We start from the raw sequence: 285,130 nt of genomic DNA on the forward strand, positions 1-285,130 counted from the left end.
ATCAGTCCCTAGCTAGATACGTTATAAACACTGGGGAAGGGGCTGTATCTCTTATTTGTTCTGTGGGCATGTAAAACCCAGGAGAGGTATTAACGCAAGCGTGCATTAGTGCTTGGTGTTGGGAGAGTTGAGGCAGGATGCGAGGCATATGGTATTGTCTGTGTCCATGATCTTCCTTATCATAGCCAGTCTCAGCAGAGACCTCAAGGGACTCAGATCTGGATTCTGAGCCTAACTTCTAGTCAGTAAAAATGCTTCCCATCAGGTAAATAGTCAAATGCTGATGCCATGTTGTGGTTGCTTTGCTGAGTGATAGCAGAATCAGCCATAGCCCTGTTTACCAGTTTTAATTTTTACCTATCTTCCTAGCAGCAGAGAGTGAATGCTGTCTAAGGTGACTTATGTGTAATATCCCAAGAAAAGCATGCGACACATGAATGACTCAGGCCTTATGATGTGAGGAAAAATCCAGGCCATCCATATTTAATGGCTGTTCATTACAAATGTCACAGTGTTGGTACCTAAGACCTCCTGAAGCAGAGGTCCATGACAAGTTTGCAAGTATGATAGATGGGCAGTTCTTGGCAGGAATTGATTTTCCTAGAGTTGACTAAGAAGCACAATATGAAGTTAAAGATACAGGAAAGTTTTCTGTCGGGTCATTTTTATCCTTATTAGTAGCTCTAAAAAACTCAACAATCTTGCACAGAAAAAATAAACAGAGATAGTGTTACATATTAATCACAGGTATTTACAGGGAGCTAAGGCCATCTACATGCTGATCACATCGGCAGTTGCCATCACATTATCATTGGAAACATCAGGATTATTATTACTTTATTTAATTATGTTATTATTGCAACCAAGAAGTGAAATCTAAGTGCTTCATTGGTCAAACAGAGGAAATTGTTTTTACAAAAAGATCAAATGCACTTTTATCTTTGGAGAATGTTGGTGATTTTGTTTTAAAAAAGGGGGGGGGAACTCAACCAGAATCTGTTAGGTTGAAATGTAATAATCAATTAATGTCCAAGCAGCATTTTGAAGACATAAAGCACATCCCCAGCCCTGTACTGTAGCATCTGTTCTGAAAGTGGTTGGCAAGAGAGATACATCTGTATACATACTACACATATATGTAGGACAGTTAGAGCACCACCCCCTGGCACATTAGAACATGTAGCATTATCTATAAGTTAGTAGGTTCAATCAAGTTGCTGTTGTGTACTGCAAATGTTTCCCAGCATGCAGCTTCTAACAGCCCCAAGGACTTTTGGTCATCTGTGTAGGAGATGCAGCCAGGGCACTGCCTCCATCCCGGTTTTTGTACAAGCAGGAGGCCTTTTCTGATGCAGCAGTAAATGTCACTCTTGAATGCATTCCCCACATGCTGCAATTAGTTATTTAGTCTCTGTTGTCCTGTTTAGAGAACCTCTGCTCAGCTGCTACAACTCCTTTCTCCCCTCAGAGAAAAACAGCCAAAACTTGGCCCTGATCCTGCATATTTTTTTACCCAAGTCTCACCTCCCAACTCTAGATGGAAGGCCTGATTCTGCTCACCATTACACTAGTGTAAATCTGGGGTAATGCTACTGAAATCCACAGAATTACAACAGCAGAAAACTGATGGAAACAAGAGCAAAATGATCCTGGAATCCGCAGAAGTTTTAGCAAAGGAAGAAAGAAAGAAAAAGAAACTAAGAAATGGAGCTTCCCTTTGAAGCAGTTGCGTAAAAGTCACAGAAAATTCTTGAGAGAGAGAGAAAGAGAGAGACAGTCATAATGAACAAAGAGAGATCTTCAACTGACTTACTATAATACTCCCTACACAAAATATCACCCATACACTTCAGGATAGTTCTTTGCCTTGAATCTGTATAGCTTACTACAAGATTAAAGAAAAACAGTATATTCTTCATACTTCCAGTGCACGTATTGGGTAATCATACTAAGATATCAATCACAACTTTTCTTCATAGGCACAAAGTGCCACAATGACATTAAAATATTCATACTCTTTAACCAGTGGATTCTCCTGTCTTTGAACTCTTGACTTCTTTCAGTGAGTCGGCCCCTTTTTTTAATTGATACATAAACAGCAAGTGAAATGGAAATGTAGCATAAGCTACAACATGAATCGTGGAGAGAAAGCCAAACATATGTAAACAAGGAAGAATGAGAGTCACACAATACATGAAAAGATGACCTTGGTAGCAACATGGCAGATCATTCTCTCCGAAACATGGAAGATTTGGGGGATACTTGTCGAAGAATTTTTGCTGCTACAAAGGATTGACGGTTGAAGGACAGTCCTGCTGAGTTAATAAAGCACATCATCACTGGAAGATCTAAGCTAGATTTCAGTGAGCTAATCAAATCTTCATGGATCCCCAGCAGCAGTAACCATCTGCAAGGACTGAATATTATATATACCGAATTTCCTAATGGTAGATCATCCGTAACCAGGTCATTTGGATGAGGCCACATTATTACATGGATAGTTGAACTGTGTGGGGCAAACAAAACTGGCCTGAGCTGGCCTAAAATGACTCAGATACAGTCCATGAACACATCCTTAAAGATAGATGAAGCAGTCCTGAGGCTCCCAGCCAGATTTGCTTCCCAGGCACGCCTGGTTTCACAGTGTGGAAGGAAAAGTCCCTCTATGGGATTTCAAGACAGTCTTCAGAATGCAGCCAAGCAATCTGCTCCTCCTCTCCCACATACATCATTTCCACCTAGTGGTGCTGAAGTTCTAGCTGGCTCCTACCTCTCTGGAATATGTCACTCTTCGGGGAATAGCCGAGCAGTTCTCAATCACCTCCACTCCTGTGGCAGAAGCAGCTGGATAGAGGGACTGTTGGGTTTTATTAGTGACTGTGTTTGGGGTATCTGCAGGTGAGGGGCAGGCAGGGTGAGTTGGATGTGTATGGACAGTGAGAGAGACAGAGTCTGGATGACTGCTACAGGAGTGTAGGAAAGGGAACTATAATGTTCATCTATTAAAATAAGCATTGAAAGAAGATCTGAACAGGAGGTCCAGTTCTGAATGTCTCTTTATAATTAAGTGAATAAATCAGAAATGACCCACATAGTTGTCCAAAACTTTACATAAACCAGAAATCAAGCTTTTACTAATTATTTTTTCAAGGCCTGTATACTTCCTGGGTTTGGATGGAAATGGAAGTATCGTGCGAGAGATTATCCTTGCAGTACTCCTGGACCAGCCCAAAACAGAGATTACTCCAAGTGCCTTGAAGTTTGCATAAGTGCTGAAAAAGCATCTGAACTTCTGATGTCTTTTCTGAACTAAACTGCAGAACTATCAGGGAATTTGCTCCTGGGCACTTCAGCATTATCAAGATTCCTGCACTCACTCTAATACACCTGACAATGCCAGGAGTACAATCTAGCATTCACTATTGCAAAGTGTAGCTATTACCTTGAAGCCTACACTGTAGGATGTGACAGATTTGTTTATCTGGCCAACTCTGTTAGTCTTTCATTGTTTTTGTTCTGTTATTGATTTTCTGAATGTCATGTATTATTTTTGACATTTCCTATCCAAAATGAACTAAACACCTGTTTTATTATAGATCATATATTTTACTCAAGTATCATAATAACCCAGAAGAACTGAAAATACCTTTGTCATCAGCGTCTATCTTTTCCCCCCATGCATAGCATTCCAAAATCAAAGTCAGACCACATCAACATCTGCATTGCTCTTCCCTAAATGCATCCAAGTGTTCATTAAAGTATAATAAACTGCGTATTTCAAACAATTAGCATGCCAAGAAAAAAAAGCCAGGAAATTGATGCGAAAACTGAGACAGCATGAGCCACAAGAGACACTGGGCCAGACTGTGATCCCGTTACTTTAATGTAAAACTTTTGATTTACCTTGGTGAAAGTGAGGTCAAGTGTGTTCAAGGTCCAAAGATGACAAACACTAAACCCTCTCCTCCCAGAAGTCTCATTGGTTAGATTTATCATTAATCCCTCTTATCTGAATTAGCAGATGGGACTCTGAGAACATGACCATAAGCAGCAGAGTGGTTGACGTTAACCACCTTAGATATTTTTGGCATTCCATATATAGCATATGAAGGGCACTGGTCCAGATCAATGAACCACAAAGGTAAAATCCAGCCTCTGTTGAAGTCAGAGGGGAGATTGTGGTGCATCATGGGAGATGAAGTCCAGATAAGGAGCACAACCCATAGGAGAGTATGAGAGCATGAACCACCCAAACTTCAGTTCCTATGAGGCACCGCTGTACGTTAAGCAAATGCAGTTTAATGTCACACTGACTCAAAATGAGAAATAGCATGGCTGTTCAACAAACTAAAAATGTTTTATTTATGGTCAAACTGACCACGCCCCCCAAAAAAAATTGTTTTGATTTTCCTGACAGAAAAAAATAAATAAATAATAAAAAACACCTTTCCACAAAATCAAAATTTTCTGCAGTGACATTTTGATTAAATTATGCTTCCATCAAAAACCCATTTTGATGGAAAATTCCCAATCAGCTCTAGCACATGAAATTTAAAATCAGTGGGACATAAGTCAGTATGTGCTTCATTGGGGCCTTAATAACTATGGTCTTATAAGATGTACAGGAAGTTAATTTGAAGCTGTATTAATGTTAGGTGAGGTAATGAGCTCTTAAAAATGTATAGGAATGATATTCGTCCATAGCAGGTGCAACCTATGAATGTTTTAAAGTCTTATCCCAAGTGAGACAATTTGCAAATGTAGATCTCAATCCTGCAGTGATGCACCCAAATAAATGTACTCACCTGAGCAGTTCTATTGAAGCCAATGGAACTACTCATCTTTGTCAAGTTATTCACACACATAACTATTCACAGAATCAGGCTCTTTAGGACAAATTCATTTCTCAAGTACATAGTTCTCAATCCAAAATAACTAGCGACTTCAGTGGAGTTGCTTCATATTGATCCCAGTGTAACTGAGACCAGATTTTAGCCCTTATCAGAGAAGAAACAGTGGAAGGCACAGGGTCCAAAATGTTCCCCTCACTGCTTGTCTATCACGCCAAATGAAGTCAAGAAGTGGTATACTCAAATGGTCAAAGTTAGAATTTGGCTGCACAGAGAAATGAGGAGGAAAAAAATCTGGATTCGGTAGCTCTCTGTACTATATCCTGATTATGAGGAAGGCTACATATTAAAGGTTTCCAAAGCATGGTTAACACTAGTAACACCGACACAACAGGAAACCGTCAATCAAGAGTCAAACTGCTATTCACTGAGTTTATCCAAGTGTAAAAATCGTATCACCAGCAGATATTACACCTAACTCCAGGGAATATAATGTAACACCTAGTTTTTAGGAATCTCATAAATCTTTGAAGCTTCTGCTGACCACGGCTGTAATGATGATGAAATATCATTCCTCCTTTGTTCTGTTACATCCCCAAGCACCACAAGAAGAAAAAAAGAAAGGAAGTCTGCATATTATGCACTCTCCAAAAAAAGCTGTCCCAAAAGGAAATATCCCCTGCCTGAGCCCATCAGAGATCTTTAAGGTCCTTTGTCATATCTGACCCCAGTGTTTTAGAATGTAATCAATCAGGATGTGGCAGATCCTCAGCCTAGCTCTAATGATTATTATGGCCAATGAGCTAAGATGATTTACACTAGCTGATTATATTACCCAGTGTCCTAAGGAAAAGAGCATTATGTGTTCCTCCACAAAAATGAAGTGAATGAAGTATTATTTTTTAAAAAAAAAAAGGGAGAGAAATTCAGTTGACACCATTTAATGCCATCAAAGGATTTCCATGGCATGCTCTCTTTCAGACAGGGTACCACAATGCATTTTCAAAAAATAAAAACAGAAAGCCTTTCCTGAATCAAACAAGGATTTAGCTTCCAGCCAACATCTGTCTGTCAGCATCACTGCATCAAACCTGAGTCACAAAACTACTTTTTGGTTACAGAAAAAAATATATTTCATTTTACCTTGGTGTTGGCCTCCTGCTTCTGTGTCCAGGTGAGGAGAAGGAGAAGAGGATAAAAGCTCCTGATAAGTGTCTTCCGAACTGATTAAACCACCAGCCTCCAGCCACCTTCCATCTGGCAATAAGACAGCAGTTCTGGGCTGCCAAACTGGAGACAGAAGAAAGGGAGGATTTTAAATTTTCAAAAGTTGTCGCCTGATTTTTCAAAAGTGGCATCTAATTTGGGTGCCCAAATACTTCCTCTCTCCTCCTTTAATAGTATTAGGCACTTGGGCCCGTGTATATTTGCACAGCTGACCTTGGCACACAAACCCAGATGCACAAGTGAATGTCAGGGTTGTACATGGGCCTATTCTTGGGTACATAGGAAATCTCCTCTTGCTTGTGTATATTAGAGGGTTTGCTTATGTAATTCATGCATGTGGCCTTTTGAAAAGAGGGCCTTGCTGTTCACCCTATCTTGTCCTGCCCCTTTGCATTTGCTGGGCCATATTGCCGGCATTTGCGACAAAGTTATAGATGAACTTATTTAGTTTAAAAAAAAATTTACTCTCTAAAAGCAGACGCTAGCGGCACTTGATACTGGCTCCCACCACATCATAAGGATATACCCTTTTGTAATCCTGACCAATGGCACATGATTGGGAGCAGGATAAAAAGATCAATCCCTTTTTAGAACTTTTGTGCAGCACAGGGCTTGTCTACTCTGGCCTGCTAAATTGGCACCGCTGTGATCGATGCAGTGGCGTCGATTCATCGGGCCTGGTGAAGACATAATAAGTCAATGACAGAGTACTCTCATGTCAACTTCAGTGCTCCACCACCCTAAGAGGTGGAAGCTAAGTCAGCAGAAGAGAATCTCCCCCCAATATAGCGCGGTGTAGACACTGCATTAGGTCAATGTAAGCTACATCGCTCGGGGGGCTCATTTTTTCATACCCGTGAGCAATGTAACTTACGTTGACATAAGCAGCAGTGTAGACAAGGCCACACCTTTGTTATGTGGCATCGGAAGAAACATGACTGGCTCAAGTGCAGCCATCTGAATCCATGAGTCTGGAAAGGAACCTGGCAGAAGATCAATGGAGGTGGTTGCAGTACTTCTAAACTGTTCTGGAAGCAAGTGAATGGGAAATCTGAAGCCTTGTCTACACTAACGCTGTAAGTCGATCTAAGTTACACTAGTAACTTAAATCGACATAACTTACATCAACATAAAGCGGTGTCTACACTGTGCTACGTCGAGGGGAGAGCGCTCTCCCATTGACTTGGCACATCTTCACCAGACCTGCTAAACCAATGCCGCTGCCGCAATGTCAGCGGCGCCAACTTAGATACGTAGCAAAGACCTGCCCTGATAGAGTGAAATCATCTGCACTGCTGTATCTTGCAGGCCCAGAAGCAACAATACAGTCTACAGTGTGTATGTGCAAAGGAATGCCATCAAATGTTGCAATATTTATGGAAACATTGCTAGAATTTTATTCTCCTCCATTATCCCACTACACAAGAAATTCACCCAAGCGCACATGGAGCTGCAACACTGCAAAACCAACTTTAATTTTGAACATGTTGCTTACAAGTAAGATTTTCAAAAACACTTAAGTGAGTCTCATAGACTTTCAATGGAAATTGTGCTCTTAAATCACCTAAGCTCTTTTGAAATCCCACCCCGTACTCCCTAAACCACCCAGACGCTTTGGAAAAAACCAGCATAAGTAGACAGGGATTTGCGTCGACTTCTGCACTGGGTGATTTTTCTCATCCCTGCTTCATTTTTTCTATGTAATTTTATCCATTTCACCTTCAAAGTATGCTGCTAACCAGTCATGCCACTTTACTCTGTAATTTTTAATATACATGCTCTCCTCTGTGCCATTAAAATCATCATTTTCCAGTACCTCACCCCCACGTAGTCATGTGAAAACACCACAGATGTTGAAAACACAGCACACAACAGCTTGATTCTGGTCTCACATCAGATTTACTTTAGTGAAGTGTTACTCCAAATTCACACTGAGGAAAGAGAGCAAAATGAGGCCTGTTACGTTAGGCTTCTCGCTGAATTAGTCATCCTAACACAAGAAATGTTTTAAACTATTAAATCCCCTGACAAATTAAAAACAACTCATTGTAACACATTCAAGTTGAAAAGACATCAAGTGTTGATGGAAAGCTTCTTATCCTTAACAACAAAGGCTTCCATTCCAGTACGACACCCTTCCTTGAGTGCTGAAATAGGATTAGACTAGTAAAGAGCCTGAGCAGTAAAAGACTGTCTTCCTTTTTAAATATTAAATATGATAGCAATTGAAATTAAGCACTGTTCTCTTGGAAGGTTTGACTCTTTATGGCAGACTATAAGCAATGTCCCTGACCTTCTGCCATTGCAGAAGTTTGCCTCAGAATTAAGATGTTGCTGCAAAATTCACTAGGTTGTATTTTAAAGGTCAGCTCCTCAGCTGGCGTAAATCAGCAAGGCCCTATTGACTTCAATGGTGCACAGTTGGCCCTATCAGTTCTTCTTGCCCTTCAGTTGCTTGCTTGTGTGTATAAAAGGAATGCAGATACGGAACCAGAACCAGATCCCCAGCTGGTGCAGATCAGCTTCACTTCACTGATGTAATCTCCTGATCTGTTGACATTAGTGGCAAGACTCACATTGATTTTTATGCAGCAGTTTCGGGCTCACTACATACTAAGATCCCTCCCTTCCCCTGTGCAAGAATTCTGTTAACACCTGTGCATTCTGAGAGATATTTTGTTTACAACAATACAGTGTTAGTTTGTACTGTACTTCCTCCACCAGGCAATCACACAAGGGGAGGGGATATTCCTCAATATTCCATTGTCTCAATAAAAGCTCTCACAGCATCTCTTGAATTTCTGGGCAGTCAACCATTTAGGAGCTGCAGGGCAGCATCTATCTGCATGCACACCCCATCCCCTCCATGGATTGCAACCTGAAATGCCCCCTCAATATTATTGGTGAGAAGAAATCAGGACTGGAACATGCAAGTTGAGCTCTTTTGTTTTCTTTTACAGAGCTAAAGGCAGCTGGAATTTGGTGAATTCAAGGTGGTGGGATCAGCAGTGGCTAGAGGATTACATAATTCTTGCTACAGAATCTAACCATAAAGATACGAGAAGGCTAGGGCCCTTGTATAAGATTTTCAGAACACACCAGTGATGTTGTGCACCCAACAAGTCAGAGGGGAGCTGATTTGCAGATGGTGGGTGGTCTCAGCACAGTCTGAAAATCAAGCCACTCTAAGGTATCAAGTTGAGCACACCAAAATTAAGGCACCTAAAATCACTAGTCACTTGAAAATGTTGGCACTAGACTATTAAGAAATACAGAAGTTACAGTAAAAGTGGGGAAACTTATCTTGGTACTGTTTGATCTTCAGATTAAAAGGCAAGAGCACAACAGCATTTTCTTATTCATCTTTTTAACAAAATTTTAAAAATAGGCCACAGCTAGGCATCAAGCAGCAATAAATTCTCGTTAGTCGGCCATGCTAGATTCTGTGCCTCAAAACAGTCTATTTTACTTCTATCCTCACCTCACCCACCAAAAGCCAATATGATTAATTGGAAAGTCATGGCACATTCAAAGGAACAAACATATGAACCCTGCGTCCCTGCATTTGGTATCATTATACTGCACGGTAATTGCTGGGTCTGATTTACATCTATCTATGTGTACCTAGCAGCATGGGAACTAAACCAAATGCTGCTTGCACTAATTTAGGTACAGAAAGTGTTTTTTTCCTCACTTCTTCATTTTCTCCTCTTTTTTGACATAATACTGCAAACTAATAGTCACTGCACTCCTATTTGAATTGATTTACACATAAAACCAAAATGATAGGAATCATTTAAGTAAACCTGGAATGGGTAAAAAGAAAAGCCATCTGTTATCACAATTTTTACAGAAAAACTCTAGTAAATATACATAGTGGTCTCTATTAAAAAGTCAGCGTTTGCCAACTGTTAGTGCACAGCAGTCCTGGAGATAACACAGTTGTTCCACTATAATTAGAGTTGGAAATAACGGCTGTATCTTGGTCTTCCATGTGCTGTAATGGTCAGTGAAGGACAACTTCTGGGATGGGCACTGTACTAGTGCACTCACTGATGATGTAAGATAAACAAAAATATTCTGTAATATCATCTTTATGAAGATACCAAACCCTTTCAACAGTGCTGTATCTTTCATTCCAAGAAAAAATACATTCACTGCTTCAGTTGAGCAATTCTTCACTGTAATTGGCAGGTGAAGGCTCTAATGGCCATAAATCAAAGAGGATTTTCATATATATTTTTGGAGTGAACTATAGTGTCTAGGGTTGTCAATTAAGCATGTTTCATATGCATAAAAAGTCCCATATTGAATCACAGAATAGGTACAGCTCAGACAGGATCAGGGCAAGTCCCGCTGTGCCAATAATGCCTGGTTATGTTCCTAAACCCTAATTTAGAGGAATCATTTAAGGATAGCAGGGTATTTACTTCTTCATCACCTCCCCACTCAGATATGCAGCAATGTTCCCTATTAGCACCAGGAGTTTTTGTAACCTGGGCAACTGTCCATGTGGAAATGAATTAAAACCATCAGCTCATTGCTGAAAGACCAACGCACAGGCATCAGAGGTCACAATATCCAGTCATTAGTGACCTGGACTGGCTTTGAACCAATAATCTAGATACAAAATATTCTACACCCATTACCAATTCCAGTGCCATCCTGTTCCACTAGGTGAAACTGTTACCAAGGGTGACAAGCTGTTTTCTACCTGCCGTCTAAATGATAGACCCATTAAAGAAAAGATCGAAAAAAAGATTGGTCAGATTACTGAATCCATCTCTTTGCCATACATAGTCCCCATATATTGGGCATGTTTGAAACATTCCCTCATCATTAAGATATCTATTTCACTTGGTTTCCTAATGGCTAATGTCCACAGGACACAACTACGTAACTCCTTACGGACCTAATAATCAACGTACACTGGCATAGCAGGAGACCGACATCTTCTGGAATCGAGTTGTTCCATATGACCATCCCCACTACCACTGCCATGCCTCTTAACAAATTATCCATTTTCCCCCACTTCCTTGACCTCACCCAGGTGATCTCCATGCCAACATGCTTCCATGGATACTTATTTGGATGGGTGAGTGAACGTCAATCAAAGTTTAGCAAGGCTAGTAAGAGAGGAGAGCAATCAACAGAACATGTGGGGAGAAAGCTCCGCAAAGGGAATCTCAAAGAAGTACTCTCCTTTATCCACCTCCCATAGAATTCTTCATGGGAAGGGGCAATTGAGCCCATTTGCTGGCTTATTTTGGCTGTGGTTCCATTTTCCAACTTATTCAAATGGCACCTTGGTATAAATGTCTAATAATATCTTCCCTGCAACACATGTATTCTTAGTAAGGTCTGAGGCATCTCATTTAATCTGAGCCAGTGCAATCTAATACCTCTCTCAAGGAAGTGGGTTGTTTGGGTTGGGTTTGGGTTTTTTATAATTGTGATTAGAGCTATGGGCTTTTTTCCCTCAACCTTCCCAGTTATTTAAAGTTATGCATGGGGAATGAGGGAGGAGGTGCAGGGGAAGGTATATGACAACATTAAGCATTAAAGAAAAGCAGCCAATACATTTTTCCCATTTGATCTGCAGGGCTGTTATTGCTACAAATGCTTTCATAAAGCTCTGAAAGAGACCAGCGGTACCATCTTGTACAGCAATACGATCTGTGCTAAAATGACTCATCTATGCTATATAGGAGGGTGAAGTACTGTATATAAAAGAGCAAATTGGAGTTTACTGAAGGGATTGACATTAAAGCCCCAATATAGCAAAGCATTTAAGCACTTGTTTGAGTGCTTTGTTGAATAGGGATGGACTACTGAATCAGGGCTCAAAATACCAGTAAGCTTTTTGGCACATCATACAGCTGGGTCTTTTCCCCATTCTAGTAAATTCAGTTCTTCATTAGAATGTAGATAAATGTAATTAGAGATGATACAAAATGTTATCTGTTTAAATCCCTTAGGCACAGCCTCACCTATTTGCTCTATCTTGCTGTTTCTTGCATGGGAAATAATGTTCCTCTTAAAGAACACATGAGGAAGAGTGGTCCAGTGGTTAAAGCACTACCCTCTAGGACTTGGGAGCCCCGGGGTCAACTTCTTGTGTGGCCTAAGGCAAGTCATTCATCTTCTGTGTGCCCCAATTCCCCATCTATAAAATGGGGATCACAGCACTGTCCTACCTCACAAAGGTGATGTGAGGATAAATACATTAAAGATTGTGGTAATGAGGGCCACATAGGTACTATAGACAGAAAAATGCCCCTGAGCTAGGCCATAATCAGGCCAGGATGAGCAGGGCAGCTGCTCAGGGTCCAAAGCTGCGGGGGGGGGGCAGAAAAATGACAAAAAACCACAAGGGGGCACAAATATGCTTGCTTTCCCCAGGTGCTAAAATGCCTAATTACAGCTCTTCCCTTGTCTGACTGCAGTGAAACAGTTAACATCCTGCCAAAATTACACTAAGATCTGGCAAAAAAAAAATAAATCCTTTGTTACTGAGCACTTACATATGGAACTTGCTAGCAAAGGTTTCACAGCGATATCCCAGGCTCTGCAGATCGATGGGAATGCACTGTAAACCAAAGGAAATGCCACCTGAATAGCAGGGAGGCAATGTTGGTCGAAGCTAGCCGTGCTTTGAAATCTGAATGGCTGGTTGCACACAGTCAAATGCAGTATTCAACCTTATCGAGTAAGAGCCTGTACATTTGTCAAGAGCTCATACAGCGAGTGGACATAAGATGTAAAAGCAGCTGCTTCACTGTTAAATTATATGGTGCCCCCAAGGTCTCTATTCTTGTCACATGGTGACTCACAAAGAGTTTTAGTTTTAAGCTCCAAAACTGCCTGCTTGATCCTGCAAAACATGACGATTACTCTGTCCCCAAGACAGCACATGCTTAACTTTAAGCACAGGAATAATCCCCAGGTATAAAGCACCAAGCAGGATCAAGCCATGCTGTAGCAAGAACATGGAAATCCAAGTGTATTTATTAACGGGGTAATTCAACAGTGGGTGTTACGAAATCCCTTACTGAGTTATCAGGAAAGGTTCCCCAGCTGCAGAGCTGGCCTGTACCTTAAAAAGCAGAGACTTTAACATTCTTACCTGAGACAACATTTTTTTCCAATGCTTTTTCTCTGGGAGCAGGAGATGCCATAGTGTTTGTTGATACCTCCTGGACTTCATTTTAGGACATGTGAAGGGGTGTGTTGTAAGAGCTTCTTTTTATATATTTACAGAGCACCACCTGGTGGTAGGAATGCACTATTTCCAGGGAAGAGTAGAGAATTGCTAAATATTGGTTGGATGGTTTTAATTCTGGTTTCTCAGTGGTGGCAGAGGAAGTATGTGGAGCAATATATCTTTGGTGTCAGCTGGGAGCCTTTGGCATCAAAACTGCTATATACAATATATAGCAGGTGTCATAAACAGATAGTTAAGTGTTAATGTCTCTTTTACCTGTAAAGGGTTAACAAGCTCAGTGAACCTGGCTGACACCTGACCAAAGAACCAATCGGGAGACAAGATACTTTCAAATCTGGGTGGAGGGAAGTCTTTGCTTTGGGCTGATTTCTTTGTTCTCTGTCTCTCTGGGGTCTGAGAGGGACCAAACATGTATACAGGCTCTCCAATCTTTCTGAAAAAGTCTCTTCTATTCAATACTGTAAGTACTAGATAGCAGGCGGATTAGGCATTTGTTTGTTTTCTTTACTGCAAATGTGTATTTTGCTGGAAGGATTTTAACTCTGTTTGCTGTAACTTGTATACTTAGGCTGGGAGGGGGAGTCCTTCTGGTCTAGGTGAAGCTGAAAGACCCTGTAACATATTTCATCTTGATTTTACAGAGATAATTTTTACTTTTTTCTTTCTTTAATTAAAAACTTTTCTTTTAAGAACCTGACTGATTTTTTTTTATTCTTGTGAGAGACCCCAGGGGACGGGGTCTAGACTCACCAGGGATTGGTGGGGGGAAAGGAGAGAAAGGGAAGGGAAAAGTTAATTTCTCTCTGTGTTAGGATCACTGTCTCTCTCTCAGGGAGAACCTGAGAGGGGGAGAGAAGGGCGGGGGAAGGTGAATTTCCTCTCTGTTTTAAGATTCAAGGAATTTGAATCATAGTGATCTCCCAGCGTAACCCAGGGAGGGGAAAATCTGGGAGGAAGAAAGGAGGAGAGAATGGTTTATTTCCCTTTGTTTTAAGACCCAGGGGATTTAGGTCTTGGGTTCCCTAGGGAAGGTTTTGGGGGACAGGGAGTGTACCCAAACACTATATTTTGGGTTGGTGGCAGTGTGATAAGATCTAAGCTAGGAATTAAGCTTAGAAGGAAACAGGCAGGTCCCCACTTTCTGGACGCTAAAGTTCAAAGTGGGAAACAGACCCTGACATGGTGGCAGAGGTGGGATTCAGGATCCAAAAGCCAGTGAGTTTAAAAGCAAAAGACAGTAGGATTTTTTTCTCTTTCTCCTTTCAAACTGCTTGAATGCATCTGAAGAAGATTGGAGGTTTTAAAAAGCAAAGCTTGTGAGCAGGCTAGAGGAGATTGTTTTTAAAAGCAAAAGTCTGCAAGTTTTTTTTTCTCTCTCTCCCTTCTGAGTGCTCTGAAGGCAGAGGCGTTAGGTTTAATGAGAGACTTTGTTAAACAAAAGCAGGCTTAAGCTGTGAGCCAGCGAACACCAGCAAAAGACATTTGCAAATGAATGGGGTTTTTTTTCCTAACTCTCTGGGCATAGACAGAAGTCTGTGTTGCCAAGCAACCCTAAGAAAGCAGCAGAGCAGCAGCATTTTAGGCAGTAAGCAGCAGAGGGCGCAGTCAGTACAAGAAAGCAGGAGCAATGAGTTCCAAGGAACGGACCAGACTGGATGCAGAGAAACAAATCAAAGAAGCAGACCACAAGCGAGACATGGAGAGGAAGCAAAAAAGATAGAACTGAGAGAAAAAGAGATGGAGCTGAGAGAAAAAAAGAGAAAAACAGGCTGACCACCGGAGAGCGTTAGAACTCCAGAGGGAGGCCCACTCGCAGACCCTGGAATTAGAACAGGCTAAGCAGAAGGACACAGCCAACCCTAACAACCCTTCTCCAGTTACTGTTCCCCATACCAGGAAATTTCCCACCTACAAGGCAGATGATGACACTGAGGCCTTCTTAGAAAATTTTGAAAGGACCTGCCATGGGAACAACATCTCTGAAGACCAGTACATGATAGAGCTGAGGCCACAGCTCAGTGGACTCCTAGCAGAGGTGGTGGCTGAAATGCCTCAGGAACCCATGAACGATTATAAACTTTTTCAAACCAAGGCCAGAATCAGAATGGGGCTAACCCCTGAGCATGCCGTCGGTGGTTCAGAGCCCTAAGGTGGAAACCAGATGCGTCATTCACCCGACACGCCTACCACATTGGAAAGAATTATGATGCCTGGATATCAGGAGCCAATGTTAAATCTCTGGACAAGATGCACCTCCTAATACAATTAGGAAATAGAAAGGTGCATCCTAGATGGGAAGCCCAAAACTGTAACCGAGGCGGGGGAAATTGGAGCCAGATGGGTGGGAGTGGCAGAAAAGAAAAAAGCTACTGTCAAGGGGCACACCGACAATAAACCCTATACCCGAGGGCAACGCAGGACCCCACCTACAACCTAAGGAAAGCCCCAGACTCCCTATTCTCCCACCTCACCAGTCTCCAGTAACCCACCTTGGCCCAGTGACCAGCCAGTTGGGCGATGCTTTAAATGTAATGAACTGGGACATATAAAGGTCAACTGCCCCAAGAACCCCAACCAAGTGCGGTTCATTACACCACCATCACACCAAAGATCCCCAGGCCAAGATGCCTCTCAAATACCCTCGGAGCGAAGGGAAACTTTGAGAGTGGGCGGAAAGAAGGTTATCGCGTGGAGAGACACAGGGGCACAAGTGTCAGCTATCCACCAACCCTTAGTGGGCCCCAAATTCATCAACCCAAAGGTCCAAGTAACAATTTACCCCTTCATGTCAAAAGCTGTAGACTTGCCTACAGCTGAACTGCCTGTCCAGTACAAAGGCTGGTCAGGAATGTGGACTTGTGCAGTCTATGACAATTATCCCATCCCCATGCTACTGGGGGAAACTGAGGCACAGAAAGACGGTGACTTGCCTAAGGTCAGACAGACTCAAACTGAGGTCTCCTATAGCCCATTCCAGTGTCTTAACACATGACCAGCCTTTCCCCTTGGCCTCATCAGGCTTAGCTGATGCAGGGTACTCAACACCTGAACTTGCATGCGCTAAAAGCAAATATAATCCCTGCTGGACTGGGCAAGTTGTAGATCAAAAAATATTTTGAGACTTTCCTGGCACAAGATCAGGGTATGGTATATTTTGGTGGATAAAATAGGTGATGTTTGCATCTCTGGGTCTGTCAAAGCAGTGGAGATCAAATCAATTTGGTGATATACACGCATTTCCTGAAGTTTAGCCCCCCCCACACACACACAGTCATAAGATCTCTTTGTTATTAAGTTTATGGCTCTGCTGCTGGGAAGAAGGAAAGAAGTTCTGTCTAATAAGGGGATAGTCTCCTAGCTTTTTGATCATAGTCCAAACTGAGGGCATGATTCTGATCTCAGGCTGTTTTTACATAGTTGGAACTCAATTGTTCCCAATTAAGTTACTCTTGACTTTCAGTGGTATAGCTCAGAGGAGACTCCATCCTAGGAATTCCAAATGTCTTTTGGGTTATCCACTTCCAATAGATCACACTTGGAACTCAAATGTTCAGAAAGAATTGTAATTTCAATATTGCAGCAAAGTGTCTCTCAAACTAACCAGATTTACTATTCCATTATAAGGCCACATGCAGAGAAATTATGTAACTATACATCCCTTAGCCAGAAAGCTGACAATGTAGTTTATTCATTTCAGTTGCAAAAATCATAAATATAGCAGGAAGGTGAAACAGAGGTTACAGTTTTACTACTTATAATTTTGCTCCTCTCTTCAGATCAGATGGTGAAGCTGAAAGAATTAAAGCCCATCAGACCTGGTATTCAGTGTGTGTGTGTGTTTTCAAAATGTTCAAGAAAGAGAATATCCAGTACACTGAAAAGTCAAATATTTCAAGGAAAAGTATTGTAGGGTAGCATTATTTAATAAATATTTTATTAATAAGAGGAGGTTACTTACCTGTAATTGAAGGTTCTTTGAGATGTGTGGTCCCTATCTGTATTTCACACATGGCAGTAAGGTGGAACTGAAGAGGTGTTGTCTCACACTACCTATTATAATCTAGGCTGGAAGCCCGAGGGGACACACTATGACTGTGAGAGTCAACGCACATGCGCACCCCACATAGGGACCATCACTTGAAGAAGAAACAGTAGTTCTACCAACAACAAAAAATAACACTGTTCCAGATCACCTTTCATTCAGAGATCACAAAGTGCTTTACAATTATTAAGTAAGGCTCACAACCACTGATTGAAGCAGATCTGCTGCATATATTAGGTACAGATCAACAGCCTAACCCAGGGGTAGGCAACCTATGGCACGCATGCTGAAGGCGGCACACAAGCTGATTTTCAATGGCACTCACACTGCCCGGGTTCTGGCCACCAGTCCGGGGGGGCTCTGCTTTTTAATTTAATTTCAAATTAAGCTTCTTAAACATTTTAAAGATCTTATTTACTTTACATACAATAGTTTAATTATATATTATAGACTTATAGAAAGAGACCTTCTAAAAATGTTAAAATGTATTACTGGCACACGAAACCTTACATTAGAGTGAATAAATGAAGACTCGGCACACCACGTCAGAAAGGTTGTCAGCCCCTGGGCCCTAACCAGTGATGAGCTGCCAAAATAATAACAACCGGTTCCCTCCTCCTCACCCCATGAGGGGGTCATGCCCCCCCACCCTCCCTGCCCCATCCAATCCCCCACATTCCTCGACAATCCCCCCCCAGGACCCGTGCCCCATCCACCCACCTTCCCTGTCCTCTGCCACCCCATCCAACCCCTCCTCTCATTTCTGATGCCCCCCCCAGGACCCTTGCCCCATCCAACCATCCCTTCTCTCTGTCCCTGACTGCCCCTGGAATCCCTAACCCTGACTGTCCCCCACTGCCCCATCCAACCCCTGCTCCTTCCTGACTGCCCCCCCGGGACCCTTGCCCCCATTCAATCCCCCTGTTCCCTGCCCTCTGGTGGCCTCGACACTAATCCACCCCCCTAACTCCCCTGCCCTCTATCCCTCCCTCCCTGCTCCCTGCCCCCTTACCGTGCTGCCTGGAGGTAGGGGCCGGGCTGGGGCCACAGGCCGGAGCCTCTCAGCCAGAGGGGCTGCGGGGAGAGAAATGGACTAGCTCCCTTTTTTGCTTCTAGGTAATGCATACAGATGGCCAAATAGGAAAACTCAACTGTTTTGTGGTTTGTGTTTAACTTCAGTGATTAATTAATATTCTAACCACCCTCTTCCCATGATACCGATAATCATTGTCTGATAGAGTTAGGCAAGTGGTAAGCTGAGACTTCTGCTTTTAATGCTAAACTCTGTTTTGCTACTTCATCCTCCCGCCCAACCCCCCCAACCCCCATTAGCCTGTTCTATCCAACTGGGGTGTCTTGCCTGACACCAAATCTACTGCTGAGGAGATGGCTCCAAAACGGTAAGATCTCTTGGGGCAGGGACTGTCTGCTGTGTAACTTGTCTGCGCAATGCCTTGCACAGTGAGGCTGTGATACTTGCCAGAGGTTCCTTGGCACGAATGATAATTAAAAATACCTAGCTCTTCTCTAGTGCTTTTCACCAGTATATCTCAAAGGACTTTACAAGAACTATCCCCACCGTACAGATGGCTGAAACGGTGGCAATGTGAATATTTACTGCATGTGCTAATCATTTCTCTCTTTCTCATTACATGTCTTTTTTGCTTTTCTTGGGTTCTATTTCTCGTGAAGAAGAATGGGTCTGTGGTTAAGGCACTGGACAGGGACTGAGGAGACCTCAGATATTTAATTCCTGGCCTTGCCATGGACTTTCTGTGGGATTTTGGATAAGTCACCAATCTCTCAGTGCCTCAGTTCTCCCTCTCTAAAATGGAGACAGTAATTCTCTCTCTCATACATTTTGCCTCTTACCTATTTAAGATTTTAAGCTCTTCAGATGAGGGTCTCTCTCTTTCTCTCTTACTATGTGTTTGTACAGCATCTGGCAAAATGGAGCTCTAATGGTGGCTGAACCTCCAAGCATCTTATAATGCAAATACTACTGGATAACGGAAGTCTGTTAAAGAATTAACACAATTGTTTCTTTCAATTCAGGTATTAAGAGCTCACGGTAATCAACCCTGAAACCTCTCAGAAATTCTCCAGCCAATCCAGTGAAGACAAGACTTGACATTCCTGATATATATAAGTGAAGAAATGAAAAACTCACACCCCTTCTTAACCCATCATAAAGAACTAAAAAAAGACAGCCCAAAATTTTTTGTTATGCTTCTTTGCAGATCACCTTTAAATCTGCATTCTAGCTCTGTTTTACAGTTAATGGAGACTTTAAAGTATTTATGATGAAGGGCATAGTATAAAAACATTCAATCTCTATTTTTTTGTACTGGCTCGTAATACGAGAGCAAGAGTTCATGCAATGAAATGAATAGCATGTGAGTGTCAAATTAAAGGAGCTACTTCACACAGCACATATTCGGCTTTTGGAAATCACTATCGCAGGATGTCTAAATGTCAAATATCCTTGGAATTTAGCATGAACCATAATAAAATTGCACAAGCGTGGACATGCCTTCAATACCATTGTATTTGTGAGCTATTTTTCTGCCTGTGAAAATGTGGGTATATGACACACTCCAGGGTTGTGAGGCACCTGGCTACAACCTGCCCTTATTGTGCCAGCTGCAGATCAGCTCCCTGAAGCCACCAGCTGCATAAGCACTGCCTTACAGACCCCTACAGATGTTGCTCTCTCTGTACAGGTAACAACAGGCACACACCAACCCCCAAGTTGTCCGAGCATCCCTCCTGGAGTACCCACCCCCTGTTCCACTGAACACTCAGAGTCACTACTCCCAAAGGAGTAATAGACACCCACTGACAAGATTCAACTCAGGGTCATCGCTCCACTCAAACCATGGCACTTAGGTATATTTATAGTGAAAAACAAGAATATGTTTATTATGAAAGAAGAGAGAATCAAATGATAGAATATTACACCTAAAACAAAATCATAACACTTTCTAGAGCCTTAATTCGCAAGACATTTTTTGTCTCCTACAGAATAACTTACCCCAACTCCTTTTCCCAGCAAGATTGGCTGAGATCCCCCTTCACAAGATCAAGCCCACTGACAGCTTCTCCTCACAGACTGAAGGATGCCGGAGCATCTCTCTGCACCCCAAATATACCAGAACAGACCTTTGTTGTTCACCTAAATATAGAGTTGTCCCCCTCCTGTTTACCTCTTCTTGTTAATTTCCTTCTGATATCTCCTTAAGTTCTTCACTAGCATTTGACTCAGTATGTTATAATACTCTTCTGTCCCAAGAGACACAATGCAAAATGATCTACCCAGGAGATAACTGTCCCCTACCTCCTGTCTGGAGAAGTTTGTTTCAGGACTCATTGCCTTTATGTAAAAGACCTAGAGAACCTAATTTTCAGCATTTATCCATAACTCCTCACACATTTTCCATACACTTATCTTGCAATGATTCTGACCACCAGTGTGACACAGGCTTCATTAGACATGTTACATGACCTCTTTTGGAACCCAGGGGATTCCTGTATCCTTATGTACCCCTATGTCCTCTGCCAGCTGGCATCAAGAGGTCCTTGGGTCAAAGGGAAACTCCTACCATAAGTTTCAGTGACCATCAGTCTATAAACAGGAAGAAAGTTACTTGAATTTGAAGTGAAATAATTTTCACCTGTGTGCAATTTCCCAGCTGATCATTTCCAAGATGCAAAATTGGACTTTTTTGGCATCATTCCCGAGTGTTAGTCTTTAAATCATAATTACACTAAGTTTTATAGACAATATTATTGCTACTCTATACAGCATAGCTGTATATCACTAGGTAATGGGCAACAGATGTGCTTTCATATCTGGACTAAATGATCCTTTTTTTTTAATCTTTAAGCTTAATATACTTCACAAAGACAAACGTGACCCACAAATACTGGATATGACACATCAAGTATGTTCCCTGTAACTTTCACAAGAAAGTATATATTTTCATTTCATGGGAATAATTTGCAGTAAGTCTGTTGCAGCTACACAACCTTAAACTGGGATCTTATCAGATCCCATTAGATAAAGAAGGTCAGGCTTTGTAAGTAATGGAGGGTATGTCTATGCTGCAATTTTACAGCCCTCCAACTGAGCCTTGCAATCCCGAGTCAGCTGACAGGGGCAAGCTGCAGGTGTTTAATTGCAGTGTAGACGTTCCTGAACATGCACCCACTAAAGTAAATGGCAAAGCTCCTATCAACTTAAGAGATACTGAATTGGAATCTTAATGAAAACCGCGGTGCTGCAGGACTGATGGGGTGATTTTATCGGTAACACTTTTGCCACTGAGCTAGTACAAAACCTGATGCTTCCCACAGGGTGGCTGAAGGCATCATCTTCTCGAAGTTGTATGAGATGTAAAAGTGAGATCCTACCTAGTTCATTTTCCACTGTACCTTTGATTCTACATGGTATTCTTCACTTCCTGTCCTAAACAGTTGTCAAAAGTCACTCTGTAGTATTAAAGAGTTGCCATGTTTCATTATAGAGGTTGCTGCACCATAGGGAAAGTGGAGTGAAGCATGGAAACCACTCTGGAATCTAGCTAGATGATGAATGCTAATAAATGAATCATCATTATCATTGCACAAAGTTCCTCAACTACTCTTCTCCCCAGGGGTCTGGCTGCAGATAACAGGCTAAGATATTGCTCCTCTAAAGTACCACCTTAAATAGTAATGTACTTTTTGTGGTAGTTGACATTTGTAATTCAACATGACAACAAGACTCACATGGGTAAACATACAAGGAACCAAGGGCAGGGACTGGGGAAAATAATCCTAACATTTGTCCTGTGACCCATATCTAATAGGAACTAATAAAATAAGAAGCACTTGATCAGATGAAAAATGTAATTTCAATCAATAGTTGCATAAAGAATCATGCTCTGGTTGCACTATGAATAAAAGATGGTGGGTGTGACGGGTTGGACCCCCACTTCTGGGATGCCACTTGATGTTATGGGATCCCGCTCAGTCCTCCAACCCTGCCAGCCTGGGTTTCCCTTGCACTGGGCTGCTATGCCAGGCTCTCAAGCCCCTTTCCATCACACACCCAGGCAAGATCACACCCAGACACAGACAGTGGTCAGATCTGTGTGAGAGGATTCACCCAGCACTCGCATGCACACACACCCCCGTGGAGAGGTAAACCCTGGATAATATTGTCTTGTGCTGTATAGAAAGATCTGCACAGTGCAAGTTTGTAAAAATTTACCCTCTCCCTCAGTGTGGAGAGAGATATATACAACTTGCTGTCTCTTCCCCCATTAGATATTGCACAAACTGGGATTAATAATAAACAAAAACAAGTCTATTATCTATAAAAAGCAGATTTTAAGTGATTATAAGGGACAGCAAACAGAACAAGGCAGATCACTAAGCAAATAAAACAAAACATGCATATAAGCTTAAGATCTTAAAGAGACTTGTTTCAAGAAATAATTCCTCACCCTAAATGTTTTTTTAGGCAAGTTACCGAGTTTCTGTAGCTTAGAGTTCCAAGTATTTCTCGTTACAGACTAGACTCCTGTCTCAGTCTGGATTCAGCCCTTGCCTTTCCCACAGCTCAGTTTCTTTGTCTCTTCAGATACTTTCAGCAGTCTTTCTTCTTGGGCAGGAAAGCAATGAAGAAGAGTCCTGTTTGCCTTACTCCTCAGCCTTAAATAAGATTTACATAAGGCAGGAACCTTTGTTTCCCAGTCTTGACCACCCTCTTCTTTTAGTGGAAAATTACTAGAAGTCCAAGATAGTGTTTAGCATCAGGTGACAGAACCACCTGACCTAGTAGTGTCACAACTAGGTCCCAGGATGCCTCTCAGGAAGGAGAGAGATTATCATCTTTAAAGTCTTATTGTTTCTTCCCAATGGCCCACCAAAGCTGATGGTCTGTTGGGCGTCTCCCAAATACATACCCAGTTGTAATTGTTACATAGTCAATATTCCTAACTTTAGATACAGAAATGGTACATGCATACTGTCTGTTACAGCTATCCCCCTATTCCATTTTGTTTCTTACAGCTGTCCCCATACTCCATTTTGTTTTTGTTCTCCTCCTGTGGCCGCCCTTCCCTGGCTGTTAAGTTGTTTACCAGGGCCACTGCCCTTCTCAAAGGGAGGGCCCCTTAAGTTGTTTAACAAGAGCCATTGCCCTTCTCAAAGTGATGGCCACTTGTGCTGCGTGCTAAATGGGACCACTGCCCTGTTCAAAGGGTTAGTCCTGTTATCACCTCGTTGAGCCTGGGCTCGGTGTAAGCAGACAATGTCCAGAGCTGCAAGACCTATTGTGTTTTTAAGATTCTGGGCATGAGTCATAGGCCTCATGTGCTTTTGAGTCACCTATTGCACAGGACTCTGCACAGACATGTTTCTGTGCTTAACCTGCAGTTTTTCCCTGTGCCTCCTCCCCTGTGACAGAGGGAGCCTATCAGGATTACTGGCGGGAAACTGCCTGAGTTTGCCTTTAAAAACAGACATTTTTGAAACAAACATCAGAAAGGTTCCTGCATTGCTGCCTGGTCTGATCAGCCAAGGGTTTTGGGGGGTCCTCTCTGCTCTCATTTTATTTTTGAGCGTACCCCTGGTTTTTTTAAAAACCCCCCCACGAAGAATGAATTGCTACCTGAGAGATCTCTTGATTATTGAGACTGTACCGAGCTCTCCTTGCTTCTCCTGATGTTGCTGCTGCTTCTGCCTTTGCTGCTGCCTTGGGGACTGGTAAGAATCCCTCTGTGAAACTTTCCCTACTTTTATTTTATTATTTTAGCTGCTGGTTCTGTTTCCCCAGCACACAGACTCAAGCTAAACCTTGGTCTGTGTCTTAAAACCTCTCTTAAACTCCGCAGCGCTTTGCTGCTAAAAATAAGTTTGTGCCGCTGCTAAGCTCTGCTGCTGTGGGCTTTGCCTCGGGGCTCCCTGCTTTCAGCTGTATCCCTTGGCTTCCGCCACCATCCCTTGGCTTCCTTGGGGGTGCCTTGGGAGCTGTATCCTGGGCACATACCACTCTGCCCTCTGTGACTTCCCCATAGCATAAGGTGCACCATAGGTTTTGTTTTTTAAGTTAAATAAGTCATAGTTTGTTAAGATTGTAGAGCTTGTAAGTTCATCTGCCTTGTTATAGTTTACTGTTTTGTTGCTCCGTATAGTTGCTTGTTATAGTTTTGCTTAGAATTGTGATATTTGTTGTTTTGCCTAGTCGTTGGTTAAGATAAATAAGGTTTTTGCTGCTTAAAGTCGTCTTCCCGCTGTCCCGATCTCTCCCTGAACTTTCCCGTGTCTGTTTTTCCCCTGCGCCAATCTCCCCCTCTGTGTGCTTCTCCGTGTCTCCCTCTTATAACCCTTTGCTGCTTTTCCCCCACATCTGCACTCTCTCCGAACTTCCCCACTCCTTGCTGCTTCCCCCCCTTCTGCATCACCCTCCGAACTTCCCAAACCCCTTGCTGCTCCCCCCCCCGTGTCTGCATCACCCTCTGAACTTCCCAAACCCCTTGCTGCTTTTTTTTCCCTTTGTTTTTGGTGTCCGCTTGTTGCTTAAACCTCTCTCTAGCCCTTCTTTACACTTCTCCACTGCCCCTCCCCTACCGAAGATCACCATCACGCTGCTCCATTGTCCTTACCCTGCAGGGCTTCAGAGTCTCTCGCTGCTTCCAGCCGCACTCTCCTCTCATCAGTTGCCACTAATCATTCACTCCCCTCCCCCCTCCTGTTCCTTGACCCAGCCTTTAGGTACACTCTTGCAGACTATCTGCTATCCTAGCCTCACAAATTAAGTCATTACTTTTCTTTTATACCGTTACATTGCATAATTTCACTTATCACCCATATTGTATTATTGCACTGTGATTCACATTTTACTTGTAATTATAACACCCCATTGGTTGCTTCCACTTTTCTGATATACTTTGTATTTGCATTGATACCATTGTGTTACATTGTGTATAAGGCCACTAACCACTTAATACATTCTATCTAAGGTTGTTGACCATTTTATATAGAAGCTACCATTCTATTTTGCATTTTTTTTATACATTTATTGACTGTACTGTATCCCATTGTGCTGAACCCCACTTACTGTACCCCACTGTTAGAACTCCCTACACTGTTCATTCCCCCCATCATTGTCTATTGTAAACACCCTATACACCCCATCCCATCGTATTTCATTGTTAAATTCCCACCACTTCCTTTTTCCTTTAATAAAGAAATTAACTGGCACCCCACCTGTGTGGTAATTGCTCCCCAAGATCCCATGTACCTGCAGGCAGGGACACATACAAATTGAATAAATCAGAACCTTTCCAGTGATACCTTACAAGACCCATCTTGCATAAAACGTATCTTAGTTAGGCCATATTCATATCATAACCATATTTCTATGAAGTATATGGGGTGTAACATCACAGTGGGGTGGGGTGCTTCAAACCAACAGAATGTGTTCCACTTCCAATAATTCTGCACTCTGCAGTATGGCTGCTACCCATCTCTTCCACCTGTTTGCAGCTAACTATGGAAGCAATGTCACTGGGGACAAGACCCAGCAACAATGCGTACTCTGGTCAGAACACGTCATGAATTCTCATGGCCACCACACAGACTTTGAGTTTAGGAAGAAAAACTTAATCACCTTGATGTAACAGAATTTCGTTCAGAAAGGTCAACATTTAATTACAACACTTTTTGCTTTCACTTTGTGTCATTTTACATCCTTTGCATCATTTGCGTTATTAACATGCATTTACAGATCATGAAGATTACATAACTGTCAATATTCAAAGCGGACACACAGCAAACTTTAGAAAGGTGAAATCAACACATATTGAATTGGATTTGCATTCAATGCACAGCTAGAAAGAGGGGCAAATTCTGAAACAGAAACTGTTCCTATTTACCCAGCCTAATTGCTTCAAGGTTCCCTGCAAGCAGATTCAGTGAGACACTGGTTTCACTCCACTAAGTTGTCAGGCTCCCCTCTCACAACTAGACAAGCTCTGTGACAGTAGACAAATAAAACGGACAGGAGAAGACATTCTTAAAGGTCAACACTTTCAGAATACTTGAACAAGTACTCTACCTTTCATAGAAAATAAACTAGAGTTCTGAAACATAATCTATGTTTCTCTGAATAACTATGAATGTATTGGTACAAATTTATGGTTCACAAGACCAATTATTTTAGTAAACATCTGAGAGGGTTGAAACTTTATCATCAAAAGTCATTTGACTTCGAAAGCTTTGCAGAAAAAAGTCATTAAAATTTTTCCAATTTTCCAATGAAATACAATCAACAAGTGTCCAATAAAAATGTTTGGGGTTCTTTAAACCAAGATATTTATCATAAATTAATATTATCACTGAACTTTGTGGGAAGATGTCAAAACGCCTTTGAAACTAAGTGCTACGGTAATACAATCTACAGCAATACTGGTGTGCTGACTTTAGCACAGGGGGAAATTGCTACTTGGCCTGTTGTCATTTAGTCAGAATTCAGAAGTGCATTTTAGAGTCAGGGTATGTTTACACAGCAAAAGCTGTGCACGAGGTAGCCTACCTGAGCTAGCTTGAATTCAGCCTGCATGGGTAACACCACCAGTGATGATGGAGCAGCACGTTTCATCACAGGCTAAACAGCCAAGTATTTACCTGAGGTCTGTGCTGAGTTTTTACTATTTGCACTGAAGGTCATGCGACACTGTCTTCACTGCAGTAGTGTAGTTGAGGGAAAACTTTGGTTTACCCACTTCTCAGTTGGGAAACATGGAGTTTGGTTTAGTGTAGATATATCCTTAGAAGGAAGGACAGAATGAGTGAGATCTGTTTGGCTCTCTACTGGAGCCACTCAGGAAAAAAATAAAACCAAGTTTGAAAATCCACATATCCCACTAAATCATAAATTCTGATCCAAAGCCCACTGAACTCAGCAGGATTCTTTCCATTGACTTCCTTAGTCTGTTGTGGTTTTTAAGGTTTGAAGTGCATAAGAGCTACCCTGTTCTTGTTTGCTGATTCGCTCAGCAGGGAGATGATTTATTTATTCTCTCAAAAAACCTTTTTCGGTTGTTTAATACAAGCAATTTATCATCTTATTGGGCAATCCACCGTAGGCAACAACACAAGAGGGAAACAGTGCCTGTATTTGCTCTTGAGACTACTAATTCTGGTGCAGAGGAAGGCAAGCAGTGAGGGAAGGATGTCATGAGGCTATGAAGTTGCAAGGGAGGTCACACTGAAGAGAAGGCTGTGTAGGGGGAAAAAGTGAGAAACCTAAGTGAAGGAGATATGAGATAAGACCAGAGAGAGAGAGACAGGGAAAGAGGGAGTAGATAGGGCTCACGCAAGTAAATATATTTAAGAGGCTGCATTAAAATGTTTCATGAAAAGTAAAGAGCTTGACAGAGGACTCTGACGGAAACATAGGGACCAGGGTATTCTAGTCATAATATTTGTGCTGGGGTGGTTATTCATTTTTAACAGCCAGTGATTCCCCAGCTGGTTGGTTCTGGCCACAAGAGTGTCACAAAGCTACCTTAATGGGAGCCAGTGATCTAGCCCAATGTACGCTACTAAATTTTTATAGTATAATTATGAACTCCTTTCATGTGTGATTTGGATTTTTCAGTGAATTAAACCATGGATATTCCTAGTGGAATATCTAATTTAATGGATTACATGTCTTTATACTGAAAGACTCGAGAATAGCAGATTCTCTACACTGGTAAAGACAAAACTCTGAGGACAAGAATGCTCATAATAGCATTGGGATGGGGGGAGCCTATACAGGAGAGATAGGCTCCACCTAAACCAAAGTGGAACCAGACTGCTGGCACTAAACATTAAAAAGGTTGTGGAGCAGTTTTTAAACTAGGAGATGGGGGAAAGTCAATTGCTGCAGAGGAGCCCATGGATCGGAGAAAGACTTCTCTTAGAGGAGATTCTATTGACAGAAATTCTCTAGGTTATAGTCAGGAGCAGAGGATGGAAGAGGATAATGTAAGGGCCAGATCAGATGAGAAACATTCATATAAAAAGGAATCTGACACATCAGAAAAGGGAGACAAATAAACAGGGACAAGTTTTTAAAGTGCTTGTACACAAATGCTTGAAGTCTAAATAATAAGATGGGTGAACTAGAGTGCCTTGTGATAAAGGAGGATATTGATATAATAGGCATCACAGAAACCTGATGGACTGAGGACAATCAATGGGACACAATCATTCCAGGGTACAAAATATATCGGAAGGACAGAACAGGTCATGCAGGGGGGAGTGGCACTATATGTGAAAGAAAATGTAGAATCAAATGAAGTAAAAATCTTAAGTGAATCCCATGTTCCATAGACTCTCTATGGATAGTACTTTCATGCTCTAATAAGAATATAACATTAGGGATCTATTATCGACCACCTGACCAGGACAGTGATAGTGATGATGAAATGCTAAGGGAAATTACAGAGGCTATCAAAATTAAGAACTCAATAATAGTGGGGGATTTCAATTATCCCCATATTGACTGGGAACATGTCACCTCAGGTCGAAATGCAGAGACAAAATTTCTCGATACTTTAAATGACTGCTTCATGGAGCAGCTGATATGGGAACCCACAACGCAACTCTAGATTTAGTCCTGAGTGGAGCGCAGGAGCTGGTCCAAGAGGTAATAATAACAGGACCACTTGGAAATAGTGACCATAATATAATAACATTTAACATCCCTGTGGTGGGAAGAACATCTCAACAGCCCAACACTGTGGCATTTAATTTCAAAAAGAGGAACTATGCAAAAATGAGGGGGTTAGTTAAACAGAAATTAAAAGGTACAGTGAGTAAAGTGAAATTCCTGCAAGCTGCATGGGCACTTTTTACAGACACTATAATAGAGGCCCAACTTAAATGTATACCCCAAATTAAGAAACACAGGAAAAGAACTAAAAAAGAGCCACCATGGCTTAACAACCATGTAAAAGAAGCAGTGAATGACAAAAAGACTTCCTTTAAAAAGTAGAAGTCAAATCCTAGCAAGGTAAATAGAAAGGAGCATTAACACTGCTGTGACAAAGTTCTTCCTCTGCCTTGGTGGGTCCTGCACTTATTGGCGGATTTGCTCACCTCAGTGATCTTCCCCTCTGGTGGAACCCACAGTCTGGGTCAACTCCTCCTGTGTCTGATCAGGAGCTGGGAGGTTTGGGGGGAACCCGGGCCCGCCCTCTACTCCGGGTTCCAGCCCAGGGCCCTGTGGATTGCAGCCATCTATAGTGCCTCCTGTAACAGCTGCATGACAGCTTCAATTCCCTGGGCTACTTGCCCATGGTCTCCTCCAAACACCTTCTTTATCCTCACCACAGGACCTTCCTCCTGGTGTCTGATAATGCTTGTAGTCCTCAGTCCTCCAGCAGCAAACCCTCTCACTCTCAGCTCCTTGTGCCTCTTGCTCCCAGCTCCTCACATGCGCACTTCACTGACTAACTGGAAGGCTTTTAACTAGTTCCAGCCAGCCCTTGATTGGCTTCAGGCATCCCAATCAATGTAGCTATCTCCATTGCCTTCTAGAAAGCTCTTAATTGGCCCCAGGTGTCTTGATTAACTTGGAGCAACTGCCATTTGGTTACCATGGTACCAGGGATTTGTTTAGCGTGGGGCTAACATACCTGTTTCTCAGTACTTTACTGTAACCATCTGGCCTTTCCCCATCACACTGCCAAATAAAGTGTAAAAATGTAATACGAAAAGCCAAAGAGGAGTTTGAAGAACGGCTAGCCAAAAACTCAAAAACAAAATGTTTAAGTACATCAGAAGCAGGAAGCCTGCTAAACAACCAGCGGGGCCCCTCAATGATATAGATAGAAAAGGAGGGCTTTAAGACAACAAAGTCATTGCAGAGAAACTAAACAAATTCTTTGCTTCAGTCTTCACGGCTGAGGATGTTAGGGAGATTCCCAAACCCGAGCTGGTTTTTGTAGGTGACAAATCTGAGGAACTGTCACAGATTGAAGTGTCACTAAATGAGGTTTTGGAATTAATTGATAAGCTTAACATTAACAAGTCACCAGGACCAGATGGCATTCATCCAAGAGTTCTGAAAGAACTCAAATGTGAAATTGCGGAACTATTAACTAGGGTTTGTAACCTATCCTTTAAATCGGTTTCTGTACCAGCAACTGGAAGATAGCTAATGTAACTCCAATATTTAAAAAGGGCTCTAGAGGTGGGCCCGGCAATTACAAACTGGTAAGTCTAACATCGGTACTGGGCAAATTAGGCGAAACAATAGTAAAGAATAAAATTTTTAGGCACACAGAGGAACATAAATTGATGGGCAAAAGTCAACATGATTTCTCTAAAGGGATATTGTGTCTTACTAATTTATTAGAGTTCTTTGAAGGGGTCAACAAACATGTGGACAAGGGGGATCCAGTGGACATAGTGTACTTAGATTTCCAGAAAGCCTTTGACAAGGTCCCTCACAAAAGGCTCTTACGTAAATTAAGCTGTCATAGGATAAAAGGGAAGGTCTTTTCATGGATTGAGAACTGGTTAAAAGACAGGGAACAAAGGGTAGGAATTAATAGTAAATTCTCAGAATGGAGAGGGGTAACTAGTGGTGTTCCCCAATGGTCAGTCATAGGACCAATCCTATTCAACTTGTTCATAAATGATAAAAAGTGAGGTGGCAAAGTTTGCAGATGATACTAAACTGCTTAAGATATTTAAGACCAAAGCAGACTGTGAATAACTTAAAAAAGATCTCACAAAACTAAGTGATTGAACAACAAAATGGCAAATGAAATATAATGTGGACAAATGTAAAGTAATACACATTGGAAAAAATAACCCCAACTATACATACAATATGATGGGGGCTAATTTAGCTACAATAAATCAGGAAAAAGATCCTGGAGTCATTGTGGATAGTTCTCTGAAGATGTCCACGCAGTGTGCAGAGGCAGTCAAAAAAGCACACAGGATGTTAGGAATCATTAAAAAGGGGATAGAGAATAAGACAGAGAATATATTATTGCCCTTATATAAATCGATGGTACGCCCATATCTTGAATACTGCGTACAGATGCAGTCACCTCATCTCAAAAAAGATATACTGGCACTAGAAAAGGTTCGGAAAAGGGCATCTAAAATTATTACGGGTTTAGAAAGGGTCCCATATGAGGAGAGATTAAAGAGGCTAGGACTTTTCAGCTTGGAAAAGAAGAGACTAAGGGGGGATATGATAGAGGTATATAAAATTATGAGTAATGTGGAGAAAGCAGATAAGGAAAAGTTATTTACTTATTCCTATACTACAAGAACTAGGGGTCACCAAACGAAATTAATAGGCAGCAGGTTTAAAACAAATAAAAGGAAGTTGTTCTTCATGCAGCACACAGCCAACTTGCGGAACTCATTGCCTGAGAAGGTTGTGAAGGCTAGGACTATAGCAGCGTTTAAAAGAGAACTGGATAAATTAATGGAGGTTAAGTCCATTAATGGCTGTTAGCAAGGATGGGTAAGGAATGGTGTCCCTAGCCTCTGTTTGTCATAGGGTGGAGATGGATGGCAGGAGAGAGATCACTTGATCATTACCTGTTATATTCACTTCCTCTGGGGCACCTGGCATTGGCCACTGTTGGTAGACAGCATACTGGACTAGATGGAACTTTGGCCTGATCTGGTATGGCCGTTCTTATGTTCTTAGTAAACTTATTTGAGCATGCAAGTTACATTTGAGGGCTGTTCTGTAAGAAGTGCAGACAACTTATACATTTCAGAAGGGGTTGCTTGTTGTTTCTCCAGAAAGCACATCAGAGCCCCACTCCTGCGTGGCAGACATTATTAATGTGGGAGTCTGGGACTGGACTTGTGGGTTTGCTCAGGTCATTCCTGAAGTTTAAATGACAAAAGAGAAAATGGACATTCAGATCCATTTTTCATAACAGTGTTGCCATAAGAGCTGAAGTCTATTCTCATGCAGAGCAGCCCACATTTTAAGCCTAAGGAATTTATGGCCCAGTCAGAAGAGAGTAAAGTGTTTCCTTGCATTTGTTCTGTGCATTTTACATTTGTGCCTCTGAACTTGGCTACATCTTCCCAGAGAAATACATGGTATTTGTTCCTCACGCTATTGCCCTTCAGGATCCCTCCTGGTGGTTTCGAATTACACTAGTAAATATGTTCCTGTGAGTCTCTGCATCCCCTTCCTAATTAAAACATCTTGCAGCCTTATCAAAGCTGAGACATTAGCATTCCGGACCAGCTAGCTCTGATTTCTAACAATTCCCTGCATATCCAGGAAATAAAAGTCTAAAAAGTCAGAGAGAGAGACAGGTTGTCTCTCTTAAGGCCCCAAATTAAATCTGTTTGAGCAAGTCTCCTCTAAGCCTCTCCTATCCTTGTTGGCCATCACACTATTTTTACAAAGCTGCCGCTGCACACAAGACTTTTGACTTCAGGGAGAAAGTGATCCAGATGAAAGAATTACTTACGCCACTTCTACCAACCTAGTGAATCATTCATGATCCTCACCTGAATCAGAGCCAGCTGTATCTGTCATGTCTTGGATATAAGCCATGTGCTCTATAACATTTACCAATGATCATTCAAAATCTTCTGTTAACACCCCTGAAAATGTATACCATGTGTACTGAGAAATAGAGGAGGAGAAAATAGAATTTATTGTTTCTAGTTAAAGACTGTCTAACTCAAGTGCCATTGTTTTAAATAAAAGCCATTTAACCTTTCTTAGGAGCACAGAGTGGCTTTGTTTGCTAAGTATCAACGTCATATCCTAATTATGAGACACTAGTTTCATTCTGGTTCCTATTGCTAGCTTATTTCAGATTCTTGGTGCAGTTAACAGGCACTAATGCTGAACAAGGGAAAGTGTAATCATGCTTTTGATGTCACACCAGAAATGTTCTGTTTTTTTGTTGCATCAGATCATATTTTGTGTATTTCTTTACTAGAAACAGCATTGTACATCTATATTATCATAGTTTACAGATTACATTGTATAGTTTATTGACACTGCCTATCTATAACATGTATTGGGTTGATTTTTATGCCCAAACTTATCATAAGTAGAATCTTTCTCCTCTAGTACCCCAGCTTTCATTGGAACTGTGTGTAGAAAGGTGCTACTCAATGTCAGTGTATAAGAATTGGGCTCTCAGTCAAGTTATTTAAATCCTACAATGAGTTTATCTTGCAATAGGCTCAGCATAACAGGAGGAAAAAATGCCAGTGGACTGTTTAGGTACAAGCAATTACTAATAACAAAAGGTCTGATCCAAAGTTCACTGAAGTGCTCTCATTACACCTTATAAGTGATAGAGCTAAATACAGGAGTAATGGGTGGCAGTCTATGATTTGTATCATATTAGATATCTAATACTCCCATCTGGCCTTAAAATCCACGAATCCCTAAATTCCACAAAGCTCAAAGCTAATGCAGTAAACACCAGGCCAGTGTAAAAGCCAATTTCTAGCCAGTAACAGAGAATTATCCATTACATTTTGTAGAAAGAACAGGAGTACTTATGGGACTTTAGAGACTTGCGAATACAGACTAACACGGCTGCTACTCCGAAACCTACATTTTGTAGCTCACTCCTATCTTAATGTTTACTTGGCACATCCCTACGATCTAGCCAAAGGGATTTTGGATATGTTTTTTAATTCCTCTGTAATATTTTTTCTACTGACTAGGGCGATACAAACCCCTGCTGAATCATTTCTGGCACAATCAATACCATTGCCTCTTGCCAGGCATATTTATAAGTGTGCTGACTCAGCATATTTGAATAGTTATTCACTTATTCCCTTTGCTGGCTAAGTGTATAAACTGTTAAAATGCTCCAGTAGTCATTCTTTACCGAGCTTGCCATCTTCATGCCTTTCACATCATACTGCAAACTGTAGTGTGTAAGGAACATCTCAGTGTCAAGTGGTAGGAAAGCACCCGTACAAGTTAAGTAGTGGGGATTGGTCCTGCTTTGAGCAGGGGGTTGGCTAGATGACCTCCTGAGGTCCCTTCCAACCCTAATACTCTCTGATTCTATGTTCTGCGTAAACTGCTCTGAATTATAAGAGGGAAAAGAAATGAGACAAGCAAGGGCTGGTATAGCTAGATGCAGTCTATGACAGCAAAATGAGTTCTGCCTCCATAGCTGTCCCACCTTACATTAGTTAAGCCAACAGAAGCACTCTTCTGTTCATATATTTCGTCCACACCAGAGGTTTTGTAGGCATAGCTATATCAGTTGGGGGTGGGGGAGCAATTTTTTCACTCTCCTAGCCAACATGGCGATGCCAGAAAAACGCTGTAGCTTCGACCATACCCCAGCAGTGTTAGGGATACCAAGGAGGGTGGCATAAAAGGCATTCGTTTTCAGCCATCTACAAGACCCTGTTAAGAACTAATTGAATGAAACTCCATGTGTTAGTTCACCCTGAAATTGCATTCCTCATTTCCTCAGTTAAGTGAGAGCTATTAAAAACAGCATTCCAGCTCAGAGAAGTCCACCACAAGTTGTGATGAACAATTTAGTTTTTTACTACATTTGTTTTGCTTTCTCCTGGCCATTCTCCTGTCTCCACCTGGAATGGAGGATTTAGGATTTTTGTTTCGTTTCGTGTGTTGTATCTTATTCTTTACACAGGACGCTTCTGTTAATGTTAGGGCTGTTGATTATTGCAATAGAATACCAATTGAAATTTATAAATTTTTTGGATATTTTTCTACATTTCCAAATACCATATATACTCATTCATTAGCCCATTCATTTAAAAGCCAATCCCCCAAGATGGTTAGGTAAAAATAGCAAAAACTGTATGACCCTTTCATAAGCCAAGTATATATTTCAGGGGTCGGCAAACTTTGGTTCCTGGCTCGTTAGGGTAAGCCGCTGGCAGGCCTGGACATTTTGTTTACCTGGGAAATTCACAAGCACGGAATCCCTCAGCTCCCAGTGTCTGCAGTTTGCCGTTCCGAATGGCGAACCCCAGCCACAAGTTGCTGAGGGGCTCCAGGTAAACAAAACGACAATGTACTAGATATTAAATTCAATGATTCCATAGAGTTTAAAATAATCAGATTTTGTTGTAGACCAGTTTATAAGCCAACCCCCACTCTTTGATGCATCACTTTTTTACCAAAAATATTCGGCTTATGAACGAGTATATAAGGTATTTTGATTTCAGTTACAACACAGAATACAAAGTGTACGGCACTCACTTTATATTATTATTTTATTACAAATACATATACATTAACTAATACATTATTCCAGAGGTGGCCAACCTGAGCCTGAGAAGGAGCCAGAATTTACCAGTGTACATTGCCAAGGAGCCACAGTAATACGCCAGCAGCTCCCAAACAGCTCCCCCCCACTCCCAGTGCCTCCTGTCCACCAGCCGCCCACCGATAAGCACCTCCCCATCTCTCCCAGTCAGTTGTTTTTGTGGCATGCAGGAGGCTCTGGGTCAGGGGGAGGAGCGAGGGCACGGCAGGCTCAGGGGAGGGGGTGGGAATGGGTGGAGTGTGGGCAGGGCCTGTGGCAGAGCCAGGGGTTGAGCAGTGAGCACCCCCCAGCACATTGGAAAGTTGGCACCTGTAGCTCCAGACCCAGAGTCAATGCCTATGCAAGCAGCCACAGGTGGCCACCCCTGCATTACACTATCTGGCACAGGACCATTAAATCAGCCATGGATCAAATGAGCTGGGAAATCCCAGCCATACCATCCACACTGACCACAGAAAGGCTGATGTTGGAGTCAATATTGTGACTTTGTACCCCTGAGATCCCTCTCTACATGGCGTTGATCTTCCTGTGGCTGGATGAGGCAGCTTCAGGACAGCGATGCATGAGCAGAGCAGGGCAAAGCTGCCTTAAAGCAGAGCAGAACATGTCCCTCTGTGTCTTGTGTTACAATAAAATGCTCTTCGTGTCCTTCACATCCTTTGCTTACTCTTCACTTGCTACATTCAGTTATTTCACCCAACGCCACAGTGATACGCACAATTGAGGGGTCACAAGTGATGCTTTAAGTGTGTTAGGTGGCCTTAACTTACATTATTCAAACTAATTGGTTCACTCTAAGTTGAGTTTCTAGAAACTTGCTGATTTCTGGGAAGGACCTTTCTGCATTCCTTGCCTTAAACTTACCTCTTATCTCATTTTTGTTTGCTGTTGATTTCTGGGAAGGATTGTTCTGTGTAAGACACTTCCAGTCAGACTTAATCTCATACCTGATCTGATTTCTTTGCAGTTGCATTGTAAAGGTGGGCAGCATCGATCAGCATTTAGGGCACAGGACTGGGAGTCAGGAGTTTTATTGTCAGCTATGACATAAACTTAAACTTTGGGCAAGTCACTTCACCTCTCTATGCCTCGGTGAAATTGGGATAATGGAATTGACCCACATTTATAAAGCACTTTGGCATCTCTACATGAAAATGACCATTTAAAAAACACATTTTATTTCAAATGCCAGTTAAGTGGCAGCAATGTACTTATGCAATACCCTGCAATTAAAACCCAGGCAATGAACAGTATTGGAAATCTTACACTCATGGTTCTTCCCAATGACAAATAAATGGATATTTCTGCACTATACATCAAAAGCACAACTGTCCCTCTAGTGTTCCCCACAGCATGAGATGAACACCACTAACGGACTTCTGCACCAATTCAGCAATTCACTTAGCATTTAGCACTCGGGGCCTTTGTAAACCTGGGTCTGGGAGACCTGGGCTTGTGGAGCTGGTGTTTCCAAGCCTGTGTGTGGATGTCCACGCTATATTGTAAACCTGGATCTACAACTGCTGAATTCAGGTCTCAGAGGATATGTCTACACTGCACTGTGAGACCACTGTTAGTGGAACTTGAGTGAGCAGACCCAGGGTTTGCTAACCTAGGGCTTGAGTGTCTACACTCATTGGTACCCTAGGTTAGGAATTGTTGAACCCTGGGTCCCAGCCTGGGGCTCCAATGTCTCAACTGCATTAAGCACCAAGACTCCCTAGCACCCCAGACATGTGGCTGCTCTTGCCCTTTGTTCATGGTGCAGTGTGGAAAAATCTGCCTGTCCACCAATCTTGACTGTCCAGAAGGAAAAGAAAGTTGGCCTGTGGGATTCTTTTGGTAGACTCCCAGAGCATGGGTCCAGTGGAGTTGTGGCTACACTGCAAAGCAGTAGGGCCTGAACCCTGGGTCCTGGCTTGACTCAAGTTCAGATCCTCCACCCTTGTGGGGTCCTGGGACTTTGGGTTGAGCCCTGGATTAGCATGATTTGTGTGCAGACAGAATGGGGGCGGGATAGGCTTCAGCCTGAGTTTGAACCCTGGGCTTACACTGCAGTGTAGACATACCCACAGCTGTGCTAACATTCCATACTGCACTGCACAGACCTTCTGACTCGGTCTGCGGCTTGACCTGCGATCACACTGCAAAACTAATAGGGCTTGGCCCAGATGCTCAGTGGGACTTTGGCTCTGACCCATCCCCCTTGCAGGATTCCAGGGCCCAGGTCCTGAGTGCTCGCTGACCCAATTCAGACTCATTTGTCTCTGGATGGAAGTGGGGCTTGGGCTCAACCCTGAGTCAGAGCCTGGGTTCGGTGTGCTTTGTACATATGCTGCAGCATAACAGCTGTGCTCCCCTGTGCATCAGGCAGCCCAGAGATCCTGCTGAAGAGTGCACCTCCACCTTGCTTCTAACCCAGATCTATGCCCATAAGGCACAACTGAGCCCTCGGGTTTTAATATTAATGAGGGATTATCCTTTCAAGATCCATTTTAAAAATCCAGGGCTGATAGAAGGGTTTGGTGCAAAGAGGGTTAGCCAGGCTTTTTGTTCGTGAACTTTCATCTTGTCAAGCTAATGAGATTACAGCGAGCGATGGCTCAAAATGAAATAAAGCACAAAGTTAAAGCCATCAAAGACAGTTGCTTTGCTGTCAGACTATTCATTTTCTGCCATAATATTCTTAAAGCTGATTCTCAAAAGTCCATTTCTGTCAGATGCAGTCATAAACGAGAGTCTGGCAGCAGCAACACTGTCCTCTCCTGTTTATAGTCTGAGAAGTGGCAAGGAACGGCAGCCTCAGACTCTGACAGTGCCAGCTAACAGCATAGCTTGGTGGATGTTTATACGGCCATGGAAGCAATTACATTTTAAATGGGTTAATGTTACATTGATAGAGAGCACTCCTGCCCAAGTCTTAGTTCTTTTCACCCAGTAAAAAAAAAAATAATCTGAATAGAGAGACAAAATCATTGTGCGCTTGCTACATGCGGCCACGGGAATGTACCGAAGCAGCAGGCTCGAAGTAAATGCATTAAATTTGGTAAGTTCACTTTGTCAGGGAAAGAATAAACATATCAAATTACAGGGTAGGCATAATGTAGTTTTCCATTAGTGGCATAAACCATCCTCATGCATCAGTAAGGGCTAAATCCCAATCAAGTCCATGAGAATTTCGCTATTGATGTCAGTAAGAGCGGACTTTAGAACTATATATATATACATACACACACACACACATATATATATATGCTATTTAGCACGACTTCATTAGCCATTATATATCATATACAGTTCTTACCGTACCCAACAGGAGATTAATTGGTGAAGTGACAGGTATCATAGGAAACACTCAGATGACCTGGGTAAGGTTTGTACATGGCTACATTATCTGAGCACCTCACAGTCTTTAACATATTTATACTCAACACCCCTGTGAGGTAAGGAAGTGCGATTATTCCCATTTTAGAGATAGGGCACTGAGATGTTAAGAGACTGCCCATGCTCACGCAGGAAGTCTATGGTATAGCAGGGAAGCGAACCTAGGTCTCTCAAGTCCCAAATTAGACCCCTAACCATGGAACCATCCTTTCTCTCAATTAAACAGCCACTTCCATTCAGTGGTCCTGATTCTGATCTCACACTGACGTAATGCCAGTGACTTCAACAGCATTATTCCTGCTTTACATCATTGTAACTGAGATCAGAATAAGGTCCTGTAATTTAGACATAACCACCACTGGAAGGCAGCCCAGATGTCATAAAAATCAATGTACTTTCTTGAAGCAAAATGTAGCTGAAGAGTCTAAGATTAGTCTATGTAAAAATATGGAAAGACCTGTATACCAAAGGGAAGATCCTCAGCTCATGTAACTTATCATACCTTCAGTGACTTCAGCGTGGCTAAGCACCTCAGATGTCAGAGGACAGTGGAATACAATATACAGTAATTCTATGGAGAAAGTACAATACAGATGCCTCGCAAAAATTCAGCTCCTCCACTTGCTTGGAGTAAATTCTTTCTTTGTGAGTCAGTTAATAGCTTTCTCCCTGTTCAAACCTATTACCATTCTGGTAAAGGCAAGAGTAGATTTTTGTGCCTGGACTGGTTAATTTTCATGATTATTTTGCAAGCCATCTGGTTTTATCTCTGAGGTATCTGTGCATTCATTGTACCGCAGTGAGGCCAGCAATGAATGAACGCACAAAGTTACAAGATTCTAGCTCAAAGGGAGCACAGAAATTGTGTCAGCGAGTCAGTCACCTGTAAGAAGCTTCTGGTTATGTGAGATGATAGCAATAAAAAATAAAAATAAAAAAAAGAGAGAGAAGATCTTTAAAAAAAAGTGCTGCTTTGTTCCTGAAATGGGAAATAGGCAAAGGATAACCACTAAAGTATTCACTTTGGATGTGTGTGTGTCCAACACACACACACACACTATGTTAAACCCCATCTCCCAAAAATAAATCCAAATCGAAAGCATAAAGCCAATTCCTGCAACTCTAGGGATTTTTGACATCGCTTGTCATGTCCAGCACGTAATGAAATCAGTGCTATAATACAATACCCATAAAGTCCTTTCAAATGCTGTACATCAGGAGGGGTTCTGGTTTCCAAACAACTTTTGCATTTGGTTCATGAAATGGTTGGGTTAGAAATACATTTAGAGCTAATAGACAGGCCTTTGCCACTAATGAATTTTGTTAGCAGACAGATTTTAATAGGGCCAGAAAGGAAAATAAAGTTTGCTAATATCATCCATCCTACATGATATTCACTGCCGGGAGGAGGAAACTAGCACAAAAATGACAAAAACCTACTCATTTCATTACACACATTTTATATTTTCACTTTTCATCTCACTCTCAGAAGTACATGAATTTTATGCACAGAGAGATCAGATTAGAACAGCCAAACCATTTTTACAGCACCCGTAAAATAACTTTGCCATGGCCCCAGAAGGAATGCAGAATGTCTGATGGATCCTTTAAATTTTTTAAAGAACATTTTAAAATGGTTCCTTGTTCTAAAAATGGAACTGAAATATTCCCTCCATTTAAAGATACCCTCGCCATATTCTCCAGGACATTTGGGTTCTTGTTGCCATATTATGAATTTGGACTATTACACAGATGAAGTCAGCTGTGAAACTTGCAAATGAATTCTGAACAGCCGTTGTGAGGTGCTGAGTACCTCTGGGAGAGTGCTGAAGTTCTACAATCCAGCTGAGTCAGTGGGAATTCAGATCCTTACAGGATTTAGGTCTAGATGAGTGTTCCTTAGAGATTCAGAAGGCTCTTCTCTGCCCACATGGTCCTGACCACCACCATCACTGACACCTGAATGTGGGGATTTTAGTTTGGGTCATTCTTGAGATATGAGTCAGCTATAGAGCTAGACTCTAAACATCCTGAACATTTGGATCTGTGGCCTTGGTTCAGGCCCAAGAAGTAAAACCATAAATCTCTTCAGTTATAAAAATAATTCTCTGCTAGACACAGCCAGGTTTCAGCATGAGAGGTGCTGCACACCACAGTGACAATGCTGTTGTGCTGAGTTTTGGGGGTTTTTTTTTTGCCAATTAGCTGGCTTCTAAAGATAATAAAGTTATCTTCGGTAAACTAAAAAGCTCTATGGCTGCTAAGCAAGGCCACAATGTGGCATGCAACAGTCACCAACTGTTCCTTGGCCAATCAATGAACAGTATGAGGCTCCATGCCAATACTGCTCAGTTCCTGCAGCCTGGCTTCTGGGAGTTTCACTCACCAGACTCCCAGCACATAAACACTCTGCCTGCAGACTCACACAGATTGTCAACGCAGCTAATTGCCAGGAGGAGCGGCAGCTTTATTAAGAGAGCAGGTCTCACAATAAAATCCTCACAGCCGTTAGCATGAGTCACAAAAACCCTGTGTGGAATCAAAAGCTAGAGATGAACCGTGAACTGTGCTCAAACTACTAGCAGTTGTCAGTCTGTCTCCACATGGGGAAAAAATCTGCTAAGTACCAAAATAATCAACTTTTTCCCTCCCAGTGCAGTGCAAAGAGCAGAAATCAAAGCAGCCTTCTTTGTAAAACAAAATAAAGACATTCTTTGAAATCTCAACTATTCCAGGTTTCTCTATTATGGCCAGCTGCATTCAAACTCTAATTCAGGAAAGAGAACGACCATCTAGTTACTGAAAACTGTGCTAACAATGACAAATGACATCATTTACACCTCTCTCTCTACATTACACAACTCCTAAATACAAAGTGAATTCTTCTTCCTCTCCCACTGAGGTAACTCCATTGACTTCAGTGAAGCTATTCCCCACCACACCACACCACAATCGTTATTCTCTCTTAGACTTGCTGTCATAAACAGATGGTTAAGGGTTAATGCCTCTTTTACCTGTAAAGGGTTAAGAAGTTCACCTAGCCTAGCTGACACCTGACCAGAGGAACCATTGGGGGAACAAGATGTTTCAAAAGGAAGGAAGTAAGTTTTTCCTTTGTTTAGAGTCTCAGTTTCAGCTGGAGTGAAAAAGATCAAGGAACCAGCCTCTTATCAGAGTAGTAAGTTTTAGAAAGGGATAAATAGGTTTATGTTTATTTTCTTTGTAACTTGTCTTGGTACCATTAAGGGAATTATCAAGTTTGGATATTCTTGTGTGTATTAAGCTTTTTGCCCAGGGGAACATCCTCTGTGTTTTAAATCTGTTGTCTGTGAGAGTAGCTGGAATGCTAATCTCTCCCAGAGAGTTTTCTTTTACCTTTCTTTTCTTTAATTAAAAGCCTTCTTTTTAAATACCTGATTGATTTTTTCCTTGTTTTTAGATCTAAGGGAGTTGGATCTGGATCCACCAGGAGTTGGTGGGAGAAAGGAGGGGGGATGGTTAATTTCTCCTTGTTTTAAGATCCAAGGGGCTTGGATCTGTGTTCACCAGGAAATCGGTGAAGTCTCTCAAGGCTACCCAGGGAAGAAAAGTAGTGCTTGGGGTCGGGGGGGGGGGTGGCAGCGATACCAGATCTAAGCTGGTAATTAAGCTTAGAAGTGTCCATGCAGGTCCCCACATCTGTACCCTAAAGTTCAGAGTGGGGAAGGAACCTTGACACTTGCAAATCTGTATTTCTAAAAGCTGACTTACCCAAGATGTGCTGTGAACTATGAAGTTTAATTTGTTATTTACTGGATTCTCAAACATAGAGTTCAATACCAGATCAACAGGCCTGATTCTCAACCGCTCTGCACGTTGTGTAGTTATTTACAGCCATGCAAAGTGGGTATAGAATGCTACAATGTCAGAATGGCAGTGTTTAATTATCCAATTGTTTCTAGAACTATCCCTTAGGCCCATTCAACCGAAGCACAACAATTCACCACCCAAGGTTCTTCTAAGCTCCTGTCTGATACAGACTTGCCACATTTTATTGTGGATCTCATTATGATCAGATGAATTGATCACAGGACTGGAAGTTGGTGGTTGCCTAGGGACTGATCACCACTTGACTACATTCAACATGGGCAAAGAGGACAGTACAATTAGTAATATATCTCTCTGGAGATGAATCAGAGACACTGTTTTCTGTAGGTCTATAGAACTCCTGCCTCTTTGGCAGATGTGTCTGTCTCTGTAGTTCATCTCCTGTTCTGTAAAACTGAAATAATATCATCCCCTCACCTCACAGGAGTGTTGTGAAGATAAATTAATTAATGTATATGAAGCATTCAGATACTACAGCGATGAGCACCACAGTAAAGCCCAGGAGGAAATTAATAATTCCATCTTCAGAGCAAGGTTTGAATACTGTGCAGTAAATAAGACATGGAGGCCACACATTGAAAAGTGAGAAAAAAGCAAAGGATTGAATACAGGATCATTAATTGAGCACCATCCATTTCATGCACTGAATGAGGCAGGGGTCCTGTGGAAAAAAATATTATGGGCTCACATAATTATAGACGGTATCATAACGGATATGGACAAGGGAGACAAATTAAAGTTACCTTGATTCTGATATTTCCTAACTATTGAGTGCTTGACTTTGCAACCTCAATAACGTTTTAAAGTTGCCTTTGTGTGTTTTATATATTATACATAAATACGCAGGGAAGCGATTTTGAGCAAGGTAGTATGTCAATAACAGTATTGGTATGTTTCAGTATTCAGGCTGGCCACCCTTCCTGCAGCTCCCATTGCCCTGGAGCAGCAAACTGTGGCCAGTGGGAGCCGCGATCAGCCGAACCTGCGGACGTGGTAGGTAAACAAACCGGCCCGGCCTGCCAGGGCCTTTCCTTGAACAAGCAGCGGCCCAAGTTTGAGAACCACTGTTCTAGGGAATCAACTTTTTAAAAATCAGCTGGCCCAGTTAACTTACATCCAAATTAAAAGAGCAGCCCAGGGAGATATCTGCCCTGCCCCACCCCCAGGTGCTACCATATTAATTTGAATAAATCTCGGCATATGGGGGGGCGGGGAACTCCAGAAGAGTACTAATGTGCTGAAACTCAAAAAAGGGCAAGTGGGATGACCTGACAACCACAGGCCAATTAACCTGATAGCAGCTGCAAGCGAAATAATGGAAAAACTGCTGATGGAATAAATGGCATTCAGGTGATAAAGAACTGAACTTTTGGAATGTGATTAATGCCAGGCAACTTGGCTATATGGAAAATAAGCCTTGTCAAAACAAACCTCATCTCATTCTTTGATGAGATTATACGTGTGATTGATAAAGGTAACTGTAGAAAGAATAGACTTTTATAAAACATTGATTTAATGCTGCTTGACATTCGTATTGAAAATTAGCATTGTACAATATCAATAAAGCCCATGGTAAATGGATGAAGAACTAGCAAACTGATAGGTCTCAAAAAGTAGTCGTCAATGGGGAATCATCATGGAATGGTGGGGCTCATGGTGGGACTCTGCAGGGATCAGTACTAGGCCTTACGCTTTCAACATAGTCTTCAATGAGCCAGCAGTAAATATAAAATCAGTGCTGAAAAAAATTGCGCCTGGCACAAAGATTGGCAGGGTGGTGTGACAAAGTTCCTCCTCTACCTTGGTGGGTCCTGCGCTTATTGGCAGATTTGCTCACCTCAGTGATCTTCCCCACAGTCTGGGTCAACTCCTCCTGTGTCTGATCAGGAGTTGGGAGGTTTGGGGGGAACCCAGGCCCACCCTCTACTCTGGGTTCCAGCCCAGGGCCCTGTGGATTGCAGCCATCTATAGTGCCTCCTGTACCAGCTGCATGACAGCTACAACTCCCTGGGCTACTTCCCCAAGGCCTCCTCCAAACACCTTCTTTATCTTCACCACAGGACCTTCCTCCTGGTGTCTGATAATGCTTGTAGTCCTCAGTCCTCCAGCAGCACAGCCTCTCAGTCTCAGCTCTTGTGCCTCCTGCTCCCAGCTCCTCACATGCACTTCCTCTCCTCTAGCTCCTCCCTCCCTGACTGGAGTGAGCTCCTTTTTAAACCCAGGTGCCCTGATTAGCCTGCCTTGATTCCCTGCAGGTGTTCTAATCAGCCTGTCTGCCTTAATTGGTTCTAGCAAGTTCTTGATTACTCTAGTGCAGCCCCAGCTCTGGTCACTCAGGGAATAGAAAACTCCTCACCCAGTGACCAGTATATTTGCCCTCTACCAGACTCCTGTACCCCACTGGTTTGGGTCTGTCACAGTGGTAAATAACAATGAGGACAGGGGGTCATGCAGAGCCATCTGGCCCCCTTGAGAAGTTGGGCCATTCAAACAAAACACATTTTAATACAGCCAAGTGCAAAGCTATACATCTAAGCTGGTGCAAGGAATGCAGGTCACCCGTACAGATGGAGAGACTGTATCCTGGGAAGCAGTGACTCTGAAAGGAACAAGCAACTCAACTTGAGCTCCCACTGTGAAGCTGTGGTGAAAAGGGCTCATGCCATGCTTGGATATATAAACAGGGGAGTAGTGAGTAAGGAGGAGATTTTACCCCAGTATCCAGCACTGGTGAGACCTATACTGGCATACCACATCTAGTTTGGCAAATTTACTCCAGAACATTTTTGGGAATACATTTCTTTATCATACTGCTGGATTTAGAGCCACCTTTTCCCTCCCCTTCCACTTTTGCTGGTTCTGTACAATCAACACACCTAACCGTCCACCAATTTTCTGACTAATCAGAAGTTCTCAATTTAGCTCAACCTCATTCAAGGGCTCGATGTGCATTCTCAGATTACATTTCAACTTGGTCCAGGAAGGGTCCCTCTGGATTAGGTCCAGAGAGCTGCTGGAACAAGCAACAATGTACAAGGAGATGTAGTAGTGTTGGGGGATAGCTGAATGGCAGGAAAAGTTAAATATTTAGGTTGGGTTTTATAAAAAGGAGTCCAAGGGTTGAGTGTCCAATTCCCACTGAGATTTGGTGGGAACTGGCACCTAACTCGTAAATACCGCTATACCGCAGCCAGGGAGGCGATTTCCAGCTCATGTAGACATACCCTTGCTAGCTTTAATCTATCTAGGTGGGTAAAAATAGGTATGAGGCTGCACTGGCACGGGCTTTAGCATGGGATGCACAAGCAAGTACATGCCCATGGGGGAGAAATGGGGTCCGGCAGGCTTATGCAGCCCAAGCTGAAGCCTGCATCACTGTATCCTAAGTGCTATTTTTAACAAGCTCGCTAGAGGACAGCTGATGTAGGGACATCTGCCCAAGCTGCAAATCACACTCCAGCTGCAGTGCCGACATTCCCTTGTGGCTCCTTTGAAAACCTCAGCCTTAATCAAGATTGTATATTTGCTCATTCTGAAGGAATCTTGACATAACAGATTCATTTCCTTTAAGCAATAAATGCTGCAGATACTGTATACTTATGGTCATCATCTAGAATACTGGAAAATATGCTACATCATGCACATACTGGTACTTGGCTAGTTATAGTACACAGCTGCAAAATGAGTTCATGGTAGGGTATATTCACTTTAATGACACAGTATAATCCATATTCTCCTTCAAAATCCCTAATGAAGGGCACAGAATCTACCTTTGCCATCTCCTGTTGGAACTATTTATGCTTTAAAATTCCTGTCTGAAATAAAAGGTACGTATGTTAGATTGGATTCTCTACTGGTATAACTCTGACAACTTCCATGGAATTACAGTAGTAAGGAATTAGTGATTCCCCCCCATATTCAAAATGTACTGAAACTCACCCTCAAATACCAGAGTAGATTACTTAACATACCTGAATATTGCATGCCTAATATGCATTATTAAGGCTATTTGGCTCACTGAGTCACTTGCAAAATCTTTTCTTTTAAAACATGCTGTTATGACTTTCCAGGTAAGCAGTTATTCTATGCATAAAAGCAACATCTGAAAATGTTTGTTGTCTCAAATCGTCTCTCTCCTAATTAATAAATAATTAGTAGAAACTGGCACATCAGCAGAAGACAGTTTGATAGAGCTGGTTAAAAATAAAACCAGTAAAATTTATGTGGGATTCTTAAGAAAATGTTGACATTCCATCAAAACATTTTGATTGTTCAAAAACATTAATTGGCTTCAAAGATAGTCAAAAACTTCTAACTATATTCAATGATTTTTCTCCCTGAAAATTTCCTTGGTTGATAGAGGGAGGGAGATTTAGTTTAAGATCAAGTTTGACAAAAAAAATTCATTGAAAACTTGAAATTATCAAAATTTCAACCAGCTCTGCATTTAGGCAGATGTACGGGCAGTTAGGCTGCCAGTGTGAGCCCAGAGGCTCAACAGGTATTTATGCACCTGGATGCCTCAATGCTTTTGAGAATCTGAGCCTGTGGGACTAAAGAAGCATGTAGCAGTCACAAATCTATCAGGAGCACTGGAATGGAGGGCGAGGGGCAAGGGGCCAGGAGAGGAGTGAGTGGTGGTGGAGTCTTGGAGGAAAGCAGCAGTGTTAGGCCAGAGCCTTAGGGGGTGGCCCAAGGGGGAGCATGGCAGTTTGGGCACCTGTGACCCACACACACACACACACTTTTAGGGTGCTTCCACCACTCCTGGAATCAATCCAGCCATTTTGTTGATAAACCATTTTAAAAATGACTCCCACTTTCCCATAGGTGGCACATCTCTTTCACAGTGGTCAGACCTAGGTATGAGATAGCTCCTTACTAATTGTGACCTCCTCAATGGCCTTCTGCTCCCTGCCCAGGAAGAAAGCACAAGAAAATCCTAATGGTGCTGCAATTTACCACCACTGCTGCACCACAGTGTTAATAGAAGCACAGCACTGCATTCATGAGAGAGAATTTCATCTCCTTCATCCAGAAAGTAAAACATAGCCAAGACAAGACCTTCATCTTGAAGGGATCATGTATATTCTCATTCCTTCTAGTACCTTTGCCATACATTGAGAGAACTGAAGAAAAACAGATGGAAGGGAATCTTAAAACCTGTGATATCTATCAAACACACATGCTCCTGGAATGTGACTGCCAGGCCTACGGAGGAAGCTAAATGTGACACCTGCAATATCACCTCCTCTCCCAGGACAGGAGCCCTTTATGTCCCATCCCTTTTGTCGAGAAAAATTAAGACTGTCAAACGTATCTATAAAGGATCTTGCTCATCTCATGTGATAAGGTTCAAATGCTTTCCCTTGATTCGTTCTCCCTCTCCTTCTGTTTATTTCCCACCCACTCCACATTAGGCTTTCACCAAAGAGAGTTACTTAGCTCTTCTTTTGTATCAATAGGTTCCTGTTCAGCTTGTTCCTTGAAGACACTGCTCAAGTTACTGTCAATTGTTCAGTTGGCTCCTGGTTTCCCTCCTTCTTCGACAGCTAGGGTTTCTTGCCCTCTCACTCATGAATGGTTATTCCTTCTGTAGTCCCATGAAACACTGCTTATATCTTCCCTCTTCCTGCCTACTGCTCAGCTAGCCAATCATCAGCATAGGAAGCAGGAGTTCTCAGTTATCTGCTGCTCTGTAGTGTCCCAGGTGCTTTTCAAACATATCATTGCTGAAATAGACTTTTTTTTTTATAGACTTCAAAAGTTAACCCGCACTTCCATCCTCCTGTCACGCATCCAACATCTTGCTTTGAGAATCACAGCACGCATTTGATGATCCATGGAACACATTGCGTTGCATAACTTACTTGGCATACACCCCTGATTTTTCCCAAGCATGGTTTCTGGGTCCAAGGTGAAAAACTGGTCTAAAGCACTGCAGTAATTACTAAATTAATGACTCTATGGAATGTCTCCATGCGCTGCTAATCCCCCTATGACATTCTAGACTGCTACACCAAGTGATAAACGCACAGTGTGAGTGGTAGCTAGGAGGATTTCAGAGTAGATATTTGTCTCCCAAGCAGGCTTTAGAAATGTAAACGTATGTAGGAAGAACAGTGCTTCAAGCTTGTTCCTCATAAAACAACTTTTAATTAAAAAAAAAATACCGCCACAGGCAGCTCTTAAACAGACAAGAAATGCATTCTGTTATTCTGTGCAGAAAGGCACTATACACTGCACTTAATTTAATTAGGCAGAGAAAAAAGACCTGATTTGGTCCTAGGGGCTTTAACAACGTCCTTTTAAACAGAGGACACTGCGTTTATATCAAACCATTTTAATATGAGACAATGCATATCTACCCAGTAATTTTAAAGTATTACTTGCTATTATTAAATCGTACCTCATTTTAACTCCCTCCTAAGAGGGACACTTCTTATTTTACAGAGAAAAATCTCTGTGTAAAATCTTATTCCCACCAAATTGTAATTTACTGATTTTGAAAGTAAAGAATTTAGAGCAAGACACTTTTAGGAAAAAAACCCAAAAACAACAACAACAAACATTCCCTCCCCAAAAAACAAACTATCCACCAATGAGCCTTGAAACTTGTATCACAGTGGATAATACATTTGCTTTCATTTTCACTTTTTGGAGAAAAAAAATCATGACTTTTTTTAAATTTTAAAAGACATACCAGAATTCAGGAGAGGTGTATGTCTCATGGCCATTGCTTGTTTTTGCAGGGCCTGCTCTTGTAAACACATTAATAATTGTCCCCACAGGCGTAGTTAGGACCACATGTTGAAGTCAGAGAGACTATTTACAGTCTTGATCCAAAGACCAGCTAAATAAATGGAAAGAATTCCATTACCTTCAATGGATCAGGTCCATAGGGATACAGTGTACCTCTGCAATTGACCCTGAGTAAAGTGCAGTGCATAACTTTACCATCCAAGGAGGCCAAAAATGCAATGTGACTTGGTCAAGTTTTCTCCCTTCTTCGACAGAAGGAGTAAGTTCTACTTAGGTATTGATAGGGCCTTGACCACAGTAGTGTCTGAACACCTTAGAAACATTAATGTTTTGGCAACAGTTCAAGTGATAGCTGAGGTCAGATCCTTTTTGGGATCAGGGCCTCAAATATCAGTAAGTTCCCAATCTTAGATGCCACCCTATAACTATTTGAAAATATTGACTTTCTATGGGACTTCCTTTCACAGTTTCATTAGAGGACTAAAATAATTAGTGGACAGTGGCTTTAAGATAATCTTCCTCATTCTTTACATTGAAAGTCATGAGAATTCAAACTCATTTGAAGAGAGACCACCTCTTACAAGCGACCACTTCTGTTAACTTCATGAGTGGCCGCCCTTGGCAGGATTCACTGTATTTTCATTCACCTTTTTGCTGTTGAGCAATACCACAAAACCTCAGCCACTTTAGAATATTTGGTATTAGCAGTGTAGGGCCCTATGGAGTCAATGCTAACAAGAGCATGTACAGAATCAAAACATTAACACGGAATCCTGCGCTCCCCAGCACTAGGATCGCAGTGGCAGGTGGGAAAACAGGGCGGGTTGCATGGCTAAGCTAAAAGCAGCCACACTTGAGAGTCAAGCTGCTCCGTATTGGGAGCTTCCTGATCCGTTGTGCCATATACAGCGGGGGGCAGGGGGGGAAAGGGGTAGGAGGAGGAGAGAGGTTTGATGTTGGGATGTCCCCTTCCCCTAGTCTCTGCTGAGATGGGGTCAGGGAACAGAATGGCACCTGTCTGTGCACCTGCTTCTGGCTCAGGAATGGTTGCTGCTGGCTGCTGTCTCAACAAGTGTTCAGGCTGGTGAGTGCTCTGCTTAAAGAGACAGCATGCCAATACACACACTCGTTTCTGTGGACTTCTTGTGTAACGGTTCAGCAATATCAGTTTGGTCATATTACTGGGTTCTACTTTAAAAAGGTGATTAAAATGTGTTACTTTTACTGTACACTGTATATCTACAGGATGTTTGGTTTAAATTGTAGAGTTTTTTGTAAAATCAGTTTTTCCCCATTGCAATCCAATTCTGAACATTTTTATGCATTTATAGGGAAGCTTCTTAATTGTTGCCAATGTATAAAACAATGTTGATTTACAAAAAAACATGGAGACTGAATTAAATTTGTTTAAAGGAAAAAAATCAAAATCAGAAAATAAATTTAAAAATCCACAATAATAAAACTGATTCCACAGGGCCCTAGTATTTGGTTTCTTAGAAATCTGTTGGGGAAGAAAGGGAGAAAACATGGACAAGGAACTCGTTACATTCCCACTTTTACCACCTTTATCCACCCTTTCCACATAGGACCTTGCTAACTTCTTCACAGGGAATATGGACAAGATCCAAAAGGACCTAACACAGGATTTTTGCATAAACAGCACAAACTGAGAAGCAGTAAAATAACATGGGATTCCAAGTGAGTTTGTAAGAGATAAGAGTCCACAATACACCAGTGGCTCATTTTGGCATTCCCATTGATATATCTGTTCCAGAAGAGCATATCAAGTTCTTATCATCCACAGTCCAATGGATCAGTAAGAAGAGTCAGTTCAAATGGCAAAGAACTTGATCAAAAAGGTCCTGAATTCACTGGCAAATTTGGATGTCCACTGCATATCAAAGAGTGCAGCAGCTCTATTCTAAATGGACACACCAGAAATGCTCAACTCCTAAATGGGTAAGAGGCCTATGGGACTTATGTTCACCTTTCAAAAAGAAAAATATCCTTCCAGTGCACAAACTCCTCTCCCTCAGAGACATGTAAAGCCAGCCACTCTCACCACTATCCATATTAAAGAAAATGGCAACTGCAATCTGCTCCATTTTGCAATAATACAAGTTAAATGCAATACGTAGGTATGTTCTCTCTCCATGGGGAAGCAATTTCTGACAGTAGCAGACCTTTTAATCCCTCAGACAAAGGCCTAATGAGTCCAGTGGCTGGAAACTGAAGCCATACAAATTCAGACTAAAAATAAGATACATGTTTTTATCAGTGAAGGTAGCTAATCATTGCAGCGATTTAGCTAGGGATGCAGTGGATTCTCTACCACTTCAAGTCTTTAGCTCAAGATTGGATGTCTTCTTTAAAGATATGCTCATAACAGAAGTTAGGAGCTTGATGAAGGAATTACTGAGTGAAGTTCTTTGTCCTGCATTATATAGGATGGCAGTATAGATTATTATAATGGTCCCTTCCGGCTTTAACTCTACTGAAGCTATGGAAATTGATCCATGGCCCTATGCATCCCTCTGTTCACACCCTACACAATACTGCAGAGATATTTGTTCAAAATATGCCTTCTGAGGTACCATTTAAAAACTAACACTGCACGGGTCAATAATATCTCTGCAAAATGTATGTGGCAATGCTGGATATAGAATTATGGATACTCGCTTTTATTATGCTTTAAAATTTTTAACTAAAAGATATTTAAGCCAGGCCTGTTGGACATAGCTGATAAACAGGTTTTCTCCAGACAAGGGAAAGTGACCAACACCTCAAACCAGCTATGGCCAAATTCAATGGGCTATTCATTTGCATAGAAGGTTGCGGGAAGAGAACATTTACATTGTAAAACTGAAGCAAGAAGCATCACATTGGAGCACACCAGGCAACACCTTAATCAGGATAGAGTCGGCCCACTGGAGGAGACAGGAGACTGAACCTCAGGGGATCAATTTGACTTTGGAAACAAAGACAGGCTTTGAGATATAAGGACACACAGAAAGACTTTAAATTATCATGCACCTGAGGAGACAAGGAAAACCAGAGTTTTGGACTCTGTGGAGAGCCCAGAAAGGAAGATTGGTGAGGAAAGTACCTTGAACAAAGACTGTAGCTTGTGAAGCTAAGTCTAAGCTATAAGAAAGTATATTTTACTTGTATATTTAATAACCATTTATCTTTATTCCTTCTACTTGGCATCACATGACCTATGTCCCTTTATTAATAAACATTTTATTTTTATTATAAACCAGCATAGTGCTGTGTTTGAATGGAAGTGTGTATATGCTCCAGTTAAGCTCATAAACTGTAATTTACTTACTCTTTAAAAGAGCAACAAACTTAATAACTTCTGCAAATGTACAGTGATAGGGGCTGTGAAATGCAGAGACACATCTCTGAGGAGCTCAGGGGCTGGTGTTCATCGGTTGTTGCCTGCTAGGCAAGGTTAAGACTGGTAGAGTCTCAAGTTTACTGGTGAAGAAGACAGACTGGTGTGGCAAGGATCTGAAACAGACTAATTTTCAGCAAAGATCACTCTTGCTGAGGCACAGGTAACCCTCAGCTCTGGCTATTCCCTGCAGCGCGTTACAGTATCAGAGCTGGACAAAGCATAGGTGCCTGATTATAGACTATGCGTCTAAAGAAGCAGTGATGTAATTAAAGAATAATGGCTGGTTTAAAATACTACTTCACAATTTACAGCAGGTTATAACAGACTATAAGAGAGGGTACTCTAGCAAATTAGATGCTTTCAGGCACTATGCAAGAACAACAAGTAGGGCAGGGACTAGGAGGAACTGAAGACTAAAGATGTGTGTTGTAACTATACATATTCTTCATGTCTTTAAAAAAAGTGTGTTAAAAAGATTCAGTTAGAGTAGTGCCTCAGATTTATGAGCGCTAGAGTTACGAACCAACTGGCCAACCATACACCTCATTTGGAACTGGAAGTATGCAATCAGGCAGCAGCAGAAACAAACAAGCAAATACAGTACAGTACTCTGTGAAATGTAAGCTACTAACAAATAAAGGGACAGTTTAAAAAAAAATGTGACAAGGTAAGGAAATTGTTTCTCTGCTTGTTTCGTTTAAATTAAGACTGTTAAAAGCAGCATTTTTCTTCTGCGTAGTAAAGTTTCAAAGTTGTATTACGTCAATGTTCAGTTGTAAACTTTGGAAAGAATGATCATATGAACAGCCTCCATTCCCGAGGTGCTCATAACTGAGGTTCTACTGTACGATGAGGGCAGCTAAAGTGGATACTTCTCTGGCAGATCCTACAGTACAAAGAAAGTCACTGAACTTGGTTTGCAGATTAAAGAGACATGAGCTATTAAGAAGACAAGCTTAAAACAAACTCATCCCTAAATCTAGTAGCCTAGAGACTGCTTAAGTTAAAAGTCTGAGAAAGAAAACTGATCCATTTAATGAATGATGAACTTAAATCGTTAACACCAATTTTACAATACACTTGAGACATGGATTTATGTCTTAGAAAATTAGAGAAAGTAGATGTAACAACAGGATGGACAATAGTTATGGATACGTTTGCTTCTGGAATACTGCTCCAACCCATTGGGTCTAGTTCTCTCTCAGCTGTGCAAGTCCAGAGAAACACTATTAAACTCCAGCCTACCAACGCTGTTTGGGCTGGTGGTATTTTCCCCAACCTTCCAGCTTGAGTTTTAGGTTCACTTGTACATTTCATTTCAATCCTCACTAGCCTGACTTCACTGACTCGGGAAGTGGAAGTTATGTGACCATTTGCCACTGGGCCAAATGCAGCAGGTCTGTTATGGGGTCCTGCCCCAGAGTGAGCCCCATGTGTACAGAAGCAACTCACAGACCAGCACCCCTTGTGACTGAGCATGGGGGTTGCTGGGTCTTCCCTTGGTCCTCTCCATCTGGGTCTGCCATGGCCTTGAGCTAGCTCACTGAAAAGTTCAGTGCACTTCCAGGGAACTGAAAGTCCAAAATCAGGGCCTCTTTAGAAAGTAATCCCAAATTAACATAAAGAAAAGATCTTTCGCCCTCCTGGGCTCAACTCACAGCTCTTCTCACTCTTATTAGCATGCTGACTCCATGGGCTTTGCCTCACTAGGAGTCCAGCCACAATGGTCTTGCACCTCCTGGGCTTCTCTTCCATTCCCAGTTCCATGTGTGGAACACTGGCCCCAAGACGGGCCTCCCTGGAGTCTCTCCCATTGTCCCAAGAGTTTACCACAGGAGTTAGTGCCACTCCTGCAGCTCAGCTGTATAGTCACAACTCAGCCTGATTGTGGTCTTCCACAGCCAGCTCCCAACTGCTTGGCTCCCACTCTTTTTAAAACCTAGAACCTGCATTGGTGTGGCAGGGCGGGGTGATTAAACAGGGTGGGCCAAACCCAGGCCTCTTGACCCTGTTTTAGGGGGCTGGCCTGCCTTGTTCTGCATTGGTGTTGAAAACAAATCCAAATTCTGGCAAACACCCCAGTAGGAAAGGACTTTCTAGAGAAAGCAATGTTTCTATTACTTTTGGAACATGAACGTTGCCCTAGAAGTCCCCTGAAAGAGTCAGTGAATTCTGGTAGGGATGGCGGACTAAGAGTTTGAGAACTTCATGGCTGAACACGTGAGCCAGTCCTGGAAATCTGGAGCCTTGGGGGCCCAGTGAAGAGCTATTAGTATGACCCATCTCCTTCCTGTGGCTTTCTATTTTGCCTTTTTAAGAGCAGGAAACTCAATTATCTCCTCAATGTAGGGAAAGCATTGAGAGGGGGAAGGCCTGCAGACACAGAGATGTCAGGCAGAATGGTGGGCGAACAAGCCAAGGAGCCAGGAGATGAGAGGGAAATAGCCATTGTTAACAGATTTGTGTGATACAGGAAGATTCATGCAGTTTCTTGGCAACCAGTAAGCACTGTGGCCACTTGCCACATAATCACCATACTTCCATCACATAATTATGCACCAGGTCCTGATTACAATGAGTCCTTCCCCCTTCAGGGGTCAAGGATACTGGATTCTTTGTGAATTACCTACTTGTGCCATGGTAGCTGCAATATGTACCATCATACAAGCTAAAACCACAGTCTGACTTCCAGAAGCTGTCAGTTAAAATGCTAGCAGTGCCTTCTCTAGCGCCCTAATGGATTTCTAAATGATGTCTTATCACTGAGCTCCTGCTTTTCCTTGCCCCTTGAGGCTATTCCTCATCGCACATCCTCGTTTATTAGTAGAGTGATCATCATCTGTTTCAATATTGTCTGTGACAACCATTGAGCCCCCTACTCCTCCCACTTTCTGCCCACATCTGATTTAAAAGTAGATACTAAACCTAAGGGATCATTTCCCTTGCATGGCTTTGATCCAGCTTACATCTCCCACTGACGAGCATTACCTGACATCAGACTTCTGCAATGTCTTGGAAAGAGATAATATTAGATGTTATCGAGGATCTCTGCTGAGCCCCTTTGGTTGATACACCACCCATAAACCTGTCACTGCTTCCCAGTGCAACTTATCATTCCTGCTTCGTTCACTCATTTCCTGCATTGCTTTTTAAGGCTCTCACGCTGTTTATGTCATTCATCCATTTTAGTTAATTTCATCTCACTATGAAAAGTGAGTAGTGGAGAGTTTTCCTGTGGTTTATACCCCCTGTTTGTTTTGGGGGGGGGCATTTGGAGGTGGGGCGTAAAATAGAACACAACTTTGTTCAGTCCATCTCCTTCCCTCCATCCCCAGCACACAAGCTTTCCTTTGTCAGATTTGTTGGTCTGTGACTGACAAGCAATTACAATAAGTAATTTCATTTCAGTGGAAGATAATAAAACGTGATACCATAACTACCCACAGAGCTTCAAAAGTATTTATGTTCACTCTAATAACCTGGTGTGATGCTGTTAATCTTGACAAAGACTGCCTAGCAGGTGCCGGGAGCTGAATCTTCATAGTCTTTCACTGTTTGCTGATCCTTCCACAGGGAAAGTGCCAAGCTGTTAAAATGCAATGGCCCTGCTCTGTTTTTTTTTAATTACATTTAGTTTATCCGAGGAACTATCAGATTCATAACCAATACTACAACCTCCAAAAGAGAGGCAGGCCTGGAGCATTTCAACATTTGCAGTATAGGGCAGAGGGAGCTGTTTTCCACCAAGAGAAAGAGAGAGAAGATGTTAAAAAGGAATGCAGAATGGAAGAAGAACACTTGTTTTTTTCAAAAGCATCGAGTCCTTATTAATACTTCTTCCTGACCCCCTAGCCTCTTAGTACAGGTTGACTTTGTTTTCAGATGCTCTTCATGGAGGCAAGGTGCCAAATTCTCTGCTGGGGTAATGGGGCAGATCTTCCCTGAAGTCACTGGACTTCCTACCAACTTACTCCAACAGCAAATTGGCCAGCCATCTAGACAAACTGGTCTGTGCTTGATAATCACCCAAACAAGCGCTCCTGAGCTCTCCTGCCAGCAAGCTGTACTACCATTCACCACTGTGCACAGGGAATTCCACAGAACCTTCCCCCTTTCTCAAGTAAAGCAAAGAGATATAAGCCAATAGAGTGAGTTTGTATTTCCCACGGCCTCCATCCATTGCCTTTCCATTGACTAGAGGCCTTATTGCATTAGATACCACTAGTCAGAGAATCAGAAAGATCTCAAAAGGTGGACACATAGAAGGAGTGGCTGTTTTTTCTTCTTCCTGCTGTGCTAGGAGTTTGTTAGGAACAGTGCTTAATTTGTAACGAAAGAGGTGCTGGGGCTCAAGGAATTTTTTTTACATTCATAACAACAGGCAGCAACCCTAAAGGCGCCAGCACTGAGTCCTGGCAAGCCCCGGTACAAACTGCGCACTGGTTAGAGAATCATGAACATAATCCTTAGAGACCAAGAGACTTAACGAATCCCAAATTAAGGGTCTTTAGATGTTCTGCATACCAGCATGACTCTAGCCACATTAAAGAATAACCTTTTACATAGCAGAGCCTGCTCTGATGCTTTACTGACAGAAATGGCCACGTATATCAAGACTTGGATTATTTACCATTCACAAAAATATTTCAGTCCATTTGTTCTCCTATGGGCAGAGAACAAGCGAGCCTTGTGTAGGTGGGTGTGTGTAAGGAGGAGGAATGTGCATGGAGTCTCGCCCTTTCCTCTGACAGGTGCTGCCTTCCAGAGAGCACAGGGACGGCTTCCCCTGGATGCCACTGGGATGCATATATTGCTGCAAAGTGGGTGAAGAGCCACAGAGCAGAGACTAGATGCCACAGACTCCACCATCCCTATGGGTGAGTGCAGCCTATGCACTTCTCTGCTGGGGAGTTTGCAGAGATGGGAGATAATGCCATCGTGAGGCACAATCCCTCTACAAATCCCCACTGGGGTGGTGCACTTTTCTCCATGCTGAGCGCAGGATGCACATGACTAGTATTATCTAGCCCTCAGTCAGGGGAGGAAGAAAATCACTTCCATCCCTACACTCAGAGGTATCAATATTGGAGAAGTGCATGAGGAGAAAACAAAAAGGGAATTAGGCTTTAAACTGACACATCGGGCATCAGCCATGCTGGCATATAACCTATCTGTTCCAATATCTCAATGACCTCCCACAGTGGCAATTCCCAAGTTCTTAATCTAAGAGAGGGGAGTTGCATCAGGGGTGAATTTGGCTCTGAATGTACATGTTTTGATGGATAGGACAATTGTACCATCACCTGGTGGTATGTCTAAGACATGTGGCGAATGACCATATCATCTCCAGCTCCTGAGCTGATGCAGTCACGTCGCCTTGCAGTTAAGACCTGCATCCTTAGCCTGCCACCAGCAGAACGAGGGACAAGACTAAACTTTAAAAACCTCAGGACAGATGCTTGCAGTGGGGAATGGTATGCAGGCTAGTATGAAATTCTGGATAGCAAATCCACAGCTTTGTCCCTTAATCTACCTAAGCCCAAATATTGGACATACTGGGGAAATAGCGCAAGGAGCCCGATGTTCTGTGTGACAAGGTTCCATTACATCAATAATGTTTCTGGCAATTGTACTTCACACAGCATTTCTTTTCCCAAAAACATACAGAAACAAAGGCAAGATAACAGAGGTTTCTTTTGGAGTGATGAGTTGGTACTAAACTGGGGGATGTTTCTTCTAGCGAGGGACCACTGAAACAGCTGCACCAATTTAGGATATGTATTCTCAGATGGTGTGATCACATTGGTCGTTTGACTCACATTAGGCCTGTATGCTAAGCAAAAGCCTTTCCAAAGGATTTCCTGGAGCATCAGCACATACCTGATTAAAATTGGCCTAGATTTTGCTTGACATCCCACTGAGCTAGTCAAATCAGCAATCATTGCTCTACACCAGAGGTCCTCAAAGCTTGGGGCACGCCCACCGCCTGAGGATGCGTGGAGGACCATCCAGTGGGCACGGCAGGGCCCAGGGCAGTCTGCACAGAAGCGAGGAAGGAGCACAACCCAGCCCCTCCCTACCTCCCCCACTCTGCTCCAGTCCAGCCCCATTGTCACCTGCTGGCCGCAGCTCTGTCCCCAGTGTGGGGCCGAGGCTGGAGTCAAGGCCAAGAGTGGAGCTGCACCTGGCCCCGGCCCAGCTTCCGGCCCTCACCGCAACCCCACTGTGGCTCCACATCCACCCCCACTCCCGCCTCAGACCCACCCTCAGCTGTGGCCTCAGCCTCCTTGCCCCTGTCCACATCCCCACCCCCCGCCAGTCGCAGCCCTGCTCCTGGCCCCAGCTCTAGGGGGCGTGGGGAGGGTGCAGATAGGAGTAAGGGGGGTATGACCCTTAAAAGTTTGGGGATCACTGCTCTACACATATTACTGGGTACCAGTAAACAGTTTATCCAAATTCACAAAGTAAATTGGAATAATGCAGAGATCAGACCTCTCTGTGGTAAACATCGGAACATTTGGCATCTTAATCACAAAGGAGGCATAGAAATATTTTGAGGGAGAAGGCAACATACTATTATATAATATGACACTCCAACTTCCAGAGATGCCAGATAGCAGGTAATCTAGTTTCCTACCAGCAGACGGAGACAGAAATAAAAGCCAGGCTGTCACCTCTCTATAAAGGGAGCTGTCCATGGTTATCACACCAGTGCTTTCCCATCTCTGACAAAGAGAGAGCCTCTTCCCTGGCTGGAATAGGATTTTAGTTGTTTTTTCCTTAACAGAGTCTCATTCAAACCCCTTTGAATTCCAGGGACACTCAGTACTATGGCTTACGTGCTCCCCCACACGGGAGCATTCCCCTCTAGGCCACTCTGTGGGGACCGATCCACCCTTCTCATCAGCTCCAATCACCTTAAACAGGCAGAGATTATCCTCACAGCCAGTGGCATTGGTTTCCCAGTCCCTTGCCTTGTCTAGGCTGGCAGTCACCTGGGACTACTGAGACCACAATCACACCAGTTTCTACTGTTACCTTCCCCCTTCCCTCTCCCCCATTTGCCTTTTTATTCACCAGCTGTCTATTGTCTAGTCTGGTTCAGAGACTGTCTTTGCAATATTTGTTTGTACAGCACCAAGCACAATAAGGCCCTTCTCCCTTTTTGGAGGGATAACAGCAGAGGCAAGGGGGGTGGGGAGAAAATGTTTTCAGCTGGGATTGGAGCAGAGATGCAGAGACAAAGGACGACTGTTCCATACGGAAGGAGCGACACAGGGGAAGACTCTTACATTAAACAATAGCCAGGTGGAGATTTTCATTCCAAGGCTCCTCCTCACAGCCAGAGCGAAGACATCACTGTGCAGAAGATAGGAGGGATCATGGCCAGGGGATCCCACTGGACCCAGGGATGAGAGAGGGGACACATTGCTCTGGCCATAGCCATCTTTTTACAATGCTGATGGGTTTTTTGCGTGTTCAATTGCTCCTTTAATGTATCTGATGGAAAGTATGCGCGTCTGTTCAGGGGCTGATGGTTCTGATGCTTTGGTTGTTTTATTTTTCACAAGCAAGTTATAATACTAGGTTAATATTGCAGATAAATACCAGATGTGGTATTTTTTCCCTCCATAAAATCTACTTTAATCTTCTAAAATACAGGATTTGTGGGGGAAAGGAGGAGGGGGGGGAATTTCACACGCCCGGTAAAACAAGAAGGTCTAGGAAAAGGGGAAATGGGCAGGCAAGGGAAGGGTGGTCTTATTAAAACAAAATCAGTTGAGAGGCCTGAGTTTGCAAAGGAAATTTGAATCCTATAACTCACCTCAGGTGCTTTTTAACAGCTTTTGCAATTGCTTCCATGATTTGGGACCTTTGTTGTACGCTTGGCTTTAGCAACAGCAAGCCAGACTCTCTGCTGGAGTAACTTGGTGTAACCCTACTGAATTTCAATGGAAACAAGCCAGTTAACAACAGCAGAGAATATGGCCTTAAATATTGACAATTTTGCTCTTTTTTTCCAAAGAGCAGCTTTATTATTTCCACCTTGATCCAGTAAGTTATTTAATTTGAAACAGTTACAAACAATTTCCCCCACGCACTAGCTCCCCATAGTATATGATTCTCGGCATTAACACCACAGGGCAATACCAAATTGCATTTTGTCGAGAACAAAAATATAGCCATTTCACCACAGACGCTGATGTAATTTATAGTCCAGCAGAGTGCTCAGCCTGTGTCCATCTGAAGCGGGGCTGTGGTAGGCGGTAGTGCAAAGGGCCTCCTGGAGGATATTTCTGGAAAATACCTGCCATTTGTGCAATTTAGGTCCATTCTGAAAGCCAAAAAGTTGGCTTTTCAGAAGCATTTTGACCAGCCCCAGCGATATATTGTCTCTGCTGGGATTTGTATTATTATTTGTATTACGGCAGCATCTAGGAGCTACAGTCATGGACCAGGGCCCCATTGTGCCAGGCACTGAGCAAACACAGAACAAAGAGACAGTCCCTGCCCCAGAAAGCTCACTGTTTAAGCATAAGGCAAGAGACAACAGGTGGACACAGACAGACTGATGGAGGAGTAATAGGAAACAATGTTGATTTAGCATTCCCATAGAAGGGTGAGCGCCACCAGAAGAAAGAAATTACCCCAGCATTCCCTTAAATAGCGGAGTTCCAGGTGGGGGCTAATATTGGGCACATCATACTTTACTCATGGGATGAAGCGAGAACTCCATTGCTGCTACAATCTACATGCAGCACCAGCTCTTTGTGCCTATCCATGCCATGTTCCAGAAGTAGAGTGTAAATAGAGCCAGGCTTCTCTTATGGTAATACATACTCACAGCAGAGCCCTACAGAACCCGGAGCTGGTCCTGGCTGAATCCTTCAGTTCCTCTGTCTAGATCTTATAGTGCCTAAATCTGAGAGGGCTGAGCAATTCCTCTTTTTCACAGACATACAGACACACCGGCCTTGTCTATGCTGGTGGCGGTGCGTGGGGTATGTATAGCTACACACTGCAGTGAAAGGTGGGCTGTGTCCAACACTGTAGCTACACATGGCAGTGAAAGGCTCTGGTAGCTCCCTCTGGTGGGGAAAGGCTCCAGTAGCATGGAGGCCGCAGGACACTATGCTGGTAAAAATAGTGGTGTAGACATGGCAGTCACTGCTCTGGTGTGTAGAGAGCCATGTAGGGAACATACCCTTAGCAATGCTGTGTTGTCTACACTGGTATATGTACCCGTGTATGTACTCTACATGCTGCCACAGGAGAGTGTACATTGTAGACGTATCCAAAGAGAACTCAGTAGCCAAAACACTGTGCTAGTTATACAAATGGCAATATTTGCACCCCTATATTTTTCAGGGTGTCCTATAGTAGGGGAGGAGGATACTTGAGGCTCTCCAGATCAAGGCCTTGTGTATGTTTACTCATGTGAGCAAACAGTGCTCAGTGCAAGTTCACAAGTTTTATCTAAGAGACAGGAAAAGAGGTGATCTAGCTGAAAAACAGTAAAAATTCAGCAGTTGGTTTTTGGTTTTTTTTAACTTTTGTTAGGTTTTTTTTTAAACAAAAATTGACATTTAAACATTTTAATGACATTTAAAAAAAATTGACCAGCTTTAGAACTGGTCAAACTAGTCTGAAAAGTTTTGTAGAATTTTTTCAGAGGGGTGGGAGGTGAGGGGGGTTAATGTAGAAATTTGAATTTTTGATGAAAATTTTCATCAGAAATTAAAATGGTTTAGGCCAGGTCTAAGGGGAAACCCCTGTGTAAATATCTGAAGGAAAGCTCCAGCAGCTGTTTTCATCCTGCCGAAGATAATGCTAGTAAGTTTACTAGACAGGTAGGCATAGTGATGCCACAAATTCTATCTTAGGTACCTAAATAGACCCCGCTACCATAGCATCTGAGCACCTCAATTATCAGTACATTTATCTTTACCACATCTTGCTGAGGTAAGGAAGTGCTATTTATCACCATTTTACAGAGGGAAACTGAGGCAGAGAGAGACTAAGTGACTGGCACAAGGTCAAGAGTAAGTCTGTGGCCAAATAGGGACTTGCACTCAGCTCCCACATGTCCTAAGTTAATGCCCTAACCACTAGGCCAACCCAGTCATCCTGTGGTTTTTGTGACATGTGGTATCTAAGCTTCAAAATGTAAGGCTTAAGTTCATGAATCCCTCCTTCCCTTCCTATTTTTCAACAAACTATAGAGCTGGTTGACATTAGGATAAGAAAAGGGAACATATTTTGAAAATATTTATCCACTTTTCCCTCTAATTTTTGAGTAGCTCCAAATAGTGATTGGCGAAAGAGCAGAGACAGAGTTCCAATATTGCTTGGAAAGCTGAAAATACAATACTGACCTATAACTCTAAAGATATTGCCTCTTTTCCTAAGGATCATATGTAGATTGCAGGATGATAATGGAAAATCTCAAATCATCGGAGGCCAGTACCTGTTATATGTTATTGGGAATCAGGAAAGGAAGTAATCCTGGGCTTTAACCTCTCTCCTGTGAAAAGCCTGGTGCTGTAAGAATATGCCAAATGCAGGAGAAACAACCCCAAGTCTGGGTTCAGAAAGATGGTCCAGGTAAACAGGAGACAAAAGAGCTTCTTGCATAAAATGAAAAGGTCAAGAGTCTAAAGATGTGATCTCTATGGGGAAATAGAGCCAAGGAAATGGTTAGCTATTTAAATAGCTGATTAAACAAAATATAATTAGGGATAACTTGGCCTGTTTCCCAGAGTTTATAACCCTGCACAAGGGAGCTCTTCCAGGGGCAATATAGCCAGAAGTGTGCTGTATTTAAGTGAGGCCATTTAAATGGCTAACCTTTTTCTGTCTTGCTTCTGCTTGTTCTGGCAGCATCATCGCCTTATGCAGCTAACCTTTTCATATTGCAGCCTGACTGCCTGCGTACATTTTATAGGGGGTTTTGTAGTTTTTTAGTCAGAACAGGAATCACAGGAGTGACTTCAGCCAAGTCAGAAAATGAAGACTGGCACTGCTATCTACAGAACAATGAATTTGCTGGGAAATCCAAGAGATTAGCCAGGCAATAAAGAGCTCTGGAATTTTATTCTGATGGTGATTTTGCACAGATCTAATCACTCTATTGGTTACCACTCAGCTGTCATGTAGTTCTGAGCCTCAGTTTCCCATTCGGCATCTGCTGAGAGTTAGCACCCCACTCTGTCCAGGTAGGCAGCCCCCCTCTCAGTGGTAATTAGATTAGTTCCCAGCCAAACATAAGAGCCCATCCATTCTAGGAAAGCTATCTGTCCTCTGCTTGTGCATATGGGTTTTCACAGATACCTCCTCCCCCTTGAAGGTACCTTATTTATAGACATTGGATGCAAGTAGCTAGATCTTAATAACAACTAGAGCAAAGGTTTTATGTGAGCTCTTCCCCTTTGTTAAATTAATATTTCACTTGTTCTATTGCATTTGTGGACCAAGCTGGGAGCCTTCTGGTAGCTAATGCAAGACCTGTAAATTACTATTGCTGGTAAAGAAACACAGGGACTAAAATGCTGTGTTCAGATTCCAAAGTTGCAAGTTTTAATTTCCAAAGGCTGGGGGGGGGGTTCAGTTAATATATCTATTAGCTGGTTGGTTAGTTAATGTGATTATGGATTAATTAAGTCTCACCAATTCTTAAAGCAAAATGTGAATATATATAATATTTTCTGAAGTGTTTCACTCATGCCAAATAAATCACACTTGGGAAAGAAGGGAACTTTACTGCCTGCCCTGCACATTACCAGGAAGCAATTCACTTTGCAAAAGGCCTGATTGATTCGCTCTCCATTGCAAACCCAGGAGGCCCTGTAGCAATGTGTCACAGGGTGCTCAACTCACCATGAGGATGGTGCCTCCTCCCGGTCACGCTGGAGAATATGTTGCCAGGTCAATGCCCCTTCCTACAGTTGCACTCCATCTCTATCTGCAGCCCCTTTCTCATGTCAGGAGCTGCTGCCTCTTCATGATTTGGTCACTCAGCGGTTTCCCCTTCCAGGGTATAGTCCTTCCAAGTCTGTGTCACTCGCACAGTGACCCTAACAGTCTTCTAGTTCTCTGCCCCACTGGTGCCACTTCTTCAGCAGCAGGTAGGGGAACCCAGGCCTGCCCTGAACTCCAGGTTCCAGCCCAGGGACCCTACAACACACAGCCAAGGTCTGTTCAGTCCCCAACCTTGCTGCTTCCTCCCTGAGCTGCTTCCTACCCCGCATCTCACAGGATCTCTTCCCACCCTGGGTATGCCCTTATTCCAGTCCAGACTCTTTCCCCAGGGTTCCCTCCTACCATCCCTGCTAAACAGAGGGTGACCACAAACTGCCACCCCCCAGTCTCTCCGCTGCCAGCTTCCTGGGTTACAATAACCCAGCCCAACCCTGCTCAGGTGAGCGTCTTTCCACTCAGCCTCTCTCTCCCTCTCATTTGCTACCTAACTGGCTGATTGGGCCCACCTGGCCTAATTCAGCCCTCTCAAAGCAAGTATGGGCAGTACACCCCATCCCACAGTGAGCTTGCAGATCAGTGACCTGAGTCAAGCCAGGTTGTGTCTACACTGCAAAGCAATAGGGCTCAGACTCTGAGTGTCGGCTTAACTCAAGCTCGGACCCTCCAGCCCAGCAGGGTCTTGGAACTGTGGGTGTAAACCCTGGGTTAGTGCAATTGCAGTGCAGACACAAGGAGGGTTAGGCTTGAGCCTACAAGGGGGGCTAGGCTTGAGCCTGGGCTCCAGCGCAGGCTTATGGTGCCATGTAGACATACCCTAATTGTACAACTATGCTGCCAAAAAGCCACATGGCAGCCAGTCTCAGAGCCCAGCTCAGCTGACTCTGGTTCACCGTATGGGGCTCAAAATAGCAGTGTAGACGTTCCTGCTCGGGTTGAAGCCCAGGCTCTGAAACCTAGAGAAGGGGAAAGGTTTCCGGGCCTGAGCTCCAGCCCAAGTAGAAATGTCTACACTGCTACTTTTAGCCTCATGAGCCTGAGTCAATTGGCCTGAGCTCTGAGACTCCCTGCTGTTGGGTTGCTGTTGTTGGCTTTTTGCCATGTAGACACATCCTGAGTATCTGATTTAATTCCATATTTAATCTGACATTTAAAGAGGTAATCCACGTAGGGATTGCCACTGTCACCATCCTTTCAATACCCATTCTCACTTCAGTGTTATGATGCCTGGGAAATTTTTTTGATCAACTTGTTCCAACTCTGCAGTTTTGTTTACAGTGAAGGATAGAAGGTAAAAGGGAGGAAGGACATAAAAAAGAAGTGCAGATGTGTCTTATCTAAGATATACAATGGCCTGATTCAAAGCACATTGAAATCAATAGGAGTCTTTCCACTAACTTCGTGGGCTTTGGATCAAGCTTCTACCTGGGTTGGGAGGGGAGTTCGGTGATTATCATCAGTGTATATCAAAGGGCAATAGCAATTCAGTGAACAACTCCAGAAGAGCTGAGAGAACCAGCTGTAATGTACTGGCTAGTGAGATATCTGCACCACTGCCCACTGTGAAACATCATGTAATATATGACAAATAAATCGCTTATTGTCTAGATTCATTGATTTATTTTGATTTTTCCTCTAAGCTTGTTGACAGGAAAATATCAGTTCAGAAAGGGATCTCTCAGCCATGCACTTACGGAAAATACATGAATTAAGGAAGTCCAAACGCCGCCGCGTCAAACATCACCTCCCAGTTATTTACAGTGCTGAACATAAATCCTAATTGCCTGATTAAAAAATAATCTGTATTGATTTCATTTTGAATGGATACAGTCCCACATGTACAGTAGGCAGGGTTTGGATTGTTTGCATAGACAACAATTTATATGCCTCTAAGGAACTGTAGTTTCAAATGCTTTCAGAAAAGGAAGGAAGACCTAGAGCTGAACAAACAGACCAATTCATATACAGACTATCTAGTCATTTGCGGAGAGGAGTTTTTCACTTTCATGTCAGAAGCACTGGATAATTTCTACCAGGGAACTTCATCATCCCAGTTACATTGGACAGCACAGATGGATGTACCCACTGGCAAGCCACTATACATTTATATATATTGTGAAGCTGCCCTGAGGTCAAGGAATAACTCACGGCAGCCTTGCAGACTTGCTGGATTTACAGTTGTCCCCTTCCTCGAAGAATTCCCCTTGAGTTGTATCTATTGAATGTCAGGCCTGATATGACCTACCACAGGGATTGGTTTTCACATGGGTGTACTTGACACCATTACACTTGGCTCAGAGAATTATCACCACAAAGTGGAAAGCCCAAAATAAAGTTACTTGGAAATTTCAGACCAAGCATTTAAAACTAAGGAGTAAGATGAATTGAAATCCCACCAACATTGCATTATTAAATTCCTAGTAAAGTGAGAGGAAAACTTAAGGGTGCATTACGAGCCATAAACATTTGCATCTCTTACTTTCATTCAGGATATGTCTAACGGCAATGTAAGCCCAGGGCTAGTGGGACTCAAGTCAGCTGACCCATGTCAGGAAACTCTGGGCTTGAGCGTCTACATTGTTTTTTTAACCCTAGGTTAAGAATTTTCTGACACATGCTCAAACCTAGGGCTCTGAAGTCCACACAGCTGTGCATAGACCTGAGCCAAAATAATCATATCCCACAGGCCCTAGTGTCCCACTCCCAAAATGTGCCCTGGGAATGCGGGAAAACTTTACTGCCTGCCCTGCACGTTACCAGGAAGCAGATTGCTTTGCAAAAGATTTGATCAGTTCGCTGTCCATTGCAAACCCAGGAGACTTTCTGATAACGTGCTTGCAGGTCGGTGATCAGAAGAGAATGGGTTAATGCTGTTATGTTGCATCAGGTAAGATTGCTACTGAAACCTTTGTTTATTTTTCTGCTTGTAAACCAGAGCAAATAAAAGAAAGCTCTGGATATCCTAGGAATGGACATCAGCATGAGAATCCAGATCTGATCATGGCTTTGCAGCAAGGGTCACCCATATGCGCATTGGAAATCAACAGCCTCAAATTTTGCAGCTTGGGACCAACTCTAGTTTCCTTAATATCACTTCCCTGCTGCATTAGAGAGTAAACAAAATCTCTGCTGTTGGATCTCACAGGGTCAGCAACATGCTGTCTTACTGCCTAGTACAATCCCCATCAAATAAATCATTTACTTGTACATCATACTTGCCTGCTTTCTCACACAGGTGTCATTCCAGTCACTTCAAAAGAGTTCCTTCTGAATTGCACTGACTGGGAGGAGAATCGGGCCCTAGTATTGTTGGAATTTGCATCTGGATCTAACAGTTCTGCTGTTGCTGCATGGCTGGGAATAAGGAAATTCTATTGCAACCATTGGGAAGCTAGTATAGACAATAAGATTGTTTATACCAGCTGGGTGTTAATTTTCTATACACAAGGTCAAAATATGAGATTTTGTTGTAGTTTGTTATACAGTATATTACATATTATATTCTGAGATGTGCACAGCATCTCCAAGCAAGGAACCCAGAAAAAAGAGGACCCTAGGAGACCATTCCTAGGCCCTAGAATAAACCCTCTTTATCTTAGCAGGCGGGAGGAGAGAGCTCAGTGCTTTGAGCATTGGCCTGCTAAACCCAGGGATAAAAATCTGTCTGGGGACTGGTCCTGCCTTAAGCAAGGGGTTGGACTAGATGACCTCCTGAGGTCTCTTCCAACCCTGATATTCTATTCTATGATTCTCTTTTTATTGAGCTTGGATTTCAATAAGAAATCAAAGTCCCTTACCCGTAACCTCAGCATGACCTGCTCATTTCATATCTGCACAATTCCTATGCCTTTTCATGAGTACAGTAATAATGACAACACTCTAGTAACATCCATACAATCAACACATGAACAAACCCCAAACAAATCAACCAAACTCAGTAGATAGGATTATGGGTAAGCAACATAATAATTAATGCAAATGAGACTGGCTTTACCCTTTCTCCCCTGTAGAGGGAGCAGAAAGCTCCATCCCCAAGAGGGTACATCTGCACTGCAATTAGACACCCACAGCTGGCCCATGCTGGCTGACATGGGCTCATGGGGCTCAGGCTAGGGGGCTGTTTAATTGTGGTGCAGATATTTGGGCTCAGGCTGCAGCCCAAGCTATGGGTCCCTCCCACCTCACAGAGTCCTAGAACCTGGGCTCCAGCTCAAGCCCAAACGCCTACACTGAAATTAAACAGTCCCAAAAGCCCAAGTCAGCTGACAGGCCAGCTTCAAGTTTTTATTTGCAGTAGACATACCCTGAGTATTCTGTTCCTGGGGCTTATATTAGATTAAGGGAAACAAAAACAACAAAAATAAAGGCTCCATCAGAGAGCACAGTGTGTGTGTTTCCTCCCCCATGGTCTACAGCAGCTATAAGAACAAAATGGCTGCTGCACAACCAGAGACGCCTTAGAGATTTAAAGATAAACAGAAAGCTAAGAGTTAATGTTCTTTTACCTGTAAAGGGTTAACAAAGGGAACCAAACACCTGACCAGAGGACCAATCAGGAAACAAGACTTTTTCAAATCTGGGTGGAGGGAAGTTTTGGGTGTAAGTTCTTTGTTCTTTGTCTTGGTTCGGTGACCCTCTTGGCTCTGAGAGTGATCTTTCTATCTCCAGGCTTTCTAATCTTCTGTTTCCAAGTTGTAAGTACAAGGATAGTAAGACAATAGGTTTATATTATTTTTTTGTATTTACATGTGTGTAGTTGCTGGAATGTGTTAAATTGTATTCTTTTTGGATAAGGCTGTTTATTCATTTTTTCCTTTAAGCAATTGACCCTGTATATTGTCACCTTGATACAGAGACCATTTTATGTCCTTTTTCTTTCTTTTTATATAAAGCTTTCACTGATTAAGGCTAAGAAACAAAGGGAAGGGGAAAATCTCTTTGTGTTAGATTTACTAAGCCTGACTTTGCATACCCTCTGGGTGAGGGGGGAGAGAGATTAGAACTCTCGGTACTTGTGTTTCAAGGACTTGAAGCAGGGAGTATCCTAGGGTCCCCAGGGCGGGGAAATTTGGGAGGAGGTAAAGAGGGGGAAGGGAAATGGTTTATTCCCCTTTGTTGTGAGACTCAAGGTATCTGGGCCTTGGGGTCCCCTGGGAAGGTTTGGGGGGACCAGAGGGTATCAGGCCATAAAATTCCTGATTGGTGGCAGCGATATCAGATCCAAGCTGGTAATTAAGTTTGGAGGTTGCATGCTAGCTTCTCATGTTCTGAACTCTAAGGTTCAGATCTGAGTAGGACAGTTATGACAAGAGCACAGAAATTAAAAGGCAGCCTGGTTTCACAGCTGCACCTCGCAGAGCACAGAGACTGGTGATTTACAAAAGAAGGTAGTTCATCTGGTTATACTAGAGCATGCAGGCAGCATCACCTAACATTAACATTGCTCAACACTATCCCTTATAAGACCCTGTTTTCAGTTTATTATATGTGTGCGGCCTGAATAGCTACTGTTATCATGTCTGCAGAAGAGAAATAATGTGTCTACCCCCTGAGCACTGCAAAATAGACAAAGCCTTGACCCTAATTATTCTGATCAGCAAACTCATCAGCAAACAAACTGATCAGCAAACAAATCCACGTGTTTGAAAAAAGTTCAGTTGTGAAGTTAAGTTTCACCATTGCATGAGTTAATAATCTCCCCCCAGAATCTTCTTAATGGGACAGTGAAATCAGATTTCTACTTCTGTAGAAATGAGTTTACAAATGACTTGGCCATGACTTGGCCCTCCTTCACACCTGCGCAAAGGAGTAATGGGGACTGCAGAATTCCCCTATGCCCCTGGACAGGCTTCCCACTCTACAGGAGCCTTTATGAGTGTGAGAGGGGTACCTACCCGCAGGTGGGCAGGGAATGGGCAACGTGTGTCTGCCTCCCTGCAACATACCAGCTCCAAGTTGGTGCAGGAGTAGTGATCTTGCAAAAGGCCCGGCAGAGGTGATTTCCCTACTGGAGTGAGAGAGAGGCAGGAACTAAATTGCAATTCTTGGAGTGACAGTCTGATTCCTGCCTTGGTCCTGGGACAGCCCAGCTATGCCTGCCTGGCCCTTATTCAGACTGCCTTGTAGGCTGCCCGAAATAATTACCACATGCCCTTCATTCTCCAACACAGAGAGAGAAATAAATGTACTGTCTTCTCTGAGTCCTCCATACATGTTACTTTTAATATTTTTCTCTTGATGCCCAGCCTCTCTCCCTCTCTCTCTCCATTCAGATAAACACATCACAGTAATGGGAGGTTGAATGGGCCCTAAAAATGCATATTCGGCAAGTTTTGCAGAATGTCCTGACTTCAGCCTGATGGACTCCTTCCTTGAAGGTGAGTTTCCGATGGCTGAAATCAATTTATATGAACGGTGAAGAGAACTTCCTTTGAGCCTTTTCATAAAATTATCTCAGTCACTGGAAGATCTGCAGCGTGGATCAGCCTGATGAATCTACAGGACATGCCATTTCTTGTGGTTTGTAATAAACATCACTTTTATAATACTGATTATCACCGCCACAGATGCTAATTCATGTATATGTATTTAGTAAAAAGCGTTTTTTAGCGTTCTTGGCTTGTTTACTTTGAAGGACCTGATGCCCCCCGCAGGAAGATGTATTGATCCTAAAGGAGGCCAGTCTCTGAAGAGCACTGGTTCTTGCAATATTTATGGTATCCGAAGCTTCTCCTCTACTGCTGATCTTTTGAAAAGAGATCCCAGAGGAGGGTGATAAAGCATAAGCAGAAGAGGGGAACGAAGCAGGGCGGAGTTGCTACAAGAGGCTTCCCTTTGCTCTGAGTGCGCTATCAAAATGTAAACAGGAACATGATCAGAGATGGCACCAATTTCCAAATTAAGCCTTTAAAATGTATGTTGATGAATCAAAGAAAAATAAAATCTAGTAGAGTAAACTTTACAAGCAGGCAAACATTTTCATCTCAGCATCGGCTTCCCAACTCAGCTCTGCTAACTTGGGCTAGCTGGACTGCTACATTAAGGCAAGAATTACTGCTAATAGAGAGCATCATAAAGTCATCTCTTCACAGTCTAGCACTGCCAACCTGTCTAATTACTCCATCTGGGCATATTGATAACTAAAGATGAAATAAATATCAAAAATTCATACTGTGTTTTTTGGCCACAATTGAACTCCAATAAGCAGAGGTTGAAAGTGGGAGGAAAGTATCCATTTGCTCCTTACCTGGGGTTCTTCTTGAGAGGACAGTCTAAATTACAACACACGCATCCCAACATCATAATTCCCAGATTAATATATTCTTTTACTTGTGTAGCAAGGAATAGGGGAGGTAAAATGTGAGAGGAAGGAAGATCTTGTAAAGAGATGCCTGACTAGGCTCAGAAAAGCTGGATTCAAGTCATGGATCTACTACTGTCTTTTTATATGACGTTAATCATTTACTGTTCTGGCTTCCTCTGTTCCCCATCTGTAAAATGGGTATCATTTCTTCCTTGTACTTTGGTTGCAGCAAGCACTGCTCTTACTATGTTTCTACAGCACCTGGCATAAGGGGGCCCTGATCCCACTCTAACTCGGAAATAAATGGGCTCTAGAGATGATAAACAAAAATTACCTGAGTCCTGGAGATATCGGGAGAGATGGAACAGATGGATTAATTAGTTTAAAAAGAGAAAAATCAGAGGGGATATGATAAAGGTGTACAAAAAAATGAATGGGATAGAGAAGGAAATCAGATGGTTGTAACACATATAATAAAAAGTTAAAAGCAGATCTTGCCTGAGTTGTATAGTCTGTTTATTATTTGTGTTGTTGCCGCTCAGCCAAATGGTAGCAAGTATGTGACAGCTTCAGGTTGGCTTCCTAATGGAGGACAAATCAGTGACACAGTCTGGATACGCACCAAATGTAACTTGTTCTATTGACACGTATACACCAGTCCTGGAACAGAGGCAGTCACAAACAGCACAGAAGACAATCCTTTCTTTCAGGAATCTGCACCCAACACTAGTGACCAGCTCCCAGAGGACAATTCTTCCTCCAAAATCGACTCCAAATCAGAGACCAAGGCAGAGATCAAGCTGTCCTGAAGCTCACACAGCTCCCTCTGCCCAGTGCTTGGTATGACAGAACTATGTCTGAACATTTGCTCATGAACAAAGAACTCGGAAGGCTACTTGAAACATTGCCTCCTGGTGATGCCTGCCATAACAGTTATGGTAGCAGTACCAACCAAGTATCAGGATCCTATTGTGATAGATACTGTACAAACACACAATAAAGAGAAAATCTCTGACCCAAAGAGCAGTGGCTCAATTTATCATATGTTGGATACGTGTGATACCCAAGAGCCAGCTGTAATTTTATATATATTTCAGTCATGCTGTTGAAGTAAATGCTGCATTGTTAGCAGTCACTCATTCACCCCCTTTGCATTCTTCCCTGTTGACATATGCCAGTAGGATGTGGGAGCAGAAAAGCAAATAGAAAACAATAGTTGTTTCTCCTATTTTCCAGGTGCCACACAAACTTGCCCGCCCAGCAGATAATTGAGTCACAGCCACTTGAACTGCTCTGTTGAATGAACTAAGTCTGTGCAGCAGCTGGGTTTCTTGTTTGTTTGTTTGTTGGTTTTTTGGTTTTTTTTTCTTTTAAGGAGGTTTATCTTGCTGAAAGTCAGGAACGTCTATGGATAACTTTCTGATCTCAAGGCTGAGCCACTACTGAGAAAAGAAGAGGCCAAGGGTGCCCAGGTTACACTTTCAAAGATGCAGCTTTAAACCAGAAATCTTTGTTTGGGCTGGTTAAAAGAATTCAGTGGAAGATTTGATCAAAACAAAGTATTCACAGACTTACAATGATGGAATTACTAACAGAAACAGACTTAGAAGAAAGGATTTTAAAAAGCCTTGGTTTCATAAAAGTTCTAGAAAACCTGATTTCTCTAAGTGATGAGAAAGTAATTGAATTTCCTGCTCTTTGACATAAAAAAGGATGGGGACAGCCCTAGATCACAGGCTGTCACCTTACCCAGAAATAGATGGGCTCTGCAGATGATAAACAAAAACCTACCTGAGTCCTGGAGACACTTCCCATCTCTCCTCATGTGAACAAATGGGATTGATTAGCTTTTAAATGAGAAAAAAATCATAGGGGATATAATAAAGTATGCAAAAGAATGAATAGGATAGAGAAGAACTTGAACGGTGATGTTTATCCCTTTGCCATACAAGAACAAGAACACATTCAATGAAACTGAAAGGTCACAGATCTGATGCTGACTAAAGGTAATCATCCCCCTGCTATACACACACACACACACACCATAGTTAACCTGTGTAACTGATTGCGACAAGATATCATTATGGCCAAGAGCAGGATTACCAAAAAAGGATTAGGCATTTTTCTGAATATTGAGAACACAAACATTGATATATTAGCTAGGATTTGAAGAGTATGAAGGATGTAAATCCTCATGCTCAAGCTACAAGTCTACCACGAATCGTTGAGTGCTAGGATGAAACTCCTTATGGTTAGGCTATTTCATAACTGTCCACGGCAGGGACAGGAATTGTCTTTTCTTTGTGGATGTGTGAGGCAGGGGTGTACGTACACACACAAAGCACCTAGCACAGTGTAGCCCTGATCCCTGATAGGGACTCCTAGGCATTCCTGCAATGCAAATAATAAGTAATATTCTTGCACAGTGAAGGGTAAACTTTAAAAGGCTTGAATGAGTCCTCCAAAATCTGGGGTGTATCGATACAGGCCCTGACCCAAAGCCCACTGAAGCCTTTGGAAAGACTCACACTGACTTCAATTGATTTTGGATAAGGCCCTTCATGAGGAGAGTAATAGTCGCAGCAGAATATTTTTTAAACAGAAGCCCTAGAGAAGCAATGGCACTTTGGTGAGCTGTGAGGAAAGCAGCGCAGGGTGTATCAAATAGTTCAGTATGAGAGAGAAATGGACTTTCAAACTCATTTCACTACATTATGTTATTAGGTATAGGAAATTAGACTGGCCAATACAGCTTCATAAAATGCATAGCAAATAAGAGAGTATGAGAGAGAGGGAAAACACTGGGGAGAGATCACTGTCATTCATAAAAGAGCACCTGGCAGACTAAGAATTAAGTTCACTCATTGGGGCAAGCTAACCCCGGCTGATATAAATACATTTTAATGTCTCTGTCAGCAGGCTGAATGAAAGAGGCAGCCTTCACAAACACAGTGCGTGTCAGGTATTCTCGACAGTTCACAGGGAGTGAGAGAGACGTTTTGATACCAGTTTTTTGTTACTTTCCCTTTTAGCTCTGCTGGGCAATTTCCTGATCAGTTGGACAGGACAGGTAGGGATCTGGGCGTAACAGAGCACGTGAGTTTTCTGATTCAATACGCTCTTTGGCAGCAGGGCAGTTTCATGTTGTAGCCTTTCACAAGGGCAAAAGCCAGCCATGGTTAGAGTGTTGAAGACTCAGTGTAGATATGCAGGGTAAAATGGAACAAGCCGGGAAAGGAATTGCCAGTGTCACTTTGCCAAACTGGAGAAATCTGGGAACACTGAAGCCCATCCCAAGATACATTGCCTCTCTACATGGGACTCCATAGCCAATTCCCAACCAGTCCTTTATGAGAAGATGGCCTTGCTTACACATGAGGTGTTCCTTCAGACCTAAAGCTGTGGTAGATGACAGAGCCTACTAGTCAGCAGCTGGATATTTTCAGCTTCCTTCCCGCCTACTCTGCACTGCCAAGGGCTAGCAGGACATCACTAGATGACTGCAGTTAGATCAGTGGAGGAAAGGGAAATATATGCCTGCTTCTGTTGATCCTCAGCTGGTGTAAAGCAGCATTGCTGTATTGAAATCAATTAAGCTATGCCAGAGTGATGCTCAATGCAGGGAGAACCCTGTCAGGTCAGCAAAGGAATGCCATTTTGCACGAGGTAATACTGCTCCTGCAGGACAGCTTCAGCCCATTGGAGACAGCAGTCTTTCCACATGGCAGTCTTTCCACATGGCAGCCTATTCTGCTGACTCCATCAGAGGAATGCTTGGGAGGCCAGTCCCAGAGTGGGTTTGCAGAGAGTAGAGGAGAATATGACTGATGTAGAGAACGTTGGTGGGGGGTGGAGGGAGAGAAAGCAGTTGTAACTCTGCCCACCCACAATTATGGGCAGGTGCTTTTTCCAGCTTCTTTCCACATTTCCTCTCATGTCAGAGGGAGGGAGAGTACAAGTGTCACTAATCATCTCTGATGGCAGGGTTGGCTGTGAGAGTCTTTTTGTGGCACTCTCTGTAAGACCGAAGCCTTTGAATCTGGGAGGTGGAGAAAGTGTTCCTCGCATTTCATAGATAGGTTTACCAAAAATGTATAGTCAAGCTCCAGATACCTATCAAAGCACGCCAAAGAGAAAAAATAGCTTTACTACAAAGGACTCTCCCATTCGAGTCATTTTACAACCTTCATAAGAAGGGCTTTCTTTTCTCTGGGACTAAGAAGGCTGACATCAACTATAATATAATAACATCCTCAGTCATTATAACTTCTTCTACCTCCACTACAGTATTTTTTTTTTACCCAGGCTGTAAATTGAGAGGAAAAGCATTTTCTGAGACTGGTGCATGCTGCATAAACCTTATCAGAAGGTCATAGCAGAAAAATCCGCTAAGTTGATCAGAGTGATTCCCTATTCCTCTGAACTGGCAATTCACAGCCTTTGGAGAGTTAGTAAAGCACAGACTCTGGCCTGTTTAAGCAGTCTGGCTTGCTGAGGCTATCACAGGGGAGGCAGGGCACTGTGCAGCCTGATCTCTCCGTGATCAGGAGGGAGAGAGACCCAGGTCTCTACCCAAGAGAGGTGACAGCTGAGGATCCTGGAGCCTAGAGTGGGTGCCCTTTCAGGACCACAAAGCAGGAATACAGGTTCAGTTGCCCCGAATTGTGACAGCAGGTACCAAAATGATTGCAGGAAAATACAATATATATCCCTTCATAGCGCTGGCTTCCAAAGGAACATGTGCCCAGTATGAGTGTTATGCTCAAAACGTCTCTAGCCTCCCAGCCCCCAAACTTTTCCCACAAGTTTACATAAGTTAGGGTCTTCGTGATCAGCTTGTTAGAAACACAAGATGCAGGCGTTTGTAAAGGAGAGGGATTCAGGCAGAACCCACAGTTCAATGCTTTAAAATCTTCCTATCACTTTCAGCTAGCTGCTGCCCTGGGCTTCTGCAGCCTCCATCACCCCCGGCAAAGAGACAGTATCTCCATAGCATCTCTAATGGCACGCTGATAAAAAAAAATCACACATCCAAGAGCCTTGCTACAGAACAGTGGCAATTACAGTCCAATGCTGGCCTCCTGCCCAACCACAACAGCAGTGAACACATAATCCATAATAGTTAGGTGTCTTGAGCGACACATGAAAAGAAAATAATAAACTTGCTCCAATGCAGATGCAACTCAGCAAACAACAAACTACCCTTAAGGTAGTGATTAGGTTCTGTGCATTGGACTAAGAGAACTGCCCTGGATGGAGCAAAAAGCACAGGCCTGGGACAATACTTTAGCTGGGGTAAATTGGTGCCAACGGAACTACACCAGTTTACACCAGCTGACCCTCCTCGTGAAGTGACACCGCCGAAGGAAAAAGTGAACTTCTCTTTGTTAGGAGGTCTTTCTAAAACACACATCCTTCTTAGGCAAAAGATATGTGGGAAGATTAAAACAAAACTCTAGGGTCAAATAGAGAGAAAGAAGGAAAAGCAATGTCATTCTTTGATTGGAGCCATCAAATCCACTGTCATGTTGCTGCTTTTATTTATTATTAACACAACTCCGTTCTTATACCTCAGTGTAATAATAATAGAGTTGTTGGATATATGTGCGTCCCATGAGGCTCTGTGGTTTGTAAAAGGGGATGTGCCATTCCCGCGCATGCCTTTGCAGCCCTGTACGGCACCGTCCAGGTCTTAACTTCCCACTTGGGCATCATGCGGATCCCTTTAATGGATTGCAGCAAGAAGAATCCCAAAAAAGATTAACAAAATAGCATGGCCTCTTTAATAAGGTCTCAGGAACAATTACAGTAAACAGTTCACAAGGGCCTTGCCCCAAGACCCTGGCTCAGAGCTCCCAAACTCAGTCGTACAAAATCATGACTGGTGTGGAGAAAGTAAATAAGGAAGTGTTATTTACTCCTTCTCATAACACAAGAACTAGTTGTCACCAAATGAAATTAATAGGCAGCAAGTTTAAACAAACAAACAAAAGTATTTCTTCACACTACACCCGGTCAACCTGTGGAACTCTTTGCCAGAGGATGTTCTGAAGGCCAAGACTATAACAGGGTTCAAAAAGGAACTAGATAACTTCATGGAGGATAGGTCCATCAATGACATTTAGCCATGATGGGCAGGGATGGTGTCCCTGGCCTCTGTTTGCCAGAAGCTGGGAATGGGTGACAGGGGATGGATCACTTGATGATTACCTGTTCTGTTCATTCCCTCTGAAGCACCTGGCATTGGCCACTGTTGGAAGACAGGATCAGAGCTGACCCTAGCATACGGTGAATCAGGGTTACCACTCTAGGCCCTGCGCTTTGGGGGGCCCCGCAGGCCACCGTGTGATTGGCCAGCGCTGGGCACAGTCGGTCCCAGATGTAACTTCCATCCTGGAAGTGATGGATTTGTCATTTCTGCCCCAGGCTCCACATCCCCCTAAGGATAGCCCTGGAGAGGATACTGAGCTAGATGGACCTTTGGTTTGACCCAGTATGGCCGTTCTTATGTCCTCCAGCAAAAGGCTCTGGGCTGGGTCAGGCTAGTGGTCAAGATCTAGAAAGAAACATCACCACCTCTTGTAACCTGTGTGGGGCTTACTCCCCCATATTAACCATCTCTGGCTCCACAGACCATTCCCAGGAAATTCCTCCCTGCCATACCCTTTTCCTTCTAAACTTTCTTATACTTAACAGCCCAGCTATTTAGGGAACACCAGCACTCATCAGCTGCCCAGGATTAATGGACACTATGCCCAGGCTGTGACTCAAGTTTGAGACTAAGCCTGCCTTCTATCCACACACAAATCAGTCTGACCTGGGTCAGCAAGCACTCAGGATCTGGGTCCCAGGACCCTGCTCAGAGGATGGGTCAGAGCCCATATCCCACTGTGACTCAGGTCCAAGCTTTGTCACTTTGCAGTGTGGATGCAGCTCAAGTCACAGACCCAAGTCAGAAGATCTGCATAGTATGGATGCATTGTCGTGGCTGTAAGACCCAAGTCCAGCAACTGTAAACCGGGGTTTACAATGCAGTCTGGAAGCTCGAGCGCTGACTTGGAAACATCAAGTCCGCAGGCACAGCTTCCACAGATCCAGGTTTCCAAGGCAGTGCAGATATACCTAATTAGCTTGCCCCAGGTCACATAACAAGACTGTAGCACTGACCTGAACAGAAATCCAGGTACAGATCTTCAGCTGGTGTTAATTGACTTGAGGGCAGGGGACTGGACTCGATGACCTCTCGAGGTCCCTTCCAGTCCTAGAGTCTATGAGTCTATGAGACTTCAGCAGATCTGTGATCATGTGTGTGGATCTGGCCCCATGGCTCCTGAAACCCAATCCAGAGCTTCAGTCATTAAACCATCCTTTCCTCAGAGCCTGGGCACCAGGTTTGTATAATTTTAGGTGGTGCCCAGAATGGGTCCAAGTTCCACTCCCGACACGGGAGCAGGGCCATGTCTCCAGGAGGGGTTAGATGGACAGAAGTAAGGGGGCCAAGGCTGGGACCACAGCTGGGGATGGGCACGAGGCTGGCAGTGGAGCCACCTGGTGGCAGCCGGGACCTCGGGTGCAGGGCCGGGCCCAGCCAGCAGCAGAGCCCCAAACATTGGTGGAGTTGGGCCCATATTCCTGAATATTGGTGGAGCATGGGCACCACAGGCTCATATAACTCCCTGCCTATGCCTCTGAGTACAAATGGAACCGTACTGTAATGTAACAAGATGCCAGGATCCATCTCAGGTACAACCTCACCACTGACAATGCCAAATTGCTGAAGGACAGGAAAAGCCCAGATTTTGAAAAGCGAAATCTTTTCATTGTCCTTTAATGTTATACCGTGAAAAAATGTCCTAACGAAAAATGCTAAGGTGTGACCTGTCTCCTGTTGCTGAACCAAGCCTGGTAACTGGCTCAAAATTATCTCATCACATCAGATAAGACAGATGTGCAATATATTCTGGTTTGATTGTTGAAATGGGTTTCTGAATCTGTTGATGAGAAAAATAGTTTAGAAAGCTACCTACATTTTTTTCCCCAAGCAGTTTTCATCTCTTCCAGATCATTGCTTTTTGGTTTGCTATATACAATTAAGTGATGCTATAGATAGTGTCTGGCGTAATATAGGAACCCTAAGGCTAAAATGGTGTTGCTTTGAACTCTGCAAAAATAGTCATTAGTTCTGTACAATATACTGCTAATTAACTGACCCAGCCATGAACCCAGACCATGTTCCGGGGGGGGTGGGGGTGTCACAGATAATATGGCTCTGAACAATCTGTGAGTTATGTGGGTATTTCACCAAGGAATTGACACGTGTATAAGGACACGTGTGTCTACCACTTCCCCCAGCAAGCAGTGTATCACTTCTTCTACAGTTATTCATAGATTCATAGACTCTAGGACTGGAAGGGACCTCGAGAGGTCATCGAGTCCAGTCCCCTGCCCTCATGGCAGGACCAAATACTATCTAGACCATCCCTAATAGACATTTATCTAACCTAATCTTAAATATCTCCAGAGATGGGGATTCCACAACCTCCCTAGGCAATTTATTCCAGTGTTTAACTACCCTGACAGTTAGGAACTTTTTCCTAATGTCCAACTTAAATCTCCCTTGCTGCAGTTTAAGCCCATTGCTTCTTGTTCTATCATTAGAAGCTAAGGTGAACCAGTTTTCTTCCTCCTCTTGATGACACCTTTTTAGATACCTGAAAACTGCTATCATGGTTAGGCCTCAACTGGAGTATTGTGTCCAGTTCTGGGCACTGCATTTCAAGAAGATGTGGAGAAATTGAAGAGGGTCCAGAGAAGAGCAACAAGAATGATTAAAGGTCTTGAGAACATGACCTATGAAGGAAGGCTGAAGGAATTGGGTTTGTTTAGTTTGGAAAAGAGAAGACTGAGAGGGGACATGATAGCAGTTTTCAGGTATCTAAAAGGGTGTCATCAGGAGGAGGGAGAAAACTTGTTCACCTTAGCCTCCAATGATAGAACAAGAAGCAATGGGCTTAAACTGCAGCAAGGGAGATTTAGGTTGGACATTAGGAAAAAGTTCCTAACTGTCAGGGTAGTTAAACACTGGAATAAATTGCCTAGGGAAGTTGTGGAATCTCCATCTCTGGAGATATTTAAGCGTAGGTTAGATAAATGTCTATTAGGGATGGTCTAGACAGTATTTGGTCCTGCCATGAGGGCAGGGGACTGGACTCGATGACCTCTTGAGGTCCCTTCCAGTCCTAGAGTCTATGAGTCTATGTCCCCTCTCAGTCTTCTCTTTTCCAAACTAAATAATCCCAATTCTTTCAGCCTTCCTTCATAGGTCATGTTCTCAAGACCTTTAATCATTCTTGTTGCTCTTCTCTGGACCCTCTCCAATTTCTCCACATCTTTCTTGAAATGCGGTGCCCGGAACTGGACACAATACTCCAGTTGAGGCCTAACCAGCGCAGAGTAGAGCGGAAGAATGACTTCTTGTGTCTTGTTTACAACACACCTGTTAATGCATCCCAGAATCACGTTTGCTTTTTTTGCAACAGTATCACACTGTTGACTCATATTTAGCTTGTGGTCCACTATGACCCCTAGATCTCTTTCTGCCATATTCCTTCCTAGACAGTCTCTTCCCATTCTGTATGTGTGAAACTGATTGTTCCTTTCTAAGTGGAGCACTTTGCATTTGTCTTTATTGAACTTCATCTGGTTTACCTCAGACCATTTCTCCAATTTGTCCAGATCATTTTGAATTTTGACCCTGCCCTCCAAAGCAGTTGCAATCCCTCCCAATTTGGTATTGTCTGCAAACTTAATAAGCGTACTTTCTATGCCAACATCTAAGTCATTGATGAAGATTGAACAGAGCCGGTCCCAAAACAGACTTCTGCGGAACCCCACTTGTTATACCTTTCCAGCAGGATTAGGAGCCATTAATAACTCCTCTCTGAGTACGGTTATCCAGCCAGTTATGCACCCACCTTATAGTAGCCCCATCTAAATTGTATTTGCCTAGTTTATCGATAAGGATATCATGCGAGACCGTATCAAATGCCTTACTAAAGTCTAGGTATCCACTGCTTCTCCCTTATCCACAAGACTCATTATCTTATCAAAGAAAGCTGTCAGATTGGTTTGACACAATTTGTTCTTTACAAATCCATGCTGGCTATTCCCTATCACCTTAGCACCTTCCAGGTGTTTGCAGATGATTTCTTTAATTACTTGCTCCATTATCTTCCCTGGCACAGAAGTTAAACTAACTGGTCTGTAGTTTCCTGGGTTGTTTTTATTTCCCTTTTTATAGATTGGCACTATATTTGCCCTTTTCCAGTCTTCTGGAATCTCTCCCGTCTCCCATGACTTTCCAAAGATAATAGCTAGAGGCTCAGATACCTCCTCTATTAACTCCTTGAGTATTCTAGGATGCGTTTCATCAGGCCCTGGTGACTTGCAGGCATCTAACTTTTCTAAGTGAATTTTAACTTGCTCTTTTTTTATTTTATTTTCTAAACCTACCCTCTTCCCATAAGCATTCACTATGTTAGACATTCCTTCAGACTTCTCAGTGAAGACCGAAACAAAGAAGTCATTAAGCATCTCTGCCATTTCCAAGTTTCCTGAGTTATGCATGGTTCAGCAGGGCCTAAATCTACCGTCAATGGAATGAAACTGAATTTCTATAAAAATACTTTGCAAAGCAAAAAAACACTAAATCAAATGTAAGCTGCTGTTTCTTCAGAACATTTTGGCCAAGGAGTCTATAGTCTACACATATGGAAGTGCCCTAAAAACTTCAATGTTCACAGAGAAGACAAGGCTTTGGTTTTTAAGAGCCTGCCCAAAATACTCTTTCCTAGTAAACTGCATGGAACTCACTTTGTCAGTCTTGGGAATGCAGGCATGATTCAAATTGATGGTTCATGGGAATCTAGGCATGCTTAGCTCACTTAGCCATTACTTCTGGCATGCTTATGAAACATGGGATTGCAGTGCTGGATCAGTTCAGAGACTCACGTAGTCCAGGGTAAAGCTGAGCAAATCATAGATTTTTTCAGTTCAGTGGCCAAAATAAAAAAATCCAAACAAACAAAAATTGTTTTGGCTCAAACAAAACATTTCACTCAATTCAAAATGAAATATTCTCCCCCACCCATTTTTTAAAACATTTTTTAAAAATGAATCTAGCTAACTTTCAAAACAAAACATCATTTTGAAGTGAAAAGAATAAACATTTTTTTTAGAAAATGTCAAAATGAAATGTTTCAACTTTTTTGAAATGTAAAAAGAAAGATTTCAGCAAAACTATTCACTGAATTTGACCTGAATTCACAGGCAGTTGTGGTCAACCCATAACTGCATTTTTCTTCAAATAAACTATTTACCCTCCCAAAATTCATCCATCTCTTGTTCAGGATGCTGCCTCTGACATTGATTATTAGTGCTCCCAAGGAAAGTATCAATCCCCACACTATATAGCAACTAGCAATCATGAGTTTATATAGTCCAGAGTACCGCTTCTGTCGTTGGCTAATACCCATTGCATCAGAGGAAGGTGACACTTCTCACACCATATGGCAGCTAGAGATTTGTGCAGAACTGTACTTGGGAGAGAAGAGGAAATGAAAAGAAGTCCATCTTGAGCCACACAGGCAATCAACTTACATCGTGAAGCATGAGGTTTAATTACCCACAGCATTATCTTAGCTCGCTTCAATGGTATTCTTAAAACATACACCAAAAAAGAGCTTCCTGCAATTTCATTACCTCCAAACAAGATAGAAAAAAAGAAATGATTTGTTTGCTGGAATTAAAAAAAAACAAAAAACACCCGAGAAGCAAACAATCAAATAGATTTAGGCAACATATTCAAAAGGGTATATTAAGGAGAAATGTTTAAGCTCAGGATAGTGACATTCCTTAAGACAGCTCTTAATAAATAAGAAGTTGCAGGAGCAGCATGAAACAAGCAGTAAAGACTATTTTTAACAAAGATCAATATTTCTGCAACAGATAGCATCAGTGTTGTTCTTGTCTAGGCTGTTTCCAAGGCAGTGTGCTTTATGGCCCTTTTAGATATGGAGCAAAACTGTTGGGTCTTTGCAGTGCAGGCCTGTCTTTGCAGTGCACTTAATCAGTCAGGATCTCTGATGGTCCCTTGCCTCTTTAAGGAGGTTCTGCTGCTGGGAGGTTGCTGCTCATTTCTCTCGGCATTAGTTAGCATTTCAAATGCTCAGCTAAGAATGAAAAATGAATAAATAAATTGGATTTGCCAGGGCTCCTCTCGCCAGTGAAGAGAGCAAGGAAGGAGAACAAAGAGGAAAAGTTCGAGTGACCTTGCACCATAGTCAGAACGCTTGCTGGGGATGGAAGGGGCTAAGCTTTGTTTTTATTTCCCAGAGCGGGAGTGATACGAACGTAAGAGAGACTAGAAGCAGTGGCTGGTGCCAGGCATGGTTTGGACAGGCTCACCCCACAGTAACGATGTCAAATCTGCCCTGCCAATGCCCCCTGCTATTTCATACACTGAGCAGAGAGTGCCAGAGGGTGCCAAATTAAATTGTGGGGGCAATTGTGCAATCTGGACAGACATCCACTAGGGACTGGAGCAATATGATCAAATTCAGGTCACTTATGACCAAAAGCAGGTTGGAATTCCCAGAGTTGATGAGCAAGTGAATTAGCCTTGCGCTGCAACCTTGCCGCCTTCTACTGGGGATGATCTTCACATATAGCAGCAATGGAAGAGCCCATGAAACAAAATACAGACGAGAGGGGGCTAGATTCTAACTGGGGTAAATCAGTCTACTCCACTGCCTCCAACGTAGCTACACCGACTGAGGATCTGCTCCCTAATCAACAAATGACTTTAAAAATGCCTGTGGGATTCTATTGGCTTTCAGACACTGCTTCAGCCCACTATAGAAATGAATATCCATTTCCACTCCCCTTCTCCCTTCCAGACTCACCTCATAAGCTCTTTTTTAAATGCATCTCACAGTGTCAAAAAAAAAGAAAAGAAAATTAGTGTCTCCTCTCCTCCAAAGAGCAATTAAATCCCATTACCCTTCAGCAGGCCCACTCAGGCACAACGGTCACTGACAGCCTGTGAAATTGTCGTCAAGGAATCATCATCAAGGTGGCTCAGAGCTTCTGTCACGGAGCAACCAGCATAGCTCAGCCTGGAGCCCTGGCAGCTTGGCGGGAGGAGTGCACCGAGGGAATCTTCATTCCGGAGTTTTCTTAATGGGCAGGCGTTACTTGCACAATGCCTGCTGGGGCTCCCTACAGGACAAGGCACAGTCATTTTTGCACCGTCGCTGGTAACAATAAGAGCAAGCATCAGTGGAGTGTAGAAAAACGTGAGCACCCAGAAGGAATAAGAGTGTATTGCTGTTATTTACCTAGCACTGGAGATAAAAAAAAAACCCACCACAGCAAACAGCTACAATAGAAAACAGTGATAGGATTTGTCCCACTGCATTGGCAACACCTGCAGGCATTTTGCTTTCCTTCCAGTTGAATTAGTGGAGCCGTGAGGTTAGCTTGCTTGCTTGGAGTCTGGCTTTCGAGTACTGGGTATAATTCGCTTTGCTTGCTTTACGAAGTGTTTTCAGTGGGTTCAGGAGCCATGTCCTTGTATTAACTCTTAAAATAGTGACTTTTTCCAGGTTCGCTGCCAAATGAACACTTTTAGGTGGCATGGGTGTTTAACTGTAACATTCAGAGAGTTTAACATGACACTGCCAGGTCTCTGCTTGTCCAGCAGTCTAGAGGTTAGTCTCTGTAAGTGCCCCCACCCCAACCCCAACATATTCCATACCGCAGAAGTGGGCAGATGTATCTTGGGAGAACAGGAAATCCTACAAGGAAAAGGGAGAGCCATTCACAGGGGTGACAACCCTCTTTAGAAAAATTCAGCCCAATTATTCTCTGTGTTCTTTCTACAGGCTCAGCTGTGGTTTTGACCCAAGCCCTGAGCTCTGGGGGAAGCACGTCCTCTTGCTGCCTCAGACAGACTGAGTCATGTTTGGCTTCCCAGAGATTCAGCATCTGTCTCTTGCTTGCACATCCCTTCAGGTCTGGGTGGCTTAGCTAGCTGGGGATGGGGAGGTGAGGGGTGGAGCCATCAAAAACACCCCTGCCCCCCTTTTGTGGGGATAAGGCATAGCACCCCTGTGGCAGCTGTTCTCCCCATTGTGCTGCCATCCACAGTCCATGTAGTCAGCATCATGAAGTAAGGCAGCACCCAGCTCATTGAAGCCAGGTGTCCATCTAAGGCACCCAACAACTGAGGCACCCAAAATCACTAATCCCTTTAGAAAAATATTGGCTTCTATTTTTGGAAGGAAACTCCCTTCTTTGGAATTTCCTGCAAAAAAAATATTCCCTGTTAATCCTCTTTGTTCCTCATTTATTTTTGTGATGAAATGAAGAAGAGTTCTCAATTGCTCCACCTTTCATCTTAGTTCTTTTCGTCCAGAAAAGGGGTCCCATCAGAGCAAACAAACTGGAAACAAAGGAGAACAAGATCCAATGTAATAACACAGGGGGCTAGAGCAGGAGACCGTTCTCCACCATGAGTAATACATTACTCAACACTAGGGTGGCCAGGTGCCCAGTTTTCAACTGGAAAGTCTGGTTGAGGGGACCAAACAGTGTCCAGTCAGAGCTACTGACTGGACACCCACCCAATATCTGGTGGCACCCAATATATGGTGGCTCTGGGTCATCACCCATTCCAGCCCCTACTCTGCCAGGGCCATCTCCTACCTGTGTCAGGTGACTGCAGCTCCCAACCCTGGCTCCACAGGCGAGTCCCTCTTAACCTGGGTGTGGGAGAGTGGGAAGAGAAAAGCAGCGAGTGACAGGAGGGAACGGGGAAGAGGAATGGATGGAGGCGGGGCCTCGGGGGAAAGAGATGGGGCCTCAGGGGAAGAAGTGGGGCAGGAGAGGTTCCAGCAAGCCTGCTGGCATGTCCATTTTTAAATTATTACTAAGCTGGCAACCCTACTCCACACACAGTTGACATTGACGTGAATAGAGCTACTCCTGGTATAAGGTGCTATTCAACATGAGTAAGGCCAGCAGTCTGGCCCATGGAGGAGACTCTTCCACCCCGTCCACAGTATGCAAGTTGAAGTTGGAGAAGAGAGAGTCATTGATGGTTAGTGTTATATAAACATTACATTCTAATACATAAATCATGGCAGGAAAAAGCAGCCAGGCTGCTTCTCCCACCCATTTAATGGCCATTTCCTGAAGGCTGCTTAAATGAAGGCCTGGGTCAGAAGAGATTATTGAAGGGAAGCAATTTCCCAGCTCAGCATCAATTATTTATCATCGTGATTAATCATTTACATAGCACTTTCCATTTTACAGTATTTAACAGAACACAGTTGGTTATAGGCCATTTCGCTTAGAGCTAGAGCTGGAATACCCAGCCTGAGAAGGAGTGACCAAACGGATTGTGCCTGTGCGAGGCAGAAGCCTTTCTCATGCCACCAGGAGGGATGCGAGAGACCAGTCACTGTCTGCCCTTGCTACATCTATAAAAATAGTCCCACCAGACACTGAGCTATACTCAAAATACAAAGGGTGAAATCCTGGCACTACTGAAGTTCCCCTATTTATCCCCTTGCTTTACAGGGCCTGGGGAGAACCCAATTGCCTGCCTTTTCCTCAACATGTTCCTAACACCTGCAATTCTGCATTGAGACAATCACGATAATCAAACCTCATGTTCCAGCTGATCACCTGCAGGGGTCAGGAAGGAATATTTTTCTTTTTTTGCCATCCTCAGAGATTGGCCACAGTTGGAAACAGGGCACTGGCTGGGAGGGACTTAAGAATGTTAGTTAAGTGCTTTGCTGAGCCAGGGCCATGGTGTTAACTCAGACCCTGACTCGGCCTGCCCTACTCACGTTATGCAAGTACTCTCCTGGGGCCTGACTCTGATCTCATTTACCCTAGTTGTAGACTGGGGTGGTGCCATTGACTTCAACAGAATTATTATTGATTTACACCAGTGTGAGATCGGAATCTGGCCCACTGACTTAAAGTTTGAATGTGGCTAGAACCGGGCTTGTCTCTTAGAATCCTAAGTCAAAAGAAATAAAAAGCGTTACCCAGTCACCTCAAAACAGTGAAATTGCCGTGGCCATTTAAGGAAACGTTATGTTTTCTAATTATACAACAATTTTCATGTTGAGCCCTGTGGCTCAGTTAACCCCTTCTCCATAAAAACAAGCCTGTGTTTACATTGGACGTTCAGAACACTGCTGTTTCCTCTTGCTGACCACAGAACTATTCATTTGGGGCCAAATCCTGAAATCCTGACTGTTTTTTAATCTCACTGCACCAGATTCTGGTCTTGGTAATATCTCTGAATACATCCAGAGTGATCCCAGCAAAGCCAATGGAGATGCAATGTTACAATGAATTTACACCAGTGTAACTGAGACCAGAAACTGGCCCACTAATTTCAATGGGAGTTTGTCCTGAGCAAAACCTCTGTACCTGATCTCACTTCCTTAGGGTATGTCTACACTACCTGCCGGATCAGCGGGTAGTGAGCGATCTATCAGGGATGGATGTATCGTGTCTCTCTAGAGGCGATACATCGATCCCCAAACACGCTCTCTGTTGACTCCGGAATTCCACCAAGGCGAGAAGCGGAAGCAGAGTCGACGGGGGAGTGGCAGCCGTCAATCCCATGCCCCGAGGACATGAAGTAAATCAATCTAAGTCAATCTAAGATACATCAACTTCAGCTACGCTATTCTTGTAGCTGAAGTTGCGCACCTTAGATCAATCTCCTCCCTCTGCCCCCCTCACCCCTGTGCAGTGTAGACCAGGCCACAGACAGCACAGTGGTTCCAGGGCTTCACTGGAGTCAGTCCTGATTAACCTGATGCAACTGAGAGCAGAATCAGGCTCTTTGGAACAAATCCTGCATTCTTTACAATGTCATAAAACTTGACATAAAAGTTGTAAAAGTGACCCAGCTAATTATTTCCTGAAATAGTCTTACCCTGAACCCCCAGAAGGACAGTACTAATTTGGAGCCTTATGCCAATACATTCTGGGAGACTTAAAGTGATATATTTCATGTTTTACTACACTTTTTAAAAAAATGCATTATCAGCTATTCTCATGGAACATTAAAGACAAAAGGAATTTATAAATATTCCACATTAAAGTTTAAAGTTTGCTGCTAACAGTCTGCAAACTTGCTGCTCTAGCATAATGTATTTGATGGTTCACTTAGTCACTGGATATTGGATTTGGGACCTCTCCAATAAACTTTTGTCATATTATTAGACCATGAGATGTTTAGGGCAGAAACCATCTTTTCCTTCTGGGTGTGTGCAGTGCCTATCACAATAGGGTCCTGGTCCAGAACTGGAGCTCCTAGATGCTACAACATTAAAAATCTTGAAGGGTTGTGTCATGGGGTCCACTCAGCGCAAGTGGTGCCTCCTCCTGAGTCACTCTGGGGATTAGCACTGGCCAGGCAGTGAACCCTCTTCTGGTGGTGTCTTCACCAGTCCTCTCTCATCCTGCAGCTCCTCTCGCTCCAAGAACTGCAGCCTCCTCTTCATGACTCGGCCCTCCAGCCAGGTCAGCATGCGTGTTCCCCTCTTCTGGAGTAACAAAGTCCTTCTTGATAAATGGGCTCAGGCAATCTTCCTGCTCACTGCCCCGCCGGTGTCACTTCCTTGGTGGCTGTTAGGGGGACCTGGGCCCACCCTCTATGCTGCATCCTGGCTCAGGAGCCCTCTCACTGGCAGCTAAGGTTTGACTGACCCCGTATCTCACTGCTCTTTCCCCTGAGCCTTGCCTACATCTCTAGCTCTCCTCCTCTTCTGGGTTTGCCAGTCCTAACCCTCCCCTCCCAGGGAGAAGGCAGCTTGCCTCTAGCTACTAATCTTCCATGTCCCAGAGAGTGACTTCAAATTCCATCCCTGCAACTCCCTTCTGTTGCCGGCTTCCTGGCTTACATAGCCCTGCCTCTCCCTTCCCAGCCAAGCCTCATGTCTAATTAATCAATCCCTACTCCCTGGCTCCTCCTCCAGGTGCAGCTTTGGCAGTTAATTAGGCCCCATTTACCCTCTCAAGGCCAGTGTGGTTTGTACACCCCATCACAGGTTGGAAGAGAAATATGAAGCCATAATTATATGTTTATAAAAATATTCCCTCTTGCATTGTTCTGTGCGAATGGAGAGGCAAGGATAACTAAAGCAAGGATAGATCTAGCCATGTTCTAGCAAAGTTGAATCCAAGCCAATGACACCATTGGGAAGAGATGGAATCTGCCCCCCAGGGTTTAGCAGGGCATGGGGGCCAGGTGCAGTGCTGCACAGTGTCTACTCCCAGCCTATGAATCATTACCATAGGCCAAGATTTTCAACAATGACTAATGACTTGGAGTTCCTCTAATTTTTGGCTCCCAGCTTGAGACACCTTCAAGAGACCTGACTTTCAGAATATGCTGGGAACACAGCCTGTGAAAAAAATCAGGCCTGCTCAAGGTGTCTCATACTGAGCTCCCAAAATCCATTGGTGACTTGGTAAAAGGCTTGAAAATCCATCAACTATTCCCCACCCAGCCCTGCCTCTCCCCAACCCTGCACAAGGCAAGAACAATACCATCACACACTCCCTCCTCGCTGGCTACACCCAAGTCCTTTCTGCCAGGCCTCTTCCCAGCTACTCCAACCTCCCATCCCTTAGCTCAGCACCTAAGGTGGGACACACAGACATTACAGCTCACTCAAGAGTCTCTGCTGTTGTCTCCTTCCACGTTTCTGAGACATCCCACTCCCCCTGTGCTATGGGGCTCAGGTACCCTGCCGGAGAGTGGCTACAAAAACACCCTTTGTGCTGCTACACTCCAGAAGAGATCAGGAATAGAGTCAAACACGCACAAACACACTGCCACACACACACACACACATACACACACAAGGAACAGCACGTCCACCAAGGCAGAAGGGTGACCAGCTCCTTGGTCTCCCTACAGCATGTGCCCCAGCTTGGCAGACCATGACGGGCATGCTGCCCACAGGGCTGTTGCATGCTTCCTCCAGTCCTGCTGCACACTCTGTCTGCAGAGGTATATTATGAGAACCCACCACTTTCAAAGATCAAGTCGGTGGAAATTGCAAATTCTGTGACAACAATCCAACCTAACCCCTCACAACTCGTTCCTAGAAGATAACATATACTACCTGCAGCTGGGCACAGGAATGTGGAGAAGGCTGATGGGCTACTCCCACTGATGCCATCCTCCCTCTGCTGGCCCTGATTCCTCTCCCTCGGAGAAAATGGGTTCAGCATTGCTGCTTATTCCTTGGTGTTGTACCCCATCCTTGCTTGCCTCCAGCCACTACCACTGCAAAACCCACCCACCAGTCCCCGCCTGCTCATCTCTTAAATCCTTGTGTGTACCCTGCTTTTTTTCAACTGGGGCAGCCAACAGAGGGCTGGGTGGCAACCATCTCTCCTTGTGCCTCCTAGCTTGTGTCTGCCAAAGCCACGCTTAGCTTCCATGTGCCTAAGTCAGTAGTCCCCAAATTTTTCAGGGTCGCACCCCAGCCTTGCCCCTATCTGTGCCCCCCATCTCTCAGTAGCTGGGGCTGAGAGCAGGGTCACAGCTCCAGGGGTGGGGACATGGACAGAGGTAAGGGGGTCAAGACTGGGGCCGCAGCTGGGGGCGGGTCTGGGAGTGGAGCCCTGGCCAGGAGCAGAGCTGGGTGGCGCTCCCTCTCGTGAGGTCTGGCTTGGGTCCCACTGTGCCCCCCCATATTCCTCCATGACCTCCCCGAGGGGAGCATGCCCCACAGTTTGGGGACCATTGGCCTAAGTGGACCCCAAGCAATTTTAAAAAAATAGCTAGTGTGTGCCTATCCCAAGGCCACACCCACAACTCTGCACATTTCATTGCATGCAACGACAACATTGGAAAATCCTGTGTGTGTATGTGCACTTCCTGCTCACATTCTAATTTGCACGTAGTTCCCCTCCTGCCCACCATGAAACCTGATCAAAATGTGGCCCTCAGTGTTTGTGAGAAACCTGAAATACAGGCATCTTTTCCTCTGATGAGAAGTTTCTCTCTCAACTTTACTAAAAGGAAATGTAAAATGCAGACATAGGACTAAACCAAAAACTGGACACAAGCAACTTCAGAGACTGGGAATGTTCCAATTCAGATTTTGTTTCACAACCATCTGTACTACTATAATAGCAGGGCAGTGTTTGGCTCTGTGGTAGAATCAGATGCACTTGGCAAAAATAGGGAGAGAGCTATAATTGTGTTCCACCGGGGAAAGTGATCATTAGAGAATATTATCTGGATAGTAGTTATCTAAAACTGGCTGAATGGGCTCGATTTGCAGTGAGAAAATTTGCCAGAAAGAAATCAAAACATATGCATTCCCATGAAAACACCGTACTTCAGCAGCATGAAAAGCCAATAATCTGGGAGGAAGTGAAGGCTGGCTGGCTAGGAATTTTAATTAAGGATGATCAAGCTGCATCTGAGGTGGATTTCAAATCTAGTCAGATCATCCAAGATTCCAAATCTTTTCTGAATTTTGGAGCAATAAATAAAAGGCTGCAAACAAAAATCTGGACTGATTTATACCCCACTGATTTCAATAAGATGTCCCAGGGTTTACATCAGCACAAGAATTTGGGCCCTCTACTGTGATATGCAGTGAATACTAGAGGCTAAATTGTATTATCAAGAACTGTATCTGCATGTAGCTCCCACTGCCTTACAAAGGAGGTCTCACCTGTGTTTGAAGGAAGCATGTGGTCTTTTATTGCACCAAAGTAAACCTCAAAATCTTCCACATCACATGTATCAGTAAGTCCAGTCAAATTCCCTGTGTGATCACCCTGATCATAGGGTAGATTTTTATTTTCTCTTTGTGAAGTTATAATCATGGGCAAAAGCCTGCAACCCCTTGCCTAGCAAAATAGTCATATTTAAACCTACAGGTTTGGGCCCATATATGATGAATACTGAAGCAGAAAAGTTAGGGACGGGGGGATTTTAGGTAGGTCTGGAGCAGAGTAACTCCACCGAGCCAGTAGTGAGAGCAGAACCTGAATCCCCTAGTAGTCCTTTGGTTCTACATCCACCACGCTGTGTCTGGATCAAACCCAGTAAGGGTTAGCTAGTTTTCATTCCACACACGGCAGCCCAACCAGACAAAAAGCCTGCTTCTGAATATTGAACTCAATGGGAGTTTCACCATTGATTTCAATGTAGGCTGGATGAGACCTGAACACAAGCCTTGGAATTCACTACAACATAGTTTCTCAGCCTATGGTCCTTACCCTCCATGAGTGGATACATCTGGGGAAGTTGTGACCATCCTCCTTTTCTTTATGACTAGATATGAAGGGGGTCCTGGATCTATGAGTGGTGTTTCCCAGACCTTTTCCCCCCACATTAGCATGGTGTCACATTATGGAAAAGTTTGAGACCTATTTCATTAAATCATGCAGGAAAGTGTTTTTATCTAGCTACATGATATGTTAGAGTGCTTGGAACTTTCCAATTAAATATTTTGTTTTGTCTAAAACTTTTATTGTCCTTAATTTCAAAGTCAGACAAAGCCATCTTTTTGTAGATCAGACCATATGTCCCTCTTCCATTGCATGGGAGCCACCTGTAATTTCTCACACAGCATATGGAGGGAGTTAGAGCTGCATTTGTGAAAGTCTCATTCATCCTGCATGATTAGTCCTAAATCTTCCAGTACAGATGTTAACACATATGGCCACCATCATCACCACACTAATCACACAAGGAAGACAAACTTTTCCCTTAACTTTGAGATTCAGATTGTCAGAACTGGGCTTTAATTATCCTGCTCATTGTTTGCCGTCTCTGTTCAGCTGATTAAATTAATACGCCACTCCATAAACCAAAATAAAAGAGTTGCAGAGTTTGTTTGGAAATGGGGGCTCATAAAATTTATAAGAAAGATGGGTAGGACTGCGTAATATTGTTTCCTATTGTTAACATTTGAATTCAATGAAATCTTGCATGCCTCCTGCAGGAATATTGTCTCATGCTGATCTTGTAAGTTGAGTCGAGTTGGATTTGGTGAATGCTTGAATAGGAGACCTCTAAAGAAAGTTCAGAATTCAATGGTTCAATAATGTGGTACTTTTCCTTCAAAGTCAACACTCAACCAATATCCCAGCATGACGTTTGAGGGTGGAGGGTATTGTTCTCTCTAAGCCCATCAGTGGCAGGTTCCTCGGGACCAGATCACCTGCTGCCATTAAAGAGCCCATGGCTAGAGCGTGGATGCCATCCTCACAGAGAATGTCTCATGGACACTTCTTCTTCCCTTCATGGATGTGAGGGATGATGTGCTGCATAATTGGATAACATCCCTGGGGCAGCTACAGCCTTTGCTTACCAGTCAAATTCAGCATCCATCAAAGTGACTAGAAAGACTCAACTGAATTTAATGGGTCTTGTGGCAGGACTCCATCATCATCATCATATCTGAATACATCACAGCTGTTAATGGACTTATCCTTACAAGGGAAGAGTTATTTTTATTTTACTTGTGGGGAACTGAGGTAAAGAGAGATTAAGGGCCAGACTTTTAAAGGAATTCAGGTGCCTAAAAATGCAAATAGTTGGTTTTACAACAGCCATTTAATTCCCATTGACCTTGTGTCCTCAGGCACCTAAATACAAGAGGTATGCAAATAATTCAGTTTTTTGGTTCACTTGCAATTCTGAAAAATGGGAGGAAATATTCTGCAAATTGACCAGTAACAAAAAAAAATTCATTTTGGGTCAACCCAAAATGTTTCATTTCAATTTTGACCAGTTTATTAAAGTTATATATTTGTATATCATCTCAATCTCTATATTATATATATAGCAGTCTTTTTAAATAATGAAGGACATTTCTAAACAGTCATTTTGCACACACAAAAAATCAAAACATTCTGAGTTTTCCAAATGCTACGTATTTATTTTTAAACACAAGCAATTTGGTGAAACAAGTATCCATTCCAGTGCCACCAAATCTGCATTTTTTGATGGAGAAAAGTTTTGGCTCAAGTATTTCACCCATCTCCACTAAACCCTTTAAAAATCTGGCCCCATGTGACCTGCATTCAAAATATTCCCTTCTTTCTATAGTGAAAAAAACTGGTTATTTCTTCTTGCTGTTGTTAGCACTGGAGAGCTGACAGCAATATAGCTTCTGCTCCTTCGTAAGCATCTCCCCCAAAATTGTTTACTAAGCGCCAATCAGTTACACCTGTGTACATTGACTGAAGACAATGGGTTTGCACAGGTGCCACTGTGAACATCATTTGCTGGCAGAACATCTATTACTGGTAATTATGCACAAAAAGTAAAGAACCCAGCATGACTCGAGCAGTTCAGAGTTTGTAAGGCTAGTAGATAGGAGCGCATTTTTACTTGGCAGCTGAGCACATCTGAATTAGCGTCATTAAAGAGAATGCACACAGAGACAAAGACAATATGAATGGAAGCACTGGGGCATTTTTTACAGTGTCTCTTTATTGTCCCCTAATTCTGAGATCAAACTTAATTTTTGACTAACTTGTCATTACGGCGATTCCAGTACATCTACCGTCATAGTAGAGAATGTAAGGCTATCAACATCAGAAGACAGCACAACCTCCAGCCAAGCCCTGGTAACTGGCACGTCCAGAGAATGTACCCTTAATAACATTAACTGGAAGCAGCTAGGGAGACAGCTCTGATTTATAGCATAAACTATTACAGACCAGTTCACGCATAACAACATGGAAGCTAAGACATACAGGAAACTTATAAAAGGCCAGTCCAGGGAAAACAGGGCCTAGCATAAAGCTGTTAGCATGGAACTCAGACGAGTTCATCAGACGAGGTGGATTCCAGCCTTGCCTGATCTGCTGTGTGACTTTGACCCTGATGTATTCACCCGTATCCAGGTGAGCCTCAAAACCTCAGAGGCCAGCCATGTTTTGAACAGAACAGAGAAGGAAAAAAAAAATCAAGCATATGCGTTCTTGTCGTGATCACAAACAGCTGTGAATCATCAGCATTACCAATCTGCTTTAAACAAGCAACAAACGACTGAACGAGGCCAATATTGTAATGGCTTCAACAGCTAAAAATACCTGCTGCCAAGCAGTTATTTGCTATCTGAATATAAATCTTGACTTGACATATGCATGCATTATGTTTTCCAGGTTTCTGGCTCTCTTTCCATTGTTTTGTAGTCCCAGAGAGATCATAATTAAGGAACACTAACCCATCAAAATGCCTATCAGTGCACTAGCCTGTAAATACTTCTAATAAGTCTGGCTAATAAAATCCAATTTATTAGCCACCCTTGTACAGTATTTTTGCAGCCATTTCCCACTCATCACTGATGAAAATAAATCTTTCACAGCTGTGCTGGGGTTGGGATCACTGCCCGTGTCATTCAGGCTCACCTGTAATGTGGCAAGTAATTAAAGCCCTTATATGAACAGTGGGGCTTTGATTGCTTGCCAAAATTCCATCCTCTGCGCTTCTGTCTGAGTCAGGGAGATAATGTCACAAACACCATTTCCAAAATAGCTCAGCAATTAAGCCGCATTTTATTATTGTGACCTGATGGGAAAATTTAGGCGCTACCTCCTCAGCTGTTGTCAATCTTCATGTCCTGTCCCAGGGTGCACTGGGTTCAGGGCAAGATCTGTGGGCAGACACCAGTTTGGCTGGTCAGGAAAATGAAAGAGCTACTACCACGGGCCCCTGCAGAAAAGGCAAAAGAAGTGCTTACTTAGAGTAATGAAAAAGTGTTTGCTCCATAAAACTTCTCAGCAAATTGGCTTGGGGTGGCATTTGACGAGCCATAATTTGTTTGGGGTTAAAGATGGACATAAACTTTGTTTTATTTACATCATGACCTTACTCAGCAGCTGGCTGGTCAAATGAACCACAGAACAGGAAAGTCATTAAAATCTTAAAATAGTGATTGCTAGGATGGTGTTTCTTAACGAGTGCAAAGACTGCACATCACATTCTCTTAAAGAAACAACAATATATTTCAGATGCTGTTTTATAGGAGACGCCTCTTTTCTGGGGAGTTATTTTCTGTGAGATAAAGATAGACCCAAATGCATCTCAGGAAACATACACTTTTCTAGTGTTTCTTCCTCTTCTCTCAATCCTTTTCTCTCTTTTATTACGTCATTCAGCATGATACATTTGTAATTTATTGAAAAATGAATTGTGACATTTGCTAAAGGGGGAACATTAACTAAAAATTTTAACCAAAAATTGTAAGTTTTCAAAAATCCAATTTTTTTAACTAAAAAAACCAAACAATGCTTATAAAAAATGGGATTAGAAAAAATTCAGTGTCAGAGTTTGGCTGAAAATTGTTTTTTAAAAAAAAGTTTGGAAATTATAAAAAGTGATTAAAATTTCCCCTCCCTCCAAATTAACTGGCATTTTTGCCCAGCTCTAATCATTGGTATTAATATTGATCATTGTTTATGGTGATAATTACTTTTTCTGAGAAGAAAATCAACTTGTCTTCAGTTTTGGTTTCCAGTATTCTTACTTTTACATCTGCAGTGTAATTCAAGAAAGCACTGCATATTGGGTAGTATGAACACAAACAGGGAATGAAGAAAAACAAGAAAGATGGGGGAGGAGGAAAAATGTCATCTGCCAGCCACTAGACCCCCCAAAATCATAGCAACCTGTTACAATAGGTGGACCCAGACCTGCAATGATCTCTGCATGCATTCAGGGGGACCTTATGGTAGAATCTGGGGCTATGACTTTAAGAAAAGGCTATTACTGAAAAACAAATGAGTGATTTCGCTCTAGAAGTTAGTTTGGGCTGGGGGGAGGAGGAAAAGGAAAAAAGAAAAAATCTTGATGGGGCAAAAGGTTTAAGAACAAAAGGATCAGTAAATTAGTTGAGTTGGTCAAGGTAGACTAATTGCCATGATTTACTAAGACACAAGGTGGGTGAGGCATTATCTTTTATTGAACTAACTGCCTTTGTCTCTAATATCCGAGGACTGACATGGCTACAACAACACTGCATACATGATTAATTGAGGTCTGCTGTTGGCCTCTAAGTGGAATTTTCCCAAATACTTAAAATGAAAGAGGGTGGAGGAGGAAACTTGTTTGGGAGGTGTCACGGAATCCACTCACCTCTGATGGCACCTCCTCTTGGCCTTTCTGGGGATAAACTCCAGCTAGGCATTGCACCCTCCCCTGGCTGTCTCTCCCACACTGTCCTCTCATTCAGAAGACCCCTTTTGCTTGAGGAACCACAGCTGCCTCTTCAGGAGTTAACCCTCCAGCCAGGTCACTCCATGGTTCCCCCTTCCAGAGTAAACATAACCAAGTCTTTCAGGACAAACCATCCCAGGCATCCACTGTCCTCTGCCTGGCCTGCACCATGTCGCCAGTAGCTAGTAGGGAAACCCAGGCCCACGCACTACCCTGGGGTCCAGTTCAGGGACCCTCAACCCAGTTGATCTGAGCTTTACTCTCCCAGCCCTCACTACCCCTTCCCTGGACCACTTCCTGTTCTTCTGGTTCCTCCTCTTTCTCTGGGAGTACCAGGGTAACTGCTTCTTCCCAGGCAGTGGCTGCAGCCTTTCCCGGCAGCAGCTCTCTGTTGACAGTTTCCTGACTTTCCAGAACCCTCCTGCTCAGTTGAACCTGCTTTCAATCAATACCCTGCTCGCCCTAGAGGTGCAGCCTATGGAGTTAATTGGCCCGAAGTGGGTATTCACCCATGAAAGCTCATGCTCTAATACGGCTGTTAGTCTATAAGGTGCCACAGGACTCTTTGCTATCTTTATGGAACAGTTTCCCTGTTTTATGACCAGCCCTAATACAGACTCAGGGCTCTGAGGCTAAAGGGAGAGCCATTTGCATGTGGGGAATGTCCTCCACAGTAACAGATACAGAAAAGGGCTACTAGGCTGACGAGAGGAATGGAGAGCCTACCCTATGAGGAAAGACTAAAGGAGCTTGAATTCTTGTAGCCTTGCAAAATGGAGGCTGAAAGGGGATTTGAGGCTCCCTAGAAACAGAGCCAGGTCTGTGAGGGGTAAACTCCCAGGAAGGAGAAGAACTATTTAAGCTCAAGGGCAATGTTGGCGCAAGAACAAATGGGTATAAACTGGCCATGAATAAGTTTAGCCTGGAAATCAGAAGATTTCTAGCCATCAGAACAGCGATGCTCTGGAACAGCCTTCCAGCAGGAATAGTGGGGGCAAGAAACCTAACAGGTTTCAACATAGAGCTTGATAAATTAGTGGGATTATAGGATGGGGTTGGCTGAACTAGCAGAGGACTGGACTCTGTGACCCAGGAGGTCCCTTCCAGTTCAGTATTTCTGTGTTTCCACCACGTTTAGCTTCCTGCTAGGGTCATTTTTCTGGGCCTGCTCATTGTGGGTCTGTGTCAGACTCCATATCAGGTGCCTGGACCGTGGCAGGTTGAGAGGCATGTTGAAGCAAACATGTCAGTTGGAGGCAGTGCGGAAAGCACTGAAGGCATAAATCAGGGTAAAATATTTAAGGAAATAACTAGTGGCAGCTTGGGAGTGGAAGAAATGTTGGTGATGTAACCATGAGGGAGCAGAGGCTAACCAGAGATTGGCCCCTTGGTCACAACAAGTCATACTAGTATTGTGTTTAGTGAGTTGCCAAAAACTAATGCCACTAATGAAGGTGTAGGCAAGATGAGCCTCTGGAATGCAAAGGTTTCCAAAGGGGTGAAGGGGGGAAGTTAGTAGTTGCCGTTTGATTTGGGGTATTGGAATGATAGGAGCCAGTCTCAAATCTCAACTCTGGCTCCAGGTTTGGCTTTTGAATCCTCCCCCTTCACACACCCTGTCTAGGGCCATTTTGGCCTGTCTAGCTCTTGCCAATGTCAGTCTCAAGCTTGAAAGGTGGGAGAGGAAGCACTATAGTGACACTCCTGTAATGGCAGGGGAGACTCCGCAATCGTGGCAGTGATGGGAAATGTACTGCATATTCTACTTCCCCTTGCTCCCATTCGTCAGGGCCAGACGCGCTACCACCAGCTGCTGGCCTGCTCCTTGGCTGACCTCACTGCTATCAACCAGTGAGCCTAGCTGCTCTGCCCTGGAACTGACCGAGTGGCCACAGCCCCTGACTGGCTGCTGCTTTAGCAGCCCTGCTTATAAGCCCAGCAGTAGGGGCCGATCAACCCATACTACACATTCAGCTGCACTTTTCTTTCCTTTGTTCCAGTCCCTGCTCCTTCTCTGCTCCCCTCCAGCTTCAGACTTCGGTTCCCTGCTCTGCCTCTTGCTTATGACTCGGGTTGACACACTGGTTCTGGCTCTTCAATACTGATTCCTGGCTCTGCCTTACAACTCCAAGTCATCGTCCAGCTCTGGCAATTGGCTTCTATCCTTCTGGCTTGCTGGACCCTGCCCACACTGGACCCAGCTCTAGCAGGCTGAACTCTCACATCCATCACTAGGCCTGACCACCCACTGCCTGGCTGGCTACACCATTGCCACCAGTGGCAGCTATCTGTGGTTACTTTGCACTGCAGCTCTCTAGCCGTGGGAGCACATGGCCCTAAGTGAATGTAATTGGCAATGAACATGTTGTTTTAGTGTCTGCAGTGTTACAGATCAGGCAATGTTACCATTACAGTATATCCATAGGCGGTGAGTTATATGAGCCTGTGCTGCCCATGCTCCACCAATATTCAGGAAGGTGAGTCCAGCTCCACCAGTGTTTGGGGCTCTGCTGCGGGCTGGGCCCCACTCCTGGGGACCCTGCTGCCCACCCCGCATCCATTCTCAGCTGTGGCCCCCTTAGCCCTGTCCATCTAGCCCCTCCCAGAGATATGGCCTTGCTCTCAGTCTAGGCACCACCAAAAGTTATATAAACTTGGCACTCATGGGTAAGTCCATAGAAAACTCGCCTCTTGATACCAGGAGGGCACAATCTAAAGGGAAGGACATGTGACCACCCCCCTTCCTCAGCCCAGTGACACACCCACCCCTGTACCCAGCCCAGGGCCACCATGTTCTTCCCACCCCGCCAGAGTTACTTGCAGTGGGAGAGGAGCTCTGTCCTTCTCCTGCTCAGCCACTTGCCCTGGTGGCCAGGCCCAGGCAGGGAGCAGGACAGAGCCACTGCTCCTGCAGGCTGAAGCTGGCTGCTCCAGGTCGCTGCTCTATGAGGTGCAACAGCTGCCTGAGAGCCCAGCTGCACAGAGCAGCAATCTGGAGCAGCTGGTGTGAGAAGTGGCTGGTCCTACCCCCTCTACTCCCTGCCTGGAACCAGATGCCAGGGACAGGGACGGAGCATGCCAGGCAGCAGCTGCAGTGGGAGAAGGACAGAGCCTCTTTCCCTCTCCCCCAGGCCAGGTAGAAATCTGGGGGGCAAGTAAACCCACTACATGTCGCCTATGAGTATATCCTGTGGGTCAACTTTTCAGTCCTCTTACAGAGATCCAAAATGATATTTCTGTCAAACATTGATCTAAAACATCTTTCTGTTTGAAGTCTAGAAGGGGAAAATCTGTTCAAATCCTGTCTATTAATTTTCCCTCTGTAGGATATTACCTCTTGATCCTTGTAAGTCTTTCTAACCTAAACCCCTATAGACAGTTCAGTAGCTGAACTGAAAGATTCCAGGCATTCCTGCTGTAATTTATGTGTTTTAATTAAATTAGTTGTTTTTAGTTGAGGTTCTCATGCACCCAAAATAATTCAGCTGGACTGGAAACTGTTCAGACAAATCTTCTCTGAATAGCCTGCTTATACAATAATAGTTATAGCCACACTGAGAAATTCACTCCAACTATGGAAAAGTTAATAGACAATGATCATTCTATTTTAAAGAAGAGTTATCTAATAAATTATATGTTAGTCTCAACAAAGCTATACAAAAGATGTGATTCTCTATACAATTCTGTAGGTTTTTTGAGCAATTTCTATAAAGCCTTAGTTAGTTTCTAAAGAAACCTAGTGTATAAAAATCCTAAACACCTTTTCCATAAGAGGTTACATCCTGTTTTCACAGAAAAGATTATTTGCATTACAGTAGTACCTCTGTTTCCTGCACAGATGAGCTTGCTGCCTCCCTGGACCACTTCCTACCTAGCCCTGTCTTGGGTCTTTGCCTCTGCCTCTTCCCAGCCCCCTGTGTTTCAGCTCTGCTTTCTCTAAGCCTCTCCCTGTGCTCCCCACAGAGATTCTCAGCACTGCCTGCCACCTGGCTGGTTCTGCTGCAGGGGAATTTACTCTGTGCCCCTAGCAGGCCAGTCCCTGACCAACTGCTCCCTGAACCCCTGCTCCCCTCCACCAGCACAGAGAATCCTGGGTGCAGTCATTTCCCCCAGATTTCCTTCACCACTGCCTTGGGTTTCCTAAGGCAGCCCCACCTTCCTTCCAGGAGGCTCTGTCTGCCAGCACTTCCAGTCCCACTCCCATTCAGCAAGCTTCTCTCCCTGAGTCAGGAGCCAGAGATCTGCTCTCCTTCCTGGTCATCCCCCACCTGACCCAGGTTCAGCCTTTTTAACTCCTCCATCTAGGAGGGACACCTTCTACAGCTGTAGCAGGCCAGGACTGATTGCACCCACAGTCTCTTCTTAACCCCTTCAGGCCCAGTGTGGCTTTCTGCATGGTTTGGTGGGCATCAAAGCCCAGGACTAATAGCACCACAAGCCCCTTGTAGAGGCATGCCCCATGCACAGTTCTTGTGTGTGGCATTTTAAACATCTAGTCCCTTTCGCTTTCCGTTTCACCATTTATATTTCTGGTGAAGCACTTGGAGAAGTCATTTTGTTTAGTTAATTTCTATCTGTTGAGGAAGATACATTAAATCAACACATATCACTTTTTAGTAATTCCGTAGGGTGAACAGGCTTTGCAATAGATTTGCCTTGGCAGGCAACATAATGCTAAGGGATTGTGGTAAATGAATAAATTCTGCAAAAAAAGCCATCTTCCTATTTAAAGGAGATAATAAGCGCCAGAGCTAGCGTGGAGGCAATTAATCCTAATCACTTATAAGACAATAAAAATTTAATTATGGGTTCTTTGAAAACTAAAAACCCAACTATTATTGTTAATAGGCTTTTCTTGATCATAGACAGTGAGTGGAATTTGCTGAGGCTATTTTTCCTACAGTTAATTAAAAAAAAAATCCAGCTTTTAGTTAGGGATGCCTTGGTTGAACACAAGCTTACACTAATGCACAGAATGGGTCTACAGGTCTTAGGTTTGGTCCTGTAGGACGAAAGTGCAGTTGGCAACTGAATTCTTGGACATGCCTCAGACTAACTGGCATTCTCCACCCTACAGAGGCCTCAGATCTTTATTATCTGTTCATGGAAGTAGTTTTCTCTCATCTCAGAACAGCTGGGCATTGCTACCCTCATTTGAGGTATGTTAATGCTGGAAACGCAAACACTGCAAATCATTACTTTAAATTGTATTTATTTTAAAGTTTTCTGCATGGTTTGGTTCTCATCAAAAGCCAGGATTAAGAGCACCAGTAGCTAACACGCAGGCAGTGAATGGGTGCGTCTCCCTATTCAAATGACCAGGGGCCCAATTTGTTGTTGCCTGTGCCTTATGTAGTTATGTACTCCAGTGGAAAGTGGTTGTAAAATGCAACCATTATGATGTGGCAGAGTTTTATCTCCACCTTGCCCAGGTGCTAATGATTGCACAAGGCCCAGGCAATGATGAACTGGGCCCCTTGTCACGTTGCCCTAAGCTCTCTGCACACAGCCGCCTCTGCCACCTAGAGCCGGGTAAATAAATGATTATTAGGTTCAGCGGCTGAACTGAAAAAAATGTTCACTTCAAGTCGACCGAAATGGAGATGCAAAACGAAATATTTTGTTTTGATTTTGAAGCTTTTATAAAGGTTTTTAAATTGTTTCTAACATAAAATTAAATGAAATTCCAAAACAAAACGTCTTTCTGAAAGAAGGCGGCAAAACGTTTAGGTTCAGAAATCCTGAAATGGACCATTTCAACATTTGATTGTTTTCAGTAAAAGAACCCCAAACAAACCAAGGGGAAAAAATCATTCAAACTGACCCAAATTGTTTCGATCAACCTGAATCTGCATTTTTCAGTGGAAACTTTTGCACAAAAAAGTTTGCCCAGCTCCACTAGCAACCTTGATGCTTCCCTTGTCTGTTTCTCTGACAAACATCGATCAGGAATGAGGATTTGCAGCAGGGCCTGCCCCATCTTTGGGCAGAACAGAGGTGAGCCAAAGCCAGATTGACCACTCTGCCTGATCGGCTGAGGTAATCAGCAAGTTTGCTCCTAAGCCCAACAGCAACACGTGATCTCTGGCTGCTCATCACTTATGCCTGCAACTGGGGTAACTCCTGTGGCTGTCTTGTTTGTTTACTCCTGAGTCTGATGCCTCACTTCTGCTCCAACTACTTAGCCTGAGCACCCACACCCCATTCATGACAACATCTCCAGGGTGTCTTCCATGCCATACCTGACACTCAAATTCCTTCAGGGGCTGACCATTACTCTCCCCACCCTCCAAATCTTTCACAACACCCACCCCTACTATGCTGCTACAAGCAATGAGTCAAAAACACCCATTTTAAAAACTGGCCCTACAGCGCTCTGATCATGGATATGTTATATCCCTCTCCCCACCCTTCATTTACAGTTGTGTGGATTTTTTCTTTGGTCCAAAAAAAGACTGTCATCTCTTCCAGGCTGGTACTGTGCTATGTTTGTGCCATGCCTATCCCATGTTGGACACTAGTTTATTAGAAATCAATAATAACTATTATTAACCGCCATTGTTCTACCAGTGTATCCCAGATCTAAAACATGGCCCTTTCTGCACTCAATTGTGTGATGGTTTTGTAGCATGGACAGCTATTATAATATGGAGATATAGTGATCTCAGAGCTGGAAGGGACCCTGAAAGGTCATTGAGTCCAGCTCTCTGCCTCCACTAGCAGGACCAATACTGATTTTGCCCCAGATCCCTAGGTGGCCCCAAGGATTGAACTCACAACCTGGGGTTTAGCAGACCAATGTGCAAATCCCTGAGCTATCACACCCCCCAAGGACTAGGGTGAGACTATTGAACCCTGGGTGGGAGGGAGCTAGGTCAAGATTTGATAACACCCTGCCCTGCTGACAAAAACCATGGGTAAATGTCTGTTGTTGTTAGTGTGATTTCAATGCAGGAAAGACCCAGTGAAATACAGCCTCTGGTGTCCATGTGTTTGTGCACTCACTAAACTGTCTGTGGACTAGATGTACAATATTAAGTTGCCAAGACTTTCCTTTCATAGTCAGCCATTTGTGCCCATGTGTAAATAGCATGTGCATTCCGAACTCTTATGAGTGCCCTCTGACTGATACCTCATCACCTACATTCAAGAACTGATATACAGTAAGCACCTGGAATCTCATCGGTAACAAACAGAAACTCGTCGTTTGGTGTGCAGTCTGTCACATCTGTGCATTCAAGATTGGGAAAGATATTAGATTTGACCCGAAAACAGCTCAGATTTGAGCTCTGATCTTGACCAAGGGTTGAAGCTCATGCCAAGAGACAATTTGAAATATTATTGATATTTCCCATCTTCCACCACACTATTCCCTCTGATTCACCCCCCAGGTCAGAGAAGATGGCAAATAGTGCATTTCCTGGCACCTGATGTTCAGTCAGACCACCTGAGCAAGGAAGTTGCACCTATTCGACTTAATTCATATTTATCTGTCTCCAAGATGGAGAAGACTGGAGAGCCATTTGACATTGCTGCCAGCAGGCAAGAGCTTAGTGGGATTCAGCAAATGATGGGCCACTGTATATGGACAACAAGAATAGACAGAGCTATAATTAGTCGATGTTTTCTTAAAATGGGTGTGATTCTCCATTGCCAGCACAGTGTGTAATAATTTACTCTAGTGCAAAGTGAGTGGTCAAACTGGTGTAAAAGCAGAATGGTAGCACTTTACTCACTCCGTACTGGGTTAAATGATAAGAGTTTTGGAAGGGATATAAACCCCTATGCTTCAGGGCATAAACTGACCTCTGTTGGGGATCAGGAGGAAATTTTCCTTGGGGGTGAACTATCTCATAACTGCCTACTGCAGTGTTTCTTTGCACCTTCCCCTAAAACAGCGGATACTTGTTACTATTGTAAACAGGACACTGAATTAGGTAGAGCACAGGTCTGATCCAGGCAGAAGGGTATTATATTCCCAAGAACAGCATAGTATCCCTTAGTGAATATTAATTTCTTAAGTGTATTTTAATGAATCTTGAACATAATTTGTATCAAACGCTTCTCTCTCTGTTTAATCTTTGCAAACTTCCCTAAATTAAACGAGTTCATCTAAACTGATATCATCATTCTGCAGCTTTCAATATATTTTAATTATGTGTTTGAATGAGAGTTTATCCCACCTAGTTAATGACAAAACATCATGTTCTCAACTTAATTAGAGCCCATTAGAAAGCTTCATATTCATATCCTCTTGAATGGTAAGATTGAAACAAATGTTACAATGTAACTGAATTATTCCCTATAAATTACATTATGCAGCGTTCTATATTTAAATGGGGACGGAGCAGAAACAGAGGCTCTGGGTACTGTTTGGCAGCAGACTTCAATGCCCTGCAGAAGGCTATAGCAGCATCCTTCATCTGCTTCACACGGCATGGAAGTGCTCCCTGTCCTTGCACAGACAGCCAGAGCACTAATATGAAAGCTGCCCATGGGCCAGAGATGTTCTGATTCCAAGCTGGTGTTACGAATGCTTCCCCTGAAATATGCCAAGGTCCACTCCTCATTCTACCATTGCAGCTCAGTGTCTGCTACATCCTAGCTCTTGCTCGTTGCTGTTTGCTTAAGATTGTTCTGTCAATAACCTTCTGCTATAAGGAGCATTGTGTCAAGCACATCCTGAGACTTTCCAGTGCTGCCTCTCTATTACAGAGCCTTACTGCTTCAGGATGCTGGCGACTTAGCAGCCTGAATACGTCTGAGAAAATGTTCTCTATTTCTGCTGACGAGATTCTCGCCTGTTTCCTCAGGACTCTCAACTCTGCTTCTTGTGCTGATCCAAAGCTCCATTTCATGTCACCTCTTTTCTTGTGCATCTGGGTTGTTTATTCCCTGCCTTCTCCACACCCGTCTGTTGTTTAATCAATGAAAAAGAATAAAGTGATCTAACAGTTCATAGAGTAGTAAATGGGCAGTTGCGTCTCAGAAGAGTGTCACATTTTGTTTTTGTCAGTGTCAATGTCCCCAAGATCAATGAGGAAAAGCCATTGACATGTCAACAATAGTTCATGGCAGGAAAAGCGTGGGGGACAAAGGATACTAATTGTAGCATGGTTGTGTTTTTCCACATCTGCATTGATCCCAACAGCTGTAGCTACTTCAAGTCTTTTTTCCGCAGTGTTTGCACCCTTCATTGCACAAAAGAGAAGAGGAAGCTGCAAAATAAATACAATCAATTTTTTTCCCCTGAGCTCACAGGACGTGGGAGAGGAGGGAAAGGGGAGATTCTGAAGCTCAATACCTGCTTCTTTTCTGGTCGTGACAGAAGCCCTCCATTGAGCCTGTATCAGCATGATAAAGAGAGAACTTACTGGGTTTTGTCCCCAGCAAAAACAAAGGAGAGGAGAAAAGGTGGTGGTACGAGGCAAGAGTGCTTTTGCTGTCTGAAGGCCTTTGGAACGGCATGTAATTAAATGGGCCTGATTGTGTGTGGATTGGTGGCACCTGTGCCTGTGGGGTGTTTGGCAGCAGCAGCAAAATGGTAAGGCTGGTGTGTAATTACAGAGCACTTAGCATGCATTCAGCCCTGGTGTGTTCCTCTGCTAATTTCCACTTTCATTGTACAAGCGGCTATGGACACTGCAGAAGCTGCAGTTCAAGTACCTGCAGCTGGTGAGACAAATGAACGTGATGGCTATAAAGTTTGCTGAGGGCAGGAGCCCTGCTGAAGAAGAAAGTTAAGCTATTTCTCTCTGTGCTGCCTAAAGGATGAGATCTGAATGCCCAGTTACTTCTTTATGTTTCCATGATCTAGACACTCATTAAACAGAGCCTTCGTTATATCATCAGACTCCTTTCTTGCAGCTGACATGTCTCCAGTAGTCGATAGGGTCCCTGGTCCTTTTCTAGTATCATCTTCCGTGTTTTGAATATTTCTAGGTGGATGGGCTCTCGGTTCTCTTACTGCTCTTTCCCCACTGCTGCCTTCTCTGTGATGTACAGAACTTGCCATTTCAAACATTTGGTAAATTGTTTCAATCAAGAATGACAGCTTCCCACTGGGGCTGAGGCCATCAAACCTTCTCACAAAAAGCTGAGTCCTTATTTAAAAAGTCTTTACCCAAGTCAAGTCATGCCTCACTCCACAATACCCCATTCGTTTCAAATGAGGCTAGTCACAGATGAAGATACTACTCCATGCAAGTGACAGTGGCACCCACGTGTAGTATTTAAGAATGAATTGGCTGTGATATGCTGGGGGTGGGGTTGGGTGCACAGTGACAGAAGCAAAATAGAGAAGGAAAGAAAGACTGCACATGGAAATTTCCAGCCATTACATTGTTAATTGCCAGAGGGAAGGAATGAGACAGAACCAGTTGCTGGCTGGATTTTTGCCACTGAAAATGTGTAGGGTATATTTGGAAAGTGCTGCTCAGTTAACTGCTATAATTCATCTCATTTCACCACTGAATGGGCGAACAGTCTGTTGCTCTGCACGTGTTTTGAGCAGAATTTTAAAAAGAAAAGAAAGAACAAAGGAAAGGGATCACCATTCTGAAAAGTGCAAAAACTTCACACGATAAGAAGCAGGAAGGATTTTGTTCACCATAAAAGTTAGTATCTGAAAGAAATGCCAATGATAGGAACACAGCAGTCGCCGGCCGGGATCAGACCTTAGTCCATCCAGTCCAGTGTCCTGTCTCTGACAGTGGCCAACACCAAGTGCTTTGGAAGAACATGTATGAAACCTCACAGTAGGTCAATGTCAAATGATATGTCCCCAAGGTCTAATCCTAAACCCTAACAGTTAGAGACTGGCCTAAATCCTGAAGCATGAGCATTAATAATTTGTTGGTATTAACTATATCAACTCTGGAGGCTTTTGTTGTCCATGTAAGTGTCCAATGCCTCTTTGAATCCTCCTAAGGCTGGGCACTGCATGTATATGTTAAGAGAGAGCACAGTGTGTTACAAAAATAAGCGAGAGAGAGAGGGACAAAAAGTACTTAGATTATAAACTCTATGGGGCAGAGCCAATCTTTTTATTCTGTGTGTGTGGACTGTGCCTAGCACAACGGTCACTGCTCCTTGACTAGAGCCTGTAAACACTGCTGCAACAGAGACAACAAATATTGCATTAGCACAGTGGGATCTTGGGCCATGACTGGAGCGCCTCAGCGCTACTGCAATACAAAACAAATATACCCATCGGGATGGGATGGCATCCAGAAAGGCAACACTGGGTGAGAGGCAAAGAGAGAGTAATTTCATCAGAATGAGCTAAGAACTGCAACACTCAGACTTCATTTTGAAAGTATTCCAGTTTAATGTCCACAATCATTGTCCAAAATGTTTGAGAGCAGGGTGGCATTTTGGGAGTATCCTCCTTTGAAGCAATATATTAGATTGAAAAAGAATCCTGTGATGCGCTGGTAGCGGTCCAGGATTCGTATAATAAACCAAATTCAAAAACTAAGGACTGAACAGAATTCAGAAGTGATTCCAGCACAATCCCCCATCAAATCTGCAGACTGGAAAAGATGACACTCTGCCAGGATTGAAACAAACAAACAAAAAGTAGCTGCATGCCCAGCATTTGTTGTCGGAGAATAACAGTGAATTCTTGTGTTTTAACTTTAAAGAGCTCCTGCTCTGTATTATGGAAGGCAACTGCAATAGCATCTGGTTTGAATATTATAAAGGAGAAAGTCACAAAGATGTTGATAGTCAACAATAGGAAACAGACAAAAACTACATAACCGTTCCATGAGGTGGGGTGTAGCACTTGCACCTGAATGTGGCAGGGACTGTCTAAGGAGAACACAGAAAGAACCTTCAAGGAATTATTATAAAAAGTCAGAGTTAACCACTGATGTGTAGGACCATATACTTTTTCTTCTGTCTCCCCCTGCATAGTAGGGTCTGGATCTACCAATTTACCGGGTAGTGAATATTAGCTGCAAACAGGGAAGGAATAGATAATATTTTCCAACAAACATCTTGAGCAGGGAGGCTGACTGGGAATTGTTAGTATAGAGTTACTGTGTCTCCTCTGTAAGATACAAAGATGTAAATAACCAAATATGGGCTGGACAGATGGTCTCAGCAACCAGGATTGGGATTCCTCCTTTATCCTGGTGTGAGAAGACTTGGATTTCATGCTGGTGGCGCCTCTTCTATGGTGGATTGCTGGTATTTAATTTTCTGTAGTGGAAAAGACTCTTAGCGTCCACTTTCCCAGAGTATTTGATGGCTTCAGCAAAAAGCTTTGTCACCTGGAAATATAAAGTAGAGGAGACTGATCATTTTGCAGCCTTTTCTAGGGGGGACTGTTTAATAAGACCAGTTCTACACCCTGATCCTGCCCACTGCTCCATGCCAGGTCACCCCAGGGCCCATCCTGAGCAACAGACAGCCAACCCTGCAAGACTGTAAAGGCTTTTGGATCCTTGAAGAGGAAGGCTTGATATAAATGTAAGATATTATTTTCTGCTTCATCCCAGACTTTATAGAGAAAATAGGGTTATTTCCTCCCTTTAGGGATTAAAACTCTACTATAAAAGAGCTGAGCACAGTTTGGTGGCAGGTCGGTTACTGAATCATGAAGGGGGATCTTCTTTCTGGCTGGCAGTGAGTATTTTTCAGGCAGGTAGAGAGTGCTCTGCTGCATCCCATGGAGGCTTGGCACCCTCATGTCTACGATAATGCAGCTTGGCATTGTTTTTGTTTTTTATTTGCTCAAATCATCGCACAGGCATCTGCACTCCAACCCCTAGCTCCAGCCCATGTCTTTTGGGTCTGACCTTGCTCCCACTGAAGTCAACAGGAATTTGGTCACTGACTCCAATGGGAGTAGGATGGGCCCTTAATGATTGTTATAGATATTTGCAGAGACGGTCTACGCTCTGCTGGGAAGCACAGTCCAGCTGTCTCCTATCAGAGGTATGTTGGAATTAATAGATTTCAAACAGAAGGCCAGCGTCCTTACCTTTATCAATAGCTGAAATGTAGTTCGCCAGGAATGCCAAACAGCTAACAGATGAAGCTTTGTTATCAATTAGGAAGCTACCCCAGTAAGTGTCAAATTCATCTGGACTGACATATTGCAATACTACCAGATTTGCATTGAGATTTTTAGAGGTGGGCAACTTCTTGTTCGGAGCTTCGACAGCTATGATAGAAAGCTGCTACCAAGCATGTTTTACTGATGTTGTAATGAGCCTGTACTGGAGGATTTGCTCTAAAGATGGAATTGAGACATCAGTGGCCCTAGGCAGTGACATAGGATCCGGCCTATGCACTTTTTTTAAATCTTGTTCTGCAGCACACAGTAAAGAAAATGTATTCAGGCAACCACTTTCCTGCAATTTCAGGTACATCACCATTTGTCGAACATTAACAGGGGTCTGGAAATATTGGCTCTGAAGCTCAAAATGGCCCCAGCACTTTCGACACCAGAAAAAAGAACGGCGAAGGAGATACCTGGAAGTTAGTGAGAAGAGCAATCCCACTGTCAACAGCCGTCCTGCGGATCACATAATTATCATGGACAAACTTGGTGTTGCTGTTGGGGAGGTTAATGACCAGGTCTATGTTCCCATCTTTTATCAATCTGAAAAGACAATACCGACGACACTAAGGAATACTTTGCTTACTGAAGATCTTCAATGAATGTATGTGTCTTCAGCTGAATAGCACTGGCATTTTTAATTCACTTTAAAATTTCATTTTTATTGACTAGTACATTCTGAGGAAGGATGGGCTAGTGGATAAGGCATTGCACAGGGACTCAGGAGCTTGGGGTTCACTTGCTGGATTTGCCTGTGTGACCCTGACATGGGGCTAAATTCAGCCTTCATGTAACTAGGTGCAACTCCATTAAGGCCCTGATTCTGGGAACTGCTGAGCACCTGCAGTGCCCCTTCATGTTTGCAGGAGGTGCTCAGCACCTCTAAAGGTTCAGATCCCGAATGTCCTAATTTAAAACTCCAACATACAGTGCTGTATATGCTAGAATTTAACCATATGTTGGTGCCTTGGTGAGGTATGAACCTCAACGAGGCACAAGGAGCCTAGGAAAGACTTAGAGTAAAATTGCTCCAATACCATAAGAAATGGGAGCTATTAATTACACACTTCTTGATTAAACAGAGGTAAATTTCCTTCTCATAACAATTACAGGCAGATTTGAATACGTCTTTCCACAGCAGAACAGTGACCCATAAAGCCCTGGAGTGAAATCTTGGCCCTGAAGAAGTCAATGTGAGTTCTGCCACTGACTTCAGTGGGGCCAGGATTCTCCCTCCCCCTAACTCCCTCCAACTTCACTTTTGCCGAAGACTCCCATAGTCTCCACAAACTGGGCTAAGCTCTTACCTCCTGATTGCGGGGAGGCTGGTAGTGTGGCTTTCCTGGGATGGCCAGGCCACTGGAGTTGTAGGTACACTGTTGGCATTGAGCCAGTTGGAAGTTGCTTCTGTGGCGTAAAGCTGCATTGAGAGGGAAAATATATTATTGCCTACTTCATAACACAAATGCTTGTAATGTAACCATGCATTGTACTGTCTGGGTCTGATCAAATGAAATCAATAAAAAGACTCCTATAGATTTCAGTGGGCATTGGATTAGGCCCCATTTTGTGAGAGACTCACCTGCAGAAGCATAACTTTCCCATTGTTTTATGTTATCAATGATCTTCTGACAGATGAGTGACAGTAAACAGCAGGTAATATTGCCAAAAACACTTAGCAGTCTAAGTACCATTGACTTTCAACAGGACTTAGGTTCGTAAATCACTACCATGAATGGTGCCATATAGAAAACAGATCAATATATCTAATATTTACATCAGTACCCTGTGGCTTTCTGTCAGTTCTCTTTAAGGGCTTTCTATTAAATATGGTCTAATGTTTTACAGTCATTATGTTAATATTCTCTAGTGATGATGACCCAGAAAACAGGTTCTACATTGGACACATACTTGCCTTATTAAAAGTGAATTGAAAAACAATACAAGTTTGTACACCCTTAGATCCGCCTTTGTAATATATTAAAGGCCCCACACAGATTTTTCACCATAAAAGGGTGTTTTTTCTCCTTCATCTTTTTGTGTTTAAAAATATGACTTTCTGACTTGCTTCTTTTTCTTGGAGAACTCTGCAAGCCTCTGGAGGACCTGTAATATGACATCACTGCTGCAGGCTGAAAATGAAGCTGCAGTTCTTCCAGCCTTGAAAATAAAAACCCCTGGCTCTAGCTAATTAATCCTGTTTGTTCAATTTAATAATTGTACAGTGTTTTAGTTGTGTAACTCTCATTGACTTTAACAGGAGCAATTCAGCTAAAAGTCCTTACTGTGCTTTGAAAATGTGGGTGGTATATGTCTCTTGTTTTCATTTGTCTTCGTCTCAACTCGGAGGATCTCAAGAAGTCATTCTGCTGCCCCTTGACCAGATATCACATCAAACCCCAGCTTTAAAACTCAAAGCAACGTACCTTGAAACCTTCTTCATGCAGCTGCTCTGCTACACCAAGGAATTTGGGACGGAAGGAATGCTGAAAAGGAAACGTAAAAAAGAGGATCAAAGCTATGATCTAGCAATGGGGCACTTTCCCCTTCATTGGACATCATGGGGCTTTTTCAGAATATGTTAAGAGGGAGATATATTTCTTTGTTTGGCCATGCGTGTGTGTCCATTTTTTCCCTCCTTGCTAGATGGCTTTCTGTGTCATTCTCCTTTATGAAGACACTTGAGGACATGTGCAATATTGTGACATTACAAATTAATGGTTTGGTATGAGACTGAAGCCCAAATCCCACTATCAGCCAAGATACCTCGATATGCTAACAACAATACATCCTCCAGAGTGTTTTACTGCAATTATTAAATTGGCCCTGCAAAATAAGTGTTGGGACAAACAGACTTTTATAACACACTTTACAAGTCTCCTCCTATGATTTTAGCTGGTATTCTTTTTAAGGCTGCTCTGTAACATTTGGTTTCAGAAGCAGCAGCAGCAGTGCCTGGTCTCAAACCCGGAAGAACTGTCAAGAAGTAGCTTCAAACGGGAAACACAGGCTTTGGGCTGCTTTTGGGTGCTGTGTTTGCAGTTATACGAAAATATCCAGGGTGTGTGCACACTTTTCACATACACACTTCACCAACTTGCCTAAGGGATTTAGGCACCCAATTTCCATTCAAAACTAAGGAAGTTGGGGGTGTCCAGATCCCCCGGCACCTTTGAAAGTCACTCTCATGATGCATTTGCAAACCCAGCAACTATACAGAAGAAATTAAGATGTAACATCTTTTATACATGTGTGTTTGACTTTACGTTCATCGGGCATTTAGGGCAACAGGGAAATAACATTCTAGTAAGGACACATGCTGCCTCTGTACTTTGGGGGTTTAAGTAGTGCAGAGATCAAAAGCAATGTGTGATCTTTTCACTGTAAAATCATCCTGAATCTCAGCTGTAACGTGACTCTGACCAGTAAAAAAGCAGGATTATGCAAAACACTTTCTGCACTGGAACTGCTGATGCTCTAACCCTCGCAGAGGTCATGAAGGGCAGAATAAGAATATTTTCTAAGAAAGGAAGTGAGTCAACAAGTCCTTTGAGCTCTACAGACCCTGGCAAGGACCTCATCATAAAGTCATTTCTGCTCTGTTCACTAACTGGAGAATACAAATATACAATGTGATGTGATTGGCAGCTTCCCAGCCAGAGAACTGCTCTGCCTTCTGGTCAGAGGTGTTGGCTTTCACAACAATCTTATAAACTTCTATCAAACCTGTACTGAACACTTGTGACATATAAAACAGCCTCTCCACAAAAAGAAATTACATCTGTCAGCTTGCATCTGAGCAGCCCCAGATTTAAAAGCTGACTGAAAGTATCTGTGTAAGAAACCATGAGTAACTAAAGAACAAGCAGATTTAGTTACTGGAAGATATTTATTGCAGGAGGGGGAAGCTTATTTCTTTTCTTTAAAGGAAAAGTTTTATATCCTGTAATATCCTTCTTGCACTGCTGGGACATCTGGCTGGTGGTAAAGGGCCAGATCTTCAACTTGTGTAAATCAGGGACTTCAACAGAGTTACCTCAGTTTACACCAACAGCTGGCTCAGTATGCAGCTGTCAGTAAGCAGAATCTTGATTCTGATGCTTTGATCGTGAGCTTTGCACTTAAGTCCAGTGTGGGGCAGACAGTATTTTTTGCTCCTAAAGATCTAGGATGGTAGCTATGATATAGGGTTACACTGAAACTACAGGCTGAGAGAGTTGGGATTTAAAAATAAAACATTTCTTTAACGTTCTCAGCATTTCATGGCTATCAGCACAGATGTAAGACAGATGCAGTCCATCCTATAGGCATCACTGAATAGCTCAATCAGGAAGGAAAATGAAAAGAGCTTTTCAACTATTCTTGTGTCAAATATTTAATGGCAAATATAGGATTCTAGCCACCCCCATGTTCCACAGCTTCACAAGATTCTCCATTATTAAAAAATGGAGCAAAGCCTCAGCTGCTGTGAATGGGAATAGCTCCATTTAATTTCAGTGGAGCTCCACTGATTTAGACCAGCTGAAGATCTGACCTGTAAAGTTCTGTGGAACACCAGATTACACTGTGTTCTACAACACAAATGATTATGATCTGTAACCTGACTTGCCTGACAACTTGACCTGCATTTTGTTGCAAGGAAAATGAGAAGTAATGCTGCTTTGCTATTTTTAAGGTGGCTCCTCCAGTAGCAGCCCTTAGGAACGGACATTGTTTAGTGGCCTCTCTAAAAGGGCTGCCAGAACTAGAAAGAGCTACTAGGATGAAGCAATTGGAATCTCTCAAAGATGCTGTGTGTCATTAATTACAAATCTTTGGTTCCATTTACAATGTTTGGTCAAGAACTTAGCTGAGCATTTGAGCCTTTAGTGGGAACAATATACGCCAGAAGGATACAACTTTGAGGAAAATTAAGGATATCCCTTTTAATTCTGGTTTTGTTTCTCCATTCTATGAGGGATGTGCTCTCCTCATCTCTGGACAGTTAATACAAATGAGACAAAGCCGTATTAGAGTGAAGAAACTCAATATGCTAAGCAAGGGTCCCCTAGTGCCATTCAGGAAAGCTAACTTTTCCACCATTTTGGCTTCTTTTTTCTACCTTTTATACTCTGATGGCTCTGCGGGACCTAAAAGTCCAGCCTAGAAAGCAAATGAAGCAGTTAATCACTGAGCATTGAAATGTCCAAAAGGGAATCTTTATGTGCAACTCAGCTGGCCTAACATCCCCTGCAGATGAAATGTACCACCTGTGTAATAGTGTAATGAACCGGTGATTGTCCCAGTATATCAGTGCCCTCTCTGGGATGGACTCAGCCGCACAATTGAGTGCATCACAACAGCTAAGAGAGATCATCCTGTAGTTCAAGAGCCAGGGGCCTGTGCTTTGGGAACTCTACCCTGCTAGGAAGTTCTGAATGATCATGGTGTGTATCACAGAGAAGTCCTCGGTGGCTATGGATACTATTCAGTTTGTTTCTGAATCTCTATTTTCTACATGAGCATACACTGCCACCATGTCATTTGAGTTATCTGTTCTAACGAATGTGAATGAAATAAGAATAGCATTTCCTACTGTTATAAACCACCTCCACCCTCTCATGGCTCATTATTTACAGAGACGGGGGTTCCTTTTTTCCTGCCTGTTCATAATGATGTCTGCTCATGCCACTGTACTTCATACATATATATAGTTCTGGTTGTTTCAAACACACATCACTTTGCAGTTTAGTTATCTAAGAAACACGCTGTTCCGAAGCACTGGGAGAAGGCTGTATTCCCCTGATTTGTTGTTTTCTTTTCCAACTGCACAATACTCAGAGAAAAGAACAGCATTTTGTGTGCTCTTTAAAGTTTGTTTGGTTTTTTCTTTTCTTTTTTCGAAAGATCTTTGTCCCAAGCACCATTTGGCTCAGATTAACAGGTGCTGGTGCAGATGTGACATTAATCCTTTATATAACTCAAATCACTGCTCGGCTCCTATTTCCCCTGGAGCACTGGCACCAGGCACACAGGCTCAAATTTTATACATCAGTGCTTTCCAGAGCTGGTATTTCAAAATGTTACCCCTACAATAATTAGCTGTGAAGATACCAACTTCAGGGCATGCTCTCCATGGGAAGAGCCCAGGGTCTGACATTAAACTATCTCTGGATGTCAAGCAAGCACTTTTATGCATGTTTGTAGTAATTAGCAGCTGTGGTTTAAGTCCCTTTATCATTCTGATGAGTTTAAGAAGGAGGTTGGGCTCGATGCCGCGTTCTCACTACTGCAGTTGATTTACATGTTATCAGTCATTTCCTAGGCACCCTCCGCTGGCAGAAGAAGAGACTTTCCCCTACAACCCTTTCAAACTCCCCAAGGACTCACTTCTACCATTGAACATTGGGGTCCAATTCACTTTTACTGGGATAGTGTCTGTAATAATCACCTACTGGCTGGAGAACCAGTGTTGTTTTAATTATTTTTTATTGACTTTGTGCAACCATGTGGGATGCAAGATTATTACAAGCACAGCAGGGGTATGGCACAGGGCCATCAATTGTTTTTATGGGACCCTAGAAATTTTCCAGTCTCGGATGATGTGATTGATCGTCGGTGGGACATACAAGACCTTGAGGAGATTTATGAGCATATCTGACTTGAGTAGCTCCTGCAGATGGTAATTACCCCAATGTAGAGAAACTGTACTCATTTGTTTTTTTCCAGGCTACCTTTTTTTATCCTGAGATGCATATTCTCATTACAGATCCAGAACTGTAAACGGGCCAGAGCAAATATCTCCTCAGCTCCCTCTGCAAAAGCCCTTGCACTGAAAGACTTCCCCAGTGACACTATTTAAACTTGCTGTCACTTCCAGTGACTTTGAGAGAATGCTGACAGTAAGGGGTGCATCCATGGATTCAGGGCCCAAACTGGAAAAGAGCCATTAGACTCAGAAAAGGTTGATCTGAGATTCCACGAGGGGCCCCTTCAGGCAGAGAACACCTGTATAGGATGGTTTGGGTTAAGAAATAAGTAGAAGTCAGGTTTGGGGCTTAAGTTAGCCTACGTGTAGAGGAGTGTGGGAAAGTGATAAGTTGAAAACAGAGTGTTATGGGAAAGTAAGAGTTAGCAAGGACATACCCCAGGGTTATGTTACCTTTATGGTTGGTTACATGCCTTGGTTACAGCTGGTCTGAGCAAGGTTTTAATGAGTGTTTTTGAAAACTGTGAATGTTTTATTAAAATGCTATCTATACTGATAGTATGGGAAGGAGAGTGGTGCAGATGTTAATTTAAATAATATGTAATGTCAAGAGCCAATAAGAAGGTGGAGGACATCTAATTTTGGTAAAGGGCTGGTTAATGTTAATTAGCATTATGATGGAGTATAAAAGGAGTAGTTTGGCTAAATTGCAACAGAGCTCCAATTAACATCCAAAAGTACTGTTAGGTTCCAGGGTGATACGGCTTACTTTACTCTGTTATCAGTGGACTAATCACCCATTGATACTGTCATAAACAGATAGCTAAGGGTTAATGTCTCTTTCACCTATAAAAGGGTTAACAAACAGTGACCTGAAACACCTGACCAGAGGACCAATCAGGAGACAAAATACTTTCAAAACTGGGTGGAGGGAAGTTTGGGTGTGAGTTCTTTGTCTTGGTTCGGTGGCCCTCTCGGCTCTGAGAGTGCTCTCTCTATCTCCAGGCATTCTAATCTTCTGTTTCCAAGTTGTAAGTACAAGGATAGTAAGACAATAGGTTTATATTGTTTTTTGTATTTACATGTGTGTAGTTGCTGGAATGTTTTAAGTTGTATTCTTTTTGGGATAAGGCTGTTTATTCATTTTTTCCTTTAAGCAATTGACCCTGCATATTGTCACCTTGATACAGAGACCATTTTTATGTCTTCTTCTTTCTTTTTATATACAGTTTTGCTTTGAAGACCTGTTTGTTTTTTTTCCCCCTTGTTGAGGCTCAAGGGAATTGAGTCTGTACTTAACAGGAATAGAGAAGGGGGGGAGGGAAGGGTGGAATCCCTTTGTTTAGATTCACAGAGCTTGAATCTGTATATCTCTCCAGAAACCCAGGGAAGGAACACCTGGAGGGGAGGAGGGGGAAGGGAAATGGTTTATTCCCCTTTGTTGTGAGACTCAAGGAATCTGAGTCTTGGGGTCCCCCAGGGAAGGTTTTGGGGAGACCACAGTGAGTCAGACACTGGAATTTTCTGGCTGGTGGCAGCAATATCAGATCCAAGCTGGTAATTAAGTTTGGAGGTTTCATGCTAAACTCTAAGGTTCAGATCTGAGTAGGAAAGTTATGACAGATACATCACTTCATCTTTGCCTGTGAATTTAACAGTAGCATTTGTGTAAGTAGTAACTGCACGCCTGTTTGCTTAATTTGTCATTTAACTTTTGCATGAAGTTTGGTTGTATCGTTCCAAGTGTCACCTACTGGTCCTCTACTAAATACATCTTCTGTAACCAACCTAGAGGCTTGAACCTGAAACCTAAGTTGGGTTTTATTGCACCTTTATCTTTTAACAGTATAGTATTAATTGGGAGTATTTTAACATCAAGGTTACAGGGAGCACAAAGGACCAGGACTGGGAGCATCACAGCACTGCTTTGTCTTGACCCCACTCCCGTTTCACAGCTTCCTCCTGTAGGTGCCCAGTGCTGCATGCTTCCAGCTGGCTGACAGCAGCACCATGAGGCAGAGTGCTAGCTGCAGACCCCAGCAGGCAGGAGAGGAAGTAGCCATGCATACTGATCTCCGCCTCTACCAGCTAATTGGTGCCACCCTTTCACTCCTATTGGGCAGCCAAGAGAGCAGACCTTAACCTGAGGAGATTCCTGCCCCTCACATATATTGAACTGTAATATACTTTGCAAAAATAACACATCTTTCATCCTAGGAGACTCTGCTACAGCTCTGCCTGGCCATACAATCTTGGTGGAGATGGAGGGACAGAGACGACCATTTTCTGTACAGATTATTAAGTGTGCAGGTTAGCAGAGTTCCACTTTATGGGCTTGCAGGATGCCCACCTTATGGGCTTCTGCAGCAGTGTGTCTGTGATCTGACAGAAAGCTCAGGCCTCAGGATCAGAGAGAAATGCATGAGAATCATGAGCACTTTGTGGGGATGGGGGCAGATTTTGATTTCTTGTTAGCGGTGGATCTTTGGTTAGATATGATCTGGGCTTCATCCACCACAGTGAGGCAACTCAGACCCGTGTCCGCCCTGGTCTCCCAGTGCAGAGGTCCATGGTCTCAACTCTGCCCAGAGATATACCCCCACTACAGCTCCCATGAAAGCCAATGGACACTACATGAGCATAGGTGAGGGAGAGATCAGGCCTACTGTGTGGAATCTAGTAAAAATCCTCCTCTAGCACGAGAGTACACAGTTTTACTGCTCATTCTCGCTAAATACTCACACACCACTGTCTGTTGTGGCTGCAGAAAGACCCTCATGCAGAGAGCTTCCATATAAATCCAACATAAATAAGTGAATGGAAAGCGAAGTGCCAGTTACCCTGTCTCCATATCGTCTGCCCTTTTTTGCTCTGATTTGCAAACTCTTGGTGCTCACCTGGATTCCAACCAGAATTCCCTTCTGTGGAAACTTAAATCCTGTGGAGAGCATTGCCTTTAGGAAGGCAGAATGGATGCTCTCCCCGAAGCAAGCAACCTAGGAGGGAAGAACAAGGCAGAGGAGTGAGAAACAAACAACTAAAAAACCATTGTACAACATTTTGTTTAAAACGTGCTCGTTTCCCCTTTCTGTAGCACCCGGCTTGACTTCTCTTGTGCCAACAGAGTAAAAGCAGATCAGCACAGATGAATCTTACGTTTTTAATTAAGCAATAATGAAGGACTAAGCAATGCTTTACTCTCAAGCAGCACACCATGGAGCAACATAAATGGATTCTGCTCTGAGTTATTTGGACACCAAAACACAGCGTCTGGTTCACAGTATGTGAGCTTGTAACAAAATGTTTAATATGACTTAATGCTTAAATAACAGCGAATATTAGACATGCAACTGTGCGCCTGTGCATGAATGCAAAGTTTGCAGCAGGAAACAGAAGTTCTTCAAGATAGGTGGTCCCTAACTGTATTCCACACATGGGTGTACATGCGTGCCTGTGTCCAGAAATTTTAATAAGCTGTCAGCAGTGTTCACTGGCCCACATATCCACAGTGGGTCTCCTCATGCTCCCAACCAAGAACATAAGAGGCAGTGAGGGTTGATGCCTCTCCAGTTCCTATTCTTACCGTGGATTCAACAGGATCCATAGCAGAGTGGAACAGGGCAGGTGGACTAAAAATAGAGACCACACGTCTCAAAGAACCTCCTTTTCCAGGTAAGCAACCTCCATTTCTTCTTTGAGAGCTGGTCCCTATGTGTATTCCACACGTGGGTGACTGAGAAGCAGTACTCAGACTAGAGTGGGGTGTGAGGAAGCCGGCAGCATAGATGATTGCAATACTGCAGTTCCCACTGCTGCATCTGCAGCAGAGGCCTGAATTAGCGTGAATGTCTTGCAAACATGTGGCTGCTCTGCATAAGTCTAGTATTGGAACGTCCTGCAGGGATGCTGGAGAGGCAGCTTGTGCCCTCATGGACTGTGCTGTGACTCCATCAGAAAGAGGCATGCCTGCTAACCTGTAGCACTCAGGAATCCACTGAGAGATTCTCTGAGAAGATATGGCTTGAGCTCATGATCTTTCTGCTATGGCGAAAAAAAAGACTTGGTAATTTTCAGATAGGTTTGGTCCTTTGCAGACAGAACATCAGGGACATCCCTCTGACGTCGAGGGAATGAAGTCTTGGCTCTTCGGCAGAAGCACGGAGTTTCGGGAAAAGGACAGGTAAGTGGATACTTTGGTTGACATGGAATTCAGAAGTAACCTTGGGGAGGAACTTAGAATGGAGCCAAAGGGATACCTTTTCCCTGTGAAAAACCATATAAAGAGGGTCTCCCATGAGGGCTCCCAACGCACTCACCTTCCCAGCTGAAGTGATAGCAACTAAAAATGCAACTTTCATGGACAGGTGGGACATGGAGCATGTCATCAAGGGATTGGATGGTGGTCTGGTGAGTGTTGACAGTGCAAGACTGAGGTCCTATTGAGCTATAGGTTTGATCACTGGACAGTACTGATGTTGAGTCCAGAACCATGTTCCTAGATGGAACCAGAGGATGAAAGTCCTTGTGTTTTGGAGCTGGAGTCACCATTGGAACCAGTAGATCCTTCTTCTTGCACATTTTACCCTCCAACCTGGGGGCTTTAAGTGGTACCGGTCCTTTAGGACCTGTGAGCGAGGGCTCACCCAACCTTGGTGCGTTTGGGGAGGGATTGCATCTCTTGTAGACAGTCCTGAACAGGTACCTGTTCTTCTGATGATGAGAGTGCACCCTACTCTCATCAGAAGGCCTGGCAGAAGAGCAGGGCCGGCTCTAGCCATTTCGCTGCCCCAAGCACGGCGGCACGTCGCGGGGGGTGCTCTGCCGCTCGCCGGTCCCGCGGCTCCGGTGGACATCCCGCAGGTGTCCCTGTGGATGCTCCACCGGAGCCACGGGACCAGCGGACCCTCCGCAGGGATGCCTGCGGGAGGTCCACCAGAGCAGCGGGACCAGCAGACCTTCTGCAGGCACGCCTGCGGCGGGTCTACCGGAGCCACCTGCCGCCCTCCGGGCAACCGGCAGAGCACCCCTCATGGCATGCGCCCCAAGCACACGCTTGGTGCGCTGGGGCCTGGAGCTGGCCCTGAGGAAGAGTCCTTTTGGGCTTAGGAGCTGCTGACTCCACTCCTAAGCAAGAGCTAAGATGGGCACTGCTCATCTATTGGGGCTGACATAGAGGGGGTCTCCCTGGCCCAGATCAGAGTGGGTCCTCACAGCCTTCTCCATAAGATGCTTCCTTGGACAAAGCTCACAAGCTTGGAGTGTTCTCGGTGGAAATGAGTGACAAATATGGCATTTTGCACAGACATGTGTCTCACCCAAGCACTAGAGGCAGAGTTGGTGATCACGGCTAATGGAGTCCTCAGTAGAGGGAAAAACAGTAACTATACTATAAAGCTCCAACTATACTAATACAAGAGCTGTAAAGAATAAAACTATTTACAAACCTATTTACAGGTTCTATCAAGAGAGAAAGTTGGAGAAATCTGTGGACACAGGGATTCTGACTCGGGCCGTGCAGTATTAAAAAGCATCTGGAGAAGCATTGGCCTGCACTGTCTCTTATGCTCTTGGGCTGGGCACATGAGGAGAATTACTGCACATGTGCGGGCCAATGGACACTACTTGTTAGAATTTCCAGAGTCATGCGTACGGCACGCATGCGTGCCCACATGTGGACCACACATAGGGACCAACTCTCAAAGATGAATGCACAGTTGCTTGTCACATGGCTCTAAGGATTTATTTATGGAAAGAGTTCTGAGAATTTAAATAAATAAATAGATAGATAATATCTTGCTCTTATATAGCACTTTTCATCAGTAGAGCTCAAAGTGCTTTACAAAGGAAGTCAGTATCATTAAGTAACATGATGTTCCAATGAAAGCCCAAAGAGTCCATTTATTGTAAATAGTAAATTTAGGTTGTACCAAAACCCCCACAAACAATAAACAGACGGCTTGGGAAATAAATGCTACTGAAACTTCTGGATGATGGATCAATGATAGCCTTTAAAAAGTCAGCATTTGGTAATAGCTATCACATGGTTACTTCCTTTTCCAAGAGGAAGTCTGGTTTCTCAGATGCCACTGTTTGCGTAGTTGTTAGACTCTTCAGTAACATAGTGGCTATTGTATAGCTCTTTGTACTGTATGCAGTATTTTAGATTGCTAACAGGCACTACTTTCTAGGGCTGGTTGAACATTTTCAAAATATGCAATTTTGTTGAGGAATTTTCATCACAATTTTGAATCTTGACAAAAAAGGGTCTATTGATATTTCTGAAAGTTCTCTCAAACATTTTATCTCTTTCTTTTAAATCATTTCTACAAGTGGTTGGAAAAGTGAGAATCATGAAAAAGACCTTAATTGAAATGTTGAGTTCAGAGAAAAAAAAACAGGAATGAAAACTTTGTCTCACTTTTTGACCAACTCTATCATTGTCCTTCCCAGTGAAACATATCACACTGTGTCACTTAGTATACCAAGAGACACCCATACTTGTAGTAAGCATAAACCTTGGGAAAATGTACAAATTACATTTACCAGCAAATATTGAAAAAACCAAGGGGGAAAAATTCATAATAATTAGTTTACTGCTTTTTCATTGAAAAATCTTGATTTTCTCCACATTTTACCCACTATTAAACTGGAAGTGGGGTAAGGTCTGTCCGGGTAATAGCCTGGTGTTATTACTGTAACAGCCTACAGCTAAAGCTAAAGCTCATCCTTTAAGCCAGGGGTTCTCAAACTTTGGGCACAAATGAATCAGTTTATCACATCAACAGCTCAATTGCAGCTGTTTGCTCCAACTCAATTGTGCACGTTCTAAACTACGTTATAGCTTGGATGACTCCATCTCTCAAACTTGGAATACCACTGTGTGTGGCTGGTCACCTAGAGATTCATCATGAAGGTATGGAGAAGGCAGAGTAGAACACCAGCCAGGCCCGTTGAGAGAAATTTGGAGCCCTGGTACATCTTGTTCACTGAGGCCTCACCCCACAGGCTGACAGTGTCCTTTTTGCTTACATTTAGCTTATACTTCAGCCTTGTATTCATCAAATTTATTTGTTTCTTGAGATACTGGTACTTTATTCACACAGATGTTACAGACATTTGGGGGGGAGAATGGGGGGGGGAGCTTGAGGTTGGAGCCTAGAGTCCCATCTTACCCCTACTCTTGTCAGTCCTGGCACCGGTCTCCCAAACCAAAAGTGCCAGTACTGATGGCACTTTTGCTAATGGTTGGGAACTGCTACTTTAAGCAAAATACGGCCTGTGCCTTCATTGGGGCACTTGGTGGATTGAAGCCCAACACATGTCACATGTGTGTTAAAATGTCTTTGTAGCATAACTGAGCATTTTACCAGTAGAAAGTTATTATTCTTAATACATATGTAAGAAAGACCTTTATAACAATCATGTTTCATGGTATTTATGAATATGGCTCTTTCCAACTCGTAAAAATTAATAATCCCGCCTTTATGACTAAAATATTCTCTACCTCCATCTAAAGCTCAAGAAAAGTAATTCTCACTCCTTGGCTACATTTCCGTTCTTTTCTCCCCTCCCCACCCCTCACCCCCATGGAGTCAATTCCCTTCTGGAAGTAGGAAGGACACTTTTGTGTTTTTTTCTGTCCATTAATTACAATGAAAGCAAATCAGCTGCTGTACGGATTTCACATGTAATATGAAGAGCAGGCTAAAACAGTACCAGAGAGAAGCAGGAAACATGAGGTTATTTCAACCCTATATGTAGGCCTGACTCTTATTTATAATAAGATACCTTTACATGACTCTGACAGTGGGCTTTGTTCCTGTTATTGCCTATGCCAGCACGTGTTCACTGGAATGGGTTTCAGAAATTCATTGGAAAGTCATAATGTGTCCACAACAAGGTTGGAAAAGACAGCCAAACCCCAACAGTCCAATGTGGAATTAATACTTCAACTGCTACACTTTATTCACACTTGCTCTCACTCTCATTTTGCTCCCTGGCACACATCTTGCTGGTTACCAGGCAACCATAAAAATATCACCCCACATATTTGTTGCCAGTAAGTAACCTGTACATTCTGAGACAAAAACTCATGATCTGGAGTCTGCTGTTGCCATTCTGACGTGCACTGGTTGGGATTCTGAAGGTTGTATAAATGTGTCTGTCAGGAATTAAGTGATTCATAAAATGTACTGACATGCTGAGAACTTTCCAGAACCTGACAGCTCGCTTTGAGAAACACATTTCATGCTTTCATTGAATCCCTCGCTGACTGATGGAATTGAGGTACAGGTGAAGAGGGACATCCAGTGGCCAAATAAATTTCATTCTTCAGGGGAATGCCTTTATGGGTTTTTTCTAGAGACAAGGCGAGTATCTGTGTGTTGGAGGAGGGAAAGATGTCCAATTTTAATTTTTTTAAAGACTTTGGTTCTTTTCAGTTCAGCATGCAGATTCCATCTGGATACTTGCACTTATACGATCATTAACAGTATCTGTTAAAGAAAGCTTAGTAAAAAATGTGAACGGTACCTCCCCAGTGGAAGCCATCTCACATCGGAGAATAGGGTCAGCATCCCTCAGTCGGGGCCAGGAGAACATTGGAGCCTGGCAAAAGGAAGGAAAAGAATATAAGGGAGAGGGAATATTAAATGAATTAGAATTCAGGTGTACACATTACGGAAGTGAGAGATATACAGGTCCAGGTTATGTACAAGGTGCATAAGTGTAAGAAAAGCATTGGTTTAGGTTGATGACCAGAAAGAATACTAGGCAAATGGATTTCAAGTATCCCTAGAGCCTCGGTCAGAAAATGGGATAAATGTTCATGGATTTGACCAGCAAAATGCCCCTGTGAGTAACCCAAGGCAGGATTTCTAATAAGTTGTGGTACACTGTGATTTTTAAGAGGCCATTTAACACAGAAAGGCTGTTGAATGTCTGATTCCTGAGAGAAAGAGACAGATGTGCTGCTCTCTGAAACACACTAAGGTCTGGTCTATACTATGCGTTTAAACCGATTTTAGCAGCGTTAAACCGATTTAACGCCGCACCCATCCACACTACAAGGCACTTTATATCGATATAAAGGGCTCTTTAAATCGGTTTCTGTACTCTTCCCCAAAGAGAGGAGTAGCGCTAAAATCGGTATTACCATATCGGATTAGGGTTAGTGTGGCCGCAAATCGATGGTATTGGCCTCCGGGCGATATCCCACAGTGCACCACTGTGACCACTCTGGACAGCAATCTGTACTCAGATGCACTGGCCAGGTAGACAGGAAAAGCCCTGCGAACTTTTGAATTGCATTTCCTGTTTGCCCAGCGTGGAGCTCTGATCAGCATGGGTGGCGATGCAGTCCCAAATCCAAAAAGAGCTCCAGCCTGGACCGTACGGGAGATACTGGATCTGATCATTGTATGGGGAGACAAATCTGTTCTATCAGAGCTCCGTTACAGAAGACGAAATGCCAAAGCATTTGAAAAAAATCTCCAGGCTACACAGTGCTGCGTGACAAGCGTAACGGAAAGCCAAAGAATCAAATGGACGCTCATGGAGGGAGGGAGGGGGTATTGAGGACTCCAGCTATCCCACAGTCCACAGCAGTCTCCGAAAAGTATTTGCATTCTCGGCTGAGACCCCAATGCCTGTAGGTTCAAACACATTGTCCGGCGTGGTTCAGGGTATAGTTCGTCAATTTACTCCCTCCGCCCGCCACGTGAAAGAAAAGGGAAAAAAATCATTTCTTGACTTTTTTTAATGTCACCCTATGTGTACTGAATGCTGCTGGTAGATGCGATGCTGCAGCAGTAAAGAGCAGTATCCGCTCCTCTTCCCTCCCCAGTGGCAGACGGTACAATATGCTTGATAGCTGCTGAGTGCTCCTGGCTGGCCTCAGGTGAGGCCAGCTGGGGGTGCCTGGGTAAAAACAGGAATGATTCCCGGTCATTCCCAGTAGATGGTACAGAATGGCTGGTAACCGTCTTCATCATAGCAATTGGGGGCTGAGCTCCATCCAGCCCCCTCCTTTGCATGTGTAAAGAAAAGATTCTGTACTGCCTGGACTATCATAGCAGTGGGATGCTTGGCTCCTCTCCCCCACACCGCTTAATGTCCTGCCTGGACTATCATAGCAGCTGGAGGTTGCTTCCCCCTCATTTTATCTCACTAACAAGTCATTGTTTTTTATTCCTGCATTCTTTATAACTTCATGACACAAATGGGGGGGACACTGCCACGGTAGCCCAGGAAGTTTGGGGGAGGAGGGAAGCACCCCCCGTCAATGGCATGCAGCTCATCATTTCTGCGGGATCTGACACGGAGCGGCTGTGCTCTCTGGTTCTCTGATACACTGGTTCTCTAGTACACTTGCCCCAAATTCTAGGCAGGACTGACTCTATTTTTGGACACCATAAAGGAGGGATTGACTCGGGGAGTCCTTCCCAGTTTTGCCTTTGCTCCCCTGGCCTCAGCCAGGGGCACCCATGATAGCAGCAGACAGTACAGAACGACAGATAACCGTCATCTTACTGCCAATTTACAATGGCAGTAGATGATACAGAATGACTGATAACCATCTCTGCTATAATACAAAAGCAAATGAATGCTGCTGTGTAGCACTGCAGTATCGCCTCTGTCAGTGGCATTCAGAACACATACGGTGACAGTGACAAAAGGCAAAACAGGCTCCATGGTTGCCATGCTATGGCGTCTGCCAGGGCAATCCAGGGAAAAAGGGCGCAAAATGATTGTCTGCCATTGCTTTCCCGGAGGAAGGAATGACTGATGACATTTACCCAGAACCACCCGCGACAATGATTTTTGCCCCATCAGCCACTGGGATCTCAACCCAGAATTCCAAGGGGCCGGGGAGACTGTGGGAACTATGGGATAGCTATGGAATAGCTACCCACAGTGCAACGCTCCGGAAATCGACGCTAGCCTCGGACCATGGACGCACACCGCCGAATTAATGTGCTTAGTGTGGCCGCATGCACTCGACTTTATACAATCTGTTTTACAAAACCGGTTTATGTAAAATCGGAATAATCCCGTAGTGTAGACGTACCCTAAGTGGCACTGGTCAGATATTTTTGCGATGGGGCGTTTTTCTGTCAGGAAATACTGTTTCATTCAAATAAAGACTTTCTGTGGGATTGTGTCAATTTAGACAAAACTTTCCATGGAAAGCTGCCTTGGTTCCTGCCTGCTCACTCAGCCACCTCCCTGGGCTCTCTGGCTCCAGGCTCCTCATCACCCAGTTGGGCTCTTCTGGGCTTCCAGCTTCCCTGGCTTCACAGCAGCTTGCCTGGGTGTCCAACCTGAGCAGCCAGTTCCAGACGCTGGGCAGTCCAAAGAACCACCTGTCCAGAGAGCTGCGCAGCCCAAGCAGCTGGCTCCCTGACAGGCAGCACTCTGGACTGCTCATCTCCCCTGCCAGCTAGCATCCTGGGCTGCTGAATATAGCTCTTATATTGCTCTTATATATATAGCTTATATAGCTCTTATAGCTGAGCTGGCTCTGCAGTGAAACACAGCGAAAATATATGTCAGTCACCGAAATCAAGAAGCTATGGCTCTGAATACATCAGGGAGCAGATCTACTGAGAAAGAAGGTAACATTTTTACAGTCTTTTTTCAGAGCATTTAAGAGCAGTTTAAGAAGCAAATCCCATTTTCATGCAAATGTTCCTAGAAATAAAAATGTGGCAGAGGCATACAGAAAATATAGGTGTGTATGAGGAGGATTGTGTCTTTATAGAATATTTTTCAAAGTTCAAAATGTTTTAATCTATTAACAAGTCTTTAAATTTAACAGTACCAAACAAGCACAGCACATCAGCAATGCAAGAGCTTCCCAGGACCAAATCTCAGAGAGCTCCTGAAAGAGATGTAACCCTGGATAGTTTCATTAACAACACTGCAGGATCCATGGGATAAACTAGTAAAACCCCACACCATTAATTTCAGAAAACTTGACCACAGATATAAAACAAAATGTGAAGCTTCTTCATGGTATGGCAATTTGGTGACTACTTGGCTAATCTAAGTCAGCCATCGACCTCCTAGTAGGATAGCGCAGTTTGTTTTGGACATTAGATTAGTAGAAGGACGTTTCATTCACTCCCTGTATATCTAAGTACATACAAGATATGCTCTCAAAAAATGTAAAGTCTTGATAACAGTTCTGAAAATTCTGAACTTTGAAAAATATTCTATTTAGACACATTTCTACTTATACATGCAGCAGATTGTCTGCACTCCTCTTCCACATTATACTAGAATTTTATTTCTTGATGTGTGCTGAAAATGTCTAGAGTCCCTATCATTTAGGTATGTGTACAGGCGTAGACTTAAGAACGGTGAAATCTTGGCCCCATTTAAGTCAAGGAGAGTTTTGCCATTGACTTCAATGGGGCCAGGATTTCACCCATAGTGTATTAGTCATATTTTCAAATGGAGACGCCCCCTGCCTTTTATTTTAAACAGACAAAATTCCATTCCTAAATCCTTGGGCATACAATTTTGAGACACTGAGAACGTAGATTTGTGCACACTCCTCAGACAGCACTAGCAAGAGGTTTAAACTTGGGCTATACAATTTGGATATGCACATTCAGAGCCCAGATTGAAGCTAATTTGAAAGATGGCTCATGACAGTCAAATCTCGCAAATGTCTATGAGACCATTGTGTCAATGAATAACATTTTCTTTGATTCTTCTCATACTGTATAATTCCCACCCACCGCCATTGTTGTAATAAAAGATTGAAAAGATCTATTGCATTTCCATCTCCTTTCCCAGGCAGGATTGTTTCCTATTAATTTAAAGGTAGCGAAGGGATGGGATCATAACATCACTCCTATTAACAGGAGCCCCCTCCCAGCCCCCACCAGTGGAATTTCTCTGCTGCTTCCTTCATCCCATTGTTTTTTAAAGCCATACCTTAATCCCGACATATTCAGAAGGGATAATGGGCCGTTCCAGTGTAGGCAGGGATGACTCATCGATCTTTTCTCCAATCATCACCTTTGTGGCCACATCAATGAAGTCCACGCCAATAGTCTTGGACACAAAGGGGAAGGAGCGTGAAGCCCGCAGATTGCACTCTATCACCTGAGGAGGTAAAGAGTAGATACTTCAGTGCCACAGATTTGTTAAGCAAAGAAATAAAGCCCCTCCTTGGAATACTAATTCAAAGTGTAAGCATGCTCTGGAGGTGTCTGGAAGCTAGTCTCCAGTGTTGCTGGGGTAGCATTCACAGTAGCTGGTGAGAAATCTCTCTAGATTCCCATCAAAGAAGCACAGGCGGTCATGGGAATTGTGATCAAAGATTCTGAGTATTGGGAGCACACTTGATATGTCTTAAAGGAGTCTGATTTTCAGAGGGCAGGTACTCAGCACTATCCAGTTGGATACCCAAGAACGGAGGCACCCACAATCCCCAGTCGCCTTTGAAAATTTGCCTTGTGTTCTCCACACTGTAGCCTTGGTTTCAAATACATCAGTGCCCAGACTAGAGCCGGGGGAAGGGAGGAACCACCATTAGCTAGTAACAAACACTAAAGCCTATTTTGCTCTTTCTATGGTCACACAATCCTTCTTTTGTGAGTGAAGGTGCGTTTGGGTAAGCATCTGGGAAAATGAACATCTGGACCCGTAGCTGGAATTTGTTTAGTGACAAAAGCTAACAACAAAGATGGGCTGTGCCCATGACAAAATCTCACATGGGGTTTGAGGGTATAGGAGGAATCAGGGTACATGAGAGACAGCAAGAATGAACTGCGGCTACAAAGGAAGAGAAAAGATGGGTGGAAAAGAGAAGAAGATCACAAGAGAAGAGGGAAGAGAACAAGGTCAGACAGGGCTGGAAAGATCTATTCCCCAACTAGTAGTTCAACCAGATCTTGTGCAGACCAACAACACTCTAATCTAGTAAAATCTCCCATGCTATGCCACAGCTCCCAGCTGCCCTTCCAATCACAAACTCACTTGACTTTCCCCATTAGTGACAGCAAGCAAGGCACCCATTAATGATGGTTGCAAAAGGTCAGACATTCGCACTACATCTGTTATTAATAGCTAGTAATACCACACTATTTAAAGATAACCTTTTAGTGGCCCACAAACTTGTTTTGTCCCTTTCACATCCACTCATATTGTCCTTTTAGCTTTTTAGCATGCTGCCCAGAAAGATCCAGACTACCGAAAGATCAGTGGGTGTAGGATAAAGTCAAGATTACACTCAGTTTATAAGATGAGGCATGAGTCAGATTCCTATAAATCACATTTGGAAATGATCCTTTTGGGTAGGATTTGAGCACAGTCTCACACTAACATTTGCTGACAGACAGCAATTTCACAGCTTCACCAGCAAATTGCAACACAGCGAAGGCAGATGGAGCTCTGTAGTCTCATTGAAAAACCCAGGAGGTGGCCAGGCACAAGTCTGCCCACTTCTAAAGGCCTGGAGCTCTGTAGCAGGGCGGTTGCCCCATTCCCTGAGAATTTAAGCTGCAGCAGAGCAGTGGGCCTGCGCAGACAGACAGCCAATAAGAAAAGGGACTTTTGGGAGCCAATCAGGGACCAGATTGGAGGCAGCCAATCAGGGCCAGGCTCAGCCCTATAAAAAGGCTGCTCAAGGAGGGAGCAGGCAGTCTGTCCCAGGTCTTTGATAGGGGAAGGTCTGTCTCCAGAGCTGGGAGACTAGCAGCTGGCACAGCGCAGTGCTGGGCAGGCCCAGGGGAGCAGAAGGGAACTCCAGCCCGGTGTCTGCCAGACTGCAGGCCCTGAGGGGAAGGACCTAGGTGGTGGGAGAGGCTGAAGGGGAAAAGCCCAGGGACATGGACAGATGTAGGGAGAGAAGGAGGGCAGGATGGCTGCCACTAGAGGGTCCCCCCTTCCCCCTTGTCTTACACCCAGCCGATGGGAGTGACCATCTACGGCTTCACCAACCCCCAGCCAAGAGGGGTGTGACTTTGGGGGTGCAGTTGCCCACATTGGCCGGGGTGCAGAGAGACAGCTGATTGACACACACACACCCCCGGAAGGGGGTGAGGATGGACTAAGGGGCATTGCTGGAGGGCAGTGGCTTGAAGAGGACACAGCAAACTGGGAGCAATGCGAGTCTACATGCCAACCGAGGGCGAGACGATAGACAGGACACCACCAGGAGGGGGCGTGCCAATGGACTGAGCTAATTCCCAGAGTCACCAGTGGGAGGTGCCACGGTGGTGAGTCCCAACCCTGTCACAAGCTCTTTTCTCACTCTAGACCACAGAGTGCTTTACAAAGCAGTGAGTGACATATCAATGGCACAGAGATCCATACGCCATCAGACGAGGCAGGTATTACGTACACAGCTCCAGCCCGTGCACTACAGCATGCTGCTGCAATTGGCTTAGCCCCTCTGCTTTGGGGCGAGCACAGAGAAAGGGAGCACTGGTGGGACGCAAACTGAAACCGTTTTCAATATTCTCCTCCTAACCAGAGGTGGGAGTTCTTACCAAGACATCGTTTCCTCTGACCAGGAACTGAACATTGAATGGGCCAGAGATGGAAAAGGCACGTGCAATCTTTTTGGTGATAATTTTCACCTACAAAAAATAGGCAGCGTAATGTTATTTATTACAAACAGATCAGCTCAAATGTGGCTTTCCTAACCCTTTGAGTTATCTCATTACTAAACCATATCCTCTTTTCCATCATCCTCACAACCAGTAACATCTTTTGGAGATTATTTCTGTCCTATTTGCCTGAGGAATCCAGAGCCAGAATGTCCACTTCAGGTGATGGGAATGAAAATGGAGTCTCTCACATTTAATCTCTACATCAGGGGTTGGCAATCTTTCAGAAGTGGTGTGCCGAGTCTTCATTTATTCACTCTAATTTAAGGTTTCGCGTGCCGGTAATATATTTTAATGGCAGGCAGCAGCATGCCATTAAAAATAGGCTCTCGTGCCATCTTTAGCACACGTGCCATAGGTTGCCGACCCCTGCTCTACATCTTGGATGGTGACTCCGTGAATGTTACACCCTACAACTTAGGAAGGATTGGTTCACATTTCTTATCAACTGAAGATAACTGCCCATGTTATACTGGGTTTCAGCTAAGTGTGTATTTTAAAGTTTGAAACAAGTGCTTTGCCTGAGGTTTTCCCAAAAGACATTTAGCAATATACTTGTATCACCAGAAATCAACAGTATCTGTACCAATAGTACACTGGAATAAACTGTTACAGGAGCCACTGTCTCATGTCCTAGCCTAATACACAATGTCCCACAAGTTTAGTAGAGGGGTTTATATACCTCAGCTCCATATTATGGACCATTGTGAGGAGCAAGTTTCTGGACATTTTTGTAATTTAAATACCATTACTTGCTTAAATGTTCCTGAATATATAAGTATCTTCTAAGGAAGAGGAAATGTGATTCTGGATCTTTACTTTCTGAACTGCCTATTCAATGTTAGTGAAACACTCACTTTCTCCAAGGCTCCCTGGCTAATACTCTGTGTGGGCAACATCAGGGTGGCATCTCCAGAGTGAACTCCCGCATCCTCCACATGCTCAGAGATAGCATGTGAGACAACCTGTGCAAAGGAAAAGAGTCATTGATCCTCCAGCCTAACATGCCCAGCTACATACTCACCTCCAGGTCCAATACAAAGAAGAGTCCTGAACAAGCCCATGGGGAGAGATTAAAAGAGATGAGGAAACAAAACAAAAATGGCACTTAAAGCAAATTTTCCAGGCACTTAAAGCAAATTTAGCAGGAGCGATTACTGATGCAGGACATCAAAAAGGACTAGTGGATGAAAATATGGCCATTACTAACTTCTGTGCTGTAGCACTGCAAGCTTCAGCAATGTTAATGAAAAGCAAATCTCCTGCTTCAGGATATCATCTAGTTGTCTGTGTGGTCCGGAGGAGGCAATTCCCTCCTACCCCTCTCCATGTGCATCATTTCTACACAGGGGTGGCTATGTTGTGGATTTGTTTCACTTCCTTCTGACGCAGCATGTATTGATCATTGCTGGAGGGAGGATAATGGACTTAATGGACCAATGGTCTGATTTGTCTCAGTAAATCCTATGTTCCTGTTTAGGTCCCAATCTAAAGCCCAAAAGAAGTTTGTTTATTGACTCCAGCAGACACTGGATCAGGCGTGGTGAGAAGCACTGTCACTTTTGAATACTGAGTGCCAGACCAAGGGAAATGCTAAACAAGTCTGTAGAGAAAAGCAAAGGCCTTGAATAGGAAATGTGTGTCATCTAATGCTGGATATATTCACCTCACTCTTTCACTGTACAAGGAAGACTAAAGGCACAGAGAAAAGGAAGAACAGCAAATCTTAAAACAAAAACTGCAGACAAATGGTAGCCATCTTCGTGAGGCAGAAAAGCAAGAAAATCTCAGGAGACTGGATAGCCATGAAAAAGCAGTTTTGTTTTCAGTTCATCCCTATTCAGCTCAGTTACAAAGCATCTCTATGCACCACCGCACAAAAAACACATCTTCTTACCAAGGCGTTAATCAAACCCAGGTGCCTCACACTTTGCACACCCCAGCGTAAAAACAGAATAATATAAAACAAAAAATAGGAGAAATTAAATATAAGGAAAAAACCAAAATTCTTACTTTTCCAGCCTTGGCGACGGCATCCATTTCCACCTCTCGGGCTCCCTCGATGAATTTTGTGAGTACAACTGGGTGCTCCTATCACCAGGACATGACAGAAAATAAAACTTTTATGTGGAAGCATTTTTGGTCCCGAGGGAGTGATCTGCCTTTGGCCACTGGAAACATCTTGGGTGCCCCACACCATGAGGGAAGTATTAATATCCCCATTTCAGAGGCGAACAAACTGAGGCCCAGGTTGATGAAGAAGCCAGCCTTGCACAGGCTGACTGTCTCTTGATAAGTGCTGCACAAGAGGTGCAGAGCCCTTAGCAGGATTGGGCCCTGCGTGACTCATCACAGTGAAAGCGGAAGTTTGTGGCAGAAAGAGAAATACAGCCCAGAGATGGAATCCTGACCCAATGAAGTTGTTGGCAACACTCCCATCCACTATATCCAGGATTTCACCCCCAGGCTCCTGACACCCAAACCTGTGTCTTAACTACAAGATTAATGTTCCTCTTCTGAGAACGTCATAACCCCCTCCTGGTTTGGGTTACTGGTCCATAGCATAACTGGGTATCTGCACAACTGAGGACTTTGCACTACTGATTGTTTGCTCACTCAGTTAAGTTACATATTTCGATTAATTCCCATCCCATGGCTGAATCCACTGCACTGCCTAACTTCTAGGTTTCCCCACTGATGATCTGCCACTAAACAGGCCACCATTACTCATCCATGGCTCTCACCACATCCCCTCGCCCGTATCAGTCACTTTCTTCTTCTTCCTGGCTCCCTGCACGGTCTGGCACACCTGCTCCATATGAGACAGCTCACCCCCTTCCACCGCCTCCCTATCTCTGTCTCCCTGTCTCCTCACATGCACAAAGCCCGGGTCCCGCTGCTGACGCCACCACCCTCCATCTCACTCTGACACAGGAACATAGGTGTCATCTTTGACTCTGCCCTTTCTCTTACCCACACATCCAAGCTGCTTCTTGCATCATAGCATTGCCAAGATCTCGCTTTTCCTCACAGTCCACACAGTCCACGCAGCAACACTATCGTCTAGGCTGCCACCACCTCTACTCTTGGCCACTGTAGCTTCTCCCAGGGCTCCTCAATACCCACACATTGCCCCTCTCATGTCCATTCAAAAAAAGATTATCTCCCCTGCCTGTCACGTCACCATATCATTCCCCTCCCTGCATCCCTTCACTGGCTCCCCCTTCTCTAATGAATTGAATTCAAGTGTCTTGTCCTTACTTTTAAGGCCTTTCACAGCTCCTTCCCTCCTTCATCCAACTGGTTCAGTTCCACAGATCCACTCCTCCCACACTGGATCGCCCATTTCTTCCACAAGCATCTCCACAACTTTCTTCCATGCCACCTGCTACACATACCATCCCCTCCCTGGATCAGTCCATAATCCAAGCTGCCCAGCTGAATTTTACTGTGATGATTACAGCAAATTGCCCACTGTTCCTGGCTTGGTACACAGGCAGTGGGAAATACTGATAACTATTCTAGTTCTGTGTTTAACCATATCTTATAGATTAGAATCATAGAATATCAGGGTTGGAAGGGACCTCAGGAGGTTATCTAGTCCAACCCCCTGCTCAAAGCAGGACCAATTCCCAACTAAATCATTCCAGCCAGGGCATAGTCAAGCCTGACCTTAAAAAATCTCTGAGGATTCCACCACTTCCCTAATAGAATAATTGAAAATAAAATCATACAGAACCATCAAGTGATGCATGCAGCTGGTCTGCATAACTAAGTGTTGCTATCAGTGATACCCTCGTTCCCCAGCTCCTATTTCCTCTTTTTGTTTTCCCACCCTTAGTTTTCCATCAGCAGTTTGGGGCAGGGAGCCTGCAGGACAGAGAGGGGGGACAGTCCAATGGTTAGGATACTAGCCTCGGTCTTGTGAGGAGTGGCTTCAAGTCTCTGCTCTGCTACAGACTTCCTGTGTGACCTTGGGCAAGACACTTAATTCGCCATCTGTGAAATGGGGATAATAGCACAGCTTTACCTCCCAGGGGTGTTCAGAGGATAAATATCCCTCTGAGGCTGGGAGGGGTTTAGATACACACCTAAAATAGATTAACAGAAGTCTTTCTAGCTGTCTGTACCCCATGTCTCCTAATGGAGCCTCAATCCCAATGAGAGCCTCTGGTGTTATTGTAAAGTGAAGTGTAAATAATAATAATCCACATCAAAGTGACAGCCCAGCCCAGTGGCTTTGCATATAAACAGGACAGGGGCGTGGTAACAGAACAGAGCAAACTGCAGAATAGCAAAGGAAGAGCACCCCACACCTGTGCTGAACATACTAACATCGGATCACCTTTAACACGTAAATCGTACTGTTGGCTTTGATTGATAAAGGCATCTCCCCTGTTCCTCCCAAAGCCTGGCTCTTTCCAGCTCCTGATGCAACATCATTTGGGCCACTTTTACGTCTCAACATTTTCCTTGTCCCACCCACTATTAACTGCCTGTTATTTATTAGAGAATAAAATGCAATAAATGAGAGCCTGTGGATGCTCAAAAGGCTCCTCTGGGGAAAAAAATATATAGCAGGTCCAAACGCTACAAAATACAATCCCTTATATTTATTGGAGCGAGAGTAAATTCCCAGGAAAGGACAATGCCACCAGCTACAGTGCTTCATAAATTTAGAAGATTGTATCGTGTGGCTTTTCGTCTTGATGAAATTTTTCATCAACACTTCTAAGTGTGCACAGGACCTACTTTATTCCAGTTCCTCTCACTGTTTCTGAGGAGGATGAAAGTTTACTCGTAGAACTTTATTGATATACTAAGTGCCTGATGAGGCTCTTCAGTGGAAGAACTGATGCAAAAAGTAAAAACCGCATGGAAAATGATGTGGATAAACATCAGACCAAACTGTGATGCTGGTTGGCCACATACCTGCTTGGAAAGGTTTTGTTGGATAGTGTGTGGTAACAGGACAACTCCCAGTGTGTAAAGTCAATCTTGTGTGTCCTTGTCTATGCTAGAAAAGCTTTGCTGGTCTAGCTATACCAACAAACCCTTTTAGTGCAGATGCAGCTGATACTATTTCCCTGAATGAAATAAGGCCCTCAGGGATGTTGTTATTCCATTCAAAGTTTCCAGCATAGGGCTAGCCCAAGTCTTTGCAGGGTGAAGGCCATAAGGCTCAAACACTGGAGATACATCACAGTAGCCCAATTAGCAGTGACTACAGCAAGTGTCACTGTACCATTTGTGTAGTGACACCTCTCAACCACAGGGGACTGCATGAGAACCCCCACCCTTGTCCCCATGGATATAATACAATAAGTACTGCCAAGATTCTTCAGCCCCAGCTCCCAAAGGAATCTCTGTGTACTAAGGAGCAGAGCCTCAGCAGGTGCAAAGTATCATAGCTCCATCGATCGACAATGAAATTTTGGCTCCTAATTGCCTAAATCTTCTCTTTTGAAAATGAGATTTTGGCTCCTAAACAAGTTAGGGGTTACAAAGCTCGAAACTCCAAATGTCTGAATACCTTTAAAAAGTTGGGCCTTGGGCTCTATTCTCAAAGGTGCTTAGTATGTTGAAAATCTGTCTCCAGCTGTGGGTGCTGGCCCTTAGCTCTTCAGAATAGCTGGTGCTTAATTTCTCGTTTCTCTAAAGGAGCTAGTCATATTCACCCTGCTTTGTAAGGTGATTTGAGACCTACAGATGAAAATGTACTAGGTATTCTTATTATGTATTATTGTATTGACTTCTCTTCTTCTTTAAAGGTATTATCACCAGCACTGTCTTATCACTTGTCTCATCTCACCTTGCTGGAGGCCTAACTCCATCACTCTTAAAAATATCTAACTTTGTCAAAACGTAATGAGCTTTATCTGTACCAGAATCCTGCGTTACTGAAGAGTTACTGCCAGCTTTTTTTGCCCCCAGTTATTTGTGATGTAAGTGTTTATTGCATGGCAGGTTTGCTTAGATCAGAAGCCACACATGAAAGAGGAAATAACTCACAGTAACACCGGAAAAGAGTCAGGACCAAATCTAGAGACTGTTAATAGGACTACCATACAGTGATGAACTTTGGATATTTCACAGGTGTTTAATGTTCCTATCCTTCCCCTTACTCAACCTCCCAAATATCTATTGTATATTAACACTGATTGTGTCAGGCATGCTGAAACTCAGCAGAACAAATAATTGAGCAAAACAAGCAGATTTCTTGGATTTTGTTTGCTAGATCCTGCTGTATGCTGCTCTTGGAAATAACTCCCATTTCACTTTTCTGCTCCCTCTACATTTCACCAACATGAGATCAAACTCTTCCCTGTATTAAAAAAAAATTACCCCAAACTAACTTTTGAAAGCATTTAAAAGGAAAAAAACAGCTTTCATCTTCTGCATTGTAAGCCCTATGGATTGATGATCCCAAAGGATAAATATGTTAAGCAGAGAGCAGCACTTGCCTTGTGCCACAAGAAAAGAATACACAACATGAGATGGGAAGACGTTAAATGTCACCATGAAACTTTACAAAGTTTTATGCATTTAAAGGAATGGAGTTAAAAAAAATCAATAGTAGATGAGATGTCAGTTTAAAATCCAAGTTGTGGACAGATGCCAAGTGACAGGATTTAGATATCAAAAAGAAAAAGATAAGATCAAAATTGCAGCTACCTCTCACTAATAACTACCTTGGATGGGTACCAGCCCCAATATATTATGCTTAGCATAGGTAACAAAGGCAAGCCTCTAAATAATGGCTCCTTATGCACCAACCATAAATGGCTATTTGCACTTGACCTTGGTGCCCAACCTCCATAAGGGCCAGATCCCTATATACATGGAGTAGTACCGTATTCCATGAATGGCCTCACGGGCATCAGTGAGGCTACTGGCAGAGTAAGTTACTATTCAGTCGACAGATGATCAGAATCTACCCCTTAGGGAAGGGAGCGAAGGGGCAAGTGCCATCAACTATGTTTAAATTGCCTCATCCGCAAAGGAGGAAGCAAACAGCTAGGAAGAGGCTGCATGGGAAGAGACAGGGAAGAAGGAAGTACAAATGAAATGAGCATAATGAATGAAAAGAGATGTAAAGGCACAGATAGGGCAAAGGCTGATACCTGGGAGACTCTGGTGGCTTCTGCTAAGAACTTCTTCATCTCCTCTTCTGTGAACACCACGTTCATTGCAGACCCACTGAGAGAAAGGAGATCAAATAAAACGGAACAGGTCAGCTTCCTTTGTAGTTCAAAGCAGCCAAGCAAACTAGACATCAGAGTGTTCGCTCTCAGAATACCTGACTCTTACAGACTATCCAAGCATAGCCCTGATTCAAACCATTTGCTCCCCTTTTGGCTGGAGGAAAGGAGGAGTTGGTCTCCAAAGCGAATCTCTATTGTACTTACCCAACAAGCTGAGTGACCTCAAGAAAACACTGGAGGAAAAACAGTGCTTGAGTGAAGAATCAAAAAAGAAGTGTGGTTGTATAGCATAACCCTCCCCAAAGATCCCCTTTCTGATATAACGTTTTAAAGGGTTGGCAAAACTCTTTTTATGTTCTAGGAGATACCTATTCAGCAACTGCTTCCCACTCAGGACCAAATCTCTCTCACCTCAGCTCACCACTAACTTCTGATCTTTTTCCGTGTGTGCATGTTAGCTATGCGTTCACTATCAAAAGGGATACTTCTAAACCGATTGCCTGCCACAATGTCACATGGAGCCTGAACTGCATAGGCTGGTGATGTTTATGACAGCAGGAGTGCATCAAAAATGTGCTGTGCTTTGCTGAGAATTGTTTCGCTATGGCTTTTCCCAAATGCTTATCAGGGCATGAATACCTTATCTGAAAAACTTTTTCTTTGAAATCCCACCATCCGTAGTACAATACAGGGAAGGGGGGACTGGAAGAAAGAAGTTATTCACCTCCCTTTCAAACAATTGTTTAAACTTTAAAGAATTGTAAAGTTGTTATGCTTGGGAGTTTTCTATGTTGCACGCTCAGTAATTCTCAGTCTCCCCTTCATTTTAGTGTATAATCCTCAAGGAAGTTTGGAGAAGAGGTGTTTTAAGGCTATTTCATCAAAAAATCCTTGTCATTTGAGTTGCAATACTGGCTCTTAAAAGTCTGTCAATTTTGCCTAAGATAAATAGATAAAATGACTTCAGTATCTGCAGTATTGTCTTGTTTTCTCCTATTCTTACTGGGTTAGATCCTCAGCTCTGCAACTGGGGTAGATTCACAGATTTCAATGGAGTTATTCTGATGTAAACCAGCTGAGGATCTGGCCCACTGTGTATAAGGCAAATACTGAAGTAAACTAAAGGTTAAATATTTTGTTTTCCAAGTCAATTGGCAAATCTTAAGACTCTTGTTTGTATTTAATTGAGCAGCTGAGGAATACAATCAAGAGAGCAACAATATGTGCCAGCAGATCTTTTCTATATTGAATTCCTCCATGCCTATCTGTTCTACCGTTGCTCTACACTTATATGAGTGGCGTGTGTGTACTGCACATACTGCAACTATCCTAATGGAAAAGTTCTACTGAGTTTTAATAGGGATGAAACCAATAGGATATATAGAATTTACTCAAACTCAGAGAATTTAGCAGAGAATGACATCCTTTCTGTAGGATTTAACCATTCTACAGCATTTACTAGAGAATTTTATCCCAGCAATAGATAGGATGGTGTAAATTCTATACAAAGATCATCCTGTATCAAATTCTAAAGGACACTTCTAAAAGGATACAGTCTACATGAAATCTCATTTTTGTTAATAAAAAGATTTTTTGTTGCATTCAAAGTGAATATTGTGCCCCTTCATCTTGATATTGATCTCTTTTTATTATGAAAAGAAACCCATCTCCCATTCCATTCAGACTTGCAAATTGTGCCCAGCAAATTACTTCTCTTTTCCTATCCACTCAGGAGTGAAGAAGCTCCTTGCAGCATTCAGCTCCAAAGAGTGATCACTCAGAACTTCTATGTGTGCTGATGCAACTTGTTTCAAAGTTTAGCTGTTGGAAACGCTTGGTGTTGTATTTAGAGACAAGCAGATGCCAAAATATAGGGACATAAAGCACGACCATGCACAAATGAACTTTTGCAAGCAAGAAGCTGCATCCCAGAAGTGCTGATAGTATACAAGGATAGGCTGTCATTTCTGGCAGGATACATGTTCCTTAACCCTTTTCCAGATGCCAAACCACTTCCTTCTCCACCATAAGGGTACGCTCCACAGAATGCGCCAAAGGATCTCCAGGAATATCAGATGGAATATCACAGATGACTTGTGCTTTTGGCCCCGAGGCATAAAGAAAAGTATTAAAGCAAACAGATGTGTCCTGCCTCTGATCCGTGCCCTAGGGATTTAGTGTTTTTTGGATCCTTTGTCATCCTGGCAGGTGCTCTGCTTGTTAAGCCTGAAAGCTCTGTGATGTCTGCACTCAGCACAGTGGTTTCTGTCTGTCTCCTGGAATACTAGCCTACCTCTCACCTTTCTCAAAGGGGATTTGCGGATAGCACACGCAACTTGATTTGCACTGTCAGACAAGCTTTACCTCAAAACGTAAGAAGGTCTCAGCAAACATGGGTAGCCCACGGAGTTCGCAAATTCAACAGCATCTTTCTAAAGGGTTGGAGGGGAAAAAACATACTGTGAATATTTAAAAAAAAATACCTGCAATGGCAAATAGTAAAAACTCAGATATGAGTCTACAGCTTGCATTGAATTGGTGTTCTTTGGTTCTGCTTCTCCAGATCTTCTCAATCTAACTCAGATACACCATTGTGAGAAAATCTGATTGTATCCCACAGTAGGCTGTGAAGAAGCCATCCAGATAAACTACAGGGCTGGATCCTCTGCTCTGCGTTGGATTCTTCATGTTGCTCCAGAAATGCAGCAATCTTCAAATGCTTTGGCGCTGCCATAGCATCTGCTGTGTCACCCCTCCAGCTCTCAGTGAAGAAAGTTTGTTCAGGGAAAAGGGGCATTGTTGAGAAGTCCTTATTCCTTGGCAATTCTCAGTTGCTTTAACAATATTTTTCGGGTGCATAGACAGCTCAGGGTAAGTCAGAGTAGCCCTGTGGTTGCTTTAATTTATGCCAGGGAGTTGACCCTGGCCTCAGGATCAGGGACATACAAAGGTGGTTTAAAGTCACCTTCCCCCTTCATCTCCAACAACATCCTCTCATTCTCCATGGGTCACTACTTGGCCAGACCAGGGCTGCAATATAAGAATTCATCCAACAGCACAGCAGAAAGTGGGAATGAAGCAGTTCACAAATGTTGGTTGTAGGGTGCTTACTGAACCCAGATGCAATGCCTGCTAAAGCACTCAAAAGGAACCTGTAAGCTATGCCAATCGAGGAAAATGTCCTAAAAAACCCATCCCTTGCACGCTCCCCGTCCCAACATACCAAAGTGCTAACTGCCTTCCAGGGTGCCTGAGCCACATTCAGCTCATCCAGAACAGCTGAGAATACGGAGCGGTCTTCTGCTCGGTCAATCTGCATAGGGTTAGTGCCCATGATTTTAACTCCGTTTTTGTACAATGGCACTGCCAGGTTATTGGGGATTTGCCCTCCGACAGAGATAATGCAGCCAGCACATTTCTGAGGGCAGAGAGAGGGAAAGGGTGGTCAGAGATAAAGCCATTTAACCATTTGTTACCTGCTGTTGATATGTAAGGTCCATTAAGAGGCTACTTTATAATATGCCCTGCGCAAGGGGCTGTGCATATCTGGGATCCAGGAGCATCTCAGTAAGCAGACTACAATTCGGAGTGCCTCTTCCCTACGAAAAAAGGCACGTTCTTACCTCGTGTTCACCAACAGGTGGTCACTAGCATGAATTCAAATCCCAGTGAAGACAAGGCAGTTTGTAGCTTTCATATGTGTTAGCAGGTCAAGGCAAAGATTATGGTGGAGCTGAGGGGTTAACTCAACCTGCTCACTCATTGTAAAACTACAAACTGCCTTAACTTCCCTAGGATTTAACCTCATGTTAGTTACCATGTCTTAGCTAACAGGAGAGAAGAGCATGTCATTTTTCCTCATGAAGACAAGCACAGAGTCACAGTCTACTCTGAGCTTCCTCCCTGCTCTGGGGAAGAAGTAAACTGCATCACCTCTATACCTGGCACAGTTTTTATAATAAGAACATAAGAACTGCCATACTAGGTCAGACTAAAGGTCCATGTACCCAGTATCCTGTCTTCCGACAACGGCCAGAGCCAGAAGCTTCAGAGGGAATGAACTGAACAGGGCAATTATCAGGTGATACATCCAGGGCCGGCTCCAGGCACCAGCATAGCAAGCAGGTGCGTGGGGTGGCCAATGAAGAGAGGGGCAGCGCATGTGGTTGTTCGGCGGCAACTCAGCGGTGGGGCCATCACACTCTCTCGGAGCGAAGGACCTGCCGCCAAACTGCCACTGCAGAAGAAGCGGCAGTAGAGCTGCCGCCTATCGTGAATACGACTTTTTTTTTTGCTGCTTGGGGCAGCAAAAACACTGATGCCAGCCCTGGATACATCCCCTGTCATCCAGTCCCAGCTTCTGGCAGTCAGAGGCTTAGGGACACCCAGAGCATGGGGTTGTGTCCCTGAGCATCACGGCTAATAGCCACTGATGGACCTATTCTCCATGAACTTATCTAATTCTTCTTGGAAACCGGTTATACATTTGGCCTCCATGACAGTCCCTGGCAGAGTTCCACAGGTTGTAAGTTGTGTGAAGAAATACTTCCTTTTGTTTGTTTTAAACCTGCTGCCTATTAATTCCATTGGGTGACCCTGGGTTCTTGTGTTATGTGACAGAGTAATTACCACTTCCTTATTCACTTTCCTCCACACCGTTCATGATTTTATAGAGCTCTATCATATCCCCCCTTAGTTGTCTCTTTTCTAAGCTGAACAGTCCCAGTCTATTTAACCTTTCCCCATATGAAAGCTGTTTCATACCCCTCATGACTTTTGTTGCCTTTCTCTCTATTTTTTCCACTTCTATATCTTTTTTGAGATGGGGAGTCCAGAACTTCACGCAGTATTCAAGGCCCTAGGCCCCTGAACCCCACTCCTCAGGCCCCCCACAGCCCTAGCTCCCTGTTTCCCCTCACACCCGCAGTTCTGCTACCTCAGCCTGCCTGCTGCTGAGGTCCTAGTGCCAGGGAGCCTGCTCAAGTCATGGTCACAGGATCCGCGATCTTGCAGAGTGGGAGGGTACTGAGCACCCTGGCCTCCTGCCAATGCTGCTGGGCCTGATCCTGCTGCGGGGGCTGATGCTGCTGGGCTCGATCATGCACCACCCCATTTTTGCACCCCCAAACCCACCAGCTCTGCATCTGAGACAGGTGCCCCTCCCACTCTGCCCTAGTTATGGCCCTGAGGATGTCACATGGGCTGCAGCTATGTGCAGATTGGGCTGCAGCTGGGTGAGGATTGGGCCACAAGTGGCCACTAGCTGAGAGTTGAGATGCACAGATCTAGCCTCTCTTAAGTACTAGCAGCATGCTCAGTGCTTGACAACACACATGATAATACAGTCTATCTAAGTAGCCAGTAGAATCAATCAAATTGGTTAAATTACTTGGATAAATTTAGCCTTTTTTTCCTCATTCACAAATCATTAGTGAGTGAATCCTGATTTCTGCTACTGTATTCAATATTCACAAGTACTCAACACATGAACATTTCAGACTAGTGGGCATTCGCAAACTCTGTACTTTGACTCTTCGTTATTCACTGTTGGTTACAACAGGAAATCCCCCCGGTATTTTTTTGTTTCCTCATCGGATGACCTGAACTTTTTAAACAGGAGAATAATAAATGATGAATAATGAATAATGAATATGCTTATTTGCATATAAATATCCCTTTTCACATGCAGATGTGGGTTTCTGTACATAGAACAGACATTATACTAAAAACTGGGAACAAAAAATGTTTGTGAAAATATTCACAATAATAATGGGCCTGAAATTGCATGTAAAACTGTGTAGGTGCAAATTATATTTACATAATGTAATAGTGAAGGATAGTTAAATACATTTAGGCCTAATTTCAAGCTGTTTACGCTGCCAGAGTTTTGTAAAGCGGCTCAACATTAAGGAGACTCACGGCCAAAATATGGCTGAATTCAAAAGTCTTTAGAATCAAGTACGCATTTGCAATCGCTCTTTTGCAATATTTGAACTCTCTCTATCAGACAGAGAGAACAAATCAAACACACAATGCACAGGATGATCCGGAGATTGGCTCTGGCTCTGAGAGTATCAAATCTGTTTTAATTGGCGAGTGCATTTTTACTGACATGACTGAGCATTGATGGACTTTTCCAAAGAACTACGTTTTAATGAGAGATTTAAAGGAAAAGAGGATGGACGCCTTGTACGCCAAATGTGGAAGGGACTCTGAAAACAAATCGGTAATAAAATGCCAGTGGAATTTTAATAATACAAACCCTGCTTATAACTGCATAATTGCAATGTGGTTATTTCCTCCCCTAATATAGATTCATTATATAGCACCTTTTCCCAGCACCTTTCAACTCAAAGGGCACGAGAGCTTTTTACAATCCACGTGGAGAAATATGCAAACTATGTACAGAGATCACGTCATCCATAGCTGACACACAGCCACTTCTGGGATCAAAGGCTTTTGAAACCGACACACACAAATTTAAGACAGCGTGAAACCCAGCTCAAGGGAAAGGTAGGTTGAAAGGCTGTAATTATCTAACCTGAGGTTTCGCCAAGCCACTGGAGCTCATCGCCCCCATGCTTATGAAAAGTCCCATGGGGTCTGTAATGTCCAGCAGTGATAAGGCCCTTGGTTATAGTCTCAATCAAAAGAAAGCATCTCCAGCTTCACAGCAGTCCCTTATCATCATACTATGACACTGGATCAATATTTTCCCTGTTCATCGCCCAGCCAAACCATGCTTACACTGCATGATCAAAACACACATTCATTAATCCTAAATTTATTTTAACATCCAGCCTTCCATCAAACATTCTCTTTTTTGTTTCTTTTCTGTCTCTCTGTACAACAGCTTCAGGGCATGCCTACACCAGCACTTACTCTGCAGCAAGCTGGGCTATAATTCTACAGCACTTCAGCATGCCAGGTACTAGGCATCTGTAGGGACTCTGCTGATGTGCATTAAAAGTTTCCTGGTGCGCACTGACGTCGTGGGCATCAGCGGGGTCCATACGCACACTTAGCGCGCGGTATGCTGGAGCCCAATAGACTTACACCACAGCTTGCCTCGCGAAAGTGCTCATGTAGATATGCCCTCACTCAGCATATCTCCATTTGCAGCTAGTGGACTGGCATAAACATCTCATCTATAAAAACAGAACACTGCAGTACTGCATATACAGGATGCTATCTTGGACTTCAAGAGCAGTGGAGAAGATGGGCTGTCCAAGCAGATAGCAGAGGTCATAGGAGTTCCACCCCCATAAGAAGCATGAGCTGGGGGTTAACCCTCAGTGATAAGTCACTGTGAATACTGTTATATGTTACAAAAGCTATGGCCACTAAAAGAATATTGCACTAGCCAGCTAAGGATAACACTGTACTGCAGACCAACATGAGTGAAAGACAATGGGCTTTGTTACATACCAATTTACCATCAGTGATATTTTAATTCTAAAGTGAACCAACTAACAACTTGGATAGAACATATTGTAAAGGTACGTGCTCATTCCATAATTTCATGAAAATTTTATCCTGTTTATAATAAAATCTCTCTTTTCATTTCTCCCTTGTTTTTAATGCCATTAGTAACATAGTTGGGTTCTCTTTTTCACAGAGCCTGAAAACAAATGAAGCACTTGGGATCAAGCCTCAGTCTTACAAACACATTGGCATGGGCTTCACTCAGAGCGCATGGGTCCAGATTCATGAAACCATCCCTATTCAGGACAACACATGTAAGTGAAGTCCATGGGATGTGTTTTCTTGCACTGGGGCCATGAATTGTTCCCCTGAAATCTCTCACTGTGCTCAAAGGTCCAGAAAACTGTGTGTGGCAGAGTTCAGAGTTGTCTCCAAAGACTATAAGGATTGGCAGGACTTAAATCCAGGTCTGCAGAACTACCAGGCAACTAACATCCCCACATTACTGCCTGGAAGCACTGTAACTTGGCCTTTCCATACAACCCACAATCCACAGAGGTTGCATGCCACGGGAAGCTTTCCCTCTAGTGATAAGACTGAGTGGTCCTTGACTGACTGAGTGATCTGGCTCTTTGATCCAATAGAAGACCATGGGGCATACCAAAAAGTGCCCAGGCAACAATGCAGGTCTCTAGCTATCTGCTACAGCTGCCCTGCTTCTCTGTTTCCAAGCTCCCAGTACTGACTTGCATTCTGACTCCTGATCAACCCCTAAAACCCCAACATGGCCCCTGATAACTGGTATTGACCCTCAGCCAGATCCCTGACTCTGTCTCCAGCTCTGACCCTTGGCTTGACTCCTGACTCCAACTCTGCCTCGACACTCAGCTTGACTCTTGATGCTGATACTGGCTCTGACCCTTGGCTACAGGTCCTGGCTCCCAAGCTTCTGCCACTAGTCCTGCCTACTTTTGCCCAGGATCCTGACAGAAGATGATGGGACCATTCCTGTACTTTAAGTTAAGTACGAGGGTGAGTATTTTTAGGACCAGTTAGGTTTAGTGTTGCAAAATTGCTTCCTCATTTTTATTTAATCTTTCCTCAGGCATTGACTTTAATGGGCATTTGCGAGCATTTGGCCCATTCCTTTTTTAAATAATATAATGTAGCAAATGGTATATGTTAAACTATGCATTACAGGAGACCTGGGTTCCAATCCACTATATGTCACTGCCCTGTTGGTAGACGATGGGAAAGGCACTTCACCACTCTGGGCCTCAGTTTCCCCATCTGTAAAATGGGCATAAGGACTCTGTCCTCCTTTGTGAATACAGTTGAGGTCTACTGAGCAAAAGCACTAGAGAAGAGCCAAGGCTCAATCTTCATCATTATTAGGATTTGTTCAATAACATAATCCGATATTTGCCTATTATCCCGAATGGTTTTAACATCTCCCTAGCAAACATCAAACAGCCCATGTTGATATTGCAAGGAACACAATCTAAAGTCTGTACAGTAGACTCTAGACCAGCAAGCAATTTAAAATCTGTAGAGACAATTATACAGAGCAAAGGAGGGTTACCCAGCTGGACACTTCAGCATCATGAAAGAAATAAGTCTAATAAGTAAATCCTTTATCTACCCCATTTTAACTGTCTCTCACCACTCCCCAGAATCCATGAATCTCTCTTTCACTTAATTACAGTCACTTCATTAGGACGAGAGTGACAACAAGGAAATATGGTAACGACCGAATAATGAAGTCAGAGCAGTGAAGCGGTTTGAGTTTTACACAATACACCCAGCTCCACCTCATGCTTCGGTTCAAACTACAACTTCAACACCAGCAGGTGCCACCGAACGTCCAGACTTCAGTATAAATCCATTATTCTCTTCATGTGCATTTTCTTACCTCAGCTGCTAATTACCAAAGCTATTTGTGTTTAAATGAGCGTTTTCTCCCTCATCACCCATCTCTACCTTCTCTTTGATCCGCCGTTAATATGTGCTGTGTTTCATCAGCGTTATTTCTCTGACAGACTGTCAGACTAATTTTCCCTACACCCAAGGTTCAGAGCTTCAGTTTTGGTTAAGCAACTGAGAGTTTAGATGCTCATTTAGATGAACCACATGCAAACTTTTCAAGTGAACAGAACTGGGCTGGCAGTCTGACAAGCAGAATCACAATTTGCAACAGTGTGTCCACAATCTATGCTTTTCAACTACTGTCTGTGTTTTTACCAACACGTTATAGGAAGTAGAAAGGAGTGAGAAGGTAAATGGATCCGTCCTTGCCAGGAAAAGCCATTCTGAAGATGGACACAGATTGCATTTTCAAGAATGGCTTCCAAGAACAAGTAAACAGGATTATCAGTCTGATTGGCTTTTTTCTTGCTTTTAATGCGGTACCATCAGAAAATGCCCAAGCTACAATAATATCCTTAGAAACCTGCTTCCATTTGCAAAACAACAGATGAGATCAGCTCGTTACATATTGAAAAGAGAGTCAGGAAAATGTCAAAATAAACCACAGCCTTCGCATAGGCTGGGGTTCGCAAAGTTGCTTAAGAGAGTTAGGCAGCCAACCCCATCAAATTTCAACAAAGCTTCAGTGCATAATTCCCCTGGGCTCATTTGAAAATTTCAACCATGAAGTCCACATCTGTGGAATATAAACACTATGCCCGTGGATCTCAAGCTTTTCCATACTGGGTTAAGTCCATACTGGGACTGAGACTGACTCCCCTTTTCCAGACCTTCTCCATCCCACCAAATCCCTCCCCCATCTAGACATGACCCCACTGCAAAATGGACTCCCTCCCCTCTATTTAGTAATATGGGAAGGGCAGGGTGGTTGCAACTTCCCGAGACATGCATGTGACTCCCAGGTTTGGAACCCCTGCACTATATTATTTGCCCGATTCTCACTGCACACGTGACTGTCATTTGCATTCCCCATCTCCTTCATCACTGCCTGACTGCCTGCCACCCGCCAGCCCCACCCTTTGGAAATCATCCAGCATGTAACCACTACACTGTAAGGTCTGATCCTGCAAGCACTTCAGTTCACTTTAGCTTTAAGCACGTGAGTCATTCCACGTGCTTCAAGTTAAGCATGTGCCCAAGCGCTTGCAGACTTGGGAGCTAAGACTCAGAACTGCAAGAGCAGAAAAATTTGGACAATAAATTGTGCAACAAATTAAACTGCTTGTAAATATTGCACCGTATGCCACCTTTGCAAAATCACTTACTATTTATTTTGCATTGTCGAGCAGTCTGCTAGGAACAGCAATGGTGTGTAAAACAGGTCTAAAAGCGTCCCAGCCAAAGCAGCCACGGAGATGAATTTTGAGAAGTGTGGTCTGCATTAGGGGCTTTTGTTGTTGCGGCTTAGATTTCTTTTTCTTTACCTCGTGTTGGTAGATATCCAGGATCCTCTCCAATGACAGCTCCTCGAAGTACAGTCTGTCACATTCATCAAAATCTGTGCTCACTGTCTCCGGGTTGCAATTCACCACAACAGTCTTGTGGCCCAGCTGACGCAGCGTGCGGATGCTGGAGACAGCACACCAATCAAACTCCACACTGCTGCCTGTCAGGAGGAAGAGGCAGAAGAGTAAGAGGGAGAAGGAAGCAGTAACATCAGGGAGCACAGACAAACACTTATAGCAGCCAGGCTTAAAGGAAAAGAACAGCATCATTTGTCAGTTCAGGCCACGAAATCTAATTGCCCTTGCATGGTAAGGGTAAGAACCCTTAAATATAGGTTCTCAAGCATAACATGCATTAGCTCAGCTGCTCTGGGTAGACTGGCCTCCATCATGTCTGTCTGACAGCATGCATGCAATACACTTGTCTGTCTTAACCAGCCAACTGCTGCTGCTTTCCAATACATGCACTTTGTCTGGACAGCATTTAAACCAAGAGGCAAAAGCTAGGAGGTCCCTAACTTCACTGGACACTATTCGTTGTGATTTGTCATTTATTCCATAAAGTACATGTAACAAGGCGGTGTGGCTCCCCTCCTCATCTGGGAGGGTCGAGCCCCATCAATCATCCATAGCGGCGGGGCCTCTAAGCGGAAGTCCTGCCCCACAGAGGGCCAAAAGGCGACCCGGAAGAATAAAAGCCGGCCCTCAGCCCTCAGCTGGAGCCCAGCCACCGTCAGGAGCAGACCTGTCCGCAGGAGCTCCTGACTGGGAAGCTGCTGAGGCCGCAGGCTGGTGTCCGGACTGGCCAGAACCTCCCCGCTATGACGAGGAGCTGCCGGAGCCGCCCCGCGCTTGCTACGACGAGGAGCTGCTGGAGCCGCCCCGCGCCCGCTACGACAAGGAGCTGCCGGAGCCGCCCCGCGCCCGCTACGACGAGGAGCTGCCGGAGCTGCCCCGCGCCCACTACGACAAGGAGCTGCCGGAGCTGCCCCGCGCCCGCTACGACGAGGAGCTGCCGGAGCTGCCCCGCGCCCGCTACGACGAGGAGCTGCCGGAGCTGCCCCGCGCCCACTACGACGAGGAGCTACACAACGAGGAGCTGCCGGAGCCGCCCCGCGCCCGCTACGACGAGGAGCTGCCGGAGCCGCCCCGCGCCCGCTACGACGAGGAGCTGCCGGAGCCGCCCCTTGCCCGCTACGACGAGGAGCTGCCGGAGCCGCCCCGCGCCCGCTACGACGAGGAGCTGCCGGAGCCGCCCCGCGCCCGCTACGACGAGGAGCTGCCGGAGCCGCCCCGCGCCCGCTACGACGAGGAGCTGCCGGAGCCGCCCCTTGCCCGCTACGACGAGGAGCTGCCGGAGCTGCCCCGCGCCCGCTACGACGAGGAGCTGCCGGAGCTGCCCTGCGCCCGCTATGACGAGGAGCTGCCGGAGCTGCCCCGCAGCTGCTACGACAAGGAACTGAAGGAGCTGCCCCGCGCCCGCTACGACGAGGAGCTGCCGGAGCTGCCCCGCGGCCGCTACGATGAGGAGCTGCCGGAGCTGCCCCGTGCTCGCTACAACGAGGAGCTGCCGGAGCTGCCCCTTGCCCGCTATGACGAAGAGCTGCCGGAGCTGCCCCTTGCCCGCTATGACGAGGAGCTGCCGGAGCTGCCCCTTGCCCGCTATGACGAGGAGCTGCCGGAGCTGCCCCGCGCCCGCTATGACGAGGAGCTGCCGGAGCTGCCCCGCGCCCGCTACGACGAGGAGCTGCCGGAGCCGCCTCACGCCCGCTACGACGAGGAGCTGCCCCGCGCCCGCTACGACGAGGAGCTGCCGGAGCTGCCCCGCGGCCGCTACGACGAGGAGCTGCCGGAGCTGCCCCGTGCTCGCTACGACGAGGAGCTGCCAGAGCTGCCCTGCGCCCGCTACGACGAGGAGCTGCCGGAGCCACCCCGCGGCCGCTACGACGAGGAGCTGCCGGAGCTGCCCCGCGGCTGCTACGACGAGGAGCTGCCCCGCGCCCGCTACGACGAGGAGCTGCCGGAGCTGCCCCGCGGCCGCTACGACGAGGAGCTGCCGGAGCTGCCCCGTGCTCGCTACGATGAGGAGCTGCCGGAGCCGCCCCGCGCCCGCTACGACGAGGAGCTGCCGGAGCTGCCCCGTGCCCGCTACGACGAGGAGCTGCCCCTTGCCCGCTACGACGAGGAGCGGCCGGAGCCACCCCACCCTTGTTGCGGCCCCGAGGACCCCCCGGAACAGGCCTGGCCGGACTTCCCAGAAGAGCTGCCAGACCTGCCGCCCAGCCCTGGCCGGGAGGAGCCGATGTGGTGGGACGTCCCTGAAGCTGATCCCACGAACCAGGTAGGCTCGGAGGGGGATACTGGAAGTAGCCCAGGAGCAGCCGACCTGAGTCAGGCTGCAGATTTCCAGATACCCATGGCAGTGTGTTGCGGTCAGGATCCCCACTGACCACCTGCAGCGGTGATCACTGCTTCTAGGGCCCTGGGCTGGAACGCAGTGGAGTGGGTGGGCCTGCGTTCCCCCTGCCACCCGGCCACGGATGGCAGAATACCCCTCCCCCTGGCCTGAGGAGGCCATTAGGCCTACTGTGTGTTTGCCTAACCCTGACGCAAGAGGATCTGAGCCTCTATAACTGTGTTTGGTGCCCCGCCCGAACCAAGGGCTGGGCCCCCTCTGACTTTGCTACTGCTCTGCCCTGCTCCAAAGGGCCAGAGCTGGTTATAACTGTGTTTGGTGCCCCGCCCGAACCAAGGGCTGGGCCCCTCTGACTTTGCCACTGCTCTGCCCTGCTCCAAAGGGCCAGAGCTGGTTATAACTGTGTTGGGTGCCCCACCCGAACCAAGGGCTGGGCCCCCTCTGACTTTGCTACTGCTCTGCCCTGCTCCAAAGGGCCAGAGCTGGTTATAACTGTGTTTAGTGCCCCGCCCGAACCAAGGGCTGGGCCCCCTTTGCCTGTGCCACTGCTCGGCCCTGCTCCAAAGGGCCAGAGCTGGTTATAACTGTGTTTGGTGCCCCGCCCGAACCAAGGGCTGGGCCCCTTCTGACTTTGCCACTGCTCTGCCCTGCTCCAAAGGGCCAGAGCTGGTTATAACTGTGTTTGGTGCCCCGCCCGAACCAAGGGCTGGGCCCCCTCTGACTTTGCTACTGCTCTGCCCTGCTCCAAAGGGCCAGAGCGGTTATAACTGTGTTGGGTGCCCCGCCCGAACCAAGGGCTGGGCCCCCTTTGCCTGTGCCACTGCTCGGCCCTGCTCCAAAGGGCCAGAGCGGTTATAACTGTGTTGGGTGCCCCGCCCGAACCAAGGGCTGGGCCCCCTTTGCCTGTGCCACTGCTCAGCCCTGTCCCAAAGGGCCCGAGTGACCCTCACTCCTGCCAGCCCGCCCTGAACCAAAGGGCCGGAGCTAGGATAACTGTGTATTGTTACTCAGCCCTGCAGCAGATGGTCTGAGCCCCGAACTGACTGTATATTGTTGCTCAGCCTTGCAGCAGGCGGCCTGAGCTCCTAATTAACTGTGTGTTGGTGCCCGCCCGAATCCAGGGCTGGGCCCCCGTTGACTGTACCACTGCCCGGTCCTATCCATAGGGACCGACTACCCACACGGTGGGTGACAGTCCCGAGACCGAGACCCGCAGACAACAAGTTGAGGCCGGTGTGGCTCCCCTCCTCATCTGGGAGGGTCGAGCCCCGGCGAGTCTCGCTTACAGTACAAAAGTTTTATAAAGAAGAGGAAAAACTTATATCTACAGAAATGCTGTTAGAAAGAAAAGCAAAATGATAAGAAGAGTGTGTGTTTGTTTCTTACCCTCTAGATCAATGGTTTGCAATCTTTTGTTTATCTGTGGACCCCTGAAAAATTTCTAAGGGAGATACGGACCCCTTTGGAAATCTTAAACATAGCCTGCAGGCCTCCAGAGGTCCACGGACCACAGATTGAAAACCATTGGTCTTGAGGGCAGAACACTTTTAGTTTACATGTTAGTTAACAGACAGGAGGTCTGATTTTCCATTGGTTTGCACCTTATGTAGTCAAACTAGAATGGGAACATTTTACAGCAACTCTGCCCTAGGGTGCTAATGACTAAATAAGACACAGGTCAATGAAGAAGCATGCCTTTGGTGTCCAGCAGCTAGTGTTACATACATTTCTGAGCTACAACGTGTACGTGGATTATCATAAACAGAGAAAGATGTGGCTTCAAGTTTAAGGAACATCATTAGATTGTTATGCTTATGATCTATTCAAAAAAAGCTTGAACTCAACCTGAGTTACATGATCGTTAACTATCTGTACCGTTATTTTATATATATAATTGTGTTACAAGTTCTGTATGAAATCCAAACAGCACAGAAATGCTCTTTCCACAATATCTAGTAACATACAGGGTCACTCACTGACTGACACACAATTAATTTCCACATTCCTCTCGAGCTAGAATCTTGATTGTACTACATGTTTCATTCATTCATTACGGGCTGTTGAGTATAGAAAAAATCCCATAATTGGAACTGGACCTTTCCAGCAGAGGTCACTGAAATGTCATCAGCCATTTTAATTGAATTTCAATTATTTAAGTGTCCTTACATGTACAGAAGCCCAATTTTGAGACATGAACGTCATTTGTGGTCAGCATTTCAGTGTATTGAATGTAAGCCTGGAAAATCGCCGAATGAGTGCACGTATATTCCAGGTACATCCAGTAATTGCCATGTCCAGCTGCAGAGGGCCTGCAGCCAATTAGTAATACTGATAATCATCCGTGAAGAGGTACATTAGTATAAGCAGACATCGACTTCACAGGAGACTATGTATTTGTGCCACTTTACATCATAGCTTAATTTGGCACCTTATATTTATCAAAATAACAACAAGATAAACCAAAAGTACAGCCCAGTTTAGGAGCACTGTTTAAAATACACAATATAACCTAGTAATTTTCAATGACTCTTGAATTGTGCATGTTGTCACAATTATCTTGCACCGAACCGGTCCACAGCTTCTGAACAGAAAGTTTTTTTCCCATCAAAAATGGCCTTTATTTTAAAACAAATTTCTTGTGTAACATTGTTGACATTATCAATATTTTGTTTTTTTCACAAAATGTTCTGAGAAATGTTTCCCAATATTTTGATACAAAAATATACTGAAATCATTATCGACATTTCTGGTTTACCTAAAAACCAGCGGTCAGTAAGAAAATGTGGGTTTGGGGAACATTTTAAAATGATTTTTACAAAAGTTTTGATTTGAAATTTCCATTTCAAATATAGTAGAACTGTTTGTGAAAAAACAGGAGATCGGTCCATTTTGAATCAAGAGAAATGAAAACAATTCTGACACATTCCCAAACCTGGTCTTCCCATTTTTTGATTAGTTCTAGTCCTGAAAATACAAGAACGTGGAGAAAGCTAGATGGACCTCACTGAATTACAGCTTCACTTTGATTTTATGAGGGACAGCATATGAAACTGCAAAACTGCCTTCCAAGGATTAGTAAACAAAAAATGACCACCTCAGTCATTGCACTAGGAAAAGGTATTCAGAAGTGCAAGCAATCATTCCTGCACCCCACCACGCTTTAAGCTTCCTTTGCTTTTACTGGAAATGGCCAGGCTTTTCTCGAAATGACAAAATATACCAGATCAAGGTCAGACCTATGCTCTTTGTCCAAAATAATTACTAGTTCTAGGTGAATACTGCAAAATAGTTTCCTCAAATATTTGCTTGAATTGTTCAACAACATTGCAGCCCTTTTGTGTTTACTTTCTGCTAATATGTTTACTGGCAGGAATGCTCACAGATACAGCAAATAAAAGAGAATATTCCTGGGGAATTAATTCTGATTTCATTCATCTGAATATTCACACTGCAAACCTGATTTGAAGAGCTATGATCCTTGAATCAGAGACCTGAAACATACCATGTGACTGGCATGTCCGAACAAAACTAATCAACATAGTCTAAATTTCAAATATCGACAACTTTCAGTAAACTTCTTGGGAATGGCTTATAGACCAGACATTGCACTGCAAATATTTTGGAATAGTGAATAATTGTTAATATTTGCAAGCTGTCTGGGGACAATTCATCAACAAAAGTGGTGAAAATTACCAGATTACTCACTGCAAGCTATTGGCCCAGCTCAAAGAATTACAAAAAACAAGTATTTTCCTTTTATTATCACAGTGGTCAACTGAAACAGTACACTTAATCCTCCAAACAAGAAGGGGCTGAACATAACCATATACTATCATCAACGTAAATAAGGATTTATCAGCTGGCGCACATGCATTCAAACTATCCTAGGTGTAACAGCAATGAATCTGGATACAAGATACTAAATTCCAAGAGCCTTAATGTTAGCTGCAAAGAAGAAATAAAAAACATCTCCATGGAAATCACTGATAGGTGTTATGATCTGGTTTCAGCTGAACAGTAACAAGAAGGCTCCTTTTTTATTTCCAGGGCATGAAATGAAGTCCCCAAGCAAATGGAAAAGGCAAGCTCTGTATTTGGAATTCACATGCTATATACTGTGTCCTTGCAAGTTTTGTTACCATGTGAAAAAAGTATCAAATGAACCACAAGAATTCCCAGGACAGCTTTAGGGTAGAAGGAAGACAGATTTACCTATGTGATACGGTCCACAGCCCAACACCATCATTCCATGGTCATCAAATTTTACATCATTCTCCTAAGGAGGAAGGGAGAGAAGTCATGAGGAGCTATACCCAGCAGCCCTTACTCTGTGTTTCTGAGAACAAACCATTACTAATGCTCAGCCCATACCCAAAAGCAAGACACCCAGGGCTCAAGTCTGATCTCATTTACTGCAGCGTAAATTAGGAAAAACTCCATTCAAGTCAGTGGAGTTATATCTCAGTGGGACGAGGCCCTCAGATTCTACTGGCCTTAAGTATTATGGTTGCTGTGGATCTACACAGGTTTGGAAGAACAAATGTCAGTCCCATTATTCAATGTAGGATTCTTTCTTAAATTATAACGATTTGCTGCTAACAGCCTGAAAAGGTGACTCATGAGTGCAGGAAGAAGCCCCACAGGAGGCAACATACAACAAAATAACAGTAAGAGAACCTTCCTATCCTGTGGCCAGCCAAGAGCACCTGTGGTTAGCACTCAATGCTACAGCTCAAGAGACCCAAGTTTATGTCTGTGCATGACCTTTCACTCACTGGTTACAAGGAGGAAACTTGAGGGAGAAGGAGGAAGAGAAAATCCTCTCAGGAGGTGCAAGGGGATAAAGTCTTCAGTGGAAGATGAGGAAGTGAAAAATAAGACAGTTAATGAGGAAAGGGTTATGCTGGTTTGACAGAATGACTTGATGTATTCTATTTGTCTGCAAGCATTCACAGCACATTGCAGTCACAGTCCAGACTAGTAGGGAGCCAAAGTTTCCTTTGGTATTTTCCTAACAGTTACATGACCGAGTAAAGCCAGGGTAGCTATGAATAGCCCAAAGTTTTCATAAAGATTTCCATCATGCAGGATATTCAGTGGCCAATGGTTTGGTGGTCCTAATTTCTCCAGGATGGGTTGTCTGCATCACAAAACAGCCAGCGACATGGCGCCTAATGGCCCCCTGGTTGGCAGATACAGCAGAGAAGCCAAAGATTGAATAGCCCCTGGATAATAAGATATGGTATCCACTCACCAAAAGAGGATATAAGCTTTGAGGCACATTGGTGGGGCATTGAGGGGAAGCTATCACTGCTGGGGCGCACGCTATGCCCATTCTGCAGTGAGAGAATTCAAGTGCTGTCAGTAGAGAACCTTCCTATAAATGCACCGAGTAAATGTTTAGGGAGAAGAATGTTCCAGCACTTCTCAAATGAGACTATGCATAACGCCATCTGAAACAATTACCAGCTATAGAAAATGAGAATTAGCTGAAAGGTCTCTAGAGTCTAATCATGGAAGAGAGAGAGACATTAGAATATGCTGCAGCTATACTGCAGCATTTCAAGGCACCTACCTGCCCATTGTATGTGACGTAGAGGTAGTTCGTTATTGCAGGGTATTCTGCTGCCAGCGTGTCAATCTGTAAAGGGGGGGAATTATGAATCAATAGGTGAAAGGTATTTTTTTCTTTTTTCTCATTTTGCATTTCTATCAGCCACTCTCTCGCTGCTTTCCAGCCACTCTCTCGCAGAAAGAGAACGTAATCTAGCAGCTCTGACACCCTTCCTTCACTGTCTGACCTCCTTCCTTCATGTCCCTACCCTTTCAAGCCAATCCTCTCCTCCACATCAGACTCCTTTGTTTCCCTCTCACACTGCTACCCTCCAAGTTCCAGCTTAAGCTCTCCTCCCACGCTGCCTATGCATGCACACTGCCAAGCTCCTTTAGGGAAAGGCATCATGGTCCAGAGACATTTTCCATGGTAAATCCATCCTCTCTTCCCTCTGCATGCCCCTCTCCTTCTAACTATCTTTACTTCTCCTCCATGGGTGAATCTTGTGCTGCCATCTATTTCATTAGCACAGACTGAAGCTATATGCAGGGTAAGTGGGACACTTTATTAAACCCTGCGCATTGCATCCAGCCTAACTCCCCTTCCTGTTCCACTGGTGTCCAATCGACAGCAACCCCCCACAGAACACTGGCCCCCTGACCCCAGTTCCCCTTATCCTGACACACCCTCCACTAGTAGTAGTTCTCCATCTTTGAGGCTCCAATTAGCTCAAACTTCCCTAACCAATTTCACCAGGGACCTTGAGGTGCTTTTCTGTTCTTATTGCTGATCTGCCAGCTGCCTCTGAAATAATTAGTCACTCTCACTTCCACAGTCAGCACACACACACTGTTCTTGAGGATCATCATGACTACAGATGGTAGAAATATTCACTTGCAGTTGTTATAATGTAGCCCCTCCTGTGGTTAGTGAATGGTATATGAACCATACTGATTTTCTTCCAATGTATTTCTTGCATGTAGCTATTCACGAGACAGCCTGGAGGAATCATATTCAGACTGTGGCTGGTTCACAAACTATTTCCATCAACTGTTTCCCTCTCATTCTACATAGCATGTGGTTGGCTATCCATAAGTCATGTGCTGTTGTTACAGCTCCCAGAATGGATAGCTGAAACAGGAGCACAATGAACAGGAAATACCAATAAAGCACCGCCCATATGAATTTTCCATGCTAAAACCCAAGAAACTTTCTGGATTACCAAACATTTTTATGAATACCCATCGGCTGCCCAAACACTAATGAGGAATGAATAATATGACTGTATGGTATTAGCACCATATAAGTGTCTGCCATTCATTACTATTATTATGGAATATATTGCAAGGCTTGGCAAGTGTGCATAGGCCAGGCGAGAACAAGAAAGGAAAACACCAGCTGGGGAGCAAAAGGATATTTGGCATCTGGAATTGGGCCTAAGGATACAGATGGGCCCTCCAACCACTTTCAAGAACAGTCAATGATTTTTTTTCCTAAGGACAAAAACCAGCTGCCAGCACTTCAGTATCAGCATCCCTTAAGCGAAAGGCAAAATGACAATGGAACACCTATGAAAGCACTTATGACATCGTCATGAATACCAGATGAGCTCATTATGTTCAGTGCCATCACAATGAATACCAAATGAACCCATAATGATGGGAAACTTAAAATAAAGCATTACCCCCTAAAAAGTTACTACCAAGAGCGAACAAGCTAGCTATACTTTTCACGGTCACAAGGCCGTGGGTTAGCATTGGTGCTTTCAGCCTTTCACTGCAGCTATCTGGCAAGGTTTCAGTCCAGGTCACTCAGAAGAAGTGTGTCTCTCTTTGGGGGCTGAGAAAGGAAGTGCATTCTCACTTTCCTTCCACTGTTGCCAGTTGCTTCATTAAGGGCTGCAGAATGGGACTAAGAGCTGGCAGGAAATAAGAAGGAAAGGTAAAATCTTGGCTCCATTAAAGTCAATGCCAAACTCCTCTTGACTTCAATGGAGCTTGCTTTCCTACCAGCCTATTAACCACATGTCTCCTCCATCACCACAGGTCCCCAGACCTCAACCCAACAACAGTGCTGCCATGGCAGACATGCTTCATACTGTACCTGTTTCACTGAAGGTTTTATGTTCTTCTTCAGCCTCAGCTCCCGGCTCTGGGCCTCGGTTACTCCAAGGCATTTCCCAATCTGCTTATCCGAGAAGCCGATCTGTTTGGCCCTCCTCATTGTTTCTTCTGGAATTGACTCACTGGGATTAAATATAAGACATATACAGTCCATGACGGTAAAAGATGAGCATGTGTGAATCTGTGTCTGCCATGTGGTACTCAGAGATGGCTGCTGTCAGAGCATGTTTGTAGGGGGAAGAAGGAGAAGAGATGGGCTTAGCTAACTCTAAGCCATCAAATGCTTGTCCTACACACAAGAGACTACCTCTGTATGTCCCCTGCAGACAACTACTCGATAAAGCATATACACACATCTGGGGCACTGGGATTCTAGCTCTTTTCTTTCAGCTGCAAAATCACCATTCTGTGCCTAAGGACAGCTCCCCTAGCTTCTCCTAATAGGCCTCATCCTGTCAGTAGGTAAGCCACTGGAGGACCACATCATACTCAGATAACACAAAGCCAGTCCAGCACAATATTAACTGAACAGATATCTCACAGTTGCCTGTTCCCCATCTTCAGGTTCAGAGTATCCAAACTCTCCCACCCATATCCCATTCTACCCCCAACTTCACTTTGTTATTCCTTTTTCTCCTATTGTCAATTTAAAAACATAGGAATTACCAGACTGCATCAGACCCAAAGTCTGTCTAGCCCAGAGTCCTGTCTCTGACAGTGGCCAGCATCTGATGATCGAGAAGAACATTCAAGAACCTTGAAGGAGGCAGTTATGGTATAACTTACTTACCAGTGGAATTTTCTCCTAACCCCATCAGTCCATGGTTGATTTATACCCTGAAGCATGACAGTCTATATACCTTTAAATAATCACTGATCCTACATAAATGGTGAGTCCTTAGCTAAACATTTAGCCTCCGTGCTATCAAGTGGCCATGAGTTCCACAAGCTTATATGCTGAGGTAAACATTTTCTTCTATCAATTTCAAATGTGTTCCCTTTCACTGAACTTCCCTTCCTTCTTGCATTATTAAAGATGATAAAGAGGCACACCCAATTTAGCTTATCTATCCCATTCATTATTTCATATTTAATTTCAACAAGATTTCTCAGCATCCTCTAGGCTTAATTCTTTTCTTTCCATTTCTTCTCTTTTCAGACATCACATATTTTGGTACCATCACCAAGTCCCCTATGCTCTGGCTATCTCTGCACATCCCAGCTGAACTGAATGTGTCTTGTCAGATATCTTTTTCCATTTTCAATCTCCATTCTCATTTTTTCCCCTCCTCTATCAGCTTATGTTTCTTTCTTTGCCTCTACCTACTGCTATGGTAAAGCTTCTGTCTCTCTCTCTCTGGTATCTAAGCTACCTTTTCTAAGCTAAGCTTTTGCAAACCATAAAAAAGCTTACATACTTTTATCAGTGCTTCTGTTTCCATCTTCATTGCCAAAAGCATCCTTGCTTGCCCAATAAATCAATATTTTATATGCAAGCAAGCACTGAATCAGGAAAGAGGAAATGATTAACAAATAAGCTATTTTCCTAAATCAGAGCTTTTGAATTATGTCCTTGGATTTGTGGTATTTTTAACTAAATATCACTGTTATCTGAGGGGGGAAAGAAGGGGGAAGTCTCATTTACTGGAACGTTTCAGGAAGCAGAAAGACATTGGACTAGATTTGTCACTCACGCCGGTTTAAATAACAAGCCGCTCAATTCACTCCATTGAAGTCTGACTGATTAAAAAACAGGTGCAAGTCACATGAGAGTCAAGACCCATGGTTTGGATTCTAATCCCTGATCAGACATTTAAGTATTTCAATGAGAGTTTGGCACCTATGTGCCTTTAAAGATATGAGCCTTACTCCCTTTGTGACTTGCCCAAAGCCACATCTCACTTCCTCAGTTTTCCCATCTGCAATATGGTGATAATATGACATACCTGTCTCATAAGGGAATTGGGATTGGCTAGTTGATATTTGCATAGTTTTTAAAAGATGAACTGTGTGGTATAAATGCTACACATTAGCATTACAGTGAGAAATTCATTCCATAGTGAAAGTAGAGCTTGGGGGCTCTGTCTTGCTGGCAGAGGGCTGAGCGCAGGAATAACACCTTATATCCTTCAAAGTCTGCTAATAATCCTCTCCTTAATTCTCACTGTAGAACACTGCTGTCTCCTAAGGGGTACGTCTACACTACCCACTGGATCGGTGGGTAGTGATCGATCTATCGGGGATCTATTTATCGCCTCTAGTGTAGATGTGATAAATTGATCCCCAATCGCTCTGCTGTCGACTCCGGGACTCCACCATGGTGAGAGGTGGAAGCAGAGTCGACAGGAGAGCAGCGGCCATTGATCCCGTGCCACGAGGACACAAAGTAAGTGATTCTAAGTCAATCTAAGATACATCGACTTCAGCTACGCCATTCTCATAGCTGAAGTTGCGTATCTTAGATCAATCCCCCCGCCTCACTGTAGACCAGGCCCTAGTGTCGAGAGACAAAGGGCCTGATCCCATATCCACTGATGTTAATGCAAAGACTCCCATTGACTTTACTGGGTTTTCAGTTGGTCCCATATGCACAGATAATTCCCAGGGAATGACCCACCACTGCAGCATCTCAATGGATTTATTAAGGTCCGATTTCCCCTCAATTATCTTCCCTCTCCAGGGCAATACTCATCAGCTCACTTTGGGCTAGTTCCGTTTTCTAAGATTCCCCACTGCTTTCAGCAGAAGGGCAGGTCATACAGCGAAATCTGAATATGACACTGCTGGATGTAGGCATGACGCCCATTTGTGTGTAGGCAAACAAAAATTCTTGGGGCAGTAGCTTAATATTTCACGTGCCCATGAAGTAGTACAGACATGCAAGGCTCTACTGCTTTCCCAGAAGGGAAGAGGGCCAACAGCGTCTGTCTCTTCTCTGGCAAAACAGAGGCCTGGCCTCACTAGCAATTAGCGAGAACACAGCTGAGTTTGATTCATCTCTTAAATTCTGTGTTACCTAAGTATGAGTGAGTGGACCTGACCCCAAGAAAATGAGCTGGTTGCTGCATGCTCTCTCTGCTGTCTCCCAAAGACACGGGGCTGGCTGCCATTTGATTACTGACAGAGAAAGAAAATTGCCTTCATTTGCAGCTTGCTTCAATTCAGCTTTTTTTATATCTCATCATCATTATACCCCCAAAAAAGCCTTTAAATCTGAAGACATAACTCATTAGCCCTGGGCAAGTGACTTAGACAAGGTTTGAACTCTTACTCGTCAAACAAGAAGATGACTATTTTGCACAGGATGACAGGAGTGAATAGCTAATTTACTGTACCTGTGGGGAATGAAATAGTATCTTTTCTTATCATCTTTGGTGCACCATTTTGGGGTGCTACGAAGAGGTAGCACTGCCGGGGAGTAGCAATGAAAAGGGATTTCAGTGCGTTAATAAGCAAGATACCATGGGAGCCTTATATCAAAGAGTGTGTTCCACAAGGCAGAAAGAATGCAGTGTTTTCTCATGTCTTCATGCTTTATTGAATGTATGTAACATACAAAGGAGAATATGTGCAGTAAGTGCATACAGAGAGAGATGGGTGAAATTCTCACATCAGTCAAGTTAATAGAAGTTTTGCCACTGACTTCAATGGGTCCAAAATTTTACCGTAAAAATGGGCATGAGCTAATTCCCTGAGTTAAAACACACACACACACACACCCAAATATTGGGAGGTGTTTGAAATTTGGGTCCAGATGAGAACTTTGCAAACAGCCCCTAAGCCAGATTCTGTCACACCAGCAGAGGATCTAGCCCACTTCCTTTAAAATGGGTTGAACTGGACCCTGAAACCAAACTGCTCAGAACTTTAGGTAGTTGGAAACCCAGATCTGGATCCACATTTTGCAGACTGTATTCATCTCTAAGCCAGACAGACACAGTTATGTTTAGATAGATTAAGTTTTAATAAAAATAATGCTTAGCACTTATAAATGAAATTTCATTTGAGGATTTCAAAGAGCTTGCCAAAGATGGGTTAGTCATATCATACCCATACAACAGATGGTGACAAAGAGGCACAGACAAATTAAGGATGTGGTTTTCCAAAGTGCTCAACTTCACCTTACTCTCCTCCCAGTCCCTCACTTGGGGCTTGGCTACACTCGAAACTTCAAAGCGCTGCCGCGGGAGCGCTTTGAAGTGTGAGTATGGTCGCGGTGCTAGCACTGGGAGAGAGCTCTCCCAGTGCTGCTCGTACTCCACCTCCTCATGGGGATTAGCTTGCAGCGCTGGGAGCCGTGCTCCCAGCGTTGCGGCATTGTTTAGATGGTGCTTTACAGCACTGTATCTTGCAGCGTTCAGAGAGGTGTTTTTTTTCACACCCCTGAGCGAGCAAGTTGCAGCGCTGTAAAGCACCAGTGTAGCCAAGGCCTGGGAAACTCTAGCCTGCACTATCCAATCACTGACTGAAGTCAATGGGAGCAGAGTTAGGCCAATGCTGAGCACTTTGGAAACCCCAAGTGATTTGGCGAAGACCCTACAGTGAGTTAAAACCAGAAGAAGATAGAAAATGCAGGTAGGCTGGCTAACTCCCAATCTGATCACCCACCAATGGGACTTCCTGGCTTCCCTTTTTACCTAGACGTTTTCTTATTACATAGATCAAGGGCAAAAAAATCTTCCAAAGATTAAACGTCCTCACCATTTTGTAACCAAGCCCGAAACAACAAAAGATGAAGTGGCACGGATTCTAGCCTTTTATAACATTCTCTTTCCCAGTAGCCTTTTTCACCAAACGATAGTTTGAAGTTTTAGAGCTTCATACCAGACAATCAGACTTTTTACACACTGCCATAATCATTTATTGGTTAGGCAGCGCAGCTCTCTTCCCACAAAGCTAAATCTCCTGTGTATTTTGCAGTTTATAAACTATATGAGCCTTTGTCCATTCTCTCTCTCTCACTCTCTTTTCAGCTTCCAGTGTGAATTTTCTGTTGTTGTTTTTGTTTAAAATTCTACCCTGTCATCTTTGAAACGCCATCCACTCACGCTTCATCTTCAATAATAAATGATAAAAGGAAATGGAATAAATTCCCCTTAATGGGAAATTTTCACCTGGCACAGAGAACCTGGGGAAATCTATTAACTGACTCGAGCAACGCCTGCGGAATTGCAATTACCCAGGGAGCCTGCATGCTTCAGTACAGTCCTCTCTTACACTTGACCAGCTTTTGTCTGATCCGCCAGCCCACAAGTAATGCTAAACAAACGTGCTCTAATGTGAAAATGAGCCATGCAGTTATTGGAGGCAGAGCTTTTCAAATGGGACTAGTATCAAGGGAAGAATATGTGTAAAATTCCAAACTCAGACCCTGTGTCAGGGAAGCAGATAATGTTTAAGCCCATCTCTATACAAGACAGCACCTATGGGAATTTTTCTCTTGGTTAAATTCTGCCCCAAAAAAAGGAATGCAGTCCTGAATTGGGGCCTGAGTCACTAGCTAACACGAACACTGGGCTTGACATGGTTAGCAATCCTGCAGCTTGATTTTAGATTGGCATACTGGGCAAAAGGCATATTCCCCACTGCCCACCCTCACCGTTCTTCTAAGGTTCATGTCTGTTTCCTTGATTGTTTCTGACATTTCACAAGATTTAAAACAAGCTGTAGTTACAAGCATGGGATCAGTATAAATATTGTTTGTCTCCTTGCCTCTTCTTTCAAGGAGACAAGTAGTTACTTATTTTCCTCCCAAGAAACTCACGAGATGACAGACAAAATTGTCAGGAACATTTAGGGAGGCGGGAGACGGAAACCAACAAATCTCACTCTCCCAACTATCACTCTCTGGATCTACATCTTTAAGGCTCAGCACCCAGGCCCAGTAAATCTCACTGATTTAAGTAACATGAACCTCCCATTATTTCCTTAGACCTAGATGGTTCACATCTAGGATGAAGTTTATGAGCTGCAGGAGCAATGCAGGCAAATACACAGCAAAGAAATGGGTTGCAGTCACTATTTCAAACTTCTTTCCCAGGTAAAGGATCCATCTAGGGCCCTGATGGACTGATACAATATGGATTAATCTATACGTAGCATGCAGAAATGTGGAAGACGTGCACTTAAGAGGGCACATGCAAGTGTGTCAAGATGGGGATTCACATCAAAGTGATACAAGTATTCGGGGCTTTGGAGGAAAACATGAACCACAATTTATTTGCAATGCCTTTGTAACACACATGAAATCTCTCCTCTGTGACATCCAGCACCAAGCACAACTATTAGCTCTGCTGAATCAGCATACGTAATGCAGCCTATACTCATCTCACTTCCTGAATCGAACATTTGCCCCACTGGCTTCCGTCCCTGCAGATGCAGTCAGAAAGGAAAGGTTAAAACTGAGTACCATAGCTCTAGTGGGGCCAGAATCTCAGCTGATATAAATCAGTGCAGAGTCCTTGAACTCCAGTCAAGCTACTCCAATACACACCAGTGAGGATGTGACCCATGACCTCTCACCTTTCCACCTAGGGGACAGGTTAGCCATATGTCTGCAAACTGCAGCTAAAATCCAATTCTGAAGAGGCCACAAAAATCTATTTTGTGACACCCACCTAGAATGAATATGGTTTATTGATGGCCCTTTGATCTTTTTCCTTTGCACTGCCTCAGATTCTGAACGCTGGACTTGAACTTTAATTTCAGCTGCTGTGTTTTGCAGACACTTCTCTACAGTGTGTTTAGAAATCAAGTCATGCTTCCAGAAAGCCATTTTCAAAAACACACCATTTGCAGTCCCAAGGACATTAGCCTGGGAAAGGGAGTCTCAATAAATAATTTTCTGTTGACTTCTAGAGACCACTGAACAGAGTCTTGTTAAAAATGCTTCTCTGGGGCTGGCCCTCTCTGCTGCCTGGTGTGCTATTCTGTATCTGATTACAAGCCACAAGACCTACATTTAGAATCACACTTGCCCACTCTGCATATGAGAAGACCTGTGTCACAGAAGGTCACATTTGCTAATTCTCAGTGCTGAGAGCATGGAGATGTCCAGTGAAAAATCTTAAAAATCCCCAGCATCTCAGCACAAGTCATTGATCAGCATATTATCAAACAAGGATGTGTGTCAGCATAGTCTGCCGACATGAATAGCACAGCTGTACCTTTTCAAATAAAATTAGCTAACGAAAAGGAATGGTCTGGCAATGAGGGCACAGATCTGGAACTTCGATGATCTGGATTTAACTCTTTGCTCTGACACAGACTCCTTGTGTGACCTTGGGCACATCACTTAATCACTCTGGGCCATCTGTAAAATGGGGGTTAGACTACTCTCTCTCTCCCACCTTTTGTCTGCCTTGACCATTTAAACTGTAAGCTCTGCACAGGGCAAGATTTCTTACTATGTGTATGTACAACAACTAGCACAGTAGGGCCCCAATCTTTTCACAGATTCTGTGACGGGATGGGACCAATGCAAACATCTAGTATGACCTCCTGTTTAACACAGGCCATAGAACTTCCCTGAATTAATTCCTGTTTCAACTTGGTTGGGACCAGGGAGGCTCTACTGGTATACCAATATTATAATAGAATGCTATAGGAAATAAGGACCTAGAAAATACACCAGCTCCTGTAAGAACCAGTGTTGCATGGCTCACCCAGGTGCAACACACCCCTTCTCTGCTCCAACACCGCACAGACACAAAACACCATTGTCACTTTCATGCGAAACATCATGACTCTGACATTTCAAATGAAAAAAAGGGGATGAGGAAGGTCATATTTCAAACCAATGATATCAGTGCCATGAAATTCCTCAGAGCTGCAAAACCACCCACTATGAAATGGGGAACAGTTCCCAGGAAATTGCCATGAGAAAATCATCACCTATTTCTACTGATTAATAATTCAGACACAACAGCTGATTTAAACCAGTGTCCCTTTCAAAGTCTTTAACGGTTCTGAAAAAAAAAAATTCATCAGACAATATAAGTAGTCCTGTTGGTATTGACAGAGAGCCAGATCCTCGGCAGGTGTAAATCAGCACCATTCCTGAGGCTACGCTGCTATACGCCGGCTGAGAACGTGACTCAGGATGTGATGAGTCTGATTTTCAAATCCGCCCCTCCCACTATTTTGGGCTCACAAGTAACATTGGGTACAATTAATTGCAGGCACTGATCAAGCAGCTAGGTAACCAGAATGGGATTTTCAGAGGAGTTTAAATAATTTAGAAGCATGAGTCCTGTTGACTTTCAAAGGGGCTCGGGCTCCCATATCTTTTAGGTGCTTTTGAAAATTTCACCCCGAGCTGCCATCATAGCTACAGTTAATAGCATTTGGCATATGCTGTTCCTATTAAATGGAGCCCACAATGACTTGGACAGAGCAACAGGAGAGCAAAGGATCATTACAAATATACACAGTTGGATTTTTCTAAGGGCCAGGCCTGAAAACTCAACAAGGGCTTTGAAAACCAAGCTGTGTGCTCTCCATTTCTCAAATCAGAACCACTCAGAACAATTCCACGACTGGGCTCGTGACATAAACGCTCTACCAAAGGTGACAACCTTTGCTGGCTCCATAATGACACACAGTAAGTGATCATTTACAACGAATCACTAACATGATTGTTGATTAGTTGTACCCTGGAGGCACCTAGAGGCCCTAATTGACATAAAGGCTCTGTACAGACCCAGCTCCTGCATGTCGTCAGCATAATGCACCAGGATAGACCCTTTTTACATGTTGCTTTCTTTGGTTTCGCTCTTCCACCTCCCCAGTCAATCTGTTTGGTTCCTTGGGAGTGTTTGATTAGATGCACATTTATACCAGTGGAGGATGGGGGCCAATCAGCTTAGATGTACTGAAGTCAGTGCGGCTATGCTAATGGACACCATGGAGAATCTGGCCCATGAGGATTGATACAAAGGTCTTAAACTATATTGATCCATTACCAATTCCGTGTGGTGCTTCCCGTTTATGGCAAGAAGTATGAGACTGTGTATTGATGTGTGACCTGCAGGAGCAGGCCAGTCACATGCTCTGCAGCTTAGTTACTGGTTGTATGGCTAATAATGTAGGGGTGTGAATGGCAATGTGCAACACCTACAGTAGAAACAAGGGAGGGGAAAAAGGACTGGGAAAAAGTGTGGCAGGGAAACAAAGGAGGCAAATGGAGACGTAATGGCGATGGCAGATCAGCTGAAAGCACCTGTGCAGGGCTGAGACAGGAGGGTAATGAGGGAGATAGAGTGTAAGGTGCACGTGGATAAGGCAAGGTAGACAGGACGGTGGGGGCACTGGAAGTTGGGTGGGGACACACAGCAGTGAACACTCAATTCCTTTCCTTTTCCTCCTCTCCCCCTTGGTTTCTGTGTGTGGTGGTTCAGTCTGCGAACCCCTGAAAACATTAGGTAGGCAGAGCTCCCTCTGCCTGCCCTCGACCATCCCCTCTGCTTTGAAAGCTTCTCAAGCCAAGCCAACCGTGCAAGCCTTATGGGAAGCAAGGGGCATGATACAAGAAATAAGGAAGGGCAAGAGTGGTGCCTAGACACTGTACCTCAGCAACGGAAGTGCAACATGAAGAGATCTGTATTACTGAGCTCTAAAGGGAAGTGCTGCTTAGCATAATGGATCAGCGTTCAGGCTAACACCTGCCTCCCTTTCTTTGCCATACTACAGAGCGCTGCAATTTCCTCAGTCACGAGATTCATGTTTATATCATCCCCACCTGAAAAGGGGTTTCTTGCTTCTCAAAAGCCAAAAGCCATGCTCAGTTATTCTGCCATATCTAACATGTTACAAGACCTTATTTCAGCATCCTTGGGTATGTATCCTCTCAATATATTCCCTGTCTCTGTGTGCATATCCTCAGCCCCACTGCACCACTTGGCGAGTCGATGGATCTGGACATCTGAGGATTTCCCCAAAAAGAAGGAATCCCTATGGTATCTTCCCTTTGCAGACCATGGTGTATGGAGCATGGCTGGTGTTGGGGGTGGGAAGAGGGCATGGACAGACGACTGCTATGCTCTGGCAACTACTGGCTGGCATGAGACTGCTCTAACTTGCACTGGTGGTGGGAAGCAAGAGAGCTGAACCTGTCTGTGGCTGGCCCAAGGAAGCTCAAAGGTGATATAAAACCGTCTTTACCCCTCTCTTAGGTCCTGCGCTAAGTTCATCTCACTCAGACATGAGGACTGGGGTTATATAGTATAGCAATATACTTGTGTGTAAAACACTAACCTCCCTTTCTGTGTGTCTTTAGATTACAGACTATCCAGAGCCACAAAGTCTGGCTGTGAATCCACATCTAAGGTTCAGTGGATAGAGAGCTGGATTGTGACTCATTCTGTTCCTGAGTCTGCCACTGCCCTGCTGGGTGACCTTGGGCGAGTCACTCCACTGCTCAGTTTCCCCATCTGTATAATGGGGATAATAATATTGCCCTCCTTTGAAAAGTGTTTGAGAACTACTGATGGAAAGCACTAGATAAGAGCTGGGCATTGCTGTTGTTATTGTGATGATCATGATGATGATGATGAACTCATCTGGGTTTTGGTTTGGACCATTATAGAAAGATAAGGATCAACTGCAAGGTCTGGATAGTATAATGTATTATACACACACAATATGTATGTGTATATCAGAATATCCATGCAGAGAGAGTCATGTTTGCATAAACACAGCGCTTGCTAATGCAGCTGTGCTTGTAATAACCCGTGCAGTCATTTTTCTGGGTTGTCATTATTCCCTCTAAAACCGATTATGTCCAATTTGCAAACACTGAATCTTACAGCAGAATGAAAAATAAAGCAAGTAGCTCCGGTGAATACACACGTGAAAGACCTGAGCACTGACTAGGAGAAGGCCCTTGCTTGCATGCAACAGCTGAGCCAGCTGTCATCCAATAATGGCTGAAAGGGAGGAGGATGGAGAGTGTGTTCTAGTGGTTAACATACCAACCTGGAAGTCAGTAACACTTTTCGTTGTAGTTCTGCAACTAAACTCCCTCTCTTACCTCGGGAAGGTCATTTGACTATGTGCCTCAGCTAATCCATCTATATCATGGGTGCAATAACATTAATGTACCTATCCCACAGAGGCACTGTGAGATTTAATTAACTAATAGGCCAGATCTTCAGCTAACGGAAATCAGTTCAGCTCCCTTTACTTTAATGGAGTGATGTCAGTTTACACCCCGGGAGGACATGACCATCCTCTGGACAGTGTTTTGAGATCCTGAATATATAATTCCAGAGTATTCTAATCACACTTGTATCCTGAGAAACAGTAGGGAAAACAAACTGGTTTTGTGTAAACAAAGTAACTTTATATGCATGAGATTTTTGAAATTAAACCAGCACACAAATGAAACATGACATGGAAGTTAGAGAGGAATTACACATGCTGGGTAATAATAGAGTTTTATAAGTATCCTTCCACGGGCATTCTCCTCTCTGTGCCTTTATTTCTGCTTAGCTAGAATCCCAACTCACTTTCTGGGGGGAAACAAAAACTACTCAATTAAAAATGTACAGCTTGTCATAGAAGCAGAACTCACAGGAGATGAAAGCATATTTCATAACAAACGTCTTGTATGTTTCTCCCCAGTCTCTTGCTACAAGTGCTGTGTACTACAAGTTTCTGGTGCCCTCATGTGGTTCAACTGCAGTAATGCAACATGTATCCAAAACACGGGCAACAGAGCAGACAATAATAACTCAGCTGGCCTTGTAAACCATGAGGAGAAAGCTGCAGTCAGCAAAAGGCAGAGACTGATATACAGCCTGCAGCTTCAATTTACTGCTATCTATTGTGGTTCATTTTATATGGTCACTTTAAAAAACCAGAAGATTTATATTTAAATGTGTCAGAAATTATAGCTGTTCTAAACGGAGGAGGAATAGCATGTGGGAAGCAAGGCAGACAGCTTAGAAAGCAATCAACCAATCAGAAACGCACTGTGTTTGGCTCTCAGGTGTAAAAAGCCAGGGAGAATCTATTGAGAGTATTAGCTGAAAGGTTAACCATACCCTAGCTATGCAAATGCAGATCTCACATTTGCAGGGAGGGTTAGCAAATCCTAGCTTTGAAACTACATCAAGGACTTTCTAATCCAGGTGGGATTTCTAGAACCCTTAAGATCAGCTGAGATGGACAAGATGCCTTTACTTCTAGAGCAGCGTTCTTCATGGACGGAGGTAGCCACTTAGTGCAATGCATTAGGGTTTAAGATAACTCAGGCTGCACTGAGGACTGAGAGTCCCTTTTCGGCCTTGCTTGTGTTTGTGCACAAGCCTGCAGCCAGTTCCCCAGCTATGTGATGCCAAGCAAAAAGGCTGTATTCTTTGAGAAAGCTGTTTGATTTCCCTACCTGCTGAGTTCCTTCAGGCTTTTCTCCATGTTCACAATATCCCGCATCTTATAGATGAACCATCTGTCAATGGCTGTGAGTTTATGAATATCATCCACAGGGACACCGTCGTGCAAGGCCTGCCGAAGAGAGGAGATAGTAAGCCAGACACTTTAATAAACACGTCATAAGTATCCGATTTTCCTGGTATTATTTTCCTGTAGTAATTATTCCTCATCTCCTATTAACGTCAGCAAGACTTTTGTCTGAGCAAGGAGTGCAGAATTTGGCTCCCAATGAAAGTCTCTGCCCAAACTCCAACTGACTTCAATAGGGACTGATGCTGGTGGACACCTGCTGTAATTTCATGTGCTGTATATGCTTCATGATCTCTCTCTCTCTCTAGTATGCTTACCCCCTGCAGCTGACTTCTCATCCTTGCCTCTTATTACCAAGGTCCTGTACATTCCACAGTCCTGTGGTCTGCTAGAAGCAAATGTGATCAAAGAAAGGTTTAGGTTTTCAATGGTTGAGAAACTGGTTACTTTTGAAATGGACTCTGATTTATAGTTTAAAGATAGATTGACTCAGAAATCCTGGATATGAAATACCCCCGAACTATGGAAAATTTCACATCCAGAACCAAACTTTGCAGCCATGACATCACTCTGGTTCTTTCTCATTCTCAAGGTAATGCAGGCTTCAAACTTTCCTGAACATGCTTAATTATGAGGGTTTTTTTTTAAGTTATTTTTAGCAAACCATCCATATTCACTGGGTAAAAAGGAAACCCACTCTATCATCCCAAAGGCAATGTAGTACAGGATACAGTATTTTTTTAAATATCCCCACATGTGAATAAAGTACAGATATAAGAGGTAGATATTAATAGTTATTATTATGATGTGGCTAAATACTGAACTCTTTTTTCTCTTATACTTTAAATTTTTTTTAATAAAGCCCATTTCCATGTGACCATTTCACAAATGGGCCACATCATCTTAGTAATCTTCTCTTATCATCTGCTCCAGATCCTCTTATTTATGAGGGCCACAGCCTAGTGCCAAGACTGGTTGACACTGTATATGACCTTGGCCTAGTCAGAAGTTTTATTGGGTTTCGCATCTCTCCTGTGTTTTTGACTAAAGTAGAAGAACAAGGTAAAAGGCAATAGCTGTGAATGGCGTCTGAACTCTCACCTTTTCTGACACAACAGGCATTGTAGTCATCACCCCAATAAACAGTGAAAAACCTTGATGTGTGGGGGGGGAGACAGAGAAGGCATCTGATGAGACTTGACTCAAAAAGAGCTCAGTGGTAACAACAACTAGCGTCTGGCCATTTAGATGTCAGAGAGCTGGTTAGGAATTTCTGATCCAATCGATCCCAGCTGTCTGAGTTACCTTAAACTGAGTCAAGCAAGCTGAAATTTTAAAATCCAAAACACTGGCTTCACTCAGTTATTGATGGGAGTGAATCAGTGCTCCATTTTAGGCCAAGGAGTTTCTGTGGAGGGCAAGTGGGGAATTAAAGGTTTAACTGTTCCTTGTTCAGGCAACAGTCAAAAGGAAAACTGCCATTTTGCCCCATCCCCATCATCATGTGCCCATCCCTAACTTGGGCCTTACCTTTCTAAATGGCTTCTGGGGCTCCTGTAAGGGCAGTCAGGAAAGATCTTGCCATTCAAAGAGAAAACTGTAACCTGCACAAGCCCCGGTGCTGAAGGGTGTTTTGTGCTTGTAAATATATGTGCCTCCCCAGCTTAAAACCACCTGTTCATTTGTCTCTAGAGTACAGGCCTTATCCAAGTCTGAAGCAACCTGCCTGATTCCTCACTGTTTTGCACCCTGCAGTGTCATTTACACCTGCACAAAGCGCAAATACAATGATACCGAATCAGAATGGTGGCCTTACTTCCAATATGATCTCCCTTTGCAAACATGTAAATGAAAGGCCCTGGGGAACGGCCCACAGAAAAACTTTGGGATGTCTCTAGAAGTTATTTTCTTATTTCCACTGTTGAAGACTAAGTTCAAATGTCCTAAAAGCAGGAGAAGAAAGAAAGGAAGAAAGAAAGATTATTGTGTCTCCATCAGCCTTTCTTGGAAATTTATACAAGGTTTATAAGAGGGAGAATTGAGTGGAAATCGTCAGCAAATGCAGTACAATCTCAGCTAGACAAGAGTCATGGTGGAGACTGAAAATATCCAATAATTATTACATGTACTGCATTGGCATCTTAGCGGTACTGACAGACATTGAGGCTCTGTTATGCTAGACACTGTACATATGCCTGGTAAGACAGAATCTCTGTCCCAGAGAATTTACAATCTAAATAGACAAGATGAAGTGTGGGCAAAAGGAAGGAGTATTATTCTCATTTTACAGGTGAGGAACAGAGGCTCCCACACTCACAAAAGGCACCTCGTAGCAGAGCACTCAGATCTCAAGTCCCAGATCAGCGCCTTAACCACTAGCCTGCCATTACCCTCCAGCCAAAGGCTACAGATATTTGCAAGAACTGTCAGTGTAATTAACAAATTTAACCCTATATCAGTTAACAGGGAGTTTTGGACAGCTGAGCTAATTTAATTATGATTTAATTTTAATCCTTGATTGCAAGATATGATCACAGAGTAGCATGAAGATCCTCAAAGATCCTCAGATTGACTGCAGCTAGCTATTTTCGTATCACCCTTGGTTTCAGATGTCAAAAGGATCATTTTTAATTTGCTTTGCATATACTAATGCTAGTTTGCAGAACTGCCCAAACTCTACTGTCACTTGTGCCAGCATAAATAAGGGCCAAACATTGCCCACCATTTAGCAAATGATCGTCTTACAGAAGCAAGCTAAAGAAAAAGTGCTCCAGTTGTCAACCAACATTAACCGTTTGCCTGCTGAATATGTTGGTGGTATAATGTTCCTGCTGTTTAATGTAACATGGATAGTCTAAAATTACAGTGATTTAAGTGAAAGGTTAATGGATGACTCAAGTACAGCAGATGTCATGAGGACCAGCAGAGAAAGAGTTATTTCCATCCTAAGGTAATGAAGAGGAAATTATGGGGGGAAAGAGAATCTTTGGACCTCACTGGAGGTGATTCAGAGATGGAAACACAACATTATCCCCTTATGTCTGAGGTGCACAAAGAGAAAAAAGGGACGAGGGGTTAAAGAATATTCCACTCTATTACCTCAACCAACACAGTCTGATAACTATAGTCAACAGAGTAGACCTCATAGCCTCTGCGTCCTTCATTACCTTGGCTATTGCATAGACTCGAATGCTGGAGGGGTCAGATAGTTCTTTCTGGAGATCTAAGTTGGCCGGCCACTCTTTATTCATTGGCAGACGTGATGTGAAGCCATCCACAGACGGGTGGCACATTCTCAGGGCCTTCTGGAAGCACTCTTCAAAGGTACGCCCGATAGCCATGACCTGTAACAAAGAAAGCTCTCACGTTAACGTGCTGAGGTGTTGCCCCTCTCAGTTGTTCAGATGGTAGTGATGCTTATTAGGTAAGATTAAAGCCTATGGGAACATCTTGTAGGAAGGGAAGAATAGCTCAGTGGTTTGAGCATTGGCCTGCTAAACCCAGGGTTGTGAGCTCAGTCCTTAAGGGATTTAGGGATCTGGGGCAAAAATCTGTCTGGAGATTGGTCCTGCTTTGAGCAGGGGGTTGGACTAGATGACCTCCTGAGGTACCTTCCAACCCTGATATTCTATCTTTCTAACTGACTCAAAGGAAGATTACTATCTCAGAGCTTTCAAAATCCACCTGTTTTATAATAAGGGAGAATCCTCTAAGACTGGAAAAGCCTCATAGCGCAGAGGGAATTTTAAGCTTTAGAAGTGGGCAAAGTCAGAAGACTACACCTCTGCCATTGAGCGTGCGTCAAACCTTAAGTAACTACCATAGTATGTTTCTGTTCAATGATTATTTCACCTAAAAACAATCCCATTCCCACGTTCCAGTGAGCCCGTTCTGCATGGAAACTTTGCAACTCATTCCAATGTTCACATGTATATTTCACCAGAAAGCAAAATCTTAAAAGGGCAGAAAAATAATCTGAAATGAAATGGGCCAAAAGCGTCATGGGAAAACTTTCTCCCCTTTCACACGGCTGCCCTGTTCTGAGCCTTCAGCCTGCCACAACACAGCTCACCAACAGTCAGGCTGAGGCTAGACAGTTCAACTAATAAAAACTACACTGGTCTGGAGTCTGGTTACCGGCACAGGCCTAGGGAGGGGACTTAACCTGTACAGTAGCAGTCATGGGAGACATTCTGATTGAGAGGGGTCTCTTTGAGGAACAGCTCCTCTGCTCTGGGAGCTGGTAATTTCCTGTTTGTCTGTATCAACAGTAAATTGCAATATCCTCTGTACCATCTCAACTCAGCACACCACATGCTGGCCAGGGAGTATGAAGCCAAAGCTCTGTCTATTCCCCATTCCTCCCCCATGTTCATTGTCTGCTGGTTTGAACAAGGTTCAGATAGTCTATTCAGGAGAATAAGATGGGGGGTCTTATGCTCCCTTATTCCCCCATACATGTGGATACTCCAAGTCATAATGCAGTTCAGTGTTCATACGGTGGGACACTCCGGAATATAACCCTTTATTAGCTGGGGTAAAATGTGCAAAGCGCATGTATAACATGAAGTCATGGGGCATTAACATCATAAATATTTGCAGGGGCCTACTGAACCACACATTATTAAAAATACAATCACCCTGGCAAGCCTTTCCATTAGAGCTCTAATTAATCCTTCCCACCATACTAAGGGTGTGCTCTCTGAGCGAGGAGGAGTGGGTGTTTGTAAGGCCTCACTTGTCAAAATAATTTAATGAGGGAGCTCCTGGAAAAACATTAGGAGGAAAAAAAAGAGACTACAAAGTACACAATTAATTATTTTGCTTTGGATAACTGATGAGTTATTAGCTAATTAAATGGATAATTTACCCATTTTGCTTCATTTCATTCCTCTTGAAAAATTAGCTGAAGATGTCACCATTATTCCAACCAGTCTTAAATTCAGATTTTAAAAGTCACGCTGTTTTGTTCCTCATTTCTGAAGGCCTATCCTATCTATTCAGAGTGGGAAACCAACTGTTTAAGACAAAGCAATTTGACCCTTTCAAGAGGGCATCAGGTGCTGTGTTCTGTTTTCAGGCGCAGGATCAGGCTAGAGAGAAGGTGCATGTTTTTAACAGTGATGGTGACTGACTATTGGAACAGCTTCCAAAAGGTTGTGGTGGATTCTTCATCACTGGAAATCTTTAAATCTTTCAGAGTGGATGTTTTCAGGAAAGAAATGCTCTTGTTCAAACACAACTATTGGACCTGAAGTAGGAATTAATTCAAGGAAGTCCTATGGCCTGTGTTATGCAGTGGTCCCTTCTGACCTTGGAATCTATGAATCTCAAGAGAGGTCTACCATGCTATTGCCAAAAATGGCCTTTACAGTCCCAATCATTCTAATTGAAAAGAGTAATGGATACAGCTCACGTGATTTGAATAAGCTCTCAAAAGATCAAATGTTTATCCACATCCTCGGGATTAACTGGGGCTGAAAAGCCAGGCTGCACATATCTGGAAAACAAATTTTCTACAGCCATGCTAGGAACACCCCAATGGCATTTCCACAGGAAACCATAAAATGTCGAGGAAGGTGAAAGTGAACAAGTATTGACCAATGTAGTAATAAAACTTTTACAAACCAAAGGCAGTTTGAGGTTCAAGACCAGTTTGCTTTCAGTTTAGGGTGATTTCTTCTTTCTGTTCTTAATCTATTTCTATTTAGTTCATTGATCCTCAGTCGACCTTCTGGACAACCACTCAGCATGGAGATCATGAAACTGACATTAAAAATGTCCCAGTTTGGTCTCTAATTTTGCATTCAAAAGACACTGAAGACCCAGTGAATGAATTCTAACTGTTAGACAGCTAACTCCGTGATTAGTGGGCAAAACCTTGTTAATTGATATCTACATGCTGTCACGTTCAACCACAAATACACACAACACTTTTGTAACTGCAGTTGATAACTGGAACCAAATTGCGAGTGCAGAACTAGTATCTGTTTTTAGAAGAGCGACCCTTGAGGTTCTAAATCCTCCTTGGCATTCATTTGGCTGGCAGACTAGAAAGAACCAGCAGAAAGAGAGCAGGCAAGGGAGAAAAGTTAAATTTCACAGGCTATGGAAAGGAAATGGAGAGAATTTCCCCACACTCACCTCTCCCACGCTCTTCATGGAGCTGCCAATCTGGCTAGAGGTGCCCTGAAAGCGGTCCAGGTCCCAGCGAGGTATCTTGGCGACCATGTAATCCAGGCTAGGCTCAAAGCAGGCAGAGGTTTTTCCTGATACTACATTCTTGATCTCCGGCAAGGGGATCCCCAGGGCGATTTTGGCAGCAATAAATGCTAATGGATACCTGGCAGAGATGAGGGAGGGAGGCGTTTTTAGTATCATGGTTGGTACTGTAGGGTGCAAGGAAATCTGCATTCTGCAACTGCATTCTGCAGGGATGGCGCACCACTCCTGGCACGTGGTATGTAAGTGCAGCTCACTGGAGAGCAGCAAGAAGCTTGGCTACATCATGTAGGCCATAAAGGGCATGTACAGAGCTCTGGAGGAAGAATCAGCTATTAAGGAGGAAAGATGGTCTGTGGCTCAGGCACTGGATTGGGACTCAGGAGATCGAGGTCAGTTCCTGGCTCTGCCACAGACTGTCTGCATGACCTTAAGCACACCACTTAAACCCTCCATGCCCCAGTTCCTCCTCTGTAAAATTGGGATGATAATAATATTTCCTGTCTCCCACCCTTTGTCTGTCTTGTGTCTTTAGTGTGTAAGCTCTCTGAGCATGGCCTACATTTTACTATGTGTCTGTACACATCTAGCTCCATCAGGCCTGATCCTGATCCTCTAGGTGCTACTCTAACACCAACAATTAACAACAACAGAAGGGTTTACTTCTGCCTGGGGAGGGAATGAAAAGCCCTCATCTGGGGTAGGGGTTATACTATAGGAACGTGCTTATACAAGTAAGTGTAGCACTGAGCGACTTAGGTTGGAACATGGGCTGGACAATCATTAAAAGCTGGTAAATTGACTATCCTCCGTGAAATCCTTGCAACACCTGAAAAGTTTGGTGTTTCACTGCAGTTAGGCTGCTCAAGAGGGAAAGGAGGAGGAGGGAGAGACACAGAGAGTGAGTGCCACGGGAAAGCAGAGACTTTACAACAGGGATGAGCGAGTATCCTTTAAACATAGTAGCAACGCTAGTGTATATCTGCATAACTTACCGTGAGAGTCCATCTTATTTCAGCAAATAAGGGCAATTGAACATCTTAGATCAGTGGTTGGATTGCAGTGAATCAGTGCTGGGACTAGTGTTTAGCTGCATGTACTAGAGGCCAAATGTTTATGCTCAGTACAGATGAGCCTTGTTTGAAAGGAGCTAGAATAGCCTTTGCAGTCGTTTTCCAGTCAGCTCTGGTGCTTGTTGGAGTAGCACATGGTGTTCTTGCAGCCTGAGTGACTCCAGTGCAGAAGGAAAACCGACTTAGTAACATCCACTTAGCAAATGAAAGCGAAAAGCAGATTTTAGTCTTTTTAGGTAACAGATGATTGCCCCAGTCTGCTGGGGAACATTGCTGGACTCAATGAGTCAGCAGGATTAATGTATTTGTTAAAAGTCCCAAAGGTACCTTTAAATTCAGAGCTAAATTCTCCCATCAGTTAACATGGGCTTTCAAGGGGTTGAAATTGGACAGGTCTAAATGGGGGCAGAAATCAGCCCAAAAGCAACAAAGGGTGTGGTGATAACTGAGCAGCAAAATTTATATAATTCCGTTTGCAGAAGCCAAATGATTATAAATTATCCAGCAGGATTTCCTATTGCCCTAACGTTTGCTAAGAACGTCATCTTGCACAACTTTCATTTGATTGAGAAAGCCTCATTGGCTCGCGTAGAGGTTAGTTTATTCCATTATAACAGGACTGTTCTCATCTTTAAGAACTGCCTACTTGGAATCACCACCAAAACAGGCAACAATGATAACTGCAGAGCAGCTGGAAATGCTAATAATTCAATATGGGTTGGCATGTGTTCGTTCACAGATGGTAATTGACAGCAAACCCCGTCAGGCCATTATTATTTATATTGCAGTTAGCAACTAGGGCACCATTGTAATAGGTGCTATACAAGCACATAACAAAAAGACAGTCCCCACCCTGGAGAGTTTCCAGTCCAAGTACCTTTTCCCCATACTCTTCACAAAACCATTCACTCTTTCACCAACAAAGGAACTTTTCTGGGCATACATTAATATAAAATAATGCATGCTCTCAAGCTAGCAGACTGAAGGAATTCTTTAGCTATTTGACTTTAAGCACTTCACAGATAGTCATAGGCAAAAATCCAAACCTCTCTCACATTCCTATAATATTTGTACAAAATGCAGAGGTCCTCATTAGTCGCAAAAGCATCGTCCAACCAGTCTCAATCCACAGAGCATTGTTCTTAGGGAAAAGCCCAATTCTGCAGTGCTTTTACCGTGTAGCCAAATGGGGACCAAGATCTAAACAATAAACCCATTTCAATTTGTGACCCAGCCAGGACTGGAATTTCCAGAGTATGGTTCTAAAGCTGGTGGAACATTTTATAAGCTGGTGGTATTTTTTATTATTATTATTATAATTTTTGGAGAATCAAATGATGGTTCACATTTTAGGAATGCTGGGTGCACTCAATTCCCACTGAAGCAACAGGAGATGTGGGTACTCAACACCTTTCAGGATTGCAATGGTAGATCCCTTGTTGCAAAGCTTTCTTTGTTCTATGTACACCATGCTACTATTTTATATATACAGTAACTCCTCACTTAAAGTTGTCCCGGTTAACGTTGTTACATTGCTGATCAATTAGGGAACATGCTCGTTTAAAGTTGTGCAATACTTTCTTATAACGTCACTTGGCAGCCACTTGCTTTGTCCACTGCTTGCAGGAAGAGCAGCCTGTTGCAGCTAGCTGGTGGGGGCTTGGAACCAGGGTGGACCGGCAGCCCCCTATCAGCTCCCCACTCCCCTAAGTTCCCTGTGCAGCAGCTGCCCAGCAGGTTAGCAATTGCAGCTGTCCTTCCCCGCACTGCCATGTGCTGCTCCTTCCCTCTGCCTTGGAGCTGCTCCCCAAGACTCCTGCTTGCTGTGTGGGGGGGAGGGGAAGAAGAGGGAGGCTAATGTCAGGGTGTCCCCCTCCATAGAGCAGAGGGGACACACGACAGGGCTCAGGATGGAGGGAGCTTGCTGGCAGCAGCAGCTGCAGTCTCAGCCAGCTGATCTAATCAACAAGGCAGTGTCCTTAAAGGGGAAATGCACATCTCTCTCTCATGCACACACGGTGTGTCTCTGTCTCTATCTACGATGCTCTCTCCCCTCCCTCCATTCCTGCTGCCTTGTAGACTGTGAGAGTTAACCCTTGAAGGCTCAGCCAATTGCTAGTTCATCATTTAGCAGTGAGGCATTCCCTGGAAAATATCCCACCCTCTGACTCCTCCACCTCAACCAAGCTTCACAATCATCATCCCTGCGTACCAGTATTAAATTGTTTGTTGAAAAAAAATTCCCTGGAACCTAACCCCCTCATTTACATTAATTCTTATGGGGAAACTGGATTCACTTAACATCGTTTCTCTTAAAGTCACATTTTTCAGGAACATAACTACAATGTTAAGTGAGGAGTTACTGTATATATACTGTATATATATATATATATATATATATATATATACTGCAACACAAGACAAAAATGGATTTGTGTCTCCGAAGAGTCAGCTAACACAATGAAATCAACCAAACGCTTGTTGTCAGTTATTGCTGTCTGTCTCCAATTTGCTACACGGCTTCAACAACTGCAAGAGTTGTTGAGAACTGTAAATTAAGGACTAATTTGCACTTCTCAACAGCATCTGCAGAGTACAATTAAGAAGCCAAATTTTAACCAGACAGATTTGACCATCGTTATCTTGATTAGTTTATGATTAGCCAACAAAACAAAGGCAGCTAGCAATACCATTTGATTCAATCTGGCAGAGAGCTCATTAATAACCAAGTCCTTAGGGTTCCAGAGATGATTTGCAGCCAACGTATGGATGCCAGGGAATATACTCTCTAAAACTAGCTACTACGTTCCCCTCCTGAGAGATTTTCCATTTGTAATACCAAGTGTCTATGCTCCCTGCACCTTTCCCCAACTCCTTTCCCTGCCCCAGCTTTTCTTTCTTGCCTTACCCTGTGGCCTTGGATGCCAAGGCAGAGCTTCTGGAGAGCCTGGCATTGACCTCAATGATGCAGTACTCCAGGGAGGTAGGATGCAGGGCATACTGAATGTTGCATTCCCCCACGATGCCCAAGTGTCGGACGACTTTGATGGCACTTTCCCTCAGCATCTGAAATTCCTCGTTGGACAGTGTCTGGCTGGGAGCCACTACAATGGAATCTCCTGTTTGCCAGAAGAAAAACCACAATAGTTTGATGGCGATAAATTCTGGTCATGTCTCTGCTAACGTACTGCATCTTACAAGTTCTGAACACCAAGTGCTATGGAAGATGCCTGTTTTGGGACATTTCAAGGCAAAGGACGGCCTGTGCTACTGTGTGAAATAAGAAACAATAGGGATGGGCTTAGGTATTGAAAAGGGTGGTCCATTGTATCTGGTAGTACTTAGCTCTGATAAGTATTCTACATCCTATTTCTCATTGGTCAGGTAAGTGTATCAACTATAGTTGGCAGAAAGACATTCTATGAACATGCTGATCTAAACGCAATCTACAGTAAACTACACTGTAATCTGTAAAGAACCTACCAGTATGAACTCCCATAGCATCAACATTTTCCATATTACAGACGGTGATACAGTTATCAGATGCATCTCTCACGACTTCATACTCTATCTCCTTCCAGCCAACAACGGACCTCTCTACTAGAATTTGGTTGGTCACTGCAAATGCCTGGGGAGCAGGTTGAAGAATCAATTAGGGAGGACAGACAGCAGGTGGATACAAAGGAAGGAATACATTTTTATTAAGCATGCATAACAGAACTGGATGCATTCCTGTATTTAAGGCTCTGCCACCACTGAGTGACTCTGGGCAAATTATTTCCACCCTCTGTGCCTCAGTTTCCACATCTATAAAATGGAGATAATGCTACTGGCCTCCTTTGTAAAGAACTTGAGACCTACCGATGAAAAGCACTATGTAAGAGCTAGATATTAATTATTATGGGATAATTTCCATGTAACTTTTATTTTGCATTAGCCTCATTTAAATGGCATGGAAAACAATGTGATCAGATACAAAAGAAATGAGGACATTTGGCTTAGCAACAGAACTGAGAAATATAAATTAAAATAAAAATATTAGGTTCTGCACTTAATTTTATATATGCGAGTAGCCCCACTGATTTCAGTAGGATGACTTCTCTGTGTAAGATTAAATAGATGACTAAGCAATGGGTGCTTGGACACACTGCTGAATTAACAACATTATTAACTAATCACACCACTAATTACTGTGACATACTGATCAGAAGCAATAGTTATGAATTATTCTAAAACTAACCCAGAAAACATTCCTGAGTATATGAGTATAATCCAAATGGATACATTGACATTAATATTAACTATTATACAAGAGGTTAGTTATATCTCACGTGGAATATAGAAAATAACACACACATTATCAGACCATCCTTTCCTCAGCCTTCTTTTTGCCCTTAATTTTGCAGCCAAAGCTTAAATTACTTAGTGTCATGGTAACCTATGAACACAGCTGAGCCATAGCAGGGCTGCCTGATAGGACAAGGAAGTCAGCAAACCTGCTCTTAAACCCATCAGCCTAGCTCCTGCTCCAACCACTAGGCATTACCACCCACGTCTCAGTTCGTGACACTTAGGCCATGTCTACTACATGTAACGTGATAAATGCCAACTATGTTATAACATGTTTGTATCTTGGGATGGGGCCTTAAGGCCTCACGCTGTACTAATGGGCATCAATGGCAAAGCTCCCATTGACTTCAGTAGCAGAGGATCTGGGCCTTTGACAGCCACTGTTGTCCTCTTCCATCAAATACCATGGGGCCCCAAGCTTGCAGGCACTACTGTAATGTAGATTAATATTAATCATCCATTTTCTTATTTGCATCAATGGAATTCCCTTGCACAGAATCACAGACAAACAAGAACTGAATAAAATTAGACTTGTTTGCGCTGGGAAAAGGAGTCTTATGGGCAATATAACTGAAAATTTGCAAATATTGCAGGGAATGAAAAAAACAGTATGATATAAAAAATTGTTTTCCTTGGTCGAGTGTTTACAACCTTGCACTCCCTCCTTTCCAACAGCAATTCTTCTGCCTTTTCTATTCTATTCTATATAGGTTTTTAATTCCACACTCCTCTCCATAGTATCTGAGAGCCTTCAAATAGTAAATTAAACAATATGATTACACATCTGTCATGTGGTGTTTGTTCTCTCATCCTCTCCCCAGAAGAGGAAGTGTGTGGAGTGGAGTGTCTTGTTTTGGTAGGGATGGTTCGGTTTTATTGTTGTTGAATATAATTTAAACACACTGAAGTCCAAAAAGAAACATGAAACGCTTGTATCTGAGTTCATTTACTTTTTTCTACTAAATAATTTTAACCCATTCTGATGAAATGTAAATTTGTCATCAAGGACATGTGCAATATTAGTAATCTATCTGCTATTCTCTTTGCTCTAATCGGTCTGATGGGTAAGGAAAGCATTAGCACAGTCTGCTTAACTAAGAAAAAAGGAGCTACTCCTACTCATACTGCCTCTTTCTCCAGGGCCCCTGGTCTCATAAAAACAGCCGTTCAGTGAGGAGCATCAGTGCATTGTATCGAATCAAACTACAAGGAACACAAGGCCAAATCTTCCACTGTTGTAAATGGGCAGAGGCCCATTGATTTCAATGAAGTTATACCGAGGGTTGCCAAGCGTCCAGTTTTTGACTGGAACGCCCCGTTGAAAAGGGACCCTGGAAGTTCCGGTCAGCACCGCTGCCTGGGCCATTAAAAGTCCGGATGGCAGCACAGCGGGGCTAAGGCAGGCTTCCTGGCTCCCGGAAGCAGCAGCATGTCCCCACTCTGTCTCCTAGGCATAGGGGCAGCCAGGAGGTTCTGTGCGCTGCCTCCATCCCAAGCACTGGCTCCGTAGCACACACTGGCTGGGAACCATGGCCAATGGGAGCTGTGGGGGTGGCACCTGCGGATGCAGCAGCACACAGAGTCACCTGGCCACACCTCCATGTAAGAGCTGGAGGGGGGAAATGCCGCTGCTTCTGGGAGCCGCCTGAGATATGTGTCATCCAGAGCCTGAACCCCTGACCCCCTCCCGTGACCCAGCCCCCTGCCCCCACTCTGATCCCCTTCCTGCACCCAAACTCCCTCCTGGAGCCAGAACCCCACACCGCCTCCCTGCCCCGATCTCCCTCCCACACTCCAAACCCCTCAGCCCCATCTGACAGCATCTTCCTGCACCCCAAACACCTCATCCATAGCCCCACCCTAGAACCCACACCCACAGCTGGAGCACACCCGCCCCGCACCCCAGCCCCCATCCCAGGCTAGTGAAAATGAGCGAGTGACTGAGGGTGGGGGAGAGCAAGCGACAGAGGGAGGGGGGATGGAGTGAGTAGGGCGGGGCCTCAGAGAAGGGGCAGGGCAGGGGGTGGGGCAAGAGTATTTGGTTTTGTGCGAGTAGAAAGTTGGCCACCCTAGCTATACCATGTGCACCAGCTAAGTATCAGGCCCCACTGTGCAGGATATTCTAACCTGAGCCTACTGGATTTTGTTGACTTCAGGACTGCCTATACTGTGCTGCTCTTCGCTCTAATCACAGATCTAACCTTTGCACCACAGAGTCTTACTTGTGCTACTCCATGTTTTAATCTAGTTAATTATCTCCATCAGAGCACATGAAACATGGGACTGAAATCACAAATAGAAACGTACTGGTTTTACAAGTGAATCTCACCTCACGTTAAGCTAACAGGTCTTTGATCTATATTTATCTTTGTTAGAATTCCAGGTGTTTGTCCCAGATGTTAATACTGAGTTTCCAACATTTGGGTCTTGGCAGGCAAAAATACTTTTTAGAGAGTACATTTTAAACTTTTTTTTTAAAAAATGTTCAATAATATTAGTAAAGCTGACTGCAAAAAAAAATGAAGATTTTTTTAAAACTAAAAAAAAGCTTTTTAACCCAAATGAAAATTTTCATTATAAATTGTTTTCTGTTTTTCCATGGAAAATCAAAAACCCAGGCTTTCAAAAATGCAACATTTTAACCCCAAACTGAAAAATGTTACCCGCCTTTTCTGCTTTCTGGTTTGTTTTCATGGGAAAGTTTTAAAAAATACTACACTTCCTGTGGAAAAATAATAGGCAATTTTTGTCCCACGCTAGCAAGTACAAACGCTGAAAGGCTGGTTCCTCATAGGATTCTGGCACCGCACAAATTTCACCCTTAAGAATCAAATACAAGAATGACCTAACACTGCCAGTCTCTCTCTATTCCTTGTCCTTAGTTATAGCTAAGCTTTTCAGTGCTTTTTTTAGGGCTTTTACTTTTTCTGCATCTTCCTTGTGACATTAGCTCCTGAGAGCAGGAGAAAAGAGGACATTATATTGCTTTTTGACCAAAACTGGTGAAACATTTGCTCAAATTATGAGTCGTTTCTGGCAGAATTTAACAATGTTACTTAATCATTCACACTACCCAAGTCAATGGCAAGTATTATGAAGACTGAACCTTAGAGGACATCAAGATAATGTTTTAACAGTAAGATAAAGTATGTAGAACTAGACTAATCTGAATATTACAAGAATATATTAAATCAGATGGCAAGATAGATCCCTATAGCTATCAACTGCATACATACCTTGGTCCCAAGATCCAGCAGTCTCTCTTTGTCAGGACATATACCTGACCCTAGTCCGCCCAGAGCATAGGCAGAGCGTATCATGACTGGGTAGCCGATCTTTTCTGCTGCATTCAAAGCATCTTCAATCTTAAAGCAGACAGGAATAAACGTCAAATAAAATGACAAGGACTAAGCTGATTCAAGTCTACACATCAGGTTATATCATTTACTGGGAAACCCATCAATAAGGCACTTCCCCAAATTAGACAAGAGAAAAGAATTATGCCTTTGTTGTGTGTGACTCCAGGAGCCAAATTTTGCCCTTAAATACATCTGGGCATCCCTGCCAACTTCCAATGCACCAGATCCCTACTTGGTACATCTCCATTGACTTCAATGGATTTACACCAGGTATGAATTTGGTTTCAGCTGTTTAAAGAATAATAAAGCCAAGTGTGGCAGCCTTGCATCTCCAAGCTCCTCGCATTTACCGATTCCACGGCAAAGCTGGGAGCGATCTTCTCATTAATCTCGGTCAGTTTGTCAGAAAACAGTTGCCTGTCCTCAGTGGCCATGATGGCTTCGACGGACGTCCCCAGGACCTTCACTCCATACTCCTTCAAAACACCTCGTTTGAACAGCTCCACTCCTGTGGAAAGAATGGAGTTAGAATCGGAGCACCCATGCCGTACAGAGAGGAAAGCGAATGAGGAATCTGGCTTTGCAGCTAGCTAGCTAGGTCTGTACATGGTCCCCACTGACATAGTTTCTCAATTCGAACTGTCAAAATTCAGTGCCAAAACCAATACATTCAGGAAAGCACTTAAGCAAGTGACTCAGTTTAAGCATCTGATTAAGTGTCATCTAGAATAGGGATACTTTCCTGAATTGGGGCCACAGGTACCTGAAGGAGATTCTGAGCAGAGGAGCAAGCAGGCCAGTGGCACAGCAAACAGATAAGTCTTGATTCTCTGCTGCCTTGTGTAAACATGTATGGCTGCACATGAAGGATGTAAGAAAGCACTGTCATTTTGATTTGGAAACATTTCACACCCACTTTGCTCAGGTGTAGATGACTACACAAGGTGTAGGGCAATGGAAAACAAGTCCCATGTCGTTCCGAAGATTCTAGAAGGGAATCTAGCCCTTGAAATCGAAAGATCACTAAAGTGAGAGACAGACAAATCCTGTTAGACAATCTCAACCACATCCCTGTCGATGAAGGGATGTTCCATGGAGTGCAGTCTCAAGTGTGAAACCCTGTGTAATTCTAAATGATCCAAAGCATGGCAATCCTAAAGAGCCATTAGGTAGTGATAAAGCTTAAATTTGTAAAGACAGTGTGGGTTTCTCCTTCCACATCTACTGTAACGAATGGGTATAAACTGGATATTAGGAAGTTTAGACTTGAAATTAGATGAAGGTTTCTAACCATTAGGGGAGTGAAGTTCTGGAACAGCCTTCCGAGGGAAGTAGTGGGGGCAAAAGACTTTCCTGGCTTTAAGACAAAGCTTGATAAGTATATGGAGGGGATGTTATGATAGGATTGTTAATTTGGGCAATTGATCTTGGATTACCACCAGATAGGTCTGCTCAATGGTCTGCGGGGAGATGTTGGATGGAATGGGAAATGAGTTACTGCAGAGAATTCCTTCTTGGGTGCTGGCTGGTGAGTCTTGCCCACATGCTCAGGGTTTAGCTGATCGCCATATTTGGGGTCGGGAAGGAATTTTCCTCCAGGGCGGATTGGAAGGGGCCCTGGAGGTTTTTCGCCTTCCCCTGCAGCGTGGGGCACGGGTCGCTTGCTGGTGGTTTCTCTCCAGCTTGAGGTCTTCAAACCAATTTTGAGGATTTCAATAACTCGGTCCTGGGATAGGGGTTGTTATAAAATTGGATGGGTGGGGTTCTGTGGCCTGCCTTGTGCAGGAGGTCAGACTAGATGATCAGATTGGTCCCTTCTGACCTATGAGTCTATGAGTCTATGAGAATGGAATGATGGGAAATCCTAAATTACCACCCTTTTTGGAAATACTGTGATAAAATAAACATGAAACATTGACATTTAATTTGACAAGTTTCAGGTCAGAGCTAAATGTTTCCACTTTAAACGTTGTTTTCTATTAAAAGTAGCATAATGTTAACTAAGGAAATTCCTAAATACAACAGCACACAGATTCAAATACCTGCAAACCTTCAGGGCAGCCACAATCTGCAGCCAGATCCAGTCTGAATTTTGCAAATGTAATTTCCTTTTATACTACTTAGGACCAAAACCTTGAATTTGGACACACACATACTTTGAAGCATTAGAATGGAATGTGATGGATTCCCTCTCACTTTAAATCAAGACTGGATATCTTTCTAAAAGATAAGCTATACTTCCATCAGAAGATGACTGACTTGGTGCAGAGATTATGGGGTAAGGTACTTTGGCCTGTGTTACACAGGAGGTCAGACTAAATGATCACAGTAATCTCTGTAGGCTTTAAAATCTATGAAAGCTGCATCTAGATCTGAATGTTGTGGGTTGGAGCCATCTCTCATCCTAAATGGAGCAGTGCCATGCTAAGCTAAACAAAGCACCACTATCCCTCTAGCTTCCCTTTTCAATCTTCATCTTAATGTTTAGGTACAGAACATGCCCCAAATCTGTTGTCCAAACCAAAATTTATAAGCTGCACTTGCAAAACACTATTGGTATGAAACATCTGTATAACTGATAACTATAAAAGATAGCCACTACAAGTCTTAATCAATAGGTACAATTAAATTAATACTTATATCGGTCCATTAGGCTAATATCTCTGCTTATATACATTTGTAAGTGAATGAAATGAATGAAATGTTCTGGCTGAGATTCCTGTAGTTTTGATCAGGCAGAGCCAGGTATAAAGGTGACGGATGTGGGGCTAGAGAGATTAATTCAGCTACAATTCCACGGTACTTACCACAGTTGAGAGCTGTCTGGCCACCCATGCCCAGAATTAACCCATCTGGTCTTTCTGCTTTGATGACCTCTGTGACAAACTGTGGGGTGATGGGGAGGAAGTAGACAGTGTCAGCCTGCTTTAAGCCAACCTCATTGGTCTGGACTGAGGCAATATTGGGGTTCATCAGGACAGTCTTCACATTTTCTTCCTGAGAAATGAAAATCAACATTAAAGTTTTAAAATGTACTGTATACTGAGAGGTAAACCCACAGAGATACTAGAAACACAACAACTATGAATGAAGATCTTAACAAGTGGCTAGGTACCATGCCAGTAACTAAAAATAGTGTCTTCTCTGACTGAACAACCCAACACCAGGTGGCTGATCATGGTACCTCAATATTTTTCAGTTCTTTGTACCTCCCCAGGACACTACAAGAAGGAACTTCCTGTACGTGTTTTCACACATTCTTCCAAAGAGAGCAACAGTGCAATACATTTCTGTTCTCGTTTGCACCACTGCAAATCTTTACAGTCGCTGGAATTACCACATTGAGAACCCACATTGGCCCAGTGCCTCTTTCTGCACAGCTAGAAACACTTGAAGAAAGTTCTTTATTATTATTTGTTTTACAGCAGTGCCTGGAGGCCCGAACCAAACCCAGGGCTCCGTTTTCCCTTGGAATATGCATCTAGCAAGAGAATCCTGCCCCAGCGAGCATCCAATCTAAACAGACCAGACAAAGAGGGGTAGAAAAGAAGCATTTTCATCCCCACATTACAGATAGGGAACTGAGGCACAGAAAAGTTTAAGGGTAAAATCCTGGCCTCATTGACAAGGAGAGTTTTGCCACTGACATCAACAGCGTCAGGCACCCGGGATGTTTGGGAGGCAGAGGTGGGAACTGAAACCAGATTTCCTGAGTTCCAGTCCAGTCCCTTTAGTACAAGATCACCCTTTCCCTTCCTCTGGAAACATTATAAGTAGGTAACAGAGAAGCCAACAGAGTTACACCCGTATCAAAGAGAGTAGAATTCAGCCCAGTGTGTCTATAATACCTGTAAGCCAGAGGCGGGCTCAGAATATACCATGGCTGCAGAGAGAAGGTGGTATTGGGAAGCAGAGGGATCGTGGCCCTGAATTTTGATGGTCTGCAGTGCTAACACTGACTGACCTCTTATAAAAAATGACACCCAATATAGCAGGGGTGGCCAACCTGAGCCAGAGAAGGAGCCAGTATTTACCAATGTACATTGCCAAAGAGCCACAGTAATATGGCAGCAGCCTCCAAACAGTTCCCTGGCCCCTGTTCCCAGCACCTCCCACCCACCAGCAGCCCCACTGATCAGCACCTCCCTCCCTGCACCTCCCGATCAGCTGTTCCCTGGCATGCAGGAGGCTCTGGGTGCGGGGGAGGAGCAAGGGCACGGCAGGCTCAGGGGAGAGGGCAGGAAGGGATAGATTGGGGGCAGGGCCTATGGCAGAGCCAGGGGTTAACAGTGAGCATCCCCTGGCACATTGGAAAGTTGGCGCCTGTAGCTCCAGCCCCGGAGTCGGTGCCTATACAGAGAGCCGTGTATTAACTTCTGAAGAGTCACATGTGGCTCCGCCACAGGTTGGCCACCCATGCAATAGAGCATACTAAAGGAAGGAGTCTGAATGGTCAGTTTTACAGGCTTAGAGGGGAGGCGAATAAGGAAGAAGAGTGTCACCGTTACAGGACAAACTGGACACCATAGTACAGAAAGCTATTGATCATAAAGAAAGAAAATGTCAAGGGCTTGGCATGTCGGGGTCAGCAACTTCTCAATGCAAGAAAAAAATTGCCATGGAATCAGGACCGGTTCAGGAAATGCTGCCAGGGCTGTAGCTGTAGGCGTTCCCAGCAGTGCTGGTCCGATGTGTATTGTGCCTGGGCTAGTGTCTTGGGAAGGTGAGTATGAGCAGTTTCCTCCTCCCTGAGAACTCTAGGAGGAGAATAACTCCAGCCCCTGGAGAAACAAGATGTCTTCCCCTATTATACTGTCCTGGTAGGAGAAACCCCTGCTGGCTCCCCACCCCTTCAGTTTAAAAGAAAACTCCACCCAATACTCTCCTAACTCTCTTCACCAGTTCCAGGCATGTTACTTAATCCCTTCTCCTCGCAAGGCTCACCTCATCACTTCCATTGCTTGCAGCCCAGAGGAGTTTGGGGCACATGGAGGGAGGAGGAGGCCACACTCTGAACCTTGCACGTAGTAGCCTTATTCCAATGACTTTTGTGTTGTGGGGGGCTCCAAGATGTGTTCGAACTGCCTCGGATATTATGACACCAATGAGGACGAAGCCTATTTACCAGGTCACTTCCTGACATGCACTGGAAAGAACATAATGTCAGGGATCCTTTCCTACTTGGGAGGGCCGAATACCTCTTAATTCAGCAATTTGAGAGGATGATTTGTAATAATACTAAATGCAACACTGGGACAGTTCAACCAAGAGGTCCTCTGATTAGCTTACTGGGACAATCAATCTTTAGGGTCTCTGAGCTGAAAACCACGTGCTCTGATCCTCTGCCAGGAGCTAACTATCCAGTGACATTATGAAAGAATAAAGAAAAACCCGCACTTCCACTCAGACAGTGAGTAAAGATGCATCTGGGACACATTATTCAGGAAAAAGCAAATGCTGAGTAAAATACAACAACTAGAGTGGAATAATACGTCACTGCACACTTACCATTCTGGAGCTTGTCAGAAAAGAAAACTGACATGGTCTCTGTGTCATTTCTCAAAATACACTGAATTGGCTTCTGACTGACTCAGCTGTATACTGAGAAACCAAGCTCAGGAAATTATAATTGGAAAATAATTATTTTTATTACTTTACCCCGTTTCTCGGTTCACAAATGATCTGTGAACAGGTTGGCAGTGGTATGTATATGTTTTTTTAATTCAAAATTACTTGTGTGAACAAATTTATGGCTTGGTTTCACACTGGGTCACACAGAATATTTGTGCTTCATGATTGGTCAACTAAGTCACAGGCTGTTGTTTTTCTTTTCTCTATGTGGATAATTGAAATTTTATCTTCTAGGGCTGGCTAAAAAGTTTCCACTGAACTTTTGCTTGATGGAAAATTGGGGGTTTGTTTAAAGATCGTTTTTCAGAAAGCATCAGCTGTCCTTGAAACTTTGGGGAGTTTTTTGTAGGAAAACCAAAAAGCAAAAGGAAAATGTTTGTTTTGTCACCAAGCTGCAAAAATTATTCAATTCTGCAGTTTGGGGTTTTTTTCCATCCCCAAAAAAATCAAAAAAATTTCCATCAAAGAGTCAAAATTTCTCTGGAAACTCCCCCCCGCCCCCGCTCATTCCCCTGATGTTGAAATTTTCCAAGGGAACCCTTCCCCCCCATTTTCCAACCAGCTGTAACATCTATCTATTTCAGATCCCTCCTTTATACTCATCTGTGCCAGGGTATCTGCAAACCCAGCTGGTAATGACAAGGCTGCTCACTAATGCTCATGACTAATGCCTATTGTGCTAAAATATGCTTTTTTAAAATCATACTGCAGCCTCTCTCCCTATGGTTTGTTTTTCCCCACCTATCATTTTCTGTTGTGACAAACCTGTAAGCTCTTTTTAATAAGTGTTAGAACTGTGCTTTGCACAATGGGCCCTGAAATCGGATTGCAGATCTTGGGTGTTACGGTGATACAAATAATAAATGAGTCTGCACCATAAAAAGACAGGAGAGCTCCCTTTTTCTGAGTGAGTTATACCTGCACGCATTTAGAATTGTTTCAGTGAATCTACCACACAAATAGCAAGAAGGGATTTTTTTTAAACAGCCATTTCCAGCACACATGCATTCTCAAACATTTATAGGTGCTACTCTTCCTGGCACACTTGCTTTCCATGCACATCTTTGCAAAGAAAAACTCACTCACCTGAATGTTTGTGAATAATGCCTCAATTCAGCAGTCCTTTCAGCTTAAAGTTAGACATGTGCTTAAATGAATAGATGGATTTAAGTGCATGATTAAGTGCTTTACTGAACCGGGGCTTAAATGACTAGAAAGGATTGCAAACAACAGCAATATGATCAGTGTGTTTGGTAAGGCTGATTATTACTGATTATTTCTCTCTCTATATATATATTAATTAAAAGTTTGGCAAAGAAAAATCTTTAGCCTCACATTTTATGCTCTTGTTACCTGTCCCCATTTTTCTCCCACCTACGTGATCTAGCTGTCCTCTTGCAAGATGCTGACCAACTGCCTCATCTTCTGCATACTACTGTAAATCACACTGCCAGAAGCAAGGCCAGGGAGAGCAAGTAGCACCTCTAGCCTGGCTGATTAGCACCAAGATCAAGCCAGCTGGCCGGTGGTACAGGAAAGAGAGAAAGGATATTTTGGAAGGGCAAGCTGGCAAGATTTATTGCAAAAAAATAATTTTTGTTTCTGTTAGAACTGTGAGAGAGGAGGACAGAGAAGAAGAAATAGGAGATGCCCTCCCTGAGAATTCAGACACCTATCCACATGGCTCTAGGCCTCTCTTCTCCTGATTTGATATGCGTTGCTTGAATATGTAACCACCATGAACTTAGAGCTAGCACTGGCAATACACAATGCAAACAAAGCACAGGAAATACGTGTTTCACCACATTTGGAATTCGGTTCTCAGCTACACCAAGTTTAAACCCGATGCAGAGAATGTGTGTGTCTGTGTGTCTATGTGAGTGAGAGAATGTTGGTGGGGAAGGTAGCTCTAAGCCACCTTTCCTTTCCCCTGATCTTCAGCCAGCTATCTTACCTTAGAGCAGCCTCGCAGCTGCTCTAAGTTACCCAGTCTGCAGCCAGCTGTGGCTGTGGCAGAGTGCCATGAGCTTTCCCTTTGGACACCCCATGTGGAGCAGGTGATGGGGACACAGGGCTGCAGAGCTGACTTTGCGCTACCCAGTGATGACCCTGCCTCAAGAGCAATCCTCAGCTGCCCCTTTTGGGTCACTTTTCAAAGCTTTGCTATGAACAGTGTAAAGCTGCCAGAGTTGGGGCTGAGCTTTTATGCTGTAAACTGAAACACACATAAGTATGTTCCCTCTAGCTGTGCATATGAAACATCCAACAAATATGTACCAGTCAGGATTCTGGTGATGCAAATCCCTAATTCACAAGCATTCACAGGGTGTTTTACTTGTGCAATTTAGGCACATGGAGAAGTGCACAGACACATTTTCTGACTCTTGAAAACGTGGTGCGACATGAGTTAGGAAGGAGACACCAATAGGTAGTACCAACATGCCTGCTCATTAAGCTTATTAGGCGACATTTATCTCTGGAGTAACCCCTTTGACAGTGAAGTTGCACCATGGATGAATATGGAACATCTGGCTTTTAAAAAACTATTTTATCTCATTTACAATAAATAATAGCCTGTTGAGGAGGGCTGACTGCATGGCGCACAAAGAAACTTCACAGGTATTTTCACCAGCAAACACAGCTTGTGCATGTCACTATTAATAGTGGCGTCATACCATTCATTTCCCATCAGCATTTTGGTGACTGGCACTTTCTGTGTGAAAACATTCACGGAATCACAAACATTTCACTAATTTTAGCGCAGATATTTATTCATCTGACAGTTCATTTCAGAAGTGAGTGCGTTAATTACTATTCATTACTCTCCTGCTGATGAAGTTTAGGTCATACAATCAGGGAACAGAAGTAACACCATGTGACAGAGTTCAGTGGTCAAAGGGACATAGTCAAAGAGAACAGATCTCAACAATACAACATCTGAAATTCAAAATCAAGCTATTTCCATAAGCTGCTTGCCGAACACTTATGAATAAAGTAACTTGGATCAGTTGGTCAATAATTCATAAACAGAAATAAGGGCTAAATTTACCAAATAATTTATTATCCCCAAATAATTCAACCAGCTCTACTACTCAGTAACTTACATAAATTCGCAGCTTTCGACTAGGGTGGAATAAATGATCAGGTTAGCTGCAACAAGGGAAAGCAGATTAATTTCTGGTAATGTACTTGGAGCCTTCTCTTACCTTCATGGCCTTAACAGCCTGTGACCCAGAGTAATCGAATTCCCCTGCCTGACCAATCGACAGACCTCCAGATCCTAGGATGAGAACTTTGGAAACCTAAAAGTCAGCAATATAAAATGATTAGAATGATTTCACAAAGGGTGCAAAGGATGGGAGTTAAACTGGGGTGAAAGGAGACTGTGCAGTGCGGAATAGCCTTGAATCATGAAAAACTAGGTCGCAGAAAGAAGAAAAGCCAGCTTCAGAAAACCTGCAGCTGTCTGTCCAACTTTCCAAAAAAAGTTTTATTGAACCCATCTCATGCACAGGTGGGTAAAGAAATGGAGGCGACTGATGTTTTACCCAAAATATACAGTAAACGTACGGATTGTTTAATTTATTTATAGACAGCCAGGCTTCACTTTGGCTTCCCACATCTCTGTGTTGCATTTTTTATTCAAAGACCAACGGCATTCTGAAGGCACAATTCACTGTGCAACTCAGTTCATGCTAAGAATTCCAAACTTATTTTCCAGCAACACAGCTTCAGCTTTATGCTGTCAACCAAATCTCATAGCTGGATATGACTGCATGAGGTGGCATGAAATATAGAGATCACCATAACAAGCATCGATTCTGCTCTGGAGAACATACAAAAACATATATACAAACCTCCATGTCTCAAAACTTCCTCAAAGGAACAGAGAATTAATAAAATAATGAGGGAGAGCAAAATCCAGTGGTTATAATGAGAATAAATGAAATCCTAATGTAGCTTTTGTAAGGGAGTCCTGTACTTCAGTTTCACAGGTAATTTTTCATGCTCTGCATTTTCTCCATCTGATTCAATACAAGTCACAGCTGGTGTATGACTGATAGTTAAAAATAAAGAACATTAATATACTGACCTCAAGCCTAGAAGCTACAGTTCTGGCCTTGGGCAGCACTGAGGCAACAGTTGTACCTTTTCCCTTCTTGATCAGCGAAATGAACGAATCGAATAGGAACTGGTAAAGGCAAACACATGTATTTTAGTGCCCAACCAGGGCTAGATAAATACGAATGAAACACAGAAAAACCAGGCCTGCCATGGGTCAATCCACTGCTGATGTAAGTCAGCTTAGCTCCATTGACTTCAGATGACTTTGATTGACACCAACCAAGAATCTGGCCCCATATTTCTAATTTCCATAATAATCTTTGGCGTAATGCCGTAGTCAAAGAAGCAAGATGGTATCAGGGAGGAAACTAGGGAGAGAAAGCCTATAGAACCCATTCATTCACTCACACCCATACTTTACTTGTACATGGGTGATAACACATGCAAGGGAAGAATTAATGTTAAAAATTAGAAATCCGAATATTGTACTCTTAACCGGATCAGTGGAGCTAAGCAGATTTACACCAGCTGTGGATCTGATATGGCACAGTGCGGCTTCAGGAGTGCACTAAATCTATCAGCATATGCAGTATACTATAGTATTCATAGACTGGACCAGCACAAGGGGTCACAAAGACAGTTCTGGAGTGGTTTTCAGTTCTTTTCAATTCACGGATCACTCAGACAGGTAAGAAACTTTTTGCCGAGAGGTTCACTCATAGATTTAATCAACAATATCAAATTACAATTAAAATCAAATCACTTCCAACTACTTCTGCTTCCTTTCCCAGGAAATACTCAATAATAGATTTATGTTCAGACATGCCCTCTCCTTGCAACACCGCCTGCTACTGCTGCTTTGGCATTCACTGAGACTACACAACCAGCTGCTATCGGAATTTGCATGAAGTCACAGACGGGGGATTAAAATTTCATTTCAGTGAGGAGAACAAGAGAGAGTGAGTATGAATCCATTTATATAACTCTACAGTTACAAAATATGAAAGTGGAAGTAAAATGTATTAGAAAGTTAATGAGGTTTGTTTTAAAAAAGCATCTGGGTGTTTTTTTTAAATAAAATAGAAAATTTTCTTTTACAATCATCTCAGATAAAAGGAGTATGGGTCCCATCCGGCAAAGATTTCAGCCCATGAGTAACTTTCTGCACGTGAGTAATCCCATCTGTGTGAATGAAGTCACTCAAGGAGCCAAAGAACATGGGATTGCTTTCTGCTACTTGTGTAAACAGAGTCACTCAAGAGCCTGACCCAAAGCCTATTGAAGGCAATGGAAGTCTTTCAACTGATTTCTATTAGCTTTGAATCAGACCAAATGCAGACAAGTCTATGTGAGACTGGGATCCTGGTTAGGGTCCTGACATTTCTGAAAACAGGCCCTAGGAATGTCACTGCATCAAGATTTTCAGGGCTCCTCCATTAGATGCTCTATACTCTACATGCATTCCTTCAGCCACCCCCAAAGCAAACCTGAATCAATCCCTGTACAGTACCTCTGTGTCTGTTGGCCCCGCACTGGCCTCTGGGTTAAACTGTGCTGTGAAAATTGGTTTGGTCTCGTGCATAATTCCCTGTGGGATAAAAGAGATTGCCTTAGACAACATCCTGGTAATGAGGTGGATAGAGGAAGGCTACTGCTTGCAAACCTGTAGGCATTGAATGGCAAGGGACCGGTATGCGTTTGGGGGCCTTTGAGTTGAAACTTATTTCATTCCAGGTCTTCACAGAGTGTTTTCTCCATTGAAGCATTGAGCCATTCACCTTTTACCGGCAATACACTACCCATGTAACCTACTGGATTGTGCACTGCTGAATTTGCGAATGCTTTGAACAGCGCTATTGATTGCCAAGCTCTTACCAGAGAAGATATGCTAGTGTCCTTCCAGATGCAACACTGGAGCAGGTGGTGGAGCGGGGGTATACATCGGAACAGGCTGAGAGGGCGGGGGTATACATCGGAACAGGCTGGGAGGAGGGAATACACAGCAGTAAAGGGTCACCCTGGAGAGAGCTGAAGTAAAATGACTGCTTCTACTTCTCTGATTTCATATCAGTGCTGCTGAAAACACTGGGCCAAATACATTCCTGCTCTAACTCCACCGACGTTGGTAGTTTCATTATTCTAGGGATGGACATGGCACGGTTTCTTTAATTCAACATCATGAGGCAAATTATGGATGCTGCAGCAGCGGGCACAGGTTGTGTCTTCCGAGGGCCACTGTCAGGAGATGACAAGTGGGAACACTTTGCCAGGCCAAAGAGAGCGGGATAGTTGCCTGAGCTGGGTTTTTGGCAGCTGCTGGCAGTTCCAAGCAAGCTGCAGCAGGAGGCAGCAGACCTCTCCCATGAATGGCATGACACAGGCTGCAGCTTGGCCCTGGGACAACGAATGAGAGAGGCCTGAAGGAGTCATTGCTGCATCATGAGAAGATGACCATGTCAGGTGGAAGATGAGAAGCCCTGGACTCTAAGAGGATCCACTGCAGGCTCCACCTCCACTCCCCTGAGGAAGGGCCAAAATAGGCCTTAGCGTAGGTGCGCTGGGTAGGAGCAGGGATGAGTGATGTGGTTGAGAGTGGAGGGAGACAACGGGAGAGAGCATGGGATGGTGGTGGGGGTGTGGAGGAGAGAGATGGGCTGTTGGCCGGGGGCCTTCATACAGCTACCATAAAGTGAAGAATTCACAATTAGTTAATTATTGTGCAAGCTATGCCCTACTTCTGGTCACGGAATACCATGAGTTGGCTACAGTTTGCCTTAATGTATTAGCTATTTTTAATTATTCTACATATATCATTTCCAAATTTTTACTCCATGGCTTGATTATCAATATTTGGTATCTGCATTGGTTTGCTCAGCTGAGGCTGGTCAGATCGGTTACATGGTATCATTTCTCTTCCCTGAATAGAAGAGAACATAACTTACATGTGTGGTTATCAAATTCAGTTTCTGTGAATATTTTCAGAATATGGGAAAACATAATGTGGCTCTTCGCCCTCCTCTAGTGGCTACACCATGTATAGCCGTTTACGAGTCTGCTACTACCTCCAGCATAACAGAGGTAGTAACAATCTCTACCTTGTCCTTTAGATCAAGCGATAGAGTCTCATGTGCTTTAGATGCAGAGGTTGTAAGTTCACCCCTCACAGATGACACAGCCCGGGAAATCATTCTTGCTCATCTGACTCTGAATTTTGCTTTCCACAAATATTTTTGCCAGCCAACTGCTCCAATCTTCATATAAAGTGAACATAAAACAGGGTGTGTGAATGAGACTGCAGTGGGGTGATCACTCGCTCCAGCCTGGAAGGGGTTGGAAAAGCCCTGCGGAGGGCTGGGGCTGGGCAAGGTAAAATGCTGGCTGATTGGGGGAAGTGGTTGCAGCTGGGGCCATGCCTCAAACTGAGCAACAGGGCCTTATAAGAAGGCCAGGGAAGCCAGAAAGGTCAGTCTCTCTCTTCCTGTAGAGGGAGAAGATCCTGGCTGCAGGGAGCTAGTGACAGGGTACCTGAGTGGAGCAGGGCTGGGGAAAGGCTGGGGAGCTCCAGCCTGGAAAGGCCCAGGCTGCGATCTAGCACAAGGTCAACAGGTACTGGGGGTTGAAGAGGGCAGCTCAGGGGTAGGCCAAGGCAACAGGTCCAAACTCAACCTTGCCAATGATGAGTAGGCTGATACTGCAGTCTGCCCCAGGGTGTGGGGGGCTAGATGAGGACTGGCAGTAGCCTGATACTGGGGTGAAGTGGGGATAGTGGGTGGGGGTTCCCTGGGGAGGGGAGACCCAAAGAGTAAAGGGTTACTGCCAGGGGGCAGCACCCCAGATAAAGGGGCACCGGGTCCTAGCAGGGACATGGGGGCCAAGAGGCAGTGGCTCACCAACCTGCAGAGGGCACTCTGGAGCTGGAATGAGCTAATACCTGCAACAGACCAGCAGGAGGTGCCGCAGGGGTGAGTCCACACGTCTACAGAGACCAAAGCTAACTAATTTCAACACTGAAACAAACAGTGGTGGGGAATTTTTCCCCCTCATTTGTCCAGCTCTACTCAGAACCGTAGCCAACACCAGCTGGTAAACAAACTTCTGCTAAATGTATCTTCCAGAAGAGTATTTTGAATACACACCAGTACAGTGCAGCAGTTTCCAACCTGTCAAGTTTGATGTGGGGTGGGAGCGAAGAACTAATACAAGGTGTCCACCCACGGGAATTTTCTTTCCAAACAGCTACTCTTAAGCAGCATTTCTATGAGTCTCAAGGATAACCCAGGCTTACAGAAAGCAGCCTTGGTTAGTGGATAGGGCTGGGACTTAGGAGGCCTGGTTCCTATTTCTGTTTGTCCACAGACTCACTGTGTGACCCAGGACAAGTCATTTCTCTCTGTGCCGCTGCTTCCCATCCCACCCTTTGTCTATCAAAGCTGTAAGCTCGTTGGGGCAGAGATTGTGTCTGAACAGCAGCACACTGAGGCTCTGGTGAGGGTTCCGCCTCGAAGCGTCACTGTGATAAACAACAATATGGCAATGTGGGTTTAGCAGTCTCGAGAGCGGGTGATTTTTATTAAAGGCACAGAAATCATCCTAGGTGGGGGCAGTGCAGGGGAGGGAGGCATTTCTTACAAGAGCCTCCAAGAGCTGTTTGTTATCAGCTCCTCTAGAGGTGGCAAGGGGTCATTGCACTGATTCTGCAGCTTGCTTAGCTGACCAAGTGGTCACCCGGCAGTCACAGTAACCGATTCGGCTGACAAAGCAGTGCCACCAAATAAAGGTAATTATCAGATAATGAAACAGAAAGAAAATGTTTCTTAGGGAACAACTGGTCATGATGGATAACCCGCAATGCTGTTCCTGTAGATAAAACAGGCTTGAGTGAGGCATGTGAGTGAAATAAATGACCGGCTTCCCCGACTCACCCATTGCCTGAGCAGGTATCTGGAGAGAGTGTTTTTACCTCATTTGTTTGATCATTGACATTCACAAAAAGAGGTTTCCAGCCAGCAGGAAGGGTGTTGCTGTGAAGTGCATAGCCGTGGTTCTGTGCTGTAATGAAAGCTTGTCCGTTCGACAGGTTCATAACTGGCTGATTCTGACCTCTGAGAAAAGAGAGGGGGAAAGGACAGAGACAGAGAGGTTGGTGATGGAGGGTATCAAAGGCAGGAGGAGAATATCACAGTAATGCAAGGCAGTTAGCAAAAGCAAAGTGCTGACCATTCTAATTATGCACCTGCAGACTGACCAAAGTCACGGATATTTTATCTCCCCCTGGCTACTCAATACCAGCTATTCAATTTCTGTAGTCAGTATCACAACCACAGTGATAATGAAATCAAATTCATACCATATATTCTTTAGCAGGATTGGACCAACTCATCCAGTAGTTCTCAAACTTATGTACTAGTGACCCCTTCCATATACCAAGCCTCTGAATGTGACCCCCCTTATCAATTAAAAACACTTTCTTATATATTTAATACCATTGTAAATGCTGGATGCAAAGTGGGGTGTGGGGTAGAGGCTGACAGCTCGTGACCCCCCATGTAATAACCTCGTGACCCCCTGAGGGGTTCTGACCCCTAGTTTGAGACCCCCTGAACTAACTTTCTAACCTGCCTTGAAATGAACCATTTATTTAGGGGAACAAGGTCAATTGCTGGAACAAATAAATAAAGTTCCTGCTCTCCAGGTTCTGATGAAGTCATATCAGCGTGCAGCTAGGAGAGAGACCTGCTGAGAAGTATGGTGGAGAGAGTGCATGGAAGACACTATCTAAAGCAGCATCATTATTTACAACAAGCCAAATGTATCTGTCAATGGTAAAATCTCATCATCCGTCTAGGGTCAGATTTGTAATCTGAGCAATACACTGAGGAGAAATCCCATTGCAGCTGCAATCAACTTCCAGCAGGAGCAGCAATGGAGGATGTACCAATATTATCTTTGAAGGTGGTCATACCTGCTCCAGCTCTGATCTCTAGGGCACACAATGCCCAGTGTAAAAGTGCCACAGTTGGGCCGCTGTATGTAAATTCACGGTTTCTCCTAGTGAGTTATTTAGCAGGGAGGATTAAAGCAGTGTCCTTTGGACCTGAGCTACAAAGATGGAAGGGGCTCTGGTGGAGATGTTAATTAGTGGCCAGCAGTGGGCATAGTGCACAAATGAACACTGCTGGCTGCTCGCCGTGCTTGACCCAAGGAGAAGGATGTGCATTCTGCATCCATGGTGTTCACTCTACCCCTTAGGTCATGTTGTGACATGACCTATGGAAAGAGGGAGAGATATGCAGCAGCATGTGCAGGTCCCCAACGCATCTGGCATCCTGGGCATTGGAGGTGGGGAGGCAAAATGTTGATGTATTGGGCTCTTTGAAGTCCCGAGGGCATGTGTTCAGATTCTGTAGAGCACCAGTATCATCATACCTGTTGGCCATGGGCATCTTGTAGGATGTAGCTCCAGCTGCTATTCCAGTTATCAGATTCCCCATGCTGACTCCAAACAAAGGTTCCTTGCGATCGCTCTTCAAGACCTAGGTGGAAATAATTTTCATTAACCCGACTGAGAGATCCATGGGAACAGTGAATCTCCAAATTCAGCAATAATGCAAACTAGTGCATATTTTTATGCATTTAAATGCAATGTTTTCAATAGTATTTAATTTGTTTTGACAGCTTCCATACAAAAATGAACTAGTCCCTTTGCTGCCAAGGTAGTGTTTCTTATACAGTGCTAATGCCCAGGAAGAAATTCAGGGTGCCCAGCACACATGCACAGCTAGGGGCCAATGCTCCGTCCACCATCACATCCCTCCTCCAGGTGTTTCGAGGTCACTCCATACAGTGGAACTGGTGTGGTTCTGCTGGGCAAGATCTAGGAGGCCACTCAGTGAGTGTCTTTGTTCGGTGCACAGCATGGCTCACAGAAGTGTCCTGTGGGGTGGGGTAGGGCTGATGGGAGAACAAGTTGAACTCATTGCAATATGTGGGGGTCAGGAAGGAACTTCCCCCTGGTCAAAGTGGTGGTGACCTTGGAGGTTTCTTACCTTCATTTGCAGCATGTGGTGTGGGCCACTTGCTAAGAGTATGTGGTTATATCTGACTTAATCATTTCCCTGATATTATGGGGGCCTAGGGCAGTGGCACACTTTGATCCCTCCTATTCTCTGCCTGTGGTGCAAAACAGTCTACTCTCCTGTAGGCTGTCCTACCATGGTCTAATTCCAGTTGTTGGGTTTAGTGTGGGGGTGTGGGACGCTGTTGGTGGCCTGTGACATACAGGAGGTCAAACTAGATGATGATCTGGTGGTCCCTTCTAACCTTACACTCTATGACTATGAGTGGTGGATGCATGACTCTGCAGCTCTGCTGAGATTGCTCCCTGAGAAGCAACGACACATACCCCCAGAAGCAACCACAGTCTGAGGGCAGGGGAAGCCACAGCCAAGCAGAAGCTCTGCGGCCTCTCTACAGCCTGTGCAGATGTGATCCCTTCTCTCCTTTGCTCCAGGGCTGGGCCATAGGGAATGAGCAGTGGCATCGCACATCACTGGAACTGAGAAGCACCAGCCATGAAAGTTATATAATTTAGAAGAGACGGGCATATTTCCCAGGACAACCATACTGCTCCATAACATGCATGTTTGCCTTGCTTCACTTCAACACAGATCTGCACTGACTCATTAGCGTGTGCTGCGAGACACCACCAGTATGACGGTGATATTAACAGTGATTCTTCTTCAGCAACAATATGACTAGGCCCATCCTTGTCCCAGAGCTAACAGTCTAACTAGACACAAGACAGGGATATATACTACTAGCAAAATGACTGAAGTGAACATGGGCACACGACTCATTAGCTCCATGATCATTCATTTTTCAGATACATGATCTGATCAGAAAAGACTAAGTCCGCTTAAAGGAACCATTAGTCATCACTGGCAAGCAACCCCCCGTGCACACGCTGTACCTTCTGAAGATTCTGAATCAGCTCCTGTGCCTGCATTGGATCTCCAGGGCCGCCAGAAAGAAAAAGCCCATCATACTCCATTCCAGTGAAATCATGATTCCATGGGACCAAATGCACCTCTGCACCTCGCTGGCAGAGAAGCAAAAGAGGAAGGAAGAAAATGCTTTAAGTCAACTTAGCCTCTTACATGGTGAGTTCATTCTAACTGCTCCCTTACATCCCAGCAGACATATTCTACCAAAAGCAGCCCTGAATGCCAATATGTGGACTCTCCTTAGTAAATCTCTATTTTAGGGATGTATTTAACAATGTAACAAGCCTGTGACCACCTAGGACTTCATAGTTGTCACTGAGCTGTTCACCACGACATTAAAGTCTTCACAGTGACAGCACAAATAGCCTGTGAAACCTATTAACCTAAAAGCACAGGGTCCTAGCTCTTTACTGAAAGGAGGCAGGTTAGACCCTGATTCAGTAGAGATAGGCTTGGCAAAATTCAGTTTTGTAATCATTTTGATGGATAGTATAGATGTTTCTTTTTAAGCATTTTTTTATTTTTATCAATTTAAAGTTTCACATTTGTAGGAATTATGTGAGGTTGAGGAAATGGAGAGGAATCAGACAATTATTTAATGATGGTAGCTGCTGAAATTCAAAAGGATAATGTTTTGTAACCATTAAAACACAAATAGTCAACATCACATGTCAACACAGACAAAATAAATATCCTTAAAACCAAACCCTAATAAGTTCTCAAGCTGCATTTCTCTTTCTTTGCCTTGCTGGAAATGTCGATTGTTATCTCTGGAAATCTTTTTTGTCAGTTTGCGTACGTATGGTGAAATAGACATTTACTGATAAAAAGCTAATCCTTGCAAGCCTAAGTAAGTAACTTGGGCACAGATGCTCAAAGGTATTTAGATACCTAACTCCCACTGAAGTCTTGTTAAGGATCTGGTCCTAAGGCACAGGCTTCACTTTACGTCTGTGAATAGTCCCATTGACTTTTCTTGGTTCCCAGGTGACGGACCGACACTGGAGCTTCAAGTGAAGCACATGTTTAGTGTTTTGCTGAATTGTGATCAGAGTTACTTGCCCAAGGCTACCCAGCGTGCAAGTGGCAATACCAGGAATAAAATCCAGGAGTCTTGTTGTCAGGGTGACCAGACAGCAAGTGTGAAAAATCAGGATGGGGTGAGGGATAACAGTAGCCTATATAAGAAAAAGACCCAAAAATCCAGACTGTCCCTATAAAATCGGAACATCTGGTCACCCTACTTGTCCTACAGTTTTCTGTTTTAACTGCTCAGCCACACTCCTTCCGTTAATACTAGTTCAGGGGACTTCTCTTCAACCACACATCGGTTGTGCATGTCATCCAGAGAAAACAGTGCAGGGATCTGTTACAATTCGATCTTGGATTTGTGCTGCTTAGGCAACAGTAGATGGCTTTTGCTGGACTGACTTTCCCTAGTGCCACACTGCTAAACCCTTTTCTATTGGAAATGCTCCCTCCTTCTCTCCTTAGCTTCACCGACCTCTCGCTACACCCTCTGTGAAGTTCAAACAGTTTCCTTTGGCCCAATCATTTAAAATGGGGGAAACAGTCATGAGATTATCAAATATTAGGTGCGAACTGTAACCAAAAATGGCTGCATGATGCAATGCAAAGCATGCTTTCTGTTACGGCCTTAATGTTTGCATTAGCAGAGAATAATTTTGGACATCAGGAACCCCAGTTCCTTCCGAGAATGGAAGGCCACCATCTTCATGCCTTCTGCTGAGAAACAAGACAAAGGGCTAGTATGGCATAAAGGCTGATATCTCAATTATGAGAGAGCCTTCCAGGAAAAAAAGCACTAGTGCCGAGTTTCCTACTTTAAATCATTTTTTTTTGCAATGCAGAGCTGATTCTTCCTTGGTTGCTATTAGGCAGGTAGCGACATATCCCTTGCAGTCTCTTCAGCTCACACGTGAGTCCCTCAGTGAAACCATCTCAGTCTCCTGCCAATAGATCTTCTCATGGAATTCACACACAGTGGCTGCCTTGTGCCTATTCTTCACCATCAGGTTAGCTTTAGGGACCATCTATAAAGTTCAAAGCATGACTCGCCCCATTGGGAATCATCTAACAAGGGTTGCACTTATAATGAAATGAAAACATTCAGGTGGGTGGGATGGATCCCTACCAATTTTTCGAATAGAAGATTCAGTAAGAATGAGGAGCATGCTCCCTGGAACAGATACCGTTAAACTATCAGCCTGTCTTGTACTAAAGCAATGCTGCAAAAGAAGCTCCCTGGAGGAGAAAAGATACAGAACACTGACTTACCTTTACTAGCAAACGGATAGCGTTGTTCTTTAACCCACAGTCCACAGCTACAACTTTAATTGGATTCCCTTTGCCATACACCTTGACTTCCTATTGACAGGTTTAGAAAAAAGATAAGACAATTACCGTAAGTGACAAACCACAAGCCATAAATGCAGTGAGGGTGTTTTGCACACAGATTGGTAGCAGATTGATTGTTCACTGCCAGGAAGTGACTGGCACTTACCAGTCAATTTACAAGGAAATCTCAGGAAGTGTCACAGAGGTTAATTTTTTTTACGAAAGGCAAAAACAAGTGTAATGCTTTTTCATATACTGTTCGTTACAGTCATAACAATGATCCCTAAGAAACTGGCTGTCTCCATAGTTAATGACTAGCTTTTCTGTGTTTCTCCTCATTAAGAGAAAGTAACAACTGAATTCTCAAGAGCTGTGGCTTAGATGTAGCACCACAGAGAGACAGTGATAGATACCTTGGGCCAGGTCCTCAGTTGGTGTGAACTGGAGTCACTCCACTGACTTTAATAAACCAAGGCCAATTTACACCTCTTCAGGATCTGGCCCATTATGCTTTCAATGTCACTTTGATTCTCCACTTGCAGTGAAGCTGGGATGGAACAGAATGAATCTCTATATGTTACATCTACACAATACAGAATCACCATGATATCAGTACAATTTGCCATACCAGTACAGATCAATAGCCCATCTAGAATGTCACTGAGAATGACCCATGTTTATATGATGTGGATGGTTTTATGTGTTTTCCAATGCCTTCCCTGCAAGATACGTTCCCATCTGCTGTCATTTTGTCCCTTTCTTCACATTATCCTAATGTAGCGTGTTGTTTTGACTAGCTGGAGGATTCCATAATGTAGGCAATAGCTTGTCCTTGTCTATGGCAGTTCTGATCATAAGCATGGTGTGTGACTGATTGCTATGTTTCAAGAAGGAATTCCTCTAATGGAGTGACCACTATAGGATAGTAAGACAGGTAGGGATTAGCCTTCCTCTACAGCACTGAACAGAGATAATCTATTGGGATGTGTCTGTTAATTTATATATCATACCATCTGGTGGGAACATACCCCACAATCCATTTCCTGAGTTTGCAGAGCATTGGAGTATCTAGGTCCTCCCCATCTTCTTCTAAATTTCTAATACTATTTGTCATGCCTGTGTTCTGATTTGCAAAGGGGTTATGTCTGTGACAATCTTTGGTACATTATCTTATAATAAAAGCGTGGTTTAATTTAACTTAGTAAACTGCAGAACCATATTTATGCAATGAAGTTTTGGTTTTGGTTTTTACAGCTCCTCTACCTATACAGACATTGCTGTATATGCTTGTTTGAACAAGTTAATAATGTAGGTTGGGACTTTTGAAAGTCCCGAAGGTTGTTAGATACCAAACTCATATTGAAAGTCAATGAGCACTGGGTGCCAAACTCCCTTAAGCGCTTTTGAAAAATCTCAACCACATTTTTAAATAGGCTTCTAGTGGGCTTTTGGCTCCTTGCAGCTCACATATACAGGGATCTATGCAACATTCAGGATGTGACTTTCTTTGGTCGTTCTAATCCTTATACAATTAATTACAGAGCAAAGCTGCCTTGAGTTATTTGGACTAGAAAAGGGCCTGAACAAAAAGCTCTCATCTGAGCTAAATCTTGCAGAAATTCAGATCCAGATTTGAAATTTGTCATTCAGAACAATCTGTGATACAGGACCCTAATAAAACCCCAAACCCTTAGTTTTTGAATTTGGATTCATGGCTTGCAGGTACCATAACCATGCAGCATTAATGATTTTACTCTGTCCAATTAATTAGATTCTTGTGGACATAAATGACTTTACCTTCTCAAATGGTTAAACAGTTCATCTGCTCTGGGCATCTGAATATAACACACTCAAATTAGCAGCATAATAATCTCTACAGAAACTCCCTGCAAAAGGCAGCCAAAATCTACAAGGCTGGTATATATAAAAACCTTCAGTAAACAGAGCCTATCTCACTAGCATAAAAAGAAAAAAAATTACTTCTAATGTACCACTGATAAGAAAACTTCTGGTCTTAATGCATCCTGATTTACATGAAAATAGCTGTTTGCTAGCAAATAGATTATCATGTCCAGTAATTACCACCATTGAAGAGTTTAGCTAATTGTCAGTTTTATTTGTGAAGTTGCTTTTTAAGCCTATAAAATGAAGTTATAAACATAATGAGACCACAGAAGCTCTGTTAATCTTTTTATATCTCTTTTATGGACGGTATTTTCAGTATCTTTATAGTAATTCTGCCATTACCAAGAGCGTCAAGAGGAGGAAATAACAGAGAGGGGTTTTATTATAATGTTTTGATCAGCTGATGGCAAACGGACATTCGCATGTATGGAACAGTCAAGTTTCATTCCAAAAATATACAGTGTAGTTGGAGGAAAAGTGTACAGTGCCTGATCTGAGGGACTCAGCGATTTCGTGAGATTCCCCAGGGAATCAAAAAGAAACATGCGTTAACCTGTCATTGTATGCCACAATAAGGGGCTCTTCAGAAACGGAAGACAGCATTGACCTTTCAGCCTTCCTTACTGCCATCAGGGGCATAGACAGAATTAGCGCTCTCCCCACCCAAATCTGTGCAAATGCAGAAGCCAATATCTGCATGGTTGTGGATCAGGAACTCCTGGCTAAATAACAGGTGGCTCTCGGCCCATCCGCCAAATGCTATGACCAGCAGGGAGCAGAGTGGCCCAGCAGACCATGCCGGTGCCTATGTCCAGCACTCTCCCAGCCCCAGACTACTGTGCCAAGAACCAGGTCCCATGCAGGCTCCACCTGGCCCGCCTGACCCAGCTTAACCTGTGCTTCCCATCGAGCGTTGGGGATCACCCCCTCTTCACTGGCCAGTCCAGCCCCCAGGCTCCCTGCACTCAAATCCCCTCTGTGCACCCAGTTATCTACCCCTACAATCAAGTATTCAAATACATGCAATAGAATAGACAATAATGTATAATATAACAATATGCAATGCAAATGATTTGCTGTGATGTCAAACTTCTTGTCATTGCCTGTCCACCCTAAGCTGGAGCTCACCCAAATTTCTACTCTTAGCTTTGTCACTGACTGGTGCCCTTTCAGCCCTGTGCAGATTGACTTAGGCACTGTCTGCACTACAGCTACATCAGAGTCAAGGGACCCATTCCAAAAACATTGCCTCTTGACTCTGGGTGAGCTGGAGCCAGTTCGCACCGGTTCACACAAACCGGTTGTTAAATTTTGAAGCAGTTTTAGAACCGGTTGTTAACCCACTTCCCTGCAAGGAGGGGGCACTACGGCTTTGATGGGCTCCAGCCGGGAAGTGCGTAATTCTTCCCAGGGCCACCTGGGGGGGCAAGTGGGGGCAATTAGCCTCAGGCCCTGCAGGGGCCCCGCGAGCCGCTCGGGGTTTTCGGCAGCACTTTGGCCACAGGCTCTTCACTCGCTCTGGGTCTTTGGCATCGGGTCCTTCAGTGCAGCAGAAGACTCGGAGCAAGTGAAGGACCCACCGCTGAAGTGCTGCCGAAGCCTCGGAGCGCTGCCCGGTGAGTACAAGTGCCACAAGCGGCAGAAAAAAAAAACGTGATCAGCGGCACTTAGGCTGCTGTACCACCACCGCTTCATTCTTCGGCTGCATTAAGCGGTGGGTCCTTCCCTCCGAGAGGGACCCGCCACTGAATTGCCACCGAAGACCCGGCCCTGCCCCAGGCCCCCTGAATCCTCTGGGCAGCCCTGATTAATCCTCCAGCTGCTGGGGGCGCTATGGAAGCCGTGTGGGCCGCCACCTGGATCTGTTGCTGCTGCTGCTCCCCGGACCCCTGGCCCTGGGGCTCCCGCTGCTGCCTGGTGCGTCTCTGGCTGCTCTGCTGGGCCTGGGCTGCGTCCTGCTGCTTGGGCTGCTCCAAGCTGCTCTCCCAGTGAGTACCCCACATCCCCTGTCTCCAGCCAACCCTGCACCCCCTGCCCACAACCAGCCAACCCCTGCCTGCACCCCCTGCCTTCCCAACAGCCAGTCCGTGGCTCCAGCCAGCCCTGTACCCCCTGCCCACAGCCAGCCCCTGTCTCCAGCCAGCCCCGCACCCCCTGCTTTGCCCGCAGCCAGCCCCTGCTGCACCTCCCTGCCCTGCCTGCAGCCACCCACTGTCCGCAGCCAGTGCCACACCTCCTGCCCTGCCCGCAGCCAGTCTCTGTCTCCAGCCAGCCCCGCACCTCCTGCCCTACCCACAGCCATCCCCTGTCTCCAGCCAGCCCCGCACCCCCTGTCCGCAACCAGGCCCTGCCGCACCCCCTGCCCTGCCTGCAGCCAGTCCCTGCTGCACCCCCTGCCCTGTCTCCAGCCAGTCCCGCACTCCTCTGTCTCCAGCCAACCCCTGCCACACACCCCTGCGGCCCTGCCCAAAGCCAGCCAGCCCCACACCCCTGTCTCCAGCCAGCCCCCACCTCCCTGCCCTGCCTCCAGCCAACCTCACACTTCCAGTCTCCAGCCAGCCCCGCACCCCCTTGCCTCCAGGCACCCTGGCAACCCCTGCCTCCAGCCAGCTCTGCACCCTCTGCCCTGCCCGCAGGCAGCCCTGCACCTCCGCCTCCAGCTAGCCCTGCCCCATGCCCCTGTCTGCAGCCGGCCCCACATCCACTGGTGCCCTGCAGTTCCCAGGACAGTAACCCTGCAAACCTGTTTCAATGAGGGGGGCAGAGAGCAGCTGGGACCCACACATGTACACACCCTAGGGTGATCAGACAACAAGTGTGAAAAATCAGGACGGGAGTGGGGGGTAACAGGAGCCTATATAAGAAAAGACCCAAAAATCAGGACTGTCCCTATAAAATCAGGACATGTGGTCACCATAGCACAGCCCCAGTGAGTGGCGGGGCCCCACACATGTGAAACTGAGCTCATTTCTAGTTCAGGCCCATCTTTTTAAAAAAGAACTTTAGGTGGGGTATTTTCCTGGACATGTCAGGCTTTTTGGTTCTTAAATCATGGTCCAGGAGGAATTTTGGACGTATGATACGTACTGTGGCACATCCCTTAAATCAGAACTTTTTACAGGGAACTGGTTGTTAAGATTTTGGCTTCTCATCGCTGTTTATAATACAGTTAACAATTGCAGTGCAGACACAACATCAGTGCATGTCTGTACTGGTTTAACAGCCTAACCTTGTTACAATGGAACATGGTTTGCAAACCCTCAGAACATGGTTACAATCTGTGTTCGTTACAGGTCTATGTGCTACCTAGAGCAGTAGTATGTAGCTATGGGTAATACCTACCCAGGGGCGGGGGGGGGAATCCCTGTCCACCTGTCCCTGTCTACAAAAAGTCAAGCTTCTACAACCAAACTAGCAAAAACTGTGCTGGAAGAGAGTGACCAAACAGGATTGTGAGTTTTCTGGGATTTCCAACTTTTCACTGACATTCTGTTAAGGAAAACCACATTTTCCACCAGCTGAACATTCTTCTTACCATGTGAAAATCGCCCCCATGCACCGTGGCGATACCTACCACCTACTACAACTTGGTCTCGCCCTTTTTTTAGTCCCCTATCTGGTATTGCCAGTTCCTAGGCTAACTATTTAGACCATTCCTACTCAACACAGTACTTCTTCTAATGCCAGCTCCAAGCAGAGGACTAAAGGGGTGCTTTTCCTGCACTCATTAATGGGTAATCCTCAAAAGCTTTGGAGCATGGTACAGTTTGCTTGCAAAAGCACTTAAAGGTCCCCAGATTGCATAGTCAAGTGACAATGATTTATCGATGAATGCGCAGTGTTTACTATGATAAGGGAAAAGGAAACTCTCTAGGGCAAACAGGGAGGAGTTTTATTACTCAAGTATATACATTGGAGAGAGAATTCTCACCTTGGTTGAAACATCTGCAATCAGGTTCCGCTTATTTGGATCTACAAACTCCACAGGCTGACCTTCAAATTCAATCTTCCCCAGGACTGTGCCCTGTGGAAATAAAGCATTAGACAGCTAAGTGTGAGCAAAGAAGTTGCAAACAGTGGCGCAGGTGCTGATAGACAAAACTCCATAGGAAGTAGAACAGTTGCTCCAAGACTTTAGTTTAACATTACAACCACTGCAGGCATCTTCAGAAGTTTGCTAGCCTTCACCAGTATCAAAAGCGGTTTAAAAACCTTATATTTTAGGGGAGGCAAAGCAGGCAATAAAATCAGTGGATATAGGGCTAGGCCAGCTGTCTAGGGGTAGCAAAATGGAATGCTACTCAGGGGAGATCAGAATTCAGCTCCCAAGATGGCAGGCTTGTGGGTCTGGGAGCACTCCCAAAGCCAGCATGCACCTTACATTTTTTCCCTATGTGCCATCTTCTGACAACCACTCTGGCTGACTGCAGGAGCAGCTCTGGTGTCAGGCACAGGGAGTTGCATCCTCTCTTCTCAGTGGAGGCATGGCTGGACCTTTCAGAGTGGGAAGAGGAAACTGAAAGGAAGCAAGGAGTTGTTTTCATATCCCTTCCTCAAACTCCTATGGTAAAGCATGGTACCTTTACATTCTGTAGCCCCACACTAATGTGCGCAATGGGACTACACACTGGCTTCAAAGGTACTCCTGTACACAGCTGGACCAGGGCCAGGCCACACACTGTAGTACCTGAGACATTGCAGTCATTTCTCTACTCTTAGAGCAAGAAGGAACTTCGGTCTCATGGACCCCTGTGTGTGCAAACTCTGGGTAAGTGACAATGGCAGGCACTGGAAGGGCCAAAAGCTGCTACCACCTAGCATCACACACCACATGTAGCCACAGTGGGACAGGAACAGCCCCCATGTGAGTAGGGGTGGCAGAGTCTGCCTCCCAGGTCTTCATTTCAGGTAAAATGCCATTAACAAACTCTTTGCTACGTTGCCCTCTCTCTGGGACTTTGAGGAGACTTCTCTTTCCCTTCTCACATTTGCAGCTTTGGTGAAGTTTATATGGGGCAGAAGTTGAAAAGGCCCATGTGACCTTCAAGAGACAGCCACTTGGGAGCTCTGAAAACTGCTGAGCACAGCCTTGCAACCCTGGAAAAGTTTATTACAACACCCCCATCCCCCCACCTCACACGCACAGTGTCTTACCTTGACACTGGATTACTTAATGAAACTGTGCCCCATGTTTACTGTTCATTTATGCATTCATCATGGTGAAACCCTCTTCTCATCTCCCATTGGTAAACATACATAGAGTGAAATATTAAGCTAGTTTTTCAACCTGACTGAGATTAGTGGGAGAAAAGGTAACATGATGCATTTTTTAAAAACCATAAACCAATATCGCTCTGCGTCCAACATAATGTGCACTACTACCGTACGGTGTATGCTAAGCAAATGGTTATTGAAAGCACATTTACTATGGATGAAAGGGGCACTGATCCATTAAGGGATACGTATCAAGGAAGTACAAAATGTATTTCCATTTACAAACATACTATATTCAACAGTACTTGTCTTCTGTCTACAAAGCCCAGCATTTTCCTTAGTATTCATTTGTGCAAATACTATACTATGCAAGTTAGGTCATTCATACACTACTGGGTGGAGGGAATGGAGGTTTGGACTGTATCATGCAACCCCTCTCCCACTGGCCCGCACCTCCGTCAGCACAGCTTTGTACTGACCCACTTGTACGGAGTGGGAAGCCAAGAGGAGAGAAGCTCAAGGACAGTTAGGGAGTTCCTGCTCTGCCTCAGCTCAAGGGGTACTGGAGTCATATGGGGCGGCAGACGGAGGAATCTCATCTGGACCAGTGCTCTGGCTGGCAGGTCAGAGTGTGTGTGGTGCGCAGTGCCTGGCAGAGCAGGGTCCTGAGGAGCAGCATGAGTCGATAGCCCCAAGGCCACCATGGCTGTCTGTGGTTCTCTCAGCCATTACGGAACGCACGAGATGAGGCTGGGTTTAATGTATTTGGGATCAGGGAGGGGGATCGTACCTTGCCCCGAATGATTTTAGTCAGCATCCTTGTGTCAATCCCACACAGGGCAGGCACCTGGAGGAAACGTACAAGAGATCCCAGTCAGAGAACTGTCAGGGGAAAGTTACAGACAGATCACCTTGCTGGGCAGCCTATCAGAGAGAGACAGTCCCAGGACACACCTCTCCTTCTCATTCCCTCTCTCTTTCCTTTGCACATTCCTTCCCCTCCCCATGTCCCCTCTCAGAAATGGCAGGGTTCCCCAAAGTATCTAGGTGCTGTGCTGGGCAGCTGGTACTCGTACAATGAAACACCTGTGTGGCATATGCCTTTCTGTCTAGTCTGCGGGCTCCGTTCTGGCCTAACACCAGGGGGCTGGGTCCTCAGCTGATGTAAACTGATACAGCTCCACCGACAACAAGTCATTGACTTCAGGGGTGCGACCCTGGTTTTCCATCAGTGGGACTCCATTAACTTCAATGCACTTACTCCCAATTTACACTGGGGTGAGCAACCTCAGACTCTGGGCCTACCTGAGCAGACCCCTGATCTATTAGCAGCACACACTGGTGTCTGCACCTGGAGTAGTTTGAAACAGGGGAGCACATTGGAGAGAAATAGTTGGAAGGGAAAGTAATGGAGAGTAATCACACAGGCAGGGAGAGAAATTAACGTGAGGATAAACTTAACCTAATGTGAAAAAACGAAGAACCAAATATCCCCACTTAATGAGCATTTCTCCTAGTTAGTCTTGTCCATGTCTCCTCATTGCCTCGGAAGTAGGAAACCCAGAAAGAGCCCACTGCAAACTAAAGACAGCAGGGGTTTGCCTGCCAGCACAAACCAAATGTCTGATGATAGGAGCTCTAGCTCACTATAAACCAGAATCTCCCTCTCCTGGTTTCCATTACTCAAGGAGTCACTTAGCAGTTTCCTCAGAATAGATATTCCATGTCGAGTATCCGGTCTGGTTGCCCAAAGATCTCTCACCTTTTCTTCTTGCAGCCACTGTCCCAGAGTTTTGACTGCCCGCCAGTGACTGTAGTCATTGCTGTAATCCAGAACCAGCAAACCTGAAACCTGCAAAGAGAAAAGAAGAGAAGAAATTCCATATTGCTCTTATGGGAAGTAAGGAAAACCAAGTCCCCACTCCGTGTGTTGTGCGCACATGTGCATAGGCAGAATTTCCCAAGCTTTGTCATGGAGTGGACCACATCTTAATGGAAATATTGAGGTCACTTCCCTCCCAGTCACAATGGCATGGATCATCTCCTCCAGCCCCACCATTTGTGATTACACAAAACCACCGCTCCATCCCATGTACAATCACATCACATCGCTGTGGCAACTACAGCAGTTCCTTTCAGGGGAAGGTCAATGGAGGGAAGTATATAGAGTGTTTTTAGCTGGCTTCAGTGCGATGATCATTGTCCTTCTGGAAAACACTTAATGACAGTGACCACTATTGCGCTTCATTTCAGCTCTCTTGCTCTCCTGTCCTTTTTCTCTCATCCGAGAAGAAGGAAGAGACTTAATGTCCTGCAACTAGCCAACATTCTTCTTCCTCTGCTAGAAGGCAGGAGCGATCTTGCTCCTCTCCCTGGCTTTGGTAAGCAGCACCACTGCAACTCACCCTCCTCCCTGGGGCTTCATTTCTACTTCAACCATTGCTCTCATACCCCTTCCTCTGCCATCGCTATTCCCATAATGGTACCATCTACCTTCCCCAATAGCTGGGGCAGTTTAAACTAAGGGCTCGTCTACACAGAGAAGCTGCACTGGTTTAACCAAAGGTGGACGTTATTTACACCTTCTTAGTTAAACCACTGCAACACTGCATGTGGACCAACCCAAAAGCCGAAAGGAGCTTTGGGACCCTTACAGTGGAAGTGCAAGTGCTAAAATCTTCACATCCCACATAGGGCTGGTCAACCCCAGTGCAATGAATTGTGATTAGTGGAAGCGTTAATCATGTGCAGCTGATGCATTTTAACCCACCTCTATCTCTGTTTATACTAGAAGTGTTTACAAGCCTGTGCTGGTGAGCACACTTGCTAAGTACACCTCATTTTCCTACTCCAAACGGCAGCTTGGCAAACTGTAATCCTTGCTGTATCAAATGGTCCTGCTGGAGGATATTCAGATTTTAAAGGTCAGAAGAGACCATTAGATCATCTAGTCCAGCAGTTCCTAAACTGTGGGTCACGACTCCATTTTAAGGGGGTTGCCAGGGCCAGCATTAGATTTTCTGGGTCCCAAGGCTGAAGCCAAAGCCTGAGCCCCAACACCTAGGGCTGAAGCCGAAACCCAAGGGCTTGAGCCTGGGACGGCAGGACTCTGGTCCCTTCCCACCCTGCCCAGGGAGGTAGGGCTCAGGCTCCAGCCTCCTCCCACCTCAGGTCATGTAGTAATTTGTGTTGTCAGAAGGGGATCATGGTGCAATGAAGTTTGGGAACCCCTGATCTAGTCTGACCTTCACCAATCTCTTCAGGAAAGACAGTCTCTGTGCTCAGACGGCTCTCCCTTGCCATGATCTGATCTCTCTATGGCAACTTGCCTCTAGGAGACAAAATCACATCTGAGGCACTAGAAAGATGAAGGAAAAAAAAAACCCAATCTTCTGCGTGTTTCTGGGAAGTTCCATCTAACTTTCCCCCCTCCGTGGATGAGCCTGGAAGATGTCAGCGCGCTCCCATCCACTCCAGGGATTTGTATTTCTAAATCACGTCTCCACTGGACTACTTTGTCCAGCCCTGATTTTGCTGCTTCCATTACCTTGATTCCATCAGACTCTAAAAACTTGCTGAGGCCCATTTCATCCAAGGCAGCGGTGTCTGGCACCCCACCATTGCCTACAATGGGGTTAACCATTGTGAGAATCTGCCCCCGGTAGCTGGGATCTGTCAGGGTTTCAGTGTACCTGGGTGAAAAACAAACAGATAACTGTTGGCATGGGGCTGGAGGCGCAAAAAGCCAACATAAATCAGCCAGCAGTGAACTCCCAAATACAAGGCAATGGTGAGTCTGGAGAAAACTCCCAAGGAGGGATAGATTTAAACACATGACTAAATGTTTTGATGAATTGATACTCAACCCTAAGGTTTCTATGAGTTCAGTATTGGAACATTTTTAGCCTCATTTTCCAAATCAGATAATTGCACTTGGCCTACATTTCCCTCTGCAGCACCAACTGAATAAGTAATTCTTCACTTTCTCTACGTCCTGTTGCTGTGAACTGTTAAGTACTTGCTGTCTTACATCCCAGAAATGGCTGTATTTCAGCAGTGGATGAAATGATCCTTCTGTATACTTTCCCAGGCATATTGGGTATTTCAGGATGAATTTGCCCTATATAGACACATAATGTATTATAATTGTTGTTTAAATGGTATGTAATTGGAAACTCCCACAGTTTACCAGAAATCAGCAATAAGCAAGAAACATATTTATGGAACACCAGCCCCACTGCCAAAAGATTAATTGTCAAACACTGGAAAACTCTCTACAAAACCCAGAATGGTTGCAGGCTGATACAGACGAGTGAGTGTCTAGACAACTCAGAGAAATGACGTGTCACTTAAACAATGTCCGTGAAATATTCCTCGGTATGCTTGTCCTGATTTTGGAAATATATTTCCTGCTCTGGTTAAATATGCATGAGATTTTCAGTGTTAACATATGGTTATAGTAAATGTATGGTATGCATACATTTGGTACGTATATATAGTCTCCTTCCTATTGGATTGTTTACACCACCAAACATCCTTCATTAATGACGAAGTCAACTTAATTAACCTTTGTGTGTTATTTGTATTAAAAAAACATTGAAAAAAACCACTAGGTTTGGCTGTGACATATAGACACAGCTCTGCACTGGGACATAATGCCCTTAAAGCAGGGACAATGCTTCCTATAGCTTGGAGGAATGGCACAAGGAATGACACAGGTGGCACAAGAACTAAAGAGGCATCAGGGTCCAATTCTCTCGGAGCTTGCACGACAAGTCCGGCCTGATCTCTGTAAATTCCTGCCAGTCACTTCCTCTGCTAGAAAATCCGTGGGAAACAAACACAAAAAGGGAGCAAACATGTCAGGGAAAAAAAGGGGGGAAACTTTTTTATTTTTTGCAAAAGTGTCTTCAATTCTTCCTGCTTTTTCTTCTAAAACCAAATTATTTTTATACCAACTAGTGGATTTTTTTGTGACCATTTCTGTGAAAAATCATTCCATTTACCAAAATTAAAAAATGTCACCAAAAAACCTTGTCAACAAATTGGAAATGTGCCAAAATGTCGGCCAATTCTAGTCATGTAAAATTCAAACACCTCTCCAGCTTTTCTCCTCTGTAACGTTAAGCAACAATTCAAGAACTCAGTTTGTCATAGAACATGGAGCCGTGTCTTTTCTAATTCACAAGCTCAGTCTGAATCTAGTCAGGATTCTCGCGACATTCAGTTCTCACAGGGCATTGCTCAGAGGCTTAAGAGAGGTCTTGGCACAGTCACTCCTATGCCAACCCTATATCAGCTCATCAGCACACTCACTTCCATACTAGTAACTTGCTATCTATCCTGACCAGGTCCTGTGCCTGACAGACCCTTATCCTGGTACAGTGTCATTAAAGTCAATCCACAGGTGAACTGATTCCTTTGGATACTTGAGGCCTTAATTATTCTGGGACTTTGAGAGCAAGGGAGAACTCCGAGGTCTCACTCTCTGCCCTGCAATCCCTGGATTTGTAACAAACCCAGACACATTTGTGCCTGCGAGAACAATGCAAGGTCTTATTTCCCATCGAAGCATTCTCTTCTTCATAGCAGTCAGGGTTTCCTACCACCCTAAAGCAGGATGCAGCTGGTCAACATCCATCCTTGGGAGCCATCTTTGCTGCAGCTCCTGGGCTCAGCACCTCACCCACAGAGTCTACGTGACATTCAGCCTCCTCCTCCCAGCCCAGTCCACCCAGGTTTGGACCCGTTCTCCAGCCCTGAGCTCCTGCAGCCACTGTGCACTCCCAATGGGGCTGAAACCGCTGCCCTCCCAAACTCTGCCTCTGCCAATGGCACACACTATGCATAATGTACATGTGTCTGTGGGTGCCAATCAATATGGAAAATGTTCTACTTCGACCAGGACAGGGGGCTTGGGTTCAAAGTGGGACAGTCCTGCAAACCCCAAGGTGGTTGGGAGGCAGGGGGTTATGCCCATAGACAGTAAAATAAACCTTAACCCTTCATATTTTATTTCTTCCCCATCTGTCCCCCTAGAACAAACCATTCCTTCTGAGTGTGTCCTCTACGTATTGTCAGTAAACGAATACTAAATCCAGCTTCTGGCGCTGAGCTGCAGTGTTGAAAGGAAATTAATCCATCAGGTGTTGCTTGACTTTTGTGATGTGACAAGATTTATTACCCATAATCTATCACAGGGAAGAGAACTCTGGTGCCCTCCATCATTTTGATCTATATTAAACAGTTGTTTGTTGGCAGGTATATTAACACAGTTAGTAATTAGTGCTGTCGAAAAGCATAAGTAATTGCCTTGTGATGCAAAACTTTCCAAACACATTTCTTAGGCTGTAATTTACTGTTCTCACCAATGGAACTATTTAAAAAAACATCTTGCAGTATATGTTCAACGTAGGGAGAGCAGAGTTTGGGGAGAGTGGAGCAGGTGCACAAAGATTTGCATTGAAACCTTGAGCTTCAGTTTTACTTTGGAAATGTCTCAATTCTCCCTCCCATTGACACCTGCTGTTCCTCACTAATGATCTTATTATATCAAGCACGTTTGTGCTATGGCTGACTTTCTCATCTGGACAATCCTGCAGAAAAAGTAGCCAGTGATCTTGTCTGATTGACCAGGTCCCCATGAGTCCATAGTAGACTCATGAGCTTCTATATTAAAGTTGGACAAAGAGTCCCAACATGCTAGTGTGCATCACATGCTCTCCCTAGCTGAGGGACTCAGAGGTCAACAGCATGTTTGATCCCTGCATGAGTCACCACTTGTAATGATGCCCCCAGATGGAACCTGTGGGAGGGCTGAACTTGGGTCCTGTGGATTTAAAAGCACCAGCCTCTATTGCTTGAGCTAAGGGACGAGCTGCATTGGCTTAGAGACAGTAGCAGACTCATATATCACTATATGTGACCGAGCCACTAGGGGGAGATGAAGACACATTTGGCCAATATGTTACAACTTACTGCTTCGTGCCATTAAGCTGTTACCATGTTTCAACACAGAAGTGGCTGCATTTTAAAGCTTAGGGAAGGGATTTACCATAGTTATCAGTTTGCAAAATAGGGATGGCATGATAGAATGTTTCAGAAAGTCCCTGTGAGCTCTGAACCCTTTATGTTTTCTACCATGATGCTGCCCATCATGTTTGGGAAAAGCTCAAAAATATTCCCCCAAAATATCCACAAAACTACCTTTTTTTCCACCTTCAAATCCCTCCTCAAACTCTCCATTACCATGATGCACACAAAAAAATTGACAACAGTTAGGCTACCAGTTTGAACTGACCACTGCTTATCATGCTGATCAGTATTGTCTCATTGTTTCTTTATACATCCCGGTTAGTCTATCTAGATCCATATAACCTGTTGTCTCTTGTCTTATACTAAGATTGCAATTTTTTTGGAGTAGGGACTGTCTTTTGGTTCTGTGTTTGTGCAGCACCTAGCACATCGGGGTCCTGGTCCATGATTAGGGCTCCTACTTGTTATGGTGATACAAATAATACATTATTATTAATTTAATAATAATAATAATAATAAGTAATAATGAGCAGAGAGCTGTTTATCTTCTTTCCACCATTTAATGCTGCATTACCAAAAGCATCTCTACTTATGTATCCTTTGTTTTTGCCTTACCCAGCAAGACCAGTGTTGAAGACAACTTCACCAGCTGCGGACGAAGGATGGCCAAAGGAATAACCCTTCATCTTTGTTCCATCATCTAGCACCAAGTTTGCCGTCTGTGCCTAGAGAAACAAGTTACATGATGACACTCAGATCTGTATTTTACATGAGCACACCCTAAAGTTGAGAAAAGACTTGAGGTTAATAGGAAAACTTCCAAGGTACACGGCTCCCATGCCACTTGTGATGCAAAGCACAAATTCCCTCATCCCCCATACTACCTTATCCTCCTTCAGATGCTTCCTTCATGCTCCTTTCTGCCATAATGCTTACAGAGCACAGTCAGCTGGCAACAGCTACGTGGGTGACAAGTTAAATTGAGTACAGAGCTAGGCTAGACATAAAGGTGCTTGTTGGACCATTTTGTCTCTGCCTCCCAGACTGTTTGTTCATGTCATCCACCTTCTGTATCTTGCAGTTAACTGAGGGTATAAACTCTTTAGGCAAGTCACTGTCTCTTTATTATGTGTTTGTTTGGGGCTCGATCTGACAAGATGCTGAACATGCTGGCCCTGATCCAACAAAGCACATAAGCACATGCTTAACTTGGACTTCAGTGGGCTAACTCATATGCTTAACATTAAGCATGTGCTTAAGTGGTTTGCTAGATTTGGGTCAGAGTGCCAACTGCCTCACAGGGTCCAGCTCTTAGTGCATAGGAACTGCCAGACTGGATCACACCTTGGTCCATCTAGTCCAGCATCCTGCCACTGACAGTGGCCAGATGCTTCAGAGGGAGATGCAAGAAACCCCACAGCAGATATTTATAGAATAAATATAGAATAACATGTCCCCTGGGAGAGCTTCTTCCTAACCTCAATGAGTTAGTGGTTGTCTTAGGGAGTGCTTAGCACAATAGGTCCCATCCATCACTGGGGTGGCTTGCCCCTTAATGGCTGGAGGACTGGGGCTAGCCAGCTCTGATTCCGGAGTGAGTCACACCTGAGAGGGACTGTGAATCTCTTGCTATGCCTGAAGAGAGTAAGGTTATGTCTTCCCTAGAAATGCTGCAGCAGTGCTGCTGTAGTGCTTCAGAATAGACGCTTGCTCCAGTGATGGGAGGGGTTCTCCCATCCCTGTTGTAAAGACACCTCCTTGAGAGCCAGTAGCTAGCTCCACAGAAATCCTTCCATTGACCTTGCACGGTCTACCCCAGGGGTCAGTTTGGCTTAATGATGTCACTGGAGGGGCGGATTTTTCATATCCCTGAGTGACATAGCTGGGTTGACCTAATTTTTTAGTATAGCCCAGGCCTAAGTAATCTCCTGCACTGGGGGAAAGGCACCAGTGGGGAAGGACAAATTCTAGGTGGGAGATGCTAGGAGGCAGAAAGACAGGAGGGGGTTGTGCCCCACTGAAACTGAGATGAAGACTGCATGAGTTTGAGTTCCATTTTGGAAGACCAGTATTTCAGATTATCAGGAGAGAGACACTGAACTGAGATTGGGGCCTGCAGGACCAGTGGACTGGAGGACTGAGTAAACTGGACACCAAGAAGGGAATGTTCAATTTCCTTTGCACTCTGTGGAATTGTCTGAGGAGCCCTGAAGAACAGCAAAAATGAGGTCGGGCACAGCCGAGGTACCTCTGGCCATGAGGTTGCACTCTGAAAGCAGCTGACCCCACTACAGGCCTCTGAGCTAACTATGATATAAACTATAACTGCTGTGACCATTTTGCTGGAGTAGCATTGTTACTTGTGGATGGTGTTTCTGTCACTTGTCCATCGCTTTCAAAGGAACTTTACTGTGATCACAGGTACTTTGTCTTGTTTTAAAATTACTTGATATATCAAGGTAAAAAACATCCATCCTGAGCACATTCATCGTTTCTACGGCTTATGCCAGCAGCCTCTGAGCTGAACAGCAATGAGATGGGTAGGTATGGTATTGTGGGTGTGTCATCTCTGATTACTGCAATTTGTAGGCCTTCTTCCCTCAGAAGTGGTAGGGGGGCACGTAAGCTATGGAGACACCTTGTACTAGAGTTAGGGTTACCAGACAGCAAGCATGAAAAATCGGGATGGATGTGGGGGGTAATAGGCGCCTATATAAGACAAAGCCCCAAATATTGAGACTGTTCCTATAGAATCAGGACATCTGGTCACCCTAACTAGAGTTTCTGTAACTATACCACCACATTTGTATTCCACTCCCAGACCATGAAAGTCAGTGACTGCACTCCCACTTAGATGAGCTAATTTTCATAGGTAGGAATTATGCCAAGAGAGATACTGTGGCTATGGACTGGTGACCTAATACTTTCATTCTGTAATTACAACCACTGCTCATAGGAGGATTTCAAAGCTCTTTATGACATTAATTAAGCCACAACACCCTTGCACGGAAGATAAGTACAGCGATCCCCATTAAAAAGCCAGCATTTCTTATCAGTGGTATCTGACACTATTTCAATTTTCTCCTTTACTTCAAATAGATCTCCATGGTAAGTGTAACAGATAGCGAACGTTAGCTTTTTAATGCTTTGTGGAATTATGATCTATTTTACAGCTGAGCAAACTAGGGCAGAGAGGTTATTTGAGTTGCCCACAGTCATACGAGTCAGTGGGAGCTCTGGGAATAGTTGGGCAAATGATTCCTCGTTCTGAGCATTAACTACGCTACGCGTTTCCCTAGAGCTGGTTTAACAAATTAGCAGTCCCCATCTGGCTGCCGAACTCTGCATGCAGTCCTGACAGCCAGGACCCAAACAGGGCTGGCTCAAAAGCAGTATCAGTAGTCTTGGAAGCTGTGACAGATCCAAACCAGTGGGTACAGAAGTCTGGTAGAGGGCAAATATACTGGTCACTGAATGAGTAGTTTTCTGTTCCCTGAGTGACCAGAGCAGGGGCTGCACTAGAGTAATCAGGAACCTGCTAGAACCAATTAAGGCAGACAGGCTGATTAGAACACCTGCAGTCAATCAAGGCAGGCTAATCAGGGCACCTGGGTTTAAAAAGGAGCTCACTCCAGTCAGGTCAGGTCAGGTCAGGTCATGTCGGGAAAGGAAAGGAAGTGTAGTGTAGTGTGCGTGTGAGAGGAGCTGGGAGCAAGAGGCACAAGGAGCTGAGACTGAGGGTATGTCTACATCTACAATTTTGCAGCGCTGGTTGTTACAGCTGTATTAGTACAGCTGTATAGGGCCAGCGCTGCAGAGTGGCCACACTTACAGCAACCAGCGCTGCAAGTGGTGTTAGATGTGGCCACACTGCAGCGCTGTTGGGCGGCTTCAAGGGGGGTTCAGCGAATGCGAGAGCAAACCGCAGGGAAGGAGACCTGCTTGCACGGGGGGTTCGGGGAACGCGAGAGCAAACCGGGGAAGGAGACCTGCTTCCCCGCGGTTTGCTCTCGTGTTCCCCGAACCCCCCTGCAAACCGCAGGGAAGGAGACCTGCTTGCACGGGGGTTCGGGGAACGCGAGAGCAAACCGGGGAAGGAGACCTGCTTCCCCGCGGTTTGCTCTCGCGTTCCCCGAACCCCCCTGCAAACCGCAGGGAAGGAGACCTGCTTGCTCGGGGGTTTGGGGAACGCGAGAGCAAACCAGGGAAGGAGACCTGCTTCCCCGCGGTTTGCTCTCGCGTTCCCCGAACCCCCCTGCAAATCGCAGGGAAGGAGACCTGCTTGCTCGGGGGTTCGGGGAACACGAGAGCAAACCAGGGAAGGAGACCTGCTTGATTACCAGAGAGGCTTCCTCAGGTATGCTGCGATACCTGCTTATTCCACGGAGGTCAAGAAAAGCGCTGGTAAGTGTCTACACTTGATTACCAGCGCTGGATCACCAGCGCTGGATCCTCTACACCCGAGACAAAACGGGAGTACGGCCAGCGCTGCAAACAGGGAGTTGCAGCGCTGGTGATGCCCTGCAGATGTGTACACCTCCTAAGTTGCAGCGCTGTAACCCCCTCACCAGCGCTGCAACTTTGTGATGTAGACAAGCCCTGAGAGGCTGTGCTGCTGGAGGACTAAGGAGTACAAGCATTATCAGACACCAGGAGGAAGATCCTGTGGTGAGGATAAAGAAGGTGTTTGGAGGAGGCCATGGGGAAGTAGCCCAGGGAGTTGTAGCTGTCATGCAGCTGTTACAGGAGGCACTATAGACAGCTGCAATCCACAGGGCTCTCGGCTGGAACCCAGAGAAGAGGGCGGGCCCGGGTTCCCCCCAAACCTCCCAACTCCTGATCAGACACAGGAGGAGTTGACCCAGACTGTGGGGAAGATCACTGAGGTGAGCAAATCTGCAAAATAAGCACAGGACCCACCAAGGTAGAGGAGGAATTTTGCCACAGAGCTGATATGGAAACTCCACTGGCCAAGGCTGGAGGAACTGTGCTCAGCTTGTCGCTGCTGGAAGTAGCTTTCTGCATATCTTAGAGGGTGATCCCTTGCATTTTGTTGTTAAAAAGAATATGCCACCATCACTTTGCTGCAGAGTGGGATGGAGAAACTACTTTCCATTTGTGGCAAATTAAATGAACACTCAAAGACAGGAAGAATTTCATTTACAGCACTGAACAATCACAGCAAACATTCATCCAAAATTGTGTATATTAAGTACTTCATGGCTGTTATAAATACACTGCAGTTCATGTATTAGTATATGACAAGACATTGCAAAAACTACAGTTGACAAGTAACTGAATTAAAATACATTTAGAGAAGTACTATCTTTGCATCTTCCTTTGTTTTTTCCATTCACTTACTACTGTGCAACATTCAGTCATTGTCAAGGGGTCTCCCAGTCATCGGGCAAATTAGTAAGGTTCTCCTCTCTGTGGAGAGCCAAGGTTGCAGGGGCTTTTTTATTATTATTATCTGTGGGGACTAAAGGTAAAAATTAGTAAGAACATTAGCTGTTCAATATACCATTAATGAATAGTTTTGTACCATGATTCAATTTGTCCATCCTGAATAAAGTGAGATAAATGAGCTTCTGTTCCAGACTCAGCATTTCCTTTATTAATTAATGCAATCCCTATTTTTTTGGGGGGGTACTAAAGACACTTCCCCACACACACTGTGTGGCTAATTCCCTAGGGCCCCTCTGACAATTCCAGCCTCAAATATTACTTAATGAAATAACTCGATCAATTTCCAAATCTCACAGTGCTGATAAGTCTGATGAACTCCTCATTCCAAAGCAGTGGTTCCTTCTGCAGAGTGCCTGTACACTCCATTGCCTACAGAAGAAACGTCTTCCTCAGAGGGACTTTCTACAGCCACTAAAATAAAAGGGTCTGCAGCACATGGACCACAGGTGGTATCTGAAAATGAAAGGTGATTTCAATAGAAGTTGCCAGCTGCCCAGAACCTTTGAAAATCAGGGCACTTATCTGGCAGTTTATGGGTTAGGTTTCCTATTGGATTTATGCTCCTAGGTGTTGTTGAAAAATCCAACCCTGAATATCAATTTAGGAGCCCAACTTTAGAACCTCATTCTTTCAGAAACTCTTGGCCTCAGAAGATGTTGTTCCCATAGAGGCTAATTCATGCCACCTACATAAAGCCAGCTCTGTGCAGGTAGAGTGGTTTGGGGAATTAAGATCTAGCCCTCAAAGCAGGACCTGTGATAGGTGCTGCTGCTGTAGTCTCTAGCCTTCTGTGCCAATTGTAAATGTGCACCCACACCCAGGGTATCCAGACGTCCTGAAAAAATCGGGACTGTCCCTAAATTCAGCTGTTTGTCCTGCATCCCGACGGATGTATTGTCGGGACGCCATTTGTCCTGATATTTGGCTTTTTTTTTTTTTTTTTTTTTTGCTTCGGTGGCACCCTGCCCCCCCCCCAGGGTCATCTGGTCACCCTACTCACACCTCAGATCCCTCACCACCCTCTACACAACCTCCCTACACAACCATTGCAAACCATTCCTACCTCCAGACACCCACAAAGTCCTATGCAGGGATTTAAGGAGTACAATGGTCTTTGTACAGCTCCTTTGCAGCACCAGTGAACTATCCCCTGCATGCCTAGAGATGTAGAGATATTTCCCTCTCTTTGGTCTATTATTATCTAAGAGCCTTATTTCTTTACTCTGCATCCTTGGAGCAACTACTCTTACTCACATTGCTAGTGTGAGCATTACCACCTCCCTGCACTGTTAGCCTACTTTTAGTTAATAGGAAAGGTGATTGAGGCTACATCTACACAGCAAAAAACACCCACGCCAGCAAGTCGCAGAACCTGCGTCAACTGAGTTGGACTTTCAGAGCTAGTGCCACAGGGTTAAGAACAGCAGTGTAGACATTCTGGCTTGGGCTAGAGCCCAGCTCTGAGGCCCTCCCCACTTACCAGAGTCTAGGCTCCAGCCCAACCAGGAATATCTATGCTGCTATTTTTAATGCCATCACATGAACCGAAGTCAGCTAACCCAGACTCAGACTTATGGCTGTGGGGATTTTTTATTTTTTGCTGTGTAGTTGTACCTTTGGGCCTATCAGTTTTTACTGTGGAGGAGATTTTCAACTTAAAAACTGAGTTCCTGTAGGGTTGCCACCCATCTGGTTTCCACCTGGACAGTCAACAAGACCTGATGTCCATTGTTGTTGTTTTTTTTAATCTGGGAGGGAAGAGGCAGAGAAAGGGTGAGGCCTCGGAGGTCCAGCTACCAGCCATTAGAAAGGTTTCAACCCTAATTCCATCCCACTCTGTATGAACTCTGGCATTTTTCAGAAGAGGAGTTTTCCTTGGTAGCCTGCACTAAAATTTCATCTCCAACCACAACTGTGAAATGCATTGGCTGCTGTTCGGCTAATATCTCTTTCCCCAGCAGTGACCGCAGTTTAACGGTGCTGCCTGAATACAGTTTGTGAAGCACTTTAACACCTTTCAGGATTAACACGTAATTTATTATTGTTAGATTTCCTGTATACTTGCAATAGCACATAGAGGCTTCAACTACATCAGGACACCATTGCATTAGGCACTGCATAAACATGTAGTAAAGGAAAACCACTATCCTCAACTGATGTGTATTTGCAGTGCAGTGCATGCACTTACAAAGCTTCCTCTAGCCACATTCCCTATTCTAGCTGCTTTCCATTTGTAGTTTAGAGAATATTTCTGAGACCTGTCACATCACTATCCCAGAATTAACTTTAATGCACCTGCTATAATCCTCTCTACTTTATCAGAATTTTTCATAATTCCAGGTTTCTCTATCGTTTTTTTTTTCTCTGCTCAGATCACTTAGCAAAATGAACCAATAAGCATTCCTTTGCTATTTAGGCTTGCTAAACAGGGTAACCTCTTACTGACTTCCTGGATTTACTTCTCCCCGCTTCAATATACTCTTGCTATAGCCTGTGTAACACCGACAGACTCCGGTCGTTGGTGGGTGAGATCGAACCTGGGACCTCTGGAGCTAAATACATGAGCCTCTACTGCATGAGCTAAAACCAAAAGGCTGTAGAGCAGACTCATTAATCTCTCTCTCTAAGCGGTCTCAGTATCACTAGATGGGACAGAACACCACACCCAGGAGGGGTGTTGGTTACACTGGCTTCCCACACTTTCTTCAATTGTCTTTGTAATGCTATGTTTACTTGCAGTCTGCTATTCAGCCACTAGATGTCTCTGTGTGCTGTAGAGTTCCAGGTAGTATGTGGTCACTGGTAAACAAAGGAAACCACACTGGAACTTGAGCTGCGTTGGAACCCATTTGTTTTCTCTATTTAGAAGCAGTTTTCTGAAGCAGGAAGTATTTATTAAGGACAGACCATGACTGCATATGCCATATCTGCCTTGGCTCTAGAAAACACCCTTGTCTTCTCATGGAGCAGTCAACTGGCCAGTTGGGCAGAAAATTTTGCAGGTGTAGCAGTGTCTAAATTCCTTCAGCAGCAGATTCCTGGTGCTGAAAATGTAATACAGCCTCTTCCTCATACCAAACAGACTTATAGCAAGCTTGGAGTCTCCCCTCAACAGAGGCAGAAAGGCCTCTTGAAGCAAACTCTAAGCCATTTTGGTCTACAAATCCAACTGAAAATTGCACACAATCAGCCCCTCTTTTGCAATTTCCAGTATTCCTGATTTCAGCCAAGCCAGATATTTATATTTGCTCCTGGCTAAAAATCAGGAAGAGCAGAGAACGAGGAATATTTCTTATTTAAAAAAAAAACACACACACAAAAATGAATTCAATTTGTTTTAAAACTCAAGGGAGATTCAGATTCTTTAGGGTGACTTTAGGGGGACGATTTGAGCCAGCTCTGATTTTGTTCAAACCAGAGAGGGAAACAAACCAGAATGCTGGATATAAACCTCCTAAACTGTAAAGAAGTTCAGTTCTGGATTCAGAGCTGGATAGGGAATTTGTAGCTTAGGTTTATCTCTATAACAGGCCTGAACTCCAAATCTCCAGCTCCTCTGGAGCTTTGGGGAACTTTAGCTCTATATCTGAATTCCATGGGTCAAAGCAATGTGTAATCCCTGTCTTGGAAGCTAGTTCAGGAACTGTTCTACTCTAGTCACAAGAATTTCATTTAGGTAGACAAGACACACAAGAAATGGACAAAAGGAAGTATTATCCTCATTTTACAGAAAAGAGAACTGACCAAAGAGATTAAATGACTTGCCCAAGATCACACAGTAAACTTGTAGCAAATCTGGGGATTGATCCCAGATCCCCAAAGTCCCAGTTCACTCTTAATTACAAGACTACCTTGCTTCTCCTGTGTACCTGTGCATTAACTTCACCCCAGCCCATCTGGAAATAGGATCCCCATTTCAGCTCATCCTCCTCCTTCTCCGAGCAGACAGAAGTATAGCAACTCCTTAACTGATCTGCTGTTTCCTCAGTCCCTCTTTCCAATTCCTATGGTCCAATTTTCTCTTTTACTTTCTGCCTGCCTCAAATATTTTTGGACAGCCCTTTGATAGTTGTCTGAAATAGTCTCAAAAGCCAGCATTCAATTTATTTATTTTCCTCTTCTAATTATATTTTTAGCTTGTTCCTGGTGGGTAATTTTTTTGTTTGTTTTTTTTAGATTTTCCAATCTTCTGGTTACCAGTCTGTCTCTCTAGTTACAAGCCTTCTATTTATGGCTCATATTACTCTTTACTCCCTACCTAACTGCATTGGACTTAGCTGAGCATTAAGTGATATGAGCTGCAGTATCTCTGCTCCTTTCTGAAATGCAATGAAACTCGATTAGCATGAACCCTATTATGCTAACTCCCTTGTTACAGTAAACATTCCCTGAGGCCCCCTTCTTCCAAGTGAAATTAATTAGCGGTCTCAGCTCTGCTCCCAGTTGACCGGAATCCCCATGACAAAGCCAGCCATCACCCTGGTCAGTAGAAGAGGTAAGGGGTGAATTGCTCTGAAGGCTGAATTTCTCGGGCATCCCTTCCTTTTCAGGATTAACATATGTTGGTGGAGCAGGATTGGTCCCATTTCCTGAGAGCTCATTCCTCTATGTTCTCCATCAGCCACTTAGTAGAAAAATTTACTTAAATCATAAAATCTTCATGCAGGCCCAAATCCAGCAACTCAGCAGACTTTGCTCTGGCTGGGTGTATTTAGGGGAGGGAACGGGTGGGGTATAATTATGCAAAAGTCTTATAAAATCTAATATGGATAAAATCCAGAAAGTTACAGGAAAATTCAATTCAAAACTTATAGAATTTAATAGAGAATTATACAATTTCTTCAGGGATTTTTTGAACAATTTTATAGACTTCTACAGGCAAGATTAAATTCTCTATTAAGTTCTACAGGATAAGTTTTTCATTATTTTTCTATTTAACTCCTATAAGAGTCCAGACTCTATGCTGTGATGCTGCTCTAGAGACTGTTACACGTTAATAGGTCCACAGATGCTTATTTTCTACATGGGGTTCAGATGCAGCAGAAATTCATTTTGTGCAATGAATCTGAATGCAAACCCTATCCCTGACTGTGCCTTAAACCAGAACCCTGGCCTAAACCTATCTAGATCCTCATGGTGTCTTAGGCCCATCTCCAAATAAAACATACCCACATTTCTGCCCCTCTCAAGCACAGAGGTTCAAAAAAAGCTCAGACAGAAGGTATTAAAAGGAAGAATGACCATGTCCTTGCATGTGCTCTTTATTTTTGTAAAGGTTGCTCTCTTGGTATACCTGGCCAGAGCAGAAATAGGAACATCTTACAAGAGAGACTGTTCAAACAGGATTCCAGCTTACAAAGGGCAAAAGCAAAATTTTAATGCAGTAAAAGTGGCCACAGTGTACCACAATGGCAGAATGAATGGAATGTATTGCATTGCAAATGCTGTATCACTGTGCTACAGGAGTGAATAGTGGCTTTGCTTCATGCACGCATCCCAGTTCCTGCTGCTTTTTCCCTAAAGTCTGCAGTACTTGTGGCAACAGTAATATCAGCATCCACAGAGCAATTGCCTAACTGCTGTCTTAACCATAATATCAACACACAATGTTGACAACTCTATTTTATTTATTTTTACCAACTCTGCATCTCTGCTATCCTATATCTTAAATCCTTTCTTTCCTAGTTCATCCATGTCAGTGTTTTGCTGAGTATCATACTCGTCTTGGGAAACACGCCAGTCCAGTATCAGTCTCAGCATGCTCTTGGTGGCATTGTCTCTTATTTCTTCATCATCTCCCTCGTTCAAGCAGACCAAGTCACAATTTTCCACAGAATTTTTATCCAACCAGAAAATGGTGGTGGTTTTTTTTTTTTTAAATGAAGGTTACTGCAAAAAACAGTTGACGTTCTCAAAATTGTACAGTTTTTGTGGAATTCTCCACAATATTTTTCCAAACCAATTTTCATGGAAATTTTACTGAAGTTGTTTTCAAATTCTCATTTACTGACTCACAGAAAATGAGGGAACAAATTTTGGTAAAAAATGTCCATTAAAATATCAGAAATATACTGTGAAAAATTGATTGAAAATGAGAATGGGTCACTAAATGAGCACTTAAATGGAAACAACTTCAAATTATCTCAAATTGTTGCCCCATTTTTTGATCAGTTCAGAGCCAAACACTTCTCCATGGTGGGAGCTAATTTCTTTCCTCTCACACAGATGAAAAACACTTGGTCTCGAAATACTGGATCCAGATCTAGATCTGAAGCTCCCCAAAAGTTGAGAGGAAACAGGATTCTGGTCAGGTGGTTTGTTTCAAGATCATCTCTAAATGAGCTGCAACTAACTCATCTGCTTTTTCTACTCTGTTCATCCACCTCCAACAATCCAGGGTGTCAGTGAGACTTTTCAGACAAGTGGATTACTGTATCCAGCATTGTAGCCATGTCAGTCCCCAGATTTTAGAGAGACAAGGTGGGTGAAGTATTATCTTTTATTGGACCAACTTTTGTTGATGAGAGAGACAAGCTCTCGAGCTACACTGAGCTCTTCTTCAGGTCTAGGGACAGGTCTACACTTAAAATGCTGCTGCTCCTACACCAACAGGAGAGCTTTTCCCATCAGGGTAGTTAATCCACCTCCGTGAGAGCTAGTAGCTATGGCAATGGGCGAAGCTCTTCTGTCAACATAGTGCTGTCTACACAAGGGTGAGATCAGTATAACTGCTGCTTAGGGGTGTGGATTTTTCATACCTCTGAGCAAGGGAGTCGTAGTGAGGAGACGTGGCCTCTCTCTGAGTTTGACAGGGAGGGACTACTGCCCGTCCCCTGGTGGGTGGGGCTCGGAAAGCCATGCCCGCCACGCTGGAGGCAGAGGGGCGGTACAGGAAGGACAAAAGGTGGACCCTGCAGCTCACTTGGGCTGCAGCCACCAAGGAAGATGGGTGCTTCCCACCTGCCCCTGGCATGGGAAGCCGAAGAGGACCTCTGCTGCCCCAAGGATTCGCCAGATCTTCCAGAGCTGTCAGTCACCCCAGAGCTGTTAGTCACAGCAGACCGAGTCGCTGCTGGAACTGCCATTGGCAATGCATCCCGGAGAAATGGAGGACGACCCTCAGATCCAGGTACACCCCAAGGGGAGGGCAGGAAGTAGCCCGGGGCAGCCGACTGTAGTCTGGCTGAGTGGCTGCCTGACGCCAGGTCAGTGTGTTGCAGCTGGATCCCTGCTGACCCAGTGGCAGAACACTCCACCCTCCGCCACTCTTAGGGCCCTGGGCTGGGACCTGATGAAGTAGGGTGGGCCTAGGTTCCCATACCCCCCGCTGCCACCCCACTCCTGGTTGTAGGTATGTGATAATAAGGAGGTGTGGCCTCCCTCCGAGATTGACAGGGAGGGACAGCCACACACTCCTACAGTATTTATACCGATATAGGTCTGTAGCGTAGACCTGACCTGGGAAATATACTCAGACTGAGGCCAGGTCTACCACTTACGTCGGCAAAATTTATGTCGCTTGGGGGTGCAGAAAAAAACACACACACAGGCGACATAAGCATCGTAGGCATAAGTGGTAGTGTGCACAGCACTATGTTGGTGTGAGACCTTCTCCCGCCGACGTAGCTACCGCCGCTTGTTGGGGGTGGTTTCATTATGTCGACAGGAGAGCTCTCTCCCATCGGCACTACACGAGCAATCTGACAGCAGCGCAGCTGCATTGATACAGCTCTGCTGTTGTAAAGTCTCTCATGTAGACATAGCCTGTGTGAAAAGTGTTCACCCAGAGGTGATAAGACAAAAACACTATTACTTGTGGGTGAACATTGTCTCTGACCTCGCAGTCCTCATCCTCAAAGGCAACCTGCACAATATCTTTAAAAGACAAGCCTGGGAGCTTAAACTCATAACTTTGCTTAGCACTAAAAATCATGGTTTAATAAAGACGGTGGATTTATGGCTTATTACAACAACCTGTTATCGACTAACAACCTCACTGCTCAGCTGCTTTCTCCCTCTCTTTCCCCCTCCCCTCCCCCACGACTGGAGGAGTATTAACAAACCACTTCACCTTGAAATGTGTGTTAACTACTTATGCAAAACAATCTGTGCCACCTTGTATTTAGCTGTGACACCGAGTAAGGACTTGACTACCCTCGCTCAGAGGTTAGAAAAAACACCCCCCTGAGCACAGTAAGTTTCAGCGCTGTAAAGTGTCAGTGTAGACAGTGCACCAGCGCTGGGAGCCGCATTCCCAGTGCTGGGAGCTATGCCCCTCATGGAGGTGGGTTTTTTTAGAGCCCTGGGAGAGCTCTCTCCCAGTGCTGCACTGCGACCACACAAGCCATGTTAAAGCGCTGCCAGTGAAGATGTGCCCTAAGTTTTCCATATCTGAAGAGGAGCTCTGTGTGGCTCAAACGCTCGCCTCTTACCAACAGAAGTTGGTCCAACAAAAGATATTACCTCACCCACCTTGTCTCACTAAGGGGACTTTTATTCATGCATACACGAGCCATTGCCTAATACCTCATCCAGCGACCAGCACAGGAATCCTACTACTTTATCTTTGTTAGTTTGTAAGCTGATATCAGAAATACTTTGAGAACTCTTTGCCTCCCGGAGTACTAGCAAAAAATCAATCCCATTAGAGTGGATGGATAACTGAACATTCCCATCTCATACTGCTTATATAGGATGACTCTCACTCTCCAAACTTAGCATGTTGAGAAATAAAGTTGCTTGGGCAACATTAATCCTCTCCCCTCTCCCTGCTCCCCCTGCCCCCCCCCCGCCAGCATGTTTGCTTTCTCACATATTAGTGACATTTAATTTTACTGTCACTGAAGTTTGCATGAAGAAAATTTCTAAGTGCACAAGATTTTGCGGGGATCAGGTTTTATATTTTTATCAAGAGTGTGCATGTACTTATCTATCATAGACCAGAAATACTTCTCCTATCTGATTAGCATGAGTCAAATGGTGGATACCAATAACTTGCAGAAAACTGTTCTTGATCAATGTAGATATAGAAGTAATTTGCCAAAATACATAAATAAATAAAAACAGATAATTTTGAATAATGAATCTTCTCTCTGCTCACTGATAATCTGTGAGCAGAAAAGATTACACTCATTAAAATAAAATTTTCATTGCAAACTGTTTGCTCAGCTTTAACAATATAAGCTAGCAAGGTAGTTTCTGAAAGATATGAGCTGAATAAGAAGGTGGCTGCAGAATGACCATAATGAAAGTCAAACCTGGATGTTGAAACATTCACTACTTCTAGAAAAAACTACAAAAAATCAGGTCTACTTTTCACTGTACACACACTTGAGACTAGTGCTTAGTGCTACAAGGGAAATGCATTTTATTTTCCAAGAAAAATTACTAAGAAAAGTAAACAGTTATTTTCATCAAAAAGTTTTGCTAAATTTAAGGGGAGGAAGATGTCAAAAAAACAAAAAGCAAAGGTTTTTTTTGGGGGGGAGGGGTTTGAAAAAAAGATGTGAGCCTACATTATGAAAGAATTTCCATTTTCTCAAAAGTCACTTTTCATATAAAAATTCTGAATTAAAATGTTTGACCAACTCTACTAGTGTCCTACATCACATACTCCTGAGGGGATTCTGTGCCCCAAAAATGCAAATTTTATTTGTCAGTAAATAAATGTGGAGGCTCCAGCATGGTAGTGAGGTGCATAAGCCACCGGCTACACAGAGGTGGGAGATCACCCGGCAGCCCCCAACCCCCAGGACACCGACTCGTCAGTGAAATTGCACTTGACACAGTGCAAGGGCCAGGTCTGCCCCATAAAGACCCCGGGGCCTTGCCCCTTCATCCCAGCCACACCAGCTGTGGGCAGGCAGGCTCAGCAGGAGTCAAATATGGGGGGATCCAGGTGTGGCTTGAGAGGGTTCTGTGTCGGGCAATACAGGTGCAGGCAGGTTAGTGGGGGATCTGGATGCCCAGGGGCAATGGGATTCTGCAGAAGGGTCCAGGTGAAGGTAGGTGGGACTCAGCAGGGGGGTCTGGTTGCAGTTGGTTAGGGCTCAGTGGGATGGGGATCCAGGTGCAGGAGTCTTGTCAGGGTGGTCCAGGTGCAGGGGGGAATGGGGCTCATTGAGTGGGGGTTCAAGTGTCAGGGGCAGAGTTCAGTGGGGTTCTGGGGTATAGGGCATTCCAGATGCAGAGGTGAGGCTCAGCAAGGTGGGTGAGCTCAGTAGGGGGGGTCTGGATATGGAGGGTCCAGATGCATGGGGTTGGATGGATGGGGGAACAGCTCCCTAAAGAGCAACCCATACTTCTGTGGCTGAGGAGCAATGAGGGCTGGAAGCAGGAGTGGGGGATCTTCCTTCAGCCAGGGGAAGTTTCTGGTAGTGGATCTGCCCCGGACCTGACTCTGAGCCTGGCACAGGACAAGAACCTCACTCTGCCCCCCACCGAAGTGATTTGCCTCTCTGCCAGCTGCTCCAGGTGCCTGAAATGACACACCCATGCTGCTGGGAAGGGATGCATGACCACTCTTGCTGCTTCTCTTTGCTTCCATGTCAGAAAATATATTTTTTTCTGCGACGGAGCAAAAAAAGTCTGCGGGGGACATGAATTCTGTGTGAGTACAGTAGTGCAGAATTCCCCCAGGAGTAATAACAGCCAGGAGAGTAATGTAGCTCTTTGTCCCCCACTAGTGGATAAACAGTGTCTAGAGGTTTGTGAGCCTGCCGCTGCCTTCAAGGTAATGGACTTTGACCTTTAGCTCATGTTTTTAGATCCAAAATTCCAAAGTTCACCCCTGCATATGGCCTAGCCAGCAGTGTGTTTACATATCTTTGCTGTGACCTTCATTAAGGAGATAAAGCCAGAAGATGTTACTTCCACATTCATCTTCCATAAGTTTACCCATTCACTGGGCAGAGCACACATTTTGAAGGCATTAACCACACATAAATGAGCAATCGAAAAGAACATGCATGTTATTTGCTTGTATCAGCCTCCCACCTGCCCCTCATGCCATTAGCCAATTGGGCAGGCCAAGTGCCTGAGAAACCTTGGAAAGAAGCTGCTGATACCAAAAGTGAAGGAGTTATGATGAAGATAGCAAGCAGTCTGTCGCAACCCACATATAAACACATACATGCTTAGGTCTTTTTATGCATAGTGACTCTTACCACACTGCCCTTGATCAACCATCCATCAGCCAACATCTAGCTACACTTACATTGGTCAGCTTCAATGGCTTTAAGGTCACACCTTCTTAAATATTCCAAAAGCTACCATTAAAAAGACAACTAAATGATACAGTAGATGAACAGGTGTATCTTGAGATGACTGTATTATGAACACAGGCTAATTGTGTTAGGAAATCACTCTGTAGCCTTATGAGCTTAGAATTAGGTACCACACAGAGGACACTAAAACAAGAACAAAATAGCTGAGCAGTTTTCTCTGTCTTAACCTTTTTAACTGGATATGCCACCCAGCCTAGCAGACTCCTGTAAAGTGACCACAGGGGCCTTGTCCTTATGCAGTGCTGTTGACGAGTTACAGTACATGTGCATACCCTCCTATAAGTCTGTCCTTTAAAACAGTACAAGATGCCAACCCAGAACATTAAACGCCAATATACTAGTCACTGGGAAAAGAAAATCAAATCCATCAACAATCTAAAGTGGATAGCACATGACTATCACCCTAGCAGATACTTCACTACGGTGAAACGTACAAAACAAAGGGAGATTTGTGCCAAATGCTGAATCAGTAACCTTGGGAGGAAGGAGAGAGATGACAGAAATGACATTGCAACCTGTACCAACCTGCCACCAGGTCAGGCATGAACACTGGTGACAAATGGAAACAGGGGATCAGATCCCCAGCACAGAACCCTGTCCCAAGCAGATCCTCTAACACACACTGGAGGGGTCTGTCTTGCTTTTTCAACCCTTCAACACGCTCTAGCTTGTCATACCAATAAAGTCTCATTGAACTGAACTGTGGCCTGCATATTTACCGTGTGGAAAGCTATATCATTTGTTTCAGATGCACGATTTTTATTTAAGTATGTCTCTTCTTCAAATGGCTTTGTTGGCTAGGGCTGTAAGGATGGCAGGTGTTTAATTTACCAAGCAGGACTGCAGTTCCCATCACAAGAGGAAGATCTGCTCTCCAGACCTGAGCAGAAGCTGAAGCAGCCCTGGGTTTCATCAGTTAGAAGGAAGGGTTTTGCACTGGATTTTAAGGTAAGGGCAGACATGGGGATAATTCATGGCCACAGTAGATTCTTGGGAAAGGGAAGAAGCAAGATGGCAGGCTCCACCTGAAATACACCAGTAACAATGCAAGTGTCCTAGTATAGAATTTTAACATATTTGCCAACTTCCATTCTTCATGCCTCTCTTTCTTTCAAAGCCCAAAGTCCCAGATGCCAGATGAGACACAGCACGAGTTGATGGCAGAGATGCCCTTTTCCTCCTTCAATTTTCTTCATCTCTACAATGATTTGTGGTTTAAGATTAACAGATCTCTGGTGGGAGCTAAGAGAGCTGCTCTCTGTTGTAATGCAATGGCCTGCAAATGGGTCTAGGGAAACTGGAGGCCTCAGTGGATAGAGGCAATAATGATCAGTCTCATACAGTTGGGAATTAACTGTGTTAGATAACACTCATTGGATACCATAACCTGGCTTCCCCTACACCTTTTCCCATTACACTCCCCATAGTTATGATTCTGACACTTGTTAACAGTAGTGTGGCAGCAGGTTACATAGGTGCTAGAACTAGGGCAGCAGGGGATGCTGCAGCATCCCCTGGCTTGAAGTGGTTTCCATTATATCCAGGGTTTACAGTCTGGTTCAATGAGTCTCAGCACCCCACTATCAAAATTGTTCCAGCACCCACGGCAGGTTACACAGGCAGAGGCCTGTTCTAGTCTGGATCTGTCTGATGATGATGAAACTTTCACTGCAAGTGCTACAGAATTTACACACCGGGCCCAATTCCTCACTGCACTAGCTTCACACCAATATACCTCCACTGAAATCAACTGAGTTACACTGGTAAAGCTGAAGAAAGTTGCGGCTGGTGAATTCAGCTCTCTGTGTTGAAGACTGGGAGCTAAACTGATAGTATTTAAGCCACTAAAATAAAGGACTCCAGTGTGAGACACAGGACTGTGTGTCTCCCAAGGATTAAGAGTCTCAGGGCCAAACCCCAGTATAACCCCTTTAATAAGCTTAATCACATGCATAAAGGTTAAGCTCAGTTCAACAGGCATGTAAGTATTTTCCTATTAAAATAGGAAGATCAGCTCCTCTCGCTATCAGCACTCTGGAGATCTAAGGTATTTGAAAAGAAAATACCTCTATAATATTTAACAGGATTAATGAACTTTCACCTTTCAGTGCAATTCACCCTACAATTTCAGCTCTGACTACAGAGTCCTACTCAATAACATGTAGCCAAGCAGGCTCAGAGTAAGGCTTAGAATTAAAAGCCAGGTTTGGTTCGGTTTTAAGTCAGTCAACTTATCTGCATCAAGCGGTCTATCTTCACACAGAACATATACTAGCGAGAGCTTGGTTATTATTACCTTGACACTTAAAAATCTGGTACCAGTCCTTGCCAAATGCCAGTGATGATGAGCAGCCACATTGCAAAACTCAAATCCGTCTTTCAAAGTCTTCACCACTTTGCAAGCTGTCAAAATTCTTGTCATCCTGAATAGGTTGATTGGTAACTAAAGTTAAAAAAAAAAAAAAAAGAAAAGAAAAGAAAAGAAAGATATATCCTACTTGTATTTTTTTAGACTTAGATACAGGCAGTCAGGTACTTTTGCAAATTACAATAAAGAAAACAGAGCAGCAGCCAGCGTGTTGGATTGACTGCACAGCACTCTCTTTTGCCTTCCCATTCTTTCTGGCATTAAAAGTCCTCAGTGTGGCCCCACCTTCTTCCCTCCCCTCCTCTGAAGAGCACTTACAACAGAGATGAACTGTGGTCATGTTGACTAGGTTGCATCATACATCGAATACTAACTGCTCCTGCTGGAGGACTGAAAGAATTGCAGGAAGCAACCAGAGAAATTCCTTATACATTGGCTTGTCAGAATTCAATTTTTATGTGTGTAATTTTGACAAATATTGTCAATGTTTATTTAAACATTTTTCTATTTGTATCACTTTAAATTTTAACATTTGCATGAAAATTATGGGGGGGGTGGGTCAACATCACACAAAAATATACAAAGTAAATATCCTTAAATCAAACTCTAACAAGTCCTCAGCAAGCATTTTTCTTACATTGCCTATCTGTAAATTTAGATGATTATCAATGCAAATATTTTTTCAACAATTCGTGTGTGTACTTTGAAATTGATGTTTATACACACGAGGGGAGGGATAGCTCAGTGGTTTGAGCATTGGCCTGCTAAACCCAGACTTGTAAGCTCAATCCTTGAGGGGAACATTTGGGGATTGGTCCTGCTTTGAACAGGGGGTTGGACTGGATGATCTCCTGAGATCCCTTCCACTCTTAATAATCTATGATTCACCAATAAAAATCTAACCCTTCCAAGCCAATTTATACAGTGAATAAATAGAGCTCAGATACACTAAGGCAATACCATGGAATATTACTTAACAAGTAGATTAGGAACAGCTGCATTTATTCTTCCAATATTCTCCAGGACTGTAACATTAGAAAGATTTTTTTATCTATTAGGTTTCCTAGAGCTCTGGTGTGCAATTCTGGATATAGGTTACACATATTGGACAAAAGGAGGGGGTTATAGGTTACACATATGTGTTACAAAAGAAAGCAGGAAAATGGTAAGCTTGTAAGCTCTTTGGGATAGGACCTTCTTTTGGTTTTGTATTTGTACAGCACCTAGCACAATATCAGGGTCCTAGTTCATGACTAGGGCGCCTAGATGCAGCTGCACTACAAGTAAAATAAAAATATTTCTCAGCAAAGATCACAAAGTCAGCAGCTGAAGTGGACTCCATGTGGTTTCCTAATTCTCGCCAACCATTGGTAAGCATCATGTATGTTCTGCAACTCCTCAAGTTTCCCAAATGTAATGTCGTTCCCAATTAGACAGAGTGGGGGAAATGTATAATGAACCCAAAAACTGAGGGAAAAACATGTTTGTTTTCGTACATTATTCATGATTTAAAACTGTGGGCCCAGTTTTAAAGCATGAATGCCTTAAATAGGATCCCCGGCTCTCCCAAATGAACACTCAAAGTAGCAGGTAGACACACAAAACTGGGTGCTCAGCCCAGCACTTAGGCATATATTATGCCAACAGATTTGAGTGCCCTATGTATGCACCCACATTCTCTCAGCAATACATACGCAATTGGAAAAGCTTTAGCTGAACAGAATGCAAGTACCGCATGGTAGCATTTCCTTCGGTTACCGCGCATCGTGTTACTAGTTTTAAGAACTGGGTGCCTGATACAAGAGAAGGAGAGGAGAAGACACTGGGAAAAGGCTACATGGTGGGGTTGTGCCCAGAATGTTGCGGGCCCGTATGGGAGAAGGGTTCAGATTTAAGAAGTGGGCATAGTGGCCAGAGGAAAGGAGATGGATGTAGTTGGGGAAATGGGAAAGCAAACCTCAGATCGGTTAGATAAGCACTACAGATATGGGGGGCTTATCTGAATCCAGTCAGCAAACCTTTTGAATATTCACTCATCACTAGAGCTGTGGTGAGTGAAGGAAAACATTTCCAAAATCAAACAGCAGGCAGCCGTTCGATCTCAGATTCAAAGAGGGGAATGACAGGAGATGTTTTGCCAGGCAGTAAATGCCCTTGATGCAGACTGACGGTATGTATTGGAGAGGGGACGTGTACAAAAAAGGCAGGCATGCTCATGAATGAATGAATACCAAAGAAGTGCACTTTGTACTGGAAAGGTCATTCTGAACTCATGCAAACACACAACTTCATACATGCAATTCATAAACTAGTATTTTTTCCTATGGACTCAGCATTTTGCATCTGTTAAGTTATATTCACACTATCACGGGTTATATTTAAAACGTTGGGTTGTTGTTTTTTAACTTTCATTGTATTGGATAACATTCAGTGACTTGAAAGCCAAAATCCGATTCTGCATTCTGGGTGAGTGACGTGATATCATTTATTCGACCAGCGTTTGCTGGTGAGAGAGACAAGCTTTTGAGCTACGGGGAACTCTTCTTCAGGTCTGGGAAAGGTACTCAGCGTGTCACAGCTAAACACAAGATCCAACAGAGAGTTAGCATAAGAAGTTAGAATAGGTGCTAAGGAACCATTTAAGGGGAAGTGGCTAGTAGTCATTGTTAGCCATTTTTCTTTGGTTTTTGGTATATTTACGTACAAATTCTGCTCCTAATTTTACTTTGTGAATCTCCATTGAAGTCAGAGGAGTTAGGCCATGTCTACACTATCACTTATGTCAGCAAAACCTATGTCACTTGTGAAAAAACCACACCCCTGAGTGACCTAAGTTTAGTCGGCATAAGTGCTCATATACACAGCGCTATGTCGGTGGGAGAGCTTCTCCTGCCAACACAGCTACTGCCCATTGTTGAGGTGGTTTTATTATGTCGATGGGAGCGCTCTCTCCCATCGACAGAAAGCAGCTATACAAGCGATCTTACAGTGGCACAGCTGCATCAGTACAGCTGTGCCATGTAAGTTTGTTAGTGTAGACATGGCCTGAATAGTTTACTTGAACAACAGAGTAAAGTTTGGCCCAAATAGTTTACTCCCTTGACACATTATTTGTGAATTCGTACTTGTCACAGGACACCTCAGTCACTACCCAGTGTACTTTGGTGCCTGGCCAATTCATGTGGCCTCACTGTCACAAACACACCCCAGGTTATTACCCTTTCACCAGCTTGGTATTTATTCTTTTTTTTACAAAGTATCACAGCATACTGCAGCTTACAGCAAAAGTCATTTCTCCACAGCCTTCACTCCTCAGCCCAGGCTCACCTCTGAGCCTTCCTTCTGAGCTTCCCCTGGCTTCCTGTTCCTTCCACTTACGTCCTCCCAATTACAGCACAAGTCCAGTGATTGCCACCCAGGTACCAATGATCTCCCAACACAAAGTGTGAAATTGCTCAGAGCTGAGCCTACAGCCCTCTTCATGCTGCAGCAACATCAGTGAGCAGCGTGCCACTTATAGTGCCCTGTCATACTAAGAGTGTCTTGTCTCTCTCTCTCACACACACACGTACATCACACCCCCTCATTTCACTTGAGGCCTTTTCCTGCCTCTGGAAGAGATCTTCTTTGCTGCCCAGATCCTACCCTCTTTAAAGGGTTGGTATTCTACTGAGGGTTCCTGTTCCCTTTGGGGCTGGCCTTCCATGGACCACCAGTGAGGGTCTCCTGCTTTCCACCCACAGAAGAAACACCTAGAGGGTGAAGATTTCCCCCACAGCTCCATCTCTGCCCATTGGTCATCTCACTAATCACAACCCACAGATCTTTCTTCCAGATTACTTTGCTCTTAGCTTATATCTACGTGTGTGAATTGTCCCTCTAGAGCCACCATCTCACAATCCCTCTCTTCCCCCGTCTTATCTTGCCCCTGGTTCAGGACTATCAGAGTAGGTTCACCCACCAAAGCTTCCTTGTCAGGACCTCTCTCTTTGACTTGTTCTCCATCTTGTGCCTTGGCTTGGACTTATCCTCCCGGAAGCCGGCAGAGCCTCCTCCCTCCTTCTCTTCTAGGTGTCCCTGATCTAGCACACTCTGTTCCACTGCCCCTCCTCACATTTTACTCATCCCTCCAGTGTCCTCCAGTGTCTCACATCTTTTTGAGCATGTTACCACATTTCTAGGGTTCTCATGCACTGGACCTGGAGAACTCCCTGGAGTGTCCACACTCATGAGCTTTTTGTGCTGTCCCACTGGTTGGGGTCCCTTCCCCCAGCATCTACCCTTTTCACACAAGGGGAGTGAGGTTCCCTCTCTTCCTAACATTACCGAGTAAGGCAACAACTTTACTATCCCTGCCCTCTGCCACCTAAACTTTCCTTCTAATTCCAAGGGAATAACCAATGCAGGATAAGTGCACTTTTCCCATGTGTACAATAAATCATTATCGGCACCCCCTCCTGTAGCCACTGTAGCCTAACCAGGAAGCTCCATACACAGGAACACTATGCTGGTGAATCTACAACATCCCTTGTCATTCTTCAGCCTACTTTGACAGGAATCGTCCTTATCCCTGGTCCCCCTTTTATACCTGGTTACCAACAGAACTCTGCGAACCTGCAGTCCATGAAGGGGCACTCTCTCTTTATGTGTCCTGTGCCCCTGCACGGGGGGCAAGCTATTGTGTGGGCAATTGGGGCCCCTTTGTTAGTCCAAGGCATCTCTTTCTGGGCTGCACAGCATGAGGTTCTTCAACCTTCTTCCCCGGGTCCTTGGTCCTAGGGCTATGGAGCTCTTTCCATGGAAAGTCTGCCTCCACATACTCCTCTCTTAATTTTACCACCGCCTCGGATGAATCTGGCTGATGCCTCCAAACCCAGACCCTTGTAGTCTCAGGAATGCTGTATGTAAACTGTTCCAGAGGGCCTCAGTCTCCTGTCTATCCAGCTGTACCCATCAAATGGCTCAGTCTGACAATTTCTGCAAAGGCCATAGGGAAGTATCCTGCCATTCCACCTGGGATGCCCTGAATTTTTGGCAGTATTTCTCTGCTGACAAGCCTGCCCTGTCTAAAATAGCGGCCTTCAGCGCATCATAATCTTTGTCCTGGTACTCGCTCAGGGCCACATCAGCATCCTAAGCCTCATCAGCCAGATAAGGGGCTAGTCAAAGGTCTTGTCTCATCTGAAGCTAGTAGCCACCTGTTCAAAGTAAAAAAGCAACAGGGTCATCTCATGGTGCCATCTTACATAGTCTCAAGCCCATCATTCACCAGCCTCTGCAGCAGCTGTTGCTGTATCCAGGTCTGTTACTTGAAGAACTCTTGCAAGGTTTGCGGCTGCCCCACCTGCCAACCCAGAAGGGCTTTCCCATCTGCCTGCTGGGTCTTCTGCATCTCCTTTTCTTGTTCCACTAGACCGTGCAGCATCTCATCTCTGGTGTCCACCTCACCTGCCTTCACACAGGTTACCCCTCAAGATTCCTTCTCTCAGCTGTAAGAGTTAATACTCCTGGACAAGCCCGCACTTGTCACAGGGCATGTCTGTCACTACCTAGTGTACTTCACTGTCTGACCAGTTCATGTGGTCTCACGGTCACAAACACACCCCGGGTTGTTACCCTTTCACCAGCTCCGTATTTATTCTTTCCTTACAAAGCATCACAGCGTACTGCAGGCTTACAGCAAGAGGTGTCTTCCCCACACCCTTCACTCTGCAGCCCAGGCTCACCTCTGAGCTTTCCTTCCAAGCTTCCCCTTGCTTCCCGTTCCTTCCACTTATATCCCCCCAATTATACCATTAGCCCAGGTGCTCATCATCTCCCAACACAAAGTGTGTAATTGCTCAGAGCCTGCAGCCTTCTTCATGCTGCAGCAGCATCAGTGCCTAGCGTGCTATGTATAGTGCCCTGTCACTACTACTAGTGCCCTGTGGTGGTATCGTATGAATGAGCTGCTCTGGTAGAAAAAATAGTGCTGTTATTATTTTATTACTGTAGTGCTTGGGTGTTGGACTAGCTCCCCTCTGTGCTAGGTGCTGTACAAACACACAATACAATGGTCTTTCTTGTAGGCCAGGTCCTCCCCAAATGCACAGTCATGCTGTACCACCAAGAGAGTATGCAGAACTACACTACCTGTATTTCTTAATACCATTCCCTCTTTATTATTAAAAAACGGATTTGTAAAGTCTATTAACGAGCTCTCCAGGGACCAAAAGGAGATTACCCCTCAAATCTTGGAACCACTTCCCTTTCCAGAGTCACTGCAATTGCATAAGGCAGGAGAAGCAAGCCATTCGCAAAGACCAGGAAACAACTCCCAAATTATGTGGTATGATGTCAGGATGATAAAATAGAAGTGATGAACCGCTGACTTTCTACAGCCAGCAAATGCATCAGGCATTGCTAAGAGAGCTCTTAAACAAGTCATTAGTCTGTTCCTATTGAGGGCAGCATTTAAACACTTACTTAACTTTAAGAACATGCTTAAATGTGATTGCAATGTGACTTAAGCATATGCTTAAAGTTAAGCACATGTTTAAGTACTGTCCTGAATAGGATTGTTGTCTTGAGTCAAAGCCAAAATGGGAATAATCGAGAGAAAGAAACAGTATAGGAAAAATAAAGTGTATCTGATTTTTATATAAGGGAACCTCACTGTTAGAGCTAACACTTTTATCAGATAAGATGTGAGTTTGGGTTGGGGGGAGAGGGTTGTTTTTTGCCAGTGTTTCCTTCCCTCTCTTCATCCCTTCTATGGGTCAGTTTAAATTCATGCCAGGGCTCCAGGATAAAGGACATACATTTGAGAAGTTAGGGACTTTAAAGCCACGAAGCCAGAAGATCTGTTAGATAGTAACATCTAAAATACTGAAAAACAAATCTGAAGAGGGTGATCAGTGTTATTTGGATGTCAGTATACTGGAAAACAGTCTTTTTTAAACTTTTGGGGGGGGGGCAGGGGAACTGAACTTTATTTCACATTTCTGTTCAGTGTCCTGCCTAGGTACAGAGTAGAAGGAGGAGGCAAATGTGCATATTACACAGAGATACATTTTAAAATTTTCTAAGTGTAAAACCCAGAAGCGAACCTTTAAAGTTTCTCAAACTGGTCACTCAAATGTAGAATCACCTAAAATCACTAGTCACTTGTGAAAATCTTGGCTGTAACTGATCACTAATTCAGTCAAAATAAAATTAGAGTAGAACTTTCCTCAGAGGCCTGCTCCTGTCCCCATTGAGATCACTGGCTGCAGAACTGGGCCCATACGGAATGAAGCTTGTTCTACCCAAAAAATCCCCAGAAAAACTATTTCATTATGCACAGAGGTTCCCAATAGCCAGAACTGCAGTTCATTCATCGCTGAGCATGAAAACTACAGGAAGGTTTCATTCTACTTGAGTTGAGCTTCATTGTAGCAGAGCTCACTAGAAGGGAAAGCTCAAATTCCACAGGAAGTCAGACTTCATGTCACTGTCCTGCATTGGGGGTGGAAGGAAGAGATCCATACTAATGCAGCCTGCCAGATCCAATACTGTGCAGCCTTTCTGCAGCTTAGAGACTGGAACAGGGTGACCAGATGTCCCGATTTGGTACAGACAGTCCCAATTTTTGGGTCTTTTTCTTACATAGACTCATATTACCCTCCACCCCCATCCCGATTTTTCACATTTGCTGTCTGGTCACCCTAGACTGGAGAAGCAGCTGCTTCCCTTCCATGAGGTTTCCTGGCCCCTGGATCCACGTAAATTAGCTCCAGTGATCCTTCCCTGTTTTACTTCCAATACTACCCTCTTCAGAATTGGCACACACCTCATTCTGTGGAGCCTTTGGACCACAATACATCAACACACCTAAGCTCATGCTTAACTTTAAGCACATAACTCATTCCATTTCAGCATACATTTAAGTGCTTTGTTGGATTAGGGCATGATGTGCAATAGCCTGCTTGCATAGCCACCCTACTTGTGCCTCCTGGCAGAAGGGTCCCGTGCAGATCTCATGAGACCTATGGCCCTGGATTGGCCAGCCACCAGTTAGGGAACATCCAGAATTTAAAAAAAAAAAAAAAAAAAATCAGTCAGCTGCTTTGTGCAGTAACCATGGACTCAGCGATTCCACCTTCCACTAAGACACACAATATAAGCAAACAGCTTGAGTGGAAAGGGGTTTTCTTTTTATCTGAAGAGTGCAAATAGGCAAATAAGTTAAGCAAGGCTCTGACTGTAACCAGTGATCATGAGAAGGGGTTATCTGAAGTCAATCAATGAGTTATCTGATGGGGGTGGTTTGAGCGGGATTATCACCGTTCTAAATTAAACAGATTTCTTTTGCAAAAAATTACTCCCTGCAAATAGGACATTTTGCAATACCCTTTGTAGTGGCTGACCAGGACAATAGGTCATGCTTAGGGTCATGGTGGGAAATTCTGCTTACAAAACAGGACTGATATACTTTATATAATTTCACACCCATGCACACGCCAGTGGTCACGAGTTTGACACACCCCTTCTGATTTTATAAGTCCAGTTTCGCATCCACAAAATTGTGCCCATCATTTTGCACCTGCAGTTAATTGCTAGACCAAATAATTACAGGCCAGATCCTTAGCTGCCATAACTCAAGGTAATAAAAATACTACCTCACTCTGCACCATAGCTCTCAAAATGCTTTACTAAAGAAGGTAATGGCCATTATCCCCATTTTACAAAAGAGAAAACTGAGGCACAGATCCATGAAGTGACTTGCCCAAGGTTATCCAGCAGGCCAGTGGCAACATCTCCTGAGTTCCAGTGCATTCTCCTATCCTTCGTGAGCCACAGTGCCTCTGTCAGTGAAGTGACACTGATTTACACTATGTTTAGCCATATGACTGTGCCCATAAATCTGGTACAAAGATGTTATAGTTTGGCCTGCAGTCAATCGATGACCTAAGCTGTATTCAGAGACAGGCTGGTTTGAGATCTTTAAAAGTCAGGCCCACTCTTTGCTTTAATAACCAGACTGAAAAAAAGTTAAAGGGTCTCTATGCGCAATTCCTCTGCTTGACCCTGCACTTCCACTGACCGATATTCTTTGAGTGCATGTTCCCCTTTGTGTGTCATTTCTGCTGGTAATCCCCATGAACGAGATATAGAACTCCCCATTCATCCATATGTACAGGTTGATCAACTGATCCAGAGTTTAAACCATCAGGGCTTAGAGAACTCAACAACTGTTTTTTCATGGTTCATCTGTCAGAGTGGGATGTGCGTGATCAACAGCTGTTTGTTTTCATGCTAGCACTGGAGCAGTGGGTAGAAAGGGCTGACATGGATTTGAAATGCTCTGGCACATATGAGTCTGGCTTTTTTATTGCTATTGTTCGTATTACAATAGCACCTACAGGTAGGGTTGCCACCTTTCTAATGGCTGGTAACCGTACCCTTGGGGCCCCGCCCCTTCCTCTGCCTCCCCCCCTCCTCCCAGGCCCCACCCCTGCTCTCCCTCTTCCCCCCAGATTAAAAAAATGGACACCAGGGCTTATCAATGGCACTGGGACACATAAGCCGAAACCAGGACTGTCCAGGTGAAAACTGGATGGGTGGCAACCCTACCTAGAGGCCTCAGCTGAGATCAGAGCCTCATAGTGCTAGGCCTTGTACACACACACACACACACACACACACACACACACACACACACAGCTGAATTCAACACAATTTAATTCAATAAAGATAAGTGCAAAGTACTTCCCTGAGGAAGGAAAAATCAAATGGACAACTACAAAATTGGGGAATAACTGGCTAGGTGATAGTGCTGCTGAAAAGGATCTGGGAGTGATAGTGGGTCACAAATTGAATATGAGCCAACAGTGCGATGCTGTTGCAAAACAGGCTAATTTCTGGGGTGTTGAGATGGGGTGTGTTCTCCACACTCACCCTGAAGGGGTTAACATAGGCCAGATGGGCCAATTCACTGATTAGGCTGCAAACTGGGGGATATTTACACTGAGAGGAGAGTCCTGATTCAGGGAAGCTCTCCAGTAGAGAAAGGAGGGGCTTCTATAAAACCAGGGAGCTGGGGGTGGCCAGGGGGCTGCAATCACTCTCCTAGGGATAAGGGAGAGAAAGGGGTTTGGGACCGAAGAGGAAGAGTTTGTCTAGCACACCCGGGTGATACGGGCGTAGCTAGGATGCACAATGCAAGCCTAGAATAGGCAAGGTAGGAAGTGGTCCAGAGGAGAGGCAGGAAGGTTTGGAATAGTACAGACCTGGGCTGCTGGAGATAGGGCCTGTACACTGGAAGCCAGAGTTCCCCCTAGCAGCCATTGAATGAATGGCCCAGTCTGGACTGTGATCTTGAAGACTGTCCAGGAGCATTCATCCCAGTCACTGGGGGAGTGACTCGCCCAGGACAGTGGATGTAAGGACTGCCTGGGATGCTGTGGAGGACTTTAACAGAACCCCGGAAGGGGCGGACTATTGTGACTTGGCTGGAGCGCTAAGCTACAAAGGCAAGACGCTGCAGCTCATGACGAGCAAGAGAGAGGCTGCAGAGCAAGACAATGGGCCAAGAAACCGCAAGAAGAGGGAATTAGGCTGAAAGAGCTAATCCCCAGAGTGGCCAGGAAGAGGCACCTCTAGCAGTGACAAGTGAACTCTGTGACAATGTGGTGGAGAATGCAGGCAGGGCCTGTTGCTGTCCCCCCTTGTTCTCCACTAGGGACTCTTTTTGATTATCTGGGTGTGGTCAAATCACCCTCCTTCTTCCCTGAGTCAAGTCCCTGAAATATTGGGAATTCTTTCCTGGGAAAGTCTGCATCCACTAACTCTTCTGCAAGCTTTACTGTTTCCTCCAGGGTCACTGGCTGGAGTGGCTGGTCCCTCTGGACCCAAATGTGTGCGCTTTCGGGAGGCTCTGGAGAAATTGCACCAATGTTATCAAGTCTATTATTTCCTCCACACTTGGGGTGTCTGGCCTTAGCCAGTGAATTGCCCAGTCTGTTATTTTTTGCGCAAACACTCTGGGTTGCCTCCAGTCCATCTAGTGGCCCAAAATTTCTGACATTTTCTGACCAAGAGGCCAACCCAGTCCAATATAGGTGCCTTTACCCTTGACATAGTCCTGGGCCTGTTCCTCCCTCAGGGCCATAGAGGCTGCCTGGTCTTCTCATGACAAACAAAATGCCACTTGGAGGGCCCACAATCCCTTATTCCATCAGGCTTTCATTTCTACTCTCTCAAAAGTTAGTAAAAGCGCATCAGGGTCATCTGTGCAGCCCATCTTACACAGGCTCACCCCCTATGTCCCACTGCTGTTCTGCATCACGGGATTCACCCAGCCCTGTATTAATTGCTGCTGCACCTGCACCTGTTCCTTTATGAACTCTTGCAGGCTCTTCTGCTGCTCCACCGGCCATGCAAGGAAGGACTGCTGTTCCATCTAATAGGATTTCTGGAATGAAAGCATAGCCTTCTGCATCACTCTTTGTTGACCCACCAACCATTATAGGGTCTGCTCCATTGCCCGAACACTGACTCCTCGCACTGGCTTTCCCAGTCTGGTCTTCTGTCACCATCAATTGGGAAATCACACTCCCAGACAAACCACCGTGTGTAACAGGACGTAGCTTCCTCCCCGTGAAAACTGTACTGACCCCCTGAGTGTGCACTCAGTATTTCTAGTTCCCTCCACCAATCCTAGCCCAGACATATTAACAGGAGTCTTGCATGTAAGACACTGTCCAGCTCTACTTGACACTGGTGAGGCCTCAGATAGAGAACTGTGTCCAGTTCTGGGGTGCTACAGTGTAAGAAAGTTGGACAAATTTGAGTGCATTCAGAGAAAAGCAACAAACATGATAGAAAATTTAGAAAACCCAACCTATGAGGAAAGGTTAAAAAACTGGGCATGTTTAGTCTTAAGAAGATGGAGAGGGGACCTAATAACAGTCTTCAAATATGTTAAGGGCTGTTATAAAGAGGACAGTGATCAATTGTTCTCCCTGTCCACTGAAGGTAGGACAAGAAGTAACAGGCTTAATCTGTAGCAAGAGAGATTTAGGTTAGAGATTAGGAAAACTTTCTAACTATAAAATTAGTTATGCTCTGGAATAGGTTTCCAAGGGCTACTGTGGAATCTCATTATTGGAGGATTTTGAAAACAGGCTGGACAAACAGCTGTCAGGATTGGTCTAGGTTTACTTGGTTCTGCCACAGCACCCAGGGCTGGAGTAGGTGATTTCTCACAAACCCTTCCAGCCCTCCATTTCTATGATTGTAAGAGACAGTCCCTGCCCAGATAACTTTACAGTCTAAATCAGTGATGAGCAACCTGCAGCCAATGGGAGCTGTTGGAAGCAGCACAGGCCACAGGGACGTGCTGGCCACGGCTTCCTGCAGCTCCCATTGCCCGGGAACGGCAAACTGCAGCCACTGGGAACTGTGGGCAGCTATGCAAATGTAAACAAACTGTCTGGCGGCCTGCCAGCAGATTACCCTGACGGGCCACAGGTTGCCCACCACTGGTCTAAATGGATAAGAGAAAGTGGGAGAGGTGAAAGAGAAGCATCGAGAGGGAAAGTGACTTGCTTAGGGTCACACAGCAGGCGAAGTGGTATGGTCGGGAATAATCCCTAAACCTCCTGAGTCTACACATCACCTATTATAGCACACTAAGATATTTAACGTTTCTTTCATTGATGGGTGTTGGTATTGTTGTGTTATGTTTCTTTAGTGTTTAAACCTCCTTACCTGTGTCATGACGAAAGGGATATTTGCCAAAACAGCAAATTTTAAGCAGATTTTTGAATATCTGTGGAACGCAAATCTCATATTTGCAATGATGCGCATTCTCCCCAGAAACTCAATCCTAACACTCTTCTAAATCAAAAAAGAGCCATATCACGTGACTTGTGTCCGATCAAGCAGGGCACATATCAAGTTCTCAGCATCGATTGCCAGCTACTGCTACGCTTCTGCTCCACCCAAACAACTGAGTTGAATGGGGATTCTTCCTAAGACATATCTGGAAGCCATGGAAGCAGTCCGCATATGGCAGCATGGTCCCTGTATGACCATGCACGATGTTTCTCTAGCCACAGGATCTTTCTGAGGGTGACAAGTGTACAGATCATGGGACATCCACTAGTTTAGTGCACTACCGCTCTGCCCATCCCAGGGGATAACCCTTTCCCCTCATTCTATGGAAGGATTCAGAGTTGATTCTCCAGTCGGAACTGATAGAATTTCCTGCTCCATGTGGGTCTTCTCGCATAGTGGAGAATGTGGCGTGTATGAGTTATAGAGAGTAAATGGGACACTGGGCTAAAATGAAAATAGTGATGGGACAACCATACGAATTTCTGGGTTTTATGTAATAGCCATAACTCCCATGACCCATACCAAAGAAAAAAAATCACAAGGCTATCTAGACTGCCTGTTATCTATAAATGTATTATTTTCATCCTATGTAAAAATGATACAGCTTCCCTTGAGGACTTTAATGGCAAAACTATCTATACGCCCAGCTCAGCTACAGCAGTAAAATGACTGTCATTTCCATGTTCTCCTTAAAATTACATTAGTAGACCAAAAAAAAAAATCAGAGCATCTCAGTGAAAATCCAGTGAAGCCAACGGAGTTTTGGTGGAGTTCCACTGATGTGAGATGAGACTCATGCCCAACAGAGTAACTGGAAAGTTTGAATCAATTGAGTTACTCTGGATTTACACTGGTGTACCTGAGATCGGGGGAGAGATTTGGAAAAACAGCTGATGGATTTTGGAGCACAAGTTGCATGGACTTCATGGACTCATGCTTCTAAATCCTGCATTTTTTTATTTTGAAGATCTTCCCCAGAATCTAGGGCCTTAGATTTCTTTTGTTAAAGAGTAAGGATATCATTTGCAAAGGCTCCTAAGTTCCCTTCAAAAGTAGCTCAGGCACTTAGGTTCCTATGTCCCATTGATCTTCAATGAGACCTTGCCTCCTAAATTATTTAGGTGCTTTTGCAAATTTTACCCTACAAGCCTGTTCCTGAGATGTACCAAGCCCCTTCTGATGAGACTTTAATTTTATCTTTACCAGACAACAAGATTGCAGCAGAGGATTCCACAGCAGAACTGAACTGGAGCCAGTGAGGTTAGTTTTCGTTCACACTGCACTATTAACAACTTTATGAAATCCCCTTGTGATGCTAGCAAACCAGCCAGCTCTTGCCCAGATCTCAAGCATTAGCTAAGAATTCATAGCTGAAAGACCAGACCAGGTCACCTGTATGTTGGTTTTACTCAAAATAGGTATTAGTCTTATAAGGATGTATTTAATGCTTAGATTGTATGAAATGCTTGTAAATTGCTGCATGCACTTAATCTCACTTGTAATGTCTATATTCCATGCCATAAGAAAATATATAAGTTTTGCTTTATAACTTTGAAAATGTATGCTTTAAACTTGTAAACCCCGGCACTGGAATCGTCCCCCCTGTTCATCCAGAAAGATTATCAAAATCAGGTGTTCCATGAAGGAACATCACAATACAAAGGATTTGTTAATGGGCCTATTACCCCTTGGAAATGCTATGTGCAAGGAAGCTTGTCCTGTGGACTTGGCAGCTGAATGAAGGAAATCAAAGTCACAGGAAAATTTTCCATCTCTTTGCTGTTTGAACTCTGACTGGGTTAGAGACACCAAACTAAAGCCAGAGATCCCCAGGGGCTGCCTCCTGGATCTGCCCTGAAATTCACCTTGAATGGACAAATCACTACAACTCTGTCACTCAGGGCTTGCAAGTTTGTTGCCAAAAACTGGCTTTTGGCAACAAAACAGCGATAGTGTACACACTGCAAGGTCACTTTTTTGGGAAAAAAAACAACCTAGTTTTGGTGACAAAAAACTTCCACCCCTGCTAGAGACTTGTCATTTCCCCCTCCCTTTATTGTCAACAAATAGCCAGTGTAGACACCACAGGGTCTTCTTCTGATTTTATTGGCCTACAGAAAGCATCCCACAATTCCCATGCTGCTGCTCTGGTCAGCGAGTTGAACTCTGCTGCCCTGTAGTCAACCCGCTCCTCCCCCTTGCAGGCCCAGGAACTTTTAAATCTCATTTTCTGTTTGCTGGCTTTCCAGAGGAGCTTTCCAGGTGAGCAAGGCTGGCTATTGCCCCAAACACACTGCCGCTTGGACCACTGCTGAATTGTTGGATCTGATCAGTGTATGGGGAGAGGAGTCTGTTCGGTTGCAGCTGTGAGTGACCCGTAGGAATAGGGACACATATATGGAAATTTCACAAGGCTTGTGTGAAAAGAGCTATGATCGGGACACGCAGCACTGCAGAGTGAAGATAAAGGAGCTGAGACAGGCGTACCATAAGGCGCGGGAGGTGGTGCACCTAAGACCTGCCACTCCTATAAGGAGCTGAATGCTATCCTTGGTGGTGACCCCACCTCCATCACTGATAGCCCCGTGGATACTTCGCAGGCTGCTGAAAGAGGGGGTAATCCTGAGGCTGAAATTGTGGATGAAGTCGAGTTAAAAGAGGCTGTGGTGCTCCCAGAGGCAGGGGCGGCTCTAAACATTTCGCCGCCCCAAGCATGGCGGCATGCCGTGGGGGGCGCTCTGCCGGTCGCTGGTCCCGCGGCTCTGGTGGACCTCCCGCAGGCATGCCTGCAGAGGGTCTGCTGGTCCTGCGGCTTCGGTGGACCTCCCGCAGTGCCTGCAGGAGGTCCACCGGAGCCACGGGACCAGCAGACCCTCCGCAGGCATGCCACCGAAGGCTGCCTGCCTGCCACCCTCCCAGTGACTGGCAGAGTGCCCCCCGTGGCATGCCACCCCAAGCACGCCCTTGGCATGCTAGGGCCTGGTGCCGCCCCTGCCCAGTGGGGTCACCAGGTGGGGCAGGCAGCCAGGAACTTTTCTCCACTCCAGAAGTGCTCAATGGTGAGCAGGAAACAGATGAAACTCTGGGTAAGTTCCTGTGGCTTGTGTAGGGAATCAAAAAGTGGGAGACCCCTCATTGTCAAAGTGGTTCCTCAAAGCCTCTCTGATGTTAATAGCAGCCCTCTGGGCTCCTCTGACAGCCCTGGCATCTGGTTGTTCAAACTGTGCAGCCAAGCGCTCTGCCTCCATGCTCCACACCTGAGCAAACATTTCTCCCTTAGATTCACCCAAATTATGCAAAGTGCAGCACGAGAATATTATCCTCGGTAAGGTCTAGCTTGCCATTGAGGCACCTCTAGCAAGCTTTCAAACAGCCAAAGGCAATTCAACTACCATACAGCACCTGCTCAGCCTGTTGTTAAAATGCTCCTTGCTGCTGTTCAGGTGCCTTGTGTAAGGTTTCATGAGCCTGGGCTGTAAGGGGTGAACTTGTGGTCTGGAAAGAAAGTCCCCGCCTACAGCTTTCTGTACAGGCCACTGTTCTTGAAGATGTGTGCATCATGCACCTTTCCAAACCAGCCTGCGTTGATGTCTGTGAAATGCCCCCAGTGATTCACAAGCGCCTGCAACACCATGGAGAAGTATCCCTTCCTATTGATGTATTCAGAGGCAAGGTGATCTGGAACTAAAATTGGAATGTGTGTGCCATCAGTGGCCTTGCTACAGTTAGGGAAACCCATCTCTGCAAAGCCATCCACTATGTTATGCACATTTCCCAGAGTCACAGTCCTATGCACCAGTATGCAATTTATTGCCCTGCACACTTGGAGTAATACAGCCCCAACAGTGGACTTTCCTACTCCAAATTGATTTGCGACTGACCAATAGCAGTCTGGATTCACCAGCTTCCTCACAGCAATTTCAACACGCTTCTCTACCGGAAAGGCAGCTCTCAGTCTAGTATCCTTACACCGCAGGTCGGGGGCCAGCTCAGCACCTAGTTCCATGAAGGTTGCCTTACACATCCTAAAGTTCTGTACCCACTGGTCGTCATCCCACACCTGCATGACAATGCGATCCCAGCAATCAATGCTTCTTTTCCTAGCCCAAAAGCGACACTCTACCATATGCAGCTCCTCTGTGAATGCACAAAGCAGGGCCAGCTTTAGGCCGATTCCCTTGATTCCCTGGAATCAGGCCCATGCCTGTGCCTAAGAGGGCCCTGCACCTTAGGTGCCTTTTTAATTTTTTTTACTCACCTGGTGGCGGTCCAGGTCTTCGGCGGCATTTCAGCAGTGGGGGGGTCCTTCACTTGCTCCAGGTCTTCGGCGGCATTTCAGCGGCGGGAAGTCCGCGGAAGACCCGGAGCGAGGGAAGGACCCCCTGCCGCTGAAGTGCTGCCGAAGACCCGGACCGCTACCGGGTATTCAAATCAGGCCCCGCAGTTCCCAAAGCCAGCCCTGGCACAAAGCACTGATAAGTTGCTGCCGTCCATACCACACTCGGTGCCTACGATTCATTCTCTGCTAACTTTGCGAGTAACTCTGTGAGTAACTGTGCTGCCATGCATCGTGTCCTCACGACAGCTAACAGCACATGGGAGAAAAGTGCGGGATCCATCCTCTCTCACTGCAGATGCTGGTGTGCACTACAAAAGAATGACAGTTGGAAAAACGGCACAAAAGAAAGCCAGAGACATTTGGAGAGCTAGGACACAAAGTGGTTCCTGATAGTACATTTTGCACATCCCAGGATGCGCCGCACTCCATTTCTGCATTCCCACAACACCTAGTGATGGATAGCGTCACCAGGCATTGTGGGATACATACCCACAGTCCATTGCTCTTGCTGTTAGCAAAGGTGCCGTGAATGTGGACACAATCTAGCGACAGAGGGAGCAAAAGTAGACAGGCTTTGGCGACGTTGCTTTTGTTGATTTTTCCTTGTCGACATTAGCTTCATCGACAAAACTTGCCAGTGTAGACAAGTCCTTGGGATTTAGATGATAACTTATTTGTGTGTATATGTTTGCTTGCTTTATCCTGTAAATAACTCTATTTCTTTTTGCCAGTTAATAAAACTTTAGACAATTTATTACAGAATTGGCTACAATCGTTGTCTTTGGTATTGGATGTAGAGTATTGTACATATTGATCTGAGATGAGTGGCTCATCTCTTGGGACTGGAACAAACTGAATATCGTAGATTGGGGGGGGTTGTTTTGGGGGGGTTGTTTGTGTGTGTAAGTGACCATTCATCATGAAGTCCAGTTTGTCTGGGTAGCAAGAAAGACTGGGGAATCTAAGGGAACTGTGACTCCATGGGAAGACTCAGGGCTGTAACCAGGGCAGGGCAAGCAGAGCAACCACCTAGGGCACAAAGCTGCTGGAGTGGGAAAATGACCAAAAAACCCAGTAGGGGGAGCAAATATGCTTGCTTACCTTGGGCACTAAAATGCCTAGTTATGGCTTGGGTAAGACTGTTGTAGTGATCCAGCAGTTCACGTTTGTTACAGGCTTGGTGAAATCTAATTATAGAACACACCACCAGCTTGGGGTGTCTGCCCTGTTTTTGAAAGTCTGCCCTGAAGTAGGCATACAGTCATGAGCCACTTAGGGTGACCAGACAGCAAATGTGAAAAATCGGGACAGAGGTAGGGGGTAATAGGAGCCTACATAAGACAAAGATCCAAAAATCAGGACTGTTGCTATAAAATCGGGACATCTGGTCACGCTAGAGCCACTCCGGACAGCGTGACACCTCTGTTACATCGGAGTTTGTAACTCCAGTTGTTGTTTTATTTTTTTTTTCTCTGTAGGAATCACAAAAACTACAGGTTATCTTGTTCACATGCAAACGGACTAACAGCATCCAGGCATATGCTATCACATGATCACTCTGGGAATGCTGCAGGAGAGACAGCATGCTATGCTACACTTCCACACCTGGTGCTCTGCACCAATAAAACCCCCCACCAAATTTGGACAGTGAGGAAATCATTATCCAAACTGTCACAAGCCAAGAATTTCAAAAGGAAGGCTGACCCTCCATGTGAGTGCAGGGAGAAATGTTGAAAGGGAACTGGGATAAGAATGGTGTGCCAGGCTGTACCTGTAGATTTCCTGGCTTTTATTATCTTGAGCCAAGATCATAATGGTTTTTTAAAGTAGTTTGTTCTGTTCTGTGGGTTGAACTTTTTTTTTTTTTTTGCTTATTTATTTATTTATTTATTTATTTATTTATTTATTTTAATGGGAGGAAAACACTCAGAGAAGACTACAGATCACATTAAGGGTCAGATTCTGCCAACCTGATTCAGTGTTTCCAGTTCTCACGATTTTATTTCATGACACTTGGTGGTTTTCTTAAGGCCCATACTGCTGTTAGAAATTTATTACCAGAGAACTTCTACCTTCAGTAAAAAATAAAAATAATAATAAATAATTTTTTAAAAAAAAAGGTTCCTAGCCCTCAGAGTTGCAGAGAAGCTTGAAAATGTGATCCCTAAGACTCCAGCTCCAGAAGGCAAATAAAAATAACCCAACAGTGATTTTTTTTTAATCTTATGATTTTAAAGAGAATTCTCATGATTCAGGGGAGGAGAGGCTGACGCATGATTTTTGGATTGTTTGGGGTTGATGGCTCATGCTGAATAGGACTTTATTCTATGAGGATATGATGCATGAATAAAAAGGGTGAAGCCATCCATCATGACTCCTCTGTCAGTTAAGTCCAATGGGTGTTCTGGGTGAACAAGGAATACTGGGTGAACAAGGACCACATTTTCTTTTATAATTTTTCTTGATCCCTTCCCTTAGTTTGTTTGCCATGTTAAAAAAAATCAAATAAAATGATATTTCTAATAATAACGTACCCCTTTGTTCTCAGAGAGACAGGAAAAGTGGAATTATCAAAGAGGCCAACATGACTGTGATAACAGCATTCTTTTGTACCTATTATGGTACTGTACATTTTGAATACATGTGTGCCTTCCTGTTCCAGCCTTTTGGGAAAATACATACTGTATTTAGGCAGCTGCTTGAATGTATGCACTGTTTCCACATTAACCCCAAAAAGGTCTCTTAGGAGCCTTCTCATTTACTAGTCAAGGATTGGATGCTGACAACCTTTCTGTCACATTGGATAGTACCTTACTCACGGTGGTTTCACAGTGGTCAGTGGCACTAAGCAGAGTAAGGTACTAATCAACTTAAGTAAGATATCAGAATAAGATTGTAAGTGCAAAATGTTAAGTCTTTTGAAAATGCATTGTTTTAGCCACCAGTCCAAAATGGTAAGAGCAAGCCATATTCTTTACCCATCATGGGCTCAGTTCTCAAATCAAGTTGTATGTTACATTGTCAAGACCTTTAGAAAATCTGGTCCATTGGTTAGGTGTCTCACCAAGAGCTGAGCTCTTTTGAACAATCTGGCCATTTAAGTGGGTGACTGAACAGGTGATGAGCATTTTGGGAGATCTGGCCCGTGATGATCATGGCTAGGACAATCACATGTCTTATTAGCTACATGTTCAGCTGTTGGGTTGTTCTGTTTATTTCTCTTTTCAATGCCACTCCTTACTCCTGACTTCAACTCCATTGGATCATATAAAGAATCAGTTAACTCGCAGGATAGATAAATGGAATGAGTAGATTACCCCACGTATTCCCTATATTTACCTGATTAAGTGATGTTAGCTAATAGCAAAGACAATGTTGTAAGGATTTTATTGGAGGCTGTAGTTGGCTTGTAAAAATCATTCTGATTTTTCCTAACTTATTTTTTTTCTTTTTTACATTTTTCTTTTAACCATGACTTTTCTTGCTTTGGGCCCTCATCATGTTGTGCAATATCTTATTCCATGAATAATCCCATTGCAATGAGTGAAACTAGTCACAGAGTAAGGTGCTACCCAATGGAAGGGTACCAAAGTCTGTCCCCAAAAAGTACATTAGAAATCTCATTAATGGGCTCCAATCTGGAGTCCTTACTCAGACAAAGATTCCACTGACGTTAATGGCCTGTTCCAAGGACTCAGGGATTCTAGATCTGTGTCTGATGGAATTTAGATTCAGAGGAAAGCCTGTACAATTGTGCAAAACTCTCCAGGTAAAACCCAAACCAGACAAAAAAACCTCACCTTGTTTCAGGTTTTCATTACAAGCTCAAAATTCAACCTAAGTGTTGTGAATTCTTCACTAACCTAGGCCCAGTTTTAAGTGAACCTGGGTTGATTTGTGGTTTCAGGTGGAAATTATGTAATATTTAGTGATCTCTCACAAGATAGACTGCAACCAGGAAAAAATCTTGCTGGCTTTGGCTGAGTATCATTGAGTTTTGGGGTTCATTAGAACTGGAAACTTGAAAGGAACCCTCTAAAGAGATTTTTCTTGACTAGTGCTAGTCAAAAAAAATCCAGTTTTATTTCTGTGGGGAAACTGCAAACAAAAAATTTTGAATTTTTTGTGGCCAATTTTGATCTTTTTTATTAAAAAAATTCAAAATGATTTGAAAATTTGTTTTCTTTCCAGCTTAAATTTGTTTCATTTCAGTTTTGAAAATACCAAATGAAAATTTCAACTAAAACACTAAACAGAAAAATCTCTTAATTTTTTTTCAAATGAAAAATCAAAAAAATCAGGAAAAATCAAACATTTCAATGAAAAAAATTCAGCCAGCTCTAATATGGGCTGACAGTCACTAACTCTATAAATAGACTCCCATGATTCACACACATTTCTATGGCCCAAGTCTTAGACAGTCCTTCATAAAATGGAGAACAACTGTAGAGGCATGCAGGAAGAGCAGTGAATATTATAAGCATACAGAAATAGGCATCTTCATGATCAATCCAAAGGTTTCCTGAAAGGTCAATTTACTATCCAATATAATAATTTTAAAAGGCACTAAACATAGTTCCTGTTTTGTAAAAAGAGAAATTAAAGCAAAATATTTGAAAAAGTCAGACTTCATATCAAAATGAAACTAAAGTTTTAAGCTACAATAGAATCTCAGAGTTATGAACTGACCAGTCAACCACACACCTCCTTTGGAACCGGAAGCACACAATCAGGCAACCGGAGAGACAAAAAACCACAAAAACGCAAATACAGTACAGTATTGTGTTAAATGTAAACTACTAAAAAAGAGAAAAGTTTTTTTTTAAAAAAAGAAGTGGCAAGGTAAGGAAACTGTTGCTGTGTTTATATCATTTAAATTAAGATAGTTAAAAGCAGCATTTTTCTTCTGCATAGTAAAGTTTCAAAGCTGTATTAAGTCAATGTTCAGTTGTAAACGTCTAAAATAACAACCATAATTTTTTGTTCAGTGTTACGAACATTTCAGTTATGAACAACCTCAGTTCCTGAAGTGTTTGTAACTCGGAGGTTTTACTATACTAGATATCAGAAATAATAAAATTTCATATAAACTCCAAATTACCCGTCTCACAACCTCTTGTCTTTTCCAAACCTTGAAAATGAGCAATTAGAAAAAGCTTAGCTGTGTGATAATCAAGACTATTGACCATTAAGGCTTATACACTGTTTAGCGGGAAACAAAATGGCCATATCCATTCCCAGGTTAGCCATAACCATTTTCAAGGAGATTAAGCTTTTCTCTTTTAGGCTTGAGCAGACCAGTTTATGCACATCTGCTACCTGGAATACTGATGTCTCTTCCAAGCTTTAGAGAGATAAGGCTCTCTCCTTATCTCCAGCACAAGAAAAGGAATCAAAGGTTTGGAAACAGGTCAAATTCCATTGCCACTAGGATTAGCAGCCCAGTTTAGAAGGAATACCGAAAGCCTTTGTAGTATCTAATGGAGGCACACGTTGTTCCAAAAGGCTATCTAGAAATCCTTACTCAGGTGCAACTCTAACTGCAGCCAAAGAGAGTTTTGTATGAGCAACCTGGGATTGCAGTACTTATCCTAATAACAGTAGTTACTCTCTCTTCAGTACATTTTGCTTCCACCCCACGAGTCCCAGTGTTTGAAGATTACTCTTATTTTTGCAGTAGTGTAATGTGTTGCCTGTACTGAGAACACCCATGAGAGCCTTAGATCTAGATAGATGGGGTTTGTTGGGTCTGAACAGAGCTTTGAAGTCAACATCCAGTGTTTAACCCCATTTACTATGAGAGGTTTGCAGTTATTGAGGTTTCTCATTCACAGCCAGCCTCACCAAACAGATATTCGCAAAGGGGCTATTTGGCAGGTTGTGGGGCGAATTTATCAAATGCAGGGGATGGATTTCCCCTCCAAACAATAGGCATTTGCTGCCTCCTCCTCCCCCTATGGTGAAGTGTGTGGGTATGGTTTCTCTCCACATCCGCTTTCGAGTCTCTGTGTATGCCAGCTTTCTCAGAGCTGGCATGCAGCCCCATCTCCAGCGTACCAGCTGTATGCATGCCCCACTTCATGGCCACTCTGCCTGCACTGGCTTATGTGGTGCAGAGAGCCCAAACTGAGCCAGCAGGTGTCAGGTAAAGGTAATTGATAGAAGGTGTCCCCAAACAGGTGCTTAAAATGCTGAGAGGCAGGGAAAGGGTTCCATATGCTAGAGATTGAAAAGATCAGGATTCAACCACTTGGGAGAGGTAATGAATAAGGGGGTACATGACAGAAGTATGTAAAATAAAGCACGGTATAAAGAAGGTAAACTAGCTGATCCTATTTATCCTCTCTCATGCTAGAAGAACCAGAGGACATCCAGTGAAAATGAATGTCAATGAGTTTAAACTTGATAAAAAGAAATATTTTAAAACACTTCAAATAACCTGTGGAATTCTCTGCCACTAGATATCACTGAGGTCAAGATCTTAGTGATTTTCATTTAATGGAACATATATTTATATAGATAATGAGAACATGCAAGGTTACATTTGATAGGATTAATACACATGTATGTATGTATGTATGTATGAACTCTGATACTATAGAGGGGCCAGAAGTATGAAACCCAAAGATAAATAAACTCTCATGCTTCCACTCACCATTGATTTCAAGTAAAAATAGGCCAAAATAATTTCTCTCCTCCTCCCCCTACGCTCAGTTCTGGGAAAATCCTGATTCTCCTCCAATACTAAGAAAGAAGCTACCACTTTCTAAAAATGACTTGATTTTCATCTTCAAACTAGTAAATAGTCAACTCTCCTCATTCAATGTAATGCACTTCTGAACCAACAGGGACTGCCACTAGATAGCTCATGGGATACAGAGTTTTTAACTGGTTGGTCTCCGCTTTCCATTCAGCTTACGGGGGTAGAGACTAAAAGTCATCCCCAGCTGATGAATGTCTAGTGATCAATACAAAATGCACTGGTGATCTTGAGTGCAGGGCTAGCTCCAGGGGTTTTACTGCCCCAAGCAGCTTATAAAAACAAAAAAAAAGGTGCGATCGCGATCTGCGGCAGTTCAGCGGGAGGTCCTTCGCTCCGAGCAGGTGTGAGGGACCCTCCACCGAATTGCCACCATATAGCCGAAAGTGCCGCCCTGCTCCAGAGTTGCCGCCCCAAGCACCTGCTTGATAAGCTGGTGCCTGGAGCCGGCCCTGCTTGTGTGTCCGCATCATAAAACCACTCCCGTGACTTGTTCATTGTTAGGAAGACCTAGCAGAGAAGCCAAGAACTGAATAATGCAGAAACTATTCCTGAAAGGAAGCTTCTCCAATTTTAGCCTGAATCAAGGCTATCTCTTTTGTGTATGGTTGTGCAATGCCTAGCACCATGAGGGCCCTGGCCTCTAGGCACCACCCTAGTACATGTAATAAATAAGATTAGTAATTGATGGGGAAAACTTACACTGCTGCTGCCCATGCTGTACCTGTTCTGTAGATAAAACAGAGGACCCCATGCTCTCAGATGAGCATATTTAAGGCCTGCCAAGCACTTGAGGACTCTTGAAATTTGAGCACATGAGCGGTCTCATTCAAATCAGCTGGGACTACCAGATTGAAGACAATGGGGCTACTCACGTGCTTAAGATTAAGCACCTGCTTAAGTGCTTTGCTGAACTGGGGCTTCCATGAGAGAGGAATTCCCTGATAATGGCAGACTTGCACATTCCAGACACTATGTAGAAACAAAACCAATTATTTACCATCCTATTTTTTTCACATTTTAAACAAGGATACAAAAAAATTCACCCCATACCCAGTGCATTACCCAAAGTACCCAATTCAGAAAATGGTACCAGCTAGTTCTTCTCACTCTCCTCAACCTTCTTTTTTTTTTTTTTTTTTTTTGGAGGGGGGAAGGTTACACGTCTCTACACTTAAAATGGCCTTGAACCTCCTCAATCTGCGTGCAGCATGATTGATCAATCAGCGTTTCACCCATATATTCATGCCTCGTGCTAGGAGAGCTGGGGTGGGTGAACTTACAAAATGTGTTTGCTTTGTTTTCGTTACACTGGACAAAGCAGATAACAAGCTGCAGTTGCTGCACATTGCATAGATTCCAAGCAGCTGGTAACATATCGATAGATACACACTGGGCAGAGATGTGCCCCGGGCTGGAGACAGCTTTCTATATAGGACAGCACATTTGGGCGAGATGCATTTCATTATAACGCTGTTCAGCTAGGAGAAGGGGAGAAGTGGCAGAATGGTGATGGGGCAGAAAACATGCTCGAAGGGAGAGTGTAAAATCTAATCACTCCGCTGAAATAGCTGTACAACATTGTAATCCGATAACTCCAACCTTGCCCACTCAGCTGAGATTTTTAATAGCAGGTGAAGCAACTTTAATGGTGAGGGGGGCTAAGTTATTCATTAGGCCATGGTACTCCCTCCCGGGGATTCAAGACACTTGGCTGAGCTTCAGGCCTTGGGACACACAGTGGTGTAATTGTGTCCTGATAAACACACCCCTTTACATTAGCATTTTCCTTAATGAGCCTATTTCCATACAAAAAGCATTTGGCTTGGAGTAGAGTCAGTGCTTCAGAGATAAAAACTCTTATCAGCTTACCCTTATGTTGTAAAGATGGGTATGAGTCTGCTCCAGGCCCCCGATTGGGACAGAGTGCACTTCCTAGGCTGTGAAGTTTGTTACTTTCCCCAATGATTTACGGAGCTTTGCCACTGAGGACTTTCAATCTGCTGAGCCTGCAAACATGGTCATTGTGTTAAACAGAGCCACACATCCCCAGTGAAACAAGAAGAGTGACAAACTGTTCAGCATATGCATGGGCACTGCCAACAAGAATGACTCTAGTACAGTAATGCTCTTCCCTGCGAGCGTAACAAGCTGTAGCTACCAATGCGAAGACGCTGCAGCTGGCACGGAGCCTGGGACCTATACCATCATCACCACTACCCTCTACTGTTAAGCTAATGAAGTGTAGCGTTCCTAGCCACCCAGTTATCTCTTTTAACACCAATCTCCTTACAGATTTTGATGGCCAGGCCCAGAGCCACTTGGACCGGACCTCCAGCTCAGCAGGGTAGAACTTCCTTATTTTCTTCCCATATGAATATATTTGGCGGTGCCTCCAATCCCCCCTTTCGCCTTCCTGGCAGGGTCACCAGGGCAGCTAGGAAGGAAAATTCTAAACACAGGGAAACCCCCAGTTACTTGCCAGATAGTTAGAGATTCCCAAGAAACAACACAAACATGCAATATAGTCATAGTAATTATATTAAACAGGAAGTAAATATAACATAACAGGGTAGAACACTACTCTTAGGGTCATGGCTGATAATACCCTTGTATTTCCCCACTCACATGACCTAAAAGATCAAGTTGGTACACGTACTTTGTAGAGGCCCTTGGTGACCTGTGATAACAATATTTTCTGTAGCAACAATAAGCAACTTGGCTGATGTGGTTCAGTACAGCCCATAAGACTCTCATGTGGGATAAGATGTAAGACCCTCCACAGGTTTAACAGGCAGCAGGTAATAAAAACCCCAACCCCTCAGGCCCTGGCTTGAGGATGCAGTCAGGGAATAGGGGGGAATGTCTCCAGAACCATTTCCCTGACTAACTAAAAGATGGTGCACTCACCAAAGATCCCCAAGTTCAGAGATCCATCTGGACTGCTCAGACACGGCAGAGGGGCTGACAGTCTCAATTGGTAGGCATCATCCTCATGCAGGAATCAGGCTGCTTCTCTTCCGGAGATTTCCCCTCACCATAAACTGATGCAGGGATCAAGGTGCAAATTATAATAACGCTACTAAAAATCCTAGCTCTAATCTCGTACCTTAGCGCTCAGCGACAATTACAGCAGGCAGGCAGCCCTGAACTAGCAGCCAAAGCAGTACTTGCCACATGGCGGCTGCTTTTGGAGCTGAAAGACTAATTCAGTCCAAGTGAGTATGGAGTTTTCCCACTAAGATGCTATCAACTGGGAGTCCCCTTGAAGAGGGAAAGAACTAAGCTTAGGGATATTGCTTTCAGGTACTCAGAAGCCAGATCTCAGGAGGGAACCAGCGTTGGACTCATGAGCTCACCCCAAGGCAAGTCCTTCCCCTTTCAGTGGCTGGCTTCAGACTCCTCCAAATTGGCTTCTTCCTTCTCACCATGCTCCTAGGGGAAGGCATCTCATTGAGGACTTTCCTGTGGGTCAGGCTAACTCTTCTTCCTGGACTTTTACTTGTCAGTCATTTGACTCTAACAGGCTCCTTTCTCTGAGACACTGCTCCTCCTCTGAGCAGGCGGGCAGCTAGTGGCCATCCAGGCACCCTGCTATTCCCCTCCACCCTGAGGCCCCATTGCTCCAAATAGGGGCCACATTACTCTCCTCTCTCCCTATTGCCTAGCAGACTCTCAGTCAAGCATTGCCCCCACCCTTCCTCCCCAGGACAGCCGTGCCTTTCTCGGAGTTACAAGCACACAGAGATCCAGGAGCCAAGCTCCTTGGAGGTTACAGCAGTTACCACTACACTGTTACACTCACTGGGGCTAGCCCCTCGAGGGAGGCACGATCACACACATATGCACTAAGCCAGTGAGTCATGCTATTTTGGAAGCCTTGCAGTCTTCATAGGAGATAGAGCAGAAAAGGCACATAAGGGCCAAATTCACACTGCTCCATTCCCTGGGGTGCTAGAAAGGAAGGGGTACAAGAAGCCCTTTCCTCCTCCGGGCAGAGGGATATGTATGCCATAATTAGGGTGCAAGGACTGCTAGTGCTGATTGCAGAGTTAGCACCGCAAAAGGGGCATTTCTGGCCACTGTGCATGTGGGGCAATGCCCTTCCGCACTAGCTAATTTGGCTCTGTTATAGGGTTGCTTGCTATACCTGTTCACTAGGTGTAATGAGGCCATCTCCCCATACTGCCTCAGTGTCATGACCCACAGGTCTGGAACGTGGGTCTATAGGAGGAACCACACTCCAACCAGCAGCCTGCTGATGCTTGCATACCTAGGATCCATGAAGCCTAGCACCAGTTTGAGGCTCCACCCCTGCAGTCCTATTGGTGGAGTGCTGGAAGAGCTGATTGGCCTGCTGGCCCTACTTAAGCCAGCAGCAGGAACAGGAAGCTGCCTGAACTACTGGGTTCCACTCTGTTCTGGACTGTGTGTTTATTGCTCCCCTGGCTTGATTTCCTGGTATCCTCACCTGGAGTGACTCCTTGCATCTGATTTGTGGTTCTGATCTACAGTTTGTCTCCTGCCTCTGACCTCCTGGTATCTGGACTCCTGTCTTGTGACTATGAACTCTGGCTCTGGCTGCCCACGCCCTGGCTCTGACACCCAGCATCAGTACAGTCAGATTCTTTCAGAAGGAATGCTGCATCTCTTGATATGGGCTTCCTCAGCTCCATCCCATGGGAGACAGAATTGAACCTTGAATATGAATAACATATATTTTGCAATTAGTAATTGCAATTAGTAATTAGCAACTGTCTAATCACACAAATCCAAATACCTCTGCCCTTTGCTGAGGCTTCACCGTGTCCCTTCTCCAAGACCGTGCCCCACCCATCCTATCCTCCATCGCTCACTCTCCCTCACCCTCACTCACTTTCACTAAGCTGGGGTAGGGAGTTGGGGTGCTGGAGGGGGCTTGAGGCCGAGAGTTGGGGTGTGAGATGGGTGAGGGGTGCTGGATTCAGGAGGGGCACAGGGCTGGGGCAAGGGGTTCGGATATGGGAGGGGGTGAGGGGTGCAGGCTCCGGCCGGGTGGTGCTTACCTTTGGCTGCTCTTGGCTGGCAGCACAGCAGGGCTAAGGCAGACTCCCTGCCTACCTTGGCCCCATGCCATTCCCGGAAGCAGTTGGCAAGTCCCTGCAGCCCCTGGGGCAGTCAGGGGTCTCCGTGCGCTGCCCACACCCGGAGTGCCAACTCCACAATTCCCATTGGCTGGGAACTGCGGTCAACGGGAGCTGTGGGGGAGGAGCCTGCCTTAGCCCCACTCCGCCACCAACCAGGAGCCAGCAGACATAAGATCCGTGCACTGCCTCTTCTGCATGCTGCTCCCAGAAGTGACCAGCATGTCCCTGCAGCTCCTGGGGGCAGAGGGGTAGGGAGCTCCATGCACTGGCCCTGCCTGCAGGCACTGCCCCCACAGCTCCCTTTGGCCACAGTTCCTGGCCAATGGGAGCTGCGGAGTCAGCACTCAGGGCGGAGGTAGTGCATGACCCCCACCCCCCCGGGGCTGCAGGGATGTGCCGGAGCAAGCAGCAAGCCCAACTTAGCCCTGCTGTGCCGCTGGACTTTTAGCAGTCTAAAATCTCCCAGTTTGGCTTTAGTAGCCTCCTGGAGATAGAGCCCTGTCATAACCTAGGGCTTTACTTGGGTTGTATGTGGGGTCTTTGGCTGTCCCCGGTTGTAGGGTTTATGGTCGGTGTGCCCCCTGGAGTATTCGTTCCCCTTGACAGTAGCTTTCTTGCTTTCTGCTACTTCCATCCATCTGGCTCCAATCTCCCCTGCCTCGGTGAGATTTTTGGGTTTTCCATCTTGTATGTACCGTGTTATGTCCTCAGGAACACCATCCAAGAACTGCTCCATTTGTATGAGGAGGTGCAGTTCATCTATGGATTTAACATTGTTTCCTGATATCCAGGCCTCATAATTTTTCCCAACATAGTAGGCGTGTTTGGGAAATGACACATCTGGCTTCCACTTTTGGGTTCTGAAACACCGACGGGCATGATCCGGGGTTATCCCCATTCTGTATCTGGCCTTGGTTTGAAAAAGTTATAGTTGTTCATGTTCTCCTTAGGCATTTCAGCTGCCACCTCTGCTAAAGGTCCACTGAGCTGTGGCCTCAGTTCTACCATGTACTGGTTTTCAGGGATGCTGTACCCAAGACAGGCTCTTTCAAAATTTTCCAAGAAGGCCTCGGTGTCATCACCTGCCTTGTAGGTGGGAAATTTCCTGTGATGTGGAACCATAATTGGCGAAGGGTTGTTAGGATTGGCTGGTGCATGCTGCCTAGCCTGCACTAAGTCCAGTTCATGTTTTCTCTGATTTTCCTTCTCTTCACTTTCTTTTTGTTGTTTTTCCATGTCTCGGCGGTGGGCCGTCTCTTCTTCTTCTTGTTTCCTTCGGTGGGCCACCTCTTCTTCTTCTAGTTTTCTTTTGTGGGCTGCCTTTTTGGCTGCTTGTTCTCTTTTGTAGGCTGCCAGTCTGATGCTTTCTTCCTTTTCTTTCAGCTCCACCTCTTTTTGTCTTTTTTCCAGTTGTCGCCTGTGTTCAGCTTCTTTCATTTGTTCTTCGGCCTCCATTTTTGTATTGGAAGGCATGGTTCCTGTTTTTTTGTGTTGATGTGCCCTCTGGTGTTTATTGTCTGAACTGCAGGCTCTCTGTTGCCTCCTGGGGTCTGCCTAGCAACAGTGCCTTTTTCCCTTTCTTCCTCTAGCTAATCTTTTCAATGTAAAGTAAACCAGAAAAACCACTTTATTTGCATGTGTATAGTGCTGGTATTTGACTCCTAATGGGAGTGCTATTGTGTCACAAAAGACCCTTTTGTCACAGCTTAATGGTTCCTTGCTTAATATGCAAGCCAGAAACTGCAAGAGAGAGCAGAGAAAAAAAAATACTCTCTGGTTCCTTTTAAAACCAAACCCTCTCTGCTAAAAAGCCCCTAGAAGAGAAAAGAAAAATATAATATTCCTACTGGCTTCTGGATTCTATCTATCTCACCACTGCCACTCATGTCATAACCTAGTCCCAGATTTGGACCTTAGCGGCCAAAATATGGGGGTTAGCATGAACACCTCCAAGCTTAGTTACCAACTTGGACCTGGTAAAGCTGCCACCACCCAAAAAATTAGAGTGTTTTGGGGCACTCTGGTCCCCCCAAAAACCTTCCCTGGGGACCCCAAGACCCAAATCCCTTGAGTCTCACAACAAAGGGAAATAAACCTTTTCCCTTCCCTCCTCCAGGTGTTCCTGGAGAGAGACACAGAAGCAAGCTCCATGAATCTAAACAGAGGGATTCCACCCTCTCTATTTCCAGTCCTGGAAACAGAAGTACTTCCCTCTTCACCCAGAGGGTATGCAAAGTCAGGCTAGTAAATCTAACACACACAGATTTCCCCCTGACTTCTTCCTCCCACCAATTCCCTGGTGAGCACAGACTCAATTCCCTGGAGTCCCCCACTAAAGAAAAACTCCAACAGGTCTTAAAGAGAAAGCTTTATGTAAAAAGAAAAAAATACATAAAAATGGTCTCTCTGTATTAAGGTGACAAATACAGGGTCAATTGCTTAAAAGAAATATGAATAAACAGCCTTATTCAAAAAGAATACAATTCAAAGCACTCCAGCAACTACACACATGTAAATACCAAAAAAAAACATATAAATCACTATCTGATCTTTTGTACTTACAACTGGGAAACAGAAGATTAGAAAGGCAGGAAACAGAGATCCTCTCATAGCCGAGAGAGAGATAGATAGGCACAAGACCAAGAACAAAGGACTCACACATAAACTTCCCCCCACCCAGATTTGAAAAAGTTTTGTTTCCTGATTGGTCCTCTGGTCAGGTGTTTCAGGTTACTTCTTTCCAGGTGAAAGAGACATTAACCCTTAGCTATCTGTTTATGACAAGCCCAATTCAGGGAGACTCCTGGTAAAACCAGGAGGGTTGGCAACCCTCTTAGTAATCTGTATAAACTGCAATGGGGAGCTCTAAAATATAGGTCCATAGCATTAACAGAGTTAATTACTTGGACAGATATTGTAGAATATTATCAGGATTCTTCTTATGTGACATTGCATTACTGGAGGTTTTCAACCTTGGTAGCCCATTTCATATGACCCGCTGATAATCTCCTTGTGTATGAACAGGCCTTTTGATCCACCCAGAATACCATCTAAGATCTTCTATTTCTGACTGGTGTTCTTCTGCCATCAACTTTCCCTTCCAGTGCCCATAAATATGCATTGCCCACTGAACCTCTTAAAACATGTCCTGAAATTCAAATCTTTCTTTTCATAACATCTCTGACTAGCATTTGCTAAGTTCCAATTATCTCCAATACTTTTTCATTGGTTATACAATCTACCCACAATATTTTCATAATTCTTCTCTTACACCATAATTCAAATCATTGTAGTTTCTTTATTACCAGTTTTTTGAATGTTCCTGTTACACAGACATAATTTAACACAGTCCAAATGTACATTTTTAAGAGTCTGAATTTAGTGCTCAGAACCCAGGATTAGTTAAAAAATAGTAATCCAAATGTATAGGATAGAGGTAAAAATAACAGCATAGTAGCAGGTTTATTCATTTCAGAGTATTAAGTTAAGTCACGCAAATAGGCCACACTTCTTTAATTTATATAATAAATATAGTAAAATCATTTTGATTCATTTAAGTATCTTGGTCCGGTTTCTAATATCCCACAGTATGTATAAAACAGCCTGTTCTCAACCAGCAATCCCAACATTATAAGACTGTCCTAAACTGATAAAACCAACAACAGCCAAATACACCAGAAAGGTTTTCAAGCCATTCCACAGCTCAGGTACCCTATAGCTTGGACAAGGGGTCTGTACAATTGCATGTGGTCTAAGAGTTAGTAGCAAAGGTGGGGATTTAGGTGACATAGGCCATAATGTTCAGAAGTGGCTTCTGATTTGGGGTACCTGTCTTGAGAAAAAATGGGCCTGAGTTTCTGAAATGTTGAGCATAGGGAATTGGGGGTGTTCAGTACCTCTGAAGACAAGACCCAGGTTAAGCAGCCGGGCACTGAGGAACCCAAGAGCAGTGGCCATTTTTAGCCATAATGCCTTTCATCTGTGGAAACTCCTGTTTAAATCTAGCTTGGGTCATGATTGAAAAGGACTTGAGTGATATCACCCCAGCAGCCCAGTGGGTGTTTTTCCACCCCTGAAAAACCACTGCAGATCGTTCCATGGACAGCTGGCAATCTCTGCTCAGAAGAAGCACACAAGGCTCTGAGTCCGCCTGCCAGGTGGGCTATGTTGGAGTGGGGCTACCAGGGTCAGCCTGCCAGGCAGATTACCCTGGAGGCAGGGTTACCTTTTAGGGTCTCCAGCTCAAGGCCTGTCCACCAGGCAGACTGTCATAGACCCAGCTCCTCGGAACCCCAGAAAGCTTGGGAGCCCTATCTGCCAAGCTCCCCAAGCTGACTGTGTCCCAGGCAGTTTGGGAGCCTTGAAAACATTTTGAGAAGGTCAAAGTAAAATGCCATTTTAACTTTTTCTCAATTAATTTTTGGAATTTCCATTCCTCAGGAACTTAGCGGCAGATCTTTGGAATGGCTTATTCTTTCACAACACTTGATAAGATCTCTCACCACTAGCAAACTCTGTTAGGCCTGGTCTACACTACAGAGATAGATCCACGCAAGGCAGCTTACATTGACCTGACTATGGAAGTGGGACAATGATGATCATGTTGGTCCCTTCTAGCCTGAAAGTCTATGAGTCTAAGTGTCTACACTAACCCACTGGTGGCACAGGTAATTGGATGCAGCGGTGACTTAGTTTGTTTCAACTCTTCTTGCAGATTTTCATCCGTAATCTGATGAATAAGCTGGCTGTGAAGGCAGGTAGTGTCATGGAATAAGAAAGATTCATGTGAATTAAACACAAAGCTTTTGCTGGGCTCTGAAATGACACAGGGATACCCTTAACCACAAGGGATAGTTTTTCTAATGCTATTCGTTTCTTTTCAGCTTTATTGAGTCTCTGGACTTCAGCATGGAAAAGTCTGCCCGTTGTGTACTCCAATAATTCTCTTCTCTCTCTTTCGGACAGAATGCAGAATCATCTCTCCCTCTCTCACCCTCTACATCACACAATCAGAGTTGCAGTTGTGGTGCACTGCACAGTGTTCTTTGCACCTTTTGGAATAGATTAGTGCCTGCTCTTCCCTTCTAGAACCAATACCAGGAGAACTTTGTCTTCAACCAGGCCTGCTATGAACTTTCAAGTTCAGCTCCGTGGACTCCAAGATTCTCACACTTTTCATTTGGGCCTTATTCTCAAGAAACTGAAAACCTTCACCCAATCCCTTTGTTCTACTTTAGTTTCTTCCCTCCCCTCCCTCGCTATCCACAACTACACTGCTATTTTTTCATATACCATTTTCGCCTATGGCAGCTGCAATTCCATTTCCCACCCCTCCAAGAATAATGAGCTCATGAACCCTGAAACTTCATAAGGCTTTGCAGGATCTGATCCCACTCAGTTGAGAGTCTGTCATTTCTATCTGTGAGCCCAGTGGCTGGAACTGCAGCACTAACAAGATTTAATTCCTCCTTCTTCCAAGCCAGTTTCCACCATTATCCTACTGAGGGCTCCCCACAGTTGGGATAGGGTGAGAGGCCTAGAGTATAGCAGGAGTCAGAAAATATTTATATGAATAAGGAGAACAGCCACTGTTACAATAACAAGGATTAAAAAATGTCTGAGAATTCTGGGAGACACAAATCCTCATGCGTATGGATAGAATGCCCATTTTGGTAATAGCAGCAAAGAATCCTGTGGCATCTTATAGACTAACAGACGTTTTGGAGCATGAGCTTTCGTGGGTGAATACCCACTTCGTCAGATGCATGTAGTGGAAATTTCCAGGGGCAGGTATATATATATGCAGGCAAGCTAGAGATAATGAGGTAGTTCAATCAGGGAGGATGAGGCCCTGTTCTAGCAGTTGAGGTGTGAAAACCAAGGGAGGAGAAACTGGTTTTGTAATTGGCAAGCCATTCACAGTCTTTGTTTAATCCTTTGTTTAATACATACCTGCCCCTGGAAATTTCCACTACATGCACCTGACAAAGTGGGTATTCACCCACGAAAGCTCATGCTCCAAAACGTCTGTTAGTCTATAAGGTGCCACAGGATTCTTTGCTGCTTTTACAGATCCAGACTAACACGGCTACCCCTCTGATACTTGACATTTTGGTAATGTGCTTTTCAAAAAATATTTCCCTGTAGTCAGGTTCATCTACTGGCAGGTTTCTTGCTTCTTCACATGAGACAAGTGGTACTGGCCTCAGCTGGATACAGGATATTGGACTAGATATAGTACTGGTTTGATCCAGTATAGGAATTCCTATATTCTTCTGCCTAGGGTTCAATCCAGTCTGCTGGCACCCAGTACAGAACTCTAACAAGTAGTGTTTCCACGTCAGCTGCTTTGGAGAAATCCATAGGAGTTAAGAGACTAAATACCTTTAAGGTTCCGAGCCTCAGTTTCCAAAACCATCAATTTACAATCCTTGCACTGAGCTCCTGAGCAAGGGAAGGGAAGGACCTGAGCTGAAGTTAATCCCTTGTTCACTGCCACTAAAATTTGTCACACGACAATTCATTTTTAGCCCTGTTGGAGCAAAAAGAAACTGTGAAGAATTCTTTATGCTTTGTTTATAACTGCTGGAAGTTTTCCATTTCTTAAAACTGGAAGTGGCAGTCTGTATCACTGCTCAATATTAAGAGATACAGTCAACTCACCCACATACGTGGGTTTTTTTGGTGGGCGTATCACAACTGAAAACTGTTGGCAGATGAATTATTAAGAGTACTGTAACTTCAAATGCTGAGAATGTCCTTAATTACTACCATCACCACCCATACCAGATTTCATTAGCTCACTCTCCTCTCCTGAACAAGTCATAGGTAAATACTGATGAAAGACTTGTTGTTTGCTCAGTTGGTTCCCGCCCCCCACCAGCAATACCTTTGCACTCTAGTTTGAAAAACAGAGATAAATATCTAACCATACCAAAGCTGAATTAATCCCCAGAGCTCCCTGAATCAAACGTGTATTTTGAATATTGTAATCAACTATTAGTATATAAACCTTCCCTGGCACCTACACATCCCAAAAGAACTACGAGAAGACACACTTCCATAATGTTATTCTAGAACTGAGTGGAAGGCAGCACTGCAGTATCCTATGCATCACTCAGTTATTCAAGAGCAGTCAGCACCAAGAAGTCCATCCAGGACAGGTTCTTGACACTCCTGTGGTGGGAGCCATTTTAAGTGCTGGATGCCCATGCACTGCTCCTCCAAGAGTCCAATGGCCTTGCCTAGGCAGACTCCACTCCTGAGTAGGAGGGATTGCTCCTTGGAGGCCTAATCTGTCATTTTGTGGCTCCTAGAAAGGGGGTGTAGGAATCAGACATGAGCCAAAGTTGGAAGCTGAACATCTTCATTTTTCAAGGGGCAGGGAATAGATGTGACTTTCTGGATTTGAACCTGCTTTGATTGTTCTGATTCTAGGTCAGATCAGAAAGCCTTCAAGGGCCTGTTTTCTACTTCTGGTTCAGAGAAGACCAAAATCTTACTGGAACAGCTGATAGCCAAAGATTCCCACGATCGGCTGAGCAATCAAGATAGCCATCATTTGGCACCCATATCTCAAAGTAACTTTGAATACCAACCTTAGACTGACTTCACTTTCAAACCAAACGCTGGCCTCATTTTTAGCCCAGATATGGCTCACACACTGCCTCCTTTGTCCATTTCTAATGGGCATCTTTATCACTACAGAGCCCAGGAATTTCATCAGGTTCTTAGGCATGAATTTTCAAAGCAGCACTGGAAACTACAGGCTTGCACAATAACAGGTATAAAGTACAGTCACAAATCTCATCATCATGAAACAGCAGACGATCTAACAAGAGGGAAACAAGAATTATTCCTCTCTTTGTGAAGAATTTTGTACTGTGAGCAAGCATTTCCTCATCTTATTTCTCTCTTTCTCCATTCAGAAGGAAGGGGATTGTGCATGTTGTCCATCCTGTATACAGCAGATAGAGGACACATCCACATAACAGGAGCCCTCCACTTTGGCCTTCTCAAACACGCCGAATAACAAGGGTCAAAGAACCATTCACTAAAGAAAGTGAAAGTGAACTTGGATGAAACACAGTAATTGCCCAGTGGAGAGATGTAAGGCAGAGAATGTAGCAAGGAAATCGCTCCAATGGATTTGAATAGCACAGCTAGTTAACAGAATTTCCTCACTTTCCAATGGCTCAGATTTCAGAAGGAAGATCTACACAATTCAAAAAAAGATTTAAAAAATGCTAAAGAAACATCCACTGTCCCCACCCCGAAAAATAAAAAAATAAAAACAACCCACGAAAAGGGACAGCAAGAAACCCTTTCACACAGAGAGCTTTGTTCCGGGCAGTGATCCATCAACAGGTGTCACTCCCTGGAGAAGAAAGCATGGCAGGGTATCCTGGCACTGGCAGCATGGCATGCATCTGAATGACAGGCAGATGTGCTGCATCCGGGCCAGGAAGGGATGAGCAATCTCTTTGAAAATATCAGTAGTACAACTTCAGTTTTAATAAAGGGGAGGGAGTAACACTGAGTGTTATTTATATAAGCAAGAGACAGTCTTCCCTGTTAGCAAGGGTAGGTTACAGGTCCATGCCCAGCCACGCACACCTGTAGCACCCTTGGAGCATGGTCATGTCAATGCTGATTAAAACCCTGATCCTGCTTACACCTGTGCTTAACTGTATGCACAAAAGTAGCCCACTGAAGTAAACAGGACTATTCACATGTTTCAAGTTTAGCATTTGCTTAAGTCTCTGCAGGATCAGGGCCTAGTTTAAATCCTTTATTTTTGGGTTGATTCCATTTGTCAATAAAGTGAATCCTTATCATACAAAAAAGCAAGGGTCAAAGCCTGACTAGTCATTGCCATTTGGTAGTGCTGTGTAGGCCCTGTGGAAAAACCTAAATATGGCCCTGATCCTGCAAACAGTTACACATGCATTTAACTTTACACATGAGTTACACACGTTTAAAACTTCACACACACAAAGTAGCCCCATTGATATCAATGGAACAAATCAATTGCTGGCACTGCTTGTGTTTGCCAAGTTCAGTGCAAGGTACTGGGTTGATTTTTGCAGGTGCTGCGTGACCACATCTCTCTTTGACTATAAAAGATGCTGCAAGCGCTTTGCATCTCTAGAAGAAAAAAAATCCACTTATTTAGATGCTGTCAGCAAGCTTCCTGTTCGTCTCTTGGCCCACCCTGTTAGTCATGGGCATACATAGTGTTGGAACCTGCTGGGAGAGTGAACTGATTCCAGCTGACTCCCAGTAGCAGGTGTGGCCTGTTATCTCCACCCCAGGTGGAAATGGCTGTATAGGCAGAGTCATTTAGGACAGAACTGTCCTACAGGAGGATTTCTAAGAATACCAAGACTATAGAGACAGCCTGGGATGGAATTGATGCCATACATGTATTTATTATTAAGCCAAACTACAGCCAGAGTGGGAGTTTGATCCTCCACGGTGGGCCCAGACTTTGTTTGGAGCGGGGTGAGAAATCCAAGGTGCCTAATTTCAGGCTCCCAAGTTTGAAAATGTTGGCCTTGGTATTCATGAAATATACCAGTTTCCATGTGATGTCCTTGGAAAAGACGGTTACTTACCTTTGTAACTGTTGTTCTTCGAGATGTGTTGCTCATATCCATTCCGGTTAGGTTAGGTGTGTGCGCGCCGCGTGCACGTTCGTCGGAGAAACTTTTACCCTAGCAACCCAGGCGGGTCGGCTGGGCGCCCCCTGGAGTGGCGCCGCTATGGCACCCAATATATATCCCAGCTGACCCGGCCACCCTTCAGTTCCTTCTTGCCGGCTACTCCGACAGTGGGGAAGGAAGGTGGGTTTGGAATGGATATGAGCAACACATCTCGAAGAACAACAGTTACAAAGGTAAGTAACCGTCTTTTCTTCTTCGAGTGATTGCTCATATACATTCCAGTTAGGTGATTCCCAAGCCTTACCTAGGCGGTGGGGTCGGAGTGAGATGTGGCAGTATTTAAAACTGCTACGCCGAAGGCCGCATCATCTCTTGATTGTCTGACTAGCGCATAGTGTGCGGTGAATGTGTGGACCGATGACCAGGTCGCTGCACGGCATATCTCCTGGATAGGCACGTGCGCCAGGAAGGCTGCCGACGTCGCCTGAGCTCTCGTGGAATGTGCCGTGAGGTGGCTAGAGGGGACACGAGCTAAGTCATAGCATGCGCGAATGCATGCGGTTACCCAGGAGGAAATCCTCTGAGAGGAGATTGGTTGACCTCTCATCCATTCTGCGATCGCCACAAACAGCTGAGGGGACTTCCGAAATGGCTTTGTTCGCTCGATGTAGAAAGCGAGTGCTCTACGTACATCTAAGGAGTGCAGTTGCTGTTCCCGCCGAGAAGAGTGTGGCTTCAGGAAGAAGACGGGGAGGAAGATGTCCTGGTTGGTATGGAAAGCAGAAACAACCTTACGGAGGAACGTCGGGTGGGGTCGCAGGTGCACTTTGTCCTTATGGAAGACGGTTAAGGGTGGGTCCACTGTGAGAGCTCTCAGCTCTGAGACCCGTCTGGCCAATGTAATGGCCACCAGGAAGGTCGTCTTCCATGATAGGTACGTGAGCGAGCAAGTCGCCAGTGGCTCGAATGGCGGGAGCGTGAGCCTGTTCAGGACCAGGTTAAGGTTCCAGGTAGGAGCAGGGTGGCGTACAGGGGGATAGAGACGCTCCAGGCCTTTAACAAACCTGGCGACTAAGGGGTGGGAGAATACAGAGCGGCCACCCTCTCCTGGCCGAAAAGCGGATATGGCCGCTAAGTGTACCTTTAAGGAGGATGTTGCCAGGCCCTGCTGCTTAAGGTACCAGAGGTAGTCTAGGACCGTGGGAATTGGGGCCTGCGTAGGGTTCACCCCTTGAGAAGCGCACCAGCAAGAGAAACATTTCCACTTTGCCCTGTATGTTGAGCGAGTGGAAGTCTTCCTGCTGTTAAGGAGTATATGTTGGACCGGTGCGGAGCAGCTGAGCTCCGCCCTGTTCAGCCATGCAGGAGCCATGCCGTGAGGTGCAGGGCTCGTAGGTCCGGGTGACGAAGCGTGCCGTGATCCTGCATAATCAGGTCCTGGTGGAGAGGAAGGGGAACTGGGGGGTCCAGAGACAGGTCCAGCAAGGCGGTGAACCAGTGCTGTCTGGGCCACGCAGGTGCGATCAGGATTAGACGCGCTTTGTCCCTGCGCAGCTTTAACAGGACCTTGTGCACCAGAGGGAACGGAGGGAAGGCATACAGGAGGTGGCGGGTCCATGGCAGGAGAAATGCGTCCGTGATCGACCCGGGAGAGAGACCCTGAAAGGAGCAAAACTCCTGGCACTTCCTGTTGGACTTGGTTGCGAAGAGGTCTATGCGGGGAAATCCCCACCTCTGGAAGATGGAATGGATGACATCCGGTCTGATCGACCATTCGTGGCAGAGGAAGGATCGGCTGAGTCTGTCCGCCAGCGTGTTCTTGACCCCTGGGAGGAAGGATGCCACCAGGTCTATCGACTGGGCTATGCAGAAGTCCCAGAGTTGAATGGCTTCCTGACATAGGGGAGACGAACGGGTTCCCCCCTGTTTGTTGATATAATACATGGCCATTGTGTTGTCTGTGAGTACGGAAACACAACGGCTATGTAGGTGTCGTTGAAACGCCTGGCAGGCGAGGCGGACTGCCCTCAGCTCCCGGACATTTATGTGGAGTGACAGCTCTTGGGACGACCAGAGACCCTGGGTGCGCAGGTCCCCTAAGTGGGCCCCCCACCCCAGTGATGATGCATCGGTTGTTAGAGTCACCGATGGTTGCTGAGAATGGAAGGGCATCCCCGCACATACTAGGGATGGGGTCAGCCACCGGTCGAAGGAACGGAGAGGGTCGGGGGGGACCGTCACCAATACATCTAGGTGGTCCCTGCTCGGGCGGAATACGGAATGAAGCCACGTCTGGAAGGGCCTCATTCGGAATCTGGCATGCTTTGTCACGTAAGTGCATGCGGCTATATGCCCTAGAAGTGTGAGGCAGGTGCGAGCCGAGGTGATTGGGGAGGCCTGCAAGCTCCGAATGATCACACCGATCGTCTGGAAGCGAGGTTGAGGTAAGTAGGCCCTGGCCTGAGTAGAGTCCAGGGTCGCGCCTATGAAGTCTAACCTCTGTGTGGGGACCAGGCTGGATTTCTCGGCATTGATAAGCAGGCCTAGCCGGGAGAAGAGGTCCGTGACGGCCTTGACACGTCGTCGCACCTGCAACTGGGAGGACCCCTTCAGGAGCCAGTCGTCAAGGTACGGGAAGACGTGGATTTTCCGCCAACGGAGGTGGGCAGCCACGACGGCCATGCACTTGGTGAACACCCTCGGGGCTGTGGAGAGGCCGAAGGGCAGAACTGCAAACTGGAAGTGCTGATGTCTGACCATGAAGCGGAGGTACTTTCTGTGCGGTGGAAAGATGGCAATATGGAAGTACGCGTCCTTCATGTCGAGGGCGGCATACCAGTCTCCAGGATCCAGGGATGGGATAATGGTTCCCAGGGAGATAATGCGGAACTTTAACTTTAGCATCCACTTGTTGAGGCCCCGCAGGTCTAGGATGGGTCTGAGACCTCCCTTGGATTTGGGGATCAGAAAATATCAGGAGTAGAATCCCTTGCCTCTCTCGCCTAGAGGTACTTCCTCTATAGCTCCCGCCGCCAGGAGGGAACGAACCTCCTGCAGGAGGGTTTGCTCGTGAGAGGAGTCCCTGAAGAGGGACCGGGAAGGGGGGCGGGAAGGGGGTGAGGAAGCAAATTGTAGATGGTATCCGTGCTTCACTGTGCATAGCACCCAACGGTCTGATGTTAACCGGGACCACGCCGGGAGGAAGTGGGAGAGGCGGTTGGAGAAGGAAGGGGAAGGATCCTGTCTTGAGTCTGGTATGTCGTCTCCGGGCGCACCTTCAAAAGCCGGACTTGGGGCCCGGCTGTGCCTTGGAAGGCCCTTGGTTTTGGCCTCTCTGGGAGCTGGGTTGGCGTCTGCGTCCCCCCCGGCCATGCCGTCT

General features: G+C 44.3%; 1 protein-coding gene across 1 annotated transcript; it reads right to left on the reverse strand.

The window, feature by feature from the left end:
- Window positions 1-110,015: 110,015 nt before the first annotated feature.
- On the reverse strand, window positions 110,016-243,066 carry CPS1 (carbamoyl-phosphate synthase 1). The gene is made up of 38 exons (XM_030580033.1): window positions 242,929-243,066; window positions 224,494-224,603; window positions 220,391-220,535; window positions 218,606-218,695; window positions 217,634-217,690; window positions 215,561-215,653; window positions 209,665-209,754; window positions 207,333-207,461; window positions 205,790-205,896; window positions 204,324-204,465; window positions 200,874-200,951; window positions 199,392-199,490; window positions 198,505-198,600; window positions 192,475-192,664; window positions 190,018-190,175; window positions 189,545-189,673; window positions 185,442-185,586; window positions 184,867-185,077; window positions 180,808-181,006; window positions 177,831-178,007; window positions 174,587-174,705; window positions 162,182-162,323; window positions 160,100-160,165; window positions 158,737-158,800; window positions 152,088-152,269; window positions 144,476-144,670; window positions 143,617-143,684; window positions 141,172-141,247; window positions 136,061-136,138; window positions 134,905-135,012; window positions 133,928-134,017; window positions 131,367-131,537; window positions 126,954-127,028; window positions 121,319-121,417; window positions 114,160-114,219; window positions 113,041-113,153; window positions 112,147-112,276; window positions 110,016-110,939 (listed from the first exon to the last, which is right to left on the reverse strand). The coding sequence occupies exons 1-38, from the start codon at window positions 243,052-243,054 to the stop codon at window positions 110,841-110,843; spliced, it is 4,506 nt and encodes a 1,501-aa protein (XP_030435893.1). The 5' UTR covers window positions 243,055-243,066; the 3' UTR covers window positions 110,016-110,840.
- Window positions 243,067-285,130: the final 42,064 nt, after the last annotated feature.

This window comes from Gopherus evgoodei, chromosome 11 (genome assembly GCF_007399415.2).
Source record: "Gopherus evgoodei ecotype Sinaloan lineage chromosome 11, rGopEvg1_v1.p, whole genome shotgun sequence".
Classification (NCBI taxonomy): Eukaryota; Metazoa; Chordata; order Testudines; family Testudinidae; genus Gopherus; species Gopherus evgoodei.

Excerpts from the sequence above, each read along its gene's own strand:
- CPS1 (XM_030580033.1), bottom strand. The coding sequence starts at position 243,054 with ATGACAAGAATTTTGACAGCTTGCAAAGTGGTGAAGACTTTGAAAGAC. Across the intron at positions 218,696-220,390 it reads TAGAGTCTGATGGAATCAAG|GTTTCAGGTTTGCTGGTTCT; the intron begins GTAATGGAAGCA and ends TTCTCTTTGCAG. Across the intron at positions 134,018-134,904 it reads GCCAGGGAGCCTTGGAGAAA|GTGAAAATTATCACCAAAAA; the intron begins GTGAGTGTTTCA and ends TATTTTTTGTAG.